This window comes from Homo sapiens, chromosome 21 (assembly GCF_000001405.40).
Source record: "Homo sapiens chromosome 21, GRCh38.p14 Primary Assembly".
Classification (NCBI taxonomy): domain Eukaryota; kingdom Metazoa; phylum Chordata; class Mammalia; order Primates; family Hominidae; genus Homo; species Homo sapiens.
This window is the reverse complement of record NC_000021.9, coordinates 14450246-14738603: the sequence shown is the minus strand read 5'-3', so window position 1 is coordinate 14738603 and position 288358 is coordinate 14450246. Positions and strand designations below refer to the sequence as shown.

Sequence of the window (288358 nt, the reverse complement as noted above, 5' to 3'; positions counted from 1 at the left end):
TTGGGGGGTGGGGGCTAGGGAAGGGACAGCATTAGGAGAAATACCTAATGTAGATGAAGGGTTGATGGGTGCAACAAACCACCATGGCACATATATACCTATGTAACAAACCTGCACGTTATGCACACGTGCTCCAGAACTCAAAGTATTATATATATATGAATGAAGGTAGATTTTATTTAATAAGCTAATTTCTTGTAGTCTATATTATTGCAACAATAAAATATATATAAAGTTGAAAAAATGTGCAAATATCTTTTCTCCATAATAAGATTTTTTTAATTTCTAAGGGCAGGGATCGCCACCTACATGGTTTTATTACATTTTATTTTGCAAATATTTACACATACAAGGAGAGTATAAAGAAAAATAAAGTGAACACCAGCTTAGCAAATAAAACACGCCCTGCACATTTGAAGTGCCGTTAAGCATTCCTCTCTGATCACGTCTCATTTCTTCCTTGCCTCTAGAGGGAGCCACCGGTATTTATCTTCCACTGTGTTTTTAGTACAATAATTGCAGGTACTCTTAGCTGTATATAATATCCTTTTGTACGTTTTAAAAGTTTGTATACAAAATCTTATACCATATTGTTCTGTGTTCATTTGACATTTTCTTCTAACATTTTTGTTCATGGGAATCCTGCACATTGTCAGTCATGCCTGTAGTTTATTGCTTTTCTCTGTTGCATATTATTTCATTATTTGAGCATAGCATAATTTATTTATTTATTATCTTGCTCTTGGACATTTGGGTGTTTTCCCATTATTTTCTAATTTTCTAAGTCTTTATACACATAATGTCTTGTGGGTGAAAGATATTAAAGACACTACATGATTTTTATTCCAAATTATAAGCCATCATCGTATTACCTTCTCCTGTTATGGAGACCAGTTCATCTCACTTAGTTTATGTAAGTTTTTCAGTTTAAATGTGTCTTCATAGTGAACTGGAATAATGCCAAATCCAGCCACAGTCTTCTACGGTTTCTAATACTTAGATTTCAAACTGAGATCACAAGCAGGAAGGGTGACAGCTAGAGTAGAGATAACATTTTCAGGGTCATTTCAGGAAATGAAAGGTCCAAATAGAATTTGATTAGGAATTGAAATATGGTGCCTAACCTGTAGTGAACCATTGCTGCTGAATGTCCTTTTTAGGCAAACAAACATTGTTATTGTGCAGTATTTCAGCATCACCTTCTGGATAGGACTGAACTCATGAGTTATTTGTAAATGAATTACAACTTTCACGGGTCTTTGTTGTAAATGCAGCCATTGGCTCATGGGTCATATAACTCAGTGCTCTAGAGGACAAACTTGCCATGGATGCCGAAGGACAAGGGAGGCTGGTTGCCACTCCATTGTGTGGAAGATGGGTATATGTCTGGGTTTTCTGGCACAACTTGATTTAACCTACTGGGCAAGCCACAGAATTGGCTTAGGACTGTCAGAGTTTCTCAATATTAAGTACAAATCTTGTAGAAAATATAAAAGCGCCAAGAAAAAAAAGTAGCTTCATTAATGACTAGTGTCCTCCTTTCCTTATATTTCAAAGTTGTGATACAAATCAAATAGACAATGTAGAAATTCAGATGCCGGTGTGATGTTTTTGTTTGGCATTTATCTCAGCAAATGAGGGGGTGATGTCATATCACAAGAGAGGTGCAATGATAAGTGTGAGAACAAGTCATCCCTTAACTAGGGAAGATTAATGTGCTGTTCCAAAATGGAGCTCTTATACATGCTGTTCACCCAAAAGAAGTATGAAAAGTGAACAAATGGAGCTGTCAGACAAAGTGCTGATGACATACAAAATATTGAAATAAATAGCTGATGATGCACGAAGCATTGAAAGACACATTGATACCCCTGTCAGCTTCACTGCTCATTTATTTCCATGTGGTTGTCCTCTTCTGAATGTGATACAGCTTTTGCTGTTAAGAACCTTCCATACTGGGTCTTCAGAGTGACAAAGTCAGAAAGTTGGGCAACTTTCCATTGGCTATAAATTAATAGAGATAAATTAAAAGAATTTAAAAAAGATAAGTCAAATCAATTATCATGGTTTACGAGGAACAGTTGTAACTGGCAATTAATTATATAAGTAAGAAGGATGATAGAAGTAATAGGCTAGCTGCTGAGAAACCTGTTGTCTTTTTCAGTGCACTCAGGATGAATACATTTCTTAGAATTCTTTGCAGTTGAGTTAGGGCCACGTGCCTAGTTGAGACAAGAACTGAAAGTCAAACCCAGGCTTAGTACCTAACATCTCTCATGAGGTTTTTCATTTGTGTTCTGTGTGTGTGTGGAAGTGAAAGGCTCCCAAATGGCAGAACCATATAATGAAAGGAACTTAGATTCCTGAGTTATGCTTTGAAGGAGAGACATCTAAGAAATCTGCCCAATACCTTTGGACTTCCTATGAGCAAGAAATAAAATGTTATTTCATTAAAACTGAGAGACAGGTGTTTGTTAGAGCAGCTAACATTTCTATCTTAATATAGTAATCAAATAAACTTTATTCAAACTCATATTTTTGTCTTAGACTATCTGTAAATTCATTTAGCTACTATACTTTTAACTGGGTCTTCCTACATTTGAATTGAAATCAATCATAAGTAAAATTTAAGAAAAATGGAAAATGGATTTAAGAAATGGAACCTTCCCACTCACCTGAGAATTTTAATTTCTGTTTCTCAGAAAACTTACAGTTTCTTATAATTTAGACTACTCCTTCGTAAATAATTTTTTGAAGTTTCTAAATCATTTTGGCCTCAAAAAATAGAATATAAAGTTAAAAATGAATGTTGGTTTTAAAAGCTTTTTGTTATGGATACAGGAAGAAATCATGAAAGATTTTAAAATGTACCAAAAAGGTTATGTCTACTCATACATTCTGGGTTCTCCTATTCCACGACTATCCATGGATTGTCTGTACCTTTTGTTGTCTTTGAGCTACTTTACAACTCTTTCAACTGTATATGACTAACAGCAATGCAAATGATTCTTATCCTTAGCCATACAAGTAAATTTTGCCCATTGGAAATACAATTAAGCTCCTTCTCCAAATCCTTCTCTCACTCCCACAGAATAAGCCATTTTTGTGTTCACTTGTACATTTATTTAAGCATTGTTGTTTTTACATGTGTAGTACTTTGATTTAGTCTTTGAAGGTTTGTGATATTGTAGACGTTTCCTCATTAATTGATGAATTAAATAAAATCTTTCAGATATGTTTATTTTATTGTATTGGATGGATTAAACAACAGAAATTTCTTTTTTTCACAGTTCTGGAGACAAGAATTCTGAAATCAAGGTGTTGGCAGGGCCATGTTCCTTTTGAAACCTGAAGAATCTTACCTTGCTTCTAGCTTCTGCTATTTGCTGGTTGTCCTTGGCTTATAAATGCATCATTCCAATCATTCTCTGCCTCCACCATCATAGGGCCATTTTCTCCCTATGTTTTCTCTGTGTCTCTTCTCTTAAATACAGTATTTATATTGGATTAAAGGCCCACTCTACTCCAGCAAGATCTCATCTTAACTAATGACGTCTGCAATGACACTATTCCCAAATAAGGTCACTTCCTGAGATGCTGGAGGTTAGGACTTCAACATACTTTTTTGGGGGACACAATTCAACCCGTAACAATTTCTTATACTAGAAACTTGGTTCATACAATCTATTTCTTTCCATTGCAATGTAAGAAAATAATTTAAACAGCAACCTCACAGACACTAAATCTTCCTGGTTTTGATCTAATAAAAATCTTGGTTGTACTTGACATATGATTTTGTTTGCATCCACTTTTATATAGAAACTCTCTTTTACATTATTACTAAAGTAACCATCTTTTGATCACAGTTTGTTCTAAGTTTCTTAGAATGCTTCTTGCTCAGTCTACTGAACTGAGATGTAAACTCAGCAACTATTTGCTGTAGACTCTGCTTTACAATATGGCTTGGGGACGAGAAAGTCCCTGTGGGTCTGTGGTATCTAACATAGTAGCCACCAGCTCCATGTGGCTATTGAGCATTTGGAATATGACTAGTGTGACCAAATTTTAAATATTATTTAATTTTTAGTAATTTAAGTTTAAATAGCTACGTGTGGCTGATGGCTGCTGTATTGGACAGCACCTCCTAGAGTAGCGCTGCATTGTGGCCCCGGTAAAAATGCTTCCTAAATGAAGTAACTGAAACCTGACTCAAACTATGTTAAAAAAAAAAAAAAGAAGAAGTTGTCAAGATACACAGTGACTCACAGACCCCAAGAACAGAAATTTATCTGGGACCAGGAATAATGAAAACCTGGTACACAAATGTCATCAAGACTCTTGACTCTGCTCTCTGAGCATCTGTTCACTTGATATTTGTATGAGAGTGATGATTATGTCCTCTTTTAAAAATTACCCTTTAATAGTTTTGAAGTTTCCACCAAGATGCCCAAAATTCATGTGACATAGCCTGGTAAGCCACATTGCTGGAGAGGTGCACCTCATAGGCAGCCTAAGCCCAGACACCTCTCTTCTTGACTCCCAGAAGTGAATCACAATCCGCAATAGAACTATACATTTACTTAACCTCTGTTTCTGTAATTCTTTTTCCTTTCTAATGATCTCGTGTTTTGTTTTTGTTTCTGGTTTGTGCATGGCCAATGAGTTATGCACTGGTGGTAGTGATAATTGGGAATTTGTTTTTATGGTCTGATTATTTGTGGTCTCTGTAGATGGTAGATAGAGATATATTCTCTGTTGGGTAAGAGACAAGAGGTAAACTCGTTTACTAATGTTTTTGCTTGTTTGTTAACTTGTTTATTTTTGTGCTTAGAATACTTAAGAATTTTGTGCTCACTAGAAAGGAGTGCAGCTATTTGATATCTGGACTGAGATTTTTGTGTTTCTCTGTTTACAGTTGACCTGTGGCTAAAGTTTTAAATCTGAAACTATACACTCTTGGTGACTCTGTATGTTTATGCTTCTATAATTCAGAAAAAACTTTAACTGTAAACTATCTTCTTGGCTGGGCGTGGTGGCTCATGCCTGTAATCCCAGCATTTTGGGAGGCTGAGGCAGGCGGATCACGAGATCAGGAGATCGAGACCTTCCTGGCTAACACGGTGAAACCCCGTCTCTACTAAAAATACAAAAAATTAGCCAGGGGCGGTGGCGGGTGCCTGTAGTCCCAGCTACTCGGGAGGCTGAGGCAGGAGAATGGCATGAACCCAGGAGGCAGAGCTTGCAGTGAGCTGAGATTTTGCCACTGCACTCCAGCCTGAGCGACAGAGCAAGACTCTGTTTCAAAAAAAAAAAAAAAAAAAAACTTCCTATCTTTAGATGATACTTAATTAGACTGCAAAGCCTCTAAAGTTATAGGAGCTGTATTCTGAGTAGATTAAAAATACATAAAAATGAATATTACTAAAATGTCTAGAAAAATAAAAAATAAACTTCTAATACTTTAAATGTGCTTGAATTAAAACATTCTTACGTGAGTTAACTTGGAAATGCTTTAAGAACTCCAATTTCTATAACAAAGGTAAATCTTTGGTAAATGAAACTAGATCTATAATTTTAGTTTACTAGCAACAGCAGTCTTCTCCTTTTTATCAATGCTAATATATAAGCATGCATTTTATTCTATTTGGGTTTGTTTTTCTTAAACTTAACCAAGTTTACTGATCAAATAAGCTAACATTACTATTATATAATGTTTAATATTGTAAAAAGGACACATTTGTATATATTTAATTATTCTAACAAAGTTTTGTTTGAACAGTAATTGTGTTATAATATGCCAGCTGGAAGACAATACAATTTCCAAGCTCATGGACTGAGTGGATTGCATTAAATTGATTAAATTGGATTGATCTTTGTCCCTGTTAATGGACGTATTCATTTTTGTCTAATTAAGAAAGTGTAAACTGGGTGAGGTGGCTCATGTCTATAATCCCAGAACTTTGGAGGCTAAGACAGGAGGATCATTTGAGTCCAGGAATTTGAGATGAGCCTGGGCAACATAGGTAGACCCCATCTCTACAAAAATTAAAAAATTAGTTGTGCTTGGTGGTGCATGCATGTGGTCCTAGCTACTTAGGAGGCTGAGATGGAAGGATTGCTTGAGCCCAAGAGGTCGAGGCTACCGTGAGCCATGATTGAGCCACGTTACCACTGCACTCCAGCTTGGGTGACAGAGCAAGACCCTGGCTCCAAAAAAAAAAAAAAAAAAGAAAAGAAAAAAAAAGTATAAAATGTATTTGTGTGGCTGTTGAAAGACATATTCTGTGTGTCCATGAGCTTTGCTAATTGGCTAAAATACTTATGTATGACAGACACTTGGCTACCCTCGTTTTCTCTGTGAGAGTTTATTAAATGTTAAAATTAACACGAGTAACAGAAACTACCCTTGGAGCGATGATGACCCAAAATGAACTGTGTATGTATTTTGGAAGAAAAAAAGAATACTTTCGTTTTAAGGTAACAATTCTCAGGCTTTTGGAACCTATTGAGGAACTCAGAGAGCTTTTGCTTCTGTGAGCTATACATATCAATATTTATCATATTCAGAATTTAAACAAGTTTTAAACATTTATGGATTTATTTAAATATAGCCATGATGAATACATTGCATGCTAACATAAATATCTTAGTATTATTGTGAAATAAGTTTTTACTCATGAGCTTCCTGAGATCTGTCCTAAAGTAAAATGCCAATTTATTCCAGAATGTGAAAGAAGATAAATAATATTGAAATTTTAAAAGTGATTTTTTTAGGCCGAGTGCAGTGGCTCACATCTGTAATCCCAGTACTTCTGGGAGGCCGAGGCGGGCAGATCATGAGGTCAGGAGATCAAGACCATCCTGGCTAACATGGTGAAACCCCGTCTCTACTAAAAATACAAAAAAATTAGCTGGGTGTGGTGGCGGGCGCCTGTACTCCCAGCTACTCAGGAGGCTGAGGCAGGAGAATGGCATGAACCTGGGAGGCGAAGCTTGCAGTGAGCCGAGATCTCTCCACTGCACTCCAGCCTGGGTGACAGAGCAAGACTCCGTCTCAAAAAAAAAAAAAAAAAAAGAAAAGTGATTTTTTTCTTATAGTTCATAATACTTGAGTGTAAAACAAGCTATTAAAAGTGTTGAAATTTTAACAAAATATACTAAATCTTGATGAGTTTCCTTTTTTAGGTTACTGATGATCTTTGCCAACAATTTGACAGGTTCTTTTTTACCTTCTGTGTAATCCATGTGGATAGCAGCAGAGATTCTCTATTTTACCAGCATTATTTTATGTGGTTTTTGTTGACTAAATTTCTTAATTTATGTAATATGAAAAAAAAGAAGAAAGCTTCCCCACTTATAATAGAACTAAGGTTTTCTGTGTTTTTCTGTTTGTTTGTTTTGTTTTTTGAGATGGAGTCTTGCTCTGTCACCCAGGCTGGAGTGCAGTGGCATGATCTCAGCTCACTGCAACCTCTGCCTCCCGGGATCAAGTGATTCTCTTGTCTCAACTTCCCGAGTAGCTGGGACTGCAGGAGCATGCCACCACGCTCAACTAATTCTTGTATTTTTAGTAGAGACAAGGTTTTACCACGTTGGTCAGGCTGGTCTCGAACTTCTGACCTAAGGTGATCCGCCTGCCTCGACCTCCCAAAGTCCTGGCATTACAGGCATGAGCCACCATGGCCAGCCTAGAACTAAGGTTTTCACCACCCTGCTAATTTCAATGTTTATTTTTGTTTTATTGTCATTTTATTTAATTGGTAACTAGTTATTATTTCTCAGGCACCCACCATCTTATCTCAATCTTGGTTCCAAATCTCTGAAGACATTGTGATTTTAGCCTTCTCAAATTCAGGTCCTAAGTATAGAAAAAATAAAATAAAAATTCAGACTATCTTTTACATGTAAACTATCTTTGAGGTTTCCCAGAGGGCTCCTGGGAAACAATCACAAAAATTTGTTCTTTTGCTCATAAAAAGAGGCACTAGAAATACTGAGTTTTGTTTGATTTGCTACTATTATAACAACTGCATGGGAAAAATTGTCAAATTTGGAAAGACACGCTTTTCTCTAGGTTCAGTTTGTAAAGGTTAATGTTATTAATCCAAATATTTCAGAAATTGTATGCTTTATGTGAAGTCCTTAGAGATTTGTCAATACCTTCCTTTTCATAATATATTTCAACTCTGGTGAAACCCTGATCAAGATTATGATGAACTAGTTCTGTCGGATTTTTGAATATTTATCAGAGTCCTATTGTGCTTTATGTGACGACATTAAGCAAAAACAATATATACTTATCTGTTATAATTTCAGGTTTTACTTCAAATGCTCACTTGTCTACAACCTTACTTTTTTCATTTGAATCTGTTGGGAGACATAGCTGTTCATGGGCTTCTCATACTCCTTGCTGAGATTTCAAGGCCCTGGTTGCTCCTTTACCTGGGCCAGTTCCCAAGGCTGTGTTCTCATAAGTTTCTTTGAGGGATGAAATAAAACTTCCATCTGAGGCAGAGATTAGGCTTGCTTACTGCTTACTACAGAAGTGATGGATTTCCTCAAACTCAGAGTTCTTCAGACTGTGACATAAACCCTATGCATGCACAGCATCTATCTGGACCCTCTCTGTCACCCCTGTGGGACTTAGGTACAAGAGAAACTAAATGCAACTATATTCATTTGTGTTGCTTGCTGTGATGTAAGTAATAAAGTCCTCTGTCTCTGATCTAGGAGTCTCATGTCTTCTGTTGGTACACAAGAAACAGTAAGAGCATATCTTAGAGCTATCTTAATGGTTTGTAAGTAGAGTGAAATCAATTCCCACACCCAACAAAAGCTAGAGTCTTCTAGGCTAGTGGTTCTATATTGGAGGTGCACACTGGATTGCCCAAGGAGTTTTCTACATGTTTAGGCCCCACTCTAGACTTACTGAATCTCTTTATTTGACATTCTTGGCATATTATGTATATTATATGCTATATTCCAAGATTTTTTCTCATTAAAGCCATTCATCCAATTTTGTAAATCAGATATAGCATTCAGTGATGTTTCTGAAAATAGATTTGATCATTTTTCTCAGAAACTTTTTTTTGGAATGGTTTTATTATCTTTGATTTTCATGTCACTGAAATAATCATGTACTCCTGTCAACTGCATTATTCAACTCTACAGTTGTTCTATACTATATAGAAAAATCTCATAAAATGTTCACAATTGAAAATTATTAGTAATAAATTAACTACAGCCATTAATTCTCTTCTATCTTCAGATAGTATTTGTTTTACTCTGATGATCCCATGGAGTCTCTGCTATAAGCTACAAGGAAGATTTTGTGAGTTCAGCCAAGAACGAGAGCTTCGGAGCCTTCAGGAAAAGGCTTGTACTGCAACCTGTTGACTTATCAAAGCTGATCTGATATTGATTAGAGCAGGGATCAGCAAAGGATGGCCTGCTTCCCCGGAAAGACACTGCCTGTTTTTGTAAATGTTTTATTGAAGCACAACATGTCCACTTACATTTGTATTGTCTTTTGTGACTTTTCTTTTGCTAAAATGGCAGAGCTCAGTAGTTGTGACAGAGAGAATCTGGCCTGCAAATTATTATTTTTTCTTTTTCTCTTGCCCATGCTGCAGTGCAGTCACAGCTCACTGCAGCCTTGAACTCCTGGTCTCAAGAGATCCTCCTGCCTCAGCCTTCTGAGTAGCCAGGATTGTAGGCACATGCCATCATGCTCAGCTAATTTTTTAATTTTTTGTAGAGACTAAATCTTGCTTTGTTGTCCAGGCTAGTCTTGAACTCCTGGGCTCAAGGTGCTCTCCCACTTCAGCCTCCCAAAGCACCATTATTACAGATGTGAGCCATTGCTCCTGGCCTGGCCTGCAAATTCTAAAATAGTTACTCTCTGAGATTTTACAGAGATAATTTGCTCTCAGATTCTACCAGTGGATGGGGCTGGGTTTCTCGTATTATTTTAGGTTGAAAACTAGACAGCTTTGTGAAACTGGTAACACAAGATTCAGCAGCACAAGAATTAATTAAATATATCTAAATGAGCTAATGAGGAAATTTTTATTGTAATAATTTGTTTGTTTGAAATAGTGTTGTTTTGTTTTTCTATTTTTTGAATATATGAGGAAGTCCTATCTTTTCTTAAGCCATTAACAACCCACAGAAGTTTAATAAACTGCTTTCGTAAACTGAAAAAAAAATTTGTAAATGGTAGCTGATTTATAATGACTTTTGTATTTCAAAGCTTTTACTAAGCATCATTACTTTTCATAGTAACATAATTATGTGAATAGATTCAGTAGAATCTGTTCTCTGTTTTACCAGGTTATGTTTGGACAAATCAACTATGCAACCAAGGTGAATATCATCTTTGAAAATAATACAAATGTAATTAGATAGGATAAGTCACTTTTAAGGAACTAATGTTGATTTTATGTGTGGAGCTAATGCCTACAAAGCCCACCCAGAAATATTGGCTTACAGGGTTTGGTCTTACAGATGGCAAGACGGTCACTTCTCTGTAGAGTAAAAGCTTTAAAAAATTTGAGCGACCCCTAGAAGACAGGAATTCTGTCAGATTTGTAAATTATACAGATGAAATGTGATATAGGTATTTGTTAGGCTTGAGTTTCTAGTCTTAGGAGAACGAATACGAGATGTTTCTAAATGCACAAATACAACAGTTGATACAGAGAAATCCAGAAATTAGTCATGTGTTAAATAATCCAGATATAATGAGATAAATGTTGGTACTTGCATGAGGCAGGAAATGCTGAGAAAGAAATTATTTCTTACGGAAACTTACAAACAGAAGTTAAGTTTGTGTTCTCACTGGTTGTTCCACATTGCATAGCTCTAGATTCTCAAAACAGTCTCAAAGAGATTTGTCAACACTCTTGCTACATCTTATTAGCAATCAATCAGGCTAAAAATCGTGGGTGGGACCAAGTATTTTGGTGATTAAGAATACTCCTTGTTTGAGATAAATATGATCTTAAAGCTCAGCGTGGTTGGAGACTGTATTAATTTCTTATGCTGCTGTAAAAAATTACTACAAACTTAATGGCTCAAAACAACATGAATGTATTATCGTGCAGTTCCGAGGTCAGAAATCAATGGGTCTCACTGAGATCATTTTGCAGAATGCAGAGCTGCATTCTTCTGGAAGCCCTAGAGAAGAATTGGTTTCCTTGACTTTTGCAGTTTCTAGAAGCTACCTGCCTTCCTGCACTCAAGGCCTGCCTCCTCCATTTTCAAAGTCAGCAATTGCATAAATTCAATCTCTCCTTCCATTGTCACATGTCCTTCTTTTACTTTGACTTTCCTGTGTTTTCTCTCAATATAAGGATTCCTGTGATTACATTGGGCCTATCCAGATAATCCAGGATAATCTCCCAACCTCCAGATCCTCAATTTAATCACAACGGCATAGTCTCATTTGCCATGTAAATTAACATATTCACAGGCTCTGGGGGTTGTGGGGAGTGGGCATTATTCTGCGTAGCACAGAGACGATAGGAAAAAGTGAGAAAGACTGAAAAGATCACTGAAAAGTGAGAAAGAATGAAAAGTAAGTGCTGCCTAAACATATTCTTTCAGGTCATCTGATTCTATGGTGTTTCTACAACTTTCATTGCCTTTAAGCTTTTTAACCACTCTGTAAATTGCAAATAAGTGATACCAACAAAGGATTCCTGACTATAGACATGTAAACATATTTTGTCCAGAGGAAATACAATTCCTTTCCTGTTACCACCCCCACAACCACACGCTTCATGGAATAAGTGAGTTTTGTAAATTCATTTCTGCACACTTAATGCTTACAAAGATTTATTTCTTTGACGTCTCCTATAAACTATATAATCTCCTTAAAAATTAGTAGTAACATCTTATTGGTTTCCTTATAAATTAATAAACCACAAACAATCTTTGACCTAGGTTCATTTAATAGTTTTATAAAAGTCATGATTATACCCTATCTTAACATTTTCCTTTAACATAGAGACTTTTAATCACACACAAAAGGAGAAAGCATAGTATTGTGTTGGTGCAAAGGTAATTGTGGTTTTTGTCTACTGTAATGGCAAAAACCACAATTACTTTCACATCAACCTAATATAATGAAGTTCCATCACTCAGCTCCAAGAAATATGAGGCTAAGGCCAATTTTGCCCCTCTATACTTTCTTCCATTTTCTCCCTCCTATTATCCTGAAGTGAATTGCAAAGACCATATTATCTCATCCATAAATATTTATTGTGATCCTTTAATAATGACTCCCTTAATATAGCCAAAATATTAGTATCTCACCTAAAGTTAATAATTTCTTAATCAAATATCCAGTGTTCAAATTCTCAATAGTCTCATAAAAGTCATAAATGCATTTTTTTGTAAATTGTGAATTTCTAATCTATCATTCATTTGTTTTTTGTTAGTTAGACTATCTGTATAAAGAAAAACATCTCCTGATCTTTTATTAGATTATCCAGTGGTATAGTTGATGTAGACAAGGCAAACAAATGCCTTGTTTCTTTTCTTTATTTACTGGTTCCCAAAATAATAAATTATTTCCCTAGAATCTGGTGAGGATGACACAATAGATGTTTTCTGTCCTCCCTCCCTCTGGTTCTCTCTCTCTGTGCATGTGTATGTACGTATTTTTGCATCATTATGAACTCATGAACAAACATATTTAATATGTTTGAATCATTTGCCGTTTTTATTCTTTTACATAACAATCTTTGGCCAGTGGGAGTCCTTTTAAGTCAGCTCCTAAATCCTCTTGATGAGACCCTAGTCATATATAATAGTGTTCTTGTTCTATGGTATGGTACAGTATCCAGGCTCATCTTGTACGTTTTCTGCCCCAGGTCTGGAATCAGCCTGTAGGAAATGGTATCTGTAGACCATGATAGAGGTGTTTTTAATTATTTTTTAATTTTTTGTAGAGATGGGATCTTGCTATGTTGCCCAGGCTGATCTCGAACACCGGAGCTCAAGTGATCCTCCTGCCTCAGCCTCCCAAAGTGCTGAGATTACAGTCATGAGCCACCATGCCTGGCACGATAGAGGTAGTTATTGCTACCAGGTGGGCCATTTTTTTCTAGGCAGCTTCAGAGTTATTAAGTATATATGTATTAAAAATATATGTATTAAAATATATGTATTAAATATGGATTTAATATATGTATTAAAATATATGTATTAAAAATACATATATGTATTAAAAATTCATATATGTATACATATAAAATATATATGTATTATATATTATAATATATATTTTAAACACAAAACACATTAAGAATTTGTACTTTTAATTCTAATTCAAATTCACAATTATCAGTGTATACGTAACCTAGTCCATCTGAACTGTATATTTTCTTTATCCCGCACAGAGAATCCCAGTTCTTAGGTATGTTACAGACGCTATAATCAAAATACCATGAGAAAATCAAACTGTCATAAGCAAAAGACCAATCAGTCTCTTTGCTTTATCCTGCATTACCCGGAAAGCAATCTAAGAAGAGCAATATAATATTAGCAATGATATGCATATAGAAATAGGTTATAAATTGTTTTGAAGAAAGCTGTTTTTCATGCCTGTACCAAAATATATCATGTGCCCCATAAATATATACACATATTATGTACCCGCAAAAATAAAAAAATAAAAATAAGTAAATAAAAAGAAAGGTCTTTTTGACTTTAGGGCATACAGCACCAGGAACGTACAGATTACTATATTTTTAAAACTCTTAGGAAACTTTCTATTTTGTAGCTATACAGTCAACAGAATATTCACATATGTCAGAGTCCTGGAAGCTATCTTGAAAAACAAATATAAAATTGACAGAGCTGTGAGACAGAAGTCATCAGGAACTATGATAATTTTTTGTACCCTCTCTAAGAAAATAACGACTAGCTACATGCGGATTTTTTCACATTGCAGGGAAATAGACTTCTATTTTGTTTAAGCTGTGCTACTTTTTGTTAGTATATTATATACAGTAGAAACTAATTCTATTGGATACAAAAGATAAGAAAATCAAATGGAATTTAATAACAATAGATAAAAGAGGAATTATTGGCTAAGATAAAGATAAACCAAAGAATTATTGAAAGACAGTTTGATCTGTAATGTAGAATTTGAGATATGTGTGATTTTCTAATTTTTTTTTTTTTTTTTTTTTTGAGACAGAGTCTCTCTCTTGTGGCCCAGGCTGGAGTGCAGTGACACAATCTCAGCTCATTGCAACCTCCACCTCCCAGGTTCAAGTGATTTTCCTGCCTCAGCCTCTCGAGTAGCTGGGACTACAGGTGTGTGCCATCACGCCCAGCTAATTTTTTATATTTTCAGTAGAGACGGGGTTTAACCATGTTGTCCGGGGTGGTCTCGATCTCTAGACCTCGTGATCTGGCCGTGACGGCCTCCCAAAGTGCTGGGATTACAGGCATGAGTCAGCATGCCTGGCCCTAATTCTTAATGTATTTAAATTAGAAATTGACAAACAATAAGGAAAAAACAATAAGGGAAAAAAGAAGTCTTTGAAATGTTAGAAATTGTTAAACTTTCCTAGTTGCCTTTTATATTGATTTTAATGTTTATTTTATATATATTTTTATTTTATTTAAATTATGTTTTATAATTCTAAGTAATCTTTAGATTTTATGTTAAAATTGAGTGAAGATAAATCCTCATTTTCAACGAATATCCCTAAAAACTAATAAGGGTATGTATGCATATTTTTAGTTATCATTTAAAGAATATACATTTTTTTATTTTCAGCAACTTAATTTCCACTATGTTTAACTCAGTGATGTCAGAATTCTTTTTCACTCTGACTCTAACAGATATTGACAGTCTTTAAGTTTTAAGGTGATATTAGGGATAAGAGTAATGCCAGTAAGTATTTAATCACGTTTCACTGCAATCTCTGCCTCTGAGATTGAAGCAATTCTCCTGCCTCAGCCTCCAGAGTAGCTGGGATTACAGGTGTGCACCACCATGCCCAGCTAATTTTTGTATTTTTAGTAGAGACGGGGTTGACCAGGCTGGTCTGAAACTCCTGATTTCAAGTGACCTGCCTGCCTCAGCCTCCCAAAGTGCTGAGATTACAGGCATGAGCCACCGCACCTGGCCTCAGGTTCCAGTTTAGATATAACTTCTTCCTTCCCATTCCCTGCTTACCCCTTTAGGTAACTCCTCGTATTCAATTTTAACTGCTTCTTTACCCATCAGTTCTACCTCACACTGAAACTACACCTTGTTTTCTACGTAAATCTATGCCTCCTACAGGCCTTGGTAGTAATTGTTCCTTGATAGATAATAACCAGATAACAATTAGCCAAGGCACCTGAGCATCTCTGACAGATAGTAAGCCTCCTAAGGACAGGAAACCCATTCCTAGTACCTAACACTTCAGAAGAGGCACTCCAAAAGTATTCTGGAATACATAAAGAAATGTAAGGGGAGCCAACTATGGCATCCCCATGGGGTGCTAAAACCTCAAGTCTTGTTTACATGTAACTTTAGCCGGAGTAAAATTGCTCTCTACTGTTTCAGTTTAATTCATCAAACACTTAATGAGTGCTGTGGGTTTCTTTAGAATTGCAAAGATACCTAAGACTAAGTGCTTCCTCTTGAAGCATTTAGACACTGGTATGGAAACTCCTGCAGGTGATCAACACAACAAAGTTATCCCCTAAAGGCAAAACACGTGGCCTTTTAGACGAGTGTAGTTTAAAGGGTGTTGCAGCACCCAAGATATTTATTTCAATGCTATGCCAATTATTATTGCAGACTATCCTGGGCCACTTATAGCTGTACCCTAGGAATCCTTCCTCTTTAGGAATTCCGGTAAAGCTTGGGCAGTTTTCTACCAAAATATATCTAGAGTTGATAAAAATTTAAGAAGCTGAAGTTTAGGAGCAACTTTATTTCTCCTTAGAAATCGGTTTAGGACAGAAATACCATTTGACCCAGCAATCCCATTACTGGGTATATGCCCAAAGGATTATAAATCATTCTACTATAAAGACACATGCACACATATTTTTATTGCAGCACTATTTACAATAGCAAAGACTTGGAACCAACCCAAATGCCCATCAATGATAGACTGGATAAAGAAAATGTGGCACATATACACCGTGGAATACTATGCAGCCATAAAAAAAGAATGAGTTCATGTCCTTTGCATGGACACGGATGAAGCTGGAAACCGTCATTCTCAGCAAACTATCACAAGAACCGAAAACCAAACACCACATGTTCTCACTCATAAGTGGGAGTTGTACAATGAGAACATGTGGACACAGAGAGGGAAACATCACACACTAGGGCCTGTTGAGGGGTAGGAGGCAAGGGGAGGGATAGTATTTGGACAAATACCTAATGCATGCAGGGCTTAAAACCTAGATGACGGGTTGATAGGTGCAGCAAACCACCATGGCACATGTGTACCTATGTAACAAACCTGCACGTTCTGCACATCCATCCCAGAACTTAAAGTAAAATAAAATAATATATATTAAAAAAAAAAGAGAGAGAGAGAGAAATAGGTTCAGGATTGGCCAGACTTCATTAGCATAGAAGCTCCTCCTGCTTTGGTCCATGAAGGCAAGTTATATATCATTTCATGTTGGTCAGTGGATCCATGCGAATTAATGACCATGTGCATTTGGCCATATGCTCTAAAATTTGGACACTGCCAGAGGTGCCAATAAGGATAATGACCTCTATCCTGGCCATAGCTTCCAGTTGCAAATGACTATAATACCATAATCTGACTAGAGGTCAGAGAATCACTGGGCGCAGTTTTCCATAGTGCAATTGCATTTTTATTTTTCCTGCCAATGATGAAAGGCTTCTAGTTGTGCCTAATTAGAGAATATGATTTTTCAGTGACTGAAACTTAAATTTATTATCAACAAAACACACATTACCTGTGCCCTAAACTGAGTTAGAACGTACAATTCACCTGGGCAATAAACTAGTTTGCAAACTTATTTTAACTGCTAGGAGCTTTTCAACATAGTTTTTATTTTTTAACGTTAAATTGGGAATTAGATGTGCAGGGTAGTAATTGTTAATAAAAATTGCTTGGCTAACTTCCTATGTTTCACTAAAAGTGTATATCCTAATATTATTTTTCTATATTCTTCAGGCATGATATAAACTGAGTTTAGGAAGGACCCCTGCTGAAAGGTAGAAATTGCCATAGGAGTATCCCAATTCTTACCCATCCCTAAGGCAGTATATACAAATATAATCTGAAGAGATCAAGAGATAAAGGATTAGGAAAGAGGGAAAGGTTAATACATGATGTTACCTTGTATGAGCAACAGAATATTTTGCCTTTCTCATCATGTAAAGCACCAACACAGATGTTTCTAAATAATGGCTGGTTCCAGAAAAAATGTGTTCCTTTAATAGTGAGAGCCATATTTTTGTGTTATGCTGGCTTACTGCACATTTAAAATTGACATACGTTGGAGCACTTCAAATTTATATCTTCATTTAGGCCATTCATTTAGTAGGTCAAATCATCATTATATTTCACTGGGATGGTGGATTTTAATTCATTTAACATTTTAATCTTTCATCAGTTTTTCATTTCAGGGGATTTCACAGCATATATGGGATTTGCATAAATTTGTGTGCAGTAAATGTATTCTTTTAACAGTTTTATTCTTTCATCAGAAATTCATTTCAATGGATTCCACTATATATCACTTCCACTTCCAGTGCAGCTTTAGGTCAGGCCGTAATTGATGCAAAAGCAATGAGGTATTAAAAGAGATAGGAAATATCTGAAATTGGAAAGAGTTCAAGAAGTGGGCTATTGTAAGGGCATTACACTCCTCAGATAAGGTGGGGAGGAGAGAATAATATAGCATTTTAATCTGAAGCCTTGCATGCTTTATAATTTCAATTCTCAACCAAGTCAAAAAGATCTATTTTATCTAAGCTTGTGTCTTTAAAACAAAATTAACTGCTTCAGTGCCCTAAAACAGCCCCCATATGGCAATGTGAATGTACATGCTTGTCTTGACTATCCATTTGAATTAATAGCACAGCTTCTTTCCCTGAACATTCTATCTTCTCCCTCCCCCCTGCCGACATTCATTAAATGACATCCAAGTGATAAACATTAATATAATAAATACAGTAGCTATGGAAATAACCCAGGGAAGAGGCGCACTCTGTCTTGTGTTCATATAGAGGTAGATGAAAATCACCAGTAGTGCATTATAGTTGGCGACAGAAAACTGCAGTATGAGAGATGCTTTTAACCAAAGAGCAAAGGTGCTAGTGCTTGTTTCGTGTGCATCAGAAAAGTGAAGGGTGACCTTGAGAAAGTCCTCTTGGCTCTCTAGGTCTCTGCAAAGGAAGTGACTGCGTTTATAGTATCTACTGTAAGAGGGTGTTGATGTCTTAGATTGGTAAATGAAATGTGCTATAGAAATGACAGGTTGAAGTCAACCTTGGTTTGAATTTGTTAATGTCACTTTGAAGAATATGATCCCTCAGGAACAAAAGAAAAGAACAAAAATAAGAAAGAAAGTAGGAAAGGAAGAGAAAAGAAGGAAAGAAGGGAGGAGAATGGGATTTATCTTGTGATATTGTCATTATTGCATTTAATATATTCCTTTATAAGATTGACAGCTACTTATAGTCTTCCCCTGGTTTATCGGCATTGTGGAATGCCTGTTATGCCAAGTGTCTAATAAATATTTGTTGAATTGAATAGAATTGAACTGAATTAAAAGAAGAGTATTAATAATGCTGAGAAAGATTATCCAAGCCCATCCTTTGCTACCCCCACCCCAAACCACTGCAAGGTCATTGTATAATCTAGTGTTAGAAATATGAAGTCAATTTACTTATCACTCTGTTCATAGTGAATGTCCTTTTACTGCATCTGGCTACGGAGAGAATGTGGCTAAGAGAAAAAAGGATGCAGTCAGATTAAACATCTAAATTAGTATTTCTCATGATAATGATGATGGATCATGCAAGATCGTGGAAGGGATATATGAGGGAGGGCCATATCTTATTTCCACACTACGTCACACTGAGCTCTCTTGTGGCTCCTGTTATCATATTATAGAGGGTCTAGTTCAGGACCATCTGTAGGTTTGTATTTATGGCACTTTTACATAGAGGTTTACAAGTAAGTTGGGAGCAATCAAAAGATTTTCCAGTACATTCAGGGTAAATCTGGTTGATTCTAGATTCCACAAAACATCCTAAAATTGCCCAAAATATGGAAAGTATAGTATATTTCTTTTTATGTTAAAAAAAAAGAAAAGCTACCCTTTTCAACAATGGCCTAGAGGAGAAAGGGAGAGTGCAAAAGATAAAAACGGTTTTGTTTTTTGTTCCCACCACCCTACCCCCGGGGCTTCAGGCACTTCTGTGGACTGCATGCTGTCAAGTCTGGTCAACAGTTGTTCAAGTCTGTTTGGGCGAGGCTCCTGGTCCTCCAAAGGACACTGTATGTCCCAGGAAGTTTATTACAGTAACGTGAGAGCATCTAACTGAAGGCTAATTTTATTTGGATTTAGCTTATCAACGTAGCTGTCAAACTACAACTCGGAAGGTGAATTTCACTGTGTGGACAATTTTGCAACCTTTCAAATGATAATTGCCTGAATTCTTATGCAGGCATATATTGATGGAGGCTGACAGATGTTAAAAAGAGCAGAACCACAAGCCACACCACAGAACTGAAGATAAAAAATTATCTTTCCATTTATCCTTTCTCCATTGCTATTTTTGTAATGTATGATTTTTTTTCTTCTAAATGCAAAATACGAAGCAGGGCCCTCATTCAAATAACTGATCTTGCCTACATGTTTTCTTTAGCTTTGGCTGCTCTTCCAATCGGCAATCTCCCTCTCTCAGTGTGCTTATCTAGATGATTGTCTAGCTATTACTCTTTAAAAAATATATTGTAAAGATCTTCCATTAATATTTGAGTAATCTGGTTCAGGAAGAGCTAAGAAAGTCTGACAAACAGTAATTATCAATTTCACGAAGACTGAGACTCACTGTGTATTAAAGTATCTGAGCATCATGAGTGTGTAAGGGATCAAAGAGTTCCTTCTGAGCTCTTGAAAATTTACACCTGCATGGTGCATCTCTTTCTATTCTTTTACTTTCAACCTACATATGTTGTTTTTGAACTGAGTTTCTTGTAGATAGCATCTAGTTGAATCATATATTTTATTCATTCTGCCAACCTCTGTTACTATATTGTATATTTAAATTATTTACATTATAGGTAATATGATAGGGCTTAAGTCTGCCATACTGTTTGTTTGTTTGTTTGTTTGTTTTCTAGTCCATCTGTTTCTCATCCCTGTGTCTCCCTTTTCTTGCCTTCCTGTGAGTGAGTTTGCCATTTTGGGAGGATTTCAATTTGTAATATCTAAGTTTTTGAGTAGATTTGCTATGGATTGAATTGAGTCCTCTCCAATTTATATATTGAAGCTCTGGCCTGCAATGTGATGGTATTTGGAGATGGGACTTTGGGGAAGTTATTAGATTTAGAGAAGGTCATAAAGGTGACAATAAGCTCATGATGGGATTAGTGCCCTTATACAAGGGGAAGAGAGAAAGCTGTCTGCCTCTCAGCTCTTGAACAAATAAGAGGTCACATTAATACACAGCAAGACAATCACTGCCTACAAACCAAGAGAAGAGTGAAAGCTCAGAATGGAATCTACCTTGCTGGCACCTTGATCTTGGACTTCCCAGTTTCCAGAACTGTAAGAAATAAATTCATGTTATTTAAGCCACCTAGTCTATGATATTTTGTTATGGCATCCTCAGCTGACTAATACAATATTTCTTTGTATAGTTTTTCTTTCTTTCTTTCTTCTTTTTTGTTTTTCCTTAAAGTTTCTCATAGTCTGGCTCTATTGCCCAGGCTAGAGTGCAGTGGCATGATCACAACTCACTGAAACCTCTGCCTCCCAGGCTCAAGCCATCCTCCCACCTCAGCTTCCTGAGTAGCTGGGACTAAAGGTGCACACCACCTCTCCCATCTAATTTTTGTATTTTTTGGAGAGATGGGGTATCACCATGTTGCTGAGGCTTGTCACGAACTTTTGAGCTCAAGCAGTCCTCCCACCTTGGCCTCCCAAAGTGCTGGGATTACAGGTGTGAGCCACTGCATTCAGCCAATGTATAGTTTTCTTAGTGGTTGCTCTAAATATTATAATCTGCGTATAAAACTTAACCCAGTCCACTGGTATTGACATGTTACTACTTCCAGCGAAGTGTAGAAACCTTATTTCCACTTAGGTCTCTTTAGCCTCCCACGCTGGAAATACAACTAACTTGAATATTTTCTCTTTATTAATTGAATTTTTGCTTCAATCATCAAATATGATTTTTAAAACTCATGAGGAGGCTGGTCTACTTACTCTTATTTTTACCCATTGCATTCTTTTGTCCTTCCTTTCTGGAGTTCCAAATCTTACTTTGTTATCATTTCCCTTCTGTTTGGAGAACTTCCTTTAGCCATTCTTTAAGGATAAGTCTGTTGATGATAACTTTTCTTAGATTGCCTTTTTCTGAGAATGTATGTATTTCCCCATTCATTCTTGAAGGATATATTTGGGGTTGACAGTTCTTTCCTTTAGGCACTTCAAAAATATCAGACTTCTCCCTGGTCTCCATGGTTTCAGATAAGAAAGCTGTCATTCTAATTGTTGTTCCACTATAGGTAATGTGCTGTTTCTCTCTAGCTGCTTTCAAGATTTTTTCTTTGTTTGTAGTTTTCAGAACTTCAATTATATGTGTCTTATGTGGAGTGCTTTGAGTTTATTCTACTTGAGGTTTTCTTAGCTTCTTGAAACTGTAGATAGATTTTTACACAAAATTTTAAAAATTTTTAGCTATTATTTATTAACATATTTTTTTCATTCCACTCCCTTTCTTCTCCTCTTATGAGGTGCTGATGACATGAATCCTGGATCTTTTATTATTGTCCCATAGATGTCTGAAGCCTTGTGTATACATAAGTGTGTATATGTTAGTTTTCTCTCTGTTGTTCAGATTGAGTAATTTGTTGTTCTATCTTCAAATTTACTTATTCTTTCCTCTGTCATGCTTATTCTGCTACTGAGCACTGCCAGTGAAATTTCTATTTCAGTTATTGTAGTTTTAGTTCTATAATTTCCTTCTAGTCTTTTGATTTTTAGTTAGATATTCTGTTTTTTTCATTTGCTTCAAGGGTATTCATAATTGTTTGCTGAATAACCTTTATGATGACTATGAGAAAATTATTGTTAGTTAATTCCAATATCCTACTTTTCTCAATGTTGTCAACTGCTGTCATTTCTCATTCAAGTCATGATTTTCCTGTTGCTATTGCTTAGTATTGCAGGTGATTTTAAATTATATCCTGCGTATTTTTGTGGTTATGTTAGAATACTCTGGATCCTATTTAAGTTTTATGCTATATTAAGCAGTCATCCTCTATAAGTGATAGGCCCTAGCCTATATTTTGTGGGCTACAGTTACTCTCCCAACTTAGCTTTCTGAGCCTTAATAGTCAATTTTGGTCTCTTTGGTTTACTTGGTGCTAGTGGGCCTCCTGAAATTCTCTTTGTGCTGGCCACCAGGTTAGGCCACCTAGAGTCTTTAAGCAAGGAGAGGGAGACCCCCGGTCATGGGTTTGATACAGTTTCATAGGATTTCTGTTGTTGGTAGGGTACCCATTTAATTTCTGCCTGACATGATCGCCCAGTGTCTCTAATAGGGGGTCAGGGAGAGGGAAGAAGGAGAGTCTTGATCTTGGAAGCAGAGAACAATTTCCAAGGCTGCTTATTGTTGGAGACTCTTATTTAATCTGCAGGGAATGGGGGAAGGAATCTACTTGCTTGGGCAACATTCCGCCACAGGTTTAGGTCAGAAGATGTCGGGCCTGGGTTCTCCTTCTGCAAGTGGAATGAAGGATGTGGTGTTCAGAAGATCCCGGCTGTTGTGTTTTTCCTTCATTCCTGGGGCCTCTAGCCAGTTCACCTTTCTTTTATCATTCTTCTGTGTCATTCTATGGTTGCTGTATGTAATTGTCAGGGTTTGTAATTGTACTTAGTTGGGGAGAAACAGAGAAAGAAGAATCTGCACCATCTCGTTCATATCAGATGTTTTTCTTCTGCATTTTTAAATGTCCTTGAACACATATTTTGATAAGCCAGAAGTCATCTTTTAGGTTGTCCTTACAAACCCTCTGCTTTTAGGTACTTAGAGATTTTGAATTAAGAATAGGCTTATTAGGAAAAGGACTGAGAAGAAATCTCATGAAAACTTTTTAGTAGTTTTCATTTGGGTGGTGAAATTGTGGGTTATTCTTACTTTCTGTATGCTACAATTTTTAAAAATTCTATGAACAATATTACTTATTCCACCAGTAACATGTTATTTGGCAAAGGTAAAAGAGGAAACATGATAAAAGAAAAACATTTATTAAGCATGGCTAGACTATAAAGCGCTGAGAAACAGTAGAAATAATTACATGATTTTTTTTTCTTGCGCTAGACTCCTGGCTTTCTGTGCATCCATGCTTACAAGATAACATCTCTAGAACTAGAGTTGGCCAAATAAAAGAGGAGAAAGAAATTAAACAACAAAAGTGTTACTAGAAGTCAAGGGGGAAAAGATGACCATTTTATAACTGGTGCTTAGTCAATTGGATATTTATCTAAATATAGGTCTCTACACATGTCACTCATTACACATAAAAAAATTCTAGATGAAATGCTGACTTGTGTAAAAGGCAAAACAATAAGTCTTTTAGAAGAAGTATAGAAGAATATATTAAAGATCCTTGATTAAGCAAATATTTCTTAAAGAAAGACCAGAATCAATAACTACAAAAGAAAAATAATGATAACTGTTACCATTTTAATAATATCTGTTCACCGAAGAAGACCATTTGGAAAACAAAAGTCAACCTACAGACTGGGAAAAATATTTGCAAATCAATAAGTAAAAGGCAGAAAATCCAAATGTAAAAATGAGCATCCAGAAAAGAAGATCTCGAAATGATTAGTAAACATATGATACAGTGTCCAACTTTGTCAGTCATTAGAGAAATGCAAACGAAAAATCATAATTTGATACTACTACATGCCCATAAGAATGGCTAAAATGATAAACAGACAATGAAATATCAGTGAGCAAATAGAGCAACTAACTGTCATATATTGCTAGTGGGGTGTCTATCAGTGCAACTATGTTGGGGAATATTTGACAGTAGTAATTAAAGCCGAACATTTGTATATCGTATGACCTGACAGTTTTAATCCTAGTCAGATATTCAAGAAAAATGTGTGCATATATCCACCAAAAGATATCTACAAAAATATTCATAGCAGGATTACTAATAATAGCCTCAATCTGGAAACCACCAAATGTCTCTCCATTGTAGAACTAATAAATACATTATGGTATAATCACATAATGGAATTGTATACAGCAAAAAGGATGAGCAAACTAGAACTACAGTCTCAATATGGTTGTACTGTATAAAAATGGAATCAAATGAAAGAAGCCAGACACAAAGAAGCACGTACTATACAATTACATTATGTAATATCTAGAAACAGACAAAAGTTACCAATTGCATTAGAAGTCTGGGTAGTGGTTATCCTTTGAGGGAAAAAATGACTGAAAGAGAGGATAACAGTGTAGGTCCTGGAATGCTGATAATGTTCCATTTCTTAATCTGAGTGTTGGTTACATGAGTGTGTCACACTTAATTGAGCTTACATTTGTTTTGTATTATTTTGTGTACATAAGTGATTGTTTAGTAAGATCATTATATTCTAAACTATAATCAAATTTTATTTAAAGATAAAATAAACACAAGTACATTTTAGACAGAATGTATAATCAATTTTACCTGTTTATGAAGTCTCTGTTTCCAAGGTGACAGCAAAAGAAGGGACAATAATCAAGAGATAGGAATTGGTGGCAGATGCTCCTTGGTCTCTAAACCACTACTGTAGAATGAAGTGATCAATAGCTTAGGAATTATATTTCATGCTTCTTCTTTACCTTGAATGGCTTCAAATAAAATCTGCTTTGTCTGATATTAGTATAGCCACTCCAGCTTTCTTCTAGTTACTGTTTACATGGTATGCCCTTTTATTTTCAACCTATTTGTGTCTTTGAATCTAAAGAGTGTCTTTGTAGACAGCAGATAGGTGGATCTCTTTTTTTGGTCCATCTCCCAATCTCTAACTTTTTATTGCACTATTTATTCCATTTACCTTTAATGTAATTACTAATATGGTAGGATTTATGTCTGATGTTTTGGTAGTGGTTTTCTATGTCTTCTTGCTCCTTTATGCCTATATTACTGCATTCTTTTGTGTTAAGTAGATATTTTCTAGTGTACCATTTTAATTCTCCTGTCATTTATTTCATTATTTTTTTGATTCACTTTCTTAGTGATTTCCTGAAGATTACAAAGAACACTTAATTTACAATAATCTAGTTAAGAATAGTGTCATCTTGAGGGGAAGTGAAAAAGATTAGTGTCTTTTTAATTTCAATAGTATAAAAAACTGCTCTTATTTGGCTCTGTTCCCTCACTTTCCTTTCTGGGATTATCATGAAGTTATATCTTTATACATTATAAACCCATCAACTGAGTTTTATAATTATTGCTTTGCATAGTTATCTTTTAAATTAAATAGGAGAAGAAAAAATTTAAACATACCAAATACATACTCTCTTTGATATTTACCTATATAGTTACCTTAACCAGGGCTTTTTATTGCTTCATGTGAATTCACATTACTATCTAGTGTCCTTTTATTTCAGCCTGAGGGACTCTCTTTAGTATTTCTTGTGGAATAGTAATAAATTATCTCAGGTTTTGTTTATCTGGGATAGTCTTAATTTCTTACTTATATTTGAAAAGTAGGTTTGCTGGATACAGACTTCTTGACTGACACTCTTTTACTTTCAGAAGTTTGAATATGTCATCCCAGTGCCTTCCGGCCTCCATGGTTTCTGAATAATTTAGCTGTTAATCTTAATGCATATCTCTTGTACATAATAAGTTATTTCTGAATGCTCATCTTTCAACAGTTATTATGATCTACATAAGTGTGGTTATGTAACATTGCCAACAAAACTTGTGTTGACCACTAATTTTACTATGGAACACCAAAAGAATTACAGCTCTTTTCATTAAGGTCAAGGGTAGCTTTACATTCCTTTGGGCTTAAGTACATAAATATGTCTGTGTCTTTCCTCAGTGACATATAAATAGTATCTGTCTGATCTGACCACAGCTGTTGCCCCAGGATATATGTCAGTTCCTTTGATTTTTACCTACCATCTGGGTTATTTTCCTCATAGTATTCAGACTGTTTCTAATCTCTCCTCTTGGTGGAGATTCAATGATTTGTCCTGCAAAGTTTTCTTTGCCATTCTTCTAAGAAGAATCAAATGTCCTTATGCAAATAAAACTTATGGCATCATGCTCAGCATTATGGAAGTAAGCCAGTGACTTTCTTTCTCTCGTTGACTGCTTTTGCCTCAAGTTCTTTCTTGCATTGATAATGAAGGTGATAAGTTCAAGAGCTAGAGAACTTTTTGAAGTGATTGAGATTACTATGCATTAATACAACATAATTATGTTGCCAAAGAGATTAGAATGTATCACAGTAGTAAAGAGACATGAACTGGGTAGAAGGATGGGAACAACTGTTTTTGGTCTTTATTGACTGGCTTTCCTTTCCTCTCTTCTTGCCAACAGCAGACTTCAGTGTGGCCATATTCTGGTAAACTGTCTTTGGAAATAACAGTGCTAAATGATGCATCCAACTTTAAAATTAACTCTACCCTTCGGAAGAAGAGGGATTGTAATAAGTGGTGTGGAACTTTGAGTATACCTGAGTCTCACAAATGAAAAGATAAACAAGTTTGGATGAATTTGTTCTGACATTCTGATCCTAGGCATTGGTTTATAGAGCACATAGTTCTGTAGTGGTCTTTTGTCACTTTCCTTAGGGAGGCTGGATATGTTCAGAGGACTAGTATTTCCTGCCTTTCAGGGAATACTAGTACAAGAGAGAACAAAAAACAACCGGCAACTGAATGAGAATGTGAGTCATGGGACTCTCCTCCATTTGACTCTTGTATTTGTTTTGTCTTATTTTAACTGCATTAGTGGTCATTTCCAATTGGCCACATTATTGATAAACTTAATAAAACTATGAAAGTAAGAAGTACCAAGCTGTGGTACCATATTAACAGAGAAGAATACATTAGATTTTGTGCATTTTTGTTAGATTCAGGATTCTTTCAGAGAGAGATCCAATTACTAAGGGAGAAGCCTAGAATGGTTAAGCACAAATAGTTGATCTCTGAATTGGAAAACTTGTATGTATGTTTTTATAATCCTTTATTCTAGTAGATTATCTAATATTGCTGCTTGAACTTCCCTACCTTCCTGTAGTTAGCAAAATACTCTGTTACCAAAACTGTTATCTTTAAACAGACCTTGGTTTGTAAACTTGATGTGCAAACCAGAGAGTGTTCGAATACTCTCTTAACTGGCTAGAATGGTTGCCCATAATTGCAATCAGTCATTATAAAATCTCTAGATTTTCCATTTATGATTTTGGCATTAATCTCTTTATTAAGATTAAGGTGTCATTTAAAAATACAGTCAAGGGCCAGGCAAAGTGGCTCACGCCTGTAATCCCAGCACTTTGGGAGGCAGAGGCAGGAGGATCACGAGGTCAGGAGATCAAGACTATCCTGGCTAACACGGTGAAACCCCGTCTCTACTAAAAAATACAAAAAATTAGCCAGGCGTGGTGGTGGGCACCTGTAGTCCCAGCTACTCGGGAGGCTGAGGCAGTAGAATGGCGTGAACCTGGGAGGCGGAGCTTGCAGTGAGACCAGATCAGCCTGGGTGACAGAGAGAGACTCCGTTTCAAAAAAAAAAAAAAAAAAGCAAAAACAAACAAACAAAAAATAGTCAAGAAGGAACATCCAAATTATATTCTAGTACTTCTTCAGATAAATATTATTGTTCATCACATTTATAAAGATGTGAATAAATTGAAGAGAACATTGGCGAGAACAATGAAAATGATTAAAGGGATGAAAACGGATCTTACTTGTAAAGATGAAAGGAATAGGGTTTATTTAGTTTAGAGATAAGAAACCCAAGGGAAGTCTTGATCACTACTTTAAAATTTATTAAAGGCTGTTTAAGAGGAACACACCTAACAGGTATTCTTTCTGTCCATAAAGGACAGAATGAGAAAACAGATCTAACACTTTATTATTATTATTTGACTTGCTGATTAACCACTTAGCAAGATATTAATGGAATTTATTTTCACTACCTACATCACTCCCTGGCAGTAATTTAGACTCTTAGAGTTGTACATTAAGTTTTTCAGGGCCCAGGGGCACCATATAGTACTCTTGAGCAATAGTGTTGTGTACTAAAGAGTACAGGATGACCTAAAGCTGGCTCACTGATCACTGAGTTATAGATCAAAAAACGACTCTAAGAGATCATCTGGCCTAAGCTCCTGAGGGGAATAATAACATCATAGGAAACAGGGGTTTTATTCGCTTCATGAAGCTCTCTAGTGATGAGCATTCTATACCCTTTCTCATCAATGAGAAGGAAACACGCATATACACCAATGCACTCACACATACACTCATTACATACATTTCCTGAACACTTGAAAGCAGTTTGTTAGACGCTGAGGGTTAGAGTGTGAGAAGTGGAGAGTGTTGAGTCAAAGAAGAATCCGTTGATTCTTTTTTAAAAAAGAGACACATTAATAAAGAGTTAAGGTAGAAGAAATGATTTGCGAAGCTCATAAGTCTAACTTTTAGTTCTTTCCACATTATACAAATTTATGTAAATGATTTAAGAAACTTTGATTTATAATTAGGTACAAATCAGTGTTACATGCTGTGCTCACATATCTCCTTGAACTGGTCAAAAGAACAGGTCAAAGTTCAAACAGCAAAAATAACTAGTGTTATCATGATTAGTAGTAGAGCTTTAAGGACACTGGTAGACCCTCCTTCTGAAGAGAGTTGAGTCACTGGATTTCATTTTATAACTAATTAATATCTGTGTTTTTCAATAAGATAAATGTTATAATAATTTATAGTGCAAGAGGGAAATGAGCTCTGGTAAATTTTGATAGCTTCAATCATAAATCCATTTTTTAAAATTTAAAATACTATTAAGAATCTCTTGCATTATGACTTGAAAATCACTGTTCTGTACCATCATTATTTCTTCTCCTATTTATGAATGAATGTAGGTGGTATCTATAATTCCCACTTTCTGCTTTGGGACTTATGCCTCCAAGCTGATATGCCATCTCAGTATGTCACAGAACTAGTTCCTACTTTGCTGCACTCAATTTCTTTCTGACAGCCTAGAAATTTGATTTTATAATGAGGTATAAATCATAGAAAAGGGTTGTCTATAAAATATTTCAGTAGAAATAAGAGCAGGAGTATAAGGGTTTGTATCAATGGTGCTGTAGGTTAAAAAAAGAACATCACAATTAAGGACACCATTGAAGATGAAGGAGTCTTCAGCCTACATGTGTATTTTGTATCGGTATTGCATATACAGTGAAGGCAAAAATTAACCATGGTTTAATGTATATTTCGATCAACTTTTCCTATGATGGTAGTCAAGTGGGCTGCCTAACTGACAGAAGCATGACATAATCCATGTGATAATATTTGACATCCTTCTGTGACTTCCCACAAGGCAAGGAGAAGGTGACTGGGAAATATTCTCCCTTCCCACTCAGTCACAATTGAACTTAATGATAGAGTGACATCATTGCAAGGACCCTAGACAAGTAGAACCAAAATTGAGAAATTAGGATTGTGGCATAATTGAAGAGGGAAAGTTGCTTCTATCCTAACTGATGGAGCAGAGAAAGGTTTTATTTCAGAACTTGATATTGTTACTTTGGGCAGCTAGTCAGCTTCTTGTTTCATTATCTTTGCATTCTTTTTTATTGTGCTTGATATCCTTAGGATGGATAGAAAGAAATGTATCAAATGAGATGTACACTCAGTGTTCCCATTCTGCTTCCTTCACCAGCCCCAGATCTTAGAAGCTGGCAAAGGAAGCAGAATTGTTATCAGATAGTATTGGCTTGTATTGTTATCAAATAATACTGGTTCAGTGAATTGTTATCAGATAATACTGGTTTAGCATCTAAATGGGGCCAATATAACCCTGATCATGCTTATCTCTAATTTACCAATCAGATAAATTGTAGTATTTACTCATAAAAATTAATGTGACATGACCATGGATATACAACATTACAGTTATATAATTCCAGAAAGCCAAATAAAATATTGGTCCAAAATGCATATCCAAGTGCTATATACAAAGTATGGAACATACATGAGAATGATAAACTGCAGTTGAATATCTGAATATTTTACTTGTGTAACATCAAATATTCAGAAATAGCCAGCTGATTGGATGTTTTTATCTTCAATGCAGATATGTGCCAATATTTATTGATGGGCTTGCTCATGTAACAATTACATAGTGATATGGTTTGGCTCTGTCCCCACCCAAATCTCACCTTGAATTTTAATAATCCCCACGTGTCAAGGATGGGGCCAGGTAGAGACAATTGAATCATAGGGGTGGATTACCGGATTACCCCATACCATTCTCATGGTAGTGAATAAGTCTCATGAGATCTGATGGTTTATAAATGGGAGTTCCCCTGAACAAGCTCTCTCTTGCCTGCTGCCATGTATGATGTGTCTTGCTTTTCCTCTGATTTCTGACATGACTGTGAGGCCTCCTCAGCCATGTGGAGGAAAGCCCTTTCCTTTATAACTTACCCAGTCTTGGGTATGTCTTTATTAGCAGTGAACAGACTAATACACATGGAGATACCCAGGCCTTTATCATTTGATGTAAGTTTGGCTAGCAATGGGGATGTAAGTCTTAGGAAATTATATGCATTTTCCCTTTCCATTATATGCCTCACATGTTGCTGACTATTATTTCACTATAGTCAAGTTTTAAGAATGTGGTTCTATCAGTCAAGATTAAGGCTAGGTGCAGGAAGCGGGGATGATTCATGGATATAAAAGCATCCTCTATTTTATATTGAGCTTATATCATCACCTGGATTAATTTCAAGCCCACTGGCTTGAATGCTTTATCTATAGATTTATTTGATTCTTAAATAACATTTTGAGAAACTCTAATGTCGCTGATGAGGCTTATAAGGACGATTCACAAGAAAACCTATTTGTTTCTCTATATTTGCTTGTTTGCACATCATTCCTCCTGTTGGATTAGTGAGCAGAAGGAATTGTAAAACCACAGGGGAACGGTTTAAATGGGATAATGCAGACATTAGAGAATGATTAACAGTAATTTCACAAAGGTAGAAGGTAAGCTGCTCATTTTTATGGAACGGAACAAATGTGTTTGGAATGATTAACAAAATAAGACATCAAAAAATAGAAAAATGTAGCCACTCAATTCTGCTTGGGCAACAAACCATATGAGATATAAATGCAAATGCCACCCCCCCGACCAGTTCACATGCTTAACATTATTTACTGTTAAACTTCTGCTGGACTGTGGCAGACAACCACCACAGAACATGAAAACCACAATGCTTATATGACAGCTTTCCCAGGCAGTGAAAAGGCAGCTTATTTGATGTGTACTTTTCTTAAATCTTTTTATACTACACAAGCCGGTGTAACTCAATGCTTAACAATAGCATTTCAACAAAAGTGTAAACATTCTTCCATAATTAATAGGTCAGACAATTCACTTATATCCTGAAAGCTTCCAATTATCTTGTAAAATAAAGACAATTCATTCATTCATTAATTCCACATATATGTAGCCTCTATGTGGAACACTATCCTAAGTATTGTGAAAAATGCAAAGGAATCTACATACAGCTTTGTCCTACAGAAGCTGGGCAAGGATATATCTATTCAAAGTAAGTTTTTCACTAGAGATCCTCGTTTCTCCATCACTTAGGCCAGGTTGTGGCCAGCTTTTACTTCCTGAGAGTTGCTACTGCAACTTTTTGAAACAACTTCCAATATCATCCAAGGACCTCTTCTTCTTTATTTCCTTGCCTCCATTTAGAGGCAGATAAACCACACAAATTTCTTAGAAAGTATTGTCTCTAGATTTTCCTGGCATAGCACCCCACATATTTAGCTTTACTCCATGTTTACCCCACCCTGACCCATGGATCAGAGGGACTTAATAAGTACACTCTGGAGCTTTGGTAATGTAAGGGAGGTTCATTCCTAGGAAGGGTCGGCTTTGTTATTGAACCTTAAACCCTTGGTAATAAAATTGTGGCTTATAGACCAGTAGCATGGGCATCACTTGAGGGCCTCTAAATCAGAATCTGCATCCATATGCACACTGAAGTTTGAGAAGCATTATACTATGCTGCTAAAAGGTAAATGAATTGAAAGAGTCCTCTCTTATATTCTTAATTTGAATTCAGATAATTTGAATTAAGAGAGAGTTGGCCAGATTATGACAAACGAAGTCTTGAGTTCAATTCCATGCAGTCATTTAGGATAGAAATTATATCTTTCAGCAATGTTTCTGAAATACCCAGAATAGTGCTGATGTGAAGTAAACGCTAAATAAGTACGTGTTGAATGAATTTATATGTCCTATCCAGCATCAAGTGTAGAGTTCTCTATGTGCCACTGTATATACTTGTTGAATACATATTTGTAGATAGAAATTTGGTATTTCAATTCCCATTTCCCAATCTCTAAGAATCTATTATCTTCATCCAAATGAATTATTACCTAAATGCATTTTATTCAGTCAATCTGTAATATTTATTGAACTTTTATATTCTCCCTTTTGCCAGAAAATTGGAATTAAGGGGAAAACATTTTTTGTTGCCCTCAGAATATTGAAAGTCTAGTTCATTGACAGTTACAAAAATATATGCTATAGTAAAGGGATATGTAAAGTCCAACAGAAATGTAGGAAGATAATTTAACTTTTCTGGAGTACACTAAGAATAACTTCACAGAAGCAATGTTTGAATTGAAACTTAATGAATGAGTAGTATTTAAAGGCAGGAAAGTTTGAGAATATCCTAGACAAAAGAATCAAGGCATAGTAGAGCTTATAAAGTAACTTATTTCTGGAGAAAGACTAGGAAGGGACTATGAGACTGAGCAAGAAGGCAATGACCTCACCAAGCAAACCCTTGCATGGCTTCCTAAGGAGGAGCCTGTGTATCATTGTGGGGACAATGTGAGAGACATTGAATAATTCTGAATAGAGTATGACATAGTTAGATGTATATTTTCGACAGTGTGATGAGTGAAGAAAGACTATAACCAGAGTCTGAGTGACCAATGAGGAGACTATTGTAATAGTCTATATTACAACTCAGACTATGACAATGGAGAGGGAGAAATAACAGAGATTATCTCCTCGTTCAAACATTACTCAAGCTTCTCTCAACTCTTTTTCAACTAGGCCTTAACTCTTGGACTCTGTGGTTGCCTCTGCATTGTCTAACTTTAGCAAGAATCCTAAAAGGCCAGTTTATTCATCCTTAACATGTATCTCACCACCCTTGATTTCTGATCAAATTCTTTATCCTTCACCCTCCCCAAGGTGGTGTCTGAACATCCTAGCCTGTCTTCAGGAAGGATCCTGTGTGGTTGGTTTAGCCAGAACTTCCTCTTTACCCTTATGTTTTCTTTCAGTAATTTTCTATGTACTGGCCTCCATCTTAATCTTTGGCTATAAATTCCCACTTTTTCTTGTTATATTTAGAGTTGAGCCAAATCTCTCCCCCCATTGCAAAGGCCCATTCCAATGAGCCCTACACCTATCAAAACAGTCTCCCTCTGAATAAAATCGGCTTTACCATTTTTAAAAAGTGTCCATTGAATATTTTTTTCCCTAACGAAGAAGAGAGAAAATATTTTCAGGAAGTATTCAGGTGTAAGGATGCAGGGGACCGCCATAGACTTATCTATATTCATTCAGCTTGGGCAAAGTGAGAATGAATTGTTCTTGACAGAATTATTTTCACTACTTTAATAAATAATTACTTGTCATGTTCATAAAGTAGAAATAGTTAGTAGTCTTCTGTACATCAAAAGTATGTTTGGGCTAAGAACCTAGAGAAGAATTCTATTGAGCATTTCAGAATCAACATGGAGAAACGCAGGCTAGTCTTCATTAAAGTCTGTGCAGAGAAATGATTCTGAAAAGTACTGTTAAGACTGGTCTACAATATAAGAGAATTGCCCATGAGTTATGACCAATTTATTTCCTCTATAAGGAAAGTGGATATAAACAACACATTCCTCACATGTGGATAGGGTGAATTGCTGCCTACATCACATGGTTTAGAGAGCAAATTAAAAACCCTTTCCTGGCTGGGCGCGGTGGCTCACACCTGCAATCCCAGCACATTGGGAGGTCGAGGCAGGTGGATCACGAGGTCAGGAGATCGAGACCATTCTGGCTAACACAGTGAAAGCCCAAGTCTGTACTAAAAATACAAAAAATTAGCCGGGCATGGTGGTGGACGCCTGTAGTCCCAGCTACTCGGGAGGCTGAGGCAGGAGAATGGCGTGAACCTGGGAGACGGAGGTTGCAGTGAGCAGAGATCGCATCACTGCACTCCAGCCTGGGCGACAGAGAGAGACTCCATCTCAAAAGCAAACAGACAAACAAACAAAAAACCCTTTCCTGCCCCTGTTCTTTCTGGTGTCTAAAAATTCTCACCATTGTAGTAGAACCTTGCATTTGTGGTAAGAAGTTGCCTGTGTCGGGAGAAGACACTGAAGATATTGCTGGGCTCTTTAGTGAAAATGAAGAGTTGGGAAAGATGAGGTCAAGTCTCATCGAGAATACAGAAACCTACATGAGTATGAGGAGGCCCTTTGCTGAATATCCAGTATGAGTGTGGTTTAATTAGCAGACAGTCGGTCACATTATGGCTTACTGAGATCTAATCCCAAGATTCTCAAATGCTAATGTCCTCACAAATATCTGATGATCTTATTAAAATACAGGTTTTGATTTGGTAGGTTTGAGATGGGACCCAACACTCCATATTTCTAACAAGTACTAGGTGGATATTACACTGCAAACACTGGTCTAAAACAGAACACCAGGAAGTGTGGAATAAGAGGACCAGAAGTTAAGAAATGGATCACCCCCACAGGGTTCTGAAGGAATGAGACACAAGGGCGGTAATTTGGGGGATTGTCAGGTACAGAAAATTTTATGTCTTCTTATGTAAAGGATGCCTCTGAATGTCATTCATCTGTATGCCAAAGAGAAACTGGTTCCTTTGACCAAAGCTTTATTTCTGTGAACATTGCCAACAAGGTATGTAAAGCATACTTGCCATGCATTCTCAGAAACCTTCTCTTTTCTGAGAGTAGAGGTTTAAAGGCATAGATAACTTGCTATGTTTGTAAGCAAAAATGCCCTCCCGATGACTTTAAAAAGGTCTGTAGCCAGATCCACAAAGCCACAAACTATAAGAAATTTAAAATGAAGAGAAACTATTTACAAATGTAAGATTCAAAGAATTCTCATCTCAAAAATACTTCATTCTACTCCAATTACTGGCATGTTTTCAGTTGAAATGTGCTTTTATTTTTTTTTTGAACAATCTAAATAATTGTTCACATTTTCCACTTCATGTAGACACATCTTGATTATAATTAGAAGAAAAAATGCATCTGGTTGAATAGAATCCAAGGTGTAAAGCTGAAGTGAAGACATTAGGGATAGGTGACAGAACACTTAAGGTACAATTAAAAGATTGCCTCTGGCTATATTTATCATTGTCCCTTCTTGCATAAAAAATAGTGGTTTATTTTTAATGAAAGACTAAAATTTTACAAAACATTGGCACTTTGGACAACAACAATGCAAACAAATGGAAATTTTACCTGGCCTGAATTCAGCCTTAAAAAAAAATACAAAAAAAAACAAAAAACAAAAAAACTCTTATTCATTGTTTAAGGACAACAATTACTTTAGTTAGGTCAGTTTATTTAGTTATTTTATATTTTAAGTAGATTTAGAATATATGACCATGTACTTTTATCTGGCTTTGAAAATTAAGTCTGTGGCTCCGTTCCTGCTAAACAGCAGCTCCCTGAACTTGTTCCACAGGCAGACAGGCAGAGTATAAAAAGAGGATTAAAACTGCTTTCTGTATCCTCAACTTTATCAAGGATAGCACAGAAATCTCCATCATTCATATTGCCTAGAGAGTTCTAAAGCATTAACAATTTATCTAGCTTATGTATAATAAAAGCTGTGAAGTATATATTTTTAATGCCAATCACCAAGTCCAACCATAATGCAAAAAGTTGTAAGGCAAGTTTAATTGGTACAATTCCTGCTGAATGAATAAAATACAACGTGCTTGTAGAAAAGCTGGTGTCCAATAAACTTGACAATAAAAATCTCATCCAAAGGGGTTAAAAAAGGTATCTGGAGAAACAGGCCTCTTTGCAAGTAAGGTACTATCTTTGATATGTAAATATTGTCTTTTTTTTGAATTTGTCAAGATGAACAACATAAGGCATTGGCTTTTGCTAGAAAAAAGTTGTTAACAGTTACTTTAGACACACACACACACACACACACACACATATATATGTATACGTATGTATAAAAGACATTACTTGCAATATTCCTGGAGTTATTTCACCCTTCATTATCAATTGTTCAGAAGAACTGCTTAAGAGCTTAGTACAAACAGGGTCACAGTGCAAGTCCTAGGCAAGCTGTCAAGAAGGAAAATTTGCTCTCCAATAACCTACAATTCCTTCTCACCATATCCTCTCTTTGTGCTCTCTTTCTAGCCCTCAGTGTAAATCTTGTCAGGAAGATGTGTGGGGGGATCTGTATGTCTTCATTTACTATGAAAATCCAAAGGTTTTTTACAGGAAAGAAGAAGCTATTTTTGACATCATCCATATAATAAGCTCATTAACAGAAAGCATCTCCTAAACCAAATTAATATTTGACAAATTGACTACATTTTCTTTAGGGATCATTATGCTCATTGCATAATGATTATAATTTATGTTTTATGTATTATCAATAAATTAATATTGCTGGAAATATTATTTTTAAGGAAGTGTCTCCCAAAAGCCTAGTTAAAACTAGTTTTCAATGCAAACACAAAAAATAATGTAAAAATTAGAAATATATTATCATTATTCATAAAATACAGAAAACATATCAGATGAATAAAATTAGGCAAGATGAAACTCTCTTTCTCTCTCTCTCTTCCCATCTTCCTCCATTCTTTTTGAAATTCTTAAAGTTGAAAAAAGGACAAGATGAAAAAGAAGACAGTCAAATAAACATAAAACTAGTCAAAAGCAAGTTGAATATTAGATAAAATGGCCATTAAGGGAACTGACCAGTAGTAGAAATGGTCTTAAGTGACTGGACTTTAGATACAGTGTAGATTCAAAGAGTGTGGGCCATGATCCCCTTGCAACATTATGTGGTATGCAGATGCCTGAGCCCTGCCATAGACTTCTGAATCAGAGTCTCTGGAAGATGGGACTTTATCCTCATTTTAAACAAGTCCCCTGGAAATTCTAATATACATCATTGTTTGGAAACCTCTACATGCTCCTACTCTAGAACCAACGGGTCTTGTGTGTTTGACCTCTAGACAGTAACTAGGGCTAATTAATCTTCTTTTCCTTGCATTGTAGAAGTGTAAAGATGTCATGTTGCTTTGCAAAGCACCAGACAACAGTTCACCTTTTCTCAAAATGTCACTGAAACTGTTCAAGAGCTAGGAAGGCACAACTTAGTGTTTGCAGAAGGCTTCTCAGTTTCATGAATTTGATCACATTGTGGCATTCCTTAAATCTACCAAGTGTAAAATATCAAAAAAAACCCCACAAAATATGTTGGCAAACAAAACTAAGTTGATTTACTTACTAGAGTAACAGAGAACATTACTTTATTGAGGCTTAGTATGCTTCAAGAAGGCAAATGTCAGGAGAGGATATTTATATAGAGTTTGGATAGAATCTGGGCTTAAGTGGGTCTTAGGGTGTGTGGTTTAAGATGGAGAACTGATTATGCCTAGGAAATATTTGTGTCATAATATTTTCATGTTGGTGGACTCAAGACGGGAGAGTCTTAACGTGAATCCTGATAAGTAAACTGAAGTTGGATAAGTGATTTGTTTGCCCAGGTGAGCAATCTACTGTCCTGATAGGAGACCAAATATTTGCCCAGACAAGTTGGTTTGCAGGAATTTTCCTAAAGCAAATAGTGAAGTTATTTATTGATTTATAACCTTATATTCTTGAGCAAGAATTTCCAGGAACAAATATTTGTCATGTTAATGCAGGTGGCTTCAGTTCTTACTGACAATTGCTGGGCTCTGTGGACAAAGGTGGTGTCATTTCTCAAACCAAAGGAGACTCAAAGAGCCTTTTCCTAGGATCTCTTTATTCTAAATTCTTGTTGAATTTCACTCAACAAATATTTGTTAAATATACAATGAAAGATGGAAAATTCCAGGCACAGATACTGCTACTGTCCTCTACCCACTGCCCATGACAGACATTAATAATCAATCACAACATTCCTGCCCACTGGACCCTAACTTGGCCTCATGATCTTTTTCAGATCAGTAGCATTGAAGGCAACAGTTTCAGTGGATGAGAGTAGTTACTCAAATGGCCATAGAAGGAAGTGGGGACTGTAAAGGTGAATCAGGCCCACATTTTGTTCTTAAAGAGTTTGGAGTTAAGAAATCAAAGGGAGTACCCTGGCAACATTGCCATGTGTTTAATTAGAACAAAGCTAACATGAATGTGAGTAGCTGAAAGTAAGTCCAGATAGAGAGCTGCTGGCAGTTGTAACTGGCCTTTGATGTGAGACCAAAGCATGTGACACTTATGTGATAGGGAATGGGGAATGACTGACTCATGAAAAACTGAGAATAAAAGAATTGCAACTGTGCTTCAAGAACATTAATAATTTGAAGTACATAAGAGATTCGATAAATGTAGAGAACATGTAGGAGGCCATTGCAGGAATTTAGAAAAAAATATCCTGTAGGAACAGATTAGGGCACATATCGATAGACTAGAAAGGAAGAGGGTGGGTGAGAGAAACTCATTACACATGTACAATTGACAAGTTTTGACCCCGGGAGTTAGTTGTAGGGAAGCAATCAGAGGAGAGGAAAGAAGAAATGACTTAAAAAATACATTTAAATTGTTCAGCAACAACTAAAAGAAACAATTTCAGCCAAAATTCAACACCTATGAGGAGAGAGATGTTTGAGAGGGATTTGACCATTATAAGGGATAGCTTTTATTACTGTCTTCTTAATTTCTCTTCTTTTGGGAAATTACCTCTCCATGTGACTTTTTTGGAGAATAAAACTTGAGACCCTGTCCCTCTTGACCACAGAGCAGGCCACATAGCCTGGCATCCTCCTGAGAATTTGATCCTTAAACTAAGATACTCAGGGATGAAATGTGATAAGAATCAAGGCTCCAGATCGCGGAGCCCTAGAGATTTTTGGGGGATCAATGCCATTTTGTTCCTTAAGATACCCCAGTTCCTAACCTTCTGGAAATCAGTTGTTTCTTTCTTCCTTTGAGTCTATAGGCTATTTATTGAGAACTAAAGCCAACATAATTCCCTGTGCCTGCATTAGGCAGTACTGATGTGGAACAAATATTGCTTAGCTGCTTGCTCCAGTATATTTGTCTCCAGAAAATAAGATCGTGAGACAATTAAAACCAAGACTAGCAGCTTGCTTATCAAAGCTCATTTTAAGGCCCTTGCCTCACTGTCCCCACCAATCTATTATAAATTCTAATCAAATAATTCCCTGCCTTGATGACTTCCTTTAAAATGACTATATCCAGGGCCTAAAATCTCATATTTATCCTCCCTTGAAGATAGCCCTTCAGTGATAATACTAATATGCTGTCAAGTTGTTGACTTTATTTAGTACAGGAGATATGGTAAACTAAGATTTGCTTGATCTATGGGTTTTTCTGGTGGTCTTTTGGGGATCCAAAAGTCAGCACAAGTAAACAACCAATAAACCCTTTTTAATTTTCTGGATAAATTAGATGAAATTAAATTCTGTAGCCTGCAAGTAAAAATTGCTAATTATATCATGAATTATCATGCGTGCTTATGGAAGCTCATTTTGTGTGTAACTTGTCCCATAAAATTAGCCTATACATTTTTGAAAGGCAGAAAATTTGTCATATTGGGGCTAATGTTAAATAATGTAGAAATAAAGAAGCTTTTTACTTTGAGTTATCCCTTCTCTTTCGGTTACTAGCATATTAATCTTTGTTGTTTGACAATAGCTACATTTATTGTGCTAATTACTTATAGTTCTTAATTTTCATAAAGATAAAAGACTGCAGTAGACATCATCAGAATGTCACCCTTCCTCTTGGATCCTCTTTTTATTTCAGTAGAAATAACACCACTAGCATTTTTGTTACACAGCTACCCTTGGGGATTTGAAGTAGAGGCCTAAAGCATAAAAAAAGAGGAATTTATTGGTAATATTGGTAGGTTACTGGTGTTGACTTCCAGGCTGGTTGCCAAAGACTTGTCTAATTTTTTTTTTATCTATCAAGTTACTAGTACAATGTATAGTCAGTTCAGGCAATTATAACAAATTATCGTAGATGAGATGGCTTAAACAGGCATTTCTCACAGTTCTGGAGGCTGGAAGTCTGAGATCAGGATGCCGCCTCGTTGAGTTTTCCTAAGGATCTTCTTCCTTGTCGCAGATGATTGTCTTTTCTTTGCATCCTGACATGGAGGAAATAGGGTCAAAGAGTTCTCAGCCTCTTTTTAATAAGAGCACTAATCCCATCATGGGGGCTCCATCCTCATGACCTAATTACCTCCTGTGATGGTTAATACTGAGTGTCAACTTGCTTGGATTGAAGGATACAAAATATTGGTCCTGGATGTGTCTGTGAGGGTGTTGCCAAAGGAGATTAACATTTGAGTCAATGGGCTTGGAAAGGCCGACCCACCCTTAATCTGGGTGGGCACAATCTAATGAGCCTCCAGAGGGGCTACAACATAAGTAGGCAGAAAAATGTGAAAAGAGAAACTGGCCTAGCCTCCCAGCCTACATCTTTCTCCTGTGCTGGATGCTTCTTGTCTTCAAACACCGGACTCCAACTTCTTCAGTTTTGGAACTCGGACTGGCACTCCTTGCTCCTTAGCCTGCAAATGGCCTATTGTGTGACCTTGTGATCGTGTGAGTTAATACTTAACAAACACCCCTTTATATATATATATATATATATATATATATATATATATGAAAAAGAGTTTATATGTATATAATATATAAACTCCTTTATATATTATATACTTTATATATGTAAAGTATATATATTACATTTATATATTATATAAAGTATTTATATATTATATACTTTACATATAAACTTTTATATATATTATATATTATATATAATTTTATAGATAATGTATATTATATGCATTATATATAATATATAATATATATAAAAGTTTATATATTTTATATATAAATATATAAACTATATAAATATATAAGTATATATTTATATATATTCCATTAGTTCTGTCCCTCTAGAGAACCCTGAATGATACACCTCCCAAAGGCTGTACCTCCAAATTTCATCACATTCAGGATTAGATTTCAATATAGAAATTTAGGGGGCACACAAACATTCAGTCCATAACACCTACTGATTAAGCACAGCTAAGCGTGCATATAATCCTTGCCTCAGTGTCTGCAACTGGAGAGAAGCCAACTAAAATATAGACTTGTTAGGAAAGCGTGTGTTTTCATCCTTTAGTGGTAAAACCGCTCCTAGAATTGCACCAAGTATAAGTTTTGGTGAAGAGTCTGCAAAATTGTACATATATACCAAGACTGGTGTTTAATTTGTCTTGTCTATGGAGTTAGTAGTACAGTGCCTATCTCAGAGTAGGTAATCAATACAGCTGAACAGATCAGGATGGTCTAAATAACATGGTTGCAAGGTCTGATAATTCCAGGGATAGGACAGTCACAACAGACTAGAGTTGATCCATGTGGAGGGATTAAAGAAGCATTTGTTCAATAAGTATTTCAGCCAACCCATACTTTATAACCAGAACTGATGCCCAGCTAACATACACTGTGACAGCTGGATTAGTTCTTCATTGTTGGTGTCAGTTCTGAATGCTTGTTTTGTCTGTCCCAGTTGGTGCATGCTCATCCTTTTCTAGTTGTTACTTATTTTCATTATTACCTCCATTCACAGCCATTTTAATTAACTATTTTTTTTTCCAGGGGTGCTTGAACCTTGGTCTTGAAATCTGAAGAGAATGCTATCATCCTCTCGGATGATCCTTAATCTTAATGTCTCTTCTCATCAGTTTTGTAGCATTTCAAGGAGAGACAGTCTTGGTCAAAAACGTTGTTTATTTCTGAAGCATATGTACCTGATCAGCCATCCATGTAAGCATTTGTTTTCCTCCTCAGGAATTATATTTCTTACCATCACTGATTGCATTGGCCTAGTGCCAATCTACTGCATGCCCAGTTAGACAGCACTAAATATTAGTTTTGGTTGATACCATAGAACATTACTTATAATAACCTGGACAGTTTTAAGTCAGTGCTTAAAACCAATCAATCAGAAAATAGTATTTCAGTATCTAATGTACATAAAGCACTATTAAAATGGCCAAGGGGATAGGCACAAATTCCAACAACGATCCCTGCTTTCTAAATATATACAATTCCAATTCAGGTCTAGTACACAGTATTTATATAGTCCTAGGCAAGTAACTTAACCTTTGTGCCTCATTTACTCATTTGTAGAATGAGGATAATAACAACTGTGCCAATTTCATGTAAAAATTTAAAATATCCCTTAGCATATAAATAGGCGTTCAGAAATGGTATCTGTGAAAACTTTCAGTCTAATTGCAAAGTTGAGATGCAAGACACCTGTAATAGTATATAATACCACCTGATAGATATCAAAAGGCCAGGTAAAATTATTACATGCAAAGGACTTACAGTCCTGGGGAAGCAGCCATTCTGAGCTAGAGAGGCAGCTATTCTGAGCTGGAGAAATCTGGGAAAGCTTTTTGGAGTAAGTGGAATTAGAATGAAGCACTGAAGAAGAGGTAGACTTTGAACAAACATGCTCAATGCCTCAAGATGAGACAGTGTAAAGTGTGCTACAGCACTTGGAACAGGTGCCATACTGTATGAAGCTCAGGCTCAAGGAGTGGGGTCAAGGACAAGAAGGGCTTACAACTTCACTCCCTGCCCATAAACAGATCAGATTAAGCAGGTTAAAATTTGGTTATAATCATCATATAATGAAGGTGAAAAACAGATGGTAGTGGGCCAAATGTTGAAAGGAAAAGGCAGGATAGGGGCCGAGGCTGGGAATGTTTGCTGATGAGGTCATGGTTTATTCAAAGATGCTGCTGATGAGGTCATGGTTTATTCAAAGATGCTGCTGAGAGTATGCTCAATATCTATTTATTAAAAATCAACATTTATCTATTTCTATTCATTTTTTCTGAGATAAGCAAATATAGACAGTGAAAATGAATATTAAACATTGCTTTTTTTAAAGTTTATTTTAAAACAATGTAGATATACCTATTTTACAAATGAAGAATCATTTTCTAACTCTTCTGCCTGTTTTATGCTAAACTTTTTTTTTCCTGCCTTGATTATACAGTGGCGCAATCTCAGCTCACGGCAACCTCTGCCTTCGGGGTTCAAGCAATTCTCCAACCTCAGCCTCCCAAGTAGCTGGGATTACAGGCACCCTCCACCACGCCTGACTAATTTTTTTTTTTTAGTAGAGACAGGGTTTCACCATGTTGGCCAGGCTGATCTTGAACTCCTGACCTCAAGTGATCCACCCACCTCAGTCTGCCAAAGTGCTGGGATTACAGGCATGAGATAATGGTACTTTAAATTATTTATTTACAGAATACAGAATATATTTGATAGTTTCTATTTTTTAACTGTCTTAAGTTTACCATGTTTTAAAGAAAATTGACTCGTACAGACTCTACTACTTAAAAAATTTAGAAATGACAATAATGTAAAAGAACAAATATATTCTAGAGTTATTCTTAAAATCATCATGGCTAGATAGAGATGAAGGAGTTAACGTCTGTCCTCAGATTCATTTTTATGTTACCAGACAAAACCAATGCCTTCACTGAATGATAGGTATGAGAGCCATTATCTCCCAGGAGCACCTTGAGAAAGAGATGTCTAATCTCAATCATGTGACTTTTCTTGTTAAATAAATCCCCCATGTTTAGTACTTCTTCGTTCTTAAGTAGAAAATGTCTTATCCCTCCCCGCATTCACCTCTTCTAATCTCAAAAAGAAAAGAATCTCAAAAGAAATGTGCACTTTTACTTACCAGAATTGATTTTGTTTCTTTCTATTTGGTATTCTTCATCACATTGCCTGTGTGTGTGTGTGTGTGTGTGTGTGTGTGTGTGTTATATAATGGATGAAGAAAGTCAGGAGAATCAGTTTGCTGGCCAAATGTTTACTATATAAAGTATTTTTCTTCATATTGACTTCACTCTCCATTTCGTGTACTAACACATGTGCTTATAAACAAAGCAATTAGTCTAATAAGCCTAGTTTAATCAACACACCTCTGAGCAATATGTGGAAAATGCCTGAGAAAGCATTTAGCTGGGATTATGAAAGGCTCAGGAGACTTTTCGCTTCTGCTTTGCAGATGAGCTGCACCAGAGAGGAGCAGTGTGTGGAGACTTTCCTTTTTTTTCTAATAAAAATTTCAGCTCTACGTACATTCAGTGAGATCCACACTAATAATAATGTGTACCTTGGTGTTTTCAGGAAAATCATGGGCCATGTCTGTTCTAATTTGGCATCAATACTGCATGTTCTCCTTTCTAATGGCATGAGATGTGGTTAATGAATTATATAGAATGATCATTTGAACAATCAAAAGCAAATAAAAATTTTTTTTCTGTGAATTTGACTTTGGGTGGCTTCTCTTTCTCTCTTCATTCAAACTAATGTAGTCACTTCTCCTCACCCCCTGCCAAATATACAACCTCTTGAATGGATCAAAAATAAGTATGGATTTTTTTAAAAAGATGCTGGTCCTGGCTAACACGGTGAAACCCCGTCTCTACTAAAAATACAAAAAAATTAACAGGGCGTGGTGGCGGGCACCTGTAGTCCCAGCTACTTGGGAGGCTGAGGCAGGAGAATGGCGTGAACCCGGGAGGTGGAGCTTGCAGTGAGCCGAGATGGTGCCACTGCACTCTAGCCTGGGCGACAGAGCAAGACTCCATCTCAAAAAAAAAAAAAGATGCTGGGTGCCACAGCTCACACTTGAAATGCCAGTACTTTGAGGCTGAGGTGGGCAGATCACTCAAGCCCAGGAGTTTGAGACCTGCCTGGTCAACGTGGCAAAACTCTACAAAAAAACCCACAAAAAATTAGCCAGACGTGGTGGTGCATGCCTGTAATCCCAGCTACTTGGGAGGCTGATGTGGGAGGATCACTTGAGCCTGGGAGGTCAAGGATGCATTGAGCTGTGATTGTGCCACTGCACCCCAGCTTGGGTGACAGAGTGAGACCTTGTCTGAAAAAATTAAAATAAAATAAATTTTAAAAATTAAAAAAATAAAAAGAGAAGGAAGAAAAGTAAAATTACACATTCACATTAGTGTCCCCAACCGATGTCTTGGTTTTTTGAGTGATGATAAAGTTTTATTTTTATGTTATTCATTTATATTTTTACTATTATGGAGAGGCATACAATTCACATTCACATAGCAGTAATGCAAAATTTTAAATATTACTAAATGTCTAAGATTCGGGGTTTTTTAAAGACACAATTCTTGTATAAATGGCGTAGACCTTATTTTGTATTTTAAATTAAATATGAAACTATTCAGTTTGAAAAATTCAGAGACAAGGTTTCCTTGAGTCATAATTTTAGAGCTAGAAGTGGTAATCAATATTATTTCGTCCAACTTTCTGTACTGAAACAAAGGGTTACAGAGATAACTTGCATTGGGCTCTTATTAAGGGAAAAGGCAAGAGTAGAGTCCATATCTTCAGTAAATTTTACAGTGATCATACTTTCCCTTTAATTGGTATCAAAATATATCCTATAACACTAACTTTCCTCACATACACAGAATCTTAAATATTTAACACTGATGGACATTGACCGATCAGCATAAACACTCTTACCTGAATGCCACCCTGGTACTTACTAGCTGAATATCAGCCCTGCTTGGAAACTGTTAATGAGAATTTCATCATTTCCTGACATGCTGTTTTTCTATTAATACAGCTAAGCACCGTGCTTCTCTTAGTTACACTGCCATATTATTATGCCACGTTTGAAGTGGGGTCAGCTCTGACTTCAGAAGCCTACCTGGCTTAGACAAGTCAGTCTAACTCTCTCTGGATCGTTTATTTTTTTCTACCTAATTGATGCGAGCTGCACCTGGCACTATATTATTACTTCATCCTCTTTAGACCCACAGGCGATTTCAGCTTATAAAGGTCATGTCTTATTTTAGCTGTTATCAGCTAATTCATCACCATCAGAAAATTAATTAGTGAGCAGATTTACTAAAGACTCTATACCACGACCAAACTTTCAGTTAATTCAGTCAAATTGGTGAAAAATCAGTCCAGCCATTTTGTTTTGTGTGTGTGTGTGTGTGTGTTTTGAGCCAAACAACTAGTTAATTTATTGTGTCACTTTTCAGTAATTCATGAACTGGGCTAATTAAAAAATAACATTATATAAAGGACTTACATATGTAGAATTTTGCCAGAATTTTGACTGCTTGGATCAGAAATACCCATTAGTAAATCCTCCTTGGGAATGACCCCTAGAAGTTTTACAGTCACCTGCTGATAATTTGATGTAAATAACACTTTCTCAATCTGTTGGTGAGTACCATATGCCATTTAGGATAAAATAAAGAGGTATATTTTGGTGAGACATATTGTATCTATTTCCTCCCCCAACCTATCAAGTTTGTCGATGTAACAGGAAAAGAATATCTTCTATAGATTTTTAGAACTTGGTGTTTGAAAGTCTTTCTTAATTGGGTTCAATAATTTTTAACAGAAGCCTCGTGGTGGACAGAAAACTGCAGCAACCAACTTGAGCATGATAGAAAGTAACGTTCTTTTAAATAATTAATAGCTGCTAAAAGGTCCCATGTATTATGGAGTGGGGAGAGAGAAGACCAGATTTAATCAGAGGATTCAGGAAGGAGCGTTGATGAGAGAGATTAATCAAACTAGAGCATGGTCATATAAGGCACAGATCAGATGATTCACTCACAAAATTGAGCAAGAGCAAAGGAAGCACAGAGTAGGGGGAGGGTGACATGGTGGAGAAAGACACATATGCCATGGTAGTCAAATGTCAAACCTCATTAGAAAAGTTGTCCAAAACATCTCTAATGAGCTGGAAACAATGTGCAACTCACCTGGTTAGAGGCTTTTTTGCACAAATTCAAACTCAGGCCAGGTTGCTCAATGGGTCTTCAGAGAAATTACAAACACTGGAGTGAATCCCAGCCAAGGGGAGCTGTGTTAACAGACTTCTCCCAGCCACCTAACTTTGGCAATTGAGATCTTTGGCAAAGATGAAGCATTTCGTCTCTTCGAGGTAATGTTGAATTGGCTTCATCTATATGTTGCCACTAATAATTGTTATAGAAGACATTAAGATTAGAGAAACCAAAATAACCACCACAACAGACAACACAGTTTTTCCAAAGTATCAAGATCAAGCAAGGCTGGGGGCCAGATATCAGTGAGCAGAGAAGGATATGATGGAAATCTCTGTTCCCCTGCCAAAGGAGAGGAGTTAACTACACTGAGCCACCTAAGCCATCTGTATATGCAGAATGACCTTGGCAGAAGTGGAACACATTATTTGTTTCCATGGAAGAAGAGTTTTTTTGGAGGTTTTTTTTGTTTGTTTGTTTGTTTTTTCAATCAGGCGACATGGTCTGGTGCAGAGGTGTCCTCATTTTTACTGCCAAGACCTCCTGGGCATCTGATGAAATGTTGTGAACTTCTTTCACGTTTTTGATCTAACTTTGTCCTTTGTGGATGCCTTAAAATTAATGGATTAAAAACGTCAGCAGAACTCAACTCTTTTTTTTCCTTCTCCTCCTCCAATTATAAGTAGAAGGAATGATCCTCTGCAATCATCCTTTTGATTATGTCACTGTCTTTAAATAACTTGAAAAGAATTCTTAGTTTTAATTTGCATCAAAATAAAATGTTCTGACTCTCTTTCTTTGTTCATCCCGTACCTTGCTGTTCTTATTTTGTGTTGCACATCACTCTCACCTCCCGTCTGCAGCCAGGCATAAACTATGCCATCCTGCTTGCCTTATTATTTTCCTACTTTAAGATTTGCCACTGCCCTCACTTAAAACATCGCCCACACCCCTTTCCATGAAACCAGGCCGTTTATCTCTGTCCAAACTTTGTTTAATTTTTAGAACTTTATTGCCACTGTCCTATGTTATGTGCACATACCTGTTTCTGACACTTTTGTAATCTATATGCATTTATGTTGTCTTCACTACCAATCGTTTGTAAGTTTCTTAAAAACAGGGGCCCTATATACTTCTTCTTTGTCATTTTCTCAGTACAAGGCTTATCATTGTTAGTTGATTATTGGTTCCATTTACATATCAATGAATACCATGCGATATGGCTTGGCTGTGTCCCCACCCAAATCTCATCTTGGATTGTAGCTCCCATAATCCCCATGTGTTGTGGGAGGGACCTGGTGGGAGGTAATTGAATCATGGGGTGGGTTTTTCTCATGCTGCTCTTGTGGTAGTGAATAAGTCTCAGGAGATCAAATTTATAAAGGGCAGTTCCCCTGCACACCCTCTCTTGCCTGCTGCCATGTCAGATAAGCCTTTGTTCTTCCTTCGCCTTCTGCCATAATTGTGAGGCCTCCCCAGCCATGTGGAACTGTGAGTCCATTAAACCCCTTTCATTTATAAATTACCCAGTCTCAGGTATGACTTTACTAGCAACATGAGAACGGACTAATACACCATGCTACTTTGATTTTCACTCAAGCCTGGGCAGACTGTATTACTTTGTTCTCCGATTATTTTTTTCCATTTTCTATTTGTTCAGGTTTCTATAATATCTCAAGTCTTAAAATATTTCCCTTGAAATAGCAATAAGAGTGGTCTCTTTCAGCACACAGTGAATCTATTCAAGTGTGCCAGGTCACGCTTTGGAAAGTGTAGAGGGTGTAAGGAAAGTAGTAAATCCACAAATTCCTTTGCGTCCATCCACTCAACAGATACTTGACTCTGTACTTACATTCATGTTAGGTTCTTTCTTATTTAACTTGTCAGTGGCCAGTGTGTCTGTTACTTTGTTTATAGCATAGCCTTCTAGAGCTATCACTTTTCTATAGATTAATTTACACTTTCTAACTCCTACTATAGTTCTATGTACCCAGTCTCCCTCAATTACTTTTTGATGATAATTAAACCACCAAACGTATTTTCTTTAATATTTCCAAAGGAGGAAAATTGTAAATAATGACATTTTCCACATAAGCCAGAGACTTGAGTGTCAGCCATAATCTTGTCACTTGTTATGAGAGCCAAATCTACTAACAAAAAAGCCCCCAGAGGTGAGCACTGGAACCCCGTAGACCTTTGAATATGGAGAATTCGGGCCTAAATGTGTATCTGTGGGCATGTGAAACATCACTTGTTTTCAGAATGTCTCATACTGACTCCAGACAACCTTCTGGTGGAAACCTGTCCTCAAAGGCTAGTATCAGTCATATAATTGCTCCGCAGTCACCTTGCCTCTCATGATGTGAGCCCTACTCTGAGATCATTGTCCTAATTTATAGTATTTGAAAACAAGCAAAAGGATAGACTTGAAGATATATTGACTAAGTCTCTAGTCCAGGAGGTCAAAAATCTTCCATTGTGCTGAAAATGTCAAATTTAGCCCTTCAACATTTCTCTAAACAGCTCTCTGCAATTAAGCCTCACTAACAAAAATAACCAAATATTGAGAAAGAGTTGACAGAATTAAGTTTTGCATGAGGAGAATACTACTCTTACATTTCATTAGAATTCTGGCTAGAAAAAAACATGGTGCTGATGGGATCCCTGAGGCGTGTGAGTTAGAGAGCACCTATAACATAGCTTTGTGAGGCATGTGTAGGTGGGGGAAATTTTGGTTCAAATTCTAAAGGTGACAAATTGATATGAGCTTATTATTTATATTTCCAATTTGAGCATTATGTAAGACTGCCTCCCTCAGAATCAAGAGCACCTTGTTAAAAATGCCCCACAGGCCTGCTGGGCCATTCTCCTCTAGGGGTTGTATTGAGGGAATCCACCTTTTTTTAACAAGCTCTGCCAAGTGATTCTCATGTTCAGTAAAGTTTGAGGGCCGCTGATATACACTAAAATAGGAAATCAGAAATATTCACTGAATGCTGTGCACTGGGCTAGGTGCTGAAATACAAGAGTAAACAGACTCACTTCAAGAATTCCCAAAGGCAAATCATAACCCCATTCCTACAGTTATGCATTCCTACAGAGTGCACGCAAACTCTAAAGCTTGAGGACTGAGTTTTCAAGTAGGTTACTTTTAGTTTCTGTAAATGGAAATGCATTTTCTTATCAATTAAGCTAAAAAATAGTCAAATTTATTTAAGGCATTCATAAACTGTTCTCTTAGCTGATGAAAAAATTGTGCAAAGTTATTTGCTTAAGCCAGTCTGAGAAGTTCTGGCAGAACTGGTAGAGAAAGTTATATTTTGGGGCCCCATCTTCTTTCTTTGCCTGTTACATCTCCATGGTGTTTCATCAAGGAACCCCTGGACTCCTGGCCTTTCTTCTGCTTTCCTGTCATAACCACTCTAATGACATGAGTATAATGGAGAGAGCTAAGCTGATAGTCACAAGAAATGGGTTTGTGACTCACACTAAATATGTGGTGTGGCTTTCAGCAAATTCTTTAAACTCTTTCAGTTCCTTTATTTGCAAAAATAAAGGGTAAGGTTATAGGAGCCCTGATATTCTTCCTGGTCCTCTTTCCTCAGTTCTGGGTTGCAGGCAGGAATGATAACTATCCCCCTAGTATCATTGTTGGCTTCACCCAGGGGGAAGAGTGGATGTGTTTAAGGCTTATGCTGGGCATTCCATAACCGTTTCTTTATTCACTATGAAGAAACAATTTACTCAACACTTCACTTTACCTGCCCAAAGTGGAGCTATTTATTTATTTTGCAAGCACATACAGGGCCTTGTGATGCTCCAGGAACTGATCTAAGAGCTTTGCTTAGAGTTGACAGTAACTATTCATTTTTATAACAAGCCTGGGAGGAACTATTATTGTCCCCATTAGACAGATGGAAGAATGCAAAGCACACAGTCTGCTCATGGTCACGGACACCGGAAACCAGACAGTCTGGCTCCCATAGTCTGCGTTCTCAACCATTGTTCTGTGGTCTGTGCTGAAGGTCAGAGGACAGGGAATGGAGTGGAATGTGGGCAAGTCCACTACATTCTTTGCCAAGGACTCTGCATAAATTTGGTGTGGCAGAAGAGATCACAATAACTCTGAAAACATTTAAAATAATAAATGATAATGTACACGAATTCCAGCCATTGGGTACTGCTTTGGAAGACATATCAGTCTGGGGTCACACAAAAACCAGAGTGAGAACATTGAGAATGTGAAAATGAAAGTTGCAACACTTCTTAAACACCTTCTTTCGCACGTCTGTCTATAACCCTTCTCACAGGTTGCTTCTGCTCTAGTTCCAGCTCAGCTGAAATCCATCCTACCTGCAGCCTCAGATGCTAACTTTATCTTCTCTGTCTTAATTATTTAGATCCATATACGTTTACTTTTTGTAGTTTTAATAAAATCCCCTTTACAAGGTCTAAGAGATTACAAATGTAATGTGTGGTTGGGATAAATGTTGTTATAGAAATCATCACTAAGTCTCGTTTCTCATCTGGCGTCCCTCATTCCGGGGCCTGGAACCTTGATTGTGACAGTCAGGTTTTCTTTTAACTAAAGATTTTATAAGACCACAAACAACAAAATGGTTAATTAAGAATAATTATGTCACACCTGTAATCTCAGCACATTGGGAGGCTGAGGTGGGCAGATCACAAGGTCAGGAAATCGAGACCATCCTGGCCAACATGGTGAAACCCTATCTCTACTAAAAATACAAAAATTAGCTGAGTGTGGTGGTGCATGCCTGTAATCCCAGCTACTCAGGAGGCTGAGGCACAAGAATCGCTTGAACCCAGGAGGCGGAGGTTGCAGTGAGCCGAGATCACACCACTGCACTCTCAGCATGGTGACAGAGCGAGACCCCGTCTCAAAAAACAAAAAAACGAAGCATAATTATGGATTGGGAACAACTGTATCTGCAACTCAATATATAGTAAAATCCAGCATAATTATTTACTATAAATGGAATGATAGGTATTTCTAATATTAATTTCCAATTTTGCCTTGTGAGTAAATGGTTATACATAGCCAATTGGAACTAAGAAAAGAATTCTATTCAGGGTTGGTTTCAATTGCTAAATTTTTCTACTGCTAAAATTCTGCTGAATTTCTTAAGTAACATGTGATTGCACCCTGGGATGTCACTTCCTTATTTCAAGTTCCTTTTGCTATAAGCAGACAGTTAGTTCTCAGCTTTTGCTCAAGTAATTTGTCAGTGCATAATGTAACTAAAAACTTTCTATCATTTCGATTTTTAAAGGGGTTCACTCTCAGCAACACGCCTCTACCAAATGCCTGCTATTAATTAGTTATTGCCCTGGGGATGGTTTTCATGAGTGAAATATGGCCCTGAAGTTTTCTGTTTCCATCAAAAGTCTCTGTCTTCTTGCTCAGCTGACTTTATGCTCTTTGCCTCATCAAAGTTTGACTGAGCACTTACTAAGTGTTAGATACTGCTGGACTCTGAGATTACCAACAAGAATAAAATACAACTTCTTTTTTCTGGTAGCCCACTCTTCAAAGTGGGCCAGCTGCATACACACCTACAATATTATTTGAAAATTGTCATGATAGAGATATGCCCAGGTACCACAGCAAACTAAGATAAAGCTATCAACTGCATATTAGCATAGTGGAGGCTGAGAAACTTTCACAGAAAAAGTGACTTCTAATTTGATTTTGAAAAGGGAGTTGAAGTTGGACAATAAATGATGGTGAAGAGTCCAAAATACAAGGAGAAGCAACATGTGCAAAAACATGGAAAAGTTAGAAAGTTGGTGCAGTTAGAGGACCTTAAAAGGAGTATGATATGGCTGGGCATTAAGTGTTTGGGGCAGATGGTGACCCTGGAATGGCAGAGGTCTTTTGGGGTTAGATCATAGAAAGTCTTGCAGTTGACTGTACGCAGTGGCTCATGCCTGTAATCCCAGCACGTTTGGAGGCCAAGGTGGGCAGATCACAAGGTCAGGAGTTTGAGACCATTCTGGCCAACATGGTGAAACCCCGTCTCTACTAAAAATACAAAAATTAGCCGGGCGTGGTGGCGCACACCTGCAGTCCCAGCTACTCTGGGGGCTGAGGTAGGAGAATTGCTTGAACCCGGGCAGCCCGAGATCGTGCCACTGCACTCCAGCCTGGGCAACAAGATTGAAACTTTATCTCAAAAATAATTCTTGCAGTCTATGCTAAAGTCTTTGGCTTTGTTCTGAAGATATTCATCTTGAATGAATTCCAGGCCTGTTTTAGAATATGAAGGACGCAGTGCATTGTCAACCAAGAAAAATAAGCACTGATGCAGAAAAACCCAAATGTATATAGATTTTAGAAGGTATTTCAAGACTCAAACTCCAGATTAACATATGGTACTTTAGATGAAGAAAAAGCACTGACTTAGGTAGGGGAGTGGCATATCCACACCGGTCAGCAAGGGAATGAGTTTGTTGGTGCTAAAGTAAATGGCATGCAGTGAGCCTGGTAAGTAATTACAGAGCTGGTCAATAAGGCATGGGCCATTAAAAATGAGGTGGGAGTGATGGTGGCTTCTGATGTGAGTTTTATTATTCGATGTGGTATTACTAGAAAGTATTGATTAATTGGATATAGTGGAGAGGTGAAGTGGCCCAGAAAACAGGAAGTGAAATTAACTGACTTCAAGGCACCACAAGAAGTAGCTCAGTGTAGCCCAGGCTGAGACCCCAGATGGGTCAGAAGACCAGTGTTCGGCTAGTCAATGTTTTGCCCTTTTGTGTTTTATTTAGATTTCAAAAGGCCCTTGCTACATTTAAGAGATTGATTCCTCCCAGCCGGGCACGGTGGCTCATGCCTGGAATCTCAGCACTTTGGGAGGCCTAGGAGGGCAGATCACCTGTGGTCAGGAATTCAAGACGAGCCTGGCTAACATGGTAAAACCTCGTCTCTACTAAAAATACAAAAATTAGCTGGGTGTGGTGACATGCAGCTATAATCCTAGCTACTCGGGAGGCTGAGGCATAAGAATTGCTTGAACCCAGGAGGCAGAGTTTGCAGTGAGTGGAGATCATGTCACTGCACTCCAGCCTGGGTGACAGAGTGACTGAGACTCTGTCTCAAAAAACAAAGAAAAGAAATAGATTCCTCTCCCCTACCCTCCTTCCTTCTCTCCTTCCTTTCTTCCTCCCTGCCTCCCTCCCTCTCGCTTGTTTGTTTTTTTCCCCTTCCCTTCCCTCCCTCCCTCCCTGCCTTCCTTCCTTCCCTCCTTCCTACCTTCCTTTCTTCCTTTCTTCTTTCCTTCCTTCCTTCTTCTCTCCTCTCTTTCTCTCTCTGTCTCTCTCTCCTTTCCTCTTTTGCTTTCTCCATTCAGGCTACTATAACAAAACGCCTTAGACTGGGTAATTTATAAACAACAGAAATTATTGCTCATGGTTCTGGAGACTGGGAGGTCCAAGATCAAGGTGCCAGCAGAGTTGGTGTCTGATGTGGGCCTGTTTCTCATAGATGGCACCTTCTCTGTGTCCTAACTTGGTAAAACAGCCAAACAGGGTCCCTCAGGCCTCATTTTATAAGCACTAACCTAATTTAAGAGGTGACCTAATCACCTCCTAAAGGCTGCATTTCTTAATACTATCACATTGGGTATTAGGTCCTAACACACATTCTGGGGGAACACTACCATTCAGACCACAGCACTTCCTTCCTTTCCTTCCTCTCTCCCTGTTCCCTCCTTTCTTCCTCATTTCCTTTCTTTCTTTTGCTTTTGTTAACAGGAAGAGGAATCTACAGATTAGTTAAGCTAAAAATGTAACCCTACTATTGTCTAAAATTATAAATTTAATTAGCTAAAACAGTTTTTATAACCATTTTATAGCCACAATTATTAATTCTAAATATTCAGAGACACTAAAGTATGACATATGTAATATATTATTCTTGTCATATATTTATCCCCCTACTTGATCCACATTTTGTAGGTTTATTTTTAAGGCAAATTTAAATAACTAAAAATGTTTTCAGTTTTCTACTGAATATTTCTGTATAAACTTTTAGTCTGAACTTCCTTTCTTAATTCTAGGTTACAATAACATATTAATGTCTTTGAAGTGTCTATCTAATTTGAACATTGGTTCAATGGTACCCATACAACTACGTTTATGTACAGACATGTTAGATACACTCAGTCATCTAGGCTGTAAAACAAAAGCCTTTCTTTAGAGCTTTCACTTATAATGTGACAACTTTTTGAAAGAGTAAGATATTTGGCCTAGTTTTAAAGGCTTGGCAAAAAGTAGATGTGGAGATGCATGATCAGCCTTTTATCTAGCAATCTATTATTTCTAGAATTCTAGGTCAGGGATAGCACAGCTGAGAAAAAGACAACATTAAACTCACATAAATCTCACCTGTATATCTGACAGAATAATTAATAGCATTTTTGTTCCTAAATGATCTTCTCCCATATTCTTTGCAAAACAATAGAGTTTTCCATGTGCCACACAATATCCACCCAACTTGCATATAGTAAGGTAGAGAGTTTTCAGAAAGTATGAGTGGAGAATTACTTTTGTGAAAACATGGGCAGAGAATCACGACTCCTTAAGCGCATGCCAGACAATGATACACAGAAGTTCTTTGCAGGAGAATGAATCAGGCCTGTCATCTGAATAGGAGTACTGGGATGACAACAACCATCACACATTCTCAGACTGTTCTCTAGTTTGTTCCTGAATGGAAATTATTTTAATGGGAAATTCTAAAAAGCATTAAATTATCTGTATTTTCCCTTGATTTAAAAAGCAACATATACTGTTTCAGAAAACAATTGAAAATACAGCAATTAGAAAGTAGAAAATTAAATCCACAATTCTATCATTTAGAGAGAGAAAAACATAAACATATCCTTAAATACAAACACACATATAGACAAAGAATACTATATACAGAGCTGTACAAACTATTTATAAAATAAAAAATGCACATTTATCTATTTTAGTAATCTCAGTTCAAATATACACAGAGGGGAACATTGAAGGAGCACACAATAACTGATTTGTGGTTGGCCCACATTACCATTGTGAAATCTGGTGGGTTGGCAGAAATAATTTTTTTTTTACTTTATTTTTTTAAAAGAGTGAGCATTACTGTTTTTTGTTAAAGAGGGACCATTGAAAGTAAATTTTCTAGCAACAAAATTTACCCCAAGAAGGAATATTATGAAACAGACTCAAAGATTTTTATGAGATACGGACATAGTGGTTCTTGATTTTCTTATTTTATTTTATTAAGTTCTGGGATACATGCGCTGAATGTGCAGGTTTGTTACATAGGTATACATGTGCCATGGGGGTTTGCTGCACCCATTAACCTGTCATCGTTTCAAGCCCCACATGCATTAGGTATTTGTCCTAATGCTATCCCTTCCCTTGCTCTCCTCCCCCACAACAGGCCCTGGTGTGCAATGTTCCCCTCCCTGTGTCCATGTGTTCTCATTGTTCAGCTCCCACTTATAAGTGAGAACATGCAGTGTTTGGTTTTCTGTTCCTGTGTTTGTTTGCTGAGGATGATGGTTTCTATTTCATCCATGTCCCTGCAAAAGACATGAACTCATTCATTTTATGGCTGCACAGTATTCCATGGTTCTTGATTTTTCTAAGGCAACACGATTAATCATTTCTTCACATTTTGCCTTTGTTTCAAAAGGATTTGTGGTTTCTTAAAATAATACACAGATTTGTTTTGAAACAAACATTACAGATAAGGAGCTAAATTATATTATAAATGAGTGCATGTAATATGAAAAAATAATAACTAAGTTCAGTAAAGTTACTACCAATTTATAGCTTGGTGCCCAGTTCTGACCTTCATGTTAACCACCTCTGATGGGAAAGAAACAATGAGCTATCGTACATCTTTCATAGACTAATAGGAGTTAATATGGTCAGGATATTTTCTAGTCTTAAATCCTGAGAATGATTTGTTTTAATTGATACAATCTTTTCCAGGTTTTTCTCTATTTATTTATATATTTTCAAATTTTCAGAAAGTTTCTTTATAGAGCCAGCCTTTCCTGAGTGCTATTATATATGAGACGTTATACTAGAGCTTTACGTCGGTATTCTGATTTTTTCCTCCCAACAGCTCATTGCTATAAGTACTACTATTACTCTCATTGAAAGCTGAGAAAACTGACACTTGGAGACTTTTAAGAACTTGCTGAACGTAACCTCTCTAGCAAATGGGCAAACTGCTTTGGAATCTATGGCTTTTGAATTCTAAATCACATATAGCCCACTCTTTTCATTGGGTTTCTGTAGTGAACTTTAGTAAAAGTGTAAGGTTAGGCATAATATCTATGTGAGGTTGTTAGCTATTTCTCTGGGGAGCTAGAATATAGATTAAAAACACGCAGATAAAGCATCAGTGAAAATAGGTGGACATGGGTCCTCAAATTTTAGTATTAGTATTACCTGGAGAGTCGTTAAAACACAGCTTTCTGGACATCACCCACAGGATTTTTGTTTCAGTGAGTCTGAAACAAAAATTTGCATTTTTGCCCAAGAATTTGCATTTCTAACAAGTTGTCAGGCGATGCCTATGCCGCTGGGTCAGTGGTTCATAAACTTGAAGTCACATTGGAATCACCTGGAGGGAATTTTAAAATTCCTGGGCTTTATCTCTTTTAATTAATCTTGGATGGGTCCAGGCATCCATAGGTTTTATGAGTTCCCCAGGTGATTCTAATGTGCAGTGAGGTTGCATACCATTGTTTTACACTTTCCCTATTTAATATCACTTGCTTTGGTTGGGCTTGAGACAGGGCATTGAAAAAAAGACAACTTAAAATTAGATCCTTGACCAGTTCCTAAAAGGAAGGGATTATGCTATTGATTGAAAGGAGTTGGCAGGCAAGTAGGTGCCACGGTCATTGATATGGTTTGACTCTGTGTCCCCACCTAAACCTCACCTTGAATTTTAATAATCCCCACGTGTCATGGAGAGACCCAGTGGGAGGTAATTGAATCATGGGGGGGTGGGTCTTTCCATGCCGTCCTCATGAAAGTGAATACATCTCACAAGATCTGATAGTTTTCTAAGGGGGAATTCCCCTGCACACTGTCTCTTGCCTGCTGCCATGTAAGATGCCCCTTTGTTTTTCCTTCCTCTTCTACCATGATTGTGAGGCCTCCCCCGCTATGTGGAACTGTGAGTCCATTAAACCTCTTTCCTTTATAAATTACCCAGTCTCAGGTATTTCTTATAGCAGCACAAGAAGGGACTAATACAATCCTTTACTGCAAGTTTAACGTTCTTTCCATTGTACCTTGAAGGGCCTGAGAATCCATAAAATTAGTTCAAAATATGCCCTCCCGACATGCAAACGAGGTAATTCAATAAAAAAAAATGTGTTTACCCCTCTTGTTATCCAGTTTTTCTCAAATTGATGTTTTTGACTTTGGCTTCAAGAGGCCATGCTGATCTCTTTGTTCTGACAGTAATAATTTGACAAGCTTCTAACCTCCAGAGACTCCTCCTTAATATAATCCAAGTGCTGTTTGCTATAGCAACATTCAATTTTCACACAACCTGCTTTTTCATACATTTTACTGAAATATCCCTGATCCATCTTGCATATGTCAAATGCAGAATGCATGTCATCCTCTAACTAAGGAATATCACCAGCCCTTGTGAAGTAGGGCTGTCCCACAGTCATGAGATTCTTTCGGGCTACACCATCATTGTCTTGTATGTAGTGTGGGTGTGTGGGTAGGGGTGGGGATTGGCCAATTATGTCAACATTTTTTATTGTTGCATTTTTTTATTATGTCATAAAAGTGGGTGTTTCCAAAGGGCAAAGTATAATTGAAAATTCTATAAAATGTTTTAACTCTTGGGATGAAACTCTTCTTATAAGGTCCAACTCTATTGTTTGACTTTTATACCTTTGAATTTTAGTCATATGTTCAGGGGTTTACTTTGCTCAACAAGGTAAATCAGTATAGTAGGCAACTTCACTACAAATAGTTATGGGAGTAATTGCTCACCTGAAATACAGCATCTTATTTTTATATTTGGAGCTTCTGTGACCTAAATTCACTGCTTTAGCACCAAAGGCTTATTTAGCAGCATACAGCAACATAACTTGCAGGGAAGTGTTCAAGGCTGTAGTATCGATATTTATACAGCAGGAGGGAATCAAATCATGAGCATAGCACGTGGGAATTCAAGGGAAGCATTGGTTAGTACCCACCGGAATTTCAGGACAGGGATTGTGACAGAGGTAACAATTGAGATGGCTGTTGAATTATCAGGTGTTGACCAGTGAGCAAGGAGGAGAAGGGCATTCTAGAGATGCACAGACTAGAGCAGAGCAATACATCATGCAAGATCCAAGGTTTTCCCTACGGTGTGTGCAAGAAGGCGAGTCAGGGTGCCACAAGAGATAGGGTAAGATAATGTGACATAAATAAAATTTGTAAGCCACGTGTTGGAGATTCTGTCAGAGTCTCACCATATCTTTGTACCTTGCCCAGTTCACTGTGCTCCAGGGCCAACTTCAAGCTGTGCCTTGGGGCTTTGTTGGATCTCTAGAAGGTTCTCTGGCCATTCTTGGTAGGCCAGAAGTGCTGAAGGAAGTGAGTCCCCCCGTCCCATTCCCAAAAGTGCTGCGGAAGTGAGTCCCCCCATACCCAGAAGCAGACTGACTAGATTTGTTGTATATGTATCCCACAACCTTCTCCCTTCATTAGGATAACTCGGAGACATGAGTTTTGTAGCAATTCCCCAGGATATTGTAGCAGGATTAAGCTCTAGTCTTCCCTGCCTTCCTGTCTGTGTATCAGTTCCCCATTCCCTTGTTGGTGTTCGTTGTGCTCCCAAATAAACTATCAGCGTGTAAACCCTTATTCAGGGTTGCTACTGGGGAAATTTGTGCTAAGGGAACATGATAAGGAGTTCCAGGAAGGAGTTTAAAGGTTTTAGATAAAAGTAGTTTCATCATATTTTGAGAGATCACGCTGACAGTGAGGGGATAGATAAAGTGGATGTGAAAGAGAATAGAGGCAGCAAGACGAGTGAAGAGAAAATTGCCAGAGTAAAGGGAAGATTTCAAAGACTGGTTTCCAGGACTGGGGATCGAGGAGTGGAGCTAGACAGCAGTGGTGGCTGTGGGATGTTAAGCAGTAGACAGAGTCAGCTGAATTGAGGCCGTAGGGAAGACTGAGAGCGAACGGTCCAAGAGATAGCACAAGACCAGGAGAATGGTTTATCCATTCAAGGGAGGAGCCAGCTCTAGGAGTAAAGAAGCTCTCTCTCAACTGTGCTACCAGCTCCAGATAGATGATGTCCGCAATGAGTGTATTAGATTGGAAAAATTTGAATCATTAATAACCTTCAGCAAATCACGTTCCATAGAATGATGGGACATAATTCTAATTATGGTAGACTGAACAATAAATGCAGTGACCAAGTGATTATAAATTAGTCTTTGCAAGAACATGGCTTTCAGGGGAAGGAAAAAGAGAATGATGGTTAATGGAGGAAGGTTTAAGGTCAGAGATGGTGTTTTTTAAAGACAGGAATGGCTTGAGCTGATGTGTAGATGGCAGTGATATAACAGGTAGAGGCAAAGAGGCTGAAAATTCATCAACTGATAGTATAAGGTCTTTGTTCTGAAAGAGATAGCAGGAGGGAATGAGATCATAAGCAGAGCAAGTAGTTTAACCTCACATTGTCAAGTGTTGCTGACATACCAGACCCATGAAGGGATAAAGGAAGTCAGGAAGCTGATTTAAGAGGGATGTGATATTTGTAATCTCTTACTATGGGTTTTTTTTTTTATACAGGCATTCCTGTAAACTTATATTCATGAAGAAAGTCAGAGTACTTGTTGCAGATGCAATGCTAGGTCTTCAGCCATGTGCTATAGAAACAGAAGGTGACAAATATAACCAAGGATTGGGAGGAGAAAAAGAAGAAAGCCAATTTGGGAAATGAGACTGTAAAGTTTATAATGCTACTGATTTTCAAACATTTTCAGAAGCAATGGAAAGAAGAATGCGAAGAAAATGAGTTTATTTTCCAAAATGCTTTTTTTGTTATTGTTTTGCAATTTCCCTTTGTTAACATCATATAGGTTATGGGGGTTTCTGTTTTGAAAAAAATAAATACTGCACCGTGTGTGGATTGCTACTCAGCACTCAGCAATAAACAAGTCAATGAATGCTCTAGGTTTTAATGAATTCGGTTTTACTTCTTTACATCTACTTATTAGCTTCTCTACCTAAGATGTGTACACGAATCACTCTAACATCCAGGCTTCCCTGCAAATTAAAAACAACAACACAACACAGAAAACAAAAACCACCCAGAGCTCTCAAAATTAATCCTAAATATAGTTTTGCCTGGCCCCTGTGCAACGTACAGGCTTAGCATGTTTCAGTTTTTCAGGTCTTCTTTTTGGCGTCTAATTTCCTGAAGTTGAAGAGACAGCTGTCTGGGGGCCTGAGACTTAAGATGATGAACATGCAGATATCAAGGAAATGGTTTCCTTACAGCAACAGCTCCTTTTAGATCTGAGCATTTCCTCATTCTCACCTGACTGTAGAACATTACAAGTTTCCATTTGTGCTGAATTCAGATACATTCTTTCTTATTGGTGGAGGCAGTTAGGGTTAACTTCTTTTAGCCTGCTTTATGCAAGGCAAAATTTAATCAAAGTGATCTCCAGATTCCAGTAATATGACATTTCAACTGTGTATCCTGAAGAAAAACAGTGCATACAGATGTTTGCAAATGAAACCAGAGGAAAATACTAAATCTTTATTTTTTTCCTTAGCATTTAAAGAAAGCTTGTTTTTATTTCTGGACAATAACAATTTCTATGTTAGCCACTGTTTCCTCGTCAGTCTGAGAGAAGTAAAGCATTTTGTCTTCTCTGGCAGTTGGGGTTTCTAACGAGAGTCTGCTTATCCGCATATGAAAACAGGAAGTGCTGTTGGCTGGTGACTGACTTCCTTCACTTACTACCTGCTTGTCTAAAGTTTGGGCTTCATAAAATTGGTTCAATCTTCATGGTCCAAGTAAAATAGAAAATGAAGCAATTAACCATTTAATTTAAACGATATTAACAGTCTGAGTAATTCTAATATCGATCACTTTCACACCCTGAATTACTGATGAAGAAAAATCTATAAAGTGGAATATGGGTTATGATCCAGTGCCAAGCTGGGCCATTTAGGACATGAAGTGGACAATTTGGTTTAGTGTTGGCAAACAGCTAAACAAGCCATCTTCAATCATTTGCGACTTGCAATAGTAACTTAATGTTGTTTGATTTTATTTCATCTTCCTATTTCACTTTTTATGTTCTATATGGCATTTTTGCTTTTTAATAAGTAACTTTACACGTACTGAAGCAACTACATGTCACTTTGTTTATATATATATGTATTTTTTGAGATACAGAAAAGTCCTCTAATTTGCCTGTAAGGCAGTTTTGAAAGTTGTTGCTTTAGGAACAGAGGAGTGTAAGGAATCCTACAGAGAAAGTCCTAAGTCATATCTTGGAGATAAAGAAACTGAGGCCAAGAGAAATGAACTGCCTGAAATCAAACCACTGGTTACTGGTAGTTGCAGGCTGACAACAAAATGACTGCAATTGTTCTTGGTGTCTGTGTTTACATCCATTGCAATGTGACTTTGAATCTGACCATGCACTGTGACTTTCTTTGACTGATTGATAGAATTTGGAGAAAATAAGGATGCCAGCTCAGCAGCATAATTATAATATAACTAATGCATAATTTATTTAATTTACCTTTTCTTAAATTCCCAGAATATTTTATAAAACTAGCAGTTCTCATAGGGATTTTTCTTTTCACAATTTTGGCTTCCAGCTATCTGGCAAATTTTCAAAAATTTGTTTTCTTTGCTTGTATATTGTATAATTTCTTCGTATCTTCTACCTCATAAATCCTCCTAAAATGTTCTTTCCTCTCCTTTTTGTTTTTGAGTTTTTAGGAACATCTTTGGCTGAGGTGGAATTTCTGACTATGTTATTGGGCACTACTTTGTGGTACCAAGTTTTAATCCACTTAACAGCTTCCAGCATATTTACTTTTTTTGGCAGGCAGGTGATGCTCTCAGCTATGTCCACACCAGCAGGCAAAATTGCAATAAGCAAGCAACTCTTGGAATGAATAAAAAAAATCCTTCACAAGGGGGAGGTCAACCTGTTTTTGATAAATTTCAGTTTGTTGTCACCCGAAGCTATGCACGTTAGCATAAGGCATTATCATATTTGCAGCCCAAATAGAATCCTGTATCTGACACCCTCTTTTTCTTTAGATGATTTGCTCGTTCTTATATGAAAGGCAGTAAAATGTAATAAAATGAGCACTGAACTTTATGGTAAGAGCCTGAATTCGAATTCTAGATTATCCACCACTGAACTTTATGATAAGAAGCCTGAATTCAAATTCCAGATTATCCACCCATTAACTGTGCCACTTTGGGGAAGTCACTCAACTTTATGGTAAGAAGCCTGAATTCAAATTCTAGGTTATCCACCCATTAACTGTGCCACTTTGTGGGGGTTACTCAACTTTTCTCAACCCCAGTTTTTTTATTAGTTATTTTAGAGAATAAGGTAAAATATTGTAAAGCATTTTGTAAGCTGCAGACTCCAGTATCTACTTTTCTTCTGAGCTCCATACATTTTCAATTGCCTGTTAAACATTGATGGCTAAATGTCCCATCCAAAATGCATTTCGATGTGCACTACTCAAGCTTTCATTTTCTTCCGAATTCTCTAATTCTATTAAATCATACTAATAATTTGCCAGTTACCCAGGTTGCAAATGTTTAAATATGGTTTTGTTGCCACTCTCTCATTTATCCCTTATAAGTTATTCTTTTATTTATTAATTTTTGCATCCAGAAAATGCCTATTAATCACCTGCTGCCTTTTCTGTTGCTGTACATCCTCCCTCTTTCAATCGCATCTCTGCATTTCAAAGCAGGCTCTGCTCCATTTTATCTCCCTGTTTCACACTCTGCTCCTCTGGCTTTGGCATCTATCTTATATCTCTCAGCCCAGACGTTGACCTGATTGTATCACTTCTTGCTTAGTCTGCTTTTCTGGCCCCAGTGCCTCTTGTCTCTGATAAGAAGCGCTCCTTTGTTCCTAGTCTGTGCCCTGTAGGACCCCCTCCTCCCCATCCCAATGGTCAGCTGGGCCTTCTGAGCCAATTTGTTAGCATCCCCATTTCCATGATGGCAGGAAAGGCTCAGATGCTACAAGTGACACTGAGGATGTTACCTAATTTTAATAAATATCATTTTCTCATTTTAAAAATGAGACGGATATACCTCACAGGGCTATCGTGAAATGAGAGAACACATGACTGGCACAGAGGAGGTACTCACAACCTAAGTGTTCTTCCCAAAGATCTAGCTATAGTTGCATAATACTAAACTCAGTACTCCACATCTGACCATTCAAAATAGAAGCTTAGAATCTAAGTAGGGAGATGAGAATAAAATGTTTAATAAATTTGTGTATAGAGATAGACTATGTAATGCAGTGCAGGTGGATGAGTACAAAGTACAAAAGTGAGTAGAAAAAAGTGACTCAAGAAAGACAGGCAGATATGATTTGTAAAGAAACTATTAGGTGTGAATTGGTGAAAATAAAGCAGGAGAATATTTTAGGCATGAGGAATTAGGAAAATTTTGAGAGCAAAACAAATTATGGCATTGTGGTATAAGTCTGGTAAAATGAAGAGGATGGGTTTGGGTTAAAGATCCTATTTGGAGAGGTAGAGTGGTGCTGATTATTGCAGACTTTCATTTTTGTCCTAGGAATAGAGAAATATATGTGAGCCAATGTTTTGAATATTATCAAAATTTTACAATAAAAGCAATGTGTTTTGTCACATTTTAAAGAGGCAATTAGAAATACAATGAATTTGTAAATCTGTTGATATTATATTAAACAAGTAGTCTCTAACCCCAGTTTCAAAATGCATTATTTTAAATGTGAAATAACATTTGTGAAGAAAAAAATTGACTGCATTTAGGCCATCATCCGTTCAATGGAGGTTTCCTGTGGTTTATTTATGAATATTAGTTGCTGTCCCTTTCTGTGTGAATTGGGCCAGAAAATCACAAATGCAAAAGTCTTTGGGATTGTCTAATTCAAGCACTGCACATTTTACAAGTGAGGAAACAGAAAGGGAAGTTAAATTCTTTCATGAGGTAATGTGTAGTCAGTGGCTAAATGAAACTCAAACTTTTCTTTAGATTTTTAATCTAATGCTTTAAAAATATATACTTAAGAACCTAAGATAGCCAAGATATTATTAAGGAAAAACAGCAGAGCTGTACCAGATAGGAGGACTTACTCTAAAGCTGTAGTAATTAAGAAAGTATAATATTTGCACAAAGACAAGTGGAATTATGGCTATTCCAAAAATATATCCACGCTAAAATAGTGCCTTGATATGATAAGTGTGTCATGAATTTCTATAGGAATCAGTGGTCTTCTTAAAAAATTGTGCTGGGTTAATTGGATATATCAATGAAAAACAAAAAAGAACCTCAACTCCTACCTCACATCAAACACAGAACTGAATTTGAGATGGATCACAGACCTAAAGTGTAAAAGCTAAATCAATAAAACTTCTAGAATAAAGCATGGAGAATATCTTCACGACTTCGAAATGAGTAAAGATTTCTTAATAAGACACAAAAAATGCAAAAAAAAAAAAAAAAGATTAACAAATTGGATTACATTGAAGTTGAGAACTTCTGTTTATAAAGTGATAAAATTAAGAGGATGAGAAGTTAGCCACAGGCTGGGAAAAGATTTTTGTAACATGTATTTATTTGTCAAATTACTTATCAACAGAATAAGGAACTCATACAAAAAAAAAAAGCAGATAACTTAATTAGAGATGTGTGATCAATTTTAACACACATTTCATAGTGTCAAAATGGCTAAGAATCATATGAAAAGGGCCTCAATATTGGTAAAGCCCCAGTTAAGACACACATCAGAACAAAACATTAAAGATGAACAATACCAAGATTTGATGGTGATATGAAACAGCTAGAATTCTCCTTCATTGTTGATGGGATGCAATCACTTTAGAAAATGATATGCCAATATCTACAAAAGCTAGGCATACACCTAACCCATTACCCAATTTTCTATTCTTATATAGAGAGGTAGATAGATAGACATGTTCTTATCTTAGTTATATATATATGTGTGTGTATATATATGTGTGTATATATATACATATATACATATGTATGTATATATACATATATACATATATACATATGTATGTATATATACATATATACATATATACATACGTGTGTATATATACATATATACATATGTATATATATGTTTGTATAAAACCAAAGAGAAATTAGTGCATATTTCCATCAAAAGGTATATAGGAATGCTCAGAGGAGCTTCATTCATGAGGACTGAAATAGGGGAAAATAACCATTCTCAATCAATAGTAGCAAGGGTAAATAAATTATGGAATAGTTACATAACAGGATGCCACATCATATGAAGAAGAATATACTAGACCATGAATGAATCTCAGACATAATGTTGAATAAAAGAAGTCAGATTTTTAAAGTATATGCTGCATGATATAATTTACATTAAAATAAAACAGGCAAAACAATACATGATGATAGAATAGTGATTACCTTGGGTTGGAGGTGGAGATGGTACTGGCTGAGAGGGACACAACGTGGTCTTCTGAAGCACTAGAAATTTGTATCTTCATTTGGATGGTGGTTCTATAGATGTGTCTATATGTAAAAAGTTATTGAGCTATATTGTACATTTACTATATGTAAGTTTTGTCTCAATTTTTAAAAAAATGACAGTGATGTTATTCCCTGAAAAGAAACAATTACCATTAAGAAATTGAGAAGAAAATTGTCTCTTATTTTTTTTATTCTAAAAACTGCTTCAAACATTTGCTCTTCAGAGGTTGTCATCCCAGCACCATGGCTCCCAATCTTTATCTCATCATAGTACATAGATAATCTGATATTTTTATGACACATTGACATATTACACAGCTGGAGGAGAGAGAGCTAAGATCTCTAGCCCTTCCAGGCTGTGCCTGGTGGCCTGGAAGAATCAATATATCAGTGTGTGAGTATTTTGGTTTGGCCAATTGCATAAAAATATAGACTATTTTAGTTTTATCACACAAAACATCAGGCTAAAGACTGATACAGCCTCAGGCCATTCTGGATAACTTGGTATATAAATGCTGCATCAACAAAAAGAGAAATTTGGAGAGCTGACATTGTTGGTTCTCTCATGGCATGTCTTTTTTTATACCAAATTTGTACTGTACCGAATGCAAAGAGACATTAGAGCCATGTGCCCTTCCTAGTGTCATGAAGTCTGTATTAGTCTGTTTTCATGCTGCTGATAAGGACATACTTGAGACTGGGCGATTTACAAAATAAAGAGGTTTACTGGACTTACAGTTCCACATGGCTGGGGAGGCCTAACAATCATGGAGGAAGGCAAGGAGGAGCAAGTCACATCTTATGTGGATGGCAGCAGGCAAAGAGAGAGCTTGTGCAGAGAAATTCCTGTTTTTAAAACCATCAGATCTCATGATACCCATTCACTATCACGAGAACAGCACAGGAAAGACCTGCCCCCATGATTCAATCAGTTCCCACCAGGTCCCTCCCACAACACGTGGGAATTATGGGAGCTACAAGAGGAGAGTTGGGTGGGGATACAGAGCAAAACCATATCAAAGTCTTATCAGGGAAATAATTTCATTTTAGGTGGAAAAAAATGCACTATTCTGGAGTCATCAGCATGATGGAGCTAATGTGGAGTGCTCTCTGGGGCTGGTGATCAGGCCTTCTCCTGAAATTTGTTTTGTAGAAGACGCCAGTTATATCTTTTGATACAGACTTATATCTATTAAATTCAAACCTTAAAGGGCTACTAATTTTAAAAAAATGACAATTTTATTTGTACTCATAAAATATTCTTTTAAATTAAATACCTTTTTTCATTTAGTTTCATTTCATCAGACAGCTTAAACATGTAATTTATTCTAGTTTGCTTACAAAGTTTAAAGCCATCTTTTATTCACTGTAGTTTTCTACAGGAATTTGGAAAAAGAGGTAAAAACCTTGAGATTAACCAGTCCTATGCCACACACTTTTACAGATGAAGTTGAGGTGCAGAGACCCTTTCCCTACTAGCATTATAGGGAAATGATAGACCCTTTCCCTACTAGCAAACATTTTTCTTCTCTATTGTATCTGCAAATTACTAATTTCTAAAACACATTTCTTAAACTTCTTAAAAACTTGGTGATTCCTCAAGGATCTAGAACTAGAAATACCATCTGACCCAGCAATCCCATTACTGGGCATATACCCAAAGGATTATAAATTATTCTGCTATAAAGACACATGCACATGTATGTTTTTTGCAGCACTATTCACAATAACAAAGACTTGGAACCAAACCAAATGTCCATCAATGATAGACTGGATTAAGAAAATGTGGCACAAATACAGCATGGAATACTATGCAGCCATAAAAAGGAAGAGTTCATGTCCTTTGCAGGGACATGGATGAAGCCGGAAACCATCATTCTCAGCAAACTATCACGAGATCAGAAAACCAAACACCACATTTTCTCACTCACAAGTGGGAGTTGAACAAAGAGAACATGTGGACACAGGGAAAGGAACATCACACACCAGGGCCTGTTTGGGTTGGCGGGGGTAGTGGAGGGATAACATCAGGAGAAATACCTAATGTAGGTGACGGGTTGATGGGTGCAGCAAACCACCATGGCATGTGTTTATACCTATGTAACAAAACTATGTGTTCTGCACATGTAACCCAGAACTTAAAGTATAATTTTAAAAAAAAGAAAAAAAAACCCTTTGTAGCATTTGTGAATGGGAGTTTGCTCATGATTTGGCTCTCTGTTTGTCTATTATTGGTGTATAGGTATGCTTGTGATTTTTGCACATTGATTTTATATCCGGAGAATGCTGAAGTTGCTTATCAGCTTAAGGAGTTTTTGGACTGAGATGATGGGATTTTCTAAATATACAATCATATCATCTGCAAAGAGAGATAATTTGGATTTCTATCTTCCTATGTGAATACCTTTATTTCTTTCTCTTGCCTGATTGCCCTGGCCAGAACTTCTGATACTAAATTGAATAGGAGTGGTGAGAGAGAACGTCCTTGTCTTGTTCCGGATTTCAATGCTTAAAGCTTTTGCCCATTCAGCATGATATTGGCTGTGGGCTTGTCATAAATAGCCCTTATTATTTTGAGACATGTTGCATCAATACCTAGTTTATTGAATGTTTTTAGCATGAAGGGGTGTTGAATTTTATCAAAGGCCTTTTCTACATCTATTGAGATAATCAGGAGGTTTTTGTCATTGGTTCTGTTTACATGATGGATTACACTTATTGATTTGTGTATGTTGAACCAGCCTTGCATCCCAGTGATGAAGCCAACTTGATTGTGGCTGATAAGCTTTTTAATGTGCTGCTGGATTCGACTTGCCAGTATTTTATTGAGGATTTTCACATCAATGTCAATCAGGGATATTGGCCTGAAATTTTCTTCTTGTTGTTGTGTCTCTGCCAGGTTTTGGTATCCAGATGATTCTGGACTCATAAAATGGGTTAGAATAAAACACCTATGAATACAACTTACAAGGGATGTGAAGAATATTTTCAAGGAGAACTACAAACCACTGCTCAAGGAAATGAGAGAGGACACAAACAAATGGGAAAACATTCCATGCTCATGGATAGGAAGAATTAATATCGTGAAAATGGCCACACTACCCAAAGTAATTTATAGATTCAATGCTATTTCCATCAAGCTAACATTGACTTTCTTCACAGAATTAGAAAAACTACTTTAAATTTCATATGGAACCATATGAAATTTACTCTTTTTTTAGAGCTTATATAGCCAAGACAATCCTAAGCAAAAAGAACAAAGCTGGAGGCATCACGCAACCTGACTTCAAACTATACTACAAGGCTACAGTAACCAAAACAGCATGGTACTGGTACCAAAACAGATATATAGACCAACAGAACTGAACAGAGGCCTCAAAAATAAAACCACGCATCTACAGCCATCTGATCTTTGACAAACCTGACAAAAACAAGCAATGGGGAAAGGATTCCCTATTTAATAAATGGTGTTGGGAAAACTGGCTAGCCATATGCAGAAAACTGAAACTGTACCCCTTCCTTACACCTTATATGAAAATTAACTCGAGTGATTAAAGATTTAAACATAACACCTAAATCCATAAAAACTCTAGAAGAAAACCTAGGCCATACCATTTAGGACATAGGCATGGGCAAAGGCTTCATGACTAAAACACCAAAAGCAATTTCAACGAAAAGCAAAATTGACAAATGGGATCTAATTAAACTAAAGAGCTTCCATAAAACAAAAGAAGCTATCATCTTTGACAAGGGATATATATATATATATATATATATATATATATATATATATATATATATATCCCTTGTCAAATTCTACTTTGGTTGCAAGAAACAGTAAAAGCTATCACCAGATAAAGCTTGAAATTTCAGTATTTCAAAAGCAACATATTTCTGTAAGTCTTTACGTAACAAATACGTTTCTCCCTAACTATCATTCAAAATCAGTCTCTGAAAAGGTAAGATACTTATTGTTTGTCACAAAAATGTGCATCTTGTTAGAGTTTCTCTCTCTCCCTTTCTCTCACTCTGTCTCTCTCTTCCTTTGGTAGTGGATGTTTAAAAATGGGGATAAAATGTTACCTAGACCTACCAAATAATAGATAAGATGTTAATCCTTTCTATGAATTATTTCCAAAATAAGTATTTTTGTGTTTAGCTAATTATGCTTCTAATTGTGTTAATTATGCTTCTATGAAATTCATAACTTTACATCTATCTTTCAGGAAATTTTGGCAATAGACTTGGGACAATAAATGATTACTTATTAAGCTAAGACTCATTCTTTTGCAATAAAAAGGACTATATGATTTATCTTTTTTCAATCTAACTTTAGGAAGTGCTATCTGGGGATATGGTGAGGTCTGAGGTCTATGCTATAATTTTATGCAGCAATCTATAAGATTTGAATATAAAGATTACATTGACCTCTATCTAGCTTGAAACGTGTTCCCTGTTTCCTATTCTAATGTTGCCATTCCCTGCTCTTACATTTCCATCACAAATATCATTGAGATAGAGGGACTTCAGATGTCTTCCAGACCAGAGCTTCACATCTTGTATGTGGTTACATACAGATATTCCATGAATGGCTGTGGATGTTTTATGTTAAACAGTTGACATATTGTCAACTGTTGGGAACTTGGGGATTACTAGTGGGTCCTTTAGCCACCTTCCATTTGTTTTTCTGTGCTGTTATATGACAAATGTTGAGAAAAACTAGTTATATCTGTTTTGTTTTGTAGATGAAGAAGAAGAAACCATTTGAGTTTGGAAGGCTTTGCTACAGAATTCCTTTGATGTAGTGCTAGGTATAGAATCCAGATTTTTGTGGCTTTTGCTCTGCTGCACTTTGGCTGTGACACACTTCTTTCCTTCTCTTTCAATCAGACGGTGAAATTTAATGTCTGCTCTTAGTATCTTAGTTTAATTGAAAGTTATAACCACACTAATGTATAATAACAGTTTGTTAAATTTTTCCTGAATTTTGCTTTGCTTACGTTGATGTCAATTTTCATAAAAGGCTTCAAAATGGATTTATCTTTTTTTTTAATAAAAGTGGAAATTTACATTTAGAGAAGTTAAGTGACTTGTCAAAGACTTCATAGTAAGTTGTTGAATTCACACACAGGTCTGCCTGGCTCCAAAGCTTGTGGCCTTGCACAATGTCGTGACAACTGCGTGTTAATATGAAAAGTAATTGTCATCTTCCAAGGTATAGGAATTCTTACGAGGTAATGGAAATAGATACAAAATAGTTGATTTTCAGTGTATGAGAAGAGAAGATTGTTAGGAAATGCAATGGGGCATTTGTTGTAGCTACCAGAACTCTTCTCCTCTTTGAATAAGCAATGGCTTTTGAGGAATGGGTATCCGGGAGTAATTTTAAACAAGTCAGAGCATTTTGCAAAAATAATGTTTAGATATTTTATTGTTTGTATAGCCTCTACCAGGCACAGAAGTAAGGAAAATTTCAAGTTGAAAAATAACTACAGGGAAATAAATGTTTACAAAGATTTTTAAAGTTGTCTACTGCAGTATTATCTCTACCAATATCTACCACCTCCCAAATGACAGTAGTGCACATTAAGAAAGGATTATAAGTTATTGCTTATTCAATATTAACCAAAGGTCTTGTCTTATTCTCTATTCTTACATATTCATTTTCCACCAATAGATAGTTTAATTAAATAAGCTCTTTAAAACATACATGAGGCTGTATATGTGAGAAAAAAGTGGTATTCTTAAGACACTGAAGCAAGAATCAGAGCAAACAAAGAACAGCAAAATAAAATGGCACATAGATGTGGCCTTTCAGAAACTATTAAAATATTTTTGATTTTTTTGATTGGATTGCTGACTCTAGATCTGAAGAAGAAAACTTACAAAATGAGGCTGAGACATCCTGTTGTGCTAGAATTCAAGAAACTCAAAGAACAATAAGTTGGTTCAAAGGGGCATAGTAACACACTCACTGAAAGTCAATGGCCAAATAAAAGACAAAATTGAGCATCATGAAAAATATGGGTGTATCAATTGAAGCACATTGTACATATAAAAGTCTATAAGTTCATATTGTCATGACATGCAGACAGAGAGAGGGAGAGAAAGAAGAGGGAAGAGGAAGAGGAGGATGAGGAGAAAAAGCAATTTATTGGACACCACTGAAAAAATGACCAGAGAGCACTGATATGATTCGGCTCTCTGTCCCCACCCAAATCTCACCTCAAATTGTAATCCTCACATGTCCAGGGAGGGACCTTCTGGGAGGTGATTGTATCATGGGGGCAGTTTCCCCTATGGTGTTCTTTTGATAGTGAGTGAGTTCTCACGAGATCTGATGGTTTAAAAGTGGCACTTCTCCCTTTGTTCTTGCTCTCTCCTGCTGCCTTGTGAAGAAGGTGCTTGCTTCTCCTTAGCCTTCCACCATGACTGTCGGTTCCCTGAGGCCTCTCCAGCCATGTGAAACTGTGAGTCAATTAAGCCTCCTTTTTTCTTCAATAATTACCCAGTCTCAGGTATTCTTTATAGCAGTGTGAAAATGGACTTACACAGGCACAAACTTTTTGAAAATTTTCACGTTATAATTGTTCCTCTATAAACTGTATTTTAGGTTAACCACAGCACTAGTTGATTAGAAAAATTTCTACTTTACCAAATTTTCCAGGTAATTGATGTGCAGTCACTTCCATAACTAAAAGAAAACATTCTGGGCCAGGTGCAGTGGCTCACGCCTGTAATCCCAGCATTTTGGGAGGCCGAGGGGGGAGGATCATGAGGTCAGGAGTTCGAGACCAGCCTGGCCAACATGATGAAACCCCGTCTCTACTAAAAATACAAAAATTAGCTGGGCGTAGTGGCACGAGCCTGTAACCCCATCCCAAATACTCAGGAGGCTGAGGCAGGAGAATTGCTTGAACCTGGGAGGCTGAGGTTGCAGTAAGCCGAGATCGAGCCATTGCACTTCAGCCTGGGTGACAGATCAAGACTCTGTCTCAAAAAACAAAACAAAACAAAAACCATCATATTGTAGCTCCTAATTAGGCAATTTAAGTTAAGGTAATTAATAGTTGAAATTATCTTAGTATTAATAAATATGGGAAATATTGAGTGCTTCCTGATACGATGTCAAGTACAGTACCCAATACTTATCAAAAGTTTTTGCACTTTTTAAGGTTGACTCAGAATCGAATCAACTTCCATTTAGGAAAGAGTTAATTTCCATTTATAGTGTATCCCAGAGATAGAAGAAGAAGTTAAGTGATACACAAAGAAGGAAACCAGAAAAAAATTCAGGATGTACATTTCACAAGACCTATCCTTTGCAAAAAATTAATGAGAAAGAAGAGAGAGTGAGAGTTCTGAATTACAGAGACTTGAGAGGCATGACAACCAAGTGTCAAATGTGGTCATTGTTTGGATTTTGATTCACATGGAGCAAATGAGAAGATTTTTCTTCCTTTTCTTCTTCCCCTTCCTCCTCCTTCTGGTCCTTCTTGCTTTCTTTAAGGTCATTGAAAATTTTAATTACAGACAGTGCTTTTTTTTATTTTATCACATAACAAACCATCCCAGTACTTAGTGGCTTAAAATAACAATCATTTATTTTCTCACAATTTTTCAATTTGGTCAGGGCTCTCAGGGGTTGGGGATGGGGTTCCTCTGCTATCAGCTAAGGTGGCTCATCTGGGGCTTACTTTCAAGATGACCTCATTCCCAGGGTGAGCACACTGGTGCCCATGTCATCATGCAGACGAGATGGGACAGACACCGGAGCTCTCGATTCTCCTTCATGTGGGTCTCTTTACATGCTGCTTGGGCTCCTCACAATAAGACAGCTGGGTTCCAAAGAGGAGAAAATAGAAGCCAGAAGCTTTCTTAAAAGCTAGGCTTAACTGAAACTTTGTAATAAGTTCTGGAGACCTATTGTACAGCATGATGATTATAGTTAATAATAATAGTTTTGTATATTTAAAAATTGCTAAGGGATTAGATTGTAAATGTTTTCACCATAAAAAATTGATAAGTATTCGAGGTGATGGATATGTTACTAGTTTGATTTATTTATTTCACAATGTATACGTATGTCAAATCATCACACTGGACACCATAAATGCATACAATTTTTATTTTTCAATTCAAATAAATGTGTAAAAGGAAAAAGGTAGATTTACAACTAGCGCAGTGATATTTCTGCCATAGTCCAAGTTTCAGTTAGTCATAGTCTCAGCCGACATTCAAGAGATTGGAGAAACAGACCATACCTTTCTGTGAGGGGAATGACAAAGGAAGGTATTTGAAGTAATCAGGAAACTATTTTTAGATTTATGAATGGCATTCTGATTGCCTAAAAAAAGTGAAAAATGTTTAGAGATGAATGAAATGTGTAGGAGTGAAATAACATGATGCTGAGACTTGCTTTAAAATACTTTAGCTGGAAAGAAAAAGGGGATAAAACAGGACATATGAAGTAACTTTTGCAATATCTTGATAATTGTTGAATATATGTGAGGGGCATATAAAGGAATTATTATAGTCTACTTTTGAGTATATGTGAAAATTTTTTCATCTTTTTTTAATCATAATTTGAAATAATATTATAGCTCCTAAAATAAAAGATTATAAAGAAGAAACTCAAAGTCCTAGTTTCATTTAGTTTTGCTTTTGATTAAATTTTAATATTGTATCTCAAAATATTTCTTAAATAATACACTTCAAAAGTACTAACTTGGAAAAGTATGCAGAAATAGTGAAACCTATAGGGGTACTGAGGCTCTTGGGAGGCCTGATGGAAAGGATGCCAAACAGGAAGGGCTGCTTGACATTGGTGCATGTGATGTCTGTTTCCAGTGTTCGAAAGCAACTGTGTGAGGATTTAACGCTATGAACTTCTGCAGCCATCTTCAAATCATGAAAGGAAGGGCAAGGGAACTATAGACAGTACTCATGACTGATCTTGCTGACCCTCTCCTTCAGTGACAATTGTCAATCCATAGACCTGTTCTTATACGTGAACAATAATCCTTCTTGATTAAACACTCTCAGTCATGTAGTCTATTACCTGCAACTGAAAGCATTCTTAACTGATAACACTTTAAAGCAGAAGGTACCAATGTAAATCTCCAGGTGTTGCTAATTAAGATCAAGGGGCTATAGATACCTTCCTTTAGAATATCTTATTTCTAATAAGGTTATTGGAAATAAATGTTACTTAACAAAATTAAGTCCAGGACCAGGTGATGAAGAAATTTATTTGCAAGATCTAAATTTAACTTTATTTATTCATCTGTTGATGGGCACTTAAGTTGATTCCATATCTTGGCAACTGGGAATAATGCTGCAATGAACATGGAGGTACAAATATCTCTCTAACATACAGACTTCATTTCCTTTAGATATATAGCCAGTAGTGGGATTGCTGGAAAATGTGGTATTATACACAGTGAAATACTATTGTTTTTAAAATGAAGGAAATCCTGTTATTTGTGACAACATCGATGAGTTTGGAGGATATTACGTTAAGTGAAATAAGCGAGAAACAGAGAGATAAACACTGCATGTTCCCACTAATGCGGAATCTAAAAAAGTCGAATTCATAGACGCAAAGAGCAGAATGATGATTACAAGGCTCTGGGGGATTCGAGGAGTAATTGGAGGAGACGATGGTCAAAAGATACACAATTTTAGTTAGGAAGAATAAGTTCAGGAGGTCTATTGTACAACATGGCGCTGTTAGTTAATTACAATATATTGTACATGTGAAAACTGCTAAGAGAGTAGATTTTAAGTGTTCTTACCACAAATAAATATGTAAGGTGATGCATATATTAGTTTAATTTAACCATTTCACATACATATTTCAAAACATCATGTTGTATTTCATAAATATATACAATTTTCATTTGTTAATTAAAAAATGAAAAATAATAAAAAATTTAAAAATAAATTTAACTTTCAGAACTATTAGTGCATTTAAAAGACAATTAGATTTCAAGCATATCAAGAAATAAAAGACCTAAATGAATACCAAAAAAATCACTTAGTTTTAGCTGATGTTTTCAAATAGCTAGGTTTAACAGGCCATTGTACAGATGAGTTTACTGAAGACGCAGAAGCTAAGTATCATCCTCAAGTTTACACAAGATGATATAGTTAATATAAAAAGCATAAAATTTGGAACTAGATATCCCTGGACTAGATTCCAGAATTTACCATTTTCTAGTTTTGACCTTGGCAAGTTACTTATTCTTCTGAGCCTCAATTTTCTTATCAAAAAACAAAACAAAACAAAAAAAAGAACATTTTTAAGGTTGTTTTTTTTTTTGGAGTGAGACAATATGCAAAAGTCATTAATTTCAAAACTTAGTTCGAAGCGCACAGTAATTAAAACAGTGTGATACTGGCATAGAAACAGACATGTAGACCAATGCAATAGAATGGAGAGCCCAGAAATAAACCTTCATTTATGTGGTCAAATGTCAGCAAATCTGTCAAGACCATTCAATGGGGAAAGTACAGCCTTTCAACAAATGGTGTTGGACAAATGGAATATACACATGCAAAACAATAAAGTTGGACCCTTACATTACAGCATATACAAAAAGTAATTCAAAATTGACAAAGTCCCAAAGAGATAAAAGTATAAGTTATTAGAAGAAAACATTGGGAAAAATCATCCTGACATTGGATTTGGCAATGATTTATTTGACACCAAAAGCACAGGTAACAAAAACAAAAGTAGATAATTTAGAGTTTATCAAATTAAAAAGAAAAAAATACTTCTGTGCATCAAAGGACACTATTAGCAGAGTAAAAAAGTAGCTCATTGAATGGGAGAAATTATTTGCAAATCACATATCTGAGAAGAGATATCCAGAATATGTAAGGAACACCTACAATTCAACAATAACAAAACCAAAAACTAAAGGAAACAAATTTTTTTTTTTTTGAGATGGAGTCTCGTTCTGGCACCCAGGCTGGAACCAAATTTTAAAAATGAGCAAAGGGCTGGTATAAACATTAATCCGAAGAAAGTACACAAATGGCTAATAAACAAATAAAAAGATGCCCATCATCACTAATCACTAGGCAAATGCAAATCAAAACCATGAGATACCATTTCACATTCAGGGTAGCCACTATTAAAAAAAAAAACATGAACAAACAAAAAACAGAAAATAACAAGGGCCAGCAAGGGTGCAAAGAAATTGGAACCTTTGTGTACTGTAGGTGAGAATGTAAATGACGCAGTCAGTGAGAAAAACAATATGGTGTTTCCTCTTTAACATGGAATTAACAAAAAATCAAACAATCCCCTTCTGGATATATACCCAAAAGAATTGAAAGCAGGGACTCAAACAGATATATGTACATCTATGTTCATAGCAGTCTTATTCACAATAGTCAAAAGGTAGAACTAATCCAAGTGTTTATCAACAAACAAGTGGATAAGCAAAATGTGATATATACACAAAAAGGAATATTATTTAGTCTTAAAAATGAAGGAAACTGTGGCACATGCTATTGCATGGATGCACCTTGAAGAGATTATGCTAAGTGAGGTAAGTCAGCCACCAGATGGCAAATATTGATTCCACTTACAGAAAGCATGTAGAGTAGTCAAATTTAGAGAGACAGAAAGTAGAAAGGCTGTTTCCAGGGGCTGAGGGGCAGGGGAAATGGGGAGTTAGTGTTTAATGGGTATGGGGTTTGAGTTAGGAAAGATGAAATGGTTCTGGAGATTCATGGTGGTGACAGTTGCCCAACAATGTAGAGGTACTTAATGTTACTGAACTGTTTACTTAAAAATGGTTAAAGTGGTACATTTTAGATTTATGCACTTTGCATATCTTGCCATTTAAAAATGTGTTTATCTCTATATCTTGTCATGTAGCGAATCAAACGTTTTGTTAATTGTTGAAAGAGAAAATAGGAATGGGAGATGGGAAGAAATATGAGATGGACCCTTGACCTACCACTTTTAAGAGGAAGATGTTACTTTTAACCTGAAGAATAATATTTTCTCCAGGTTTGCCTGTAGTTGTTTCCAATGCATTTTCACTGCAGGTTTTAGGACTATCATTGCCACCTTTGAAATCTGTTTACACAGATCGTGGTAAGTCTCATTCTCTCATGTTATGCATCAGCGTTCTTCATTAATTTAGGAAATTGTTTGTTCAACAAAAGCCTATATTATTTGATAATGGTCTCTGAATCCCCTGGATTATGGCAGGGATTTTACTTTGTAATAATCTCCCATGAGAACTGGCCAAACAGCTGTGAAGGCAAGAGAGAGCTACAAGAGGCAATCATATTTTTCAAAGCAGGGCAACAAGAGAGTGAAGCTGGTCAAAATGAATCTTTTCTGCATTTCGCTGGTAAGTTCCTTTATTTGCAGCATTTATGTTCTCATTTTAATTTTACTGTGTCAAAAGGAATGAAATTAGGATATATTCTAAACTTCTTATGTGATGATATTCATACACTTAGCATCTCAGAAAGTTCACATCACAAAGAACAGTGAGAAAGGATGCTTTCATTAAAGCACTTAAGCCAACTCTACTCAAAGACAAGTATTAAAAAGAGTTCTGCAACAATTACTATTATTTATCATTTTGATGTTGAATTTTTAAGTATAATGTTCTGGGAACAGTATTTTTGAGAAATAATTTTCTTCTATTTGTTATGAGACAAAATTTTGCAAAATATGCAGGCTTTGTGTTGCTTGCTTTGCTTTGAGACATCCCAGGAATCAAAATTTCTTCTTTGTTCCTTGAGTAATGAATTCCTTTCAATGCTGGCTTGGTTAAACTTCCATGGAGGTAGTTTTCTGAGTTGCACCACACTGTAAATGCAAGGTACAATAGATTAATCCAGTCCTGGAGATGTGCTTACTCAAGGGTATAAGCACCTCTCAAATTCGTTTTCACATTATTACTTTTTTTTCCTTAGCCTGAAGTGGATCAGTGAAAGTTATCAGGTAGTCATGGATCTGAAAATACTTTATAACTCTAACCTGCAATTGTGACCATCTGCCAATGCTTAAAAATGGATTTCAAAAATAATTTTATTCATTTCTGTGTTTACAGCAGGGCATTATGTCTATTCATTGGTTTTTCAAGATGTCGATGGGAGATCCCTCTCATTTGGGAAAGTAAGATGGCCTAGTTCTGATGTTTGTTTTCTTTCCTAATTGCACATAAGATTAACATAAGCAGTAGAGATGGTGCTGACATACGTTGTAATACCTAAACAGGAGGCATTTTAAGCCAAGATAAGGGGTTTAATCTTAGAGCATCTTGAAAAATAAAATGCAATTATGAGTTGTGGGAGGCTGAATCATCGAGTTCTTGTTGCCCATATAGTCCAATTTACAAAATAACTGCCAGCTCTCAACTTTGCTTTGTGCCGTATAAATCTGATGGCAGAAATCCCATTTCAGGTGATTTAAGTGGTATTGTGCATACTTTTCTAGTTGATCTAAAAGAGCTATATGTGGTTTATATGAATATACTTCCCATGGAAATAGGCAGTGTGGCACCAAAGACGATTGCTTTCTGAAATCATTTTGAATGGTAATATAATCAGTATGCTAATGTTTCTATAACATAGCATGGTTCAGCGTGGCGTGACATACGTTTGTAATGCTGCTGCTGAAGACATATAACCATATAATGAGCTTGATTGTCTTCCTCTGTGATATAGGGAAGGGAGCACTTACTTAAAAAGGATTGCCTCGAAGTCCTGACTCATGGACTCAATATGACTGTAACTCTTTTCTGTCTGTTAAAGTTGTCCTTAAGAAGTTACTTGTTCAGAAACATATTTCATTAGACGGAACCATCAAGAACCCTAGTCTTTTGTTGAATCATTGCAAAGTTTATGTTATCAAATTCAGTTGCTTTAATAAGAAAATGTGTATGAGGTACTTAAAAAATAAACATTATCTTAGGTGTTTTTTATTCCTTCTTGTGGAATAAATACATAACATAATTTAGTGTAGGTTCTCAACCACAGTGTTGTGACACCCTACTGTGCTGTTATAACCTTTGAAAAAGGGGTGGGGGTACAGCTTTTGCCAGGAACTTATGCAAAATCCAAAACATGTTTTATCCATGGCTGTAGGAATGTGAACATATGGGACACTGCATTTAAGAAAAGAGAATAAAAACCACTGGTTTAATGGAAAGATTCTTGAATTAAAAAAAATGAAGGTATATGTAAAAACACTGACCTTTAAATCTCTGGGAAGCAGGTGATTTTAAATATTATGTGTCACATAAAGATCACTGCTAAAGAAAGAATGAAAGAGTTAAACATCTTTTATTTAAGTGTAGGGGAAAATTGTAAATCTTTTAGTAAATGGGGTTTTTAAGAGAAACATAAAGGCAGAAACTTAATGAACTACCCATTCTGAACCAAGGATACTATAAATAATCCATTAAAGGTGATTGCTATTATTTTGGATCTATAAACTTGAAATGGGGTCTATCTTTCATAAGGGAGGCAGAAATATCCTTTTATACATGCCACTCTGACTCCACAATTTTTCTTAGAGTTTTACGTCATGATGAGGCTTTTAGAAAACTTGCTCATTTGAGGCACAGTGATTTTTCTTGTTGAGCTCATCATATAGTTATTGCATTTAACATGTCTTTGTAACCCATGAGGTTACAAATCAATTACTCCTGCACAATTTCTTCAATAATTTGAAATGCTGCCTCTGTCTTTATTTGGATTCTTTATTCTTTCCCATTGGTTCATTTCTATCCCTTTCATTTTACTTGTTCTTTTAAGCACTTATTAAAATATTAATAATTCTGCTGCCAAGTGAGTCTTATTCAGAAGAATACCCTGCTCCCCATTTGTCCTTCTTGAAAGTTTGGACTTCGTCTTTTTTCTATATAAACTTAGGTTCATATTGTCAAATTATATGAATACCTTTGATGGGATTTTGACTGAAATGAACTTGAATTTTACACCATTTTTAGGGGAAATTGACTTCATTATGGTGCTAGGTCTTTTCATCCACAAACATAGATAACTCTTTATTCAATTCTTTCATAGCCTTCAATAATATTTTGTAATTTTCTCTATGATATCTTGCTTACCTTTTGATAATTTTATTGTTAGGCATCCAAGAATTTTGGATGCCATTGTGAATTTTTCTCCAAGTTTGTTGATGCTGATTTAGAGACACATTATTAGTATATTGATATCCAAATAAATAATTTTGCTGATCTTGAAGAATTCTGAGAGATACTCTGTGGTTTTCTCAGATTTTCTGTACAAATAATCTATAAAGTATTCCTTTCCTTAGCATTTATGTTATTCTCAACTTCTTTAGCTTCCATAATATTGACAAGTAGGAATGCTATGATATCAGCCATCCTACTCTTATTTCTAATGCTCATATAATTATTTATAATTCAGTCTTCATGAGGAAATTTTTTTTAAATAACTCTACTCAGGTTAAGGAAGTCCTGCCTTTTCCCAATTTGCTAAGATTTTGACGTGGGTAAACTTTAAAATTTTTCAAATGCCTTAAATATTTATTGAGATTAACTTCCTTTTAAATATTTTAATCTGTATCAAAATATTGAAGCATTCTTACATTTCTATATTAAACACTAATTGGTCTTAATGTAGTTTTATAGGTACTATTTGATTTTGTTGATATTTTATTTAGGATTTTAAAAACTATGTTAATACCTAAAATTGATCTGTTGTTTTCTTGCATTAATAGGAATATTCCATCATTTTCTTTTTCTAGAGTTTCTATTAGTAGTATTTTGTCATCTTTTAATATATCTTCTAACCTTTTACCTGTGTGTATCATGTTTTCTATTTATCCTTCTATGCTGCACCCTAAGTGAACTCAGCATTTTCTAATTCTCTCTTATGAAAGGTCTAGAGTTTAATTTTTGATTATTTAATATAAATTTCTGTGATTATTCATTTTCAAGACTTTGTAATTGTTCTTTGTTCCTATTTAATGATTTTTGTTTCATTTCTGTTTTGGTTTCATCATAAATTATTTCTTTAATATTACATTTTTATTTAGCTCTTTGGAGATTATATATATTCTTTCTTAAATTATCTCTCCATCTGTTTTATGATTTTAATTTCATCTGGAATTAAATGGTTTAATTTTCTGATTGTCAATTCAGTTGGCTCTCTTCCTCAGCATTTGATCTCTTCATGTGCTTTGGCTAATTTAGAATGACAACTCTTTTTCTTCTTCTCTCTCTCTTTCTCTCTTTCTTTCTTTCTTTCCTGGCTTCTTCGCCTTGCTTTATCTACTAGTGAGGCAAAAAATCTCATGTCTTCCTGATGCCCCAATTAAAAACCAGGGCTTACATTGGTGGTCCAGAGATCTTATTCCAAGCAGATATATGAACTATTACTAATCTAGACACTGAACTATTGGTAGCTTGTTTCATATTCTGTTTTGCTGGCCGTGTTGTTAAATTTTGCTTCTCTGGCCCATATCTTCTTGTAAGCAAGAGCCCTAGCAGCTGTTGGCAGAAGCTTTTTTCAGCCCTCTTTTATAGCAGTGGTTGCTACCATAGGCCCTGTATTTCCATCATGGAGTTTGCCTCATGTAGAGGACATCGATTGCATGCTACCCCTCAGGGTTTAAGATCTGTCCAATGCTGTCTGTTTTGGGATGGGAGCTTAATATGTCTAAAACTTTAGTTTCACTCACTACTTTGTATTTCTGTTAGGTTTCCCTACATGTTTACGTATTTTAGAGCACTCATGACTTACTTAGTTCTTAATAATTTTCCCAGTAGTTTGTAATGTGTTTGGAACAGGGGTTACTTAAAAGCGGAAACAGCAAATCATATTGGCCAAATGTTCTAAAGGTAGACAAGGCATCCAATCTTCACTTTACTTATATGTTAATATACCTAGAACTTTTCAATATGCTAAGTGTATACTGTCTACCTCTCTCTTTTAAGACTGCTTCTAGATGATGTCATAACTAGACTAATTATATCTTTTTAAAAAAGTCAATTTGATTAATAAATTTGCTTCCCAAATACAAAGAAGTTATAATACATTACACAATGATTTTAAATCCAAACTCATGCATTTTAAATTCATTTTTTCATACAAGGATAAAAATGAATAAATAATATTTTTATTATTAATGTTCTAAACATTAATATTAATTTCTTGACTGTACTTGTAAAATATTTTTGCTATTTCAAAGCATGCCTTGAATTTATTTTATCCTCATAGCTTCCTGCTGTGTGTGTGTGTGTGTGTTGCAATGTGTATCATTTGCCCTTGATGCTTTTTCATTCTTTCAAATTTTTAAAATTTTTGTAGGTACATAGTAGGTATATATATTTATGGAGTACATGAGATGATTTGATACAGACATGCAATGTGAAATAAGCACATCATGGAGAATGGGGTATCCATTCCCGCAAGCATTTATCCTTTGAGTTAAAAACATTCCACTTACACCCTTTAAATTATTTTAAAATGTACGATTAAGTTATTATTGACAATAGTCACCCTATTGTGCTATCAAATAGTAGCTCATATTCATTCTTTCTATTGCTTTGTACCCATTAACCATCCCCAGCTTCCTCCCAGAATGCCATTACTCTTCCTAGCCTCTGGTAACCATCCTTCTAATCTCAATGTACACAAGTTCAATTGTTTTGATTTTTAGATTCCACAGATAAGTGAGAACATGCGATGTTTGTCTTTCAGTGACTGAATTATTTCACTTACCATAATCATCTCCAGTTCTAATTATGTTGTTGCAAATGACTGGATTTCATTCTTTTTTGATGATTGAACCATACTCCATTGTGTATATGTACCATATTTTCTTTATCCATTCATCTGTTGATAGACACTTAGGTTGTGTCCAAATCTTAGCTATTGTAACAGTACTGCAACAAATTGGGAAGTATATACCCAGCAGTGAGATTGCTGGAGCATATGTTAGCTCAATTTTTTGTTTTTGGGGAACCTCCAAACTGTTCTCCATAGTGGTTGTACTAATTTATATTCCCGCCAACAGTGAAATAGGGTTCCTTTTTCTCCACATCTTCACCAGCATTTACTAGTGCCTGTGTTTTGGATATAAGGCATTTTTAACTATGGTGAGATAACATCTCATTGTAGTTTTGATTTGCATTTCTCTGATGATAAATGACGTTGAGCACTTTTTCACATGCCTGTTTGCCATTTGTATGTCCTCTTTTGGAAATGTCTATTCAAATTCTTTTGCCCATTTTTTGATCAGATTATTAGACTTTTTCCTATAGAGTTGTTTGAGTTCCATGTGTGTTCTGGTTATTAATCCCACGTCAGATGGATATTGTGCAAATGTTTTCTCCCATTCTGTGGGTTGTTTCTTCACTTTGTTGATTATATCTTTTTCTGTGCGGAAGCTTTTCAACATACGAGACGATTTGTTCAGTTTTGCTTTGGTTGCCTATAGTTGTGGGGAATTGCTCAAGAAATCCTTTCCCAGACCAATGTCTTGAAGATTTTCCCTAATGTTTTCTTCTAGTTTCATAGTTTGAAGTCTTAGATTTAAGTCTTGAATCCATTTTGATTTTATTTACATATATGGTGATAGATGGGGGCCTAATTTCATTCTTCTGCATTTGAATATTTAGTTTTTCCAGCACTATTTATTGAAGAGACTGTCTTTTCCCCAGTGTGTGTTCTTGACATCTTTGTCAAAAATGAGTTCACTGTAAGTGTGCTGATTTGTTACTGAGTTCTCTATTTTTTACATTGGTCTGTGTGTCTGTATTTATGCCAGCACCATTCTGTTTAGGTTACTATAGCTCTGTAGTCTAATTTGAAGTCAGGTAATGTGATTTCTCCAGTTTTGTTCTTTTTGCTTAGGATAGCTTTGGCTATTCTGTGTCTTTTGTGGTCCCATATAAATTTTAGGATTTTTTTTCCATTTCTGTGAAGAATGTCACTGGTATTTTTACTGAGGTTGCATTGAATCTGTAGTTTGCTTTGAGTAGAATGGACATTTTAACAAAATTGTCTTTCAATCCATGAACCTATATTATTTTTCAATAAATCTGTGAACATAAACTATTTTTCATTAAATATTTTCAAATTTTTTATGTCCTCCTCAATTGATTTCAGCAATATCTTATAGCTTTTATTATAGAGATCTTTCACTTTGGGATTTAATTTTATGTGTGGCTAGTGTAAATAGGATTACTTTTTAATTTCTTTTTTATATTGTTGCCTGTTCTCATAGAAATGCTACTGGTATTTTATGTTGAAATTGTATCCTGCAACGTTGCTAAATTTGTTTATTAGTTCTAACAGTTTTCCTGAGGAATTTTTAGGGTTTTCCAAATCATATCATATCATCTGCAAACAGGTATAATTTGACTTCTTCATTTCTAATTTGGATGCCATGTATATCTTTCCTTGTCTAATTTCTCTAGCTAGGACTTCCAGTACTATGTGGAATAACACTGGTGAGCCAGGTTATATTCCAGATCTTAGAGGAAAGGCTTTCATCTTTTCCCCAGTCAGTATGATACTAGCTGTGGGTCTATTGTATAAGGCTTTTATTATGTTGAGGTATGTTCCTTCTAGACTCAGTTTTTTTAGGTATTTTTTTATCATGAAGGAATGTCAAATTTTTTAAAATGATTTTTTAGTATAAATTGATATAATAATATTGTTTTTAAACTTCATTCTGTGGATATGATGTATCATACTGATTGATTTGAATATGTTGAACTATCTTTGCATCCCTGGGATAAATCTCACTTGGACGATGAATGATCTTTCTAATATATTGTTGTTGAATTTAGTTTGGTAGTATTTTGTTGAGGAGTTTTGCATTAATATTCATCAGAAATATTGGCCTGTAGTCTTCTTTTTTTTTTGATGTGTCTTTGTCTGGTTTTGGTATCACAGTAATATTGGCCTCATAGAATGAGTTTGGAAGCATTCCCCTCTCCTCCACTTTTTGGAATAGTTTGAGTAAGATTGGTATTAATTCTTCTTTAAAGGTTTGGTAGAATTCAGAAGTGAAGCTGTCAGGTTCTGGGCTTTTCTTTAGTGGGAGATTTCTTTTTTCATGGCTTTGATCTTGTAACTTGTTATTGGTCTTTTCAGGTTTTGGATTTCCTCTTGGTTCAATCTTGGTAGGTTGTATGCATCTAGGAATTCATCCATTTCTTCTAGATTTTTTAAATATATTGGTATATAGTTGCTCATAGTAGCCACTAATGATGCTTTGAGTTTCTGCATTATCAGTTGTAGTGTCTACTTTTTCTTTTCTGATTTTATTTATTTGGGCTTTATCTCTTTTTTTCAGTCTGTCTAAAAGTTTGTTAACTTTGTTTAACTTTTCAAAAAACAACCTTTTTTGTCATTAATCTTTTGTATTTTTTTAAACTTCAATTTCATTAATTTTGGCTCTGACCTTTATTATTTTGTTTCTTCTACTAATTTGGGGTTTGGTTTGCTCTTACTTTTCTAGTTCCTTAGGATGCATTGTTGGGTTGTTCATTTGCAGTTATTCATCTTTTTTGATGTAGTCATTTATTGCTATAAACTTCCCTCTTAGTACTGCCTTTGGTGTATCCCATAGGTTTTGGTATGTTGTGTTTCTGTTATCATTTCTTTCAAGAAATTTTCCAATTTCCTTCTTAATCTCTTCATTGACCACTGGTCACTCAGGAGCATATTGTTTAATTTCCATGTTGTATAGTTTCCAAAATTCCTATTCTTATTAGTTTCTGGTTTTATTCCATTGTGGTAAGAGAAGATGCTTGATATTATTTCAACTTATTTAATGTTTTAAGACTTTTTTGTTTTACATATGTTGTATTCTTGAGAATGATCCACTTTCTAGGGAAAAGAATGAGTATTCTGCAGCTTTTGGCTGAAATGTTCTGTAAATATCTATTAGATCAATTTACTCTATAGTGAAGATTCAGTCTGATGTTTCTTTGTTGATTTTCTGTCTGGAAGATCTTTTCTAAGCTGAAAATGGGATGTTAAAGTCTCTAGCTATTATTGTATTTGGTCCTATCCCTCTTTATCTCTAAAAATGTTTCCTTTATATGCCTGAGTACTCCAGTGTTGGGTGCATATATATATTCAAAATGTTTATATCATCTTGCTGAATTGATCCCTTTATCATTAAATAGTGACCTTCTTTGTCTCTTCTTATAGATTTTGTGTTGAAATCTATTTTATCTGATATAAGTTTAGTGACTTCTGTTCTTTTTTGGTTTTCATTGGCATAGAATATCTTTTTCCATCCCTTCATTTTCTCTCTTTCTGTGTGTGTGTGTGTGTGTGTGTGTGTGTGTGTGTGTGTGTGTGTTTTGAGACAGTGTCTCACTCCGTCACCCAGCCTGGAGTGCAGTGGTATGATCTTGGCTCACTGCAATGTCCGCCTCCTGGGTTCAAGAGATTCTCCTACCTCAGCCTCCTGAGTAGCTGGGATTACAGGTGTGTGCCATCACACCTGGCTAATTTTTGTATTTTTAGTAGACATGGGGTTTAACCAGGTTTTTCAGACTGGTCTGAAACTCGTGACCTCAGGTGATCCATCCACCTTGGCCTTTCAAAGTGCTGGGATCACAGATGTGACCCACTGCACCCAGCCAGTCTGTATGTGCTTTAATTAATTTATTTTTTTCATAACTTTTTTTAAAATTTTTTCTTTTATTGTTATACTTTAAGTTTTAGGGTACATGTGCACAATGTGCAGGTTAGTTACATATGTATACATGTGCCATGCTGGTGCGCTGCACCCACTAACTCGTCATCTAGCATTAGGTATATCTCCCAATGCTATCCCTCCCCCCCTCCCCCCACCCCACAACAGTCCCCAGAGTATGATGTTCCCCTTCCTGTGTCCATGTGATCTCATTGTGCAATTCCCACCTATGAGTGAGAATATGCTGTGTTGGGTTTTTTGTTCTTGTGATAGTTTTTACTGACAATGATGATTTCCAATTTCATCCATGTCCCTACAAAGGACATGAACTCATCCTTTTTTATGGCTGCATAGTATTCCATGGTGTATATGTGCCACATTTTCTTAATCCAGTCCATCATTGTTGGGCATTTGGGTTGGTTCCAAGTCTTTGCTATTGTGAATAATGCCGCAATAAACATACGTGTGCATGTGTCTTTATAGCAGCATGATTTATAGTCCTTTGGGTATATACCCAGTAATGGGATGGCTGGGTCAAATGGTATTTCTAGTTCTAGATCCCTGAGGAATCACCACACTGACTTCCACAATGGTTGAACTAGTTTACAGTCCCACCCACAGTGTAAAAGTGTTCCTATTTCTCCACATCCTCTCCAGCACCTGTTGTTTCCTGACTTTTTAATGATCGCCATTCTAACTGGTGTGAGATGGTATCTCATTGTGGTTTTGATTTGCATTTCTCTGATGGCCAGTGATGATGAGCATTTTTTCATGTGTTTTTTGGCTGCATAAATGTCTTCTTTTGAGAAGTGTCTGTTCATATCCTTTGCCCACTTTTTGATGGGGTTGTTTGTTTTATTCTTGTAAATTTGTTTGAGTTCATTGTAGATTCTGGATATTAGCCCTTTGTCAGATGAGTAGGTTGTGAAAATTTTCTCCCATTTTTTAGGTTGCCTGTTTACTCTGATGGTAGTTTCTTTTGCTGTGCAGAAGCTCTTTAGTTTAATTAGATCCCATTTGTCAATTTTGGCTTTTGTTGCCATTGCTTTTGGTGTTTTAGACATGAAGTCCTTGCCCATGCCTATGTTCTGAATGGTAATGCCTAGGTTTTCTTCTAGGGTTTTTATGGTTTTAGGTCTAACGTTTAAGTCTTTAATCCATCTTGAATTGATTTTTGGATAAGGTGTAAGGAAGGGATCCAGTTTCAGCTTTCTACATATGGCTAGCCAGTTTTCCCTTCATGCTAAAAACTCTCAATAAATTAGGTATTGATGGGATGTATTTCAAAATAATAAGAGCTATCTATGACAAACCCACAGCCAATATCATACTGAATGGGCAAAAACTGGAAGCATTCCCTTTGAAAACTGGCACAAGACAGGGATGCCCTCTCTCACCACTCCTATTCAACATAGTGTTGGAAGTTCTGGCCAGGGCAATTAGGCAGGAGAAGGAAATAAAGGGTATTCAATTAGGAAAAGAGGAAGTCAAATTGTCCCTGTTCGCAGACGACATGATTGTATATCTAGAAAACTCCATTGTCTCAGCCCAAAATCTCCTTAAGCTGATAAGCAACTTCAGCAAAGTCTCAGGATACAAAATCAATGTACAAAAATCACAAGCATTCTTATACACCAACAACAGACAAACAGAGAGCCAAATCATGAGTGAACTCCCATTCACAATTGCTTCAAAGAGAATAAAATACCTAGGAATCCAACTTACAAGGGATGTGAAGGACCTCTTCAAGGAGAACTACAAACCAATGCTCAAGGAAATAAAAGAGGACACAAACAAATGGAAGAACATTCCATGCTCATGGTTAGGAAGAATCAATATCGTGAAAATGGCCATACTGCCCAAGGTAATTTACAGATTTAATGCCATCCCCATCAAGCTACCAATGCCTTTCTTCACAGAATTGGAAAAAACTACTTTAAAGTTCATAGGGAACCAAAAAAGAGCCCACATTGCCAAGTCAATCCTAAGCCAAAAGAACAAAGCTGGAGGCATCACACTACCTGACTTCAAACTATACTACAAGGCTGCAGTAACCAAAACAGCATGGTACTGGTACCAAAACAGAGATATAGATCAATGGAACAGAACAGAGCCCTCAGAAATAATGTCGCATATCTACAACTATCTGATCTTTGACAAACCTGAGAAAAACAAGCAATGGGGAAAGGATTCCCTATTTAATAAATGGTGCTGGGAAAACTGGCTAGCCATATATATGTGCTTTTATAGTTGAAGTGTGTTTCTTGCAGGCAACAGATTGATGGGTTATGTTTTTTCATTCATGCAGCCAGTCTATGTCTTTTGATTGGAGATTTTAGTTCATTTACATTCAATGTTATTATTGATAATTAAGGACTTACTCTTGCCATTTATTACTTGTTTTCGGGTTGTTTTATGGTCTTATCTTCCTTCTTTCTCTCCTTCCTGTCTTTGTCTAGTGAAGGTGACTTTGTCTGGAGACATGGTTTAGTTTCTTGCTTTTTAATTCTTGTATATTCATTGTATGTTTTTTGGTTTGAGTTTACCATGAGGTTTGCAAATATTATGACTCATTATTTTAACCTGCTGACAACTTAACACTATTTGCACAAACAAACAAGCAAAAAGAAAACTAATTAAAACTCTATACATTAACTTTGTCTCCCTGCTTTTTAACTTTTCATTGCTTCTATTTATGTCTTATTGTACTGACAGTGTCTTGAAAAGCTGTTGTAGTTATTATCTTTCATTGGTTCATTCTTTAATCTTCCTACTTAAGATTATTTTACACACCACAGTTACAGTGTTATAATATTCTGTATATGTCTGTGTACTTACTATTACCAGTGAGTTTTGTACCTTCAGGTGATTATTTATTGCTCATTACTGTCCTTTTCTTTCTGATTGAAGTACTCCCTTTAGCATTTCTTATAGGACTGACCTGGCGTTCTTGAAATCCCTCAGCTTTTGTATGCCTGGGAAAGTCTTTATTTCTTTATGTTTGAAAGATATTTTCACCAGATACATTATTCTGGGGTAAAAATTATTTTCCTTAAGCACTTTAAATATGTCATGCTACTCTCTCCTGGCCTGTAAGGTTTCCACTGAAAAGTCTGTTGCCGGACATATAGGCGCTCAATTGTATGTTATTTGTTTCTTTTCTCTTGTGGCTTTTAGAATTCTTTCTTTATCCTTGATAGTTGGGATTTGATTATTAAATACCTTGAGGTAGTCTTCCTAGGGTTAAATCTGCTTGGTGTTCTATAACCTTCTTGTACTTGGCTACTGATATCTTTCTCTAGGTTTGGGAAGTTCTCTGTTATTATCCTTTTGAATAAACTTTCTATCCCTATCTCTTTATCTACGTCCTCTTTAAGGCCAATAACTCTTAGATTTGCCCTTTTGAGGCAATTTTCTAGATCCTGTAGTTGCGCTACGTTGTTTTTTGTTCTTTTTTCTTTTGTCTCCTCTGACTGTGTATTTTAAAATAGCTGTCTTTAGGCTCACTAATTCTTTCTTCTGCTTATACATTCTGCTATTAAAGGACTCTGATGCATTCTTCAGTGTGCCAATTGCATTTTTCAGTTCCAGGATTTCTGCTTGATTCTTTTTAATCATTTCAGTTTATTTGTTAATTTATTGGATAGAATTCTGAATTCCTTATCCGTGTTATTTTGAATTTCTTTTGAGTTTCCTCAACACATCTATTTCAAATTATCTGAAAGGTCACATATCTCTTTCTCCAGGATTGGTCCCTGGTGCCTTATTTAGTTTAGTTGGTGAGGTCCTGTTTTTCTGGATGGTGTTGATGCTAGTAGATGTTCTTCGGTGTGTGGGCATTAAGGAGTTAAGTATTTATTCTAGTCTTCACTGTCTTGGATTATTTGTAGCTGTCCCTCTTGAGGAGGCTTTCCAGATATTTGAAAGGACTTGTGTTTTGTAATCTAAGCTGTATCTGCTTTAGGGGATATCCCAAGCCCAGTAGCACTGTGGTTCTTGCAGACTCAAAGTACCTCATTGATGGTTTTCGACCAGATATGGGAGAACTCCCTGGATGACCAGTCAGAGACTCTTGTTCTCTTTTATTACTTTCTCCCAAACATACAGAGTCTCTCTCTGTGTTATGAGTTACTGAAAGCTGGAAGTGGAATGACACTGGCACCCCTGTGGCTACCACTGCTGTGACTGTGCTGGGTCAGACCTGAAGCCAGCACAACACTGGGTCTTGCCCAAGGCCTGCTGTAACCACTCCCTGGCTACTGCCTGTGTTCACTCAAAGCGCTCAGGCTCTACAGTCAGCAGGTGGCAAATCCTGTCATGCCTCTGTGCTTCCCTTCAGGGCACTGAAGGCCCCCAGGCCCTGGGTGAGTCCAGAAGTGCAGTCCAGGAGTCAGGGATTAGAGTCTAAAACATTAGAAGTCTACCTGGTGTTATTGTATTACAGCTGAGCTGGCACTCAAACCACACCAGCCTTCCCACTCTTCTCTCCAGTTTTTAAAGACAGAGGAGCCTCACTCTGTAGCCATACCACCCTAGGTACAAGGAGTACTGCTAGACTACCACAGATGCTCTCTTAAGGCCCAAGGTCTCTTAAGTCAGCTTTTTGTGAATGCTACCTGGCCTGGGATTTACCCTGCAGGGCACTGGACTCCCCTCTGGCCCAGGGCATGTCCAGAAATGCCATCCAAGCATACAGTCCTGGAATAAGAGATTACAAGAGCCCAGTCAGTGCTCTACCCCCATGTGGCTGTGCTGGTACCTAAAGTGCAAGATAAAGTCCCCTTTGCATTTCCCTCTGCTTTTCTCAAACAGAAGTTTTCCTCTGTAGCCACCACAGCTAGTAATGTGCTGAGTCTCATCTAAAGCCACTAAGTCTCAGAGGCTTTCCCAAGGCCCTTGATGTAGTACCTGGGTATCACTGCTGGCTATTCAGGGCCCAAGGGCTCTTCGGTTAGCAGGTAATGAATACTGCCAGGACTGAACCCTTTCCTTCAGGGCAGCGGTTTCCTTCTGGCCCAAGGTTGCCTAGAAATGTCATCTGGGAGCTAGGGCCCGGAAGGGGGGTACCTCATGACTCTTATCAGTGCCCTATTATGCTATGGCTGAGCTGGTACCCTCGATGCAAGACAAAGGCCTCCCTACACTTCCGTCTCTCCTCAAGCAGAAGGAAGGGGTCTCTTTTGGAGCCTCAAGATATGCAGCCTAGGGTTAGGGGCAGGGTGATGCCTGCACTCCCTTGGCTGCCCCAACCGGTGTCTCAGTGTGTTACATGCCCCCTCAGTCTACTGTCTCTGGGCTTAGTTCACACTGAGACACACATAGGAGTTGCAGTCCTTGTGTTCTAGACTGCCTTTCAAGTTTACTGGAGACACAGAGTGCTGCAGCCCTGGGCGGCAAGGTTTGCAGGCACTCAACCTTGGACCATTGGGATCAGAGATTCCCTTCTGGCCAGGGCTCGTTTAAATGCTCCCTCTATGGCTGGGCATCAGCTGAGTTTGGTCTGGGTTTTCTTTCTTCTCTAACAGGACAGCACTAAGTTCAATGCCGCACGATGGCTGTGTTCTCCCTTCCCCAGATCCCAGAGATGCTCTCCACACCAGGCCGCAGGTGCCACGGTAGGGGAGGAGTGGCGTCGGAGATTCGGGACTGTTTTTTCTATCTCTTCAGTGCCTCTTTTAGTGATTTGATGTTAAAACCAGGTACTATGAGTGCTCACCTGAATTTTGATTCTTATGAGGGTGTTGTTTTTCTGTGTAGATAGTTGTTAACTTGGTGTCCTTATTGTGGAGAAACGATCAGTGGAGCTTTCTATTCTGCCATCTTACTTCGCCTCCTCTGCCATTGAAACTGCTACTTTACAGTTGAGAAAGCTAAGTAGAGCAGACTGTATTTCTTATAAAGGGAGGTGGTACCAATTAGAGACATACATGTAACTCAAATCTGTAACCAACACAGTTTATTGGTGTCTCAAAAGGCATTTATTTAGTTTTTTGAGCTTAATGTCTTCAACATACCTCTTGAGGAATTCCCTCATTGTGTGCCTGCCTCTGCAACACTTAAACTCTTGTTTAAATTCTTGGCTCTGTAATAATGGTGGTAATAGTAATTCCTGGCTGTGTAATAATTCCTGGCTTTACTGTATTGTTCACTGTTGAAAGTTAGCATACTGTAAACTCTTAATCCCTATGCCCAGGATAATTTAAATAAAGTACTATATAAAGGTGGGTGTATAAATTAGGTACCTTTTAAAGGAAAATTATTATTCTGTTATTCCTTGACTCATAAATCTCTGTATTGCAGGAGGGCTCTATGGATAGCTTATATGAGCCAATCCCAGAGCAACAAGCTAACCAAGAAAACATGTCTAGTAGAACTGATTCTCCTATCCCACCCTTTGGAGAGAGTGAACAAACACCAAACAATCTCTTCGTGGTGAGTGAAGCATTGACTGGAGTGGATTTTTTTTTCTCTATTATAGTTCTAGAATCTCTTGCCTAATGATACTTATTAATACAGCAAAAATTCACTGTTCTCAGAAAGTTATTCCTTTTCCTTTAGTTTCTGCTTTTCTCTTTCTTGTTGTCTTTTTTATGATTTTGGCTTATTAATATGAACCACCATTTATTGAATGTGCACTAGATGATTATATAAGTTAACACAATCCTCAAAGCAACCTTATGACTATAAATAATTATATCATTTTCTAGATTTGGAAGTTGCGAGAAAGAAAGGCAAGATAAGATACTAAAGGCTATAAACTATTAAGTGTTAAAGTTGGCATTTAAACAGATACATATCTGAATCAGTAGTTTCTGGCAAATCAGGTGGTGGTTGTGAGGGAGACCTAGATTTATGCGTTTGTCAATTTCCACAGTGTAAATGCTCCACCATGGCCAATTTCAAGCTACCCATAGTTTAACTACAGGTTTGCAGTATCTGAATATTTAGTTAATAATTATCTCAAGTGCTGATTCTGACACATCACTGGCTGCTTTCAAAGTTTATGCTCTAACCACTGTAATAAACTGTTTCCTGAATTTATGGATACACACCATCATTTGTAAAAGGTAAGTGTTACAAACTGGCAAATGCAAATTGTTCTGTGAATTATCTTTAAAATTACTAGAGATAGAGTTCTCTGCATTATACAAAATTGTACCTGTCCCTGTTTAACAGTGCTGGCTATTCTAACTCTTGTGCAATTGATCTGTCTTTAAAATACAGTCAACCCTTGAACAACATGGGTTCAAGCTGTGCAGGTCCACTTATACACAGATTTTCTTTCGCCACAACTGCTCCTATTCCTCGTCCTCCTCAGCCTACTCAATGTGAAGATGACAGGAATAAAGACCTTTATGATGATCCACTTCCACTTACTGAATAATAAATGTATTTTCTCTTGCTCATGTTCTTATTAACATTTTCTTTTCTCTAGCTTACTTACTTGTAAGAACACAGTATATAATACATATAACATACAACATGTGTATCGATTGACTATTTATGTTATCAGTAAGTCTTCCAGTCAATAGTAGACTATTAGTAAAGTTTTTAGGGAGTCAAAAGTTATATGAAAATTTTGGACTACATGGGGTGTCAGCAACCCTAACCTCCATGTTGTTAAAGGGTCAACTATAATTTAATACATATAAACTTCTTTTACTTTTGTTGTGGCTTAGGACAATATAAACCAGCCTATGTCTACTACAGATAAAGAACTTCCATATACTTACAGATTTAGATGCCACTTCCTGTTCTTAAAATCACACTTTTCCTGATAACACAAAAAATAATAATGATCATTTATTCAGTGCCTTATTTTTGTAAGGTAATAGATGTATACATGAAATTATTTATGTTTATTCTCACAACAATTTTAGAGAGATTTAGAAATGTTGAAAAGGTTAAATAACTTGCCCACTCAAAGAGAGGATGCACCAGGATACAAACTCAGATCTTTTGTGCTTTAGAGAAAGGGTAACAACAAATTACTTTTAAGTTTTGCGCTTACCTTCACATATACCTATTTTGTTCTTTGGGTGCATTAAAAATGGCTTATTATCATAGCTTTCAAAGTTTTGGTTTTTTGAAAGCTTGGAGCAATTAGAAAGCAATGTTAGAAAGCAAGTTTAATAATAAGTCTCAGTAACATAAAAATAATACAAAAATATTTTTCAATGCAGTGGAAACTCTTCCCTTACCTTTACACCTTTTTTAATGTCTCTAAGATGTTGGTGTTGCTAGATATGCATAAGAGGGGGCAATAATATTTTGCACATATTAGTGTGAGAGATATAAACCATTCACATGGAGGCTGTCAATTGACAATGCAAATTGTTCATAAGCATTTTCACCCCACAATTAAAAAGAAAAATTGAATAGGCTGAAGAGCCTGAAGATATTTTTTTAAATGTCTCACACATTTAAGTAAATATGCATAAAAACCAAACCATTTCATGGCCAACTAGTCGACTAAAATTTTTTCAAACTTCATTTATATTGCAAAAGAAGACGAGAATGATAAAAACATGATTTAAATTGCTATAGCTCTGTCTTTCTCTGTAATTTCTCAGCATTTAATTAAAAATATATGTATACATACAAACATGTATGTATGTATACAGGCATACTGAAAAGTCAGTTCAACCCTCAATTTCACTTTTTAGTTGTTGAATTATGTCATTCCCATCAAAGTATTATTAATACTTATTATATTCCGAATGAAAATTATTTCACAGCTTAGATGAATAAAGTTAATTTTTTAAATAATTAAATCAAGGTATTTTAAGTACCTGCTTTCTTAGTATCCCCAGTTAATGGTTTGGAGCTTTCCTATATTTCTTTCTCAGCTTTTGAAGAATAGATTTTTTTCTTTTTCTCCTGGTATTGGCACTTCCTTCCCCCATCTTGATGTAAGGAAAAAAAGTTTCGGACCAGACTTAACAGTACCAGAAAAAAATATTATTCCATTTGGACTGGTTCCTCAGAAATACTCTGAAATCACCCTGAAATACTCTGAAAGCTAATGGAGTTATGGCTCAAGCTTCCAGTCCTCAATCCGGGTATTTGTAACCTTTCCAGAGAAGAGAGTTACTCCCAAAATCTCTAGAACCAAACTGACAATACAACTATTTGTTACGGAGGAAACTATAGCCCATAATAAAAATAATGTCAGTTGCCACATGAATTGAAAAAGGAAAATCAAAATGAGAGAAGAATCCTTGGCTTTTGGCTTCCCTTATGAAATATATTATTTATTCATACTTACTAGGAATTTCACCCTTTGGATATCACTGCTTTGAACATAGTGGGAGTTCCATAGATGAACATAAGATCATCAATATTCTCAAAGGAGATGATCCAGTGTAGTTCATATGTATAATTATGGGGTAGAGGCATTGAACAGAAAGAGGTTTATTTGGGGGTTTTAAATGAAGAATATCATACATCATCGTAAATGCCTAGTTTGTATTTTAATTGCACTTTCAGGAAGGTTGATAATGGATAGCTCGTCCAAAGAGAAACCAATTTAAGATATAGGACATTATTAAATGTTTAAAAGAGAAATAATAGGTGATCCACTTGCAGTATATTAGGAAAGGCATAAAGTATTGGAGGACAACGGCCAAAAACTAGCGGGAGTGAACAAGCATGCGGCTAAGTAAATGCGCTGAAAAAAAAACTAACATATTAGCCTAAGGACTGATCACTCCATAATGTTATTTTAAATGTAGCCTGTAACTGCTTGATTCTGTATCTATTTTAGTATCTCCTTATGTCTGAAGCTCACAAAGTATTTGAATTAGAAAAAGAGTGAGAATGCTATGGTTTGGATGTCTCTCCTAAAGTTCATGTGTTGGAAATTTAATCCCCAGTGCAATCATATTGACAGGTGGGACTTTTAAGAAGAGATTAATAGATCATGAAAGCTCTAATCTTACAAATGGATTAATGTCGTTATCATGAGAGTGAGTTTGTAATCAAGAGTGGGTTTGTTATAAAAGCCAAGTTTGGCCCTCTCTTGTTTTCTTTGTTTTGCCCTCTTTTGCCCTTTTGCTTTCTGCCATGGAGTGACACAGGAAGAAGGTCCTCACGAGATGTGGCCCCTCTGTCTTGGACTTCTCAGCTTCCAGAACTGTGAGCCAGTAAATTCCTGTTTGCTATAAATTACCCAGTCTCAGGTATTCTGTTACAGCAACACAAAACAGATTAAGACAGAGAACATAAAATGTTTGTATCTCTGCCAATTTGGGGCTAACTGGATCAAGCCTGAATTATCTGACTTGCTGTCTATATTGACTGAAGTAAGCAAATAATTGTCAATTTTCCACTTCATTTTGTATCTCATAAATTAATAGAAAACTTGAGCCTTTTAAAAAATGTGCTTAAATGTGGGTCAAAGGCATTGTTCCTATTATTCATATCTTCTGCATAGTGGTCATTCAATAAATATTTGTCAGCTAAATAAATGGATCAGTGAAGGTTCATTACTCAAGCTAAAGAAAGTCTTAATAATAATGGAGAGCCAATGATGCAGCGGATAAAATTGTCAGCTTTGGATTTGAGCAGTTGTGGATTCTCTTTCTAGCTCTGTCACTTAGAAGCTATATGACCTTGGAAAGTTGCTTCAAGTCTTGCAGTCTCTATTTCCTTACACTGTAGAACAAGGTGAATAATGTTCCGTATAAATTTGCCAAATTCAACTGTGGAAAACAGAATCTACTCTTGCTACTAGAAGCAGGCAGGATTTAGCATAGAAGTTAGAGAACGCTCAGAAGGGCTGATTTTCACTCTACAGTAGGGACTGAAAATCATAGCCTTAGGCAGCCCGTAATTGTATCATGCACGAGCTAAAAATAGCTTTTATATTTTTAAAAGTATATTTAAAAACAGAAACAAAAATAAAGGAGACAGTAGAATGCAATAGAAACTGTGTCTCACAAACCTAAAATATTTCTATCTGATTTTCACAGAAAAAGTTTGCTAACCCCTGCCCTAGAGCTACACTGTACAACCACAGGTGGCAATTGAGTACTTGAAAAGTGACTAGTCCAAATGCAGATGGACAATAAGTGTAAAATATATAATATGTTTTACAGACTTCATATAAAAAATGAGTAAAACATAGGTTATTAATAATTTTGTAATGATGATTTGATGAAGTGATAATATTTGATATATTTTAGGTAAAAAGGAAATTTTGCTCATTTCCTTTAACATGGCTACCGGATGTGGCCTCCACTTTCACATCCCACTTTCCAAATTTCACAAGGATTCGTATAATCTGCCAAGTCTAAATCATATCTGCTATCCAAGCTTTGCGGGAATGTATATAATGTGGTTTTTAGTCTTCTGGTTTTTGCAAAGAGAAAGACACACCAGAAGGTAGGTGGGGGAATGTTAAGGGGAAGTCTACTATGTCCACCACTCTCCCCTCCCAGGATCTTTAATCCTTATCATAATTGGTGTCACTACACTCAAACCAAAACACACACACACACAAACAGTGCCATCTCACCACTGGAACTCCTTTGCAGTGTACGTGAAGGATGGCTGGCTTTCAGAAGGTGGCTATCTTTTGTCTCTAGAGAATATAATTTGTGTTAAGCCGGCCCCAGGCACAGCTTTATGGTAACATTTAAAATGAGTTGGATATAACAACCCCTCTGCAATACTTGGGTCCTGTAAACTGTTAATAGATTAAGACCTTTTTTTTTTCAGTTAAGATACAGACTGATGACCAAAACAAGCAAGATTATTCAATCACATTATTTTAGAGAATAAATCACAAGGGAGTTGATACACAAAATCTTTGCTGCAACTTCTGGCAGTCATTCTCAATAGCAGCTGAATTGAAGGATTACCTGAAGACAAACAGATACCCAAACCCCATCTTGGACCTATTACATTGCTAAAAGACAATTACAGCAGTCCTGTCCATTAGAAATATAACGTGACTCACACATTTTAGTTATTCTAGTTGTCAAAATAAACTGTTTTAAAAAGAGAGACAGGTTAAATTAATTTTAATAACATATTGAATTAAGCCAATATAGCTAAAGTATTATCATTTCAACATGTAATCAGTATAAAATTAATGAGATTTTTGTATGCTTGTTTCTAAACTAACACTTTGAAATCTGATGTGTATTTTATAGTTAAGAGCACATTTCAGTTCGATGCTGAAACTTCAATGGTTTAAGTGCAATCAGTCCCAGCGAAAAAAATCTCACCTTTGGTTTTAAATTAAAATTAAAATTAAATTAAATTAAAATTCACTTCCTAAGTTGTATCAGCCACATATTAAGCACTCAATAGCCACTTGAGACTATGGATGGCTGCCATATTGGACAAGGTAGGATTGAAGGCTTGAAATTGCTGATGGCGCAGAGGCATAAAAGTAACCAGATAATATCAATTCTCCTCTTCACTTAGGGAAGTATAGATGTTAAAGTATAAAAATGTTTGATGATAGGCAATTAGTTATAAACTTTTTGAAAGAGCACAGATGTTAAAGTATAACAATACTTGATAATAAACAGTTATACACTTTTTTTTGTTTGTTTTTTTGAGACGGAATCTCGCTCTGTCGCCCAGGCTGGAGTGCAGTGGCAGGATCTTGGCTCACTGCAAGCTCCACCCCCAGGGTTCAAGCAATTCCACCCCCAACCCCGCCACCGCCTCAGCCTCCCGAGTAGCTGGGACTACAGGTGCGTGCCACCATGCCCAGCTAATTTTTTGTATTTTAATAGAGACAGGGTTTCACCATGTTGGCCAGGATGGTCTCAATCTCCTGATCTTGTTACCTCGTGATCCGCCTGCCTCGACCTCCTAAAGTGCTGGTATTACAAGCTTGAGCCACCATGCCTGGCCAGTTATATCCTTAGAGATAAAATTATAGGAAACACATCCATTTACCAATGAGGAAGATGAGATTAGTGACTTGACTGCAGTGACAGATGGAGTCTAGGCTGGAGTTCTGGATCCCAAGTAGTAGTCCTGTTTTTTGGTCTCTCTGCCACAAGTGTGTGCGGTGGCAGTGGGGTGAGGAGTTATGTGCATGCACGTGTACACAAGAGTGAGAGAGATTAAGAGGGGTTGATTAGAAGAGTGTCTTTTTGGGAGATGAGAAGTGAGGAAGAGGGAACGATGGTAGGAAAAATAACCCAACCTTATAATACATGTGCTAAATATGTTCTGATATCTAGAGAACACAGTGAAAAGAACTTGAGATGGGTGAATAGACTTACATTTTATTTCTGCTCTCAGACTGGGAACGGTGTCTTTGGGAATGTGATTGAATTTCTCTGACCCTAAGTTTTCTGAGCAATAGAATATGAATAAAAATTTATGTCTCTTGCAGAAATCCAAAACACTGCATGTTCTCACTCATAGGTGGGAATTAAACAATGAGAACACTTGGACACAGGGCAGGGAACATCACACACCAGGGCCTGTTGTGGGGTGGGGGACTGGGGGAGGGATAGCATTAGGAGAAATACCAAATGTAAATGATGAGCTGATGGGTGCAGCAAACCAACATGGCACATGTATACAACGTTGTGCACATGTACCCTAGAACTTGAAGTATAATAATAATAATAATAATAAATTCTGTCTCTTGGTTTGCAGCGAGCATCAAATGTTGTTGTAACCCTCTTTAAGCACCTGGCATGGTGCATGTTAATGATCATTGCCTTTCCTTCTGCAAACCACCACACCCGGGCAGAGTAATCTTTTAATTTAGTATCCTTGATTAAATGACTTTAAGTCAAACTCTCACTTAATCTTGGATGTTATTTTAAAATAACTGCTTAAAATAATTTGCAATCAATGCTTCTTATCTAAAAGTATTGATTTTTACTGGACAAGAAGAAGCAACAGGATTTACTGTTGATGCGCATTAGAAAACCCAAGATTTTAATCTCCACAAATTGCCTCAGACACCTAGGTATAGTGGAGTGTTTGACAACTCAGCCTTAGATTTCCCACCAAATGTAGACAGCTGTAAACAAGAACATCTATTATAGTGGTATTTTTTCACCTACTAATTCATATTTCAGGGTTTTCTTTTCCTTTTAAATTTTTTTCACTTTAAGTTCTGGGATACATGTGCAGGACATGCAGGGTTGTTACATAGGTATATGCGTGTCATGGTGTTTTGCAGCACCTATCAACCCATCATCTAAGTTTTAAGCCCCGCATACATTAGGTGTTTGTCCTAATGCTATCCCTCCCCTCGTCATTGCCCCCTAACAGTCCCTGGTGTGTGTTGTTCCCCTCCCTGTGTCCATGTGTTCTCATTGTTCAACTCCCACTTATGAGTGAGAACATGTGATGTTTGGTCTTCTGTTCCTGTGTTAGTTTGCTGAGGATAATGGCTTCCAGCTTCACCCATGTCCCTGCAAAGGACATGATCTCATTCCTCTTTATGGCCACATAGTATTTCATGGTGTATATGTACCACATTTTCTTTTCCAGTCTATCATTGATGGACATTTAGGTTGGTTCCATGTCTTTGCTATTGTGAATAGTGCTGTAATAAACGTAAGTGTCCATGTATCTTTATAACAGAATGATTTATATTCCTTTGGGTATATACCCAGTAACGGGATATATGGGTCAAATTGTATTTCCGGGTCAAATGGTATTTCTGGTTCCAGATCCTTGAGGTATCACCACACTGTCTTCCACAGTGGATGAACTGATTCACATTCCCACTAACAGTGTAAAAACCTTTCTATTTCTCCACATCCTCGCCAGCATCTGTTTTTTCTTGACTTTTTAATAATCACCATCTGACTGGTGTGAGATGGTATCTCATTGTGGTTTTGATTTGCATTTCTCTAATGATCAGTGATGTTGAGCCTTTCTTCATGTTTGTTGGCTGCATAAATGTCTTCTTTTGAGAAGTATCTGTTCATCTCCTTTGCCTACTTTTTGATGGGGCTGTTTATTTTTTTTTCTTGGAAATTTGTTTAAGTTCCTTGTAAATTCTGGATACTAGACCTTTGTCACATGGTAGATTGCAAAAATTTTCTCCCATTCTGTAGATTGCCTGTTCATTCTGATGATAGTTTCTTTTTCTGTGCAGAAGCTCTTTAGTTTAATTAGATCCCATTTGTCAATTTTAGCTTTTGTTGCAATTGCTTTTGGTGATTTCATCGTAAAATCTTTTCCTGTACCTACGTCCTGAATGGTATTGCCTACGTTTTCTTCTAGGGTTTTTTTTATAGTTTTGGGTTTTAAATTTAAGTCTTTAATCCATCTTGAGTTAATTTTTGTATAAGGTATAAGGAAGGGGTCCAGTTTCAGTTTTCTGCATATGGCTAGCCAGTTTTCCCAGCACCGTTTGTAAAATAGGGATAATGATAATAATAAAATTAAATATTTTAAAAATCAAGTTTAATTTTTTATACACTTACTCATCAGCATTTTGTACTGATAAAAAGCACTGGAAAAATCCATTAAATTATTCCCAGCTACTAGATATTAATGAGAAAGTAATATAGCAGATTCAAGCATAGTTTTAAAGACAAACAATATGATATGTGTCCAACAGTTGGTTAGAGCTCAGCACTAATGAGGCCAAGGTCAGGAGTTAATCCCCTCATGGCTAGTTAGTTTTGTTCTATTTCATAGCCAAAGGCAGCATCCATGACCTCAGATAGCTGACTTGGATATGCACGCTATTGACCATTAGGGAGTCTCGGCTGAAGGATAGAGGGCACCAGCACAAAACCATTGCCCATTATGGGAAGAACAACTGAAGGGTAGAACTACCCTGCTCCATTTGTCCATGAAGATTTTCCTCTACTATAATCATATTAGGCCACCAGGCATAATTCTCCACTTTCAACTTGGGATAACTTATCAGACAATAGTAAGAGCATTAAAATGGAAAACTGAGTTCTCCTTCTGGCTTGGTTCCTAAATAGAACTTGATTAAGTCATTACCCAATCCAGAACCCAGTTTTTACCTCTATAAACTAACAGAGTTAGACCAGATGTTTTTTAAGGCCCCATGCTGCACTAAAATGGCTCCATAAATACATTTAAGATTTTTCTGGAGTGGAGCGTTGTCCAACATTAAACTCTATTACTTTCCTTTTGGTAGTGCAGAAGGCAAAATTTTAAAAGGACCTCAGTGAACACCACTGTATTAATCAGGGTTCTCTAGAGAAACAGAAGTAATAGGGTGTGCATGGTGTCTGTGTGTGTGTATGTGTGTGTGTGTAGAGAGAGAGAGAGAGAGAGCAACATCTAGACTGGTGTTTCACTAAATATCTGGGTACTGTGGCCTAGCCATGTTGACACATAAAATAAATTAACCATAACATCTGACTTTTGGTATTTATGTCCTTGTGTAATCTTCATCCTTGCATGTTACTTGATTCCAATAGAGTAGGGCAAAGGTGACAGGAAGTCACTTTTGTGATTAGGGTACAAAAGACGGGCTAGCAGACTGCCTCTGTTGCCTTCTTGTTTTGCACACTATAATGAAGCCAGATTCCATGTGGAAGAGACCTGCATGATAAGGAACTAGGAAAGGCATTCAGTCTATAGCCAACAATAAAGTAAGGCCTCCAGCCCAACAGCCTTCAGGAAATTGAATGCTGCCAACAATCACTGAGTAAAATTAAAGGAGAATCCTTTCCCTAGCTGAACCTTCAGATGAAACCTTAAACCTTTGGGCCCACAGTTGATTACAATCCTGTGAGTGACCATGGAACAGAGAACCCATCTAAGTCAGGCCCATATTCTTAACCCACAGAAACTCTGAGATAATAAACATGTATTTTTTAAGCCATTAAATTTGGGAGTAATTTGTTGCACAATTTACTGTTGCACAATAAATAATACACAATTATTTGTATTACAATATTATTTGTATTACAATTATACAAATAATTATACAAATACAATTATGCAAATGCAATTATTTGTATTACAATTATACAAATAATACACAATTATTTGTATAAATTTGTGCACAATTTATTGTTGCACAATACATAACTAATACGGGAACTAAAATTAATGTGACAAGATACTGATCAGGGTTATTTGCAGATATACAAATGAATGCTAGTCAATTTAAGCAGAAAGGAATATACTACAGGTTATAGAGAGCCCAGAATTATTGGGAACTCAAAACACATACTCTAAGTTTGCAGGGATTACACCGAGAAGGCACAGTATAAACCAGCCACCAAAGATTGCTGCTGCTTCTATCACAGTTAGGAAGTGGCCAAATCAAGCAGCTACTACCACAATGGCTGGATCCAGAACCACTCTCTCCACTGAAGTTTGTGACATTAAAAATAGATGCACACACCTTGCTGTTTCCCTGTGTTAGTCAGGTTTTGTATCAGTGTCTTAAGTTAGCATCTGTGATAGATGTGACCTAAACAGCATATCTTATTCTAGTAGCAAGAGAAGTTAGATGAGTTTTTTTCCTTCCCTTCCTTCCTTCCTTCCTTCCTTCTTCCTACTTCTCTTTTTTCTTCTCTTCCTCTTCTTATTCCTTCTTCTACACATTGATTTTCAGATCAATGAAAGACAGATGTCCACTTCAGCAAGAAAATATATATTCAAAATATCTAGAGAGTAACATAAGTAATGGTGATTAAATTCTGATTTATAAGTATCAAGCCTAACATCTGTAAGAATCCCCAGGAGGAATTCCTAAAAATAATGCAATACAGTAATTAGAAGCACAAAATTGGGGGGAGGAAGTCAAACAAACATTATAAAAATCCCATCTTGGGTGGGGCATGGTGGCTTACGCCTGTAATCCCAGCACTTTGGGAGGTGGAGGTGGGCAGATCACGAAGTCAGGAGTTTGAGACCAGTCTGGCCAATATGGTGAACCCTGTCTCTATTAAAAATACAAAAAATTGCCGGGTGTGGTGGTGGGCACCTGTAATCCCAGCTACTCGGAAGGCTGAGGCAGGAGAATCGCTTGAACCCAGAAAGCCTGGGTGATGGAGCAAGACTCTGTTTCAAAGAAAAAAACAAACAAACAAACAAATCCCACCTTGGACAAGTTCTTTAAACTCTTTAAGCCCTTGTTTCTTCTCCTATAAAATGAGAAAACTATTTGTTACCTCTTAATTATCAGGTGAGAATAAAAAGTGACAATGTATTTTATACTATTAGCAGGAAGTCTGGGACAAGGTAAATGATCAATAGCAGGTGTTAACTCTAAGTACATAACTGTGGTTCGTAGTTTAATGGTACAAGTCCCATGGAGAACATGAGATTTAAGCTTAGCTTAAAAAGGAAGAAATAGAGTTAAAAATGATGAAAGAGAGGTGTTTAAGATGTTGTCACTGCACAGTGTCCCAGAACCTTTCACAAAAGGTCTTAAAAAACCACTTAGAGTCTAGTGTCTTATAAATGGGTAAATGGACACATTGAAAGGTGACATGTCATCTTAGAATAGGTGAGTAATGGAGAAGTCAAAGTAGGTGACTCCCAAGTTGGTATTCTAACCACTTAACTGCATTTCTTACTTGGCTTAAACTATTAAAATTGAGAGTTTTTTGTTCTGTCTTATATTATCATCAACATTGACATAGCTATTAATAACATAGACACTAAAGGAAGAAAATGAGATTAACAATGGCATCCATCAGCTAGGTCTTCATCAAACTATGGACAAGAGGAGTCAATGTCAAAACAGTGCACGTAATCTTTTCCTTGACTTTGAGATTGTGTAATGACTCATAACAAGCCAATATGTAAAACACAGATTACGTTGACTAAAAAGACTGCACTTTTCTTTCATTTTTATTGTTTCCTGTTATATCTATGATTACATACAGCTGTTCTTCTGCCACCAATTCACATATGAACACCTTTTGGTAGTTTTAATTGGTTTCGTCCCGTAAATAGAGACTTATGTTAAAATAAAATGAAATCAATAGATGAAGGTTAATTGTGCTCTGTTCTTTTTTTTATTTCCTAGGCTTACAGGAGAACTACTAATTGAATCTGATGAAAGCCATGGTTATCTCTTTAATCATCTCTAAAAAAAAAAAAAGCTGTAAAGCAAAAAAGCCCATTCCTACTTTAATTTTCTCTTAAAAGCATTTGTCATCACTACTGACATTGGACCGAACTACTATAGATCAGGAAGCATGGATTGTTTCTACAGAAAGGGATTTTAAAGTTCCTGTTCATCAGCCTTCGTTTTATACATGGACACCTGATTGAGCTGTGGGTGGGTTCCTGGGTCTTGTCCAGTTTAGTAGCAGCCCTGGGAGAGCAAGCCAGGTTCTGGGGTACCAGTTCAGTGCTTTTCCATTGCAAAGATGGAATTTGACATTTTTACCCATCGGATTTCCTATCACATTTTTTTGCAAGTTTGCTTGGCTTGCTCTTGTTTCATTTGTGGCTATGAAGATTAAAGAAGATAATAAGTGGCAGGAAACATGGCACTTAATAAACATTAGTTGTTCTTTCCCTTTCTAAAACCTTGTGTAAATATAATTTTATAAATCACATTTAAGGACACTTAAGAGACCTCTGTTTTAAGACATCTGGAAGGGAATCTTTTTGCAAAGGAGGAATCTTTTATAATGCAAATAACCATCCCCTAGGTAACCTGTTTTGCCATCCTGGATATTTATAGTGCTCTGAGAAGAGTTTGTTGCTTTAGGATTGATATAAAGCTCTCTTCGCACACTAGTAGACAAATGGCAAAGTTCGTGCAATTTACCAGCCCTCTTCCTGATGGATTATGGCCCCGTGCATTCTCCAGGCGCTATAAGCTACAGGACCTGCCCTGCGATGAGAGGCTGTGTGTGGATGCTGTACACCACCCTCTTAGAGAAAGCAGAATTCACTAGCTGTATGGGGTTGTTTCTTGAAGACAGGAGCTGGACAGGCTGGCAAGCAAGCCTTACTTTTCCCATCAGAAAGAGCTGATTGTAGCTTTTCCTTCTTCATTTTATTCTCACAGGAGGATAAAATCTGTTTTCCCTGAGAACCATAACATTATTACAGTAATATGCTGAGGGGGCTCTCTAATGCACAGACTGTCATCTAAATTCATTGGTTCCTGAAGTGTCCGCTTTTAATTAACTGTGCTGTCATAAATTGCTGGGCATTCTTTGATGATGATGATGGCAGCTACAAAATAATTAATACCTTTAAAACACATCAGTGTGCTGTTTACACACTTGTCTTCAAATAGTACTAAATTATTAGTATTAGGGCTTGAAGAAGGGTGTTCTTTCTGAGTTATTTAGTAGTGACATGTGGTATTACATTTCTCTGCATTTTTGTAGCTAATCTCCCTTCTGGCTAATAGTGCTTCTTTGTGAAATTTCTGACCTAGATGATCAGTAGATTTTGGATCTATGCCGTCAAGCATAGAAGTAGTATCAGGTAGTAGTGAAGACACCACGCACAAAACCCTAGTTTTATCACTTACTAGTTGTGTGAGCTTAGGCAAGAATGTTGACTGCTCTGTGCCTCTGTTTACCCATCTATAAATTTACCTATAAATTGAGGTTAATTGTAATAGTATCAACCCTACAGATTGTTGTGAGGATTAAATTAATTACTACACAAAAAGCATTTAGAACTATGCTTGATACTGTATGTATTCCACCGTTATTATTCTGCAAATGTGTAAAATCAAGAAATCACAAAAAGGATAGGATTTTATCCTTGTCATTCTTAGTAACTTGCTTTTTAACTGACTGGGCTCTGACATTTACCAACATTCCCCTTTGCCAAAGTGATCTCATTCATAACTTGGGAGACTTTTCTGTCACTGGAATTTTTCCATTCATTTGCAATCAGGTATGGAGGAAGGCAGTAGGACTTTTTCACATTTGTGATGACTTGTTACCAGTCACATAAATCTTCTCGTTTTGAAAATACAGTTGGTAGCTCAATATATATTTTTTCATCTCTCTGATTGCCTTAGATACACTGAAAAATTAGTCTATGAACTTTTTCTTTTTTTAATTTTAAAATTGTTTTATTTTATTATTTCATATTTTAGTTGACACAATAATTGTACATATTTGGGGAGTATACAGTGGTATTTCAATATATATCATGTATAGTGATCAGATCAGAGTAAGTAGCACGTCCATCATCTCAAATATCATTTCTTTGGGTTGGTAACACTCAACATCCTTATTTTAGCTATTTGAAACTATAATATATTATTGTTAATCATCCTATAGTTCTATGGAACACTAGAAGTTATTCTTTCTATCCAGCATAATTTGTAACCTTTAATGAAATGATTTTAATCTCCTATCCCATTGATTGGATGCTGTTGTGTTTCATCGTGTATATTTGTCTTTGTTTTAATTGATATTTTTAAGTCTTATTGCAGAAATTTCTTTCTATTACTATAAAAATAATTTCAGCTCCTGGTACCATCCTGTCTATTGCTGGACTAGAGCAAACTTTGTCTCACTTTTTGGGTGAGGATATTCAACATGGAAGGAGAAATGGTGCTCCCCAGACAAGGGAGAAGTCTCAGGAACACAAACCCCTTTTCTGTATCACATTTCCTAGAATCACTTATCCTCGTAGTTAACTCCCAAAATGCTTCCTTTAGCCTTAAGAAGATAATATGAAATAGCTTTCTATTAATTATGCCCTGAGAAGCTCGCAGCATCATTTTACTTTTTTTTGTTTTTGATTTGATGTTAGTGTATCCTCATATTTGTTAAAAATTTTAGTTCAATTTAGTACATTTATTGAGCATTCATGCTGTGCATGACAATGCTCACTGCTACTAGGGGGATCTCTTTCCTCACAAAACCCTGTTGATATTGGCCATGGGCCTCCAGACAATTTGTAGAACCACCTTTCAAAGTACAAGTATGTGTGAGAATAGTCTTCCTAACAGCCTTCAATTCTAGATCAGTTTGGAGTCAGATCAAGTCACACTCTGAGTGCTTCCATCTTGAGCATATCTAAATTGAGGCAAGGATGGAGAGTATTCAGAGAACAAGAGAGTCCTTTTGTTTTCCAGGAGTCTATGAGGAAGTAAAATTTGGTGAAAAATTTTGGAAGACTAAATGTTTATATGACTTTTATTGGGGTATATGCATTTATGCACCTAACATTAGCTCCAAGTCTTATCAAGCTCTCCTGGTGTTTATATTGCTTTTTTTTTCATTATACTTTAAGTTCTAGGGTACATGTGCACAACGTGCAGGTTTGTTACATATGTATACATGTGCCATATTGGTGTGCTGCACCCATTAACTCATCATTTACATTAGGTATATCTCCTAATGCTATCCCTTCCCCCTACCCCCACCCCATGACAGGCCCCAGTGTGTGATGTTCCTCACCCTGTGTCCATGTGTTCTCATTGTTCAATTCCCACCTATGAGTGAGAACATGCAGTGTTTGGTTTTTTCTCTTTGTGATAGTTAGCTGAGAATGATGGTTTCCAGCTTCATTCATGTCCCTACAAAGGACATGAACTCATCATTTTTTATGGCTGCATAGTATTCCATGGTGTATATGTGCCATATTTTCTTAATCCAGTCTATCATTGATGGACATTTGGGTTGGTTCCAAGTCTTTGCTATTGTGAATAGTGCCACAATAAACATACGTGTGCATGTGTCTTTATAGCAGCATGATTTATAATCCTTTGGGTATATACCCAGTAATGGGATGGCTGGCTCAAATGGAATTTCTAGTTCTAGATCCCTGAGGAATCGCCACACTGTCTTCCACAATGGTTGAACTAGTTTACAGTCCCACCAACAGTGTAAAAGTGTTCCTATTTCTCCACATCCTCTACAGCCCCTGTTGTTTCCTGACTTTTTAATGATCACCATTCTAACTGGTGTGAGATGGTATCTCATTGTGGTTTTGATTTGCATTTCTCTGATGGCCAGTGATGAGCATTTTTTCATGTGTCTTTTGGCTGCATAAATGTCTTCTTTTGAGAAGTGTCTGTTCATATCCTTTGTTCACTTTTTGATGGGGTTGTTTGTTTCTTTCTTGTAAGTTTGTTTGAGTTCTTTGTAGATTCTGGATATTAGCCCTTTGTCAGATGAGTAGATTGCAAAAATTTTCTCCCACTCTATAGGTTGCCTGTTCACTCTGATGGTAGTTTCTTTTGCTGTGCAAAAGCTCTTTAGTTTAATTAGATCCCAGTTGTCAATTTTGGCTTTTGTTGCCATTGCTTTTGGTATTTTAGACATGAAGTCCTTGCCCATGCCTATGTCCTGAATGGTAATGCCTAGGTTTTCTTCTAGGGTTTTTATGGTTTTAGGTCTGACATGTAAGTCTTTAATCCATCTTGAAGTAATTTTTGTATAAGGTGTAAAGAAGGGATCCAGTTTCAACTTTCTACATATGACTAGCCAGTATTCCCAGCACCATTTATTAAATAGGGAATCCTCTCCCCATTGCTTGTTTTTGTCAGGTTTGTCAAAGATCAGTTGATTGTAGATGTGTGTTATTATTTCAGAGGTCTCAGTTCTGTTCCATTGGTCTATATCTCTGTTTTAGTACCAGTACCATGCTGTTTTGGTTACTGTAGCCTTGTAGTATAGTTTGAAGTCAGGTAGCGTGATGCCTCCAGCTTTGTTCTTTTGGCTTAGGATTGTCCTGGCAATGCAGGCTCTTGTTTGGTTCCATATGAACTTTAAAGTAGTTTTTTCCAATTCTGTGAAGAAAGTCATTGGTAGCTTGATGGGGATGGCATTGAATCTGTAAATTACTTTGGGCAGTGTGGCCATTTTCACAATACTGATTCTTCCTATCCATGAGCATGGAATTATCTTCCACTTGTTTATGTCCTCTTTTATCTCATTGAGCAGTGGTTTGCAGTTCTCCTTGAAGAGGTCTTTCACATCCCTGGTAAGTTGGATTCCTAGGTATTTTGTTCTCTTTGAAGCAATTGTGAATGGGAGTTCACTCATGATTTGGCTCTCTGTTTGTCTGTTATTAGTGTATAAGAATGCTTGTGATTTTTGTACATTGATTTTGTATCCTGAGACTTGGCTGAAGTTGCTTATCAGCTTAAGGAGATTTAGGGCTGAGACTATGGGGCTTTCTAAATATACAATCATGTCATCTGCAAACAGGGACAATTTGACTTCCTCTTTTCCTAATTGAATACCCTGTATTTCTTTCTCCTGCTTGATTGCCCTGGCCAGAACTTCCAACGCTATGTTGAATAGGAGTGGTGAAAGAGGGCATCCCTGTCTTGTGCCAGTTTTCAAAGGGAATGCGTCCAGTTTTTGCCCATTCAGTATGATATTGGCTGTGGGTTTGTCATAGATAGCTCTTATTATTTTGAGATACATCCCATCAATACCTAATTTATTGAGAGTTTTTAGCATGAAGGGCAGTTGAATCTTGTCAAAGGCCTTTTCTGCATCTATTGAGGTAATCATGTGGTTTTTGTCGTTGGTTCTGTTTATATGCTGGATTATGTTTATTGACTCATGTATGTTGAACCAGCCTTGCATCCCAGGGACAAAGCCCACTTGATCATGGTGGATAAGCTTTTTGATGGGCTACTGGATTCGGTTTGCCACTATTTTATTGAGGATTTTTACATCGATGTTCATCAAGGATATTGGTCTAAAATTCTCTTTTTTGGTTGTGTCTCTTCCCGGCTTTGGTATCAGGATGATGCTGGCCTCATAAAATGAGTTAGGGAGGATTCCCTCTTTTTCTGTTGATTGGAATAGTTTCAGAAGGAATGGTACCAGCTCCTCCTTTTACCTCTGTTAGTATTTGGCTGTGAATCCATCTGGTCCTGGACTTTTTTTGGTTGGTAGGCTATTAATTATGGCCTCAATTTCAGAGCCTGTGATTGGTCTATTCAGGGATTCACATTCTTCCTGGTTTAGTCTTGGGAGGGTGTATGTGTCCAGGAATTTATCCATTTCTTCTAGATTTTGTAGTTTATTTGCGTAGAGGTGTTTATAGTATTCTCTGATGGTAGTTTGTATTACTGTGGGATTGGTGATGATATCCCCTTTATCATTTCTTATTGTGTCTATTTTATTCTTCTCTCTTTTCTTCTTTATTAGTCTTGCTACCAGTCTATCAATTTTGTTGATCTTTTCAAAAAAACAGCTCCTGCATTCATTGATTTTTTGAAGGGTTTTTTGTGTCTCTATCTCCTTCAGTTCTGCTCTGATCTTAGTTATTTCTTGCCTTCTGCTAGCTTTTGAATGTGTTTGCTCTTGATTCTCTAGTTCTTTTAATTGTGGTGTTAGGGTGTTGATTTTAGATCTTCCCTGCTTTCTCTTGTGGGCATTTAGTGCTATAAATTTCCCTCTATACATTTCTTTAAATGTGTCCCAGAGATTCTGGTATGTTGTGTCTTTGTTCTCATTGGTTTCAAAGAACATCTTTCTTTTTGCCTTCATTTCGTTGTGTACCCAGTAGTCATTCAAGAGCAGGTTGTTCAGTTTCCATGTAGTTGAGCAGTTTTGAGTGAGTTTCTTAATCCTGAGTTCTAGTTTGATTGCTCTGTGGTCTGAGAGACAGTTTGTTATAATTTCTTTTCTTTTACATTTGCTGAGGAGTGCTTTACTTCTAACTATGTGGTCAGTTTTGGAATAGGTGTGGTGTGGTGCTGAAAAGAATGTATATTCTGTTGAATTGGGGTGGAGAGTTCTGTAGATGTCTATTAGGCCCGCTTGGTGCAGAGCTGAGTTCAATTCCTGGATATCCTTGTGAACTTTCCATCTTGTTGATCTGTCTAATGTTGACAGTGAGGTGTTAAAGTCTCCCATTATTATTGTGTGGGAGTCTAAGTCTCCTTGTAGGTCTCTAAGGACTTGCTTTATGAATCTGGGTGCTTCTGTTTTGGGTCCATATATATTTAGGATAGTTAGTTCTTCTTGTTGAATTGATCCCTTTACTATTATGTAATGGTCTTCTTTGTCTCTTTCGATCTTTGTTGGCTTAAAGTCTGTTTTATCAGAGACTAGGATTGCAACCCCTGCCTTTTTTTGTTTTCCATTTTCTTGGTAGATCTTCTTCCATCCCTTTATTTTGAGCCTATGTGTGTCTCTGCACGTGAGATGGGTCTCCTGAATACAGCACACTGACGCTGATGGGTCTTGACTCTTTATCCAATTTGCCAGTCTGTGTCTTTTAATTGGAGCATTTAACCCATTTACATTTAAGGTTAATATTGTTATGTGTGAATTTGATCCTGCCATTATGATGTTAGCTGTTTATTTTTCTCGTTAGTTGATGCAGTTTCTTCCTAGCATTGATGGTCTTTACAATTTGTCATGTTTTTGCAGTGGCTGGTACTGGTTGTTCCTTTCCATGTTTAGTGCTTCCTTAGGAGCTCTTGTAGGGCAGGCCTGGTGGTGACAAATTCTCTCAGCATTTGCTTGTCTGTAAAGGATTTTATTTCTCCTTCACTTATAAAGCTTGGTTTGACTGGATATGAAATTCTGGGTTGAAAATTCTTTTCTTTAAGAATGTTGAATATTGGCCCCCACTCTCTTCTGGCTTGTGGAGTTTCTGCTGAGAGGTCCGCTGTTAGTCAGATGGGCTTCCCTTTGTGGGTAACCTGACTTTTCTCTCTGGCTGCCCTTAACATTTTTTCCTTCATTTCAACTTTGGTGAATCTGACAATTATGTGTCTTGGAGTTGCTCTTCTCAAGGAGTATCTTTGTGGCATTCTCTGTATTTCCTGAATTTGAATGTTGGCCTGCCTTGCTAGGTTGGGGAAGTTCTCCTTGATAATATCCTGCAGAGTGTTTTCCAACTTGGTTCCATTCTCCCCGTCACTTTCAGGTACACCAATCAGATGTAGATTTGGTCTTTTCACATAGTCCCATAATTCTTAGAGGCTGTTCATTTCTTTTTACTCTTTTTTGTCTAAACTTCTCTTCTCATTTCATTTCATTCATTTGATCTTCAATCACTGATATCCTTTCTTCCTGTTGATTGAATTGGCTACTGAAACTTGTGGATTCGTCACGTAGTTCTTGTACCATGGTTTTCAGCTCCATCAGGTCATTTAAGGACTTCTCTACACTGGTTATTCTAGTTAGCCATTCGTCTAATCTTTTCCCAAGCTTTTTAGCTTCTTTGCGGTGGGTTCAAACTTCTTCCTTTAGCTCGGAGAAGTTTGATCATCTGAAGCCTTCTTCTCTCAACTTGTCAAAGTCATTGTCCATCCAGCTTTGTTCCATTGCTGGCGAGGAGCTGCATTCCTTTGGAGGAGGAGAGGCACTCTGGTTTTTAGAATTTTCAGCTTTTCTGCTGTTTTTACCCCATCTTTGTGGTTTTATCTACCTTTGGTCTTTGATGATGGTGATGTACAGATGGGGTTTTGGTGTGGATGTCCTTTCTGTTTGTTAGTTTTCCTTCTAGCAGTCAGGACCCTCAGCTGCAGGTATGTTGGTGTTTGCTGGAGGTCCACTCCAGACCCTGTTTGCCTGGGTATTAGCAGCAGAGGCTGCAGAACAGAGAACATTGCTGAACAGCAAATGTTGCTGCCTGATCTTTCCTCTGGAAGCTTCATCTCAGAGGGGTACCCAGCCATGTGGGGTGTCAGTCTGCCCGTACTGGGGTGTGCCTCCTAGTTAGGCTACTCGAGGGTCAGGGACCCCCTTGAGGGGGCAGTCTGTCCATTCTCAGATCTCTAACTCCATGCTGAGAGAACCACTACTCTCTTCAAAGCTGTCAGACAGGGACATTTAAGTCTGCAGAGGTTTCTGCTGCCTTTTGTTTGGCTATGCCCTGCTGCCAGAGGTGGAGTCTACAGAGGCAGGCAGGCCTCCTTGAGCTGCGGTGGGCTCCACCCAGTTGGAGCTTCCCAGCCACTTTGTTTATCTACTCAAGCCTCCCCCAGCCTCTCTGTGACCTTGCAGTTCGATCTCAGACTGCTGTGCTAGCAATGAGTGAGGCTCCATGGGCATGGGATCCTCTGAGCCAGGTGTGGGATATAATCTCCTGGAGTGCCGTTTGCTAAGACTGTTGGAAAAGTGCAGTATTAGGGTGGGAGTGACCCGATTTTCCAGGTGCCATCTGTCGCAGCTTCCCTTGGCTAGGAAAGAGGATTCCCTGGTCCCTTGTGCTTCCCAGGTGAGGCGATGCCTTGTCCTGCTTCGGCTCACACTCAGTGGGCTGCACCCACTGTCTGACAAGCCCCTGTGAGATGAACCCAGTACCTCAGATGGAAATGCAGAAATCACCCGTCTTCTGTGTCACTCATGCTGGGAGCTGTAGACTGGAGCTGTTCCTATTCGGCCATCTTGGAACCACCCTGTCTATTACCTTTGAAGTTTCATAATCATCCTCTTTGCTACATGTCTACTGGAATTTTAAAAATAAACTGTCATGTCTTCTTTGAAAATCTGTAGGAAATTTGTTGAAACATAGGAAGCCAAGAAATATCCAGAAACATACTTATTCAGTTTGCGTGTGGCATTTTTGGAATCACTGTATTTTAATATTAATATAACCATTTTAGTTATGCAAGTGAACAATCTTCATTTTTGCAAGAGAATGAATTAAACAAAATAGAAATTGAATTAGCTTATTTTAATAGGAATTTATATGTGTGTTATACATATTTACATATGTGTTTGTACCCATGTTCAATTCACTTCAAAATCAGAATTCTATCTAACTATTAATAAACAATGTATCTAATAAGAAATGTCATCTATATGTATCTCCAGTGTGTTTGACATCATGTAAGGATTTTATATAGGTTAACTCATTTAATCTTTAAAGCTAAAAAAATGGAATTCAATAGGATTCTGAGATCAACAGTCACTGGTGATAGATAATTGAAAGAAAGACTACTTGCAATTCTTTTTTGCATCTAAAACAATGAGGGGTACATGAAATGCTACCTTAAAATATCACACATTGGCATACTGAATGTATTAGATCATGTTCACACTGCTATAAAGAAATATCCAGAACTGGGCAATCTATAAAGGAAAGAGGTTTAATGGACTCATAGTCAAACCACTGTGAGGGAGGCCTCAGGAAACTTACAGTCATGACAGAAGGGGAAGTAGGCAGAATGTACCTTCTTCACATGGTGGCAGGAGAGAGTAGGAGGAACTGTTAACCACTTATGAAACCATCACATCTCGTAAGAACTCACTCAGTATCACGAGAACAGCATAGGGAAAACCACCCCCATGACCCAATTCCCTCCAAGTTCCTCCCTCAACACCTAGGGATTACAATTCAAGATGAGATTTGGGTGGGGACACAAAGCCTAACCATATCATTGACTATCTTGAAGTGAAGGAAATTAAGAAAACAGCAGAAGCAGGAAGATATCTCTGACTTTCTCTTGCCCCTTCTCTCCTAAAGTGGACCATAGAAACCGAAATTTCCATTGCCCCTTTCTCCCCTGAAACAGGCCATAGAATTATAATTCCCCCTCTCTCCTTCTACCCTGAAGCAGGCCATAAAATCTAAGAAGATCACTCTCTGAATTACTCTCCCCTTCTCCTCCTCTGAAGGCTCTCAAATGACAGGTATTCTGCTCTATACTCAGAGAAAAGGGATGTCACACAGAGACGCCAAGAGGAAGCTGAACAAACAGGCCTTTCTAAATTCCCTCCAGTTTATTACCATCAGATCATACCTTTTGTCTTCCAATCATATTTCTACACGGCAATTAAAAAAAATACACTTTTCTCTGAGTTTTAGGGACTTCATTTCTGAAGGTTTATGCCACATAAAACTTTTAATAAATAAGTGTGTATTATTTTATCTTGCTAATCTCTCTTTTGTTATAGGAATATCAGCCATGAACTTTGTGATAGGTGAGGAAATAAATCTTTTCTCCCCTACAACAGTGTCTGGTACATAGTAGATGTTCAATAAGTGTTTGTTGAATAAAATGTGAATGTAGAAATGAATGACTTGTGCAATTCCAAAAAAAATACATTAGAAATGTTTTAAATCCACCAGTATTTAGTTAAGGTAAAGCACTATATGCTTGATCGTAAATGAGTCCATTTATCATTTTGAGCCTCAATTTTTTCATTTTCAAGTCAAAGTTTGCATCAGCTCTACAGTCCTAAAAATTCACCATGGGATTTACATCATCAATTGCTGCCAATCAGTTTTCTCTGGTACAGAATCATCTTTCCCATTTCCATTAGCTAGGCAACAACAACTCCTGACATATTTACATTTTTCCTTTTGACTTTGTAATTTGAAAGTGAGGTTTACAAAGCAATAAAGCAAGAAACAGGCACATATTAGTCTGAATCCCAAAGGATAGTCATCTGTAACCTCTGCATGAGAATAGAAATATATTTGATATCTACAATTTATCTGTTCTTTTAAGGTACATCTTCTCTTTCTATTTTTTAAAACTTTGACCTAATTTTATATACGGAAGTGCTTTGCTGTTAGAGTCTACCCTCATTTACCTTAAAAATAACATAGCTTGGAAATGTTTCTTAGTTTCTGTTGGTTCATTTGTAATAATTTTTCTACATTTCATTTTTTATTTTCTAACAATTGCTAGGGAGAAAAATAAAATTAAGCCACACATTCCCTAGTGAATGAAAGGTAAGAAGAATTATTACTGCCTAACTTAGGGGATACTGAAGTGAAGGCTAACAGGAGTAAGTTTTACCCAGCATTCATGGCAAATGTCAAATTAAAGGACTAGACATTTTTTCACTGAAATAACTCTCCAAAGTGGTATCTTTCTTTTGGAATTCAGAGTAGAACACACACACACACACACGCGCGTGCGCGCGCGCGCACACACACACACACACACACACACACACACACACATACACAGCTGTGGTTCTAAAAATAAAAGTGTATGTAGTCTTTCTTTGACTTGCCCCTCTAGGAATAAAGTACCCAGGGTGTGAACTCCAATATACGTGACAGTCTGCTTATGTAAGCAGCAGTCAGAATTGAAAGTCATTTACATTTTCCACAGCTGCTTTGAGTCTGGTATAAGCAGTACTAAAAATTGCTTAACCAGTTCAGTAGTAATCTACAACTAGGCAACACCGAGGGAATAGACCTATTATTCTAATTAAGTAGATGTTGGCCTGTTTAAGTAATCCCTCTTCCTCATATAATCACACTCCAGACCCACATTTAATGTGCCTGACTCTCCCTACCCTTGTAGGAAGCAGGTTGCCTAAGGAGAAATACATTAACTCTTTCATCTTAATAGAGATTAAAAAGAAGTTTCAGCTCAATTTTTTGCCCAAAATATTCATTACAAGAAAGTCTTTTAACAAAATTTCCCAAACCTAAACTGATTCATCATGAGGAAAAATTGGATGACCCCAATTCCAGTAAAACCAGAACAAAGTGGATAGTCCCTAGAGAATATTGTGACAACATACATAGTAAAAGTAACCAATCTCTATTTGTGGTCTTAGGAAATTACTTTAATCTCAGTCCAGATGTCTCCAAACTTCAAACCGGAAGCTAATTATGTTCCTTTCACCACAATCAGCTGTTACAAGTGTTTAAGCTTTGTGTGGGTCCCATACCTAATTGTATTAACAAAAGCTTCACCCAGGTGATACAGGAGACTATGTTTGCGTAATACATCTTCTTTCCAAATTCAAACTCTCTTGCTCGATTGCATATAAATTTTGTGAGCCATCTGGAATTAATCTCTTTGATAGCAAAGGCAGAGGAATCCTGATATAAGAAGTTGGTTCCAAAATACTGTGACTTGAATAATTAAAAATTAAAAGGTATCGAATGTTTCCCATATTCCTTATTGCAAATCTTGTCTATTTTCACAAAAGGTAGACTATTTTGAAGACGGCAACATTCATAATCCCAAGAGATTTACCTAAACCCATACGACAAACTAATGAGACTCAGGATGATGGATTTTGACTATTGAGACATATTTGGTCCCGATTGCATAGACTGTGGAACATGGAGCTTGCTTGTTCTTTCCTAGTGAGTTCCAAATACACATAACAGAAAAACACTACTATAAAGATGGATGGCCATCCTCTTTCCTCATGATTGTCACAAAGCTTGTTAAATGTGAGTGGCTACTGATTGTGGGGCAAGGAACACAATTAGCTTCTAATCTGAGGTTTGGAAAGATCTGGCCCAAGACCTAAACAATTTCAGAAAAAGACCTTGAATAGAGATTGCATACTTTTAGGGCACAGGATGACAAAGCATAGAGAATGGAAGGAGTGGTCCATCTGACCACTAACTCCTCAAAGGCCTGCTGATATCCTCACTCACATTAGGGCTTAATTCATGCTTCCCACATCCTTACTTACAACCCCCATCCACCACCTCTTCCCTACAAGCAATGTCCTATGGGTCATGCACAAGTATTTCAAACTTGGTAATATGTGCTCCTCGAGTTCAGGGACTGACTGTTTCAGTGTGTGGGGTTTTAGCAACGTTCTGCTCAACCACTAGGAAAATAAAAAATTCAAATTGTCCTCTGCAGTTAAAAATCTTGATACAAACAAAATAAAGATTAGATAAATGGCCCCTTCGATCACTATCTTGGGGAAAGGTTATCCTGGATTTCACTGTGCCCAGGCTGTTACTATTAACGACCTGAATAATAGAATCAAACTTCCTTTTTCTGGTTTCCATTCACCTTTCCTTTTAGCCTTAGCATTTGTGTTTTTCCCCCTCAAAAGTGGAATATTCGTTGCAATTTTCTTTAGTATGTAAATTCCTACCATGCCAAACAAATGAACCTCTCCAGAACACAATCGGTTGCCTTTCATGTAGATATTCAGTAAATGTTTTTTAAATGGAGGAGTAGGTGAATAATAAAGACAGAATCTGAAGAGCTTTTAAAGGTGTCTAGGGCAGTTTAAGCTGTTTCAAGGATGGTGAAAAATGTGACAAATTCTTTCCCCAAAAGTGTAAGGGATTTTACACAATGGTCACTTGATCTGAAGAAAAATGTCAGATGAATCACAGATGTATTTCAACACCCTGAGGGTATTGTGATAGGCTACTTTCCATTTTTCTCAAATGAAGGCACTCTATGATACAACTAACACACCCAGGTATGTGTCTCTCTCCTTGGTTTTGGTGGATTGATGGAGGGACAGAGGTTTAGATAATGAGGATTTAATTGGATGTTTTAATTTAAAAGACCTGTTGTTTTTTTTTAAACTGGCAAGGGCTTAAAATAAGATATAAGCCCTCGTTAATAAAGGAAATATCCTACCTTTCTCAAAGTTACAAAGACAAAAGGGAAAAAAAAGTTAAAATGTGAGCCAAACTTCTGTGACACATTACTAAAATACAACAGGGGACATATCAGTCTTTTTCACTAGGGAAAAGACAAAAGGAACTACGTTTGGATTATACTAGAAAATGAATGAATTCTCTTTCAGATCTCTTGATATAGTTTTGTCTTATTTTATGTTATTTATTTTATTTTATTCATTTTATTTTATTTTACAGGGAGTTTCTAATTTAGAGAATGCAAAACCAAAAAAGAGAAAGTAAGTCAAATTTACTTGGTAAACTTCATGTTCCCTTAGTTCTGTAATGTTGAATGTGAATTTTTAGTGGACTTCGTGCCAAAGTACTTTTTTTTTTTTTTTTTTTTTTTTTGCAGCTGTCATGTACAAATCTAGATGTGGATTGCTTTGCTATCATTTCTCTGTTTATGCTGATGCATGGGAAAGCTGTGTTGTGACATTCCAGTAGACAGGGATGTGCAAATTAAATTTTTCAGAAGAAACATGTGTCTAAACCAGGCCTAGATTAAAGTGGGAGCCTCCATAAAAACATATTTCTATCAGTGACCTATAAATCTTCTGAAGTATTTTTCTAATCCACATAAAAATGTGTTTGCAAAGAGTTTCAGGTTATTTAGGTCAGGCCTGGCTTTACATTCAGCACATCCAGCTGCCAGAGGACATGACATACACATGTTGCATAAGGTAATGGGATTTTAATTGATAAGCACGAATTACACATGGGCAGGAAGCCGGTTTATGGGGAAATTTTCAGATTGGTTGCCGAGGATACAGAAGAATGGCTTCCTTGCACCCTGGATTGGTCTGAGGCCAATTGTAAATTATGTGATGTTCTCTCTGGGTGTCCTCTTTCTCAAAAGCTCTTGTGCTTTTTCATATTCTTTCCTTTTTTTTTCTTTTTTATTCCCCCTGCTTAAAGCTTTCTCCCAGTTAAAAATATAAAACACATCCATAGTAAGTAGGTAATTGGGTGATTAACAGCTTAGGGACCTGTCAGGCTGGTGTAGTTGTATTTTAGTTACAATTAACTATTTAAACTACAACACTGGCATTTGAAGCACGAGGTGGAGTAAAGAAGGGGCTTTGGCTGGGCCTTTCTCAGCCTTATCGCCATGTATGTGAGGCTGTTTTTCTGACCATGAATAAGAAATTCACTAATTCCAAGGAACGTACTTAAACAAAATAGTAGCCGTTTGCTTATGATTGATGCTTCCGCAGAATATAGGCTACCAAAACATAGATGACAGAAGGAGGATTGAATTAAAGGGAAAGTGTCTGATGATGACCAATTTACAATTTTTCAAACATAAACCAGATCAGTTAAGGTGGGCCTCAGATTTCAAGCAATTAAAATAAAATTGAAGACTCCTTTGAGTTCCTTAATTTCTTTTTTTTGGCCTACCACTCTCCTGATGGAAATGATGTCTCATGTTATTATACACCTACATCACTTTACAGTATTATAAACAGCTTTATTTGTTTGGAATTCTTGCTATATGCCAAGAGATGTCCTAAGCATTTTGCATTAAAAATTAAAAACAAAAGATTAAGAAAAAGGAAACCTTATATATGCATGTTTTTGCTTACAATTTTGAGCTTAAAAAGGGTCACCTTCGTTTTAATTTAATTACTATCAAGAATATGTATCTGTGCTGCCGAAGCGAGCACATGACTATCAAGAATATGAATGTGGGAAACACTTAAGCTGTAACAGTTAGTGATGAGATATGTGTGTTTACCCACACACATGAATTGATTAGCAGTCAAGTCAGCATAGTCCTATCCTCTGCTTCTGTTTCAAAACATTTTGTTATGGAAATTTTCAATCATACATAGGGGAAGAGTTAATGATAAACTCATATCACCAAACTTAAACAAGGATCAACCTATAGTCAATTTTATTTCTACCCATTCTACTACCTCAACTGCATCCCCACTGTTTTTGTATTAATAAAGCAGATGCCAGACACATAATTTCATGCTTCAGTGTATGTTATTAAAAAATAAGAATTATTTTTTAAAAAGCATAATCACAATACCATTACTGCACTAGAACAAAACAAGACAAATGACATTAAATTGCCAAATATACAGTCACTATTACAATATTTCTGACAGACTCAAATGCTTTTTCAGAGTTGGTTTATTTAAATCAGGATCCAAAAAGCTCAGCTGGATTCAGTTCAGGTCTCTTAATTTATGTCTTTTCATTTATTTGTTGAAGAAACTGGAGTCTGTGTCCTGAAGAATTTCCCAGATTTTTGAATTTTGCTGATTGAATCCTTGTGTTTTTTTAAGCATGTTTTTCTCTACTGTATGTTTCCTGTAAACTTTTAGTTAAATCTCAAAGTGTGATAAGATTCAAATATATATAAAGTATGAAAAGGTTCAAATATGTATATTTATATATATATTTAAAAGTTGGTCTTCAGTGACTGCATACTTTCTGTTTTGTTGTATTGTAAGCTTTACGTCTACTCTCATTGTTATTCACTTACCTCACTTTACAATATTATAAATAGCTTTATTTGTTTGGAATGCTTGCTATGTGCCAAGAGATGTCCTAACCATTTTGCATTAAAAAATGAAAAGGAAACAAAAAATTAACAAAAAGGAAACCTTATCTATGCATGTTTTTGCTCACAATTTTGAGTTTGAAAAAATGGTAAACTCAGTTTTAATTTAATGACAATAAAGAATATCAATAGTAGAAAACACTTAAGCTATAACAATGTTAGTTATGAGATATGTGTGTGTTCACCCACACACATGAATTGATTAGCATGATCATATTTTTTTGACAGTGATATTGCTCAGTGGGCTCAGATGGTATCACATGGATCCACTGGCATAAAGTTGCCCATCAGCCTTTCAATTAGGCTTTATCAATAATTGATGATTATTTTCCAGATCTTTTATTTTATTAGAGATTGCATAATGGTTATATACAATTTACATCATTCTTTCTGTATTTATTGACATATTTATTTGCAAAAGCACTTCCCCCCTAGTAACTATTTGGTTATCCTGAGATACCTTCACGTAAAAAGACTTACTATTTTTTTCAGGTCTTATGAATATCAGTTTCTCCATATTGCATAGAAATTTACAGACCCAAATTGTACTTGTATTTACTGTAATTTGCCACCTAGGGTTAGGAAAATTCAAGACCATAGGTAGACCTCGGTTAGAGGTAGAATTTATTTCTGTTCCCAAAGTGTTGCACATATTCTAATTTCTGTTTGATTAAAATGTTATTTATTAAATCTAGACTTAAATATCTTTTTCTTTTATTCTTCCAGGTTATTCCGGAGATTTATGTCTGAAAATAAAATATTTGGTTAGTGATTCCTAAGGTTACAAGTGTAAACGATGTATTCTGTCTCCCCACAAGTTCTTTTCTCCTGCTCCTGCCACAAAGCAACAAAACTGATTAATGAAAGTCAAATTGAGTTGTCTTTGAATTATATAGAAGAACATTTTTTAAAAGTGGCTTCATTCTAACTTTAAATGGCTATGACAAAGAAATCATTGATTTATTTGCAATATTTTCCGTTTATATTTAAACAGAATAATCCTCTTTGGTAGTTCATTGGCTGCTCATCTTCCAGCTCTCCATGTGTAGCTTGGCTGCTCCGTGGTCAAGGTGACTTGTTAGAGATCATTTTAGATCTGTGAATCTAGGAGACAATAAAAAATTAGCAGAAAGTGGTTTCATTATAAAAGTCTCTTCTACAACATTTCACACACCAAATCTTCTCTTTAGTTTCTGTGATAGCATTCATAGTAATAATACATGCAATCAGTTTGGTTTGTACCTTAATTCTAAAGTAAAAATCGATTTCTATTCATTATTTTTAGAAAATTAATAGATTATCTCTCTTTTTACTTTACAGCAAATAGGGAGTCAGTAATTATAAAACATTCACAATGTGAAACATCTGGATCATCCAGTCAATAATTTTATTTATTTAGTTATTTTTAAGACGGAGTCTCACTCTGTTGCCGGGCTGGAAATGCAATGGTGCAATCTTGGCTCACTGCCACCTCTGCCTCCCGGGTTCAAGCAATTCCCCTGCCTCAGCCCCCAGAGTAGCTGGGACTACAGGCGCGTGCCATCACACCCAGCTAATTTTTTGTATTTTTAGTAGAGACAGGTTTCACTGTGTTGGCCAGGATGGTCTCGATCTCTTGACCTCGTGATCCGCCTGCCTCGACCTCTCAAAGTGCTGGGATTACAGGTGTGAGCCACCATGCCTGGCCTCAATAATTTTTTTTAATGTAGTGTGCCAAACTTATGGGTACCCTTTTCCCTTTCCTTCTCCCCAGCAGAGGAGTCAGGTGCTCATACTCATTTCATTCTTTTTTAAAAACCAATTTCCTGGTAAGATCTGAAAAGCTCATTCTGACTAAAGTGATACCCCACAATGGGTACAACTTTGAAGGATATCTGCGTTTTAATCAGGTTTCAATTCTCCCAGCAGTAGCATCTATAGGCGCTGGATCCTATCAGGGTCCTGCAGTCACTCGTTGTTAAATATTTTGAATATCAGCCCTAATTTGAATAGTGCACAGTCTTAAATAAAAGGAAGCAAGGCAACATTTTATTTTTCATCTAGATCCATTCTCAGTCTATTCTGCATGCACATACAGTACAACCAATATTTCTATCCTAACACAGTTCTTGATGATCAACTGCCTTTTCTATAATCAAAACATATGAGCAAATAGTGACTTTAGAAACAACACAGCATGCTGAGTTTGTCTTCATGCTATGCATAGGTTGCATTATTCAACATTTGTGTTATCAATGCATGATACAACATGTAGAATGATTTATCTGTAGTAAGTAATTTAGAAGGGACTCCAATTTTCCATTTGGTGCAATTCATTTCTTCACATGTCCAGGCCCTGCTTTAGATGTTGGGAGGACAAAGCTGAGCAAATCATTTATATTCCATTCAAGGATCTTAGAGTTTCTTGAAACTATCACAGCCCAATGTTCTTTCTACACAATTAGTTTGTTAGAAATGATGGAGAATCTAGAGGGTAAGGATAGTTTAACCTTTTCAGGATGCATAAAAACAATTGACTATGACCCTGTCTCTACAAAAAAAAAAAAATGTGCCTATCCTGGTGGCACATGACTGTAGTTTCAGCTACTTGGGAAATTGAGGCAGGAGGATAGCTATGGCCCAGGAATTTGAGGCCACAATGAGCTATGATCACACCACTGTACTCCAACCTGGGCAACAGAGTAAGACGCTGTCTCAGAAAAGTAATAATAATTGGTTATGAATTCAAGAAAACTACAAAGAATAATGCAATCATAAGCTATCAAGAGACGTTAAAGTAACAGCATTCTATCATATATGGTGAAGTGCCTATGTAGTTCATGGGAATAAGTGGGTAGCCCACAGGATACCTGTTGTTGTCCATGAAGGACTAGAACTCCCTGATATGGGGGAACCCGCCACCGATAATTCAACGTGTGTTATTTTCTATTTGTCTAAGTGTCAGCCAGTCTGACAAATAAAGGGAAAGAGTACACAAGAGAGAAATTTTAAAGCTGGGTATCTGTGGGAGACATCACACGTCAGCAGGTTTTGTGATGCCCCCGAGCCACAAACCCAGCAGGTTTTTATTAGCAATTTTCAAAGAGGAGGGAGTGCACGAATAGGGTGTGGGTCACAGAGATCACATGCTTCAAGGGCGACAAAAGATCACAAGGCAGAAGTTAAGGGTGAAACTAGAATCACTAATGAACTTCCATGTCCTGATGTGCATGCATTGTCACGGTTCAAGAGCAGAGAACCAGTCTGACTAGAATTCACCAGGCTGGAATTTCCTAATCCTAGCAAGCCTGGGGGCACTGCAGGAGACTAGGGCATGTTTCATCCCTATCCATAGCTACATAAGGCAGACACTCCTAGGGTGGCCATTTTAGAGGCCCCGCCCTGGGAATGCGTTCTTTTCCCAGGGCTGTTAATTATTAATATTCCTTACTGGGGAAAGAATTCAGCGATATTTCTCTTATCCATTTTTGGTAATAAGAGAAATATGGCTCCATCATGCCCGGCCCACAGGCAGCCAGACTTTAAGGTTATCTCCCTTGTTCCCAGAAAATTGCTGTTATCCTGTTCTTAAGGTGCCCAGATTTGATATTGTTCAAACACACATGCTCTACAAACAATTTGTGCAGTTAACACAATCATCACAGGGTTCTGAGGCGACATACATCCTCACCTTATGAAGATGACAGGATTAAGAGATTAAAGTAAAGACAGGCATAGGAAATCACAAGAATATTGATTGGGGAAGTGATAAGTGTCTATGAAATCTTCACAATTTATGTTCAGAGATTGCAGTAAAGACAGGCCAGGTGTAAGAAATTATAAAAGTATTAATTTGGGGAACTAATAAATGTCCATGAAATCTTCACAATTTATGTTCTTCTGCCATGGCTTCAGCCGGTCCCTCCGTTCGGGGTCCCTGACTTCCTGCATCACCTAGAACTAGAGCTCTCTTAAGATACCACTTACCAAGTTGCAAATCCTGTGCTGAACTTGTTTTGATTTCAAATGTCTTATACTTACTGGACAAATGTTACTATGAATTCTGCTAACCAATTATCTGCTTCACTTTAGAAGGAAAAACTGTGAATGACAAAATCTGGCAGGAACACAGCAAGCATAAGAATGATTCCCACATCAGAAGGCCCTGTCAGCTAAAAGGTAATTGCTAAATTTAGTTCAGCTGACTTTGCATTTTCCCAAAGTAGTTTAAAGGGCAGGTAAGAAAAATTCACATCTTCCACCATGAAAATAAGCAGACCATTATGGTCTACTTAAAAAGGAAAACCAAATAAGATAGAATAGAATATGCATTATTATAAACTATTAATATATACATGTATACATATATATATGTGTATATATATCACATAGACACATGTACAGAAAGGAAGTGGAATCTGGTTAAGTTGCCTGCTGAAGCAAATAAGCAATTGAAAAGAAAACTGAAAGTTTTAATGTACAAAAAATTTGAAAATATATTAAAAATTAGAGCACGAGAAAACTCTCTAAAGATAACATTGATATGTTAATAGTTATGTTTAAGTCTTCTTAAAAAATTTAAGAGAAATAACCTTGATTATGAATATAAAATGGAGTCATTTTATAATGTAAAAATTTCCAGGAGAGCAAATTAGGAGTCAGGTATAGAATAACATATTAATAGTATGTAATTTCATAATTAAAAGTACTTAACTTTGGGAAGGCAAGTAATAAAACAGAAAGTCTTAAGAGTTTACAAAGATGAAAAACCGTATCAAAAGTTGATCTGCTTGGTATTCACCCCCAAGTGTTATTGGAATGAGAAAAAAATTGATTATTTTAGCTATTGATGATTCAAGAGTCTAGAAATTTCACCTGGGAGTGAAGAATGGATTGGGAACCTTAGGAGTTTGCCTAGTGCCCTATTCTACTGTGGCTGCAAGACAAAGTCCTTTCACTCTCCTGTGTCCTCTCCTTATGCAGAAGGAAGGAGTCTCTCCCGAGGCTGCAAGCTGTGCTGCCTGGGATTGGGAAAGGGGTGATGAAAGCATCCCTTTGGCCACTCCTGCTGATATCTTACTAGATCATGTGCACCTCAGTTCCACTGGCTTTGAGCCCAGCACAGCACCAGGAATTGCCCAGGAATTTCAGGCCCTGTTGTCTGGACTGCCTTTCAAGTTTACTTAGGACCCCAAAGTGCTTCAGCCCACTGTGGAGGGGCTAGTCAGAATGTGGGGGCAAGTCTATATGCTCCCCCTGTAGTGGACAGCTGAATTTTGCCCTGTGTTGCTTTCCACTGTGAGAAACAGCACTGAGGTCAATGCAAAGTCCCACAATAACTTTGCTCTCCCTTCCCCAAGCACAAATATTCTCTCTCAGCACCATGAGGATGCTACCAGGAGATAGAGGAGGAGGGTGGAGTCAGCAATCCAAAACCACCTTTCCTACTTTTTTTAGTGGCTCTTTCAAGGATATGATGTTAGAACCAGGTATTGTGATCACTCACCTCATTTTTAGTTACTTATGGAGGTGCTCTCTTGTGTGAATAGCCATTCAAGTTGGTATTCCTGTGAGAGGGATGATTACTGAGGGTTCTATTCAGCCACTTTGCTCCACTTCCCTCTCTATCATGTTTGGATTGGACTCTGTCTTTACCACATGGATGCCAGCTATATGCATCCACACCTTCAGTCAGTTAATCAAACATTTGTCTATCAGTTTCTCTATTCATCCGCCATTCCATTTATCTATTAATCCTTCTATAAGCACATGTTGTATTTTAGATTATTGTATGTTGATCTATGGATAAAGAAGGTATAATGGTGTTACAGATTATTTTAGATGTAAATTTTTCCATAAATTTCTTCAAGCATTCTATTTCCTAAAACTACCTTTCTCTTATGTATGTTTTTGTTTTGTTTTGTTAATTTGGGAATAATAGGCACGGAATTCTATTATAGCTACACTGAAAAAGCAGCAAAGAATCCTGACCTTAGATGAGTTACTTCTGGTTGCTTTGTCAGAGAAGGAAGAAAGAAAGGCTTTACAGAATTTTTCCCAGCTTTGATATTTCTCAGGGTCTTGAGTGACCATGCATGTTCAGCGAGTGCGTGTGCATGTGTGTGTCCAAGAACCTCAGCAGACATTTCAGTAGTAGCAGTTGAGTCACTGGACATTTCCTAGAAATTAATGCCATGCTAGGAAGAGTTGATGGCCAGAGACCAAGGCTGTCTGTAACATTATAAATTGAAGGGAGAAATTCAAGACCACAAGTTGTAGGCTCAAATTTTATGGGTATAGTGGTTTCATTTGGAAGGCTCAGAGTATTTCTAAGTAATTAGTGACCTATGTATCAACCTAAAATATTTCTTTCTCATTTTAAACACTCCTTTTTAGCTGTTAATTGCATAACTACTTAAGAGTAGTTTCCTGTGCCTGAGGATAGGCAGTCTGTGGAGTTCAGTGAGATAAAGATAGGAAAGTACATCATTGCTGTCATCCACAACCCACATGATTTTATTAGATACTAATGAAATTGTAAAGATGGCTTCAATAAAATAGAAGAAAATATATAGGGAAATAAACTGTAGGAGTGACATTAACTCCTAAGCAATCTTATAAAATTCAAGGCCAAAAAAAGTAATTTTCCTCAATTTCAATTTCAAAATGATATTTCTACATTAACACATTATATTAATAGCATTTCAGCCCTAAAGAGTATTGGGACCTGATGAAAAAATTCCATAGGCTATATTTAGCTAAGATTTCTGTCTGATGTATTAATCCATAGCTCAACAACATGACTGTACTATATAGGTTAAGACCAAATTTATCAGAATAAGCTGAGTTCCAGATGCAAAATATTTTTAGTTTATCTAGTCCATTTCCTTCTTCTAAGGAGATTTTTATCTAAGCCTACATCTGTTCTATTAAAAGAGACTACATCTGTAAAATAATGTAGAATAAATTGAATGCTTAGGACTTTACAACTAAAAAATTGGCATAGCTTAGGTGTGAGGAGAAATTAATCTATAATTCAGGTTAATTGTTAAATTTTCAGCATCATAGATAGGAAGAATATTTATAATATTTATTTTAGTAAGTTAAAGTCCATTTTAAAATATTTAAATTTATTTTGACTTGAGTTTATAAAAAAGAATTGAGAAGAACAAACTTTTGAATCTGTGAATTGGAGTTTACCTAAGATTAAGTTATGATTTAATTAAAGATAATTTCAAGAACAGAGTTTTCATATTTTATACCAGAAAGTACAAAGAATAAAAATAAATCAACATTTAAAAAATAATAAAAAGGAAACAAAACATATTTGGAGATTCAGAAATTTTTCAATCAATCAGTGTAACTGTGACAGACTATTCCACAAGAAAAAGCTGGGGAAAAATGGCATATGTTAGTAAGGGAAGTGAGGGACCAGACAAAGTCAGAAAACAATGTTAGTAATAAGAGAAACATTAACTTCATCTATACTGCTGCAAACTTACTTTAAAAATAAATCTTCTTGACCGGGCGCAGTGGTTCACGCCTGTAATCCCAGCACTTTGGGCAGCCGAGGCGGGCGGATCATGAGGTCAGGAGATCAAGACCATCCTGGCTAACACAGTGAAACCCCGTCTCTACAAAAATACAAAAAATTAGCCGGGCGTGGTGGCGGGCGCCTGTAGTCCCAGCTACTAGGGAGGCTGAGGAAGGAGAATGGCGTGAACCTGGGAGGCGGAGCTTGCAGTGAACCCAGATCGCGCCACTGCACTCCAGCCTGGGCGACAGAGTGAGACTCCATCTCAAAAAAATAAATAAATAAATAAATAAATAAATAAATAAATAAATAAATAAATCTTCTTTACATATGGCTTAATGAGATTAATTATAAAAGGAGGAACCCAGTGGGAAAGAAGAGGTGTTCTTAAGGCCTTCTACTCTAGTCCACCATTTGAATTACCATTGGTTTGAAACCTAATTTCTCTCCTGAATTCTAGTCAATATCATTTGGCCAGCCTCTTCAATGTAAGCATATAAATATTTTGGCTTAATTTTTCAAGATCTTATTAATTATTTTTCTTTGTTGGTCTGATGCCAAGTAGCTTAATTTTAAGATGGCAAAAGATGGTATAAATTCACAAATATATTCACCATTCTGGTTAATTTTCAGGAAACACACATTTAATTTTAGAAAAACTTGTTTCCTAAGAGCAGGTAATTTAACTCTGGCCAAACTAGACTACATGAGGAATACCAGAGGGAAGTCCTACTTCATACCTCTAAATGCTTGCTTACAAGATGGGAATAAACTCCCTGAGGAAAGGGTACCCACTGCATGGTGTGATGCCTCATATAGCCGAGGAAGGCTTTCTGAATTCAACGATGAGACCACTTAGACTTCTAGTGTTTTATACAAATGAATCTTAGGATCCTTCAGTTCTTCAGAGGAGTTCTTCCTGAGATTATGGTTGCCTATTTGAAAATTAATATGGTCAGAAGTATCTATGCTAGAATAACCTAAAAGCTGATTAGAAATAAAAACTTTTTTACATCATCCCTTGCTGCCTCTGTATTTGAAGGGCACTTGTAATCTCAATTTTTATGCTGGATGGCATATTTTTATGCACATTGATGTTGGTAATCTACCATGTAGTTCATGCATGTTCTGATAATCTATTGTGGCAAACAAACCATTCCAATAGTTAGTAGTATAAAAGAACATCTTATTAGGCTCACACACTTGCAGATCAGTAATTCATTTGGGGAACTGGTTCACAATGTGATGTCTGAGGCTTCATTTGGGAAGACTTGAATGACTGGGGAGGACTTCGACATCTGGTAGCTGGAGTCATACAGAGGCTCCTTCACTTACATGTCTGACAACTAGTCTAGGTTAGGCCCGGCTCAGCCGGGCAGCCAACTACAGAACATGTATGTGGCCTTTTCATGTCACTCCATCTTCTCCCAGCCTCAGGGTTGGGTTTCAAGTGTGTGCAACATTCAAGGGAGCTTCACACATCACAGGAAGAAGCATCAAGGAATGAACATCCCAAGAACCCAAGGTAGAAGCTGCAAGGTTTCTTGTTTTGTAATTGTTTTTTTGTTTTTTTGCTTTTTGAGACAAGGCCTCACTCTGTTGCCCAAGCTGATCTGAAACTCCTGGCCTCAAGCATTCCTCTGCCTCAGCGTCCCAAGCAGCTGGGATATAGGTCCTCCACTGCCCCCGGCTTATACAAGGCTTCTTTAACCTAACCTTGGAAGTCACAAAATATTACTTCCACTGCACTCTACTGTGACAAGTGAGTCACTAAGATCACCCCAGAGTCAACAGGAGAAGAATTAGACTCCATTTCTTGATGGAATGGGAAAGTCACTTTGCAAAAAAACACACGGAATGGGAGGCATGGTTGTGGCCAACTTTGGAAAATATAGCCTGCATATTGTCTAATTCAACTCCTGCCTTTGCTGCTACTTAGGACCAAATAGATTCTGTCTTTATAAAACATTTTTGGAGAGTAATATTTGGGAATCATAAATAAACAAAAACGTGTAAGACCAGACACCAAAGGTTTAAGTGTGCCTAATTTAGTCCCAGCCCTTAAAGGTCCCCCATTTTTTACAGCAGGGGCTGTAAAATGGTACCTCTATAGCTGAATTTATTCAGAAGAAAAGCTTGTTTGGGGCCATATGGCGTTTTAAAAATCAGGAAATTTTACATTAAAATCCGTATATTTGTATATCCTTGAAAAACATGAGGGAAATTTCCAATCCAGGACCCAAAGTCTCAGGTGACTTCAACTGAGAGAGCTCAGAGCCATGGCTACTCTTTAGCTGTGGAGCTGGATTTTAAGCTCACTGTAGAATTCCCATTGCCTTCTTGATCTAATTAACTTCATTTAGTTATATATTTGATTCCTGTAGATATTTATATTTACAACATTGGTCTAATGGTTTATGCCCAAATTCTTCCATCTGGTACTCAGGGCCCATTACAATTTGGCCTCAGTCACCTATCCAGCCCTACCTCCTCTTACTCTATATCCAGAATTGCCCTCTGGCCTAACCAGCCTCAATCTCTACACTTAATTAAACATGTTCCGTTTATGCTGCATAATAGGCCAGGGTTCATGGAATCACTGCTATATTTACACCTTTTCCTTTCCTTCCACTTTTTCAAACTGTATCCATTCTTCAAGCTTCCATTCTGGCCTTGTCTCTTCCACAAGTTCTCTGAGTCATAGTGGTCTCTCTCCATAGTATTGTGTGTGAATCACTCATTTTTCTGCCTTGTGTTGTTATGAAAGTGCATTGCACATATTCGTATCTTATTTTCTCAGCTTGATTCCAGATTCTAGAACACAGGAGGCCACTTTACTGTTCTTTTTCTACACCTAGAAGAATGCTTATAGAAGGAGTCATTCAAAATTCCTGTAAAAAGGTGACTAAAAGAGACAAGATGGAAAGGAATAAGAGGGGAGGCAATATTTTTTTTTCCCAGTTCAGAAACTAAAAACCAAGCTGCAAAAGCTCAGCTTCTAGCAGCCTGACCCTGTGACATAAATTCTTGATTCAAAGAACCAGATCAAAAAATCAGCTCAGTTTAAAATTTAGGTACTTTCTGGAATTCTGTTGTATGGTTACTCTCATTTTAAATATTAAGTTATTGGTGCAAATAACTTTGAGACTGAGCTGTGAATTTAACATATCTTTTAACTATAGCTATGATGGAGATCTGGAGAAAAATCTGCACCTATTTATCACTGTGCATGGAGGATAGGACTTGCCTGTCCCTGCTTCCACTGCAGAATATGAGAATGAGGAATAGTAGAAAACTGAAGCAATGGTTGCAAGTAAATAGGAGTGAAAGTGAAAGGAAACGGCCCTGGTCTGCTGACCAGGTGATGTTGGGTTGCACTCTCCTTATCTGTAAAATAAGAGGCTTGGATTAAGTGACCCATAAAGTCTTGTCCTCTTTTAACATACCATATATTTCAGACTTAAATAAATGAAGCTCCCATTTGCAGGAGCTAAAAGGGAAGTGCTGCTGCATTTGAAAAGGTTTCATTTAGCTGCAAGCAAATGGATGCTACATTGCAAAGCTTTCACTAAAGCATGCATAGAACAATTTCAACATAAATAATTCATGTTGAGAAGACCTAAGCTAATGAAGCTCAAAATGCCAGGGGTGGAAAGCTTAGTTTAATAGAAACAGGTGAGGTGATAACTGCATGGAGTCATAGCATGTTGAAGTTAGAAGTGGCTTTTGTAGCTAGTCCACAATCCTATTATTACCAAGAAAGGGAGTCACAGTGAATTTCCATCACTTCCTCAGGGACACAGATGGTCAGCGGCATCCCTATTTTGTTAAATTTCTATTTTATTTTGATCTGTTTCTTGTTAAAAAAAAAGAAAAATAGCATATATTTAACAAAAAAAAATATTTTTGACGTAGCCAATGTAATGTCTTACAGACTAAATAAAAACATGAGTGTTAAATTGCACCGAAACTTCCTAAATCCTGTAATGTCTGATATTCTGTATGTAACAGTTATCTCTTTTCTTAGATCTAAATGAAGATGATTTTCTAAGTAACAACATACATACCTATCAAGGAAAAACTCTACAAGGAACTTCCTATCAGGTAATGTGAATAATCAGCATTTGCGTGTTTTGTGAAAATCGTCTTGTTACTCAGCTCTGTAATATATTAGGCATAGTGTACAATACTTACACAGCCTTTTAGCTAGTTTCTATTTAGTTATTATAGGTTGCTTTATAATTGATATGCTTATGTCCCTGTGAATTGAAATATAAATGAAAAAAATTCAATGATGATAAGATAATAAACTATTTTGATTTTGCAAAACATCATGTTGTACAGCCTTTTGATAAGTAACTCTGGGAATATTAAATTAATATACTGGGATGTTCCTGTCAAGACCTATGCTAAACACTTATATAAAAACATAAACTGTGAGTCCTGACCAATCCCTTTCAAAACTGCATTAATTAGCCCAGGAGTTTGGATAATTAAAAAAGTCTGAATGTTTGGCCTCACTAATAATAGTAATGTAACATTAATCAATGGCCAAATACTTGCTATTCACCCTGTAACAAGAGAGGATATATGAGTCAACAAGGCCAATTCAGGCATCAGACTGACTTTTGATATTTTCTCTGACAGCCATGAGGTTCTCTTTAATCATTCTGATAGTTTCATTAGAAAATTTAGAACTGAACTTCTTCGGTGCAGTGGATAGAAGGTACATAGCATATGAATTATAAAGTGCTGATTTGGTGAGGAAGGGGGGGCTCACATTCCTAAATCCAGCCTGATTCCTGAGGCTATTGGAGGCCCTCCAATAAATTAGATGGTAGATCATGATTTTGATCCACTAGAGTTTCTGCTGACTGCTCTGATGCTACCAGAGTGATAGGCCTATGCTACAAGATGTGATAACACATTGCCCTTGTAGTATCTCCCAGTGGGTTCTCCCACAGTGCATGGATGAGAGCTCTGATATCAGACAGAGCTCAGTTTGAATCTTGCTTTGACTGTTAGTAGCTATGTGGCATTGTGCAATTTACTTAGACTCTCTCTGCCTCTGTTTTTATCATCTGTAAAATACATCTATAAAAAATATCTCAGTACTTTCATGGGATTCAGTGAGACCTGTCATTAAAACACTATAGTTCTATGTCTGGTAGTTAAGACATACTTTCAAAAATTCATTTGTTGTCATTGCTCCTCCTCTTTTCTTCCTCTTCTCCCTCACCCTCCTTCTCCTCTTACTCTTTCAAGGGCTTAATAAGACTTGCACAAGCACAGCTGGAAGATTATCTCTGAAACAAGCAGTCTCATTTTCCTAAATTCAGATGAGACCTCAGATATAATATCTAAGTGAAGCATTGTCTGCTGGCCAGGAGAAAAATAACAGCTGGTTTACTGGAATAGCTCACTAGACATGCCTTCTGCCAAGAGGAAATCCTTCTGTAGGTTTTTCGTAGAAAAATAGACCCGTTTCGTGGAAAGAAGAAAGTAACATAGAAAGTTCTTTGAATAAAATGGTTAAAGATAAATCTTTACCCTAACAACAATGCTTCTGAAGGTTAAAATTGGGCAAGAAATGGTGCTTCCAAATGGTAACCATTCAACTGTGACATGTAGTGTATCACTAAAGATCGAAGGAATTCATACCTAGTGACAGACAAGCAGGAGCCATCTAATCTAAAAATCGTCGTTTGGGAGTAGGCACTGGTCTTATCTAAATTTTATTCACAGTAGACATTCAATTGAATTTAACTAAGAAACACTTATCTATATGACAGAATAGTTTAACAAAGAGTGTTATGCAAAATATTAATTTATTAACTCCTTGTGACTGAGGAGAAGGAGATGCAAACTATCTGTTGAAAGATGGGGAAGAGAGGCAGCCACTGTCAAATGGAGAAGCTGGTGTGAGTAGCAAAGTGGCTTGTCAGTGTGCATAAGAGTGGACTATGGCATGAAACTTGGCCTTCCATCAGTGAACAAATGACTATCAGATAAGTGTTTTTCCAAGTGTATCTGAGAACTGTCTGTATCAGCCTCAACTGGAGTATTACTTAAAAAGGCAGACTTTGGTGCCATACTCCTGTTCACCTGGATCGTCATGACTGGAGCCTAGGAAGTGGTATTTTTATGTGACAATATTCAGTACACAAACCATGAAACTCTTGAATTCAAGAGAGTTGGTGAGTGTCTTAGTCCATTTTGTGTTGCAATAATACAACACAAAATAAAGAAACAATAATAAAAACAAAATAAAGAAATACTTGAGACCGGGTAGTTTATAAAGAAAAAGGTTTATTTGGGTCACAATTATGATGGCTGGAAAGTTCAAGATTGGGCATCTGCATTTGGTGAAGGTCTCAGGCTGCTTCCACTCATGGCTGAAGGTGAAGGGGACCCAGAGATTCCAAGGCAAAAGAGGAAGCAAGGCAGGGAGAGGTGCACCCCTAGCTCTTTGAAACAACTGGCTCTCGCAGGAACTAATAGAGTGAGAACTCACCACTGAGGGAGAACATTAACCTATTGTAGAAGGATTCAGCCCCATAACCCAAACACCTGCCATTAGGCCCCATGTATTAGTCCTCTCTCACAATGTTATGAAGAAATACCCGAGGCTAAGTAATTTATAAAGGAAAGAGGTTTAATTGACTCACAGTTTTGCCTTGCTGGGGAGGCCTCAGGAAACTTACAACCATGGCAGAAGGCTAAGGAGAAGCAGGCACCTTCTTCACAGGGTGGCAGGATGAAGTGAGTGCAAGCAAGGGCAATGCCAGATGCTTATAAAACCATCAGATCTCATGAGAGTCACTCATTATTATGACAGCAGCATGGGGGAAACTGCCTCCATGATCCAGTTACCTCCATCTGATCCCGCCCTTGACACGTGGGAATTATGGGGATTACAATTCAAGATGAGATTTTTTGTGAGGACACAATGAAACCATATCACCCCACATCCAATATTGAGGGTCAAATTTCAACATGAAGTTTGGAAACAACAAACGTCCAAATTATAGCCATGAGTATTTGTTCACAGATGGGATATCTCATGATTTTGACTTTATAAACCCAAACTTGGCTTAGGTATGGTCTTGGAAGACAACAGCCTCATGGAAAAAGTGAAGTTTATTTTTGTTCCCTATTATGAAGATGATATAAATTCATTGTAGAATTTCTTAAAACTATGTATAAATAGAAAGAGTTAAAATAATGAATAGTATCCTAGTGCAAATATTTTCCTATGATCATTTCCTGAATATTAGTAACATGGGATAAAGTTTGTAGAATGTAAAACATTTTATAGTTATAATTATCATATGACCATGCTTACGAAATATATTTCAGACACTAAAAATGATCAGAATTAAATATTTAATTCCCAACCAGAACGTACTTAAGCAAACATGTTTCCTTCATGTTCTCAAAATGGAAGAGAAGATCTCAGGCATGGAAGAAGTTACACAGAATCAGGTAGCAGGGCAAAAGAAGGAGTTCATGGAATGCTTTCTCCAGTACCCACTTTGCCCCACGTATATTTCTGCATAGTTAGCCCGGGATAAACTTCCTGGAGAACCAGGCTTGTGGAAGAAGTGCTGATGGGTAGAGCTTGAAGCAAAGCAGTCTGCTTAGAAATGTGATCATACACCAACTATAAAGAACATCTTGGGAAAACTTGACTCCCAGCATTTATTTTTGCATTCTTGTTCTTGTTTGTTCTTCTCTGGCAGCATTCAGCTGATGGCTCAAACCTTTTGTAGCATATTAAAAGGGGAATAAAATATGCAGTAATACAGACTTTGGGCTAATATATTTTCAAAAGTGTTGCATGCCTCATTTCTCACTTAAATTCTGAGGTTGCATTCAGCCTTCAGAGTATCATTCATATTCATGATAGAAAAGAGAGATAATATTTATTACCTTCAGTGCTGGTGATATTAAGCACTGTCAAGCACCCCTACCCAGGACTGAACCAAAACATTTTCTTTCTCAGCTCCTTTGCTGAGAAAAAGTGTTGCTAATTGAATTAATTAACCCATTTCAATCAATTTCTTTCTTCGTGTCTTTCACTATGGAGATTGCAATTTTCAGCATTTGAATTCTCAGCCTCCCCAGTAGTTAGGGGTGGCCATGGAATCCAGTTGTGGCCAATGAAATATAGTCAGAAATTCCAGAGGAGGACTTTCTTTTCTGGAAAATAAAAAAAATAAGGCAGAGTCTCATGAGGATAAAGCTTTGTTTTTTGCTCTCTTTCCTGCCTGGAGCTGGATGTAATACCTGGTAAGTCAGCAGCTGTCTTCCAGCCGTGAGGCAAAGGCACACATGAAGGATGGTGGAACAGGCACATGCATAGAGCCTGATTCACTGAGGACATCCTTGAGAAGCGGCACCCGGGTTGGAAACCCTATGTCTGCACTTCTATTTTACAGAAACATAAGCCCCATACTTGTTTAAGCCACCACTGTTGGTTATTCTCTTCCTCAAAGCCGAATACATTTCTGATACCTTATTTTTAAAACAATCACTTTTGCTAATGCTAAACTCTGCTCTATGTAAGCAATCAGACAAAACTGTGTCCACAGTTAAACAGTGTCTAGACTCACCTCTTATTGCACAAACTAAACTAGCCTCCTTCAGTTCTCATGTAGTGTAACCAGCATTTAGAGTTAGTCATTTAGTCCTTAAGATGAAAATTGGATTACTAACAAATAAAATATTGGCCATACACATCCCATTGGCTATGTACAGAATTAAAACTGTATCCAACATAGCACACAATTTTTGGGAGATGCGTGTAGAATGGACAAAATGGGACCAATTTTTCATGAGCTTAACTGAGGTCACAACGCTGGGTCACTGGAGAAATAATTTAAGGTTATGCTGTGATATATTAACAAGCAGGAGAGACAGGTCTTTCACTAGGTTTTATCAGACAGATTTGAGGGAGTTCTAAACAAAAGTGTGAACAATCTAAAAGGGGGAAAACAAACAAACAAAAAGAGTCCAAAATGACAGTGTCAACCAAATGATAGTCTTTATGTATGACATGATTATATTATGACAAAATAATGATATTGTGTATTGATCAATGTTTCTTATTTCAAGTACTTTCTTATCCATTATATGACTTTTAACTATTGTATTACAAATCTATTGACGCATAACAAATTACTTTAAAATTTAGGGGCTTAAAACAAACAAAAAAAATTATTTCACAGTCCCTGTGGGTCAGGAGTTGGGGAGTGGTATAGCTGGGCATTTCTAGCTTAGAGTCTCTCATGTGGTTATAATCTCAGGTGGTTAGTGTCGCTCAAGGTGTTATCTGAAGGCTTGACTGGGGCTGAAAGGTTTGTTTCTAACTCCCTCTCATGGCTATAGGTAGGTGACCTCAGTTTTTTTATGGGAATTGACTGCAGGGATAGGTCCCTTGCCACTTTGGTCTATCCATGAGGCTGAGTGTCTTCGCAGAATGTCATCTGGTTTCCCCAGAGTGAGTATCTAAGACACAGAACAAGAAGAGGCCACAATTCCTTTTAAGATCTAATTTCAGAAGTTAAACATCATCACTTCCATTTTATTCTATTTGTTAGAAGCAACTCACTAAATCCAGCTCACACTAAGGGTGAGGGGCAGTCTTAGGTTCCACCTTCTGAAGACCTCTTCAGTGTAAAAGAATTTGTGAGTGTATTTTAAAACCACTAGAACTACCTAATAGTATTTTGAGGTTATAGACAGAGAAGTTTTCTACTTCCAAAGAGCAGGATTATAACTTATTTTGCAGGTAGAAAGAATATAGGGCTATATTTCGTTATCTTGAAAAAAAATCTAATCTCCTCTTTAATAGTAGAAGACTTTCAAGAGTGGCTTTTGTTGGTATTAAAGAAACAGGTTATTAAAATGGAATGCAAATCTCTTGTTTCCGGTGAAATAAAATTAAGATCATATTGGATTCTCTCATTTCCTTATCCGAAGTTATACTGCATTAATGATGTGTACTTTCACGTTTAAAGAAGAGAGTTTAAGCAACTCTACATTTAGCTTTTATTTAAAAAAGAGGAAATACTTGATTCTAACAAATAATTTTTATGAATGAACTCCATAAATGTATGGGTGTTTTACTTTTTGATTTCCCTAAAAGATTGAGAGGACTTATTTGGTATTCCTTAGCATCATTCTCATGCATTTTTAAAAAGGAATTTCGCAGCCCAGAAAATGGCTAGTAAATGCACTCTTATATACTGTGTCAAAAATAAAATCCAACCACTTAGTACTTGTTGCAGTCACTTCAGCTACTTTGTCAGTTTTCTGCTTCAAACCTCTTGCTCTTTGGCTATATTTTGTGTGCTAGAACTCCAGAATTCTGCTGGGGTTTAGACTTTATGGAAACCAAACTTGCCTTACATTTATATGAGTAAAAACACTGGACTTTAAACTTGTTGCTTAAACTCTCTGTGCTTCAATTTCCTTATGTGTAAAATAGTGACAATAAAACTTCTTGCGATTGTCATAAATATTTAAATAAAGGAGCATACTCCCTCAAGATGTTTAATGAATATTCATATTTCCCTGTCTCTAAATTCCTCTTAATCTCATTGCAGACTCTCCTCAGAATAAAATTTGAAATCACCTTTGTCTTAGTTCTTTCAGGCAGCTATAGCAAAGTACCTTAGGCTGGGTAATTTGTAAAAACAGAAACATATTTCCCACAGCTCTAGAGGCTGAGAAGTCCAAGACAAGGCACCAGCAGATTCAGTGTCTGCTTCAAAAAGGGAGCAAGGCAGCTCCCCTCAACCACTTTTATAAGGGCTCTAATTCCATTCATGAGGGCCCTCATGACTTAGTTACTTCCGCAAAAGCCCCACCTCTTAATACAATCTGATATAATTTGTGTAAGTGTTCCTGCCCAAATCTCCTGTTGAACTGTGGTTCCTGGTGTTGTAGGTGGGGCCTGGTAGGAGGTGATTAGATCATGGGATTGGATTTCTCATGAATGGTTTAGCATTAACCCATTGGAGCTGTTCTCATGACAGTAAGTGAGTTCTCATGAGATCTGGTTGTTTACAAGTGTGTAGCCCCTCCGCCTTCATTCTTTTGCTCTTGCTCCTGAAATGTAAGAAAACCTGCTCCCCCTTTGCCTTCCACCATGACTGGAGGCTTCCTGAGGCCTCCCCTACAGCAGAAGCCACTATGTTTCTTGTACAGCCTGTAGAACTGTGTGCAAATTGCACTTCTTTTCTTTGTAAATTACCCAGTCTTAGGTATTTCTTCACAGCAATGTGAAAATGGACTAATACACTATCATATTGTGTATTACATTCCAACATATTAATTTGGGGGCAACACAAATATTCAGACCACAGCACCATTTTATTACCTGTTATAGACTCCATCAAATGCCCTTTGCTGCAGTCCTGAAGTGCCCTAGGTAGAAATTGTTTGATATCAGGTACATAAAGTTTTCAAAAGGAGTAGAAGCTGACAGTTAGAAGGTTACACTGACAGGTACCAAATGTAATAAAAGACATCCCACACTATGACTTGAGATATTAATCCAAATGTGTATTTGGCTTGAGTTTAAACTCAATTAGAGTATCTAAAATGGATGTCCATTGTGTACCTAATAATGTAGAGCACTAAGGGATTAGAGTGGGCTGCTTCATAAAACATTCGGGATCCCCCCTTTCCACCAACCCTTCTAAATGTGAGATCATGGATTGGAATTGCTCTATGTGAGGGCTGAGGAGTGAATCTAATACACATAGACACATACACATATCACACACACATATATGGATATATAATGTGTATATACTATGTATACATACACATATTCCATATTTGTCTATATATGTGTATATATGCAGATGAAGTCACTGATGAAACATTAATCAGTGTACTTTGATAACAAGATAATTATTTCTAATTAAGACAGCGAATCCTTTCCCAATTAGTTTGGTAGCTTTGTGGAGTTTTTTTGTTTTGTTTTTTAAAGAATGTTAACATTAGTTGTCTCTATTTCCTTTTCTAATTTCTAAGGTGACCTCTGAATGTTGGAGTCCATTTCACTATCAAAGACATGTTGAGACCACTGTTGATGAACTGGTGAGACATTTCTTCCCAGATGTAACTATTTAAGTGGATTTCCCATCTCTTTTCCACTCATTTTAATGCCACAAGCACTGTTTTCTATAGTTCTTTATTACTTCTGTTTTCAGCTGCCACATGGAAGTGTTTCTAAAGAACATAAATAGAGGCTTGTCCTTACTGAGTGGTTTTCTGAACTAAAAGGAACATAAAGCATTTCCTTCAAAGAAGGAAAGGTTGTTATATAAAAAATTTTCCCTAAAATTTAGCAATTTTTCCTGAGATAGGAAAAAATTTATAATGTTAAAAAGCATGTCGTCTGATTTTGGGGGAAATAGGTGTTATCCCATGTTTCTGGGAGAAGTGTACATCATTATAGCATTGCTAAAAAAGAGAACTTGGAAACAGCATGAGTATGCCATAAAAGGAAATCAAGTAATTAATTGGATTATAGTCCATAGAATGAAATATAGTAAAACCATTTTTTAAAAAGTATCTCTGTGTGCCAGCTCTCCCTTATGATATTAAAATCACATCAACTGCCTTCCTTTCCTTGTTGAGATATTGCTAAACAGAAGTTCATGGAAAGGACATGTTTTAGAAGGTCAGGCAAATTTCCAGGATATTCACATACATCAACAAGTATTATAGCATTATTGATATGAAACAACTATAAGTCCTATTTGTAGTTCTTGTTCTAGATGGCTTCAGAACACTACAAGCTAATGTTTGCAACTTATTTGACCATTGCTTCCCAAAATGTAACTGTAATTTTGTGAGAAATAACTACTCTTAGTAAATCATGTTTCTTTATGTAGGTATGAATACAAAAGTTTTGATATCTTTATTTATAGCTCTCTCTTCCCCAATATTATTAACATGTTATTAACATCTAAGTTTTTATAATAGTTTTCTTTTCAACTATATGTATTTTTTTGTCTAAGAGATGTCTAAGTTGTGCTAGGTAGGAGGAAGAGGTGATGGAAAGTTATGATTTAAATATTACTTCTGTTCCCTAAAAGAAAATTATTGAGATCTGCCCTTGCTATTTCTCATGCTATCTGAGTTTTTAATGACTAGTTAAATATCAAAAAGCTGTGGGAAACAAACAAATGAACCTCAGTAAATACTAACAGGACTTTCAGATGAAAATAAAGCTATACATTTGGGAGGATTATGAAATTCCTTAATTAGAAACAGAAGCAAGAGAACTAGATTGCAGGACTTGGCTCTACCACGGACTGTGCTCTTAGGCCACTTAATTCGTATTTCTGCATTTCCGTTTCCACATTTTTGAAGTAAAATGTTGGAGTAGAGAATATTTCTTTAGACTCTGATAATCTGTGATTAACAGTAGGTCATTCTCACTTTTTCCTTGATATTTTTCTAAGGCTCAAGAATTTATGTAAAGTAACAAAAGAAGATACTTATGTAGTCAAATGTCCCCAAGGATATTTGAGGAACAATGAATTCCTGTGATCCAATCCTTCAATTTAAAGATGAAGGGCTGAAGTGCAGAGAGGAGAAGTGGCTCACTCAAGTTCACATGGCCAGTCACAAAGCAGATTTTCAAAGCAGAACAATCATTAGTCGGCACACAAGGGCAGGTTCTTACTCTAGGTTTTCTTAACATTTCTTGTGTATATGAAATAAATATTAGATAAAAATGTTTTTTTACTGTGTAATTTTCCATTCATAGCTCCTCTTCTTGCTAAGAATCCAATAGATACTTAATAAAAATTAATTAATTTGCATACTGGCTCTTAAATTTCCTATTGTTCATAATTTTTGGTCAGCTAGGAGGTGTACCCAGAAACAGAAATGTTCTTATGAGTAGTTCTAGAAACTTCTTCAAAATTTCAGAGCAGAGGATATTACGCAGGAAGTAAGAAAGATGTGGCTTCTGTGGCCTTTTCTCTTAAATCAACACAACCCCCATTTGCAATGCTGGTTTGTGTAATCCTGGCAACTCCCAGCTAGCTTGGCAGTGTGTCCACATTCAAAGACTGACCCAAAGCTATAGGTCAGTGAGCAAAAAGCAGTCTTGGCTTCCCCTGCAGAAGTGGAGAAATGGCAGTGACATTGCGACTTCATTATACTATGGAAAATTGGGCCTGTGTGGCTTCTGAAAGACTCCTTTCTTTTTTTACTGTGTTCTCAGAGGGCATGTTATTCCAAAACCAGAATTATGCACATCAAAATCTGCTTGAGAGGAAGGAGGAGCTAGAATATCATGTTAGGACTTGAAAGGGTTTTAGTGTTTTTACAGTGGAATAAGACTATTACATAAATGGCTTTGTTAGATAACCTAAATTATACTGCTTAGCTTCTTAAATACCTGCTAATCCTCTAGCCAAGCACATTTCTTCTCCCTACTCTCACCTTATGCAATCTTTCTCCTGTGAATAATCATTGAATTTTATTTGTAGTTCTCATATGACACATCTACTTTTTCCTCCAGATGTATTTTTGGCCTGCTGTTGAGATTGAATGTATTTATTGACCATACTGACTCTAGGAAGTGATATGTGTAAAACAGTACTAGAACCCCAAAGAAATCACCTTGCAGTGAGGGGGACAGGAACAGAAACAGATGACTATTTTTCTTAGTATTCATATTAAGCAATGTGCATCACAGGCAGACACAATATTTCATTCTTCTTTGCACCTCCCGTAGATTAGGTCCTCAGTAATAAATTAGGTCCTCATCTGATAAATGAATAAATAAATGTCTTATAAGCCTTCCAGGAGAATATATTTGATTTTATTAACTAATTCATTCAATTACTCATTTATTTGATGACTTAAAATTTTGCCTAGCTTTATTGTGTTTTTCCAATCTTAGTTTAAGTTCAGTTTCTATCACTGAAAAATAATAATTTTTAAAATTATAATGATATACGAATATCTAATGTCAACATGGCAATTTTCCCACCAACTGTAATTATTTCTTCAATCAATATTTCATTTGCATAAATTATCTTAAATTGTCTTTTTAATTAATTGTATTTCCAAGAAAGCAATAAAATAAACCTCTGAAGTGAAATGTATTTGTTTTCATGTGTTTGCATTGATCAATTCTAGTTCATAATCCCATTGGTTTTATTACTGTCCATTGAGTTTCTAAATGTTTATTGATCATTGTGACCTTAAAAATTATCTTTTTAGAATATGTTTTAGGTCATGAATAGAGACTAGTCACTTTTATATAGGAGGAAATGAAGATATAGATTTAGGGGTTTAATAATTCAACATTTAAAACCTCTTCTTTATTTTGTTTTACCATGAAAGTAGCTCTCTTCTTCCTGTCTCTAAGCACCTTCCCATTCAAGTGGCTAAGAACAAATTACCAGTAGAAAAAATTGAATACTTCTGTCCTTAGCAAGGATAGATTGGATTATTGAAATCTGCCTTCTAAATACATTTTGTAGTTGTTTATAGAATTTCTTCCCACATGTGATGGCTCACGCCTGTAATTCCAGCACTTTGGGAGGCTGAAGCAGGAGGATTGGTTAAAGCCAGGAGTTCAAGACAAGCCTGGGCAACATAGTGAGACTTCATCTCTACAAAAAATAAAATAAAATAAATTACCGGGCATGATGGTGCGTGCCTGTAGTCCCAGGGCTTTGGGAGGCTAAGATGGGAGGACCTCCTGAGCTCAGGAGTTCAAAGCTACAGTAAGTTCTTATCATGCAAATGCACGCCAGCCTCCAGCTTGGTGGACAGAGCAAGACCAAGACCCTGTGTCTTAAAAGAAAAAAAAATTCTCCCAATTATGCTAATTACAAAACTAACACATCTTCACTGTAGAAAACTAAGAAGAGTAGAATATATAAAGATAGAAAAAGGCCACATATAATGGTGTTTGTACTTTTTATACAAATTTACATTCTGGTTTTTCACTTAATACATGGGAGCATTAAAAAATTTCTAAGCCCTATGCATACACTGGCACAGTTTTAATAATGAAACAACGAGTCATAAGACCGGAAAACTTAGAGAAAACTGTCAATGTGATACATATGAAACTACTTGAAGTTTCGGTTTCCATTACAGTTTTCTTTAAAAATAAACCAAAATATTAATTTTTGAAAAACTCCATTTCTCCTGTTGAAGAAATTATGTGAGATAGACATCAGGTTATTAGGATTTGTTATTTGAATATTTGTTAAATATGACACTAGAGAGGAAAATTTTTCCAAATCAGAAATTAAGAAGAAGAGCAAAAACAAAGGGTTTTCTGCTTTGTTTTGTTTTGTTTTTTACTTCATTCAAGTCTGACGTGTTATTCAGCTATCTTTTCATTAGTGGAGTAAAGAGAACATAATTCAGACAGATAACGCAATCTGGATTTTGTTAGTCTCCATAAGCCTAAATTTTCCTTCTTTAAAAGGAAGTGATAAAATCAAGAGAGATTTAAAAGCTTTAAATGCCTTTCCAGCAAATATATGTAGGTATATACATACGTACACACACATATATTTATATATTTCCTTCTTAATTATGTATATTTAAGAGGATAGGCCTATAAATCTGAAAGTACCTGATACTTATCCTCTGTTTTGGAAAGCCATATTTAACCTCCAAATAAATTCCCTGAATTTGGTTGGTCTTAATTTGGCTGTCAATACTAGATAACTAGTAATTATGCTGGCATTTAAAGATCTTGTAAGAAAGAACATTGGATTAAAAGTCAGAATACTTGATTTCCATCCCAACTCTATTATTAATAAATTATCTTTCCTTGAGTAAGCCACTTAACTTCTCTGAGTTTTCTCATTTTTTATATAGCCTGGTAGACTAGATGTCTAATAATTTCCATCCTAGCTCATAAAATATGATCGTAGGACTAATCCAGTTCAATAATTCATTGATGCTATCTTCTAAAAAGTATTCTCTAATATTAATATTCAAGCAAAGTGTCTGAAAATGAGATATATTTAACCAAGCACTTCTAACAAAATTTTTGTATTACTTAAGGAAGAGTGAGCAAAATGAACTAAAAGATATTTCTGTTTATAGACACAAATATATGAAATACATAGTATATACATGTTAAATATATACATATGAAAAATTACATTTACATTAACATATAATTACCATTTTGATGGAAATTTATATCTTTCAAAGAAGACTCTAAATTACAAAGACAAAAGTGAAAAGAAAACCAATTAGAGACTTGACAGTAGTTTCAATGAAAGAAAATTAAACTAGATTGGTAACAATAGAGATGGAGAAAAAGAAACATTCAAGATACATTTTGGAGATAGAATAGACGAAACTCTTAGTTATGGACATTCAAGATACATTTTGAAGATAGAATAGATGAAACTCTTAGTTATGGAATGTGCACTTGGGTGGATGAAGATGGCCTTCACTGAGTTGAAGAAGATGGGATGAGCATCATATTTGGAGCATAGTTCTAGAGGTCAGTTCTGACTGTGCTTAGTGGGCAAAGGACATGAACAGATACTTCTCAAAAGAAGACATTTATGCAGCCAAAAAACACATGAAAAAATGCTCATCATCACTGGCCATCAGAGAAATGCAAATCAAAACCACAATGAGATACCATCTCACACCAGTTAGAATGGCGATCATTAAAAAGTCAGGAAACAACAGGTGCTGGAGAGGATGTGGAGAAATAGGAACACTTTTACACTGTTGGTGGGACTGTAAACTAGTTCAACCATTGTGGAAGTCAGTGTGCCGATTCCTCAGGGATCTAGAACTAGAAATACCATTTGACCCAGCCATCCCATTACTGGGTATATACCCAAAGGACTATAAATCATGCTGCTATAAAGACACATGCACACGTATGTTTATTGCGGCATTATTCACAATAGCAAAGACTTGGAACCAACCCAAATGTCCAACAATGATAGACTGGATTAAGAAAATATGGCACATATACACCATGGAATACTATGCAGCCATAAAAAATGATGAGTTCATGTCCTTTGTAGGGACATGGATGAAATTGGAAATCATCATTCTCAGTAAACTATCGCAAGAACAAAAAACCAAACACCGCATATTCTCACTCATAGGTGGGAATTGAACAATGAGATCACATGGACACAGGAAGGGGAATATCACACTCTGGGGACTGTTGCGGGGTGGGGGGAGGGGGGAGGGATAGCATTGGGAGATATACCTAATGCAGCGCACCAGCATGGCACATGTATACATATGTAACTAACCTGCACAATGTGCACATGTACCCTAAAACTTAAAGTGTAATAAAAAAAATTTAAAAAATAAATAAATAAATAAATAAGGTGATGGATAAAACAACAAAAAAATTGTTTTAAATACATAGTTGGATATGTGAGTCTGAAGCTCTGCAGAGAGGCCTGGGGAAAGAAATAAATTGGGAGTCATTAGCATATAAGTGATATTAAAAGTGGTATGTGTGCATGCATGCACATGAGAAGAGAATGGTGGTGATATCAGATAAAAGGCCAGGGTTAATCCTTAAGTAATTTCAAAATTTAATTTCAAGAAAAGGAAGGTGTCAGCATATAGGAGTTATAGAGGGAAGGGCCAAAAAAGGCAAAAGGAAAATCAGAGGAACATGGTGTCACAGAAGCCAAGAAAAGAGAGTGTTTCCAGAAGGTCACTGTGGTCAACATTGCTGAATATCAAATAGTAAAGGAGTTTAAGAATGGCTCATTAGATCAAAATGACAATTAAAAGGGAATGGTAGAGATGAAAGCTGATAGATGAGATAGATTAAAAGGATGAGAAGTTAATAGAATTAAAGGAAGCATACATAGTTCACATTTTTGATACAAATGCCTAGGATCAAAGAAGAATAGAAAAAGTGGTAAATAAAAGATGGTGAAGTAAAGATGAATAACATGAAGCACATTTGAATGCTATTGGGAAGAGTCCATTGAAATGGAAAATCAAAATTCAGTAGAGAGAGAAGAACAAAACTGTAAACCAAGTTGTATCACCCTCTGATTAGATATTCCATATTCTTCAACCTGCTCTACAGAAGCTTCCTGGAAGGATCTCTGTTATTCTCTGGGCTCATCTCTTGGTACTCTTCCTTTCTTTCCCTTCATGGGCACATACTAAGCATTCTTCCAGAAATTCCAGCTTTAGAACCTTTGCAAACTGTATTGTGTTCCAAGACTTCTCTTCTCTCTGCTACTTGCCTGGCTGACTTTTTCTCCAATGCAAGTCTCAGGTGAAATATTCTTTCTGACCATCTGCTGAATTCTAAACCCTCTCTAAATCTTCACATATCTGGTTCCTTCTCATCATTCAGGCCTCAGCTTTAGTATCTTCAGTGAAGCTCCTCCTGATCAGTATATTAATAAACCCTCTTTTTGCATCCTCACTAATCACCCTGTTAATTATTAATACAGCATTTCTTATGTCACATTCTTATGTTTATATACTTGTTTATATGTTTATCGCCTGTCACCTCCCTCTAGAATTAGACTTGATAAAAACTGTGATCTCATATTACTTCCTCTATGCCATATCCCCAGAATGTGAGATAGTGCTTGGCATTTACTAGGTGCTCAAATAAAAGTTTATTGATTTGTTGAATGCTAGGTTTAATTTATGGGTTAATCTTCTTAGAACACATTTAAAATTTAAAAGGTATGTTACTATAAAACTTAATCAATCACATTCAGTACAAATATGTAGGTAATGGATAAGAGAATTGAGATAAATAGGGTTATTATTTGAAAAATATTTGAGGATTTTTCTTTTTTTTTCTTTTTCTTTTTTTTTTTTTTTTGAGATGGAGTCTCGTTCTGTCACCCAGGCTGGAGTTCAGTGGTGCGATCTCGGCTCACTGCAATCTCTGCCTCCCGGGTTCAAGCAATTCTCCTGCCTCAGCCTCCCAAGTAGCTGGGATCACAGGTGCATGCCACCACACCCAGCTGATTTTTGTATTTTTAGTAGAAACAGGGTTTCACCATGTTGGCCAGGATGGTCTCCATCTCCTGACCTCATGATCCGCCCACCTCAGCCTCCCAAAGTGCTGGGATTACAGGCATGAGCTGCTGCACCTGGCTGTATTTTTAATCTGAATACATTTTCTTTTTAATACATAGTTGTAATGATTCTATACCTTTTATAATAATATTAACTCTAAATTTCATCCCTTGGATATATAGTACCTATTAACAAGAGGAGGTTGTCCAGAAATAATTTGCTACTAGAAAGTAATGAGTCTAGTATCAAACATGTACTATGGATACTCCATTTTGTATATAAAACATGTATAAAATTAGGATTGTATTTACATTCAGTACATATTTATTAAGCCATGTACAATCCTAGGCACATAGGATTTTTAAAAATAAATAAAATGCAGTAGACTGATGTCCAGTAACTCAAAGTGAATAAAGATACAAAAATTAACAATATCATGCTTTAAAAAGGCTACAATAGAATGTGAACAAAATAATGAAAGGTCAGTTTGTTTTAAAACCTCTAGGACATGAGATCTTACTTACCTGAATTCAGATACCTTCCAAATGCTTTAGTTCCTCTTGGGGGAAAATCATTTATACAAAGTTCCATTTCCCTGGTATATAATACCTTTCTCCACATTAAGTGAAAGCCTTTTTCACAAAGGGAGAAGAGAAGACGATTTTTGTTGCCAGTGTTTCAGTGGAGCAATTAAGCTTTGGCTGTAACAAGAAGTTGCCATAAGAATAGAAGCACAACAAAGAAAAAATGGTTGTGCAATGTCATCTTATTATTTCTGAAAGGGTCTAAAGAGTAGAAAATGGCCTTTCCTGAGTTGTAAAGGGTCTATAAAATCAAGTAACTCAGAAAGCACTAAAAGAAACACTGAGAAATAATACAAAAAAATAAACAGCAATAGAAATTGTGTTGAGCAGAGCATGGCCTTTGGAAAGAGAGGGAAGATTTTGTGCTTCTAAGCATATCTCATCACAGTCCTTTCTGAAAGATTAAAATGATTTCAATATTTTCCCACTTATTTAATGCAAAAAGGTAGGGTTCCTCTGACAAAAACGTCACATTTCCTACGTAAGTGCTATTTTGCAGAGACAGATCAACAAGTTTATACTGGTTGTGCAAAGTCATTCTTAAAGAACAAAGATAACAGCTGAGTATAAAGATTGGAAATGTTGCATGTCAGATATCCTTTACTTCCAAACATTTATTTGGGCTTATAGTCTCCTTAAAAGGATTGGAAAGCATTATTATAAATATGTCTCATTCAAACATTAATGAGGAAGCAAATATTCACCTCTTGAAAACTGCAGTGTCTTTGTAGATGCTATTTATCAGCTGTTCAATGGAAAGAATGAGACAAAAGCAGGTGGAGAAATATTTCTGAGTCTAGAACTTTCTGGATGAAAAAGTATTCCTATATGTATTACATCACATCTAGTGAATTCAACAGAACACAATGATTTTTATCAATTCCTATAAAACTTAGCACACAAAGAGTTAATTTCCAAAGTATTTTGAAATCCTTAAGAGGAACTATACTTAAGATAATAAGTAAAAGCTGTATAAATACAAATTCAACAGTAAACTAGTGGGAAACATTCCTGAATCTTTTAAAGAAAACAAGAGTCATTAATGCAATGTTAATTATATTTTGTCCATATTTTGTCATAATAAACAAGTGACACATATTCTAAAACATGATGTGGTATGCTGTGGCTATCTTTTGTTTCACTTAGTGCATATCTTCTAGAAAGCAAGAGGCTATTTTTTTAAAAGTATGTTATTTGAAAAATTTTCATACTTGAAACAAATGTTGTTTGTCCACAAATTTCCAAAAAGAAAATGAAGACTATTTAAATTCTGCTTTATCTAATATTAGCAGGTAGACTTTGTATACTATCAGTCTATTCCAATACTAGCAAATAGCAACTTTGAACCTCTTGTTCCATCTATATTACACTGCAAAGATCTTGTTTTTTTCCGCTGTTTCACAGTGGGCAGGAGTGAGTCATTTATAGATATTTCTGAATTCAATCCATTTTGCTGTATTTTGAAGTAAAAAAAAAAAATGGTAAAACCACTCTGCTTTAGTATGCCTGGCCAGTTGTAACATATTTTATAATTTTGAACCCAAAAAGTATGGTGTGCTTTCAAGTTAGTGCTTAAATTGACTCAGGCTTCAGGTTTTAAGGTCACATTATTAATTTTTCCACATTTATGATCTCAACATATTTTATATTTAATCTTTTGTGAGGAATAATTTGTCTTTACCTTGAGCTGTGTTTGTGCTAGGCCATAAAATCAGGCAGTGACCCTGTGGAATCAATGGGGACATTAAAGCGACTACAGAAACTGGTTTGGACTAAGAAAGCCAGAGTGCAGAATCTGGATGAGGTGAAACCGACATTAATAAACCTCCGTAAGTAAGAACTCAATAAGCTGTTAAAACTCCTTTGAGGGAGAACTAAGGAAGCATACGTTAATGAAGCCCATTTTGATAAAGTCTTAAGATAATCATTAAACATTGAGGATTTTTTTTTATTGCCAAGTTATTTTAAAACAGACATCCCCATCTGTTCCTGAATTTTACCCCGTATTTATGCACCGCCCCGTTTCTCCTTGCCTTCAAGACCGGGCTCCGAGACACAGTGAGAGAGAGCAATGGAGGAAGCTCAGCAGTGTCCACTGTCGCCATTCCTTGGCCATAGAAAACAATGTATTTGAATTTTGATGTAAGCATAACAAATTGGTATGTCCATGGCATGCAACTTTGATTTTCATTTATTTATTTATAATAGCATGCCTTAAGTAATCGAACTCTTTTAAAAATACCCATTAAACGTTTGGATTTAAAGGGATTCCATGACATAGAGCAATTGACTCTGGGTGATATATATTTCTATTTTCTGTAACTGTTTTCTACATTACTAGAAATTTCATCAGAGTCTTTGCCACATTGTGTAAATATAGATCTCACAAATGAACTTTATGGTATTACAGATATGGCTTTTTTAAATTTTTGTCGTTCTTGTTTTTTGAAAACCATTTCACTGTGAGACACACTGCATCCATACATCTCTTGGTAGATTGATATTAAAATAGACAATTTCAGAATGTCAGTAGGATTTCAGTCCAAACCACTGAGATTTTATTCTTTTAAGTAGGGCAAATAATTTTATTTATTTCCTTATAATTCTTTATTATACACATGACCTTAAAAATTAAAAAAATATTTAAGAATAGAAACATAAGAGGTGGGTTTTTTAATTGTATTTTTTTCTCAAATATCTTTCAGCATATTATTTGTATGTGGCCTCCATTCTTTCCAGTGAGATAGAATTTAATCAATTGTTATGGTTTCAAAAATGTCAGAAAAATGCGACTTTTACAAAACAAAAAATTTTATATAGCAAAATAACTTGCTTTTTAAATAAATGCTGCTGTAAATAATTTTATAAAATTGAATGACTTCTTGGTTTATCCATTGCAGTGTATTTATTTCTCTTATATAAATGGAAGAATAATTCCTATATGTGAAGAATTATAATCATAGTTTTTAACCTATTTCTTTGTCATTCAGAAGATGAAGATGACACGTTGATTTCTTGTTTGAAATTAACCAAGTCCCGAGAAAAGAAAGTGAATAGTGTTAGCACGAGGAGGAAGGAAGAAATGGAGATTAGATTGGATACTCTTTCTGCATCACTGGGTAGATCCAGCACTTTAAATAACTGCAACTTGGAAGATAAATTAGCTTGGTATGAAGGTGAAGCTTACATGTGGCATCACTGGAAGCCTTTTCCTGAAAACCCTCTCTGGACATGTCTTGATTTCCAAATAGCACAAGTTGGACCCTGGGACCACTGCTCCTCTTGTATTCGCCACACACGTCTCAAGTCTTCCTGCTCAGATATGGATCTCCTACATTCATGGGTAAGTTTGCAGACTACGGAAATGTGTCATCTTATCTGGGGTTTTGTACTGTCGGGAAAGAAACAGATAGCAAAAGTGCTAATCAGTGAAATTTATCAGTTTCAGAAAAGTTACCAGAGCAAGAGTTGTCTTTCCAAAAAGCAACCAAACTCTTGTGACTTTTACCCATATTAACATTTCATATATTCCTTTGTGTACAAATTAATGACTGCATAAAATTTTTCCAGGGATTTCTTTTTGATTGAAGGAAGACTTCGTGTGTTGACTGAGATCAAGAAAATGTGAAGTGAACTGTCTAAATTATTGCAATTATAATGAAATTTCACTGAAAAATAATAGCTAATTTTAATGAGCATTTTATTTGGGCCTGCCATTTTCCTAAGCATTTTATATGTATTATCTCATTTAAATCTCACATCAACTCTATAAGGTAAGGACTTACATTATGAAATATTACCTTAAGAAATATTATTTTTGGCCAGGCACGGTGGCTCATGCCTGTAATCCCAGCACTTTTGGGAGGCCGAGGCGGGAGGATCATGAGGTCAGGAGATCGAGACCATCCTGGCTAACAAGGTGAAACCCCGTCTCTACTAAAAATACAAAAAAATTAGCCGGGCGTGGTGGCGGGCACCTGTAGTTCCAGCTACTCGGGAGGCTGAGGCGGAAGAATGGCGTGAACCCAGGAGGTGGAGCTTGCAGTGAGCCGAGATCGCGCCACTGCCCTCCAGCCTGGGCGACTGAGCAAGACTCGTCCTCAAAAAAAAAAAAAAAAAAAAAAAAAAAAAAAAGAAATATTATTTCCCCTCATTTTACAGTTGAGAAAATGGAGGCACAAAAAGTTGGTAACAGGTGCAAAGTCAGACAGCTAACAGGAGGTAGAGCCAAGACCTATAACCTAGGTCTTGCTTTTAGCTAGAGCTCCTGCTTTTAGCTACTACATTAGAGTGTTTTCCATATACGAGGGCAGACTCTAAGGCTATTATGTGATACGTGAGAAAGAGTATGCTCTCTGGAGTCAAACAAATTTGGATGGATTCTGGCTGTGCTACTTTTTTTTTGGGCTTGGATAAGTTATTTAAACCTTTTAATCTTAACTTTCTTAACTAAAAAATGGAAATAGTCAAGAAGCTAAAGTCAAATATTATAAATCTTCTAGTACTTAAGAGTGGTACTTTTTTTTCAATTTCCTTGTAAATTGCTCAAGGCATGTTTTATAACTTTACCTACAGCTCCTCTGGTCATGTGTGTTTTCAGTGAATGAATGGGACAATTCTGTGTATCCAGGGAGCCTACTCTCTACCATTTTCCTCAAAGAATCAGTCTCTTCTTAGACAGAAGCTACATTTTATAACATATTTAGAGGTCTCTTAAAAGGCATATTTTCTCTTGGAACTTTTTTTGCCTTTTAAGATTTGTGCATTAAGTCTGCAAAGACTAGAATTAAAGTAACTTGTGTTCAAAGTGCCATAGTAAATATAACAGGTATCTGATAACAGACTTCGAACTGATGAAACTGACCAACATTAATCATTTCTAAATATCCTCCTTCTTCTTTAATCTTCATCTTCTTTTCTGGGACTGCTGCACTTTGCAGGTTTTCTCTTAGAGTAGCTTCTTGGAGAGTAGCTGGTAATATAATTAGGACGTGCTTCTGATGACTCCCTCTGATATCTTCAGAAGCAGGATCAAGGCTGATGACTCCTTGGCAAGTGGCTAAGCTGTTGTATAGGCATCTGAACACAAATAGTCAGAGTTTTCTTCAAGAATAAAATCTGGACTCCCTAACTTGGCATTTCTGGATTTCATCAGTCTGGACTCAATCTAATTTTTCAGTCTTATCTGTGCACTACCCCCACCTTATTGATTTCCTATGCCGAACTGCCAAACTGAATGATTTGCTATTCCTAAAGGCTGTCTCACACTTTCTTCCCTCTATCTTTGTGACAGTGTGATGGCCTCTGCCTGATATGTGAATTCTCTCTGTTAGAACCCATCCCATCATCCCTTAGACTCAGATCAAATACTTCATCATCTAGAAAGCTTTTCTGAGTAACACCAGGCAGAAGTAGTCCCTCCTTCCTTTGAACTTCTACATTATTTGAGGGCATTATTCTTTCATTCCATATCCATGAAACACATCCTGCCAACCTACTATTTGCTATTCACAATATCAGGCACTGGAGATACAGAGCTAAATGATATCTACACTGCCCTCATCTTCATGGAACTTAACCATACTCCACTTGTGCTGGAATTAGTTCAGTATTTGTATACTTCCTATGAATAACTTATCTTTGTATCCTCCATAGTTCCTATAATGTAATGGGTCCTCAATAAATATCTGAAGAAGTGGCCAGGTGTGGTGGCTCACACCATTAATCCCAGCACTTTGGGAGGCCAAGGTGGGAGGATCACTTGATCCCAGGATTTCAAGACCAACCTGGGAAACAAAGTGAGACCCTGCCTCCAAAAAAAAAAAAAAAAAAAAAAAGTGAGCATTTTCTAACATGAAGTGCAGAACAGAAATAAATAAATAAATATTTGAGTAGCACTTGTTGCCTAAATAAATGGAGGTTAGAAACCAATGGACTTTGTTTCCATAGATCCAGATAAAGCATATTTCTTCTTGTTTTTCTAGCTGTTCTTATAGCCAAAGCTTTCCTCATTCTAATAAATCCAGTTATAGATAAATTATTTTGTACATGTGAGTGTTTGTGGATGTGTGTAGGTGTAGGGAAATACACAACAGTCATATTTTTCTTTTTTATTTAGGTAGTTTTGTCTATTTTAATATATAACTTAACGATTAAGTGAGTTTTATCTGCAGAAGGTCAAACATATCTACAGAATGCTCAGAATTTCAGATGATATTGTTCAGCATTCGTGACAGAAAAGCCTCAGTGGACTTGGAGAGAGGGTTCAAGAGCATGTTAGAGTTAAATTGGTTTGGTAAACTTAATGAGACCACTTACACTCCGGGATTTGAGACACTAAAGTGAAAGAAGTTGGATGAGTGCAAATTATTATTTTTGTATTCTACACATATATTCTATAACAACAACAAGTGAAAAATATCCAGTTTCATTTTAGCATAGCTGGTATTTTTTTCAATAGTAATTGCAGGGTTATTATTTAGGTTATTTAACTTTCATATTATAGAATGTAAAGGAGGCAGTGTTGGGGTTTGAAAAGATGTGCTTCTGTAATGAATGTTACTTACTATTAATGGCAGGTAGTCAGAGGCGACATTTTTGCAATTTAAAAGGGTAAGAGTGTGATTATATTTTTAAAAATATACGTGCCAAGATATGCAGATATGATGGAGCTGGGCCTAAACCCCACATTTCATGGGAAATGAATCTAATCTACAAGGACACTAGTTTCTCCTTGACTTCAAAAATTTTAGGAATAGTACAATCTTGGGGTCTTTTTTTTTTTTTTTTTTTTTTTTTGATGGATTCTCACCCTGTCGCCCAGGCTGGAGTGTAATGGCATGATCTTGGCTCACTGCAACTTCTGCCTCTTGGGTTCAAATGATTCTCCTGCCTCAGCCTCCCTAGTAGCTGGGATTACAGGTGCCCGCCACCATGCCCGGCTTATTTTTGTATTTTTAGTAGAGATGGGGTTTCACCATGTTGGCCAGGCTGGTCTTGAACTCCTGACCTTGTGATCTGCTTGGTGTCTTTGATTCTATTATTACATCAGAGTTTTTAGGTGGCCTGAAATTAACTCATCTTTGAGGAAGTCCTTGTTCACCCAGATATGCTTCCTGCTAAGCCCACTGTAGCCTCCCACTCTCAAGGTGGGTGCTGATGGATTTAATGCAGCTCCGACATTGCCGGCAGAGTGTGCTTGAGTAAACTCCTTACCCTCTTTCACCCACTAATTCCAACTCTGTAAGGTGGTTTCAGTCCTACTCACTCTCTTTCCTCTGAGTAACTCTTTGCATACCAAAAACACCCAGTAGTTAAGCAAGGTTATTAATATCTATTAGAAAAATTTAGTGAAATAGTGTTGGGATTCATCTATAGTAAGTAATATTTATTGCAAAAATCAAAGCACCCAGAGGTCTGTAAGATTGGAACATTTTATTCCGTTGAGATACTATAAACAAACGGAATCAGACAGGGAAATGTATTATTTGTCAAGGGCTCTTCACAGAAGTCAACAGAAAATGAGATACAGAGATGTTTAACATGAAGTTAAGTTGTTTGTAGTGTCTGTGGGATCAGGGAGTGAAGAAATATTTGTGATTATGGAATTGATATAAATTGAGAAAGGTAAAAGATCAGATTTATGAAAGGGTATACTCCACAAGAGAAATGGGAAAGGAAAAACCAAGGATGATGATCTTTTCTAACATCTGAGATGAGTGGTGTTGAGAGGGGATTTCAGCTGCATCTTAAGAAAGGGAATAGTCGAGGTGACCAAAAATAATCTTTGAAGCCAAGTGTTTCAAATCAATTTATAAGAAGAATAACTGAAGAGTACTTACGAAGCTCTGTAAGCTAAGAGCATGGCACATCTTAACAAAAGGAGGAAAATGAGCCATAGGCTTGGTAGGGAATGAGGGTAAGAAAGGATAGAGTTTGTGGGCTGTGAAGGAGACAAAGTCTTCCTTTCATATGTTTTTATAATAACACATATATTTTTCAAAATCTGGGAGACTTTTTCAGATTTATAAGGATAAACAAATTATTTTTATAAGATTAAGAAATGGGGCCAGGTGTGGTGGCTTACACCTGTAATCTCAGCACTTTGGGAGGCTGAGGCAGGCGGATCATGAGGTCAGGAGATCGAGACCATCCTGGCTAACACAGTAAAACCCTGTCTCTTCTAAAAAAAAAATATATATATATATATATATATATATATATATATATATATATATATACACACATATATATAAATTAGCCCACCATGGTGACATGCACCTGTAATCCCAGCTACTCGAGAGGCTGAGGCAGGAGAATCACTTGAACCCGGGAGGTGGAGGTTGCAATGAGCCGAGATTGCACGACTGCACTCCAGCCTGAGAGACAGAGTGAGATTCCGTCTCAAAAAAAAAAAAAAAAAAAAAAAAAGAAACGGATGCAATCTAGACATAAACAAGGAGCAAATATCCATTCCTCCTCTCAAATTTCTAAAATATTTTCAAACCCATTTTATATAGTGTGAAAATGTTTAAAAAGTGACAGTAACAAAAGATCTTTCAGGAAGAGGCAAAGTCAAAGACCCAAAAGAACAGAACAGAGACCTGCTTACAGAAGAATTCAAACAGTATAGTGAGAAAAATTGTAATAGTGAGAGACAGAATCATATAACAAAAATCAAAGAAAAATGAGTGTAGTTGATATACAGCATCTGAAGGTGAGAACATAAACAAAGCTGTACTTAAAGGTATCTAAGGCAAGTATGAGACTTTTTTTGGAATCTTGTATGAACTCATCACAATGGTGACAAATCGTGTGGATGATGGAAAAATTCTTTACGCAACTGTTTCAGTTGGAGGAACAGGTGGTCTGCTAATGTTCACCAATAAATAGAGTAACAAAAGGTTTTACAATTCTTTCAGTTCAAACGTGCAGCAGTGGATGCTAATTATTGGCATGGGAAAGTGCTCTTAGGATACACAGCTTCACTGTTGAGTTGTATAAAAGTTTTAATATGTCTCAAGAAAACCAGAGGTCTCTGGGAGACAGACGAGGTAACTGGAGACAGACAGCTTAACCGGGATAAGCTGTCTGTGCCTGTCCTCCATTTTGTCTCTCTATTCTCTCCCTTGGCAGTCTCCCTCGGTCTCTCTGACCCTGGTCTTCCCCCTTCAATCAACATGACACACCATTATCAGATTAATCTAACAGATTAATTTTCTTGACTATTCTAACTGATAAATGCTACCCTGATTAATGATCCTGAAGCTCAAATCTAATAATGTCCCTGCTCCCCTCACAAACCTTTAAACGCCTCCCCCACAACCTACAGGGTCAAATCTAAACTCATTCACCTAATCTTCCTTCTAACCAGATGCACACAGGTCTTTTTTACACACTCTTTACTGCAGACAAAGTGAGTATCATCCTTTCATCAAGCACAATGATATTTTTTTCCATCTTCACATCTTCATACTATTTCCTCATTTTGGCCTTTCTTTTCTTCTCTACCTATTTGATAAACAGTAGTGAAGTTTAAAAGTGTAGGTGAATGAGTAAGAATCCATGATGTAGACTTTGAAAAATAGACATATGCAAAGAAAGAATTAAGGCTAGAGAGGACCAGTAAAAAGACAGTGAGTAAGGAGGCACATGGTTTAGGAAAAAGGAAAAACAATTCACGGATTCCATTCTCATTTTCTTTGTGCTTTAGTGATGTCAGGCTCCTGCCAAAAAACCTCTGTGTTCCCATTTGTGGTGAGTAGTATTATTTTTGGACCTGGTAAATAATAAGACATACTAAGAAGAAAGCTCACACACTCACCCGGAAGAAGGTAGACTATGAACTATCAATGCATAATTCCTCATAATTTAACATCCTTGTGTTTCATCTCCAACGTCAAAAATCAGTTGTTGGAACAGCTTTAAATTTACTTTTTTGCAGTGGAATTATTGTGGGATGGAAAGGTAAAAAGTTTCAGCAAATGTGTTTGGACCACTTATGGAAAAGAAAGCATCATAAATGGTAATCTGGACTGAGAATTTTGAAAAGATAAATAGGAAAATGTGATGCAAAAATGCCAAAACATATCTATACTCACTACAGTCTGTGCTAAAATTAATATACTTGACAATAAAGATTCTAAAAATAATTTTATAAACTTAAGGTGAGCAAGAAAATAATCATTAATTATGACAATTTTACATGATGAAATTTTAATTATGACCAATTTAATATTTGATGCTAGGAGAATCAGCATTTACCCAAGAGAAGAATTTGAAAATTAGGAGATTCTGCATGGCTTATTCATTCATTTATCCATTCATTCACTCATTTAGCAAAGTCACGTAAGGTGCCTCCTAAGCCATCCAGTCTATGAACTTGAGAGCTTAGAAGTATGCATGTGTGTTAGGAGAAGGGGTGGACAAGAGAGTTTACGTGATCTTATTAAAAGAAAACGGTAAAACGGAAGAATAAGTAATAGCAATTTTTGGTGTAAAAATTCAATAATATGGCAAACACTTTGTAGTACCTGTATATAAAATAAGCCTGAAAAAAGGTCTCGCCAGACATGCAAACACATTTTTTATTAGATAAAGAAGAGCTTGTAGAATAAACACATAAAATATGAGATATTATAATAGTAGAAGATGTCAGGTTTATGGAAATTCCTTAGGTTGAATATGAAGTAAATCATAAATGTGCATAAAATGTTTAAGTGTCTTTTCCAATAAAACATTTTACAATAAAAATAAAGATAAAATGAGAAAATGTAATTTCTCTGTAAGTGTGAAGTATTAGTCTAGAAACCCAGGATAAATAGAGGTAATATTAAAATAGACTTTTGAGACACAGCAATGTAGCATTCAAACCAGTCAAATTATTTGGGTTGATGTTTGGCTTTTCCCAATTACACAAACTTCATGCATATGTGAAAACAATAGTCCTGTGATCTAGTTATAGAATTGTTATGGAAACCAAGAATCCCTCTTCTTCATGAATTACCCTAAGGATTTTGCTCCTTTTCTCTCTTCATGTGTTTTCACTCTGTGCTTGTTTACTCAAAGGCATCATATTAAGGAGAAAGTTGAATTGATATTCCTTATAGTAAAATCTTCCTAAAGTTATCATAAAACATTTGTAATTTAGATTAGTTCCTATGATCATGAAATAAGATCCATGATAATCAAGTATAACTACATTTTGGCTTTCACAAGACAGTTGGAATACGTTTCACTGGATTCTCAAATAGAAGGAGGAAGACAATTATGGACAATCTGAGGTGGGGGCCCAATATGCTTATTAGCCATGAAAGACCTAAATGTCCTTTTTACTTAGAGCCTCTCTTGCATGCTCCAACAGAAGGAAGCAAATCACCAAAGCTGGACATCAATCTTTGGCAGGAGAGAAGCCTGAATGTTAGAACATTTGAAGGAGCTCATTAGAACATATAATGAGCCTTGGCAAATGCTCCAAGTGTTGCCAAATTTTCTTTTATTGCAAAGAAATATGTTCATAATTCAAATACTGCTAAGCAAACTATAGAAAAGACATATTTTGCATGTGTAGCATGGTGTGTTAGAAGCTGTGTTATACCCTTAAGGGAATACTGCTCAAAGCCAGAAGAGTCAGCTATGAGCTTAGCTCTGTCATAGTAGGATCTCTTTGGATCAAATTGCCTAATCTCCATGGGCTTCTACCTCCTCATCTTTGGAATGGAGGAGAATGTCAATGATTTTTAAGATCCTTGCTGTCTTCAATAGTTTGGGTCATAAGGATACAATGAGGAAGATAAATTATATGTGCAGAAAAAGTTTTGTATATAAAGGTTTCTTTCTAATTTTTCAAAGCAATTTTCTTCAGATGATGCCTGTTGGCCGTATTTCTACATTTTTTACCTTTACCTCAGCTGGTTTAGGTTTAGGGTTTTGTTTTTGTTTTTGTTTTGATTTCTGAACAACTATACTTCCTCTATCCCATCTCCTTTCTCTCTCCCTCATGGTCTCTGGATGCATCAGCCATGACTTAAACAATGTAAGTCAGAACCAGCAAGTATGCATATGAATTCACTTCAGGGCTACAGAAACTTCTTCATGAACAAGAATTTCCATTTTCATTCTCAGGAGCTCTCACCATTCTAACAAGAAGTACTTTAAAAATCCTTTTCAATGCTATTTCAGAGGAGTAAAGTCTGCTTTGAAAAAATGGATGGGTGAAGTTTAAGTAAGACTGTAGAAGGGAGCAGAAGATCAGGGTCTGTGCGGTATAAAGAGTGCTTGGTTGGAGAGAGACATCTGCTTTTGCCACCATCACCCTGACTCCCACCCATCATCACATACACACTAGGTGCCACCTTGAGTGGTTCATGCCTTTGAAATCTTGTTTTCAGCACAGAGACACATTGTGATAATCATGGTCACCATTGACTTAGCACTTGACTTTATTTCAGGTAATTTTATGTATTCTTTTAATTGTGTTATGATTCAGTAAGACAGTATCATGGTATCATTATTTCTATTTTATATGTAGAAATCTGAAGCTCAAAGAGGATAACCGATTTATGCAGGTGGCAGAGCAGGATTTTAAGCTGAAATCTACATATAATCCAAAGTTTTTCTGCAAAGATCATGGCTTTGTAATTTTTGAGACTAGGCTAGTAACTTACCTTTACTTATCTCATCTATAAAAATGGAGACATCAGCTCCCAGCTTGCAGTATGAAATGACACCTTGGATGTGAAAGGGCTAATTAAAAGTAAGGGTTTAACAGCTTGATAATTAGAGACCCTGCCTTCAAGGTGCAATATAACTTTTCTCACATTTGCTCTTCTACTAGCTCTATGAATTAGGCAAAGCATTACTGCCATTTTACAGATAGAGAAATTGAGGTGCATGAAGATTAAGTGAATTACCTGAGATCCCAAACAGCACATGATGGCAGAGCTGATGCTGAACATAATCCTCCTAACTCTTAGTCCTGACTTTTCCCATCACTAAGTTGTCTTTAAATTTTGCAGTAGATCTATAAATAACCATGGCAGTAAAGAGAAGCAGCATATGGTGGAAACTCCGTGAGTCAAATAAGCCTGGACTTCAACTGTGGCCTCACCATTTACTGTCTGTGTAACTGTTAAGTCACTTCGTTTCTCAGAGTTTCAGTTTCTTATCTACCAAATGGAAAACACAAAGATTTCTTTGTGGAATTCTAGTAAGAATTGGACTAGATAATGTATGTAACATCTTTAACTGTACCTGACACCTAATTGGAACTTAATGAAGAAAAGCTATTATTTTCAAGGGAAATTTTTATCATTTAATTATAATTTATTATTATATGTTTCTAATTATTTGTCATTCAGTAACAACAGCATAATGTCGATGATATATCAGGTATTTCCCTGAGCTGTGTGGCCACAATGGTGACAAAGACAGGTTCTTGCATTAGGATGTCACCATCAACAATTCTGTATTACACGAGAAAATGTTGCACTGAATTTACATTACTGGTTTCCAGTAGTTTTTAAGATTATTTCATATAGTTTGCCCAATTATCTCCCTGGAACTAAGAAAGCTGGAGCTAACTCACTGAAATGTATACAGTGAGCAACGGGTGAGAGTTTACTTTTAGCTTCTTGGGGGTACTCTACTGACCCCATGCCTGTGAGAGACTGGGGAAAACAGACAAAAAGAAGAAGAGGCTGGAGTGCACATGCTGGCATCACCGTTGCCCTTTTCTGACCTCCCGAATTGTGACTGTATTGACAGTGTCTTGCATATGTAAAATGATGTTACCTTTTTAAAACTCTTCTCATATATTTTATAGTAGCCACATCACATATGCATTTCATGATATTTTATTTCAAAGTCATAATATATCGCTCAGTCATAACCACCTTTTTCAGAAAGAATGAAAAATGAAGGAAAGAAATTCATGTTCCCTCTCCTTCCTGGGAAGTTGTAAAGCAAGTGGTTGAATTCACTCTAAAAACCCTTATGAATATTCAGTGTAAGATCTTTATGCATCTCATGGTTCCCAGCTATTAAATACAACCATAGTGATGAATAATTGGATTAGAAATATGGCTTTATTGCAGCTCACCTCAAGCCCAACCCCAGTGGAAGCCCATGTCTCACTCATAGAAAGGATTTTTTATCCAGGGCACAAGATACGTTAAAATCAAGAACTGATTTATTCATTTACTCAACAATTTGTTTTGAGTATTTACATCATGCCAGTTAAGGAGGATAAACTGTTGGGTAGAAACAGATTATTGTGAACCTTATAGTCTAATTAGAAACAAAAATATATTTAATCACATAAATAAACATGAAATGCCAGCTTTGATAAGAGCTATGATTGTTACATGGTTCTGTGAAGGCCAATAATAGGCGAGGAGTCAGAAAATGCTTTCATGGGTAGTGATGATAGAGTTCAAATGTGATGGAAGAGAAGAGTTAACTAACTGATAATAAGGACAATGAGAATTCATAATAGCTGGGAGAGAAAACACGGAGATGTGGGATAAGGTAAGCCTGAGGAAGGAGTCAGACCACATATGGTCTTACAGGTTATGCTGTTTTGCTGTGTCTTCCCTAAAAGCAATGAGGAAGCTAAGCAAGAACTGTTTTAAGCCAAGGGCTTATTTTGATATTTCTTGTTGATTTGTTGAGGATATGAGGCTTGAGTTGATATTTTGGAAAGATCACTCTACATACAGTGAAGAAAATAGATTTGAAGGGAAAAATAGATGAAAGATGATGGTGGCGTGAACTATGGTGGTAGAAAGACAGAGATTAATGAAAAGCTCTCAGGCTCATAGGATTATGTCTCCAACATATACATTTCTCCAAATGAAAGAAATGTCAGTTTCAAAAGTCATCTCTTGTGATGCCAACCGAAAAGCTCTATTCAATTTAGGACATATGGTCACAGATGACAGCAGAGAAGTGATACAATGACACGACTGCACATTCCAAATCTGTCCTTTAATTTTTAAAGCTCAGAAACTCATAGCCACCATAGTGGCTTAGTGGAATTACTACCAATGGATAAGGAAATGTCATCCATTTGCCTCCCCTGATTCCACTTGGACATAGGCCATTGTTTCTACAAAGAGTGGCTTGGAGCCATGCAAGGTTTCAAGGGAAATTGGCCTTTTAGAGGGGCATATGAATAGATAATGCATATTGCCACTGTAAAATCTCTAATGAATATTAAGGGTGGCTTTCATTTGTGGTGATTGAAATGAACTCATAAATTCTCTCTCTAGAATGCGGGAACTTTTTCCTCCCTGTGGAGAGATTTAATGGATTTGCGGCATTCTGAATGATTTGGCAAGAAATCAGAGGTACCTGCGCAGTCACCCGCAAAGGGCACTTAGTTTCTCGCATGTGATAGTCAACCACCACAAAATATTTTCTGTGTGAACCCAGAATGATTGATGCAAGCCACTGTAACTCATGACAAGGTGTCAAGTGAAAAACTGGGGGGGGGGAAAGTGGTTAAAGACACCACAGTTTTAAAAACAAATTTGACTTTTAGAGGAGAGTTATTTCCTTTTAGAAAAAAAAAAGTTAGGCCTACTATCTGCAAGAAATTTAGATTCGTTGTTTTTGGTAAGAACCATCATATTTTGAGGCCACTGAGAGCTCCTACTGCTCTCTCTATGGAGCAGATTAAATCGTTCCCATATAGTGATAAATATATTGCAAAAAGCCATATCAGGAATACAGTAGTTGTAGCAGTTAATGATAGAACTTCCAGTTAAAACAATATTCTTTGTGTTTCTTTGGCCAGTTCCCATTTTATGTGTGCTATTTTTTGATAAGTTAATTTTTCACATTTGCAGAATCAATAACTTTCAAAGCTTTATACAATTGAAAAGGAAAAATTGGTTGCAAGAGTTCTTGGGAGTTTTGCTGGCTGTGTGGGCTTGGGTTAACAGAAAAAATCTGGGAAAAAAATCTATCAAAAAAGCAGATGAGGGTTAAGATTAAAAATATCATCAGCACTAATTTTTTTGTACACATCTAAGGAAATTGGGGAAATAACCCAAAACAGCAAAATGGGGAAATAACCCAAAACAGCAGTCGGCCAAAATGAATTCATTTATTTTACTGTGTAATGTGGAAGAGAATTATCTTTTCAGAAGAAGTAACTTTTAAATGCATTTTGTTTTTGTTTAGAGATAGGGTCTTGCTCTGTTGCCCAGGCTGCACTGCAGTAGTGCGGTCACAGCTCACTGCAGCCTCTATCTTCTGGGCTCAAGCCATCCTCCCACCTCAGCCTCCCAAGTAGACAGGACTATAGGCATGCAACAACACGCCTAGCTATTTTTATTTTTTTTTTTAAATAGAAATGAGGTATTGCTATGTTGCCTAGGCTGGTCTTGAACTCCTGGATTCAAGTGATCCTCTTTCCAGCCTCCCAAACTGCTGAGATTATAGGCATGAAGCTACTATGCCTAGCCTTTTTAATGTTTTTTAATGCTGGACTTTCAGGATCTGAAGTAAAATGAATTCTGGTTAATTTTGTTATTTTGAAGGAGTGCATTTTTGTGTGAAATGAATCTGTCATCCTGCTTTCTTATATTATCAATCAGTAAGATACTATGAAGGAGGTTAACCCAAATGTTGTGCATTTATTTACATGAAGGAATTACTACTAATACTATGATTTAAGACACTAGATTCCCTTTTAACACTGGATAGCAAAGTTAGTTTCAGTGGAGAAATCTTTCTGAGTGTAGACTTGGCTCTTAATTAGGCTTCCCTTGGGAGGGAAACTTCTTCATTTGTGAAGATTCTGGGTTGGAGGACAAGCCAGCTGACATTAGCTGGGGTTTCTTTAGCTGTAAAATAAATGGATAGTACTAGATGACCACTAAGACCTCTTCTATGAATAAATATCCATGGATCAACTTTATGAAGGAATGAAGAGTACTTGTGGATTATATTAAGCCATCACTGGGGGGAAGACCTGATTCCCGTGAAAATATTTCCGAACTTAGTACCTTATATGGCAAAATGCTGAACACCTTTTATTACTCAGTTTTAAAATAAATAGGCAAGAAATAATATGTGGTGTTTTTCCAGTCGCCTTTCCACACTTGGCTGTCATACAGTGGCACACTTATTAGAGCTCAGTGCTGCTTAGATGTGAAAGGTTGATATAGTTCTATTTATGAGGGGGATATAGGGAACTCATTCTAATTGAGAATCAGAGGCCTTATAAACCTGAACACTTAAATGAGAGACATGTCATTAAAGAAAGAATCACTTCATGTAATGTTTTCAAATAAAACCAATATTTGTTTTACAATTTTGATAGAATACTATGTTCTAAAGCGGTATTTCCCAATGTGTGGTTCCATGATTAGTAATGCTTGCTTAATCCAGACTTACTCAATCAGAATTTCTAGAATGGACATCATTTCAAAAGCTGCTTAGGTGATATTTTATGCTCACCAAAGTTTTAGAACAACTTCTGAATAGACGAACACCATTTTTTATTCTCTGATTTTTCAGTTTCATTTTCACCTATCCAAGAAGTCTTTTTGAGAATCTCTCATATGTATATTATTTTCACAAGTTATTAAATCCAGAAGGTACAACAATCCTGTAAAGTAGGCAATTGAATTTTCCAAATGAGAGGCAACAGGGCACCGAGATTGAGGAACTCGCCCAAGGTCAGTCAGTTTCAGGGCTGAGCTGCGGTTTCAGTCAAGGTCTTCTTAGTCCCATTCTTGCCATACACATCACCTTAGGACCTCACACTAAGAACACAGAAAAGAAAAAAGGACACCAGGACGCCAGGAATGGACTGGGTGTCCCTTGGTAATGCTCAGTACTCAAGGTCTTTATGATCAGCTGGAAGAGTGTACAGAGCCTCTAATGGGTGCAGTGGATAAATCCCCAGAGGTAGTTTTGTGCTTTCCAACCGACTGGGCTAAAAATCCCATTAGAGAATATTTGGGACTTTTCATAAATTGTGGAGTAGAAAAATCCCCAAGCAAAGGGTATTAACAAACCACAAGTTCACTTAGCATATATTTTCCAGATTTTACAAAATGGTTTTAAATTAAATAATTTTTATCATTTTAACATAATCTTTTTTTGATATTTATGTAAATAAAATCTGATGCTCTGGACTGGGTCATTTTTTGTGTTTTTTTTTTTTTCAAGCTTGCCGTCCAAGCCGGATTAAAAACCATTCACCTGACTTACTCGTGCAACTTCCTCTTATTTATGGCTACTCTTTTATGTTCTTTACTGTTATTTTCCTTTCTGTCTTCTGACAACACCGCCCTGGTACAGATGTTTTAGTGGATGGCTTTCTTGTGGTTCTAGGAGCCATGAAACCCTCTGTCAATACCACTCTGTATGACCGAAGGCACCTGGCATAGCATTCAACCCAATCATTGAGGAGCAAAAGTCATCTCCTCTGTCAGAGGATCAAAGAAAATGCCCAGTTTACTAATCATAAAGCCTACTTACTTTAGTAAGAGTTTCCAATATTGTTTGGTCATGATCTCTATATCCTAAGATGTTTGAACCATGACAATAGGTCTCTAGGTGGTGTGCATGTGTGTGTTTCTTTGTACTGGATAACACTAACATGGCTCAAAAAGAAATATGAGAAAGGCCAGGTGCAGTGGCTTACCCCTGTAATCCCAGCACTTTGGGAGGCCGAGGTGGGCAGATCACTTGAGATCAGGAGTTCAAGACCAGCCTGGCCAACATGGTGAAATCCCATCTGTACTAAAAATACAAAAATTAGCAAGGCATGTTGGTGCACACCTGTAACCCCAGCTACTTGAGAGGCTGAGGCAAGAGAATAGCTTGAACCCGGGAGGCAGAAGTTGTAGTGAGCCAAAATCATACCACTGCACTATAGCCTGGGCGACAAAGTGAGACCCTGTCTCAAAAAAAAAATTTTATATATATATATGGAAGGTTTTATTAGATTTTTTTATGGGCCAACCTCCCCCTGCCTTTACCTTTGTAAAATGCAGTAATTTTTAAGTGGCATTATATGGTGGTAGTCTTATATGATGCAAGAGATACTTTAAAAATCTTCCTTTAAATGTCAGAATAGATTGTGGGAAATGAAAATCACTGGTGTTAAATGGTAACAAAATTAATGATTTTGAAATACTTATGTTAAAAGGCTTTTTGAAATTGACTACTTAGCTTTTGTAGTGTGCTTTTTCTGATGGTCTTGCAACACTTGGATATCCTTATTTAACACAATTAGTAAATTTGATAGCTATATTTGTTGTGCATTACTTCAATTCAGATGCAAGTGGAGAAAAGTCTCCTTTGACTAAAACACAACTGACTTTAAATGTGGTTACTGCCAATGAGTTGTCAATGAGAGTAGCAGCTTGCCCTTTGTGTATCTGGGAAAATTGTTAAAAAGGTAAGATTATGTCTTTACTAATAACGAAAACAGAACCAATTAGCAAGTCCATCTGCAGATAGGTAATTGGAAGTGAATAAATTATTATGTCTTCCTGTTATTTTCATTGTCAAGACATACGTCCCATTGGCAAGGAGACAAGGTTTGTTGGTTTGCCTTTTGAAATTATACAAATCTACCAATCCCCAAATATTTATTAAACTCCTCATATGTTCAGAGCATTTTTGCACTTTTATTGTGGCTAGCATTGTATTTATTCATTGTGATGTTGAGAAGTTTATGTAGCATGGTATAACGGAAAGACCACTAGACTTTAAAGGAAGGAATCCTGAGTTTAAATTTGGAATCGATGACATCCGCAGTCACACTACTCTCTGATCCACAGTCTCTTTCTGTGTGGTGGGAAAAATAAAGCTTTCTCTCAGACTTATTGTTAGGATGCTAAGAGATATTTTATGTGCTGGTGCTTAGATCTCTGCTTGGTATATAGATGGAGGCCAAGAACCCATGTTAAAAGGAAACAAATACATATTTCAGAAAGCTGCATCACAAAACCAGCAAGGCAATTGTAGATTTATGTGTAAGCAATGCATTTTGTTGAGTTCATTGACTTGTTGTGGCAGTTTAACACTGTCTCTGAACTTCTCAGCATGACTCCTGGTGTAAAAGCTAGTGTTATCAATAGAGGATGAGTCATTGAAGATATTTTCCCTGCGTCTTGGAGGCCTTCTGTGAGGTATACAAACCAAAACATGTTTTTTTTTTTTTTTTTGGATAGAGTCTTGCCAAGGCTGGAGTTCAGTGGTGTGATCTCAGCTCACTGCAACCTCCGCCTCCCAGGTTAAAGTGATTCTCCTGCCTCAGCCTCCCGAGTAGCTGGGATTACAGGTACATGCCACCATGCCCGGCTAATTTTTGTATTTTTAAGTAGAGATGGGGTTTCACCATGTTGGCCAGGCTGGTCTTGAACTCCTCACCTCAAGTGATCCACCCACCTCAGCCTCCCAAAGTGCTGGGATTACAGGTGTGAGCCACCACTCCCAGCCCAAAACATGTTCTTTTTTCTTCTTGGTTTTACAAGCTCCCTGGTGTGCCCTTTTTGTTGCCCCTCTGCTCAATTTCAGTTGCTTCTCCATCCCTTTGATTCCTGAACCCTGTTTTGGAAATTATGCATGCTATAACTTTTCCTGCTGAGTGGATTTGGAGTGATCCTCCCCAGCCTTCGGTTTCTTCCTCTGACTGCTCCTAAAAATACTCCCTTGGGTCTTAGGAGAAGGTGACAACATAGTGAGCACTTGGAAAGGAATTACAAAGTGGAAAATGAATTGAAAGAAACCAGAGGAAGAGAAGGAGGGATAGGATAAAGAGGCGATCTTCTTTGACTATAAAATAAAGCTTTAGATGTACAGCCAACTGCTAAAGAAATGCATGGAGTTGCTTTTGGCTTATCATCTTTCTCCACTAATTATCTTGTGAGTTTTATTCTGCATGACAGGTTTGGCTGTGTGGTACAGTGGTGTCAGACAGGCCTGGGTTTAACTCTTGACTACTTGTTAGCTTTTTGTCTTTAGGTGAGTTAGCTGTTTTGTACCACAGTTTTCTCTTTGCAACACAGGAGACAATAACACTTGATACTGTTGTTAAGAGGATTTAGTGAGATGCAGTAATCTATAGCAGATTATCAATAAATGTTTGCTCATTTTGCTCATTTTTTCTCTTCCAAGAAATCTCCCTTCTTCTCATCTACTTCTAGGCTTTAATAATGAATGAGACTGAGTATAAGAGTATGGGAAATGGTGGCTTTAAAACATATAATCCATATTCTCCATCGGCGTCTCCATAAAACCCTTCTTCAAGTCAGTATGTAGGCATCTAAGGTCCTCTTAGATTATCTGATTTGAAATCAATTGCATGGGTTCAGAACCAGACATTACTCATTTTAAAAATCCAGATAGTGTAAGCAAATCAGACTTTTAAAAAACGAATGTATTTACCAATGCTAGACATATAGTAGGAACTCGAAAATGGTGTTGGGGTAAAGGAATGACAAAATGAATGAATGCCAGTAGGTGTGTATACCCAACTTGGCCACCCCATGCAGATACAAGCTATTTTTGGTTCACTTTTGCTACCATTCTTAATTGTACCTATATTCTTGTTAAGTCTTTTCCTACTTAGGTTATTCTACCACTACTTATGCTGACACATATGTCAATTGCTGACACGGGGCATTCACAGCTCCTTCCAAGTATTTTATACCTGTTCTTTCCATGGAGAACATTTGATTTGCAGGGTAAGAAACTATTGTGAAATTCTGTTTAAGGCCACTAATCTCTCTAAAATATAACTTTGTATGAATCACGAAGTATAGGAACCACTGTTGTTTTTGTACCCAGGGCTTAGTTACTGGGGAAGAAGCTCACTCACATGGTAAGACTACACTACATTTGTACCACAAGTAGAGACACTTGGGCTCTAGACCCAGTGCTGCTCTCAGCTTTATTTTTTTCCCCTTAAATTGAGCTTCTCCAGCTCTTTTTTGAGCCTTAACTTTCCCAAATAAATTTTATGATTTTACATAAAAATACCAAAGACAACTGAATACTAAATTGTGTACACAAAAGTTTTTCATACTTACAGAGTCTTAATTTAATAATATCATTGTGTAATTTGCATTCAAAACAAAGTGAAGTCATGTTAAATTTCTCCTTCAATATAATTCAATTAGAAACATATACTTTACATTTTTGGCTATGTCATATAATTAATATTTTGGCATCAGTGTCAGTTATGGTATTCCAGTAAATGAAATGAAAGATATTTTGGGACATATCTTACAGTTGTTAAATTATTTACTCATATATGCAAAGACATGTTGTGTCTCAGGAGGTTATGATGACATTGCAGAATATGAATCAGAATGCTTTAGCAGTGTCTCCTTGCTCTCTAGTGAATCTGGTCATTTCAGTAAAGATATATGACTTGTAAAGTTTGTGCATGTGCATTTATGTTGTTGGAAATACTGAAAACATACTCAATTTTTCTGCATTTATAATAAGAACTATTTAAACCATCCAAGACTAGAAACAGCTAAAGAGTACATAGACTTAGGAACATCAGAGCTTGGAATACAACCTACCCAAATTAGAAAGAAGTCATTTGCTTTCATTAAAGCTACCAATTATCATAACAGTTCATTACATTGGAAGAAATATACGTAACAGAAAATTACAGCTGTATTACAGTATCCTTAGTATTGATCTTACTTGGAGAATGCTTCTTAGGATTTTTGCTTGCATTGGAGTAGATAGTTCAAGATATGGATATGAATTCATTTTTCCAATTAGGATAAAGATCAAGAAAAACAATTCTGGGAAGTCAAATTGCTTGATACTGGAATATTACTTTATTCATTTCATGGTGATGAGTTTTCAACTGAATTTTTTAATCATAAAAATATCAATATCAAAATCATTTTAAGAGTCCATATTATATAGTATTATATACATACATATATATAAATATATATAGTATAGATAGTATTAGTATTATCATTTTTCACTATGACATTCCCATCACTAAATAAGGGGACCTGGCAGGATTATATTTCAAAGCATGTCTCTTTCTTTGTTCAGGTAACATTATGCAGACAGGAGAGCTCTAATATAACATGTTGGACCAAACTGAGAGAGAAGAGGGGTGATCTTTTCTGCATTCTGTTTGTCTGTTTCATAGACAGGAAAACACCGAGGAAGTTTAGTGATCAACAAGCTTTAGAAATTTTGAAAATTGGAAGAAAGGTATATCTCTCTATTTCCCATCTCTACTCCATGCTCCACATTTCAGCCAGTGCCTTTTATCTAACCACATATCTAACTGTGTCCCTCTCTTGCTTCACAATGGTTCTTCAATTGTTCCCCACCCCATGTAAATGTATACATGCTCACCTTACATTCAGCTCTACACTATTGAGCATAGTATATTGGTTTTCCAAGGCTGCCATAACAAAGTCATACAAACTGGGTGGCTTACAGCCACAGATATTATTGTCTCAGTTCTGGAGGCTAAAAGTCCAAAATCAAGGTATTGGCAGGGCCATGCTCTTTTCAAAGCCTCTAGGAGAGACTCCTTCCTTGTTTCTTCCAGCTTCTGATAGCCCTGGGCATTAGGCATTCCTTGATTCATGGTGGCATAATTCCACTTCCTGCCTCCATCTTCACATGGCCAGTCTCTCCCTGTTTGTTCTTATATGGTCATCCCTTTGTGCATGTGGGTGTCCAAGTTTCCCTCTTCTTTCAAGGACACTGGTTTTATTGGATTAAGGGTTCACCCTGCTTCATATGACCTCATCTTAACTAAACTAATTATGTTGGCAACAATCGTATTTCCAAAGAGGGTCACATTCTGAGGTGCTGGGGGTCAGGAATTCAACATATCTTTTTTGGCCATATAGTTCAACCCATAACACATGCCATCCAAATGCTTCAGAATCTGGCTGTAAACTAACACCTGTCATCTCCCTCCCATGTCTTTCTCCTTATTTATCATACACATTTGATGTAGGGAATTATTCCTCAGTTCTAGACCATATTGTATTTGCCCAACAGGTTTTCCTGCCAACTACGCAAACAGCATAAATCCACTGAAACTATGGCATTGCAGTAGAGAAGAATTTAATTGATTGAGGCCAGCCCATGCAGAAGAACTAGAGTTATCACTCTAATCAGGCTCCCCAAAGGCTTGGAGGTGGTTTTTATGGACAATTTTGTGGGCAGGGAGTTAGGGAATGGGTGCTGCTGATTGGCTGGGGAATGAAATCACAGGGTGTTGAAAATGGTCCTCGGGCACTGAGTCTGCCTCTGGATGAGGCCACATGACCAGTTGAGTCATGAGTCTGGGTGGGGCAGCGTGAAAGATACCTCAAAAAACCAATCTTAGATTCTACAATAGTGATGTTATCTACAGGAGAAATTAGGAAAGTCACAAATATTGTAACCTCTGGCTACATGACCCCTGAGCAGTAAGGAATGGTAGAAACTGTGTCTATCTTATCAGTGTTCAAGACCCTCTCATAAAAGCCTAACAATGTGGCCTTTCATTAGTTTTGCAAAGACGGTTTAGTTTTGGACTTTTAGCCTCCAATACTGAGACAATAATATCTGCTGCTATAAGCCACCCAGTTTGTATGACTTCGTTATGGCAGCCTTGGAAAACTAATATACTATGCTCAATAGCGTAGAGCTGAATGTAAGGCGAGCATGTATACATTTACATGGGGTGGGGAACCACTGAAGAACCATTGTGAAGCAAGAGAGGGACACAGTTAGATTTGTGGTTAGATAAAAGGCACTGACTAAAATGTGGAGCATGAAGTAGAGATGGGAAATAGAGAGATATACCTTTCTTCCAGTTTTCAAAATTTCTAAAGCTTGTTGATTACTAAACTTCCTCAGAGTTTTCTTGTCTATGAAACAGACAAACAGAATGCAGAAAAGATCACCCCTCTTCTCTCTCAGTTTGGTCCAAAATGTTATATTAGAGCTCTCCTGTCTGCATAATGTTACCTGAACAAAGAAAGAGACATGTTTTGAAGTTTAATCTTTGCTCTAAGATTAAACTATATACTAAATTCTTCCTAAAGTTAGCTTGGCCTACACTCAGGAATGATCAAGGACAGCTTGGAGGTCAGAAGCAAGATGGAGTCAGCTATGTCAGATTTCTTGCTGCCATAATCTTGCAAAGATGGTTTCAGTACCAAACAATTTCATGTCTCTAATATCATATACTCTGCCCATTGCTAGAATATGCCCCCCATTTTTCTTGTCCACCTGACAAATTCCTGTTTCACTAAATGTTTTCTCAAGAATTACCTTTTTAGTAAAACATTTCCTAACTTCTCCAGGCAAATTAACAATTTACCCTCTATGCTTTCACTGCTTATTACACCTCAGATTGATACAGAACATGTTACATTGGATTCTCACTCTCTGTTGATCTGCCTGTCTTCCCACTGAACTGTAAAGTCTTGGAAGGCACAGTTCATACCTTTCCGTCTTTGGACACCTGACAGAGTCCCAGGCCCATAATAGATATTTGGTAAATAATTGTTAAACAAATAAGATGAGACCACCTCCTTCCAAATCTTGCAGCATAACAAGAATGCTGGGAAGAGCCCAGAAACAATATATTATGCCTGTGGGGAATTCAAATCCCATTCATTCTTATCTCTGTCTGCCTAAAAGAGGGATTTTGAGGCCAGGCTTGGTGGCTTACACCTGTAATCCCAGCACTTTGAGAAGCAGAAATGGGAGGATAAATTGAGGCCCGGAGTTCAAGACCAGTCTGGGCAACATAGGGATAACCTTGTCTCTGCAGAAAAGAAAAAAAAAAAATTAGACAGGCATGGTGGCCAACACCTGTAGTCCTAGCAATACAGGAGGACTAGAAGGATCTCTGGAGCCCATGAGTTCAATGCTGCAGTGAGCCATGATCATGCTATTGAATTCCAGCCTGGGTGACTGAGAGAGCCCCACTCTCTGGAAAAAGAAGAGAGACAGAAAGAGACAGATTCTCCCAAGGGACCTTCACTAGTCAAGACATTAGTCAGTCATAGAAAAGACTCTTAAGCTTATTAGGGTTTTCCAAGGTGGTGATCAAAGCTGTGCTGGTTTAAAGACCAGCAACAAACTTCTGTAGTTTCCCCATTGCTGCCTTGGTAAGGTGATACTACTGAGTGGATTCTGCTCACCTACTGGTTGTCAGAAGAGATGACCTTTGCTGTCTGAAATAAAGAAGCTGCCTTTGCATGAACCACATGACATACTGATTGCACCATAAACTAGAAAAACAAAAGCCCATGTTTTTCCCCTATATATTTATTATCTTGTAAAGAAAGTTTCTTTTCTTTTTCAAAGGAGAAGTGTTACTTTTCTAACACACTATCTGCACAAACAGGAGTTGGCAAATTCAAGTCAAGCTCTAATATTCAGAGAATTATAGGGCCAGGATTTTAGTGGAGATGGGACCGACATAATTTCTTTCAATGGGTGAGGAGATATTTCATTTCAATGAATGCTTTGCAGGAAAACTCGTGGGTTCAGAATTAGAAGTCCTGGAATCAGGAGCTGAGTCGGTAGAAAAGGAAATTCAAATAGTTTTTCATATGCGTAAAAATCAGAATAAGTACTTCACAGGAAAGCTGTTAGAATAAAATAATTTATCTTAAAAGATGTTGAAGCCATGGGACAGAATGTTATAAAGATCAATAATAGATCATTATCATCATTAGGAAGGTATTTTGACATATCTTATGAATTTCTCCATACAGGAGAAAGTTTTGGTTGTTGTTGTTGTTGTTGTTTTTGTTTTTGTTTTAATTGAGATGGAGTCTCACTCTGTCACCCAGGCTGGCATGCAGTGATGAGATGTCGGCTCACTGCAACCTCCATCTCTTGGGTTGAGACAATTCTCCTGCTTCAGCCTCCCGAGTAGCTGGGACTACAGGCATGCATCACCACGGCCGGCTAATTTTTTTGTATTTTTAGTAAAGATGGTGTTTCCCCATGTTGCCCAGGCTGCTCTGGAACTCCTGAGCTCATGTGGATCTACCTGCCTCAGCCTCCCAAAGTGATTGGATTACAGGCGTGAGCCACTGCGCCCAGCTGAAAGTGTTTTTTTTTTAAATAGTTCGTAGCATGCGTGTTTCCAAATTTTTGCTGGATTTTTTTCTCATGTTGTCTAATTCAACATTTGTTCTACCTGCCATAATCCTTTTGAGTTTTGAGGGGTACGGATTCTGCAATTTTAATCCTGTTACTTGTCAATCCAAGGAGGTGGCCTAAAACGTGCACACCTATACAGTTGAGACGATTCGTTTATTCAACAACCATTTCCTGAGCCCCTGTCTGCCAGGTTCTATGCTAGTGCTAGCGATAGGCCTAATTTCTGCCTTCCAGTAACCAAAATAAACCAACAACACAACAAATCATCAAAACAGTAAAAACAATCAAGCACCTATATGTGTTTGATTGGAGAAAGCCCTTTGTGGAGGTGACATGAAGGCTCATGCCATCACTCCTCCAAAGTCCACATGCTCTCATCACACCACAGGACCTCCACGGACAGGTGGCCTGAAGGAAAGCAGGCTTTGATGACAAGGAGCCACCCATGTCAAAAGTAAAGGGAAAAGCACTTCCCGCAGATGGAAAAGCTTGAGCAAAATCCCAGGACAGGTAAGAACTGACTGGTAGTCCAAGTGCAGAGAGATCAGCGTGACCAGATCAGAGAAAGAAAGGAGGAGAATGGCATAGATAGGCAAAGACCAGAGACGTTCCAGCCTTCCTGGTGATGGAAAAGAGTGTGGAGTTTGTGTCAAGTGCATTTGCAAATCCACAGCTAAATGCTAAATCTAAGTGAAAGCAGAAGTGAATTCCCCGTAGAAATTTCCCTTAACTGGTAGCTGGGGATAAATAGCATATTCAAATATCATTAGAGCATGTGACAGCAAGAAAACACCAGGTAAAAAGAGCAATGATGTGTGTACAGGCTTTGAAAACAGGGGTTGAACATGTTCCCAGGAACCTGGGTCACACTATGACCACGTCCTAGAAGAAGTATGGGGCGTGAATTCCTAGGAATCTCAGGCTTTCTACCTTTGTCCCTGAAGGAGAGAGGATGAAATTAGTATTTGTTAAGACTCTCTCTGTGTCAGGAATTTTATACATTTTGCACAATTTAATCCCAACAATAATCTCATGAGGAAATGTTATTTTCTCCTTTTAATTAATGAGGAAATTTGAGACTTGGAGAGGACAGGTGTCAGGCTCAAGTTCATGTAGCTTGTCTGAACTCAACTCTACATCACTCCTCCAAAGTCCACATGCTCTCTTCACACCACAGGTTCTCCGTGGATGGGTAGAACGAGGAAAAGCAGACCCTTCTGCCAGGCCTGCTCAGCAGAAAACAGTCTGAGTGTTTCACTGCTTGCAGGGGCCACTCCAGGAGGTCAGAATTACATGCTCTTGGAAACATAACAAGAAATCTGATTTCTTTCCAACCAGATATTGGTTTGTAGTTAATCAGTTATTATTATTATTTTGGTTGGAGAGGGTGTTGCTGGGCACAGATGTTAACTTGGATATTCGGTTTATTGTATATTCAGTTGACAAAACCAGATCTTTCTTTCATTTCTCATAAACATGGCTGCAAATGTTATGGAAAAGTTTTCTTATTTGAGAAAAAATAGAATTGAGTTGCAGGTAACATGTTTCTAAAATCCTGTCAATGATCACTTGATTTTTGTTTCCTCTTCCCACAAATAACACATGCAGATGCTTTCAGTTAGAATGCAGGTAGGCTTCCGAGGCAGCATGCCTCACTGTGGCTTTGCACTTCATGTATAAACCTCACTTTGTGTGTGTTGGGTGGGAGAAGGCAATGTGCATCTATTTACAATATACTCAGTCTCCTAAGAAGCTCTTTTATTACCCTTTATGTTAAAAAGAAAAGGTGGAATTCCATTTAATTGGAACAGCCTAATATGTGTATGTGTATGAACACACGCATGCATATACACATACATATATACCTAAGTATATATGCAGATTTATGTAATATACATAGGAAATTTGATTTAGCTGTGATACACATTTTTTCATTAAAAACATCCACCGTAATTATTTTCTATTTATTTGTAATTAAACTGACATGCAATTGGAGTATTTCATCTTATAATTATATTGTTCTCAAAGATGATGGCATGAAGATCATATGAGGCTTTTGATTGTTTTAAGAAGTAGACAATACACTTACCCTCTCCTATAGCTTTACAACTTTGATGTAGTTTCAAATGATCAGGCCTGAAAAATAATCTGGTCACTCTTGAATCTGCTATAAATTTTTCTGATGAGTGAAAATAGAAAGGAAATAGAAATGATCTTGTTCTTCCTGTTTAAGAATAGCGTTTCTGAGGAAAGGAAGCTCATATATATCTCTTCCATGAAATTCTACTAATTGCATTTTTCTTCAGTAGGTAGAGACAGGAAATCATGGTCTATTGATCAGTACAATCTACTTTCCTCTTTGCTTCTGGGGAATAAAGTATGAATTAAGCAGGCAATTTTAATATTATACACGAGGTGTACTATGTTCAGATAAAAGTTAATAACAAAATTTATAACAAAGCACTTCTGTGCAAAATTTAGATCAATTTGTTCTGTCAGTATTGTAATATGGACAGAATTGCCTTTCTGCCAAATGAGGCACGATTCAGTGGTACTGAATAATATTCTAAGTTTAAAAGTTATTTTGAAGATTTTTAATAAAAACTTGAGCTTCGACTGTTTTATCCTGTTTATAAAGAATGAAAAGGCAAACTCTTCCACAGAATACTGTATTTTTGTGCTTGTGAGAAGAATATGAAAATGTGGAGAGAGCACAATCACTTACATGTAAGAATGGGCTTCAATGGAAAGGCTTCATCTGTGTGTGTTGCTTTCTTCCTACTGTGTCATTCTGCCATGTCCCTATGCCAATCTGAAAACTTTAAGGTAGGGGTGGTATTGACAGGAATCAATACCTGCTATATGTTTCATATAGTTAGGAGCTGAGCAAATAAGATAAATATGTCCAAATGTTTTAAAAGGCAGGGTGAAGGAAGAGACTTGGAGTTAATAAAAATGTGAAGGAATGTAGTTGGCAAAACTAGATTTTGTTTAAATAGCTACATACACTTACCAAGAAGATGCAAACCTAAAGAGACAAAGAGATTTGGGAGAAGGATAGAAAGGATGTCAACTAATGTTTTGGATAATAAAAGGTGAATGGAGAGTTGGAGCACGTTGCAATCTCAGAAGTTGTAGACAAGGAGGCTGCAATGAAATGAGTCAGTGTGCATCACAGAGGCCCTGAGAGGCTCAGCCTTTGAAGGCAGCAAGGAAACTACTTTCTTTTCTCCACAGCCCAGCAGGGCATGGAAAGGTTAGTATCTGCAGACCTGAATAGTCTCAAAGAAAAGAACTCCAGAAACTGTCATTTGAGGGTCTTCTGATGAAAAAGTTTCCTTGGGGTAGGTGTGGTGATTCATGCTTGTAATCCCAGCACTTTGGGAGGCCAAGCAGGAGAATTTCTTGAGTCCAGGAGTTCAAGACCAGCCTGGGAAGACAGTGAGAACCCATCTCTACAAGAAATAGAAAATAAACCAGACATTATGGTGCATGTCTGTAATCCCAGCTAGTTAGGAGACTGAGGTGAGAGGATTGCTTGAGCCTGGGAGTTTAAAGCTGTAGTGAGCCATGATTGTGCCACTGCATTCTAGCCTGGGTGGCAGAGGAAGACTTTGTCTCAAAAAAAAAAAAAAAAAAGAAAAAGAAAACAAAAGACTTAACTGCTAGTTGATCACCTGACAAGCCCACCCATTTACATAGAAATTCCAGTCGGGTTTTTTCATACCATGATCTTTAGTAATGTATCCAGAGAGCACAATCTCCAGACATATGACAACAGCTTAAATATGAAAGACTGAAATCAAAGCAAACAGAAGAAGTCAGAATAAAACAAGATAATGAAGGGAATAGAAGGAAAATTGTAAAAATGATAATTAATAACTTCAGAAAGATAATGGAATATATTCCAAGTATTTGCTTGTTACTATCTAGTGTTTATTATGTACCAGGCACTTTTCCAACAACACCATAATAGTGTCTCTTTTCATTCTCATAGCAATATCTTTCAAGCATTACTGTCATGTGCACTTTATGGAAAGGCTAAATAACTTGTCAAGGGCACCCAGGTAAATGACAGAGTCAGGATTTGAACCTAGGCAGTGTGGTTAAAGTCCACCCTCATAACCATTACATGTCACTGCCTTTCCAAAACTTAAGAACAGAATGTTATGAAAAGTGAACAATCAGAAAGCATTTCTGCAAATTAAAAATCTAGCTAAAGTAAAATATTTATTGTATTTATTATAGTAATTAGTAGAAAAAGTAACGGAATTTTCCTGGAAAACAAAAGGTCAAATAAATGAAATCAGAGAGCAATATAATAAAATGAGAGTATCAATCCAGTATGTTCAACATTGGACTAATCCGTTTCCAGATGGAGAGAACAAAGAGAGATGAAGAACTTATCAAGGGAACATAGGCCTAAAGAGAAGTTTTTAAATAACCCATATCAACACACATAATATGACATTTTAGGATATACCAAAGATTCGAAGAAAATCCAGAGGAAAGAGGCAGAGAAAAAGAAAGAAAAAACAGGCCATACACAACAAAACAGGAATCACAATGGCTTCTGCAGACTTCTCAACACTCTGAAAGCTAGAAGACAATTGGAGAAGCCTTCTAAATATTGAGAAAAAAATGATTTCCAGGCTAGAATTCGATTTCAAGTCAATATAGCATTCAAATGTGAAGGATCTAAAAGGATGTAAGTGCCCTTTTTCTGTTAAGGAGATATGTTTCTGCAAATGAGAGAACAGACAAAAAGAAACATGATGTGAGACTTAGACCAGAGATAATTGGAAGTGATTAAGGAGAAATTCCATTCTATCCTCAACGGAGAACAACTAAACCACATTAGAACACATTAGAACAGAAAAAACATCTAAAGTGTTTGAGCATTTGCAATGACAAGTATGATGTTTGAAATTAAATATTTGAAACAAATCACTTGAAATAATTGTCAGAGTATTTATTGGTGAAATATTAACAATATATAGAGAACCAATCATATAAAAAGAAAGACAGTTATTAATTCCAAAAATGGGCAAAAGAGGAACATAAAGCATTAAACAATATTTAACTCAGCCATGAATAATATTATTTATACCATGATAATGTTAATAGTGACTAATGATTTAACAAAATAATTATAAGGTAGTTGGGAAGTAAGAAGAGTACAAAATCCTCAAGGATAAAAAAAGGAATAAATAGATAATGCCTAATGCATAAATCAAGAAAATATATTATCTAGAAAAATAAATCTAACCAACTAGAAACATTTTTTTTTTAAATATTGGAAGGATCAGAAAAAGAGTTGAAATAGGAAGTCTAGGAATAGAGAAGGATGGGAGAGGGTGCTTGTGTTTTCTAACTTTTTTAGTGTAAGCATTTTTATATTTGCAAAACTTTAAATGACATTTAGAAATATAGAAAAGAACAATATTGTAGAAATGTGAAGATGATAATCACAATTTGGATTTGATATTGAGGCAAGCAAAATCACAAAATTAAGAGCAAAAGATTGAGGGAATAATAAACGCTCTTTAGAAATAGAAATTGGAGAGCTAAACCTCCAACTCGAGCAAATGGAATGTGCTTATGGTAGTAACTTTACGGACAGATGCCTTATCAAAAACAGGTGACTTAGTCCATTTGGGCTGCTATAATAAAATACCATAAACTTGGGGTAGCTTCCAAACAACAGAAATTCATTTCTCACAGTTTAGAGGCTGGGAAGTCCATGATGAAGACACCAGCAAATTTCTCTTCTGGTGAGGGCCTGTTTCCTGGGTCATAGATGGCACCTTCTTGCTATGTCTTCACATGGTGGAAAAGTGGGAGTGAAGGGATGTCTCTCTAGCCTCTTTTATAAGGGCACTAATGCAATCCATAAAGGCTCTGTCCCCATGACCTAATTCTCCCAAAAGCCCTACCTACTATTACCTTCCACCTTGCGGGTGAGAATTCCAACATATGAATTTTGGGACCACACAAACATTCAGACCAAGGAACTTCATAGAAAGGAATTTCATAAAGTGTGCATAAGTCTCATTTGTGCTTCTACTCTGATTACCTACACCCATTTTTGTAAGCATAAAATTAGAGACAATGATTATTATCAAGGGTAGAATTGAGGGCCAATAAGTGTCTCAACAAGGTAGCTTGGGTTGGAGAGGGGCCTGAAATGCAGATTTGTCCCCATGATACTGAATCTTAATTATAGAAAAGAGCTCTGGATTGGCTGCAGATTTACTGGTTTCAAATTTTTTTACACATGTAATGATTGAACCAACTCTCTTTTCAACCAGAAGCCAGCAACTCAACATTACCCTCCCCCTAGCCCTTAGCATTCCTGACCCGAACAGTCAAATTAATCATTCCCATTTTATGCCAGGTATTTAGGTATGCCAAGACCTACTTATGACATAGAGTGATGGTTATGAGCTGAGGCTTTGGATTGAATCCTGACTCCACCACTTCCTAGCTGTGCAAACTAGACACGTTACCAAACCCCACCAGGAAGCTGAGAATGATAATATTAGTACCAGCTCATGAAGATTTTTGTGAAGATTATATTGAAAATATTTATAAAGCACACAGCATAATTTCTGTTATGTAATAAACACTCAAGATGACAGTCATTATTATTAATATTATTAACTTGTAGAATAATATTACTTCATGAAAATTACAACTTTTAATCATAAATGGATTAAATTTTATCATTATTTGTTATGCCAACCACAATATGGCCCTTATATGACTTTAAAACCACTTAGAAAGGAAATACTTATAATTTATTGAAGTAATCTGAGTAATTTGCATTTATTTTGAATCTTAAACTTTATCAGCCTCCCTAATTTTTCCAGTCACTTTGAACTGATACTACTCATTCTTGGTACCCAGTCTTCTCTTACATTCAAACATCTTGTAAGGCATAGATGTAATTTATGAAGTTCTTTGTCTCTTCAAGGCAGTTTTATCCTGTATGATTCTTTAGGTTCACCATTCATCTTAGGCCATTGGTCCCTTCTATTTATCCCAATGATCTGTTTCTTCTATAACTGAGATAACAAGATAATGTGTTACATTATCTCTTTGGAAATTTAAAATAAGCAGTAATTTTGCCAGGCCAGGCTCTCTAAGAGGCTTCCCAAGATATCCAGAGTATGACTAGCAACTCTAACCACTCAGAAACATAGTATTTTGAGCACATCAAGGGTAGATCCTTTTCTGTCAATACATTCTAGTTAACCACTTTGGCAGTATTTAAATTTGTAATGAGAAATAGCAATCTCAGATTCCAGGTACTTGATGTCCATATGAATGCTGCCTTTGTCTCCTATAGACATATCTACCCAAGGAGCCAAATCATCATTTATGCATAGAGCTTAAAATAAAAACAAAGGAAAATAGTTAAACACATATTTTGTTTACTGAAATCCAGCTAAAATTTGCATGATATGTTCATCTCCATGCAATAGATTATCTTGTCTGGAGAATTAAGATACTCAAAGCTCACTAAGCTCTCTTTTCCTTTAACTCAGCAACTTGAAAGGAACCTTCCAGTATTTGTCTGTGTTACTGTCTTTTTTCTATTTGAGGTAAAATGAATTTAGATTCTCCCTAACCTTCCTAATTATTTAGAAGTTGTTTGGGCATCACCTCATCCTTGTTAGTTGAATGTATGGGAACTCAGGCAATGAAACTCAGGCAGGGTCTTATAAGGAGAAGTCAACAGGTGGAATATTAATTTATCATGTAGACTTCAGGTCCGTTTTTAGAAGAAATTAATCCTGGTGATAGATATGCTTGATTTCACGTCTTGTTGGAAATGGCAAACCTCAGTAGCTCCCATCTTCTTGCCACTTCCTGTTAATAGAATCAGAATTTTATCTTCCCCTAATCTCCCCAAAACATGAGCTTGTCACTTCCTGGAGCAGGTCACCAGGAGAAGCAGAAAAGTCACTGCACAGCTTTTCAATTAGTAACACATTAGAAGGGATTTCAAGAGCTGGGTAGGGCTGGGTCCCTTAGAGAAAGGAATTAGTAAACAGGAACTCCAGACATAGAATGGGTAAGTGACTTTAGAGAGTTAGGAAATATAGGAGATTCACAAGGAAGAAACGGTCCCCCCACTTCCTTAACTCCTCCCATAGGCCAGGGGGAATATCCATCCCGTCATTTCTCTTAAACTCCCAAATCCAAACAAGGAGGTGTTGAGATGTTTAATCCACCTATGGTAAGAATAAGCTAGATAACTAGAGGAGGGTACAACACCAAGGCCCCTCTATATAGCTTGGCACCAACATCTGAATTATTAAATACAGAATTGCAGAGAACGTCATCAGATGGCAATGTGTACTTATTTCAGGAAACACTGAGAAAGAAAGAGTTTTTTTTTTTGATATTGTAGGATCTCCACTTCCGTGAAACCCCAAACAGGTAGGAACACAATATCCCCACTCAACTTCTTTGAATAAAATTCTCTTCCCTGTACTATAGAAAGAAGTCTACTCTGAGGGGGCCAAAAAGAAGAGAGGAATTATCAAGGTTAAGTTACTTTTATGATTGACTCCTTTTCTTAATCATAGATGAGTAAATTCTGCAGGTTTGAATGGAATACAGTTCTTTTTTCTATAAAATGATTATTCTTACATTAAATCTTAATTTCAGAGTTGGGTTCTGTGATGACAACCTTATTTTGCTTATTTTCAAATTCTTGAAATTGGTCTCTCTGTTTTCCTCCTGTAACAAAACACTTGAGGTATAGTCAGGAGTATTTTTGGTTAGAGTTAATAAAATATCCCTTGGTCATGGTTGACCCAGCAATACACAGAGGCATGCATAAGATTGTGCCCAACCAACTCTTCATGTTAGAGAAGTTTTAACTATTAGAGCAATGCAGAGAATCTACTTTCATTCTAAAAGATTTGATTTTAAAACCCTTCATCCATTGAACCAGTGTACATGTCCTAAAATAAAATGTAGAGTAGGATTAATCCAAACTACTATCTAATTGTATTCTTCAACCTGATGGCAGAAGGCAGAGAGATGTAGATGGAGATCCTCAATGTCTCAGAATCGAGGACATCACTTTGAATGTCCCATGATCTCTAATTTCCTTCTATCTATGCTTTGAATTTTATGATTTGTGTTTTAGCAATACACTAAATAAATATTTGTTGGATTGCTGAACCAATCCTTTTATGGCTCACCTTACTTTCCCGAAAAATACACCTCAATCTTTGTCATTTGACTGCAATTTCTTCAAAATTTTTACTCATGATTCATGACACAGAGATAGTACACAAAGTTCCATTCTGTCTGGGATGTAAGACCATTAAGGTATTGTAAAGCACCAAGACTGTGCTTTTGCAATTTCCCTATTTCAGAATACATGTTAAGCAACAGGGTTGCTAGTGGTTTAATCATGGTCAGTAGTGAGGTGTGCTCTGTACTGACTCTCTGCTTCATTCTTGTTCTGTCCATCTGTGACTTTTGAGCTTGCTGGGTCACTCTGTGTCACTCACTAAATATCTCGGTGTCCTCCAAATACCATAAAATAGTAGATAATTGATAAAAACATTTGTAACCTTGTCACTTGATCTTTTTGGGGATCAAGAAGTTTAACATAGTTAGATAATGAATGGGACCTCAAATGTCACATCTGTCTTTTAAGCCCCAGAAAACATTTTTCTTGAGTGAAAGAAAGATTGGAAAAATCCTTTTCCACCCGTACTTGAAGGAAAATATTTATTTTGTTTACATTTTAAACATTTCTTGTAATGTTAAAGATGGTGAAGTGCCTAGAGATCCATAAATGGATATATATTTTTTGTTTGCTTGAGTATAACGCTTTTAAAAACTGCATCTAGTCCAGATATGGGTCTCATAAATGTGACTGTTCTCTATTCTTTAGCACTGTATTATAGAAACATTGGAGAAATGTAACCTATAGCAAGCACCACCTCAAACTGAAACTTCATGCCTTTTTAGAGTTCACAAACATTTTTTGACATAAAACATTACTGAAATGATGAATCATCTAATAAGTATGTCCTTTATTGGTATTTCATTTTACTATCAACAAAACTCTACCATGTACTAAGTGCAAGCATTATCATTGCCATTTTATTACTGATTGAACTCCATAATTAAATTTTTATTCATAGATGAAGAAAAGAGGGTGTCGAGGGTGCAAATGGTTCACTTAAAAACGTATTTTTATGACTTTCAATTTCTTAAGAGATGAAGCAAAAGATCTGCCTAGCCAACTTTCTTAACCCAAGCCCAAACTGAAAGTCTAAAAGATGTATTTCTGGGGAATTACCCCACCTCAACATTCTCAGGTTTTCCAGTGTTCTCTGTCTGTGTCAGTATTTTGAAAACACTAACTCAATAATTCTCAAAAATCAAAGTCTGCTTTTATTATCTGGTAATAAAATAATAGGCATATTAACCATAATCATGAAAAGTATATTCTTTCAATTCTGTTATAGAACAAAAACAGGTTGTTTTTAGCTAGTCAAGAGGTTTGAAATATTGTCAAATTGCACATAATAGACAATCAATTTAATATTTATTAAATAAATTAGTGAAATTTGAATCTCATTTGTTAAATGAATTAGTAAAATTTGGGCCTTGGGGTGGAGCTTAGAAGTGTGAGGGAAGTTTGAGAAATAGAGTCAGTTGATTTGTCACGTGGAAAAGCTGCTGATTAAGAATATGGCACTACACTTTTCAATTCAGAGGATTTATAAACAGAAATCTAGGTTTATTTTCTTAATCTGGGTTGCTCAAATGGAACCAGAGTTTCATATATTTTGCAAATCTCCCTTTGGTAAATCCCCATTTAACAATAAAGCTTGAACTTTTTGCTTTTACTTCTGGGTATTTTGCTTTTTTCATTATCATAAACATTTTTAAACCATGGGGAAACTCTTAATAAGTCATATTAGCTCTACCAGGACTATTAAATAGAGGTTCTGGGTGTTTTATTTGAAGAAACCGTTGATCCATTGGCTCATCACCAGGGCAGCAATTATCAGTATATGGCATCGTTTGTAGCACAAAGACATATGGTTAATTGGGGGTTCTGTTTAATTGATCTCTTTGTTAACCAGAACTTTACAACATCTTAATACATTAGAAAAGTAACATATGATAAACATTTACTTTTAGTCATGTTCCCATTTATATTTAGAATGGGTCTAATCCATATTTTAAAATATATGCATACATGCTTTAAGTAGGATTAGTATTGTTTAAGTTCTAACTTATTTTATCTTCTAACATTGTTTATTTATTTTATCTTCTAACTGTGTTTATTTAGAAATATACCATGCCTGTAATCCTAGCATTTTGGGAGGCTGAGGTGGGCGGATCACGAGATCAGGAGATCGAGACCATCTTGGCTAACATGGTGAAACCCCATCTCTACTAAAAATACAAAAAATTAGCCAGGCATGGTGGCACACACCTGTAATTTCAGCTACTTGGGAGGCTGAGGCAGGAGAGTCGCTTGAACCCGGGAGGTGGAGGTTGCAGTGAGCCGAGATCATGCCACTGCACTCTAGCCTGGGTGACAGAGTGAGATTCCGTATCAAAAAAAGAAAAAATATATACAAAATTGACTACCTTGAGTATTCTTTTTTTTTTTTTTAAATAATAGAAAACCAACATCTCAAGTTTTATTTCAGTTATTGGCTCCGATTTTTTCTTTTTTCTACCCATGGAATGCATTGTAAATTTTTACTTTTATATAAACCAAGAAAATGAGTTTTGTTTTGAAATCCTTATGGCTCTCATAACTGCAGGCATGTCTAAATATGAGATTTGGAACATACCTCATAGAAAATAGCAAGACAATAAAGAGTTACCAAAGAATTACTGTAAGAAAAAAAAATTACCCATGTAAATGTTGAAGTCATATCCTGACTGAAGGAGGAAGTGGCAGGTCCCTGGGCTCAACCTTATCTGATGCTGTGCATTAGACAGCACACTGCTGACTGTTTTCAGTTGTTTCTGTAACAGCAGAAAGTGCACTCACTAGGAGTAGTCAGAATTCAAAATGCTCAAGAGAAAGCCATCCAATGTTTCAGAGAAGGAGAAACATCAAAAACCAAAGGTAAGGTGATTTCATACATAGTTAAATAAAATCAAACTATTTAATAGAAAATAAACACATATGTGTGTTTGAACACATACAATGTTCTCATCTGTCAGTCATAAGTCAAACATAGGGTTTAATGCCTCATGGCAAATACGGAAAAATTAAATTGCAAAGTTAGATTTTAAATCACACCTAGCAATTATTGTCTCTGTAATTTTGTCTTATGGTGCATATTGGAACATTTACATCTGTAAGTGAAGTTTGAGTTCAGTTCAACTTCAAGAAAATCAATTTAGTGGTCTCTGAGTGTTTGTTATTATAAAATCTTCTTGCATGTTTTTAATGACTATGAGATTGTCAACGTCTATTGAACAGTCTACTGAATGAATTTTATCTCTTAAGTAATTAGCTCTTCAAAATAGAGTTATAAGAAGGTTGTAAAATGGAAATGTTATGGTTAAATATAAGACTTTTCTCATTTTTGAATGTTAAATCATGATAGCTCGTTGTAAAGATGTATATTTGCTATTCTCTCGAACTAATGTTATTACTACACAAAAAATCGGGCTGTGTTTTGAGAAGCATCAAAACACCATATACTGGTAGACTTGACAAATTGGTAATATGTGGAATGTTACTCTGTTCTTTGTCTTGGCAATAAGTGCTACTTTTAAAAAAAAAAAGTATAACATGGGATAAAGTTCAAATTCTATTGTAGAACTCTAGATTTATTAATAACGTAAAACAACTATTTACAAAGTACCAATGTCAGAAAATTTCTCCAATACTTGTACATTTCTTTTCTCAGGTAAATACAATTTTTAGTCTCTTTCTGAGATAAACAATAGCTGAGTCCAGATTTTTTTTAAGGATTGATTTATTGTCTATCAGTCTTTATATGTTAGGCACCCATTTTCAGAGAAAGAGATTGGTTTATTTCATTTGTTATGACCTTTTGAATTGATGAGACATTGAACAATGGTCAATATTTTGAAACTCTTTGGAAGTTACCATCCAAGTTTTTCTGAAGGAAACAAAAATAAATGATTTCTTATCTTTGGAAACTGAGAATAAATGATTTTGAATATTAATTCTTTCTGACACATATGCATAATAATGGATAGACAAGCATCTTTAGTTTAAAATGTAGCTAGATAACGTATCATGATTTCTTTTTCCCTAATATAAGAAAAACTCAAAGTAACATTTTCCAAATAATACAGAAAAGTTTTTAAAAGCATGGCTTGTGCTTCCATTTAAGATTAATTTTATATGATATTTACTTGATTAAGTACAACAAATAGTTAACAATAGTAGGTTTAGGGAAGATCATAAAAGTTAATATGGAGAATGATATACCTCAAAGTATTTAAAATCTAAAGAGAGAGTATTTAATAAAGCCTGTATTTTATAGTGAGTTAGAGTCATATTTACAACATTAAACTATTGTCAAAATGATACTTTACTCCATCATCATCATTTGGCTTAAGAGCAGTAACTATTATAATACACTTGGAATATTGTTAATCTTGACTTCCTTATTCATAAAATAAAAAAAATTTTGAAAAAATATACATCTTTGAACAAAACATATCACAGAAAATGGTCACATTGGAAATGCTAAGTTTTGTTGTGAATGAATTCTTATTTTCATTAGACAGATGGTTTCATTCTGCATGAATTTAAAGAGATGTGAATATAGAGGCACAGGCATGTTTTTCATACATTCAGTTGGATTGTTTCCTTTTAACATGGAAGTGATATTTTTCCATTTGTAATTATGTCTTAAAATAACTCCTTTCCTCATAATTCACATTTATTTTGGTGGGTAATTTTCTTTGCATATTATATGAATAAAGAGCAGTATCTGTCCAGGTGCATGGGCTCACACCTGTAGTTCCAGCACTTTGCAGGGCCGAGGTGCGTAAATCACTTGAGTTCAGGAGTTCCAGCCCAGTCTGGGCAATGTGGCAAAACCCCATCTCTACAAAAAATTCAAAAATTACCTGGGCATGGTGGCACGTGCATGTAGTACCAGCTATTCAGGAGGCTGAGGCAGGAAGATTGCTTGAGACCAGGAGATTGAAGGCTACAGTGGGCCGTGTTCGTGCCACTGCACTCCAGCCTGGGCAACAGAGCAAGACCCTTTCTCAAAAAGAAAAAAAATTGGCAGAGGTGGATGCTGTGATAATCCCTACAAATAAAAGGCTCATAGAAAAAGGAGTGCAAATCCTTTCATTTACTGAAGAGAAATTGTGTCTAGAAAGGGTCTATGTTTAGAAACAGAACCATCAAGAAATTGGTCTGAAATATAGGGAATCACTGTCTTCACTGATTAACTACATACCAGATATTAGTTTACAAAATTTCCTAACCAAGAAACATAAACTCTTCATACTATACTCTTAGAATTTGTGAAAGGAATTTTCTTGTTTTTGTGGTTTTTTTTTAAATTGTAAATCCTATAGTAGGGTAAAAACTGACAATATAAAAAATGAAGAAAATATTTAATCATTTAGCTTTTGTTAACTGTCATTGGTTCTATTTCAAGTGACCTATTGGACAATTCAAATGCAATGCATATTATAACTAATGTTACCTCAATTAAAAATGATCAAACTTTCCAATTGAAAGCTAATGGAGAAAGATTTTGTTATTAGTATTTTCAAATAGGTCTTACAGTTATGAGAAGGTTCAAAACATTCATTTATATAATATGTAGCAATAGATTTTCAGTCCTATATCAAAAATAATTCATTATTTTCTTATATTCCTAAAACTTATCGATAAACATGTTCATGAATTTAAAAAGAGTAAGTCCAAATACATGTTAAAATACAGTTTTACCATGTGTAGTGTTATCATTAGTGTACCCTCTTTTTCATCCTTTATTTCTCTCTTTCTCTATTTTTAGTATAGGTTCTCTCCTTTGAATAGCTCAAAATTAAGAGTAGCATTCAAATTTATTGTAAGACACTTACAGTATAGGCTGAGAGGCAGAGACCAGAGATATTCTATAACAGAAACTGGTAAATTCTTGCAGAATTATTACAAAAGAAACCCATTGCATGTACTGGAATGTTAATAACTTCTAAGGGCTTTAATGTGTGTCTCAGAACTCTCTACTGTATACAGATAAATTCCAAATTAGAAAAGAAATAGGAGAATAATAGTTAAGTATTCTGTACTTAGGTTAGTTAAAAATAGGCTTGCTTAACATACATGCAAGGTACTGTTATCTTTATTCTTGAATTTTGCCTTTACCTTGGAAACAGAGTCTTGCTCTGTCACCCAGGCTGGAGTTGATGTGGTGCAATCACATAACCCTAACCCTAACCCTAACCTCCTGGGTGGACTCAAGCTACCTCCCATCTCAGCCTCCTGAGTAGCTGGGACCACAGGCACCATGCCACCAGCCCAGCTAATTTTTAATTTTTTATAGAGATGAGGTCTCCTTATGTTGCTCAGGCTGGTCTCAAACTCCTATGTTCAAGTGATCTTCCCATCTCAAACCACCTCAGCCTTCCAAAGTGCTGGGATTACAGGCATGAGCAACCACAACTGGCTGTTTTACCTCTTACTACTAGTGTCCATTACTGATAGTGATTTTAAAAACTTTTAAGCATATACAATATTCAGATTTGATGAGATGTTATTGCATTACACTCTATAAATGCTTAAATTATAGAACATAACAATTTTCCTTGTCTGTTTTTCCAACTAAAATATTTTATTTTTCTATATTTATCATTGGTTTATTTTCATGTCAGTTGCTGTGCTTACAGCTTTTTGTACACTAATTTATTTAATATTTGTAACAACTGTGAGAGAATGACTCTTATTTAGCCTCATATGTAGAGCCTAAGGCATAAGGAAGGTCAATTACCTTGAAGAAGACACAGAGTTAGATGAAAAATGAAACTGACATGAAATATGTTAATTTCCAATACTTCTGTTCTTAATATACTGCCTTTATAAGCAACAGGACTGTAGATATTATTTCTGTTTCCACCTGAATTGCCAGCTAAAGTTTATGGAGATCAGGGAAACCATGTCTGTAAGAGCGTCTGTAAGTTTAGAAATCGTCATTCCTGTCTCTGACTATGCAGGAAGTTCATCAAAGAAATCTCTCTAGGCGTCCACACACATGTCAACACCTACAATTGTAAAAAAACTTTCTTTCTTTTCCGTTCGTTCCTTCTTTCTCCTTCCTTCCTTCCTTTTTTTTTTTTCAGGGTCTCATTCTGTTACCCAGGCTTGAGTGCAGGCACAATCACCACTCACTGCAGCGTCAGCATGCCTGAGCTTATGTGACTCTCCTGCCTCAGCCTCCCGAGTCGCTGGAATCACAGTCCTGCACCACCATGCTCAGCTAGTATTTATATGTTTTGTAGACATGGGGGTTTTGCTAGATTGTCCAGGCTAACAACTTTCTTAATATTCAAATATTTTAAAAAATGACCTAATATTGAAGTAAGCACCACATATCCTCCCTCTGCAGCTAGCATAATACTTTCAACGTAGTAGACTCTCAATAAATATTTGTAAAGTGAATGAAGTTTCTTCAGTCTACTCTAGGGGTGTCTAATCTTTTGGCCTTCCTGGGCCACACTGGAAGAAGAAGAATTTTCTTGGACCACATATAAAATACATTAACACGAAGTATAATTTATGAGCTAAAAACAAACAAACAAACAAAAAAAACCACAAAAAATCACAAACAAATCTCATAATATTTTAAGAAAGTTTATGAATTTGTGTGGGGCCACATGCAAAGCCGTCAAGGCCACATTCAAAGCCATCATGGGCTACAGGGTAATACACCCTTGGTCTACTACATACAGCCTGGTTCAAGTATGGATACTCACTCAAGCTATGTACTTTTTTTTTTTTTTTACAGGATTTTGTTTGTTTTATCTGTCTTTGTTTCTTTGTTTATTTTTCCATTATTATACTTTAAGTTCTAGGGTACATGTGCAGGTTTGTTACATATGTATACATGTGCCATGTTGGTGAGCTGCAACCATTAACTCGTCATTTACATTAGGTATTTCTCTTAATGCTATCCCTCCCCCCTCCCCCAACCCCACAACAGGCCCTGGTGTGTGATGTTCCCTGCCCTGTGTCCAGATGTTCCCATTGTTCAATTCCCACTGATGAGTGAGAACATGCGGTGTTTGGTTTTCCGTCCTTGCAATAGTTTGCTCAGAATGATGGTTTCCAGCTTCATCCATGTCCCTACAAAGGACATGAACTCATCATTTTTTATGGCTGCATGGTATTCCATGGTGTATGTGCCACATTTTCTTAATCCAGTCTATCATTGATGGACATTTGGGTTGGTTCCAAGTCTTTGCTATTGTGAACAGTGCCACAATAAACATACATGTGCATGTGTCTTTATAGCAGCATGATTTATAATCCTTTGGGTATATACCCAGCAATGGGATGGCTGGCTCAAATGGAATTACTAGTTCTAGATCCTTGAGGAATCGCCACATAGTCTTCCACAATGGTTGAACTAGTTTACAGTCCCACCAACAGTGTAAATGTGTTCCTATTTCTCCACATCCTCTCCAGCACCTGTTGTTTCCTGACTTTTTAATGATCGCCATTCTAACTGGTGTGAGATGGTATCTCATTGTGGTTTTGATTTGCATTTCTCTGATGGCCAGTGATGATGAGCATTTTTTCATGTGTCTTTTGGCTGCATAAATGTCTTCTTTTGAGAAGTGTCCTTTGTTCACTTTTTGATGGGGTTGTTTGTTTTTTTCTTGTATATTTGTTGGAGTTCACTGTAGATTCTGGATATTAGCGCTTTGTCAGATGAGTAGATTGCAAAAATTTTCTCCCATTCTGTAGGTTGCCTGTTCATTCTGATGGTAGTTTCTTTTGCTGTGCAGAAGCTCTTTAGTTCAATTAGATCCCATTTGTCAATTTTGGCTTTTGTTGCCATTGCTTTTGGTGTTTTAGACATGAAGTCCTTGCCCATGCCTATGTCCTGAATGGTAATGCCTAGGTTTTCTTCTAGGATTTTTATGGTTTTAGGTCTAACATGTAAGTCTTTAATCCATCTTGAAGTAATTTTTGTATAAGGTGTAAGGAAGGGATCCAGTTTCAGCTTTCTACATATGGCTAACCAGTTTTCCCAGCACCATTTATTAAATAGGGAATCCTTTCCCCATTGCTTGTTTTCTCAGGTTTGTCAAAGATCAGATAGTTGTAGATATGTGGCATTATTTCTGAGGGCTCTGTTCTGTTCCATTGGTCTATATCTCTGTTTTGGTACCAATACCATGCTGTTTTGTTACTGTAGTCTTGTAGTATAGTTTGAAGTCAGGTAGCGTGATGCCTCCAGCTTTGTTCTTCTGGCTTAGGATTGACTTGGCGATGCGGGCTCTTTTTTGGTTGCATATGAACTTCAAAGTAGTTTTTTCCGATTCTGTGGAGTAAGTCATTGGTAGCTTGATGGGTATGGCATTGAATCTATAAATTACCTTGGGCAGTGTGGCCATTTTCACGATATTGATTCTTCCCACCCATGAGCATGGAATGTTCTTCCATTTGTTTGTATCTTCTTTTATTTCATTGAGCAATGGTTTGTAGTTCTCCTTGAAGAGGTCCTTCACATCCCTTGTAAGTTGGATTCCTATTTATTTTATTCTCTTTGAAGCAATTGTGAATGGGAGTTCAATCATGATTTGGCTCTCTGTTTGTCTGTTATTGGTGTGTAAGAATGCTTGTGATTTTCGCACACTGATTTTGTATCCTGAGACTTTACTGAAGTTGCCTATCAGCTTAAGGAGATTTTGGGCTGAGATAATGGGGTTTTCTAGATATACAATCATGTCATCTGCAAACAGAGGCAATTTGACTTCCTCTTTTCTTAATTGAATACCCTTTATTTCTTTCTCCTGCCTGATTGCGCTGGCCAGAACTTCCAACACTATGTTGAATAGGAGTGGTGAGAGAGGGCATCCCTGTCTTATTGTTTCTTTGTAGCAAGTCTGTTAATATGTGTGTAAAAATGTTTGTGTATCAGTACAACTGTAACTCATTTTAAGCTTTATGTTAAGAACTCTAATATACCCAATGTTATGAAAGAATCCCATTGTTACCTAAAGGTAGAACTTGGTCCAGGTTAAAGAATATGGAAGAAATTTTGAAAATAGAAAGACATGGATCCCACAAATTAAAGTTAGTGACTGTAATTAGAACATCTTGGCCTTTACTTGAGAGGGATTAATGATCCGTGTTAATAAATTTTAGCAGGTTTTTCTTTGAGTAAAGGAGATTCAAGTACCATTGTTATTTTTGAGGGAAACGTTAGAATAATGACAGTTCTGGAAATAGCCTTTTTTTTAACCATTCTTTTTAATCTAAAGTGCATACTAAATGAGACACCATTAGTGTCACAGATGCTAATTTTCACTAGCAATGACTGAAGTGGCATTCTTTCCCATTTGCATTTGATCCTAGCAATGATGAGAGGTGATGAGTTGATTATGAGCTGTTTTCACTGCACTGCCTGCTGTGCAAATTTATGCTCCTAGACAAGGATGACACATAGTTGTACCATTAAAGAGCTTTCTTCACTGTTTTTTTGTATCAAGACTGCTAGGATACATTTTTAACTCTTATCTAACCAGGTATAAGAAAGAGAATAAGTATTTATATGCACTGGTGCTTACTTGAGGCCAGGTACTTGTCCAAGGTGCTCATGTCCATTATTATGTTTAATCTTCTCAAAACCCCAGGAGGTAGACATTATTTTTATCTCCAATTTACAAAGAAGAAAAAAGCCCTGTAGATGCAAAAATTTTCCACAAGTTAAAAGATTTGGGATTTATGGCACAGTTTTTCTGCTTCTAAGCCTGTGTCTCTCTCCTCCTACTCTCTATTACTTCTTCATCTGGGGTACAATTTTTGTTGAATGTTTGCCTTTTCAAACAGAGTTTTCTGGAATAAAATACATGATATAAAATGTAGGTAATATGTTAGATTTACTCTTTTCCCCTTTAAAAAACGGTGGCTATAAGTAAATATTTATTTTAACTTCTAGTTATTACCTCCGTCCGCTCCAAAAACAAAACAAAACAAAAAACCAGATATCTCAAAAGGTTGTCTTCATTTTTGTGTTTATGTAGCATTTATAGCATTTTAAAAAGTATTTTTGATAAACTATAATGCAAACATAAAACCAAATAAGACAAGTCAGGAGAAAATGAAGTCTAGAACATGTTAAAATGTATCTCAAGGTTCATCAAGGCTGACTTGAATCTAAGAACTTGCTACTCACTGTGGTCCTATAGAGCAACAGCACGGGCATTCCAGGAGCTTGTTAGCCATGTGCATTTTCCAGTCTCCCCCAGGCCTACGAAATGAAAACATACATTTTAACAAGATACTCAGCAGTTCTGTGAGCACTTTATAATTTGGAAATGATGCTCTAGGTTGATGGTTTTTGGAGCCTAGGCCGAATATTTGAATCACTAAAGAGCTTTAAAAAAAAAACTGATGATTGGGTTCCATCCCCAAATATTCTTATTTACCTAATATAAAATGTGACTGGACATCAAGAATTTTTAAAGTTTTCCAACCTGGCAGCACTTTTTTCTACTTTTCAAAAGACTTAAAAGTTAATTCACTAATCCATGCATTCGTTCATTCATTTATCCTTCAACGCAACAAATGTCTATTAAATGCTTATTATGGACAATACACTGGCGATACCAAGGTGAACAAAAGATACCATATTTGCTGGAGATGACAGACAATAAATAGGATAAATAAGTAATATATACAGTATGCTAGATAATGATAGGTGCCAAGAAGAAAAAAAAATTAACAGAAAAGAAGGATTTGAAATATGAAGAACTAGAGAAGCCTTGGTGAGAATGGGACATTGGAAAAAGGACTGGAAGAAAGTGAAGGAGCTGGTCTTGGGATTGGTGAAGGAAACTGTACTCTGGGCAGAGGGAAGAGCAAGTGCAAAGGCCTTGAAATGGGACTGTCTCTGGTGTGTTTGAGAAGCAGTGGGGCAGAGTGCATAGCGGGAAGAGCCGCCGCAAAGAGCTGGATCACTGAAGGCGTTCTAGGCCATTAAAATAATTTTAGCTAGTGTTGAAAGATGTTTGAGAAGTGACAGAATCTGGCCTACAGTTTAGTGGGTTTATTTTGGCTTTTGTGTTTCAAATATACTGAAGGGAGTGAGACCAGTTAACAGACTATTGCAGAAACCAGGCAAGGGATAACTGTGGTTCAGACAAAGGAACGGCCCAGTTGACTTTGGTGTTGAGAAGACTCTAAATTTGGGATATATTTGTACTTACTTTATCCATTTGGATGTTTATAGGTAACTTACTACATGCTGTCTAAAGATGGCAGACAGAAAGTTTCCACTGTCCGGTCCCATTCTTGCTTCCAGTTGGTGCTTGCATGCCAAGGAGAAATGGCCTCATTCCATTGTTTACAGTCACCAGAAATTCACCCCTAAATTGATGTCTCACTTTGCAAAGGCTTCTTCTTCTTCTTTCTTAAACATATAATTTTCCATTGGATTTTATTTTAATTCGTAGTGCACCTTTTAAATAATTTTTAGCCTTGACCACTTCTCTCCAAACAAAGCACTAATACATTTTAGCTTTTCCGTTTTACAGAATATGAATCTGTAATCAAGTTTTATCCCAAGCAGGTAGCAAAATGTTTGGGGCCAAATGTATTAGCTATACTTGAAAAGTGTTCAGATAATATTCAGAAAGATCAGATGAATAGCTAGAGAAATGACAGAAGTGTAGCCTCCCCTTTGTTTGGAAATTTGGATATTGTATTTTATAGGAAGCTTTATAAGGTCACTACCTTGACTACCAAGATGCTGGATTTGTTAAAAATCAATTTAGTCACACACTTATCTCTTTAGTCTTTCTTTGCCTTGCTTTGGAGATAAATAGTTTCAAAATCCCTGAAAACTGTGTTTTTTTTTGTTTGTTTGTTTTTACAATAATGGAATCAAGTCCATGCTTTACATATCCGTTTCCAAATTTATCATTACCAAACTGATCCATTTCTCCTCCTTTCTAGTGTTAAAGATTTCGATGAACTTTCAGAAACAAGACATTCATATTAGCTTCTTAGTAGAAAACAAAAATGTCCTCCATTAAGAATTGATTACTAATAGCAGAAGATTTTAAACTATCTCTGTTGGTAGATGAAGTGATTCTTGCATAGATAGAGAGAGCCATTTGTCACCACAGCTGGCTAAGTCCCCCTCCTTCCTTCACTTAGTCTGTATTAGTTTGCTAGAGCTGCCATAACAAAATATCAGAGTCTGAGTAGCTTTAACAACAGGAATCCACTTTCTCACACTTCTGGAGGTTGGAAACCCAAGATCAAGGTGCTGGCAGGGTGGGTTTCACAGAGAGCTTTCAAGGAAGGATCTGTTCTGGGCCTTTCTTTTTGACATGTAGATGGCTGCCCTTTTATTGCCTCTTCATCTGTGTCTGTGTGCTCCTGATGTCTCTCTCTGTGTGTCCAAACATCATCTTATAAGGACACCAGTAGGAACGGATTAGGTCCTACCCTAATGGTCACATTTTTTACTTGATTTTCTCTTTAAAGGCTTTATATCCAAATACAGTCATGGTCTGAGGTACAAGGTGTTAGGGCTTCAAACATACGAATTTGTGGGAGTCAATTCAGCTCATAACATAGTCCATGAGCTTGTACTAATTGGAAGTGAGGATTAGGTTTTTAGTTGTTTCCTTCCTTCCAATTACTCTAGATCTTTCTCCACTTCCAGTTGACCAATCCCTTCATGCTGCCAGCCCCACATTTGACTTGACTGCCTTTACCTACACTCTCCAGTCTTTGTTATTCTTTCCTTCCTCACATCCAAATGTAACTCTGCCACAACCCACTAGACCTCTATTAGGAATCATTTGAAAACTAAAAAGTAAAACATCTATTTGACCCCCTTGACCCATGCTTTCTGGCTGCATATTAAAAATAATAGCAAAAATCATGATTACTTTTGCACCAACCTAATATTAAAATCATCTGGGGTGTTTTATAAAAATACCTATGTCTGGGCCCTAATACCAGATCTTCTGGTTTGGTTGGTGGAGTGAGGCCCGTGTTCCTGATGATCTGACCACTCTCATACATTTCTGTCTGTGCTTCTCTTAGCCTAAAATGCTCTGTGCTTTTTTTCCAACTCATGAATTCTTATCTATTCGAATTTATAGGTGGACTGTCACTTCCTCAAGAAAGCCTCCATCAGTTACCCCAGGGTAGTGTATTAGGGTCAGTCTAGCAGAGCAGTAGGTAACGTGAACTAAAGGCATAGAGACCTGAGTGTGAATGTCTTACTTTGATCTTTCTTAACCAGGGGACTTTGAACATTTTCTTAAGCCTGTTGAGCCTCATTGTGGTAATCATGAAAAGGGAAAGTCTTAAAGCATGTCACATAGGGTTGATGTGAGAATTAAGAAAATTACCATATGTATGCTTCCTAGCTGGTAGTACATGTCCATTTAATAATCTCTCCTTCTGGTGGCGGGCACCTGTAATCCCAGCTACTTGGGAGGCTGAGGCAGGAGAATGGCGTGAACCCGGGAGGCGGAGCTTGCAGTGAGCCGAGACAGCGCCACTGCACTCCAGCCTGGGCGACAGCGAGACTCCGTCTCAAAAAAAAAAAGAAAAAAAGTCTCTCCCTCCTTTCTATTTTCGTTGTGCTTGTTCCACATTTCTCTGTTTGTTGTTGTTGTTGTTGTTGTTTAAACTCACAGTTTTTCAGTATGTGCTCCCAACTAGATTCACCATCAAGAACAGAGGATCAGGGGATGTAGCTGACTCATATTTGCATCCCTGGGATTTTTGTTGAGGATTCAAGAGGGATTGAACTCGGTCTACCTGACTTTCAGATTCCGTGTGCTTTTTATAACACTTTGGCCACCACTGAAAACATTGATAGTATAGAACATAGTAGTGATTTCTCAATATATGTATAATGAGTGTGAAATGACTAATGGATAATATTAGTCATCTGCAGAAGTAGTCTACTCCAGAAGATAGTTTGTAAATGCGTCACTGATAAAGATCTGGGTAACACCCACAACAAAACAAAGTAACCATTCCTAGAATCAAAATAATCACACATTGTAATGTAATCTGCCTTAAAGACAAAAAGTATTAGCAAAAGGGTGTTGCTTTGCAGACAGCCTAGAAATAGGTGGGAGAGTAGAAATTTGCCACTGTGTCTGCAAATCATGCAAAACAGCTGAAGCAAAAATCCCTTTTGGCTGGACAGACTTCTCTTAGGTGAGATGTGTACCTAAGGCTAGGAGAAGAACTTCATGTCTCTAGTCTTAATACCACTTAATTGACTTTACTTTGACCACCACATGAATCAAGCAAACTTCCAGCAATGATCTGGTGTCCTGTGTAGGGTTTCTTTCAGGGGAAACAATTTTTTGATCAGTCAACATGAATATGCATTTTTCTTGGCAGATGAATTTCCCACAGCAAATCAATGCTCGCTTGGTTAGTATTGCCATTTTTGATATCTTATCAGTTTGGTTTATGAATTAGTCACCTTGAAGTTGTATATTTCTGCAAGCTTAAAAATAAAGTTCCCATACTTGTTGAGGTGAGGGCGTGACCCTGGACATAGAGACGTGATACTTGACCAATGTATTGTCTTCCTAAAAGGATTGAGCTAAGTTGCTAACTGGCTTCACTTCCAGGTACATTTTCTCTACAAAAGGAAAATGAATACAATTAAATAACTAAGTTTCTTTATTATATTTTTTATAGTTTTAACAGCTTAAACTCCTGGAGTAAGAGTCAAGTCAAATTTACCTTGTATCAAAATCTACATAGTGATATGGCATTCGTCTCAGTATTTGGTTAAAAAGAGCAAATTGGAATTTTCTGGGGTTTTTTTTCCCCTGAATACTTTACGTGGTTACAGTTATGCTACTGCTATTTTTAATTAAATAAGAGTGGCTGGGCATGGTGGCTCACACCTGTAATCCCAATGCTTTGGGAGGCTGAAGTGGGAGGATTGCTTGACAGGAGTTCAAGACCAGCCTGGGCAACATAGTGAGACTTTGTCTCTACAAAAAATAAAAAAAATAAAAGTTAGCTGAGCATGGTGGTGCACATGTGTAGTCCCAGCTACTCAAGAAGCTGAAGCAGGAGATTGCTGGAGCCTAGGAGTTCAAGGTTACAGTGAGCTATGATCACATCACCGCACTCCAGTCTTGGCAACCCTGGAGCAAGAGACCCTGTCTCAATAAATAAATAAATAAATAAATAATAAAAGTAATAAAATATTAAATATGTACATTTTGTAATACTTATGATTATAGTTTCTTTATATTGTAAGTTATTACATAGCAATCATCTTTTATCTTTTGTTTGATTTGTATGTTAGGACATCTAAAAATTTCAAATTACTTTAAGATTATGACTATCTCACTGTATTTAATTATCAATTATGAAAAAGTCATTACCAATAAAACAAATGTTTATAACTTTAAAAATACAGTTCCTTCAAAGATAAATGTTCTACAATTATTGAACATTACATTATAGGTCAAGGAGTGATTATAAACTGAGTTTCTTTTTACCACTACTCTTATATTTCAACTCTGCTATTAACCCCCTCAGGAGATTGAAGTATTCATCTAACCAAATCCCAGTTTTCTAAAAGGTAAATAAATGTAATTGACAATAAAAATAGTTATAGGACACTAACATCTCTTCCAAACTTCCTAACATGAACTTACTGTTTTATTTTCCCACCCATTCTTCCTCTATTTGGGATGACATACCATATATTTGCCCCCACATAAACATGTCTGTTCTTACTAAGAAAAAAAGTGTTTAAATTCCTAAGACCAGCAGCAGTGGGTGCTTCCTGGGATGGGAATGTTTATAAGCTTTATGATATTAACTGCAGCACTCAACCTCAGGTGGCATAAAGCATGCAAAAAAGAACTTTCTGTCAGTTTTATTATTTCTAAAAAGGTTCCCCTTGAAACAGAAGAGTGACCTTGCTCTGCTGAGCTGACATATGCCACTGGATTAATGGTCGAGCTCTGCTGGAGGGAAGCTCACGGAAACATTACAACTCCAGAAGCTGGGCTGGCGGTGACCATTAATCAGGGGGCCCAAAATCATGCATCAGACACACTCATTTAAAAGTAGTAAAAATGACTCAAAAAAAAACTTTTTGAGAATTAGCTTATTGTTTGTCATTACTTGTGTTCAAGGAGATCACAGAATGACTAAAATATCCCTTGGGCAGACCTTTAGAAAGGTTACTGTGTACCCAGAGGCCAAGTGAATGCAGAGGACTTTTAAGACTAATGGAAGTAAAAGGGAGTTTTTGTTCCAGATAATTTGATAGGAAATTTGGTTAAAAGGATTTTGTTTTCCCAACTTAATTTTTACATCTTTATTTAACCATAATTTCAAAGTAATGAGTACTATAAATGTTTGCCTCTTGGTGATAATTTTATTTTATTTTAAAATCTGGAGTGACTGGAATTTACTAGTGTAAAGATGAGATGGGTAAACTGTTAGGAAATATTTCAGGAAACTAAAGTTTTGTTAGCATACTCAATTATCACGTATGTTTAAAAGTTTTGGGGCTTAAAAGTACTGCACATTCTTCCATCATGTTAGATAATAAAAAATTTTTGAGATTTCCTCTCTCTGATTATTGAAAAGAAAAAAAAAAGCTTACATCTAAGATCCTGAAAGAAATTGCTCAATTTAACTTAGCTAATAATGTTACTCTTGGGTTTTCTTTTTTAACTCCTTTGATGATAAAATTGAATAGACATAATTTCTCTTTTATACTTTTAATAGTTTGTCTTTTAGATTAATGACACTATACAAAATACATATGATAAATCTTATTAACAGTACAACAAATAGAAAAATCAGTCACTTATTACAAAAACCAGAATAAATTTGGTATTTAAGTTTATGGTTAATGTAGTAAGGTCTATTGAGATCAATATTCGAAGTTATTCTTCTCTTAACTAATAGTTGCTTTTTTAAACCATCATCTTCAATATTACCTTTTGTCTATTTGCCATATCCTATACAGCAGTATTATTTAGGCAGAATTATTTATTTGTAGAATTATTTGTTTTTGTTTAGTTATAGAATTAAAATAGTTGAAAATGATGTGACTAGTTAAAATATTATTTAATATTCTATAATAAATAGAAAAATAAAATATGCATAGAAAAGACAGTTAATTTCCAAACTTATGGAAGAATAATGTATATTTTTTGTAAATTGAAAATTTCAGTCATCCATCTTTTGAATTGCCCTCCCTGTATCAAGGTACCTAGATAACAAAATTAGTAATGCAAAATTTGCTCAGGGAAATAATTTGAGTAGAGGTGGCAAATGCAGTTCCTCTCTTCTTCCCCTAAACACCCACTATCTTCTGTAACCACTGTGGACACAGTTAATCATGACTTTTTAACTCTGAAAATGGCTTTAGAACGCTTCTCAACACAGCTCTTCATGAAACATCGACCAACTATCCATGCTGGTGCATGAGTTGAAAACTTTTTGTCAGTTTTAGTTTCAAGAGATAGTTCATCCAGACAATGAAAAATCCCAGTGAAATATCCCTATAACAAATAAAAAATATTTTTATAGTGACCTAAATGATTATGTTTACTAGAGACAGTATTTATTTCTCTCCTATGAAAGTTTGGGAGAGAATTATATTAGATACTAGACACATTTTTTATCATCCAGTGATCCATCTTATACATAGCATATGTTCCACTACCTTTCTTACTTATCATAACTTTAGCAATCACAATCTTCGGATTTGGTGATTATTTCTTTCTTTTTTTTTTTTTTTTTTTTGAGACGGAGTCTCGCTCTGTTGCCCAGGCTGGAGCGCATTGGCTCAATCTCGGCTCACTGCAAGCTCCGCCTCCCAGGTTCACGCCATTCTCCTGCCTCAGCCTCCCAAGTAGCTGGGACTACAGGCACCCGCCACCACGCCCGGCTAATTTTTTTGTATTTTTAGTAGGGATGGGGTTTCACCGTATTAGCCAGGGTGGTCTGGATCTCCTGACCTCGTGATCCGCCTGCCTTGGCCTCCCAAAGTGCTGGGATTGCAGGCGTGAGCCACTGCGCCCGGCCAGATTTGGTGATTATTTCTAAAGAGCCTCTTGTTTAACAATTATACAAATCTACTAATTTTTGAAAATGGTTAAGTGAATTCAAATTATATTGATTCCAGCTAATTTTACTCCCAAAATCTGTGATTATTTTAGTGTATCATTCTGTAGACAAACTATAAATTAAGTAGGTATAGGCATAGACACATAAAATGCCTTTCAGGTACTAAGTAGTCAATACAAATGAGTATTTGTAAATGAATGAATGCAGATTTCCAAGTTGACATCTACTATACATTTTAACTTCTTTTATTTTGTATATGAATATAACCTGCTTATAGGAATTGATTCTATATTTGTGTATCTTTCATTTGAACAGGATTCTATTTAGCTCTTATGGTTTGGAATGATTTGGTCCATGGTACTAATATAGTATACATTTCTCTCACGGTTGATTCTTATTTATTCATACCGACAGCCCTTACTCTGAGTACTAAGTTGAGCCATAGAAGCCACTTAGTGTATTTATGTTAAATTACATGATGCAAACCCTTATGGTCTTTAAACATCAACAAATTATTGTCATTAGTTGCAACATGATTAAGTTCTAATTTATTTTTGTGTAACTGTGAGATGTAAGATTTTTGACATTTAACTTGAAGAGTAATGTGGGATCTGTCATTTGCCATGGTTTTGCCCAAGTCTCACGACTGTAGGATTTTTATCCATTGGAGATACAGCATGTAATAACAGCAATCAATATGCACTAAAACGTTCACTAAATGGCATCGGAAAAGGGTTTCCTAAGGGAGGTGAGACTTAATCCTGCCCTCGAAGAATGGGCTGGGTTTGAGTAGGTGGAATAAAAGAAGACCAATATTCCTTGAATAAAAAACAGTAGGAGCAAAAGCTTAGAGATATAAATGAGTTCGTCCACAGTGGCCAGCAAGAAGTGTTAGAAATTCTGCTAAATCAGATTGACTAGCATTACCCATTACCATACAGAATCACACATGCACTGAATGCTGAGTATGAGCTTTATTTTGTTGACTGAGGAAAAACTATTTAAACACTCTGAGCCTCAGTTCTCATCATCTGTGAATTGGAGAAGTTAATGCCTAACTCAGAGGGGGATTGTGTTTATCTAATGAAATAATTACGGATAAATAGCATGGCATGGAGTTTGGCAGATGGAAAGCTCTCGGTAACGGTCATGGCAATGTGGAGCAAGCTTTACATTTTGGAAAGAAGAATGAGATGATGAGACATGGTACTTTAGATGATTAGAGGGGCAAGAATTTGGGGACAAATAATCTGAAAGTTGTTGCATTGGTTCAGGAATTAGCACACACTTGAGTAAAAGTAATGAAAAAAATACCTTCAATAAAGTTTGGAGAAATAATTGGACATATGTACAGGCTGGGAGAATGTGCATTTGTGGTGTGTTACATTTTACATTAAGTGTCCAAACTCTCCAAAGACAGCAATGAGCAAATACCATTTTCCAATGGGGCTGGTAAAGTTTCAGAGGTTGGGCCAAAACAGATCCTCAGGGGAGCAGGACATAAGCACAGAGCCTTTTTTTAGTACATCTGCCTTGCAGCCCAGAGGCAGGCAGAGGGTGCCTTATGGGCTGGGGCAGGCATAAAACTGGGTTCCCTGGGGAAATTCTTGAGAATTTTAAGGAAGTGTTGGCATAATGAAAGAATTCCAGGAGGACCAAGAAGTACCATTTATTTATTTTAGTATTTATTTTAGTGGTACTTATTTATGGGCTTATTAGTTAGAGAAGAAGAGAAAGAAGGAATAGAAAGTGCACAATAACATAATTTTATAGGAGTGAGTAGGCCAAGCAGAAGTTTCACAATAGGGAAAACAAATTGAGCAGTTCACGATAGTGTCATCATGGGCACATTTTCTAAAGCTTTTCATTTCCTTTTTAATAGTTTTTTAAAGAATTGATTATACCAATTCTTCGGCCATCTTATGCTTTCTACCTGAAAAAGCAATATTTAAAACATGTAACAGTATTATTTAATTTTAATATTTAAAACATATCAAAATATTATTTAAGAACTCCTTTCAAGTAAAATAGAATATCATAATTTCTATTCATTTCCCAGAAGTGTAGCATGACTTACAGTCTATGGATACAATGTAAATAATAAGAATGAGATATTGTTGTACATTTGGGTCTTTTTTACTCATCAGACTTGTTGCATAAAATAAGCTGGTATGAATAACCACTTTTAGAGGTTATGGATCATTCTGCATTTTTTTTTTTTTTTTTTTTTTTAGTTCTAGTTTCTTTCCTTCAGGTAATCTTGGAGATGGTTTCAATTTGCAGAAAGCATTTCTAGTGTCACAGCAACTTCTGAAAGCAAATCTTTAGCATGGAAATTTTGACAAAACATTGTAAAACCGTGGTGGAATCAGAATCTGCACTTCTTGAAGCTATTTTGCAGTTGATAGAAAAGTTACTGAACCAGAGAGATAGAATAGACCAGCTTTTGTTCTTAGAGTCCAGATGTACGTTGAAAATATTTAAAGCATTGGTATATGTTTGAGCTTTGGGTTGCCTTTATCCCTGGATAAAACGTGAGTGTCGAAGACGAGGCTTTACAGCTCTAGTTGTCTTTTAGCCGTCAGTTTCCTGACACCCCACAGAAGTGTATTCCACTGGTACCACGTGACACTGAGGCAATTCTAACTGATTATTTTAAGAGAGTTAAATTTGTTTCACCTCTTCAAAAGATCTGAGTACCCGAGTTAGTTAGAACAATTAAATCCTCGAGTGTCTTTGGATAAAGGCTGACAAGCTTATTGAGATTCAGCTTTTATTATAGTAGAATATTCATATAAGGATGTGCTGAAACAGAATTCTGATCTTTGAGTACATTACTAACCAACGTTCTTTGTGCAATATTTAAAAGAGCTGAGAACTTGTTGGGAGAGTGTGTGTAATTTTTAATTTGCCAGTATATTTCAAAGTACTGCAGATGTGTGCCTCACAAATGCAAATCTTTTCTTTGAAATAGACTGTGAAACTTTTCCACCAGCACCTTACCCAAATATTAAGTCATGCTGGAGATGAGATTTCATCTGAAGACTCCCAAAGTTAGTGGTTGGCTAAGAAAGAAAATGAGGGTCAAGTTCTTCTGGTTTTGATCACAAGTTTGATTCAGATTTCTACATAGAGACCCTGTAATTTTCATTCATGTTCATAAATGCAGGCTGGTCAGTATTCTAGGAAACCGAGTTAGTTTCATTCTTTCTATCAAACTAACTTTGCCGTAATTTTTATTCTGCTCAGAAAGCAAGCCTCTTGGGAAGAAGACAGGATCTAGATTCTGTAATGGAATGGCATAGGGGAGAGTATATCAGAGTGGAGAATTTTTTAAAAAGAAATTTTTTGCAAGTTCTGGTTTCAACAGTTTCCTTATTGAGAAGAGCTAGACGATAACTAAGAACACTGCCAGCTTTATATCATGAAACAGTATTCTGTAATAATTAAGATTGTTTTGCAAAACTGGAGAGGTACTAATAAAAAAAGAATCGCCTTAAGTTCTTTTATATTACTCATTAGATTGCATAGAAACACACATACACAAATGTGTTCAAACACCCCAGCTGACCCTGGTTCTGTACTATTTTTGGGTAAGCCAAGTGGACTGTGTGGAAGAAGGTTAACTGCACGATGTGATTGCAGATAGTCTTGAAAACAGCAATCCAAGGGCACATATTTATATCAGAAAAGTTAGATGTATTAAAATGAATTTAGGAAACGCAAGTTTATTTTGTTCCCTTTCTGTACTTCCAAACAACCATGACCTAAACCATATTATGATTGTTTTTAAACAAATTGATTCCTTATTAAAGTTATGAAACTGGCTGGGCATGGCAGCTCACACCTGTAATCCCAGCACTTTGGGAGGCCAAGGCGGGCGAATTGCCTGAGGTCAGGAGTTCAACATCAGCCTGGCTAACACGGTCAAACCCTGTCTCTACTAAAAATACAAAAAAATTAGCTGGGCGTGGGGGTGCAAGCCTGTAATCCCAGCTACTCGGGGGGGCTGAGGCAGGAGAATCGCTTCAATCCAGGAGGTGAAGTTTGCAGTGAGCCGAGATGGAGCCACTGCACTCCAGCCTGCATAACAGAGGGAGACTCGGTCTCAAAATAAGTAAATAAATAAATAAAGTTATGAGACCACTAACTTTTATAAATAATTTTAGCTATTATATAGAAATATTTCTTTTGATAACTCAACAATTTATTATGGAACATTTTAAATATATGTAAAATTAGAGAGTAGTAAAATCTACCCCCATATAGCCACCATCCAGCTAATGATTCAAGAATGGCCAATTGTGTTTCTTCCTCATAGCCGCACATTTGCTGCTCCTCGCTAGATTATTTCAAATTGTATATAAGAGAGTAACATTACTTCCTTAACATCAAATAGCTAGTCATTTAAAAAATTTACCCAGTTGTCTTTTGATGTTTTTGGTATAGTGGTTTATTTGATCTATATTTAAACAAGATTCATGGATTATACTTGGATAATATGTTTCTGAAGTCTCTCAGTTTATACTTTAACTCTTTCTTAAAATTTTTTTATATTGATTTGCTGAAGAAGCTGGGTTGTTTTGCTCTGTATTTTCTTGTCTGTATTTTTTCCGACTGACTGTATCTTCTTGGTAACATTTAACATGCTCTTCTGTCTCTTTTTTTCCTTAAATGTGGTAGCTAGATACAGAGCTTGGTGTGATTGCTTTCTTGCTTCCTTTCTTTCTTATAAACAATATCTCATTAGTTGTATTTAATGCTTCCATCACAAAGCACATATTCTGGTTATCTCCTTTTGTGTGATTTTAGTGGCCATTGATGATCATTGCCTGGATCCAACATTGCATTAGGGGTTTGCAAAATGGTAATCTTATTATTTCATCATTTTTAATTGATTAGCTGAAGTATGAACATATACAGAACAATTTCCCCTCATCAACTATTTAGTTGATGAACTATTTAGTTGATGAAATAGGTTTCATACAGGAAAGGCAGATTAAATGTCTAAGTTGTCCCTTTATTTGTTAGTTTTCAGAATATAATTATAACATTTCCCAATGTAACTGATGCATTTTTCTTTTTAGTATCCTTATGAACTCATGAATTTTGACATTAGATGTATTTCAATATATTGCACTTTTCTCCATTTTACTTTTTCTCCTTACACTGTATGCTAGAGGTTATTCTGTTGCATATAAAAAGATGTATTTAATTTTTTACAGCTTCATACATTTGCATTGTGTGGATGTACCATATATTATTCAATCAGTATCCTCTTGATGAACATTAGGCTTTACAGCTTTTTGATAATATAAAAGTGCTACAGTGAATATGGAAATGTAAACAATTCATATACAAATGTATTGCTGATAAAGACATCTAGAAATGGAATTCTTGGGACAAAGGGCAAATGTATATGTAATTTTGCTAGATATTGCCAAATTTCCCTTTATAGGTATTGTGCCATTTTACAAATGCATTTCTAATTGCATAAGGAAAGACTGGAAACATTCGTGTAGAGTATAAAGACTAAATATGATCTAAAGTCAACAGACACAAAGAATTATCTAAAATATATATAGCATTTTTATTTAAGCTCATCTTCTTTTTGACACTGCTTATTTATATAATAACTCTGTCTTGATAAGAACTTCTGTCATAAGATAATATTTACTAAGTCTAATACATTACAATTATATAAACAACATTATCAATATTCAAACACATTCTCATTTATTAAGTACTATTATTTAGGAAGCAAGCTTTGTTTCCATATAATTCACCTTGTTATCATAAAACTTTACAAGAACAGAAGTCATAAATGTGTTCATTGTCCAGACCTCATAGTAGACATTAGTCCTTTTTTGTCATAAGCCATAATCTATACATCATAAAACCATCTGAGAAAGTTAGTTACTAACTTTTAAACTAGAGAATAATGAACAAATATAAATGTTCTTTTAAATATTTAGATTTTCTTCTTAAGGGTGTCTTAACATGGATTGATATACTCCTATGGCATAAAGCTATTGAGTAATTAGTGATGAGATGACTGACAAAACCCAAAGTAATAGTCCAGTGTCCTTCTTAAACCACGACTCCTAAATCTGCTTTTCTTTATTGATATAATGAGGGGAGAATTAATTTTAAAAGGTGGTGGCTATTGATTACTTAATGGAAGAAGATAGTGTAGCAAAATGCTGAAACGAGTCTATTCTGTGCCCTCCTGTGCAACAGGACCCATTATCCCATTGTGGAAATCGCACCCTTACTCTCATTAATATTTAACAGGCTATATATAGGCTACAAAATTGCCTTGGGCATGGGCTCCAATCAGCCATAGAATGGTTTCAAGTATATAAAAGAGTAATAGATTTCTGTGTGTTCAGATTGTTTATAAGCAGGACAACAATACGCTCAATTCCCTTCTGTGATTGCTGAGCAATGACAGCCAGATGGAAACACCTCCTAGGCAAGTTGGAGTGATTCATATTCTGGGAAGCCACTGTAGGCTAGTAAGTACTACATAAGAAGAGTTTGTATTTTCCAGTGTGGTTCTCAGTTTCAGCTTTCGTTTCTGCTCCTCTCACCACAGGCTGAAGGGCTCGTCCAGCCGGGGTGGCAAGTCAGCAAAAGGCGTTAATTGTGTCTAACACAGCTATCATCCTTGGGGCAATATTCTGTATCACACTGTCTATCAAGCTAACCCCTTGCCAGAGGTCAGGATCTTTTTATTTCAGTTCTTTTAAAAGGGAAACAAAAATCTTTAAAGATAGCTGGTAGGGAGACATAAGAGCTTCTAGGGACTAGGAGCCCTTGAAGTTGCCTTGTACTAAAATGGGCTGTGATTTCTGAAAGGACAATATAGCAGGTCCTCCAAAAACAGTTTTCTCCAACATCATTTTGTTATAATAATATTGATGGAGAAAAAAAAATCAGTTCCTGACCAGGGTCACTGTCTGTGCAGGGTTTGCACAATCTTCTCATTTATGTGTGGGTTTCCCCCCACATCCCAAAGAAGTGCATTCCAGGTCAATTGGCATTGGCGTGTCCAAATTGTTCCACAATGAGGAGTGTGGATGTGTGCTTCAGTGTGCCCTGCGTTGGAGCAGCACCCTGTCCAGGGCTGGTTCCTGCCTTGTGCCCTGAGTTGTGGGGATAGGCTCTGGCCACTCACAGCAACCCTGAGCTGGAATAACTGGGAAAATAATTATGTTAATTTTTTAAATTAATTTTTCTTAAATATATGTATGGATCGCATTTGTTTCAGTGTTTACCATTAGAAGTGTTTGGGTCTTTATTTAGAAATTTGATGATGTTTTTGTGATGAAAAGTAGATCACAGGAACTTGTTATTTGAACTTGTGATTTCAAGTAGCCTATGGTAAAGTGGATTTTGTTACACCTGGTTTTGCTTAAGGTAGCAATTTCCGAGATCCCATTGAGAGCATTAAGGGAGGCCTTGTTGTACAAAGTTTTATAGATTACTGACTCCCATTATTAATTTTCTAAATTACCAGATTATATGTCAGTACCACCAGTTTGTTTTTAAAATATGATAAACTTGAAATAAGATAAAGTCCTTTAGAAAGAAAATAGTCTCGGGATTTATGAGTACACAAAGAACCCAACATCAGATATCCACCATCCCAAACAATGCATAAAATTAGATAGTGAGGAAATATCAATTTTTTGACTCAATGACTCAAAAGAATTTTAAAATATGTTTAAGGGATTCATTTATTTTGTTGCATATCAGAAATTATTTATAATTGCCTGCCTACATTGAGTTGCATAATAAAAATGTAGCTTTGTAAGCAAAAGGTATTCAAGACAACATCTTCTATTAACATACTGAGCTTTTTCTCAAAACCAGTGAATGAAACTGACCCAGAGATCTCATTGTAATTCTATGTTAAATGTGGAAAAATTCCATTTTACTCCCAACCTTGGACTGTGCATACCTAAATGCTGCTTTCAATTTATTAGTAAGTCTGTGTGTGTGCCTTCTTTTTCTGATACCCAGCAGAGAACTTCAAATGATCAAGAGTTGGTAATAGAAAATGCACTTATGTTCTTTTTTTTTTTTTAAACAAACTTGGTCTTTTATTTTCATTTTTATTTTAATTTTCGGGGTACATGTACAGGATGTACAGGTTTGTTACATAAGTAAACATGTGCCATGGTGTTTTGCTGCACCTGTCAACCCATCACCTAGGTATTAAGCCCATCATGCATTAGCTATTTTTCCTGATGCTCTCCGTCTCCCTGCCCTCCACCCCACAGGCCCCAGCGTGTGAACAAACTTGATCTTTGTGAGGCGTAATGGTGGATCTACTCAGATGCTTGCTTTTTGTTTGTGTTTTGTTGTTGTTATTTGTTTGTTGGTTGGTTGGTTAGTACTACATGCTGTTAAGTTTGTGGTTAGCTCATTTCAAGAAGCTTTAGTTTGGAATTCAAGGATTCTTCAGCTGCCACTTCAAAGAGCAAAATTAAAATAAAAAATTTAAAATAATTTAACCAAGATTTTCTCCAAGGTGCTTACTTAACGCTATGACAAAAAGCGTAGAAAGACATTTGATCAACTGTAAATATAAAAATGTTAATAGGTATACCTTCACAGCCTTTGGATATTCCAGAGAGAAGAGCTTTTTAAAGCCTGTATTTGCAAGAGACGGTGCTTATTAAACTATAATCTAATATACTTATCAGTTTGGACAGTGAAAATAAATTCTAAGTTTCCTTTGCTTTTTCTTTTCTATTTTATAGCGAAGCAGCAGTTTTGGGAATTTCGATCGTTTTCGGAATAATTCTTTATCAAAACCAGATGATTCAACTGAGGTTCGTAGTTTATTCCATTTTTATGAATGTTATGCAAACACATTATGAAATATTATGAAGACAATGTCACTTTTGCAAAGTAAAATAAGAAAAATGAATACATTTTAAAATTATAGCCTTGCATATGTTTTTGTGATAAATGAACAAACCATTATTTAGTACTGTTGTGGAAAGCAATGGGTTCTTGTCACACGACCAGGAAAATTTAGGCACACAGACACATTGTAGGGTGAGTAGGGCAGGGTATATCGGGTGAAAAGGAAAAAAAAAAAGAGGAACTCTCAACAAAGCAAGAGTCCTGCTAGCAGGCTCCTACCTTACAGATTGAATCCCAGGCTACCACATAACAACAAAAGAGGCCAGGCTCCTCCCTGCAGCAAACCACACGACCTTCCCATAGCTCCGTCCCCTTCCCCCAGTGCACAGGTGGGCATTATTAAGAGAGAATCAGTTGGGAAAGGGTGGGCTTCATCCAGGATCATCAGTCTGGTTTTTCAGCCTTCAAGCTGTTTTAGGCTCGAAGGGGAGGTTTCGCAAGGGACCGTTGGCTGTTTCCTGTCTCTATCAGTACCCAGTACCGTGCAGGGCATTAAAAGTAAAATCTTATTTTAAGAAGCCTAACAGATGTTTGGGAAAGCAAAACATGAACCCGAAAAGATAGAATTCAAACTGACACTGACAATTCCAAATTTCCTGAGTATTTCTACTATAAAACAATGTGAGTATACATATATGTACACATACACATACATTGTATTTATACACATTATTTGATAGATATATATAAAATGTTATGTAAGTTGTAATTGCTTTAAATTAGAACAAGATTAAGTGGCCCAACTGTAAATTTGTTAAGGAGAGCATACAGCTGCTCAATTGGACTCTCACACTTCAATGTACACTGAAACATCCCATTGGTGAGTGCTACATACACATTTGTACACTATGAACATTTTAACCGTAGCTTAAGAAAAGCTTCCCATAAAATAAAGTTTACGTAATAATTTCAATAATATGTTCATTTAGTTGAGCACTCACGATGAAATAAGCACAATGCTAACTTTATCTATCTATAACAATTTACCTATTTATAACATAGGAACTATTAGTATATCTATTTTGCCATTGCAGAAATATGCTTGCTTCATCAAATAAAATTACTTCTAAATTACAGAGTGAGTAAATGACAAAGGCAGAAATCAACCTTTTCTCTGACTCCAAAGTTTGCCATATTATCTCATAAAGTAGGGGCCACATATGCTAAGTGGTTAATGACAGGTACAACAACAACTAATAAAATAGTACAGAGAAGGGGTGTCTACTAAGAAAACTGAAAATACTGTTTACCATTGAACCTGATTCAGCAACCTTACAGGTAATATATTCTTTTTAGATCAATAGGTTTTTAGATCAATAGGTTTTTAGATCCTATGCTTATTTTCAAATATAACTATCTGTAATATTTTAAAATAATTTAATTTCAGTAATGATCCCTTTTATTAATTTATTATGTATATATTCACATTTATGAGTAAACTTGTACATAATTGTATAGTCAATCAACATTTACATAATTGTAAGTAATAAATGTAATATATACATATAAATCTCCCCCTGGCCACATATATGTGTTTGTGTGTGTGTGTGTATATATATGGAGAGAGAGAGAAACTGTATATAATTTTATTTTCAGTTGGCATTTTGTATAAATTTTTAATTCTCCACAATCATACATATATTCTACTGCTATTTAGTTTATAATTCTGGAATTAACCTGTACAAGATAGCTCATGTTCATTCAGGTTCATTGGTTAATAATGGTGGCCTAGTAATTTGTAAAAGAATTTAGCAAACCTAATAAAATAGTGTGCATATTTTTCAACAATCCAGCACTCATTCAAAAAATAACTACTCTATGACAGGTTTTCCCTTAGACACTCAGGAAGTACTGTTGCAACAACACATGAAAATCCTTACTTCATGCCTGGAGTCTATAGGGGAAGACAAATCTTAAAAAGACAAGAACAAAACCATAAGTAATATTTAAATAGAAATTTAATTCAGGCTATGGAGAAAGGCATAGAAAAATGTTAACACTCAAAAGACATAAACATAATTTCTTTGTAGCTTCTGTAAATAACGCTAGAAAAACCTGAAAAATATGTGTGGTACATTTTTCTGAAGCTTAGAAATGGTAGAGTAACACAAGTAGTAATTAACATTTCTTATTTATGTTAGCAAAGTAATTTTATAATGAAGACAGAGAAAGTTTAAGTAGAGAGAAGAAAAAGGCTAACTCTAAAATTTTAAAGTGCTTCCGAATTAAATTTTATTCAGGACTTTTGAATTAAGCAAAGAATCTTTGCCTTGATTTCAACCTTGAATGTAGAAATTAATAAAGTGCAATGAGGGTTTAAATTGGCTGTCCATTCATATTTATCATAGGCAATTTGGGGTAAGATATGAAGCAAAATATAATATTGATTAATAATGATGTTAACTATGTGGTTAAACTTTTATATTAAAATATTCAAGTTCACTAAAGAGAAGTTTCCCATCATTTTTTATATTCAGTGAATGACTACCTGTCCACCTACCAGTAATGGTGGGCAGTGTTAAACTAGATGTCCTTCAAGTTTCCTTTCTTGCAAATATAAGGTATTTTAGGACGTGTAACCCAAACATGTCCTCCAAGAAAAAAAAATCTGCAACGTTCTACATGAGAAGTTTCATTTATTCAAATAATATCAAGTGCCAGCTCTGTGCTTGGAAGTACTCTAGACACTCAAAGAAAACAGACAAAGTCTCAAGTCTCATGGAGCATGCATCATAGTGGGAGACGCAGACAATAATCAAATGAACAAACATATTATCGGGTAATGTTAACTGCTTAGAGGAATAATTAATCAGGGCCAATAAACAGGATGTATGGAAGTGTGGAGGGTGATCAATCAGAAAATTACTCTCCTATTATATGACATGTGAATAGAAACCTGGACGACTGAAGGAAGAAATTCTTGGATATCTGGCGGAAGCCAATGGCAAAAGCAAATACAAACTTGGTGAGAACCTGATAGAGAAACTGCAAGGGGGCTAGCATGGCAATACTTTATTACAGTTGTTTTCAAACTTTAGCGAGTATCAGAATCACTTGAAGAGCTTGCTAAAGCACAAACTGCTCCCAAGTGATGTTAATGCCGCTGGTCCAGGGATCATATTTTGAGAACCACTGATCTAGTGAGCGAGGGAGACTTGAGAAGTAGCGAGGGGCAAGGTGGGTAGTGAGGATATTTTATTTCATATAGATTCTATATAATGTAATATATATCACATAATATATTAATTATATTGACAGAACATTATTTTATGTTATGACATATAGAGTCTTGTGGCTGTGAACAGAGTGTTTTATTCTGAGTCATTGGTTTAACAAAATTCCTAAGCACAGACTGAAGCAGTCCAAATAAGATGTTTGATTAATATAGCATGTGAATTACATGAAGATTTCTGTACTAATGGCTGGAACTAGTTCATATTTACTATTGCTTGCGAATATGGGAAATGTGCACACTAAGATGAAAAAAAATCTAACATTTCTCAGTGGATTTAATTAACACAAAAACTTCTTTAAAATAACCACAATCATCTCAATTTCTATGAGAAGCAAGAGGATATTTTAAGGCCTATTCAACACAGATAGATGCTACAGCCTATCTAAAGCTTCCAATAAAATATTTCTCATCTATGTAGACATAAGAACTCCTTATACCTGGTGTTTAATATTATTTGTTCATCTCAAGAAGAGGGAATAAAATGATTCTTCAATACAGCTATTTAAAAAATAGTCAAAATTCTCTAAAAGAGTTGCAGATGTGAGGCTCAAGTCCTTTAACATCACGAATTTTACTTTCTGAGTTCGTAACACAAGCAACCAGGGCTGGACAACTTTAAAAATATGTGTTATGTCCGGATTGTTAGAAATTTTGGAGGCTGCTGCACAGAATGCATGCAAAATCCACAAACTCAGAATGTTCTCTGTAACAGTGATTTCAGATCAATGTTTTTTATTGCTTTATTATTTTGTCTTTTGTAAACAATTCTAAACTAGGCACATGAAGGAGATCCCACAAATGGAAGTGGAGAACAAAGTAAAACTTCAAATAATGGAGGCGGTTTGGGTAAAAAAATGAGAGCTATTTCATGGACAATGAAGAAAAAAGTGGGTAAAAAGTACATCAAAGCCCTTTCTGAGGAAAAGGTAAATATTCTCTGATAATCATTTGTATTTTTCTACTAAAACTTTCTTAAACTATTCAGCTAGACTATAGAAGTGCTTGGTACTTTATGAAGTACTTAAGCATTTGTTTTCTTCCTCAGTCATTATGCCCAGAACTTGGGTGGAAGGAAGTATTACTTTCATTTTAACAGAAGAAACTGACACTCAGAAAGATCATGCATCTGCTGGGTGCAGTGGCTCACACCTGTAATCCGAGCACTTTGGAGGCCGTGGCGGGAAGATCACCTGAAGTCAGGAGTTCAAGACCAGCCTGGCCAACATGGTGAAACCCCGTCTCTACTAAAAATACAAAAATTAGCTGAGCATGGTGGTGCACGCCTGTAGTCCTAGCTACTCAGGAGGCTGAGGAAGGAGAATCGCTTGAACCCGGGAGGCGGGGGTTCCAGTGAGCCCTGATTGCACCACTGAACTTCAGCCTGGCAACAGAGCAAGATGGCGTCTCAAAAAACAAAACAAAAAAAAAGATCATGCATCTAGAATGTGATGCGAAGAACAATGTGAAGAACAACATGTCATTAATTTAGTAGCAAGTATCAGTACTTCATTCCTTTTTATTGCCAAATAATATTTCTCCTTTTATAGATGGATCACATTTACTTTATCCATTTATCACTTAGTGATTACTTGGGTTGCTTTCACTTTTTGGCTATTATGAATAATGCTGCTACAGATACTTCTGTTCAATTTTTGTGTGGAAATATTTTTTCATTTCTCTTGGATATATAGTAACTCCATGTCTAATAGAGAAACTGGCAAATTGTTTTTTTAAGCAGGTGTGTCATTTGACATTCCCATCAACAATGTATGAGGGTTCCAATTTCTCTGCATCATTGCCAACACTTGTTATTGTCTGTCTTTTTAATACTAGCCATCCTAGTGGATGTGAGGTGGAATCTCATTGTGATTTTGATTTACATTTGGTTGTACTTTACGTTTCCCTGATGACTAATAATGTCAAGAATCTTTTCATGTGCTTTTTAGCCATTTATCTATCTTTGTGGAGAAGTGTTTTTCAAATCCATTGTTCGTTTTTAATTGGGTTATTTATCTTCTTATTGTTGAGTTTTAAATGTTTTTTATATATTCTGGATGCAAGTTTTTTATCAGATATATGACATGCAATATAATATATTTTCTCCAATTCTGTGGATTGTATTTTTATTTTCTTGATGGTGTTGTTTGTAGCACAAATGTTCCTAATTTTATTGTAGTCCAATTATCTTTTTTTGGTCACTTGTGCTTTTGGTAACATATTTAACAAACCATTGTCTAATCTAATGTAATGAAGATTTATTCCCATGTTTTCTTCTAAGAGGCCAATAGTCTCTTAAATTTTGGTGTATCATTTATTTCAAGATAATTTTACTGTACAGTATATAGGAAGAGTCCACCTTCATTCTTTTGCATGTAGATATATAGTTGTCCTTACACTATTTGTTGAAAAGACTATTCTTTTCCTATTTGATTGTCTCGGTACTCTTGTTAAAAATCAATTGACCATAAATATATTGTCATAAATATATGGATCATAAATAAGTGAGTTTACTTATGGACTCCCAATTCTACTTTATTGATTTTTATGTCTTATGTCCATTCTCTTTTTCAATCCACTTCAACAGGGCTCTGTCTCCAGTACTCCATTAAAATAGCTGTCGCCGTCAGTAGTGACCTCTGTGTTGCCAGGTCCAATGGTCACTTTTCTTTCTCCTTACTACTTTTCAACTGTATTTGACCCAAGTGCTGATTTCCTTACATATAAAACATCCACTTTTCTTGTTTTTTTTTGACTAGGCATGCTTCTGGCATTTCTTCTTCCTCATAGCTTCCTTTCTTGGCTCTGCTTTCTTTCTCATCCCTTGAAACATCTTCCTGAGGCTTGTTCCTGGATGCTCCATTGAATCTACATTCTCCCCTTAAGTCAGCTCATCTACTCTCATGATTTTGTTTTTCACAACTATATCTCTAGCTATGACCTCTTCACTTATCTGCTATATTAATACAATCAATTGCTTATTTGATATCTTCATTTAGATGTCCAGTAGACATCCAAAACCTAATATATCCAAAGCTAATATATTTATTCTCTACACTTTTACAAAAAAAATGGTTTTCTCATCCAGTATTCCCAGTGGCAGCAGACAACACTGATCCCCAAAATAAATAAAAACAAAAATATAAAAAATAGGAAGAAAAGAAAATCTAAGAATCACCCTAAATTCCTTCTTTTTCTCACTTTTCACACTAATTCATCAGTAAATTCTCTGAATTGTATTACCACGTATATATAAACTCCCTAATTTCTCCATGTAAACTATTCCTGCTTTAGACTAAATAACCAACCTTTCTTTCCTGGATTACTATCATAATCCCCTAATTGCTTTCCATTCTTTTTATTCTTTCCCCCATAAAATTTATTCTCCATATGAAAGCCAGAAATATCTCTGACAAGTGGAAATCAGGTCATGGTTAAAATTTCAGTGTCTTCATAGTGAACCTCTTTACTTGGTGTGTTCATTCTAGATCCCAAGAAAAAGAGTAGAAACACCACAGATTTATGACAGGAAATGCTAGGAAGGCTAAAGAGAAAGCCTTTAGACTGCAACGTAAATCTGACATCTGTAAAAGGATGAGGAAAAGGAAGAAGAATCAGGTAGAGAGAGTCTCATACTTCAGCAGAATACTGAGAAAGCTTTGGTCAGATTGATGGAGGATTCTTATACTAAAGTTTTCCATTACAGGAACCCTACATTCCACTAGAATGGGCTCAAACAATACCCCTATTTTTTCAGTTACTGAAAGGGAGCATGGCTTTAGTGCAAATGGAGTGATGGATACAGAGGGGCAGTCCTGGGACTGTCAGTAAAGAAGGGTCCCGCAGCAAGAGATCTAAGTGGCACATTTCCATGGCCACCACACATGGTCTATAAAGCTTTTCTTGATGTGGCTCCAGTCTACTTCCCTGAACTCACACACTAATATTCTCCTTTCTCACACTACATTAGCCTTGCTGTTTTCCCTGCACAACCCAAGATAATTCTGAGTTCAATTATTTTGCTGTTGCTATTCCTTTTGCTTGGAAAACTGTCTCCAAAGCTTCACATAAGTTACATCTTCTTATCCTTTAGGTCAATAATTCAGGGCATATATTACTGTATGGCAGAGGTCTTTGGAGGATACTCCATTTAAATCAGCCAACCCCTAACCCTAACCTCAGCAACAAATTCTCTCACATCACCCAGTTTTATTTCTTTCATAACACTTACTATTCTCTGAAATTGTCTTATTGTGTTTAGACACACCTCCCCAAATACTCTACACAGACACACACACACGCACACACAAACACACACAGCTAACACAATAGAATATCCTTCATTATAGCAAGCACCCTGTTATCTTGTTTACCATGAAAATCCCCAGTTCCAAGAACACTGCTCAGTACCTAGGAGGTGTTCTATAAAATTGTGTTGAATGACTGAATCAAAAAAGAAATGGATAAAAGTGGAGAATCAAACTGAGTGTATATCATTTGTGTATTCTGAAGTTTTATCAATGTTTAGAAATGCTCACAAATAAAGAATGTTGAATTACATTCTGATGAATATTAAGAAATTCATAGGTTTAATCCAAACTATTGAAATATGGAAAACATTGGAGATGTTTTCAAGAAAATATAATTTGTTTTGAAATTGTCTGTCTTTTCTAATTTTATGCAAGATTTGCTTCTCACTTGACTAGGTGGCAAGCATGGTATTAGATTTGTAAAGCTTTTTAGATAAGCTTTGCTTTAGAATTGCAAAATGTACATGTTTTATTCATATCTAGTGATCTGGTAGGATGCAAATAACTGACATGAAACAACTATGCAGAGTTTAAGCTTGTAGGATCAGATCTCAATGGATTAGTAATGGTGGTAAATAGAGCATAAGGACAACATGAAGAAGTAAAAGTGCTTTAAAAGATAAACCATAGATGTCAATAAATCTAACACTTTTGATTAAATAATATTGATATGATATTCATCCTAGTTTGTAAAAATGAGCCATTATAATTTCAACTGAATTTTACAGAAAGAATGTGTCATCTGAGTAATTTTTCCAAGTATATTGTGAAAGGTTTTGCTAGAAATTGAACTGAAGATGAACTACTTTTGTATTTTATCCTTATGTATCCTTAAGTATTTTATTGCTAAAATATGTGTCTATTAAATCAATGTACTCAATGTACATCTCTGTGGAAATCTTCTCTCTGTACCTAACCTCTGATATGTTTTCTGAAGGATGAGGAAGATGGAGAGAATGCCCACCCATATAGAAACAGTGACCCTGTGATTGGGACCCACACAGAGAAGGTGTCCCTCAAAGCCAGTGACTCCATGGATAGTCTCTACAGTGGACAGAGCTCATCAAGTAAGGCTAATGAATCAGGGACAAGATCCTGGGTGTGAGGTCTGGGTTAAATTAATTAAAAAACAACAAGTTAAATCAGCCACAAGGTTCCAGCTACTTGATAAGAGAAATGGTAAAAATGTAAGATATATTAAATCTATATAGAGTTGCTATTGTTTAAATAATACATAATATATTTGACACAGTCATATAGTGTGTGAAAACTTTTAACACTGTAGTCAACGGGGCTCCTCGGGATACTCCTCAAAAAAGCCATATTAGGAGATTAAACCTGCATCTTTAAAATAAACACCTTTGTTGGAGTGAGCCACCTTTATCTTGAGTCAACATATTTCAAAATGACTTGAAGTATTCAGATAAATGAAATTTATTTTCTGCTCCATTCTCTGTCTCTTTCTTTCTCCCTTCCTCTTCCCTGCGTCCCCCTCATTCTTTCTCCCCCGACCACTTTCCTTTTTTCCTGAAGTACTCTGAAAAATGTAGCACATTTGCATCAATTTACTTTTACTGACATTTACTTTTTAGATCTTAACCCAGCATTAATCAGTAAAGAGTGAAGCAATATGCAAATAATAAATGGTAGGACTATGACCAATTAGGTGGCAAAAAGGGATCCAAAGTAACCAACAAGGATTTTCTAATGAAGATTAATATTTTTTCTAAGAAGGAAATCACTCAGGATTTAGTCAAATTTCCAGCTACAATATTTGGATGAAACGATTGATATTGCAGGGTGCCTTATGACTTTTTGTATGTAGACTGTTATACATCTCTCTAATCTTTTCAGGGTTTTTAAATGTTTTTGCAAAGTTTGTTTCCCATTTCCTTTTAAATCAACTGCTTCTGTTATCTGAAGATGTATGGCAAGACCAGATGTTTCAAATATCCTGAGTTTTATTCCTATTTTCCTATTGGCTGTAGAATAGTTATTTTGTGACAAAAGCTAACACAGAAACATTTAAAGGATGTTTTTTGCATGTATGAAATTCAGATCTCATTAGTATTAATTTCTCCTGGAAGTTTAAAAACTCTATATTGTGATGCTGGATGTGGGGAGAATTTTATTAACTAGAATGGACTGCGAAAAGCCCTGGTCTGGAGTTGTCATGGAAGGGAGGGTGTGAAGAGATGGTGGTCCATTTTACCATTACTGTATACCACTTAATTTATGTGATTAGATGCAACTCATCTGTGTTTTACATCAGTTCACATACAATGTGGAGCATCTTGAAGGAGCTATACCTTATTTCCACAATGCATGGTAGTGAAACGTGGGCTATTCCCTCACTGAACAGAGTGATGAAAGGCTTGACTGAAGGAAGATGTGAAGTGGTGACTGAGTATGAGGGTGGGGGAGGAGAATTACTTCCACTGGGAGCCATTCTTGTTCCCAGACAGGTGACAAAATGCTATCTCTTTTCTCTGTTTCCTGAAGTTTAAGATCAAAAATAAGAGGACCAGACAACAAGGATTTGGAGCAGTTTTAAAGGCCCAGTTTAGAAGTTTCAAACCACATGGGGATGCAGATATTCAGACACACTTTCTCCTTCCCTTGCACTCATACAACAAGCAAAAGTGCCACCTGTTATGACAGAAATATTGCCTCAAAATGGCCTTTGGTACACAGTGGGAACTCTGGGGAGGAAATTGTAGGGAACTTTGTAATGTGATGCTTTTGGCAAGTGACCAATACTTAGTACATTGTGCACTGGATCCGATTACGGAGACTGAAGTGAGAGGGTACTTGGGTTAGTGATAGAGGAGAGTGGCCAGATTGGCAGGAAAAAGGTTCGAAATGGCTCAGAGGACAGACGTCACTGATGGAGAGTAACTGGAAGACAGACACCAGGATGGGTCAATTAGAACTTCCTCAGGAGCCTGGCATCCAGTGTTCCAGCATTATCAATACTTAGTTGTGTCCAGATGATGATTCAGAATGTTATAAGTCTTCCATGACAACTGTGAACTTCTGCTTTCATCAGGTGGCATAACAAGCTGTTCAGATGGTACAAGTAACCGGGACAGCTTTCGACTGGATGACGATGGCCCCTATTCAGGACCATTCTGTGGCCGTGCCAGAGTGCATACGGATTTCACGCCAAGTCCCTATGACACTGACTCCCTCAAAATCAAGGTGAGAGGACATCATATCCCACCTTCTGAATGGTCTGTCAAATGCTGATTATATGATCTGTTTCAGCAAGTATAAGCAGTGGGAAGACAGTGTGAGTGTGTTCTTCCCAACAGTAGAAGTGGAGGCTAGCTTACAGTACTAAGACTTTTTTTCTTTTTTTTTTTTCTTTTTTTGAGACGGAGTCACTCTGTTGCCCAGGCTGGAGTGCAGTGGCGCAATCTCCACTCACTGCAACCTCCACCTCCCGGGTTCACGCCATTCTCCTGCCTCAGCCTCCCGAGTAGCTGGGACTACAGGCGCCCGCCACCACGCCCGGCTAATTTTTTGTATTTTTAGTAGAGACAGGGTTTCACCGTGTTAGCCAGGATGGTCTCAATCTCCTGACCTCGTGATCCGCCCGCCTCGGCCTCCCAAAGTGCTGGGATTACAGGCGTGAGCCACCACGCCTGGCCCAGTGCTAAGAATTTGAATAAAATATGTGAGGTGGAGTCGGGGTATCAGTCTGTTCAGGCTGTTAGTGTAAGTTGTTATTATGTAGATGATTCAGGTTCAGAGTCTATCAGGGAGGAAGGAATTCTCTCCATTTTCCTGAAAACCAAAAGCCTCACAGTTGCTGAAGGTGCCCAACTCTGCCTGATACTTGCAGGAATAGAAATAATGAAGAGAGAGGGAGACAAGGTGCAAATGTCAGGCGAGAGCTGAGCAGAGCAAAGGCCTTGGGAACCAGACTTGGCAGGGCAATTCCAGTATTTTTTATTTTTATTTTTATTTCCATAGGTTATTGGGGAACAGGGGTGTTTGGTTACATGGGTAAGTTCTTTAGCGGTTATTTGTGAGACCCATCACCCAAGCAGTATACACTGCACTCTATTTGTAGTAATTTATCCCTCACCACCTTCTCACCCTTTCCCCAAGTCCCCAAAGTCCGTTGGGTCATTCCTATGCCTTTGCATCTTCATAGCTTAGCTCTTGCTTATGAGTGAGAACATACGATGTTTGGTTTTCCATTGCTGAGTTACTTTACTTAGAATAATAATGTCCAGTCTCATCTTGGTCACTGCAAATGCCATTAATTCATTCCTTTTTATGGCTGAGTAGTATTCCATTGTATATATATACACCATGGTTTTCTTTTCCTTTCCTTTCCTTTCTTTTCTTTTCTTTTCTTTTTTCTTTTCTTTTGTTTTTTTCTTTTTTGATGGAGTCTTGCTCTGTCACCAGGCTGGAGTGCAGTGGCACAATCTTGGTTCACTGAAACCTCCGCCTCCTGGGTTCAAGCGATTCTCCTCCCTCAGCCTCCCGACTAGCTGGAGGCCACCGCACCCAGCTAATTTTTGTATTTTTAGTAGAGATGGGGTTTCAGCATGTTGGCCAGGATGGTCTCGATCTCTTGACCTCGTGATCCACCCACCTCAGCCTCCCAAAGTGCTGGGATTACAGGCATGAGCCACCACGCCCAGCCTATACCACAGTTTCTTTATCCACTCACTGATTGATGGTCATTTGGGTTGGTTCCATATTTTTGCAATTGCAAATCATGCTGCCACAAACGTGTGTGCAAGTATCTTTTTTGTATAATGACTTCTTTTCCTCTGCATAGATACCTAGCAGTGGAATTGCTGAATCAAATGGTCGTTCTACTTTTAGTTCTTTAAGGAATCTCCACACTGTTTTCCATAGTGGTTGTACTAGTTTACACTCCCACCAGCAGTGTAGAAGTGTTCCTTTTTCAGTACATCCATGCTAACATCTGCAATTTTTTAATTTTTTGATTGTGGCCATACTTGCAGGGGTAAGCTGGTATCACATTGTGGTTTTGATTTGCATTTCCCTCATCATTAGTGATGTTGAGCATTTTTTCATGTGTTTGTTGGCCATTTGTGTATCTTCTTTTGAGAATTGTCTATTCATGTCCTCAGCCTACTTTTTGATGGGATTGTTTGTTTTTTTTTCTTGTTGATTTGAGTTCATTGTAGATTTTGGATATTAGTCCTTTGTCAGATGTATAGATTGTGAAAATTTTTTCCCACCCTGTGGGTTGTCTGTTTGCTCTGCTGACTGTTTCTTTTACCATGCAAAATCTCTTTAGTTTAATTAAGTCTCAGCAATTTAACTTTGTTTTTATTGCATTTGCTTTTGTGTTCTTGGTCATGAAATCCTTGCCTAAGCCAATGTCTAGAAAGGTTTTTCCAATGTTATCTTCTAGAAGTTTTATAGTTTCAGATCTTAGATTTAAGTCGTTAGTCCATCTTGAGATGATTTTTCTATAAGGTGAGAGTTGTGGATCCAGTTTCATTCTCCTACATATGGCTAGCCAGTTATCCTAGCACCATTTGTTGAAAAGGGTGTCCTTTCCCCACTTTATGTTTTTGTTTGCTTTTTCAAAAATCAGTTGGCCGTTAAGTATGTGGATTTATTTCTGGGTTCTCTTTTCTGTTCCATTGGTCTATGTGCCTATTTTTTTTTTTTTTACCAGTACCATGCTGTTTTGGTGACTATAGCCTATAGTATAGTTTGAAATTAGGTAATGTGATGCCTCCAGATTTGTTCTTTTTGCTCAAGTTTGCTTTGGCTATGCAAGCTCTTTTTTGGTTCCATATGAATTTTAGAATTGTTTTTTCTAATTCTGTGAAGAACGATGGTGGTATTTTGATGGGAAATCTGTTGAATTTGTAGATTGCTTTTGACAGTATGGTCCTTTTCACAATATTGATTCTACCTATCCATGGGCATAGAACATGTTTCCATTTGTTTGTGCCATCTATGATTTCTTTCAGCAGTGCTTTGTACTTTTCCTTGTGGAGGTCTTTCACCTCCTTAGTTAGGCATATTCCAAAGTTTTGTTTTTGTTTTTGTTTTTGCAGCTATTGTAAAAGGGGTTGAGTTCTTGATTTGATTCTTAGCTTGATCACTGTTAGTGTATAAAAGAGCTACTGATTTGTGTACGTTAATTTTGTATCCAGAAACTTTGCTGAATTCTTTTATCAGTTCTAGGAGCTTCCTGGAAGAGTCTTTATGGTTTTCTAAGTAAATGATCATATCATCAGAAAACAGTGACAGTTTGACTTCATCTTCAGTGATTTAGATGCCCTTTATTTCTTTCTCTTGTCTGATTGCTCTGGCTAGGACTTCCAGTACTGTGTTGAAGAGGAATGGTGAGAGTGGGTATCCTTATCTTGTTCCAGTTCTCAAAGGGAATGCTTTCACCTTGTGCCCATTCAGCATTATGTTGACTGTGGGTTTGTCATAGATGGCTTTTATTATATTGAGGTATGTCGCTTGTATGCCTATTTTGCTGAGTTTTAATCATGAAGAAATGCTGGATTTTGTCTAATGCTTTTTCTGCATCTATTGAGATGATCATGTGATTTTTGTTTTTAATTCTGTTTATGTGGTGTATCACATTTATTGAAGTGCATATATTAAACCCTCCCAGCATCCCTGGTATTAAACCCACTTGATCATGGTGGGTTATCTTTTTGATATGTTGTTGAATTCAGTTAGCTAGTATTTTGTTAAGAATTTTAGCATCTATGTTCATCAGGGATATTGGTCTGTAGTTTTCTTTTTTGGTTACCCTCTTTCCTGGTTTTGGTATTAGGGTGATACTGGCTTCATAGAATGATGTAGGGAGGGTTCCTTCTTTCTCTATCTTGTGGGATAGTGTCAATAGGATTGGTACCAATTCTTCTTCGAATGTCTGGTAGAATGCTGCTGTGAATAGGTCTGGTCCTCAACTTTTTTTGTTGGTAATTTTAAAATTACCATTTCAATATCATTGATTGTTATTGGTCTATTCCGGGTATCTAATTTTTCCTGATTTAAGCTAGGAGAGTTGTATCTTTCCAGGAATTTATCCATGTCTTCTAGGTTTTCTAGTTTATGCATGCAAAGGTGTTCGTAGTGGCCTTGAATGATCTTTTGTATTTCTGTAGTGTCAGTTGTAATACCCCGTTTCATTTCATATTGAGCTTATTTGAATTCTTACTAATGGTCTATTAATTTTATTCATCTTTTCAAAAAACAGCTTTTTGTTTCATTTATCTTTCATATTTTTTTGTTTCAATTTTATTTAATTCTGCTCTGACCTTGGTTATTTCCTTTCTTCTGCTGTGTTTGAGTTTGGTTTGTTCTTGTTTCTCTAGTTCCTTGAGGTGTCACCTTAGATTGTCCATTTGGGCTCTTTCAGACCTTTTGATGTAGGTGTTTAGGGCTATGCACTTTCCCCTTAGCACCCCCTTTGCTGTGTCCCAGAGGTTGTCATAGGTCATGTCACTATTGTTGTTCAGTTCAAAGAATTTTTTAATTTCCATCTTGATTTCATTTTTCACCCAGGGATCATATATTTGCATGGTTTTGAAGGTTCCTTTTGCAGTTAATTTCCAGTTTTATTCCATTGTAGTCTGAAAGAGTGCTTGATATAATTTCAATTTTTTTATATTTATTGAGATTCATTTTATGTCCTATCATATGGTCTATCTTAGAGAAAGTTCCATGTGTTGTTGAATAGAATGTATATTCTGAGGTTGTTGGATGGAATGTTCTGTATGTATCTGTTAAGTCTATTTGTTCCAGGGTATAATTTAAATCCATTGCTTCTTTGTTGACTTTCTGTCTTGATCACCTGTCTAGTGCTGTCACTGGAGTACTGAAGTTCCCCACTATTACTGTGTTGCTGTCTATCTCATTTCTTAGGCCTATTAGTAATTGTTTTACAAATTTGAGAGCTCCAGTGTTAGGTGCATACATGTTTAGGATTGTGATATTTTCCTGTTAGACAAGGCCTTTTATCATTGTATAATGTCCCTATTTGTCTTTTTCAACTTCTGTTGCTTTAAAGTTTGTTTTGTCTGATATAACAGTAACTATTCCTGCTCACTTTTGGTGTCCATTTGAATGAAATATCTTTTTCCACCCCTGTACCTTAAGTTTGTGTGAGTCTTTATGTGTTAGATGAGTCTCTTGAAGGCAGCATATAGTTTGTGAAATCTTATCCATTCTGCAATTCTGTAACTTTCAAGTGGAGAATTTAGGCCATTTAATTCAGTGTTAGTATTGAGATATGAGGTACTATTCCATTCATCATGCTATTTGTTGCCTGTATACATTTTTTTTGGTTTTTTGTGTTTTTTAAATTGTATTTTTGTTTGATAGGTCCTGTGAGATTTATGCTTCAAAGAGGTTCTGTTTTGATGTGTTTCCAGGATTTGTTTGAAGATTTAGAGCTCCTTTTAGTGGCTTGGTAGTGACAAATTCTCTCAACATTTGTTTGTCTGAAAAAGACTGTATCTTTCCTTCATATATGAAGTTTGATTTTGCTGGATACAAAATTCTTGGCTAATAATTGTCTTGTTTGAGAAGGCTGAAGACAGGGTCCCAATCCCTTCTAGCGTGTTGGGTTTCTGCTGAGAAATCTGCTGTTAATCTGATAGGTTTTCCTTTATGGGTTACCTGGTCCATTTGTCTCATTGCTCTTAAGATTCTTTCCTTTGTCTTAACTTCAGATAACCTGATGACAATGTGCCTAGGCAATCATCTCTTTGCAATGAATTTCCTAGGTTCGTGTTTCTTGTATTTGGATGTCTAGATCTCTAGCAAGGCCAGGGAAGTTTTCCTTGATTATTCCTCCAAATACGTTTTCCCAACTTTTAGATTTCTCTTCTTCCTCAGGAACACTGATTATTCTTATGTTTGGTCATTTAATATAATCCCAGACTTCTTGGAGGCTTTGTTCATATTTTCTTATTCTTTTTCTTTGTCTTTGTTGGTTTGGATAATTTCAAAGACCTTGCCTTTGAGCTCTGAATTTCTTTCTTCTACTTATTCAATTCTGTTGCTGGAACTTTCCAGAGCATTTTGCATTTCTATAAGCATGTCCATTGTTTCCTGAAGTTTTGATTGTTTTTTATTTATGCTATCTATCCTTGAATATTTCTCCCTTCACGTCTTGGATCGTTTTTTGGATTTCCTTACCTTGCGCTTCACCTTTCTCTGGTGCCTCCTGGTTAGTTTAATAACTAACCTCCTGAATTCTTTTTAAGGTAAATCAGGGATTTCTTCTTGGTTTGGATTCATTGGTGGTGAGCTAGTGTGATTTTTTTGATGGTGTTAAAGAAGCTTGTTTTGTCATGTTATCAGAGTTGGTTTTCTGGCTCCTTCTCATTTGGGTAGTTTCTGTCAGAGGGAAGGTCTAGGACTGAAGGCTGTTGTTCAGATTCTTTTGTCCCATGGGGTGTTCCCTTGATGTAGTACTCTCCCCCTCTTCCTATGGATGAGGCTTCCTGAGAGCAATCTGTAATGATTGTTACCTGTCTTCTACATCTAGCCACCCAACTAGTCTACCAGGCTCCAGGCTGGTACTAAGGGTTGTCTGCACAGAGTCTTATGATGTTAACTGTCTGTGGGCCTCTCAGCTGTGGATGCCAGCACGGTATTTAGATTGTCTCCTGTTTACTGAAGGAGGAATTCACTTCCTTCAGGGGATCTGTGAGTCCTCCCAGGTTTCCTAATTTATTTCTGCAATCGTTCTGGAGCCAAAATTCATCATGTGAGCATCCACACACTCCTCTGCTCGAGTTGGAGCTGCAATCTGGTCCTGCCTGCCGTCTGCCATGATGCCCCGGAAATGTCTAGTACTTTTTAAGTTGGTTGCTATGAGTAACCAGAGACCTTTCTCCTGGTGATATTCCCTCCTGAATTCCCCCTTCTTACTCTTATCCTCTGTATTCATTCTCTATTGCTGTGTAACACATTACCTCAAGCTCAGAGGCATCAAACAACACAAATGTATTGCTGGCTCACAGTTTCTGTAGGTCATAATTATGGGCTCAACTGAATTCTAAGAAAGCTGTGATCTCACCTGAGGCTCAGGGTTCTCTTCTGAGTTCACTGGCTTTTGACAGAATTCAGTTCCTTGTGGTTGTAGGACTAAGGACCCCATTTTCTTGCTGGATATCAACTGGAGTCCATTCTAAGCCTCTAGATTCCACCAGCCAAGGCCCTCTCTACAATACGGCAGTTGGCTCTTTCAGGATGAACAGGAAAAAGCTCACTCAGGCCTTAATCTTTTTTTTTAAGGGATCCTACCTGATTTGTCAGACCCATCAAGATAATCTCCCTTTCAGTTAACTCAAAATCAAATAATTCAGTACACTAAATGGATCTGCAAAGTCCCTCCTATTATATAAGGGTAACATAATCATGAGTGTGATATCCATCATTTTCATAGTCCTGCTCACACTCAAGGAGAGGGGTGAGTTACAATAGCACAAAGAGAAGAAGGTTTTGCGCTAAAAGAATTCATAGATGTTAAATTATTCCTTTCTAGTATCACAAAGTGCTAAAAGTCAAAGGGCATAAAGTATGAATTTTCTATATTGTTAACACTAAACCAATGTTAACTAATAATTATGATATATTATGGAGTATTTATATTATTATTTAACATTTAAGGTCTTCAGCCCTTCTCTTGATCCCTTCCATGCTATTAAATCAGAGTGAGCTCAACTGGAGAATTAAAAATGCACTGTTCCCCACAGTAAGCTCCTTAGTTATGTATATGGAATGATCTGATGTCTAAGTTCAAGTCTTGGGGAAAGGGTACCCATAACCTAGTAACCATTGTGGGAGAGAGCAGTAGAAGGAAATAAACACAACACAGTTTGACTCAGGATAGTCTTTCAACTTCCGTACAATACCGTGCCAAGGGACCACTGCTGCTGCTGCCTGAGGTGAGTTTTTGTGGAGCTCTTACAGGACACAACAGGAATTCCCCAGTTACCCATGAAAATTGAAATACTATTATTTCCATCAAGGGTCTTATCCAAAATGAAATTGAGTCTTTGCTTGATGACCTGTGGGCTTTCCTGGAATGCACAGGTATATACCTTTAAAGGATAAAGTTGCAAATTTACAAGTTTCAAGGATAATAGGAAGGATGCAGTGAAGGGTTTCCATGCCTAGAAACTTTCCAGAGCTTCAGGAGAGCTTCTCAGTCTCCCTAGCTGATACCATCCAACCTATGATTTGATTCCCTTTCATTAAAGGCAGAAAGCCTAACAGATCACAGGACTAGACAGACAGATGATCACAAGATAGACCAGTTAGTTCAGTCATGGTGAATTATACCATTACAAGTAAAATTTGTTTTTTAGATGGAAGAACACACATTCTCAGAGCAGCAGGAAAAAATATTTTTAGTAGCAGGCTTGATGCTTAGTTTGTTTGAGGATAGACACTTAAAAAGGGCAAAAATATTAGAATCTGTAAAGTCCTCTCTGGGGCAGAAAGTTTTAAGTCTCAAAGGAGGAACTATAACTCTTGAACATAGGCATCCTATTTGCATAGAAATAAATTTTCTTTACAAATAAATATCCCCATGAGGTTTTCTACCCTTGCCAATAACTGGCAGCCTATAGTTAATTATGGTCTTAGATGTGAGTAAAGAAAAAGACCAATTGGTTTGTCCATACTAATATGATTCATTCATACTTCAATCTAAACTTTGCTGTGAGCTCAATCTAAATGTTATCTCTTCTTAATAAGAGGAGAGCATGAATACCTTAAAAAGAATTAAGTAGCATAATTTATCCTTAGTGTACACATACTTTTATGTGAATTCTGCAAAATTTCTTTATTTTAGATGAATGAAATACTTGAAATGGGTTTATTTTATACCATAGATAAATTTTTCAGATGCACTAGAAATATATAGAGTAACAGACTTCTCTTTCATCTCCTTCCCCAGCTAGGGAGCACCTCCTGGAATGATAACTTGAGCTTTGTTACATATATATTACTTTGACAGTATAAATAAAAAGAGCATCAATTTTTGGTTAAGATAACTTGAACTTGAGTTCTGGTTCTGCCGTTAACTTCCTGCAAGCTTTTGAGAAGTCGTTTAATATCTCTGTTTCTTTTTCTGTAATATCTACATTAATAATGATGATACCTCCTTTATGTATCTAAGAAGTGTGTTGTGAGCAAAAATAACTTAGAGTAGGCAAAAGTGTTTTGTAAATTATACTGCAGACTCTACAGTTATAAGTTGATAAATTGATACAATAACAGAAACAGAAACATGTCATCAAACTATGTGAGAGCTTTTTGTCAAGAATGTTGAAGTTTTCTTCATTATAACTAGTAAGTAACTTCTTTGAATTTTTTTTAAGATAGGATCTCACTGTGTTGCCCAGGCTGGAGTGCAGTGACATGATTACAGCTCACTGCAGCTTTGAACTCCTCCCACCTCAGTCTACAGATACATGCTACCACGCCAGGCTAATTAAAAGAAAAAAATTGTAGAGATGGGATCTCACTTTGTCACCCAGGCTGGTCTCAAACTCCTGGCCTCATGCAATCCTCCCGCCTTGGCCTCCCAAAGTGCTGGGATTATAAGCATGACCCACCATGCCACCAGCCTGAACTTTTGAAGCAAGTGAATGTTTAGATTTGTTTCTGTTATATCTGAACCCCTTTAGCATAATGTCCTCATTATTCTAGTTTTCTATGATTTCATTCTTTCTATCAGTGAGGTTCTCTGAAATCTAATGTGTATGGATTTCTTTGCCCTTAGAAAGGAGACATCATAGACATTATTTGCAAAACACCAATGGGGATGTGGACAGGAATGTTGAACAATAAAGTGGGAAACTTCAAATTCATTTATGTGGATGTCATCTCAGAAGAGGAAGCAGCCCCCAAGAAAATAAAGGCAAACCGAAGGAGTAACAGCAAAAAATCCAAGACTCTGCAGGAGTTCCTAGAGAGGATTCATCTGCAGGTGAGCAAATCTGTGTTCTGTTTGCTTTTGGAAGCATGTAAATGGAAACACCGAAGGGAGTGGATCAGTATTTGTGTTGCATTGCTTAAAAATACAAGTCTTGCAAGCAAAGGAAAACCTGTTTTCCTAGAAGAGCTCTTATTTCTCTTTTATTACTTTTTTATGCAAGGACAAGTCTTGATATAATATCCCTTGGACTATACCTTAATAGTATTTAGCAGTGACAATAGAGATTGATGTTGAGAAAATGCAGTGAAAAATGAAAAATATCTAGGAGAATAAAAAGCCCTAAGAAAATGTCTAAACGAGAATGGTAAAGAGAGTATAAGGAATAAAGTAAGTCTAAAAAAGTGAAAGGAAAAATGAGAAGGGAATTGTATTTTCTACCAAGCAGAGATCAAAATCAAGTTGAGAGAAGATAACTGAATATAATCATTTTAAAAGTAATTTGAGGGAAACGGTGATCATCAAGCCGCATAATGATTGTGTTAAGGAAACTGTGTTGTCTGTATCTGTAACCCAATTATGATTTTCTTGTTATATTACCAAAATTCTTTTGAAATATCTACCTTGTTAAATAGTGTGTACATACACTACACCTAGTATCAATGAATTTACAGTTTTGCAATCCATTTCTAAAATTAACTCAGCAGCACTTTGATAGTTTTCAAAATTCACCAAGACAATAGCCAATTACACTTTTCTTAATTGTTTTTTTCTGAATTATCTAGTTATGTTCCTGTCTGTAAACACACTATCTAAGCCTTCCTATATTACTCTTGGTGCACCTCAAATGGGATATTCCTATGAGAATGTACGGGTTAGCATCTTGCCTCTGAATCTTGTTCATTGTGTGACCTGTGAGAAAACCAAGGTCTATGAGACTGAAATGACTTCCCCAAGAATGCACAGTTAAATGGTTATATGTCAGAACAGGAAATTTTGTGTTCTTTATTCTAATTCAGTGCTAAGAATATACTTTTTTAAAGAAAGAATTGTCATTCTTCTTGCTTTTCTTCCTTTTTTTTTTTTTTTTTGTTAAAAAGGGGTGGTCATAAGTTCTCCCTGATTACTTAAAACTTTTAGACTTCCTCTTATTCTATTTTAGTAATTAAAATAAGGATATTGAAATTAGAGCAAGTAAAATAGGAGGAATCTGAAGAAGTTGAAAAAGCACTCAACTTCACTTAATATTTTTATTTTGTTTGAGAGGATAGAGGTTTCAAAATAACATACAGACTTTGAAATCGGAAACCTATGAATTTTAAACTAATACATATTGATTCAAATGACGGACAAAATATACATGCTGAGAAAACAATTCTTTCCCCAACTACAGTGCTTCTATGCTTAGTAAAAGCTTCCAATTAAATAGAAAGTCTCCAATTCTTTTGGTTTACATAATGCCTTTCAATCAAAATGCTACACCCACTTTTTTGTATAGAATTACATCTGTTTCAAACTCATTTTTTAACCTACCCCAAGAATGTTTTGAGAGTAGATGCTTTTGCAATCATGAAAACAAGAAGAGATGTAGATTCTGAAATATTGCTGTAGCATGCTACTCTGCTAGAGGCATTTTATTGATAGACTTAAAGTAATGCTAGTTCTGTCAATTTAGTTAGTTGAGAAGTGAAACATTTCCAAATGGGATGCATGATCCAACTATTTAATTTATCCATGATTTGGAATTGTATAGCTTAAGGTAATTATTTCTTCTTTACATTTGGCCTTCCAAAAGGCGAGAATTATACAACATAATCATTTAAGAGCCCTGGAGTTCATATGTCAGAAACGAATACAAGTGAAGTTAAGTAAAAGTTCTATTGGCACCTTTGGTCCCCATGTGCATCTCTATACTTTCTTTAAATCTAAAGAGAACTAAAAATAAAATATTTGAATCTGACTAATTTGCTTTATATTTTTTGTCTTACAGGAATACACCTCAACACTTTTGCTCAATGGTTATGAGACTCTAGAAGATTTAAAAGATATAAAAGAGAGTCACCTCATTGAATTAAATATTGAAAACCCAGATGACAGAAGAAGGTTACTATCAGCTGCTGAAAACTTCCTTGAAGAAGAAAGTAAGTGTGTACACCTACTCTTCTCCCCAGCTGATAATCAGTTTAATGTAAATAGTATAATCATTAGAAACAAAGCCCCAGTTTTATTTACTGAGATCATGAAAGCACGCTTTCCCATAAAATAGGTATTTTCATATAAGTTTGAAAACAATAACTCTGGTCAAATATGTAATTAGGAAAAGGAACTTATTTCCTTATTGGACTCAGGAAATGAAAGGACTTTTCTGGGTACCTCATTTCCACTCTGCAAAGCTATTAATTTACATGCAAGTGGATGCCTGCATTCCCAAAGACTGAGGGAGTTAGAGACAAGTATTTAGTAACAGCATAAGCCATTAGTGCGAAATGTCACACATGGCTTCTGTAGAACAACACGAGGCTTTAAGATAATGAGCCTTCATGGCACACAGGAAAACTCATTTTATGACCACATAGTCACATCTTGTACATGTTTATAGTACTCTTTCAAAATGTTATAATAGCTTGCAAAAATATTCAGCACTCACTTTTATTATCTGAGATGGTTCTCTGTATTTGTAAGTATTAACTGAAGATGAAATAATCTTGGAGATTTACAGAATATTGTCTACAGCAACCAGGCTTGTAAAGATAGGATAGCTTTTATTTTTTATAATTATCCATCCAGACTGCCTTTCCTGCCAAATCCGGTCAGGCCCCCAAACACTGACGTTAGGGTTTGCCAAACTCTGCAAGGAGTATTTTGTGAGCAACCAAAAGGGGAAAGTCTAACTTTAAAGATAAAAAGGAACTTAGATAATCAAATCCAGCCTTCTCTATCAAAAAATACTACTACTAATAATAATTACTAGTATTAATATTATTAGTTTTTGAGATGGTGTCTAAATCTGCTGTCCCGGGTGGAGCGCAGCGGTGCGATCTCGGCTCACCGCGACCTCCGCCTCCCAGGTTGAAGCGATTCTCATGCCTCAGCCTCCGAGTAGCTGAGATTATAGGCATGCCACCACACCCGGCTAATTTTTGTATTTTTAGTAGAGATGGGGTTTCACCATATTGGCCAGCCTGGTCTCGAACTCCTGATCTTAAGTGATCCGCCCATCTTGGCCTCTCAAAGTGCTGGGATTACAAGCGTGAGCCACCGCACCCAGCAGTAAAAATAATACTAGTAATTATTAACTACATTTTTAAAACATATGTGCTCTGAGCAAGACTCTGGGCCAGGGTCTTTCCTGATTATTCTCTTGAGTACTTACCCCAGTTCTTTGAGTTAGACACTACCGCCCTCATTTTTATGATGAGTTAAGACAGCAAGTAACTTGTCTAAGAACACTCCCTTAGTGAAGTGTAGAGTTAGGATTCCAACCCAATGTATGTGCTGCTGTGTTATACTTTCTAACACTACAAGTAACAGCCCAGATGGAGAGTGAGGAGGGAGGAAAGCGTTATTTAGGGACCAGGCCTCCTGATTGTCCTTTTGTGGGCTATTCTATACTCTCTCTCATAAGTCCCACAAAACTGAGGTAGAGCACACGTTTCCTATACACTGGCTTTTTATCTAGTGAAAAGTAGTTTACTTTTTAAGAAACTGGTTTTTACTTTATTCTTATCATCCTTTTCCAAGAGCTTTCACAGGCATAACTAATTTGACATCAGCAGAACTGATTTCATCATCAGGCCTAGGTTATTATATGCTTTCTTTGAAGTTGTGAGGCTGGGAGATGCAAAAGAGAGGGAGATGTGGTCACAGAGGCAGACAAAGTTCAAGCTTCAGAAAGTAGCCAATCTAATCAATATTTCAAGTCAAGACAAAATTGATCAGTGTAAACAGATATAGTAAGTTCGTTCAGGTAAAGGAGTCAGTTTCATTCACATCTTGTCATTTCAAGACGTGGCTCCTCACTAAACAATGTTTGGCTTAGAAGTAGATTCTATAGAGTTTTATTATGGACAATGTCCAGTGTCATTGCCAATACTCTCCAAAATGATTTGACCATGAAGTACAGGGAGGAGAAGAGTATTTTTTGAACACTTGTAAATGATTGCTTTTCTTCCATAATAGCACACATCTAGGTATTTTGCCCAATTTGCAGATGAGGCAAAAATTTGGAGATGAATTTCAAAGAAGTCGAACAGCTAGATGAGTGCAGAGATGGAGATTTAATCAAAGGGAGTCTGCTGTAAAACTCCTCCACATGTGCAAATTGGCCAATATGAAAGCAATGAATATTTGAAAATTGAAGTTTTCTGCTACTTCACCAATTTTCTCAAGGGCTTTGATTCAGTTTTCTATATCAGAAGGTAAAAGGCGAGAGGCTTCCATGGCTGCCTGTCAACAGGGTTTGTGGAGAGAAGGGGCTGGGAACCTGGGCAAGCAGCACTTTCAGCAATAAACAGTATCCTCAGGGGCCCACAGAGGGAAGATGGTTTCAGTGCCAAAGGCTTGAGTCCCCTTAATTTTTTCATTCCACTTCACTCATCACCTGTCTCCTTTCTATGCTAGCAAAAGAACAATTATTCATAGATGGTAAAATTATTTATAGAGCCGATGTAATTAAAAAGAAAAAAAAAGAAAAGAAACACCTGATGCAAAATTCTTCCATTGCAAGGTGAGAAGATGAAAATCCAAGTAGCTAAGTGGCTTTCTCAAGCTCACAAATCTATAATTCAGTCTCTTACATCTATCAGAAACATGTTCCGCCTTATCCTGGTCTCTGAAAACAAAACATAGTGTCTCCAAAGCATTAAATGGTTTTTGATGTTTGATATAAAAAAGGACATGTCCCAGAAATTATTCCCCTGCATAAAACTTTAGAAAATGATGCTTGAAGGTCACTAGAAGTTGATTACTTAATGACAGCCAGTAAGGTACAAACATACACAGAGCCAAATTCTGGGAGATGAAAAATGGAAAAAAAAAATACAGATTCAACCAGTGCTTCTTGTCAACACACTACTCTGAGATTTTTCTTATTTTAATCTTATGGTCTAGAGTAGTATTAGAATATACATGTCAAAAAGATGCATATTGCAGGTTAGGCTATTCTGACTGAAAGCTATTTATCTTTTATGAAACTGCTTTGCTCAAGAAATAAAGAAGAATGACTTCCATTTGTCAATAAGATGTCGAGTTCTGATGATTTGGCACCATACTGGCTGCATGCTTATTTTTATCTATTTTCTACTCTGTGAATCATATCTCCTACAACCATGCTAAAGATTAAACACACAACCTTCCTGTACCTTGAATGATAAAGACCTTGAGTATATGGTTATATAAAACTGAGACATTTAAAAACAAATGCATGTCACGTTAAACGTTAAAAATAGTTTGCCTTTCTTTTTAAGAATGGGACATGTAAATTTTCTAGGATATTATGGATGCATTTTATTTTGATCATTGAATGATGTCAGTTTGAGGAATGGCAATAAATTTCTAGTTTGGTGTTTCATTGTTAGATTGAGAACATAAAAGGATTTGCTTTGCTAATCATGCAATATAAAAGTTGAGCAAAATGGGCACATATCTTGAGGATAAGAGCTAAAATTTTGAGATAATGTAGAAAAGACAAGTCCTATGTGAGTCTTAAATATATCTAGAGAGACCAAGAGGATGGGGTACAAAACAGGGAAAAAAACCAGACTTCTAAGATTTAAAGCAAGAATTTTTCCTTTTCTCTTCTTAGCCCAAGATAGATAGCATTGTACCCACTTTGACCTTGAAAATGTAAACTGGATTACACTTTTTTTTTTTTTTGTATTGTACTTTAAGTTCTGGGATACACGTGCAGAACATGGAGGTTTGTTACACAGGTATACACATGCCATGGTGGTTTGCTGCACCCATCAACCCTTCATCTACATTAGGTATTTCTCCTAATGCTATCCTTCCCCTAGCCCCCCACCCCCTGACAAGCAGTGGTGTGTGATGTTCCCCTCCCTGTGTCCATGTGTTCTCATTGTTCAACTCCCACTTGTGAGTGAGAACATGTGTTTGGTTTTCTGTTCCTGTGTTAGTTTGCTGAGAATGATGGTTTCCAGCTTCATCCATGTCCCTGTAAAGGACATAAACTCATCCTTTTTTATGGCTGCGTAGTATTCCATGGTGTATATGTGCCAGATTTTCTTTATCCAGTCTGTCATTGATGGGCATTAGGGTTGGTTGCAATTCTTTGCTATTGTGAATGGTGCTGCAATAAACATATGTGTGCATGTGTCTTTATAGTAGAGTAATTTATAATCCTTTGGGTATAGACCCAGTAATGGGATTGCTGGGTCAAATGGTATTTCTGGTTCTAGATCTGTGAGGGATCGCCACACTGTCTTTGACAATGGTTGAACTAATTTACATTCCCACTAACAGTGTAAAAGCATTCCTATTTCTCCACATCCTCTTCAGCATCTGTTTTTTCTTGACTTTTTAATGATCCTGATTCTAACTGGTGTGAGATGGTATCTAGGTCACTGCTTGGTGGGAAGTAAAGATGCTTCTCCAACAAGCTGATGAAAGGGCTGGTATGTGGCGTTAGTGCTGATCACAGGATTACCTCTGGAGGAGGATAACCACCCTGGGGTTCTGCAATCCCAGCAAGACCAGCATAGATATTTGGAATTTGCTCCTGTGTTGCATTTAAACTGAGAGGAATTAGGTCATCGGTTCCCTCAACTGGGAATCTAGATAAGGTTATAGGGAGAAGAAAAATTGGAGTGAGATGCAGCTCTTGAAGGGACAAGAGAGCAGGATCTGTTTATTTTGTGCACATTTAGGTTTTTCTATTTATTATCTGAATTTAAAAATGTTTCATTTACTTTGGAAGTCAATATTCCCAAATAAAAAAGAGAACAGAAAATATGTGTGTGTGTGTGTGTGTGTGTGTGTGTGTGTGTGTGTTGTTCCATAAACACAATCTTCAAGGCCCCTTTGCCTTACTCTGAAGTCCTCTTTAGAATAATAAGCTGGTTTACTGTTGTTTATAGTAAACATCTTGTCTTTATTCTGCACTTGTTCCTCATTTTTCACATTCAGAAGCACTCCAATGTGTCTTAAAATTGTGTCTATGAGAATGTGTACTATTGTCCTTGGGGAAAATGGGTGATGGAAATACCTTGTTTGCTCTAGATTACAGGGATAATTAAATTTAAAATTGAAAACAAAGTAACAGAATAAGCAAACTTTACAGAATCTGTATACAATGCATTTGAGGTACCTGCAAACTCTGGTTGCAGTGCCAAATGAGGAGGAAGGGGAAAGGGTGGGTTGTGTGCCAGAATGTTGATACCAGCTGTGGTCACAGCAGCCCCTCATTGCTCAAGCATCCCCAGTTGTGCCTTCCTGCCTGCCTGCCTGCCTGCCCAAGTCGATGCAGGGCAAATGGCGGGCCGCAGCCAGGAGCCTGGAACACGAGCTGTCAGCAGGGGAGATTTGTATTTATGCCAAGCAGCAGTCCAGCAGTTGGCCTAACAGTGTGCCAGCATAGCCTGGGCCTAGCCCCTGACATGTGTACCTGGAGTTTCCAACCCACTTGCCATATGATTTGCATCTAGATTCAAGAAATCTACAGCTTTAAAGAAAAGCTATGCTACCTGTCCACACAAAGTAGAGAAAGCATGCAGGCATTTTACTTGTATGTATTTAATATCTATAGTCATAGTTGTTTGCCCTCATGCAATTTAATTTCTTCAGATTTCTTTTTAATTTTACCTCCAAACTTTCATTTATGATGGATGCCATATTCTATATCATACAAAAAACTATAAAATAAAGTATAAGGATTCTCACTTTTCTACCAGAAAATTTCCAGTGAAAAGTGTTCACAGATTTTTCACTTTAGTCACATAAGGACCTCTCTAATGGCCGTATATATAGAGCACTCCTGTACCTGTGTTTATATTGCACTGGGATTGTATACAACACATAGCTTTGTAATGATTACCCTGGCCAAACAAGACCGAATCTTCTATTACCACATGCTTTCCCAAAGCCCCTAGTCCTGTGCTTTGCATTAGTGGATGGTTAACATAAAATGAGTAAATGATGAATGAGGAGGTCAAAAGATCCCCAAATAGTAAGTCAGTATTCTATTATTATAAAAATAAAGTTGCCTGCAATCCCACCTCACACATACAAGTATTTGTAATAAGCAGATCGGTATTCGAGTATGTTGTCAAGATTAGTTTATGAATATGCTAACCATGCATGTGTGCAAGAGTGTAAATAAGTACATTTTTGGAGGGCAATAACGTGAAACACAATCAAAGTTTAAAATATGCACACTTTTGTATCCAGAAATTCCAGTTCTAAGTATTTGTCCTACAAAATTCAAGATACGAATGCACAAAAATACTAACTAAAAATCTAGTAGTTTTGGGTAAAAACTAAAAACAATAGGGACTTCCATCAATAATTAACCTGTTAAATAAATTAAGATATACCCAAACAATGAAGTAGTTTTGAAGGTGTTATGTTAAAAAAATGATATAGCGTGCTGTTTACTGATATTAAAGTTTTTTAAAAATATGTTAAATGTGAAAGCAAATTGTAGATCACTAATATGCACAGTATTCCTATTTTTGTCAAAAGTAATAGTTTTAGACATAATGAAATTAGATTAGTTTTTTATCATATCTATATAGGGAAGGCAAAATTTTATCTCTACCCTCTTAGGCTTTTAAAAACAGCTGAAAATTAAATTGACATAGGACAGACCAACAGGAGAAAATCACACAAATTTATTTAACACAAAATTCATGTGACAAGGGAGGCTTCATGGGAAATGAAGACCCAAAGATGCAGTTAGAGTTGAACACTTGTATACTGAATTAGACAAAGAATAATAAGTTGTGAAAATGTGACAAGTCACAGAAGCTTGAAATAGGCTAGCTAATTGGGTGAAGTGGTTAGATAGATAAGGGTTTGTTTAACATGGCTTGTTTGTACAGATTTCCCTCTGCCTCAACTTCCTGTCCTTGATGATAAGAATGATACTTTTCTTCTGGTAGAGGGAAGGTAGCTTTCACATGGAAATGTCATCTGCTTTTAAGAAGCAGAAGGAAAGTCAGACTAGGCATGGTGGCTTATGCCTGTAATCCCACCACTCTGGGAGGCTGAGGCAGGAGGATTGCTTGAGTCCAAGAGTTCAAGACGAGCCTGGGCAACCTAGCCAGACCCTATTTCTCTCTCTCTTAAAAAAAAAAAAAGGGAAAGCCAGAGTGATATTCTTGCACCTGCTCTCTTCAAGTGCCTTCAACTCAAAATAGTCAATACGCCAGAGCAGCATATTTTGGGGTAATGTGTTCTTAACTCCTTCATCATGTAAATGGGTTTAATTAACCTATAAGAAATATGAACTTGACTTTCCAAGGCCCCTAATTAAATAATGTGTGACAGTTTTAAACGTTATTTGGTCATTACCAAAATAGTCAGTACAATATGACAACTTTAACTGAGGAGGGTAAATATTTCCTGGGACCAAAGCCCTCCATATGGTGTATGGTTGGGGAGAGTAGCAGTCTAATGAGATTGCCCAGGTAGGTGCTGAGTTATCGTGATCTTGAGTGAGTATGCCTCTGCCTCTGCTGAAGTTCCTAGCACAGTGGAAGTGGAGATTGCCCTAGCTGAAAGCGAAAAGGTTTATTTCCAGGTACACATCTCGTTAGAAGCTAGGCTCCAAAAAGAGATATGCAAGAGGAGGGGAAGTCATTTCAACTCCATATCTTCTCATGGCCTCAGGGGAACAGAAGCCACCAGTTATTTTCCTATGAATGGAATCCTATTCTTAATTTGTTGTTGTGTTTCCAAAAGGTGGGTTAGTATTCAAGTGAAATGAACACCAAATATTCACTGTTATTAGGAGAATTAAAGTGTTCAGGTAACTTAAGAATGGGCTTTAGATGAAATAAAAAATAACTGAGAGACATGCCATGTTGTCCACTAAAATTTCCTCCCTGGATAACGCTGCCTCTGGACAAATAAATATAGCCATAGTTACCTGAACAGTGGCTGGGTTTTCATTTGAGTGACTCCAGTGAGGTTAAAACTTGAGACTGAGGTTTTGAGTCATCCTAAGATGTGTATCCCTGGGTTTTGCCACTTTGGAGATGGCCCCAGGATAGAGAAAAACAGGAGGATGATTGATGGAGCTGAGAGGTATTCTCATATGAATTTTAACAAAATTCCTTTTTTGCTCTCCTTTAGTTCCAATGCCCTTTAATTCATCTAAATATCATTGTGTTTATTAAAAAATTATTTATTGAGAGATTCCTTTAGCCAGGAATTTTCCTATGCCTTTAAGGTTGTATTATTTTACAGTACTTCACCCAAAGAAAGCTAAGGCAAGCAAGATGGTAAAGACAAAATCTGGATGATTTGGGCAAAGAAATCTGGGAAAGTCAAGCAAAAATTAGTTTTCATTTTTTTGAATCTTTAATTTTTTAATATGTAAAGGTGGGGCAGATTTCTCTTCTTAGAGTAGAACTTTTTCCCAGAATAAGGATCCAGTTTTATTTCCTTAAAACTATCTTCACTTTTAGTATAATTGAGATTGCCTTTCTTAATTAATTAAATGTCAAAATTCCAATATAATTATTTTGTGAATAATTATATTAGACGTCTTCTGTTTTCATCACGATGCCACCCTTTTCTTTCAACATTGATAACTATCTTAAAATGTTTTTACATGGGCTTTATACAATTCTGTAACAATTTTGGTAGGAAATAAATTATTTTAATATGCAAATTAGCTCTTCATGATAAAATATTTCCTAAGTAATTTTTAAATGTTATTCTATTTTTATTATATAGAGTACAGAATTATACAGCTTTCTGGAGTTCCTAGTATGCCTGCTGTCAGCTGGCAGCAATAAGAAAGACCCTTATTCAAATTATTTAATAATTCTTCAGTGTATTCTAATTTAGATACGTATGTCCTTTAAGATATTTACAAACCATTTGGGGGCTTTATTGAAAAATTATACCGTTTTAATTCTTTCATTAAAAACAATGTGGATGACCTGAGAAATAGAGGGAAAATTAACAAATTTGAACACTTTTGTTTGTAAGTTATATGCGTATGTGTGTTTTCATATAATTGTAATAATAGAATACATGAATTATGTATACTTTTTTAAACCTAGCGTATTATCAGAAACGTTTTAGTATAAAAAGATGCACTGAAACATCCTATGGGAAGTCCATAATTTTGTAGGCAAACCTGTTTCTTATTCCAATGTGTTACTTGCCTGGTTAGCCCAGATGATTGAACCATGGGACAAAACTGATGAAGGTTATGGTTTCAATTTCTGGGTAGGCCAGTTAGCTTTACTCTGTTTCATGGCCACATGAAGGGACTAAATGACTTAGAAAGAAAATGTGGATGCATTAATGTGAATTCATCTCCTCTGCAGGAAAGAAACACCCATAACACAAGACCTAGGTTTGTGCCAATCCCTGTCATTAGTGTCAGGATGAAAAGAAACAAGAAGAGGAAAATCTTGATCCTCCAAATACAAAAGTGAATGCGATATAGCTTTCATCTCCGTAATATAACATAATGACCTGCCTTTTTATAGTTACAGTTGAGAGTTCCAGCTGATCACCTGCCTGAAATTATTGCAAGCCTGGTAGGAAGCATTTGAGGAGCACAGTCGTGTTTTCATTTCACGAGGAAATCATTTAGCAAATTACTGCTGTTCTGTAAATTACCGTGCTGCATAACTTTCATACTCAGAAACTATTTTCTTTTTCCATAAAAATTGCAGATGAAAGGTTTCTACAATAAATGACCTGTGTTTAAAACAAAACCATTCCTAGAATTTAGAGAACATGATATAGCATTTCTCATGTGGAAATAAAAACAAATACATTTTTGTTACTAATATTACACAATGACATATTCTCTAGTAAAGACAGTTTTTAATTTATTTACTTTATTCCCCATTGAGGTGAATGCACAGAGGCTTCTGAGAGTGAAATAACAAGCTAAATATTTATTTTTTTAAAGGAAAAGAACTAATTTTGGAAATTACAGTTCTTAAAGACTCTGCTTCATATCCTGAAGAGAGCCCCACAATTGGTAATCAACCTAAATAGAACAGAGTGTTGGGAACAAACAGTTTTTATTATGCCAAGTCTTGTTTAGGATATCAATGTGAAGGGAAGTAGATCAGTTCTTTTAATTTTGCATTGAGGTAATATTGGCCCAAACATAATCTGGGGAAATGTGGCCTTATCCCCACAATCATTATGACTAAGAGGTTCACACTCCAAATAGGATGATCATTGCTGATGTGGCAGAATGCATACAAAAGCACTAATTCCTCTGGCCTTTTCTAGAAACACTTGGATAATGGAACACAGAGCTGGCTCATTTCATTTCAGTGGCAATAAGATAGAAAAGCCAAGGCAGGATAGAAAGCAATTCTTCAGAGAATGAGGTCCCATTTTAGTGCTGCCTTTTCATTAAAAAAAAGGGCTTAGAAAGAAGAGTGAATGACTGATACTCAGAAAGACTAGTGAATAATAAGTAAACCCTCCCAAACTTAAAGATTGTCATGAATAATGCACACAAAATGCTTCCATGGTAGCTAAAATTTAAAAATAACAATCACAATAGGTGCCTATTAAAATTGTCATCTTATATCTAGAACTAGTTATAATATCACTAGGCAAATACCTGATATTTGAATCTATAGTTAAAATTGTGGGGCAAATGTGAAGATTCAGAAGAATGGCATAAATATGGTTTCACTGTTGCAAATACAAGCCTTAAGGAAAAGGTTAAAAGAACTGTTATGACTCATTCTGAAGATGAGCAGACTAAGAAGCAATTTTTATCATTTTCTTCCAGCCTTTCTCAACCAGTATTTTTCTTCTAAACTACAGAATTTAGGAGATATTTTAAGTAACACTTTTCAATTTCTCCCATGGATGATGCTTAACTAGTACCATTCTATAAACATTAAAGAGAAGTTAATTCATTAACACAAGGGTAACTTACAGCACAATTCTCATTTATAATGGAAGTTGATGGCAATTGGACACACAGTGGATCATAAACTAATGTTAGCAAAACATATGGAAACTAGAAAATGCATTTTAAAGAAGATAGATATATATATATAAAAAATAAATAAGATAAAGAGTAGATTTCCTAGATATAAATTAATTAGCATTATAATAGCCTATTGAAGAAAATTATACATTTTCCTTCTTTGAAGGATTCTGAGGTTTGGATTTACTTTATTCTCACTGGAATGGGATGAAGTGCAAAGCCTCTGTAGGCAGAGTTCTTGTCCCAACCTTAAATGTGTGTTTGGCTCTTTCAACGTGGAGCTATTCAGATGCCTACAGTGGTGAAGCCCCAAGGTTAGAAGGGGAAAGAGGAAGATATGGTACTGCAGCTAAGAGGCAGTACCTGAGATCTATTTCTTCTCTGAGGAGCTCAGCTCAGGATGCAGAAACACCCATCAAGAAACCACATGGACAGAGAGAAAGTTGACGCTAAAGGAATCGAGAAGAGTAATATGTGAACTTCAGGCTGCTTAGGGGTTCTTCCAAAATATATTTTGTTATATCCCTAATAGTAATCTTTTTCTAAAAGATAATGCCTGTTGAATATAGAACACTGCTTTAAGAATGCAGAATTATCAATCTGAAAATAAATGATTATTCTTCAGGACTACAGACAAAGATATGGAAGACTAAATATTCATAAAGTAGATTCAGTGGAAATTTTGGTGTTTTACTTTCTAAAAGCAACCTGGTTTCTTATGCCTATTTTGTGATACATGCAAACATAGGAAAATTCTGGATATTTAAAGTTTTATTAGTTAACTTCCAAATAATTGAAGTCCTACTGTACATTCTTACTTATAGTGATAATTTATTAATTAATCTAGATTATCATGAATCTAAAATTGTTCACAAAGATCACTATTGACTTGGATTGTGCATTTAAACTATAAATGCCTTTTTCTAATGATACTTTAAGGAGTATTTGGACAAGGCATCAGTCACACTGTGGATACAATCTGCTTTCTCTGGCAACTTATTATTAATGTAAAATGAGAGTCCATATTGATCTTTGCTGATGCGGGAAGTTCACATGAATTCCATGAAACTGCAAATGAACAATGAAGGGCAAATTTTGGCTTCTAATAAAACAGTAGCTTGAATATTTGGGTGCAAATATCTCTTTTGTAATAAACAAAGATACCTTTTACTTGCAGAACTTTCCATTGTAATGAAGTCATGGTTAGAACAGTTAAAATAGGATAATACTTGAAAGTGAATGAGTACATGAATAAGATTTTGTGTTGCTTTACCTAACTCCTGCCCTTTTTTTCCATTTACAGTTATTCAAGAGCAAGAAAATGAACCTGAGCCCCTATCCTTGAGCTCAGACATCTCCTTAAATAAGTCACAGTTAGATGACTGCCCAAGGGACTCTGGTTGCTATATCTCATCAGGAAATTCAGATAATGGCAAAGAGGATCTGGAGTCTGAAAATCTGTCTGACATGGTACATAAGATTATTATCACAGAGCCAAGTGACTGAACACGCATTCCCAACTATATATCTACAGATGCATTCCATTTTAACTCTTCTTGAGCTAAAACGTCAAATAGGAGAGGAAGATAAGATAAATATTTGTAAATAAAACCTAAAGTTTAAATGTTTTAATCTGAATAATTGTACATAAAATTTTGTATCTCTAACATTCCAAATTACTGTCAATAAAATATATATTTATTATTTTAAATGCTATGTGTTAATATTTCACTTGCTTGTATTAGAAAGGCAAAATGTAAGACTTTGGTATGTGTGACATATGCTTTATTTGGCTTTATTTTACAAGTACAGTATCTGCAAAAAACAAAGTAACCTTTTTTCATACCTGCCAGTTTTGAATTTATATATGTTATTGAACAAATAGTAATAGAGGATTCGCTGTTGAAACAAGTTGTCCAAGCAATGTTATATTCATTTTTATACTTATTGGGAAAGTGTGAGTTAATATTGGACACATTTTATCCTGATCCACAGTGGAGTTTTAGTAATTATATTTTGTTGATTTCTTCATTTTGTTTTCTGGTATAAAAGTAGAGATAATGTGTAGTCACTTCTGATTTAGTGAAACCAATTGTAATAATTGTGGAAATGTTTTGTCTTTAAGTGTAAATATTTTAAAATTTGACATACCCTAATGTTAATAATAAAAAGAACTATTTGCATATTGCATTTTCCAGAGTAATGTTACTTAAGGGTTTTAATATTGGACTTTAGAGAAAATATCTCCTCCCAGACACCCCTCACTTTTTGTAATATAAGTGCATCCCATAGCAATAATCTCAACCTCCTCAAACTCATCTGTCCCCTGAACCCCAGTGATGTTTATCTGACTCACTTGATACCCTCAGGAAACTTCAATTCAACATAACCAAACCATCGATTTTCTCTACAAATTTGTTTCTGCTTTTTTATTGCCAACTCCTCTTTACTGCTACTATCACCCAGCCAGTCATCAAAGCAGAAAATCACTTCTTGCTTCATCTCACATATATCCTCCTCATACAAATTCAATAAGTAATCAAGCCCTATGGATCCTACCTCTACAAATGCTTTCATATTCATGGCCTTCTATCCATTTCCATGGTTGTTGTCTTGCTTTGGATCCTCATGATCTCATGCACGGAAAATGGCAGTAGCTTTCCAACTGACCCCCTACCTTCTCATCCATCCTCCACACAGCCTCCAGATAAATCTTTCTAATCCATGAATCAAATCAGGTACTTTTCTGCTTGAAAGTTTTGGAGGGCTTCTCATTGTCTTTAGTATAATATCCAAACTTCCTTCCAGGCTGCATAAGGTCTTCCCCAATTGCTTTTTACCTACCTTATGAATTGTAACTACCCCCTCACCACCACCACCATACACACACACCTCTCAATCTACACTCCAGCCATAACAATATACTTGCAATTTTCTTCCCTTTGTGACTTTCCATATGCTATTTATTTTCCTGGAGTGTCTCCTGCTATTTTCCACATTAGGAAGTCTCCCTCTTTCCTCCATCCTAAAGGTCACTTACTCTGTGAAGCCTTCCATGATTCCCTTTGGTGCTCTCTTCTTTGTGTTTCCATAGCAACTTGTAAATTGTGGTTCATAGCACTTGTCATATTATGCTTTATATATTTGTATGACAATTGCCCTTCCGTAAGACTGTGACCTCCTTGTGACAGAGATTATTTTGTTTAGCCTTTTTAATCTCTGGTGCCTAACATAATACCTGGCACACAGTGGGCACTTAGGAAATATTTGCTAGAGGGCATTGAATATGATGATTATTCCTATATAACAGATTCCATCTTCCTATTTAAATTGATCCATTCAATTTATATAGGTACTGTAGGTAAGTACCTTCCAAAGTGACCTATTTTTTTTTTAACCAATAAAACGTAATACCTTAGGAAAAAACAGGAAACACAAAGTGTTATTTCAAATGCTGGAGGACAACATTACACTGCTAACGTCCGGCATATTTTTCCAGACCCCTGAGATTTAACCGCATATGCAGTGCCCAGGTGAGGCTAAAGCACATGTCTACCTCTATTCTTCCCCCTTCACAGCATGAAATGGTGTTTCATTTCAGTTTTCCAAGGTGCTGCCTCCATCATGACCCCACTCTTGCTACAGCTACCACTCCAAATCGATTATTCTGGGGCCTCCTTAAACACAGCAGTCACTAACCATGATTTTAAAACTTTAATCACCTGCTGCCTCAGGGAGATCAAGACAGGATAGCTTCTTTATGGAGATGCCAGGAAATTGTAAGTTGGGGAGCAACTAACAAACTACTTGACTTTAAAACGGTGGCAATCGCCCATGACGCATACTCAGCCACAACTTCAATCACTTAAAAATGAAGGTCTGGTACCCAGTCAAGGATTTAGGGAAATGCTTTTGAGGGGAAGTGCTGCAGAGCCCTTGAGGAGATTGAAGCACAGGAAGAGAGATTGGATTCCTAAAAAGAGGAGACACCATGAGGCTCAAGTGGTCAGGAGGAAGGCCTCATCACGGAGTTCCGCACTAAAAAGGACACAAGAATAGCGGACGTATACTCCACATTAAGGGAGGGCTGCTGTCCTCACCTTACCCACAGCTCCTTACGGATCCTCTGCAGCTCTCGCCTCAGCTCCCTCAACGTGGGGCAGGGAACATCAACAGAAGGAAGACAGGTTTTTCTCTTGGCCATGGAAAGCTGAATAAAGAGCAGCGGAAAGATAAGAAACGGCTCATCCAAGGTTGGGAGGTAGCTGAGGAACTTGGACCTTCTGCTGCTTTTGGCTGAGTGAGAGACATGAGTCCAAGCCTTTTAAGATGGCTAAAGGATTAACATTATAATAATTACAAGATCATGATACTGGCTTTGTGTTTCTAGGTTGAACCCTGACGACATTTCCCAGTCTCATATGTTTATTTATTCACTCAGCAATATTTAAAGTTGGAACATGTATGCTGTCCAAGACTATGCCAACAAAGGTCTTTTTAACTATATAACCGCATGAGAATCATAGCATAGCTTCTCTCATTGGAACCCACTGAGTCTTTCATATATACACAGATCAGAATATACCGTTATTCTGATCCCAGAGATTCCGTATCTTTGTAAATTCAAGTATGTTGTGACAATATGCATGGTTAGAGGAATTTTATTCCAGATAAATAAATAAAATCCTCATAGTAATTTTTTGATGAATACAAAAATCAGATCATTTAAATTCTGAGTTCCCCTTGTAATGTACAGATGAATATATCTACATTCTGAAGTATTTCATTATAATCTTTTCTCTTTTAATCAATTAAATTGCCAAGGGAGTTAGTTCAGAAATAAAATAACTTTTAAAATTTCAAAATGATAGGCAGCTAAAGATTATCAGGATTTCAGAAAACGTACAATTTACTGAGGTTACAGTCAAGTGCCCTGCAACTTCCTGAATGAGGCCAAATTGATGACATTTCATGTTGAGAAACTTCCGTTACAAGCAGAAGTTCTGAGAAAAATAATAGGAAGAAATTTTAGATACTCCATCACCTCACACACGCACGCACTTCCATCCTCCCCACAACCATCAAAAAACTTGAATAATTTGCATACAGACTTCAAGTACTCTTTCATAAAGTGGGAAGTCACGCTACAATCACGTAAAGGTTGAGAGCAAAACGAATAGGGACTAAATGTAGGTAAAAGAACAGCAGCTTCTAAACTTGACCAGGTTTTTTGGCTATGGAAATGAGATAAAAGCAACCCTCTTTTTATGTTACCTCCTATTTAACTGCCGAATTTCTCTGATCACACCCAATGTTCACCTAAACATAGAGACTGGAGGAGATCATGGAGTTGAAGCATCTGGTTTGAGAATTGTGTGACTGGGCAGGTCATTTATCCTCTAAGCTTAGTCTTTTTTTTTTAATCTACAAAATGTTGTCAATTAAATGAGATAATGTGTGTAAAGCACACAGCACGACGCATGTAGTATGTGCATAAAAACAACTACTGCTATTATATCCACTACTTCATTTTTATTCATTGATGTCTGGACATTCAGTGGAAGCAGTGCACATGCTGCCACAATGCAGGCATGGACTTGCAGGCATTTGAAATTCTTAAGACACAAATTGTCTCAGAGCTATGACAACTGTGTTTGTCAGAAGCAATGAGAGAGAGTCAGCTGGCTTAAGAGGACTTCTCAGATGAATGACCATTTCTTCATGAAAGAATATCTTTGTTTACTCCTAACCAGCTTACGGAGAGGCTGTGCTATATTTAGCTTTCATTCCTCACACCTAGCTCATGATAGGAGTACTCTTTTTTTTTTTTTTTTTTTTTTTTTTTGAGATGGAGTCTCACTCTGTCACCCAAACTGGAGTGCAGTGGCAGGATCTTGGCTCACTGCAACCTCTGCCTCCTGGGCTCAAGTGATTCTCCCACCTCAGGCTCCCAAGTAGCTGGGATTACAGGTGGGCAGCACCATGCTTGGCTAACTTTTTGTATTTTAGTAGAGACTGGGTTTCACCATGTTGCCCAGGGTGGTTTTGAACTCCTGAGCTCAGGGAATCTGCCCGCCTTGGCCTCCCAAAGTGCTGGGATTACAGGCATGAGCCACTGTGCCCAGCCGGAGTACTCATTTTTGAAGAATGAAGGATTTATAAATAAATGCCTAATGAATAAGTGAAAAAATAAAAGTTTTGGGGTTATTACTGCTATTAGTGCACCTTGGACCCTGGTCTCTGATAAATTATGGAGTCACAACTCATTGTGCTATAGGCAACAGAGAAGCCCTCAGGAAGGCCGCCTAAATGTAGATATTTACCTATTTATAAAGCTTAAGAGCATTTAGGCAAATAATCTGCCATGGGAAATCGAAGTGCAGAAAGAGGCTGAGAAGCTACCAGGAACATATATGACCTTTTCATAACTCTTCCTTCCCTATCTTCGTCATGCAAACTTCTCACATTTGAATTACCAACAGTTAGAGTATCAGAAGGTCTGTGTGACATAAATTATAAGTTAAGAAACCATGAGGGAAGAAAGTAAAAAAATGACATTAGTATATTCAGTGGTTTCTTTTGACCTTCTGGGGTCCCTGATGGGCCTGAGTGCAAAGCAGCATTTCCTCATAGGGCAGGAGTAGAATCCTGATGTGTAAGGCTAACAGGATCATTTCCTTTCTGAGTTCTTGGGCACTAGGCCAAGTGAATGGGCAGGAATCATTCCAGTTGCCGAGTAAAATGGGGTGAAAAGCACTTCTGGCACACTTTGTCCATATAAATTATACTTGTTTGCAATTCATCAACTCCTTCTCTCCTTTATATCCATATGTAATGTAAATGATCATCTTTCTCTGAAGCTCCATAATGATGCAAAGCTCAAAAATGTGATAGAATCAGCTAAAAGAGAGCAGATGGAAGTTTATCCCCCAATATGCATATTCATAAAAAAAAATAGAGAACTCAACAAAAGGAGATACATAAGTACTTTTACCCGGGGGCTGCATGGACTTCTGTATGACAGTAAGTTGGTTTTCTGCAACTATTCATTTCGGAAACCTTTACTCATTCGTTTCTGCAGCAGTCATTGAAAATGCTCTGGGAAAAAAAAAAAACTGTCTCTGTAGGAAACAAATATATTTCCCTTTGGATTTTTATTGCACCTTAGAATCCGTGATTCAGGAAGTAATGGTTAAATATTTTACTAGAAAAATATAATTAGAAGGCAAACAATGTAAAAAAGTGAGGTCTTAAGTGTTCCTTTAGCAATACAAACTACAGACGTTTAAAAGCACACTGTTACACTGAAATAGTGATATAGGGAGAATAATGAACTGTCTGGATCACATTTGTATGTTTTAAAAAAATATCTGATTACTCAGGGGCTAAGGTGGTTCATGCTGGTGTACTGAAGATACAGCAATGCTGCTAGAAATTTAGTTTAGACAAAGAAAAGAAAAGATAGGAAATGGTAAATATATATATATACAGCCGGGCATGGTGGCTCATTCCTGTAATCCCAGCACTTTGGGAGGCCAAGGCCGGCAGATCACCTGAGCTCAGGAGTTCGAGACCAGCCTGGCCAACATGGTGAAACTGTATAAAATCACTGGAAGGGTGGCTGTGAGTTTTGGTAGCGTACAATGAAAGAAGTAGCATTCATACCAAAATGAGATGTTTCTGACTCTCCTCTCCAATCTACTCTCCACTTGTGAAGCCTGGATATTCACTCAGATATATTCACCTGTATAAGCTACTACATTCCAGTTCTGTGCCCTGAGGTTCCTGTTGGGCTCAGTGAGCAGAAAGTCCCCTCATTCCCTGAGGAGTGAGGTCAGGGTATTTGTTTTCCCTGTGAGATCACCTTGTGCTGGTGCTTCCCTTAATCAAAGGTTGCTAGTCCTTTCAAGGTGACCTTTTACATGATTCTCCTTCCTTGAGATTCTAGTAATTGCTCTTCCTCCTGATCTCTTAGGGTCTAGATTGAGTAACAGCTCTGTAGCTCTTAGCTCCCACTACCAGTGCAGCCCTTATTGGTTCCCCTGCCCTCTACTCTGCCCACACCTTTGTAATTAGTCCCTTTATAAATAAGCCTTCCTGGGATTTCCTAATTTGATTGTGTTTCCTGCTGGTAGCTGGGCAAGTACAGTGATCCACCAATGCTCATGACCTCATGACTTCTTTTTTTTTTTGAGACGGAGTCTTACTCTGTTGCCCAGCCTCCCTGGTTCAAGAGATTCTCCTGCCTCAGCCTCTTGAGTAGCTGGGATTACAGGTGTGCACCACCAAGCCTGGCCAATTTTTGTATTTTTTTTTAAGTAGAGACATGGTTTCACCATGTTGGTCAGGCTGGTCTTGAACTCCTGACCTTGTGATCCCCCTGCCTCGGCCTCCCAAAGTGCTGGGATTACAGGCGTGAGCCACCGCGCCCGGCCATGGCTTCAAATTACTTAGGCCATGTTCTTGAAAGCAGTGAGCTCTATGGCTCCGGTATAACTACACTTACATGGTCTCAGGTCATTTTTTTCTATTTCACTACCAGCCACCAGCCTTGCTGGCAATCAGTTTGCTTCAGGAAAAGAAAGAAAAGAAAAGAAGAGGAGAGGAGAGGAGAGGAGAAAGAAAAGAAAAAAGGGTAAAGAATTTCCACTAACTCCATCAAAATTCATGTCTTGTACCCTTTCAATTCTTAATCCACCTGTTTCATGGGGCCCAGACATATACTTCTCCTTTTTCCAAGAAGCTAAGAAATTCTGGAATTGGAGTGACTGGCAGCATATAAATGGAGGTTTTCATGCTGCAGTTCAGGCCAACCTAACTGCAATTAACACTTCTTTTCTCCTTTACTAATAACAAAATCCAGTGTCCACTTTACTATGAAACACAGGGTCAATTCTATTGGGAAAATGTACCACCCAACAATATTAATATGCATCCAGCAACCATATGATAAAGCAGAATGAAGGAAGTGCATATTTTAGGCTGCTTGCTACCTAATTAGAAATATCTGACATTAATAGCATTTTGGAGGGTGTGTATAAATATGATAACACATAGATACTGAAATTACATTAGCAGTTTTTCACATCTAAAATTCTTTGATTCTAAGTTATACTTCATCTACAGTATCACTTGCTAACATCAGGCTCTCATACACAAACTCTTAGGCCTCTTAGTCTCAAAAGAGGTTGTTGTAAAATACGGATGTCCAGATAATTTGCATGATTAATGAAAATATGTTTTAGAATATTAAACATTTAAAATGTTAGCATTCAGTAGACTTTCTGACAGAAGTTAAAAGACTATTAGAATGACTGATGAATTGCTACAGTACATTAGCCCTCAGAACAAGGAACCTGCTTGCTAGAGGACATTTATGTAACTTTTTAGCTTTCTTGTTTTTTCCTTTCTCTCCCACTCTAACTAAATTGTCCTTATGTGACCTTGGCTCAGATTTAAATGGCCAAGCATAGGACTTTGCAAAGTTTTGACCCTGCAAATTACATGAAAAACTATAGTCAGAGAGGGTGAAAGAAAGCAGCTAAATTAATCAGTGCTTGGTACATAATATATCTGGCATATAGTAGGAGATTCATAGAAATGTGTTGAAGGAATGAAACGCCTTCTTTCATGTTGAGGATGGTCTTACCTCAGCACAGTGGAAATAAATAAAACAGAAAATCTCTTCCTGGTTAGTGACAAAGTCACTGACAGTTCAGTTGTTTAGATAGGGCATGTAGATCTACTTACTTTTTTCCATGTGTTAGGATTTGTATTTCCGAATGAAGCTCTTCCTACTGTAGTCTTCTAGAGCCTTTTGTCTTGGTTGGCTGCAGAGCTTATCACGACCTATTTGGTCATTTGCTTCCCTCTCCTGTTATACTTAGAGATGAAATATACAACAAAGGACTGTCAGGGAGGTGTTTACATCCCCTCTGGGTAAAAAGTAAAAGACCGTTGAAAAGGTAGGGCCACAAGAAATATCAAAATAAATTATTAAGGTAGAAGCAGTAAGCGGCTTAATGGCCTTGCTTTGAGGGAGACAATTAACATTACTATAATTTATGGGAAGTATTATCATGCAGTTATGAGCTCCCTCTCTGAGCCCTACTTGCCAAAGCCTGCTTCTTTAGGCAGTGTTTTCTTGATAGTGTTATTTAGTTGATAGTTTTCCAACACTCAAGTATTACACAGTATCATTATTCCTGTGTCAGGGAGTGTGGAGAAAAGTACACTAGGGTACATCATCTAGAATCCCATTACTTAGTCATTAATGAAAATAGTGGGCAGAGCAAGTGTAGGAGGCTGAATCATTGCCCCCCAAAGACAGCAGATTGGAATCAATGGAACCTCGTAAATGTCACCCTATTTGGGGAAATGGTCTTTGCAGATGTGACTAAATTAAGGATTTTAAAGTAAGGAGTGAGTGGGTCCCTAAATGCCACCACAAATGTCCTTATAAGAGAAAGGCAGAGGAAGATTTAACCCATGGAAAAGAAAAGACCATGTGAAGACAGAGCAAAAGGAGATTTGAAGATGCTGGCCTTGATCATTGGAGTAAAGTAACCATAAGCAGGGAAAGCTGGAAGCCACCAGAAGCTGGAAGAGGCAAGGAATGGATTCTCCCCTAGCACCTCTAGAGAAAGTGTGGCTCTGCAGACACACCTTGATGTTAGTCCATTGATAACCGATTTCTGACTGACCTCCAAAACCAAGAGAGAATTAATTTCTGTTGGTTTATAGCACCAAGTTGGTGGTGAATTTGCTGTAACAACCACAGGAAACTGAGACAGCAAATAAACTATCTCCAGCATTAAATAAGAGGATCGTTCCCCCTATTCTTGGCATTTATTAGTAGACCATAGGAAAAAGTAGATTATTAGCAGTAAGTTTAATACAAACAGATATAAACATCCATATCCCTTAAAACTTATGTGTATTGTTTCTTTCTTTCTTTCTTTCTCTTTCTTTCTTTCTTTCTTTCTTTCTTTCTTTCTTTCTTTCTCTCTCTCTCTTTCTTTCTCTCTTCCTTGCTTCCTTCCTTCCTTTCCTTCTTTCTTCCTTTCCTTCTTTCTTTCTTCCTTCCTTCCTTCCTTTCCTTCTTTCTTCCTTTCCTTCTTTCTTTCTTCCTTCCTTCCTTCCTTCCTTTCCTTCCCTCCTTCCTTCCTTCCTTCCTTCCTTCCTTCCTTTTCTTTCTTTCTTTCTTTCTTTCTTTCTTTCTTTCTTTCTTTCTTTCTTTCTTTCTTTCTTTCTTTCTTTCTTTCCTTCTTTCTTTTTTGACGGAGTTTCGCTCTTGTTGCCCAAGCTGGAGTGCAATGGCAATAGCATGATCTCGGCCTAACACAACCTCCGCCTCCCAGGTTCAAGCGATTCTACTGCCTCAGCCCCCCGAGTAGATGGGATTACAGGCATGCGCCACCATACCTGGCTAATTTTGTATTTTTAGTAGAGATGGGGTTTCTCCATGTTGGTCAGGCTGGTCTCGAACTCCCGACCTCAGGTGATCCACCCGTCTTGTCCTCTCAAAGTGCTGGGATTACAGGCGTGAGCCACCACACCTGACCTGTTCTTTTTTTCTTGTATATGTGTTGTGTGTGTTCAATCAACAACTTTTTTTTGAACAGGACAGAAAAGTCCTTCAATAAAATGAATTTATGAATATAACAGTTAAGTATATGCTATTTTTATCCCTCAGATGTTTTAAATTTCTGTGTAACATAGCTGTTATGGGCTAAAGAGCATTATACAAGTTTAAAATATTCTTGCAAAGCAAAAACACTGTGATTTTGGCTTTAGTAAAAGCAGAAGGTTCTTTGAAGACCTGTAAATCTACACTTTGCTACTTCCTGAAAGAAAAGTGATTTTTTATATCATAATTTGTTTCTCCACTCCCTCATCAACTCTTCATTGAATATGTTCTAGGTACCTGGTAAATCTGCTAAGCTTTGGGAAAAATAAGATACAGCACCTGTTCTCAAGGAATTAAGAGTTCAGTGTGGTCCTTTGGCATATGTATAAATAAATACATCCCTATGAAATGTGATATACTACAGTAGTAATGTATACAAGTGGTGTGGAAGCAGCAATCACAAATAAATTATTTCAGAACCAAATGATCTGGAAATTCAAGACTTTTGGCTACTTTGCTTACCAGCATCAGCAATCAAGTCCTGTATATATGAGCTTGAGAATAATTAAATTATTATTTAATTTATATTAATAAATTTATAATAATAAATAAATTAAATTATTTAATTAATAATTAAATGCCTAGGCATTTGCAATAGGAGAAGAATTTAACAATACATTGGAAATGTTTTGTATTCCTTATTCTTGTGGCCAGATATTTAGGACATTCATAGTGAAAATTATATTCAAGGTTAGAGTAGACAAGATTCAATATCTTCAGATTCTGGATTATAGAATTAATAAATTATAGTCATTTTTCTCCTGGCTTCAAAAGCAACTACTTGTACAGTAAAGGTTACTTAATTAAAATTTATCCAACTGAAACACCCATTTCTCTGAAACAAATGTTTGTGCAATTGACATCAACCAACTCTTCACATGAGTAGGTAAGAATAAACAGTGGAATGATGCCCAATGAATATCAATTAAAACAAATTGCTCCTAATAAACTTTGCACAGGCCCATGTTCACATGCACCTGTGTGAGCCCACACCCCCACCCTTGGAACTTTATTATTGTAACTTGTCTTCTCTAAAAGATCAATTAGCATTGACTGCATCTTAAAGACTATGTCTTCATTTTATCCTTGAAGCCTTAATTTTAATCACTGATAAGGCACAAGTTTCAGGTAGGACCAGCTATGTAATGGGAGACAGCCTGAGTGCTTAGAAAAAGGATCCAGTGCAAAATGAAAATGCACAACCTCTTGTTCAAAATGATTAAGAATTTTAAGACAGCAATACAATAGCAGAGCATTAAGCCAAATGTGGACCTTTGTGAGAGCACAGCCCTGTGCAACAACACAGGTTACATGAAGCTGGCCCTGATTTCAGATATTCCTTATCAACAGTTCCCATGTGAATTTTCCCAAAGACCATAATGCAGATGTATGGAAATGAAAACAACCTGCCTAAAAGTCACATTATGATCACATCTTCTTTACACAGGCTTATATTAACTATAAAGGCATTGTTGGGTACCCATTAAAATTCCATTTCAATCAAAACGTGGCATGCTTACTTGACTTTGCTTTTCTCCATTCTAATCAGCCTTACTCACATAACTTACGAAGCAGAGAAAATGCTATGTGTTCCCCAAACCATGTTTATTAGCCTCTTGGGTATATTCCCAGCCCTCTTGCATTCAGCTGGGTCCTTGTAATCAGTTCACGTCAATGGTAGGGCCTGACTCATAATATCTGCTTTGAGATTCATGTCCTCCTCTCATTAGGTTTTCCTTACTCTTTCTTTGGCTACCTTCATCTCTTCATCTATATGGCTGCAAGCAAGGAACACTGAAACGGGGAGCCCACCAAAGGAAGAGCTCAAATCCCTGGGTCATTTTTAGAGGAAAGCATTCGGGAATGTTGCTTGACCCCCATTTGAGTGCTACATAAAATTAAACTTTATTACATTAAGCTACTTATATTCCTCTAATACTCTAAGTTAGAGGGTATGATAATCTGAGGCAGGGGGATAGGGCCCAGAGGGGTATCAAAATTGTCAAGCAATTCTGATACACAGGAACCTTGGGCCACCTTTTGAGAAACGGCTGAAGTCATCCAATCAGCAGACTATAAAACAATGTGCTAGCCAATAGCTATCAGGTTATCTTGTGGGGATATTTATATTCTTATAATAGTATGCATTAACAATTTTGAAAGCACTCTTTCCTATGTATTTCTAGAGGATTCTGGAGCACTGTGAGGACTTCAACATTGCTAACAATGAATTATCTGGGATAGAATGACCAATAGCAACAATGATACCTGCTGAACATACCCTCAAATCTCACAAATTGTCACCTGTCTGCCTGTAGTACTTATAGAACTCAAAATCTCAAATTACCCAGGAAGAATTTGATGGAAACCCTGGAATCTGGGCTGAGTCTAATAATCTGGGAACATTGATCTTAGGAAATTCAGGGCCAGGTATTATTGGGAGGGACGAGGGGAGATGCACAGAGTGCTCAGAATAATGGCAAGTGTTATTCTCCCTTTGGCTGCAGAATGTCAGCATTTATGGGAAAAAGTCGATCAAGTACTTACTGGATCTGCTTAATCAAGCATAATCGTCGCTATGTGACTGGCAGTTATTGGAACGTCCTGTGTAAGACAGTGCCAGAACCAGTATGCAAATAACTACTTATATTATAGATAGTAAAAGGAAAAATAACTTTTTCCTCAGCACAGGAAATCAACATGATGCAATACAAGAACGTAAAGTTTGGCGTGTGAGGGATTTGGGATCATGCTTAGTTTCAACACTTATTTGCTTCAGGTTCTTAAGCATCTAAGATCCAGTTTATTCAAATGTAAAGGGGAGGTTAATGTCCACATTGCAGTGTTGTTGGGAAACTTAAACAAGTAAAGCATCTAGTATGATTTCTGCAAGATTTTACCTCTGCCCAGCTCATTATTTGTATCATATAATATTATTATTAATACTTTTAAGATTTAAGCATGAAGAAGCACTTCCATCAGGCACTTTCAAATTTGTACCATAAAGAATCCCACTAAGCATCCTTTCTGCCTTCTGTAAAACTTAGAAATTCTTTTGCCTAGTCTTTTTCAAGACACATAGTGTCAGGCATTTATCATCATCTCTTCCCCACATAGACAGACATATACTCATATTCCAAACATAGCTTCAATTGTCCAAACACTCATAAGTTGTAGGAAATAATAATTTATTAAATATTTATAAAATATTGAACTATTTTATTCACACAAGGGACTTTAATGAGAAAAATTACTTCTCATCCTCAATCTTAAAAAGAACTCTCAGGATCCTGATTTATATAGATTTTTCTAGACTGTCCCTTTTTTACTACCTACCTTTATAAATGTTTTATTTACTGTGCTGTAAGAGGTGTAGGATAGTTTTCCTCTGAAAAAAGCCAAAAATTCTTCAAATATAAGTGAAAGATGTAATTTAAGGATTATTTATAAGTGCATTTCTGAGACATGAATTAGACATCATATAAATTACTATAATAAAAATCTATCTTTTCTTCAATAATTTCAAAGCTGCCTCCCATTTTAATGTGTGCAGCAGTGTTGATATAGAGAAATGTAATTATCTAATACATTTGTTATTTTAGCTGAATTAAAAGCATTTTAACTCTTGAAATATCCTATGCCACGTAAGATTTCAGATTAAACTCTATGGCAACACCTAAAAGATCAAAATATACCTCTTCACATAAGACAAACAGGATACAAAATTTACAGTAGTTTAATTAGTATAAAAATAGCTATTTCTGCTTTGTTTGTAAATTAGGAAGCTTAATAAATAGATTTATATTTGTTGATTTTATTGCGAGCTTTCAATGAGCAATGTGTCTATTGCCCTACCTGCATGATTGCAGCAACTACTAATTGAGAACTTTCTAAATAAATAAAACTCTATTAGACACTTGGAACAAAGAAACATAAAATACATAGTCTTTTCTGTCAATGAATTTGCAATCTAGCTGAAGAAGCAGTACCAATATCAAAGACTATGATAGCAACCCAATCCCATCACAACATATGCATCACAGTACCGAACCAATAGAGCCAAATCATAGCTGAAGAGCCCAGTGAAGGGAGACATCCCTAAAGTCATGAGACTGGGATATTTGCCTTCTAAACTGAGATATTCTGGTTTTCAAAGTATACAGTTGTATGTGCGTGTGTGTGTTTTCTATTTTTTTATCGTATTGTTTTAAGAGGAGAAAGACTACACAGATACTTAGCATAAAATTATGTACTAGGTAAGCTATTTGTGAAGTAGAAATACTTAGCTATATACTATATGATGTATAAGAGGAATTGTCAATTAAAAATAAATTGACACTAATTACACCAAATTGGACTTCTGTTAATTACAGTACACCAAATGATTCATTTATACATTCTGTTTTCATTGGATGTTGTGGAAAATTGTTTGCATTTCAGTGATTAAAAGGAAATCTTTAGTACTATTCTTCCATAAGGTTTTTCTTAGAAAAAAAAATCATGGTGTACAACTTATTAAGTGATTAGCTGTGGGCTAGCTGTTACATACTAGGTGCTAGAGATATTTGGAGCCCAAAAGCATGACCCCAGACCTACAAGAACTTATCATCTGGCTGGTAAGGCAGCACTCTGTATTTAATATAGTAATACAAAGTGGGCAAGTGTTAAAGGCTAAATGAGCCTATTAGATAAAGGTGTCCCAGTGAAGGATACTATTCCCCAAACCAAAAGGAGCCAATTCCATTCTAACCCTGAGTCTATGAATATAAGAATAATGCTGATATATCTCTTTTTGGTTTCAAATTTCCATTATCTGAAATAATAAAAGACAGGTGGAAGAGAAGTCCTGGAAGAAAAGGGTTCCTAAATTTGCATTGCGAGAATGTCATAAATAACTGTTTAAACAAAATTATATAGTAAGTACTAAACATGGGGGCTGATGGTTAATTCTTCAAGAGGAGAATTCCCATATTCATAGAATCATAGGTGTCAAAGATGGAGAGGAACTAGAGAGGGTCAGTTTCAATACCACCATATTGTAGGAGAGATTTGGGATGGTAGAGGGGTAAAGATATCTATCCATGGTCACACCAATTTACAAGTAAGAAGAATTCAGATTTGTACTGAGATCTGGAATTAAGCCTATGCCTCTTTCTTCACACCATGTTGCTTAACTATAAGTAAAGCACTGGGCAATGGGCAAAGTTAGATATTTAACAAAATGTTGCTAATTGAAGTTAGATCTTATAAAGAAAAAGCAACCTCGCTCATCCTTACAAATCCTCTGAAATTTATGTTTTCTAAATAACATACAGTCCCTAGGTAGGAAAAAGGTAGATTTAGAGTAGTCTACATATCATTAACCTTAAGGAACAGCAAACAAAAAAAATCACCAATATAATATTTGCCTCATAGAATCATTGTGAGAGCACTATCCCAGAATAAGCGAATTTACCAGTCAAAGGAATCTTTACAAATCGTTCTCATGACTTCATGTGAAATAAAGGATCTATGCCAGCCAACTTAAAGAAAAACCATACCTCCTATAAGGTGTCTTGAACACCATCAGAGCCTTGCGAAACAACATTTTGATTAGCAAAGTGAAAAAGAATCACAATATTGGCACAGGGTTTTGCTACAATTTTACTTAAATCAAGACCAATTGGTTGAAAAGAGGAGATATACCAAGAAGAAAGATTCATTTCATGTGCTGCATTTCGATTAGGCTTCTGGATCCTCGAATTTAAGATCCATACTTTCCCCAGGACTCATCATTGCCTGATGATAATTACAAAGGTATGGTAATGGAGGGATTTAAATCAAACGTGCATGGTAGATCTGCTGTCACTGCAAGAACCATCTCATTGCAAGTTGGCAGGGAAGGATGTGCTTGCCTTTCAACTGGCAGAGCAGTCTTCTTGGCTGGCATAGGAACTAGCTCTGCCTTAAATCTTCCTGATTTAAATTACTGTTAGAGTAATTTGGCTAATTGAAAATATCTGTCTTTGGAGAAATTTTTCATAATGTTAGTGTCATTTGCAGGGTGCAGAAGAGATCTTCAGGGCAGCAGTGGGGCCTGCCCGCTTACAAAGCCCCCATTGATCAACAGTACCATCCAAAAAGTCCACTTAGACAAGGGGTCATCCAAGGACATGCCAATGACTCTTTCTTGCCAAATGGTGTACATGAGCAAAGTGTCTCTGAGAGAATGCGAAGCCTCCAGTAAGGCAGACAACGTAGATGGGATATTCCCAGCCCATCCTGGACAGCTCCAGTTATTTCGAGAAGTGGTGTGGAATTGGAACAGCCTTAAAGGAAAATTGGCCATCTTTAATTTTAAACATAAATGTATGTGACAGGCCACCTGAAGGAAATAAGCAGGGGGAGAAAAAAATGTCAAAGCAGACATAGTTTTACAATTTAGACAGAAACGATAGGATACCATGTGTTAAAAGTTGTGTAAAAACTGATTTTTAATAAAATCACAGTGAATGTAGTATTGTTTTTCAATGTTTTTATTTCCTAATTATTTTATCTCCTTTTAAATCTCTAAGTTAATTTTCCTTAACCTTTAAAGCACTAATCTGCTAAAAGAAAATGAGCACGTCTTTAATTGCCCTGAAACGGGAGGTTAAATTACATACTACCTACTCAGATAAAATTCTACCACAATGCATCGGTGACTTCAACAAAACAAGCTGAAATCATTGGTGGGAAAAATAAATCAGTCTCTGAGAAGGCAAATCCTTTTGGTTTGTTCTTCCTGTTCTGGCCCATCTCAGCCTTACCGGGCCTCCAGTTCTCCCTTTTCCTGAGTCTCTGAGTCCCTTATCCAATTCGGTACTCATATCACTTGCTGGTCTTACTAATCATCCTGCATCCAACGATTTACTCTTTTTCTCTGCTTTACCCCTACTGAACCCTATCTGGCTTCAAACTTGTCCTTCTTCCTTGTGCAGTTTGCTGCTTCAAAGTCTCCTCAACTGCCAAAAGCTAGCATTTATAAACATTCATAAACAAAGAAAGATTTCGGTTATAATGATCAATCCAGGAGCCCCCAAAACAGAGAATTAACTTTGAAATCTGATATTATGCCACTTGCCCCTCTCTTCAAAGCTCATTTCTAAAGGATTTGAACTATGCATTGGTGAGCCCTTTCTATTATATATCCTAGGTTAAGCCCATCTATTTAAAACTACTACCCAGCTTGGCAGAGCTGTCTTCCACAGTTTGTAAGTCAATTCTTTGGAATGCCTTTTCCAGTGGAAACTGTCATCTACAGAATGGTTTAAGTCCTAGGCCAACTCGAAATATCTATCTAGCCCACAAAGTACATGAAGAATAGCTCTGAACTAAAAGAAATTGGAAGCTCATATAGTTAAAGTTGAAAAGAAGCATGAAGATTATATAACCCAACTTTTTTATTTTACAGATGAGAAAATGGAGATATTAAAAAGCTAACTCTTCCATTCTAACACAGCATCCAAGAGGCAGAACTAGGAGTTCTCTTTATTGCCAAGACTGGGCATTATCTCAATTAACCCACATGACAATCTTGAATGATTAGTGTTATTATTCACATGAGGAAAGCAAAGTCAAGAGAGCCTAAGTAATTTTAGGTCAAGGTCATACAGCTAGCACCAGCAGGGTGGTGAAGCAGGGATTTAATCTCAGTTTTCTCAGACTTCATGCATGCTTCAGTCTACTGCCCCTCATAGGTCCAGTTATTATTTGTCGCCACCATTTCATTGAGAATCTGTTTAGAGCCATGACTAATATTTAGGATTACATTTCTTCATTACATAATGGGAGAAAGGTCACTCTCCTCACCCACAAGTCCAAATGACTAGTGGTAGCCCTATGGTCTAGAACAGATACCAAAAAGAAAATTTATGAATAATAAATAGAGCAGTTAAACTGAGCCCTGGGAGAATGCAACTTTCTTTACTTCATGTCTTGTTCCAGCCTATATTCTCTCCCCTTCCTTTCTCAGTCCGGCTCCTTCCGAGTTACCTATAATTATTTTCTCTTTTTTAACCTCCTATTTATGTAACAACTTAACTGTAGTCAGGATTCTGCCCCATCACTCCACTGAAGTTGTTCTAAAAAAAAATCTCAGTGACTTTTTTGTAGATAATTCAAATCAGTATTTTTCAATCAACTTTCTAATCTGTGTAGGCAGCATTCAATAGCTTTAATTATTCTATTCCTAAAACTCTTTTCTCTTTTACTTTTTATAAGCCCATTCATTTCAGAACCATTCCTTATCTGCCTTATTTATAAGCTCTTGCTCCTCCTCCTCTTCCTGGTCTTAAATGTTTGTGTTTTCTAGAATCTGGCCCTTGATCTTCTTTTCTGTAAAAACCAGTGTTTTTCAACTTTTCCTGAACATGGGTATCTATAAGGTGGTATACAAATTATAATAGGAAACCCTTTTGAATGGCAAAGTGCAGACCTCCATAAATCCTCTCCTCCATTAAAAAAAAAAAAAGACAGCGAATACTACTGAAAAAGGAAAAAAATTAATTTTGCCAGAACTCTAGCAATTAAGCAAAGGCTTGCGAGAATTTGAGGAACATTTATTCCAGAAGATCAACTGGCCCTTGGTAAAAACAGCAAGCTTTGTGGCATTTAAATCTGCCCTATTCCCCCTCCCTATGTCCATGGTAGCCTTCCAACCAAAAGCTACACAAACTGTAAACTCCAGAAGCCTAGGAGCCACTGGGAGGGAGTGAATGGGTTTGGAGTTCCTGGAAAATCCTATCCCTAGAGAACTGTCACTATTCACCTCACTAGCACTTTCATTCTCAGGGCTTGTTTTTATCTGATGTGACTGACAGTTGACTCAAATTTGAGGCAGCAGCTCGTTTGGTATGAACAGCCCTGTCCTTAAGGAATTTGTTAAAATCAATCAGTGGCAATTATTCAATTGTGCAGCTGAGGCAGTGACACAAGTTGGGTTAAGTAACAGACCAAAAACTTTAAAAGAAAAAACCAGGGGATGAGATTTTCACATGGAGTGTTGAAAATATCTAACATATTCCTGGAACTCTAGAAGATCATATGCACTTGCAGGGATGTGCACAAGCGCAGAAAAGACCTGGGAAGGCCTTAATCTCTCACCTGTGGATAAGTCTGAGGCTTTGCACAAGCAGGAAACGAAGGCTAAAGAAGAGTTTTCAAACTGCCTGCTGGAGTGTTGAAATATTCCCCTCAAACACACGCGCCCAAAGCCCTTCAGCAAAATGACAGCAACTTACTAGTTTAATGCATTCAAAGAAATCTATGTGAAGTCATTAGCTGACCGCTAAGCTAACTGATCAGAGATATTGAGGGGTATGCATGACAGAAAATCAGACTCTTCACAATTAATTCAGGAAACTCAATAAACAAACAAGCATCCATAGCAACAAACTAACAACACCCAGAGCTAACATTGTAATTAATCATTAAAAAATGAATACTTCTCCTCTAAGATCAGAAACAAGACAAGGATGTTTGTTATTCCTATTTCAATTCAACATTAAAGCCACATTTGAGAACATATATCGTATAACACCACTGATATGAATTGTCCATATAAACTTAGTATACTAAAAAACATCAAATTGTACACCTCAAAAGGATGAATTATATATTATGCAAATTATACCTCAATAAAGCTGGTATCAAAAATATTACTATCTGGGCTCTGTCTCCTTATACTCCCATTTAATGCTTGCACGACATGACCTGCATCTTGAGAATTTTTAAAGCACTTCAAATGATTCTACTGTGGAATCAACATTGAGATCCACTGGTCTATGTCATCTCTTTGGGAGAGTGATTCTAAATCTTGGGATGCCCACTGGAACCATCCAAGGAGTTTTTGAAATGTCAGTGCGTTCTATGAGGAACTTAACCAAATGTATAAGAAAAAAAAAAACTCCATTAAAAAGTGGCAAAGGACATGAACAGACACTTTTTAAAAGAAGACATACATGTGGCCAACAAGCATATGAAGAAAAGCCCAGCATCACTGATCATTACAGAAATGAAAATCAAAACCACAATGAGATACCATCTCACACCAATCAGAATGGCTATTATCAAAATTCAAAAAATAACAGATGGTGGAGAGGTTGTGCAGAAAAAGGAATGCTTATACACTGTTAATGGGAGTGTAAATTAAATTAATTCAACCATTGTGGAAGACAGTGCAGTGATGATTCCTCAAAGACCTAAAGTCAGAAATACCATTTGACCCAGGAATCCCATTACTGGGTATACACCAAAAGGAAAATAAATCATTCTATTATAAAGATACATGTACCCGTATGTTCACTGCAGAACTATTCACAATAGCAAAGGCTTGGAATCAATCCAAATGCCCACCAATAATAGATTGGATAAAGAATATGTGGTACATATATATCATGTAATACTACACAGCCATAAAAAAAACAAGATCATGTCCTTTGCCAGGACATGGATGGAGCTAGAAGCCATTATCCTTAGCAAACTAATGCACAACCGAAAACCAAATACCATATATTCTCACTTACAAGTGGAGCTAAATGATGAGAACACATGGACACATACAGGGGAATGACACACACTGAGGCCTGTTGGAGGGTGGAGGGTGGAAGGTGGGAGAGGCTCAGGAAAAATTATTAATGCATACTAGGCTTAATACCTGAGTAATGAAATAATTGGTACAACAAACCCCGTGACACACACTTACCTATGTAACAAACCTGTACATCCTACACATGTACTCCTAAACTTAAAATAAAAGTTAACAAAAAAAAGAAAGAAATGTCAATGCTTGGTTCCTGCCCCTAGAGATTCTGATTTAGTTGGTGTGGAATGTAGCATAGACGATAAAATTTTTTAAAAGCTGTTTATTATGTATAACAAAGTTGAGATACACTGATCTGTCATCCAAGCCACTCTAAATTTTCAGCTCAGCCCTTCTACCTAATGACTTATTTTGAATGTTCCACATGAATCTCAAACCCAATCTGTTCAAAATGAAACTCATCTTCTTTCTAAAATCTTATTCTCTACAGTGCTCAATCATCCATCTAGATTTCAAATTATAAATCCAAATATTACCATTGTCTTTTTCCTCTCCTTCATACTTCACACACAATCACTCAGTCCCAGCAATATTACTGTCAAAACTTAACCGTCAGGTTTACCCCTTCCCCTTCCTCCCCACTGCCTCTTCTTCAGTATATGTATGTATTTATCTCCTTTCACAGAATCATTATCAATTCTCACTAGTCTCCATAACTCTATACTTCATCTTTTCCAATGCACTCACCAGACTGCTCAGTAGAGCATTCGAAATTGCAAATCTGATTACACCACTGCCCAGTTTAAAATGTTTCCTTAGCTCTCAAGTACTTTCTGAATGAAATTCAAACACTTACACTGATTTTTAATTATCTGTTCCTACTTAATTCTCTAGCCTTATCATTCATCACTTCACCACACCTCTCTCGTTACCCTATCCTGTGGTGATGGGAGACTGCCTTCACTTTTTCTAATGTGCTCTACTCTCGTAACTTTCAAGCTGATCTGCCACCTACCTCCCCATATCTAGACCCACCTCCTTCACCGAAACTCATACTGACCCTTAAATACGTAGCTCAGATGTGAACCTTTTCTGAAAAAACATCCTGGTTACTTCCAGTATGAATTAAATTCCCTGCTGTGTGTTCCCATATCATCCTGGGCATTCTTCTACTACAGAATTTATCATTCTTGCAAAATTGTCTGTTTAATCTTTCTGTTAAATTGATGGCTCTCTAGGGCAGAAATTGTGACCACAGCACTGAGTACAGAAGCAACATATAGTAAATGCTTAATAACATAAGATGTGCAGTAAAGGAATAGTTGATTTTTCTTTTTTCCAGATTGTATATTGTAGCATTAGAATTTACTAATCTTTTATTGTTAATTTTTAAGAATTGTAAAACAGAATATATAGCTGTAGGAATGCATATATACACACATACATATCCTGTGTTTCTGTGTATATCTATGTGTGTGCATATATATGAAATACAGGCACCCAAGTACACACTATATGTATGTATATATAGGGAAGAACCTATACAGAAATAGAAAAATATTAATAATGGTTCTCTAGACATTTCTTTTCTTGTTTAGGCCTTTCTGTGCTTTTATATGTGAACATGTATTATTCCACAATGAAAATAATTTTTAAAAGATAAACTTGTCTAATTTTTCCCCACCGATTTTACCTGCTACAGTTTTTCTTCTAAATGAGCCAAACAAAGCAGAATGCACTCAAGTTTTTCTCTGTATGCCTGTCCTGAAAACTTATTTGTATTGAAATGAAAAAAAATTTGAATTTCTCATGTATTGAGTTATTATGATCACCATTAACAAATTATAATTCACTGCCTTTGTGTATCTTAATGTAGGAGAAGAAAATGTTTAGGTGAACAAAAAGAGAAAAACTTAGATGGTTATTTCTTAATATAGCACAAAGTATGAGAAATTCACATCTAATCAAACTAAAAAGACTACATTGACTTAAATATGTATTTGAGAATAAACATTGCACTTTGATTTAGACATTGTTTACTCAAAAATTTGTATCATGTCTTCAGAGTAGCAAAGGTTGATTGGGAAAAATGTCCCTTATCAAAGCTGTTAAAATTATGCTGTGGATGACAAAAGGTTCAGGTACCATTTTAGAGTGACACGCATTCTTAGTAAACTATTTCCCTGATTATACCGTTGATCTGACAGAAGCATATGGGCATTAAGTTTGAATGTTATGAAACCGCCTTTGCAAAAATCATAACTGAGGAAATTACGACCGTGAAAGAGGTCAGACCTAACCAACTCCATTTTCCTGTTAACTTTTAATCTGTCCTTTTTCATTTCTGGGCATAGGCCTAAATAACCTTGGAAAGAAATTTAGTTTATAGTTTGATTCTGAAACAAATTTGATAATAGCCCTTTCCCGAAAAGACCCCTTCTTGCCTGGGGACCAGTCTGCCTTTGTAGGACTAACGCATTAGCTACAAGATTAGAAATTATGGTTTAGGGGTCATACAGCCTCCAGCTGCAAGAGTCTGAACCTCCCCAAATTGCTCCTGGGAATAACATCACTATTGTAAAGCCTAAGATTAATGCTTGAGATCTTTTGCAGACCCTGCACTCCAATGCAGCAGATGACAGACACCACCTAGAAGGGTAATCTGGCTCAACCAGTTCTGAGATCCCATCTAGGAACAGAAGCCATCAAGAACCCACTTTGACCCCCAATTATTTAATCTCCAATCCAACCAATCAGCACTCCCCACTTCTCGAGCCCCTACTCACCAAATTATCCTTAAAACCTTCCGTATCCGACTTTTCAGGGAGACCAATTTGAGTAATAATAAAACTCCAGTCTCCCACACAGCCGCCTCTGCGTGAATTACTCTTTCTCAATTGCAAGTCCCCTGTCTTGATAAATGGGCTCTCTCTAGGCCGTGGGCAAGGTGAACCCGTTGGGCAGTTACAGTTATAAACTGATTTCCATTGAGAAGTCTTTCATGTTTACAAATTCTAGAAAGCACTGTAAAATTGTTGGTTCATTTTCCTTTTATAAAACCATAATTTCCAAACAATCTAAAATTGTTTGGAAACATAAACAAAACAAACCAGTGCCTAGCCATGCTTTGTTTGTTTGTTTGTTTGTTTGTTTGTTTTGGTCATTATATGGCATGGCTTAGTTGTATTTAAGCCTCTCTTTGTAGATTTCCAAGGTTAGAAATGGAGGATAAATTCAGAAATCTCTCAAGAGTGTATAGCAAATACAGCCAGAGCAAGGACATATCATTCACATGAAGACAATGGACTAAGAGAATCAAGGAAAAACTTAAAGAGGAAATTAAGATACGAAGAAAAAATTTGGAGCTTAAGTTACAAGGAACTTGAAAGAGAAAGAAAAGGACAATGGGTCTTGCATTCTTGATAATGGAGGATTGCCCGGTTGTTTGAATGAGCACAACCCTCTGGCTTTTAAAAGTACATTTGGCCTCCTTGCTTTCTCATTTTTACCTCCCACTTCTTCCATCTCCTGAACATTCCCAATCTCATCCCAAGTTAGAACATGTATTCTCCATGCTCTTCCTACTATATACCTCCTATCAGGTAGTTGAACTTAAGTGTAAACTGCAGGATGGTGCTTTAAAATCCCAGCATACCTGTGGCGAGATGAGTATATCTTCAGATGTCTACATTTGACCTCTTTCCACTTCTCTTGCCCTGTACTTTGAGCTCAGAAAACTTCTAGAATTCCAAGTAACAAATGCATTATTTTGTTAATGATTGTTTTCCCTCAAACCAACCTCAGTCTACATACAAGCATAATTACTCACTAGTATAATGTGATCTGAAGGCCACATATCTGAAAATAACATAGTCAGAAAACAAAGTATTCCAAACCACTGTGATCAAGCTGCCTTGGTACCTATCTTACCTGTGGGTGAGAGAATTTTTTAAAGAAGCTCCTGTTGATGAAAAATGTCAAAGTCTGTAAAATATTTGAAGGGGTTTATTCTGAGCCAAATATGAGGACTGTGACCCGTGACACGGCCTCAGGAGGCCATGAGAACATGAGCCCAAGGTGATTAGATTACGACTTGATCTTATACATTTTAATGGGACAGAAATTACAGGCAGAGACATAAATCAATACATGTAAGGTATACATTGGTTCAGCCCAGAAAGGTGGGATATCTTGAAGCAACTTGGGAAGGGGGTGCAGGGTGAGCTTCTAGGTCATAGGTAGATTAAAAGATTTTCTGATTGGCAGTTGGTTGAAAGAATTAAGCTTTGTCTAAAGAGTTTAAATCTGCTTGAGTTAAGGTAAGGGTGGTGGGAGTTGTGGAAGCCAAGGTTCTTATGTAGATGAAGCCTCCAGGTAGCAGGCTTCAGAGAGAATAGACGTGAATGTCTCTAATTGGGCCTTAAAAGGTGCCAGACTCTCTGGTAAAGACCTAATAAGGGAAGGAGAGTCTTTACAGAATTCAAATTTCCCTCACAAGAGACAGCTCTGTGGGTCCATTCCAAAATATGACAAAGAAATATATTTTGGGATGTATATTTCCTCCAGGATCTGCTATCTGTCATGTAATGCTACATTGGAGTCAGGTTGGAATTTAGTATCTTCTTGCTACAAAGAGTCTGTTCTGTCAGTCTTAATATCTCTGTTTTAATGTTAATGCTGGTCAGTTGTGCCTGAACACTCCAGAAGGGACAGGGTATAATGAAGCACGTCTGACCCTCACTTCCTATCACGGCCTGAACTAGTTTCTCAGGTTTCTTTGGAATCTCCTTGGTTGAGAGGGGGTTCCAGTCAGTTGGCTGGGGAGCTTGGAATTTTATTTTTGGTTTGCACCTATTTTACAATGTGATTTACTCATACATTCACTAATAAATTGCCTAGTTTGGTTTTTTAGGATACGCTGTCTAACAGAAAGATTCTGAGGGAATAAAACATAAGAAAAAAAAAATCTATTCAAGATCCTGAGATTACAGGATCAGTAAGTACGGTGAAAGGTATGTGAAGACTCAATAGCCTTGGGTTCTAGTCTCAACTCTATTATTTGCCACAAATGTCACAGGGCAACTCTCTGAAAGAATTATTCCAGTTTTTTAAACAAATCTAAAATTAAATGTATAATAATTCATTATGATGGCATGAAGCTAAATGACATAGTTTACTTAAGAATGCTCTGAAAATTGTTGACTACCATGCAAATAAAGAGTATTAATAAGCTTAATACAGAAATGTAATAATTTTGGAATTGGATCGGTTCATTTATATTAGATATAATGACATTTATTTATTTTAAGCAGGTTGGTTTCTTTTGGAGCTTTTTAATTGAAGAATTGTATACATGCACAAAATTGGTATATCATTTGATGAATTATCAAAAGTTAAACACACTCATAAAATTTCCATGATAACACAACAAAGAACATTACCAACACCCGAAGTCTCACTTTGTACCCATTTCCATCACCCAATATCCTTCCTTCTCCCCAAAGGTAATTACTGTCCTGATATCTAATGCCATAGATTACTTTTTATTCCTCTCAGACTCTCTAAATGGTATCATACAATATATACAATTTTGTACACTTTTGTGTCTGTTATTTTGTTCAACATAACTTTTGTGAGATTGAGCTCTGTTGTATGTAGCAGCAGTTTGTCATTTTTATTGCTATATAGTATTAATATGCTGTGTATGCTAATGTATGGGTATTTATAATTTGCTTATTCATTTTTCTGTTGATGGACATTTGGTTCTTTCCAGTTTCAGGCTTCTGAAAAACAATACTGCTATGAACATTCTCTTAAGTGTTTTTTGGTGCACTTATATATGCATTTCTATAGGATATAAACTCAGAAGTTAAATTTCTGGATTTGTGTGTGCTCAGATTTAGTAGACAATGCCAGTTTTCCTAATGGTTTTTACCAGCTTTTACTCCTACCATCTGGTAAAGAAATTCTGGTTACTCTTCATCCTTGCCAACACTTGGTGATATCAGTCTCTCTCATTTACCCATTCTGGTGAGAGTGTAGTGGCAATTAATTACCATTTTTATTTGCATTTTTCTGAATCACATCAGTTTTATCTATCTTTCTTGAATAGAATTCTAATTTTCTAGTAGAACTTCTCCTTATAATCGTGGAGAATAAGCCCATCTCTTTTTTCTTGGGTGAGAGATTTTAGCAGTTATAGATCGCATATGACTATGCACATCTGTTGTCATATTCAGTAGATTTTCTATTGGAAGATTGTCTCTGCAAGTTTATATATATAATATAAAATAAATAATATATATAAAACTGGAGAAAAATTGAAATAAAATTTCAAGAAGTCTGTAATAATAAGAAAAAACACATAGAGGTTCTCATTCATGATGGCTTACCGAACACTCTTGAGTTAAGCTTCCTTCCCTGCTTCCTCAAATCCCTTTTCTAATGACACAGTAAGTAAAATGATAAAAAGTAAACTCATAAAAGCACTTGAAAGTCAGGTGTTACACCACCACAAACCAGAAAAGCAAAGAATTCCTGGAAGATAATATGAAGCAAGTGGGAACAGACTGACAATGAAATCTAACATAGCTGCAGAACTATAAGTCCTTTACAAACAAAGAAGAGCTCAAAATAAATGATTTTTTTTTAAGCACCAAATCACACAAAGAACAAAAGGCACAGGGTCTGGGAGATGGAACAGGCCACAAGGAGCTGTTCAGGTAATTAATTAAAGAATGATAATAACTGTACTATGAATCATCTCCACCCTCAAATTAGTGAATCTCACATTTGTACCCAAGGTCAATGTTTCAAGTTTAGGGTTGTAGAATGAGAATTCCATGCCCAGACTGAAGTTCTGGACTGAAGACATTGAGCAATACCTCAAGAGCATGCTACACACTATAAAGGAAAGTAACCTGACTATTCAATCCCCTCTTCAAATGGGAAGTGGGTAAAAGAAGAGGAATGGATATTGTGAGCCCATTTTAAAAAGTAGGGCCTTTGCAAGACCTAAGACTTGTAGAGAAAATAAAGTATTAAAATTCCTTATGGGCTTTCTCCATTGGTGATAGGACCTGTCCATATGCGTAGAGTGACTACATAATTTCTTGTCCAAATCATAACACTTCTGAGCATGACTAAAGACACTGTCAACAAATGTGCTTGGGTAAAAGACTTAAACGAAGACTCCTGAAGTGGTCGTGGGCATGTGGTCATGTCTACCTATGCCACCAACCTTCCACAGAAATGGGTGGAGATACAGCAGTCATATTTCTCATGTTTGATGACTGGGTCAACTATGCTTGCTTGCTGATCAGCCAGACAGTATGAAGATTCTAATTTTTTTAAAAAAGAAAGAAAAGTAAGAAGACAACTTTTTCTGATTATCAGAGAGAATTGAAATGGATTTTGGTACTAGGTTATCTTAAATAATTACTGATGTTGTTTTACAATTAGGTTTTTTAAGTCTTTACCTGTTACATTAATGTGAGCATTACCTATAAATTAAATTATGTGTGTCTAGGATTTGTTTTAAAACATTCTAGTGGGAAGTTGGAATAGGAGGAGAAGAGGGGTTGATTAATACATTGACAATATATTGGTGCTTGTTGAAGCTAAGTGAGTACATAGAAGCTTATTATTATTATTATCTCTGTACTTTTTACATGCTTAAAAATTTTGTACATGCTTGAAAATTTTCATAATACAATTTTAAGTGTCAATATAAGGGGTTTTCCAACTTAGAAAAACAGCATAGGGAAAAAAACAATAATCACAACATTTGGGAAGGCAGAATAAGTAAGAAATAATTTGGAGACCCCAGGAAGCTAAATCCTAAGCTAGCAGTAAGTAGATTTGAAAAAAAAATTATTCAATTTGCTTCATACACTCTCAAAAATCTCATGAATCTAGGGGAGACCATTAACATGTAGAAGTACAAGGGAATGTGAACTAGGAATAAGAGGACTTATTGAAAGCCTGTATGAGAGGCAATAAGACTTCAAGATTTCCCCTTCTATGCTGCTCAGCCAAAGATCTGTGCCACTTTCACACTGGCAGAATACCAGAGATTTAGAATGTGGAATGTAGTGCAGAGCGATTCAGAATTAAGAGATACCAATACCAGAACTTTGAACCAAGTATTCTGTACTGAAAACATGGGAACTAAGTAAAAGTCTATACATTTATATTGAAATCCCCAGTCCTATTTTTTCCTCCTAGCTCTAGGGATGCTGGTAGACAGATTTATACCATCCATGCATGAGAGAATTTTTATCGAAGAATCTGAGCTATTTACAAGAAAAAGATCTAAACCTATTGATTTAGGATCCCCTATGAGATCACCTAATAAGAACAGTTTACAGTTAAACCTATAATCAATAAGTCACACATACACACATACATACAAACATTCCAGTCAGCTTTATAGTGAGCAATCCTCATACATAAGCATACATCCAAAAATCACAAGATATCTGAGGAAAGTTTCTAACATGAAAAACGAACCAAAATAAGCCAACAGCAATATGAAACTTGAAGAAAAGGGAATCTATTCAAGGAGATGGGGGAAAAGCATTATTAATATTCTCAGAGAAAAAAAGATAAGTTATTTCATCCATGGAACAAGAACTGCCACTTCTACCAAAAAAAAAAAAAAGACAAAAAAAAAAAAACCATAAGAAAGAGACTTTTGAAATCTAAAATATTAAAGTAGAAATTAAAAATTAAGTAAAAACATTAAAAGAAGATATTTTAAAACTAAATATAAAATAGAAAAGATAGGAAAATTATAGGACCAGTATAGGAGGTACAATATTCACAAAATAGGAGATACCAAAAGGTTAACAGGAGAAAAAAAATAAGTTAAATTTGTTTTCTATAAATTTCTCTGAATTGAAGAGTCATTCAATTTGAAAGACCCATTGAGTGGCCAATGCAATGGATACACATTAAGCGTCATTGCAAACTTTCAAAATGCTAGAAACAAAGATTCTACAAGAGTTTCAAAAGGAAAAAGAAAAAGACATAAAATACCAGAATAAAAATGCTCTTTCTCCACAGAAGCACTATTTACAAGAGATAAAACAAAAAAATGCCTTTAAAATCCTGTGAAAAAGTTATTTTCAAACTAGATTTTTATATCCAGCCACAATCTCAAAGTAAAAATAAAATGATGTAAAATAAAGAAATTTTTAGATATAAAAATGAAATTTAGAAATGCATTTTTAGATATATGAGTTATTGAAAAATTTACCTCCAATGTACCCATCTCAAGAAATCATGTACGACATGCTCCATCAAAGTGAAGATGTAAAACCAAAAGAGGAATATTTGGGATCAACTCAAAGTGAGAGGCAGAAAGAGTCCCAGGAAAACAACTCCAAAACTGTTATGGAGAAAACCCAGTCGAGATTGAAACTGGTCAAAATGCTAAAGGGGAGATATGGTCAAGTAGATGAAACTCATATTTTATATGAGTAAACAAAATAACAAAATAAGTATAACCTTCAGGAATTTTTAAACTCAACAAAAAGTGGAAAAAAGAGAAAAAGTAATCTGACATGTAATAGACATCACCAATATCCCATTCAGTTTTCCCTCCTGAAAATTTCATATCCCAATATCCATGCAATTAGACAAAGCCATGTGACTAGTTTGAGTCAATTAAGTGTGAGCAAAAATAACAAATGATCACTTCTGGTCTGAAGCAATGAAAAGCCCCTGGATTTTCCACTCCCTTCTCTCTCTCCTTTCCCTTTGAAATTATTATTGAGTGGGTGCAGCCACAAGATCAGAACATTCTGGATAGCTGTGTCAAGCATGAAGGACAAATGCCCTGGAGAGTCACTTGAACCTGGAGCTGATTTTGCACGACGGAAAGCCACTGAAATTCTGGTGTTGATTGTTACTACAGTATGGATTAACCAATTCTGGCTTATGCTATATTTTACATAGTTCTATGTAAATAACATTTACATATTAATAATAATATAAACACGAATTATTGTTCTATCCAAAATTGATATTGTGGAAACAGGAAATGTGCTGTGTGACAGTGGTGCATATAAATGTGGGAATAGGAGAGAGGAACAGGCATGAGTGTTGGTGTGGTAAGGATGTCGGCTGTGAAGGGGAGTAAAATCCCTCTCTTCTGCAGTAAAAAGTCAGTAACAGTGTCTAAATTTCAAAGAAATGGTAATAAGAGTATGTCTTGTCCACAGCTTTGGGTCCTACTTTCTATATTGGCACAAAGGTAAAACCCCTCTTGACAAGCATCTACAAGGCAGATCAATTGAGAACATACGTTGTGTTTTACTTTCGGGTGTGGCTATGAAAGTTCAGGTCTTTGACAGTGGTCAAAGGTCCTTTAGGTAATCATTCTTGACTGGCTTCTTTCATTCATAGTGGTAGAGAAGATGAAGAGGCAGTGAGAGGATCTTCCTGGCAGCCACATATATGTTTCTTTACCAAACCCCCTTCCCCTAATTAATTCAAGGAAAAGTACTTGTTTGACATGAGCTGAGACAATAAAATCCTCTCCTGCTGAATTTAGAACTGAGAGGGAAACGCCCTTGGTTTAGTATGCTCCGTTTTCCTAAAATAAGATAGAGATCTCAAGGCCTGTGAAGTGGCTATCTTCCCCATGGTGTTGACTGAGTGATAAAAACCAGCTTGAGAAGAAAACAGATGTACAGGGAGATAATGTCCGGGGTCCTTATAACTTCCCATTTCCTTGTCCTGTGTGTGAAGCACCCCTTTTATGTGTAAACTAAAAGTTTCTTTTCATGCTTAGAGCCAGAGAGTTCTGACTGTTAAGACTATGCTTATCAACTGGGACACAAAAGGCAGCTTAATTCTTTCCTTTGTACCTAAAAATATACAGTCCTTAGGTAGTTAAGAGGGAAAGGCCTCAACCAGAATCTCTCTTTTGCCGGCACAGTGATATTTATTTGACAGCCATACAGGTTTTAGAATAGGCCTCTGGCCCTTCTTTAAAAGGCACAGAAAACTGTGTCCAGGAAGCACTGTGGAATTAATAGAAGAATGAGCCTCCTGAACTGAATGATTTCACCATAGTGTCTTCTGCCTCACTACTGTCGCATACTCATAGCACAAGGTTTTAAAGGACGTAAGAAAAAACACACCCTCTCTCTCTAACGTTTATTTTTTATTAGAGGAGACTGACATTAATCATCTGTTTCCCCATCTCTAGAAACCTCTGGAACCCTTTTGCTGAAGTGTCAGCTCAGGTTTATAATATCCCACTCTCCTGGAAGACAGAAGGAAAGTCAAATGCATTATACCACCAAGAGGGCATAAGCTAATAAAGAAAAATGATTAATCAATATTTGCGAGCAATACATTGAAACAAAGAGAGTTTGCATTAGCTCCAGAGTGTAAACCACTTTGTTGAGAGAGCACTTCTGAATCCACTCCGTCATTCTGGATTTAGCAAATGTGAGCTTTTCTTCTTTCCTAGTTAATAGCCAAAATAATTAACACAGAGTTTACATGCACTGGGAAATTGCTGTGTTGAGAAAAAAAGAGAAATTGTACAAACCCTGTGGCCAAGCAGGTTGCTGCCAGAAATAGAAGTGTGAACATCAGTCTGATGGGAAACGCTGCTGTGTAAAGGTGACTGAAACTCTGACATCAGCTCAACATGTTCCACATCCACACCCTATGCAAGGTTCTCAGATTGTCTCATCAGAAGTGAGGACAACAGGGCCAGCTTTTGGTTAAAAATCTCAGATGAAAGAAATGAGTTTCTCACACTAGCATTAAGGAATACATTAAAACAAAAATGATTTAAAGTTTTTTTTTTGACACTGTCCATTTTCAACTCATACCAAAGCTATTAATATTTTAAGCTTGTTATACCTTGGTTTGTCTTTTAGAATGGAAAGGAGCCCGTAAGATCACATAGCAACTTATGCTTGTTTTAAAATGGCAGAGGAAGAGGACCGTCAGAAAGGTTAAGTGCCTAGTCCAGCATCAGCAGCTGATGAAGAGCAGAAGAGTATGAAAGCCAGGCCTCCTGGCTCCTCATTAGTGTTCCTTCCACCACACTGTGCTTCACATAAAGTCTGTAAGAGTCTCAGTATGAGAATGGGAATAATGTCACACATGAGAAGACCGGTGGTCTCCAAGGAATATCAACTTCCCACTTGTGAGAGGGCAATTTTTCTCTCCCCGAGAGAGAATCACAGCCTTCTTTTTGAAAGCTATTTAAAAGGTGCAAATGTGTGAACTTCTAACAAACTGCTAAGGCAAGTGTATTGCCTAAGCAGTAAAACGTAATGTCACGAGGAAAATCAGGTGATTTCATGTGCAAATTTTACCCTCTGGAATCTAAATATCTTGATCATCCTTAAAGGAAAAAAAAAAAAAAAAAAATCGGGCTTCTTGTCACCGCAATTGAACTGCAACTCCATTACTGGATCAATACTCCTGCTAGCAAATATCCCTCTGGAGTAGCCTTGTTACACAAATTAAAACAGTTTTGAGAGGGGGGAGTAGTAATTCTGGGAAACTTAGGGAAAATGATCTCAAAACAGAATTTGTTTAATAGACAAAACCGGGGCTGCGTGGGCGGGGGTGTGGTTGAAGAGGGTGGAATGGGTTACATTCTAACGAACTTTTTAATAAAAGAAAGATGTAGACATTGTAGCTTCCCAGAGGATAAAATGATCAAATGGATCTTTTTCCAAATAAATACTATTATGCTACACTTTCATGGTCAATAGTGCTACATTTGTAGGTGCCCCTCGTCTCAAAAACCAATTTGGCTTATCTGCTTTCTCCTTCTTACATACGTCTCAAAAGCTGTAACAGATTCAGGGAAATAGATGACCTAGTCACAAATGCTCACTTCTCTAGGGACTTGCCTTTAAATTGACCTTGAGCTTCACAAACCAAAAAGAGCATTTGTGTACCTCAGGACAGTATTAAATCTGAAAAAAAATTAAATAAAAAATGAGGGATAGGAGCAGATGGTCAAAGCAAATACATACTCATTCAGACAGCCAAGCCAATAGATAAGAATGCAGAGGCCCTATTAGCTGCAGATTCCTTATGGGGCATAAGCGGTTACAGGAAATGTCTGTTTAGATTAAGGTCACACAATCATCAGTCTTTTACAAGAAATTTTAAAATGTGAACTCGTTCAACTTTTTATGTGGCTTTGTGTTTCTGCTGTTTTAATTTGGAAGATTTTGTTGATATTGGGGAGAAAAAAGTAACAAACTGGGGTTCAGTCAAGTCGTATATGGGTCAAGAAACATTTTATTGTTCACTATGAATTTTAATGTACTCAGATATCACCTTGCTGCTAAGTCTTGTTCCCTTGTTCTCTGAAGAAGAAACACACACAGCTGTGTGGTAATATTAGTGGGATTATGGGCTACCAATGAATATACTGAAACCAAGATATGTGTGACTTATGACATAAATAAAAACTGTTGCTACCATGAGAGGGAAACACTCACAATTAATACTCACTGGCTTGTATAGGGCATGCCTGTTTTTAAATCTCCAACTGGCACCTACTGATGAGGGCTATTTTAAAAATTAGGGACGGAAAAGGTAAAGAGAAATCAAGGCTAAAGGTTGATTTTGCTACTCAATCTGAAATAAACATAACCAGAGTTTTTGAAAGGTAAAAACAAGATAAAATAATTATAGCTTAGAGTCTTAACTAGTACTTTCTAAGTGCTGTAGATAGTGTGGCAGGTTAAAGATGGCTATACATTTTTTGATATTTTTCCCATAGAGAGATGGAATCTAGAATTCCTCCCTCAATCTGGGTTGTATCTCTAATGGCTTTGATGAGTTGAACAGGACAAAACTGTCTCTGTGTTAGTTTCTGGACCTGGCCCCTAAAAATCTGGCAGCACCTATTTCTCTTTTCTTAAAACACTCTGTCTCAGAGTCTTGAGCTTCTGCATAAGAAATCTGATTATCCTGAGAAGGTCTGCTGGAAAGGTCACAAGTAGGACATCTGGTCAATCTTTTCAGCCTTCCAGTCATACCTACACATGCTAGATATGTGGGTAAAGCCACCTGGACCTCCCAACCAGCTCATTTGCCAGCCAAATACCACCAATGGCCAACCGATGAAACAGAAGAATGAAGGAGAAGAATTGCCCTTTTGAGATCTGCCTACATTTCTGACCCAGAAAATTGTGAGATATCATAAAATGCCTGTTACTTGAAGCCACTGAATTCTGGAGTGGATAACCAGAAAATGTAATACACAAGCTCTTTACATATCTTAACCTATTTAATCCTCCTTATCATGTAGGTAATACTATTTTTCCCATTTTAGAGATAAACTAGAAGAAATAGAAAGTCAACAAGATTAAGTAACTTCCCTCCAACTACATTGTCAGTAAAGGACAAAGCAAGGATCCAATCTTAGGCAGTCTGATGCTAGAATCTATACTCTTAGCCATGATATTTTCTCCATCAATTCTGAAATAAAGTCACCAATCTACAAATATTCATGGAGTTCTTGAAATATTGTAAAGCACTGATAGTTGTAATGTGGTAGAGGAGGCATGACCACAGATATTGGTACAGTAATCATATCTAATAAAAAAGAGGCATTCCCTGGACCTTCATTCACAATAAACTACTGTATCTTCCTTAACTTATTGCACCTCCTCTCCAGTTTTCTCTATTTCATCATTCCAATTATTTCCTCTATAACACTTAACCCTATCTGAAATTACTTCATTCATTTATTATTTAGTTGCTTATTGCCTTTCTTCCTCTTTGGAATGTAAGTTCAGTGGAGCTGGTGTGGAATGGTTTGAACATCGCCATATACTTAGTTTTACTTTATTTAATAAAAAGTTATTAACCAAATGTGCTAACATCTCATCATCTCATCCGCTTCAGGCTATGCTGTTAGCT

General features: G+C 36.5%; 1 protein-coding gene and 3 long non-coding RNA genes across 15 annotated transcripts, besides 15 other annotated features; 2 read left to right on the top strand and 2 right to left on the bottom strand.

Annotated features, from left to right (window-relative positions):
• Positions 51703–51802: an enhancer, noted in NCBI's record as "active region_18278". NCBI's record gives its function as "activates an Ori minimal core promoter by ATAC-STARR-seq in GM12878 lymphoblastoid cells {active_cell/tissue: GM12878}" and the evidence as "EXISTENCE:reporter gene assay evidence [ECO:0000049][PMID:35858748]".
• Positions 51823–51872: an enhancer, noted in NCBI's record as "active region_18277". NCBI's record gives its function as "activates an Ori minimal core promoter by ATAC-STARR-seq in GM12878 lymphoblastoid cells {active_cell/tissue: GM12878}" and the evidence as "EXISTENCE:reporter gene assay evidence [ECO:0000049][PMID:35858748]".
• Positions 54081–54190: a silencer, noted in NCBI's record as "silent region_13215". NCBI's record gives its function as "represses an Ori minimal core promoter by ATAC-STARR-seq in GM12878 lymphoblastoid cells {active_cell/tissue: GM12878}" and the evidence as "EXISTENCE:reporter gene assay evidence [ECO:0000049][PMID:35858748]".
• Positions 60005–61919, top strand: LOC105372738 (uncharacterized). Its single transcript, XR_937589.2, has 2 exons — positions 60005–60126; positions 61524–61919. It is a non-coding gene; the product is annotated as an uncharacterized LOC105372738 (long non-coding RNA).
• Positions 60614–61010: a transcriptional cis regulatory region, noted in NCBI's record as "candidate enhancer chr21.70 targeted for multiplex CRISPR interference". NCBI's record gives its function as "positively regulates SAMSN1 gene expression in K562 cells {active_cell/tissue: K562}" and the evidence as "EXISTENCE:mutant phenotype evidence [ECO:0000015][PMID:30612741]".
• A 17267-nt stretch (positions 61920–79186) lies between the features above and the next one.
• Positions 79187–253376, top strand: SAMSN1 (SAM domain, SH3 domain and nuclear localization signals 1). Of its 12 annotated transcripts, NM_001395858.1 has the most exons (18): positions 79187–79254; positions 79373–79594; positions 79712–79856; positions 95471–95602; positions 122588–122628; positions 125691–125728; positions 129036–129122; positions 136505–136581; positions 144526–144591; positions 154828–154954; positions 156116–156468; positions 217383–217454; positions 221563–221712; positions 226031–226160; positions 228143–228294; positions 237869–238075; positions 240012–240162; positions 252490–253376. In NM_001395858.1, exons 3-18 carry the CDS (start codon positions 79737–79739, stop codon positions 252690–252692), a joined length of 2106 nt encoding a protein of 701 aa, NP_001382787.1. In that variant the 5' UTR covers positions 79187–79254; positions 79373–79594; positions 79712–79736; the 3' UTR covers positions 252693–253376. The 12 variants fall into 12 exon arrangements, with proteins under 12 accessions (NP_001382787.1, NP_001382786.1, NP_001243508.3 ...); NM_001395857.1 differs by lacking the exons at positions 79187–79254; positions 79373–79594 and having other exon boundaries at positions 79758–79856; NM_001256370.2 differs by lacking the exons at positions 79187–79254; positions 79373–79594; positions 79712–79856; ... (5 more) ...; positions 144526–144591; positions 154828–154954 and adding an exon at positions 155202–155284.
• Positions 120958–121718: an enhancer, noted in NCBI's record as "OCT4-NANOG-H3K27ac hESC enhancer chr21:15989207-15989967 (GRCh37/hg19 assembly coordinates)". NCBI's record gives its function as "activates a minimal SCP1, AML or CMV promoter by ChIP-STARR-seq in primed H9 embryonic stem cells {active_cell/tissue: H9 hESC(primed)}" and the evidence as "EXISTENCE:reporter gene assay evidence [ECO:0000049][PMID:30033119]".
• Positions 121719–122480: an enhancer, noted in NCBI's record as "OCT4-NANOG-H3K27ac hESC enhancer chr21:15988445-15989206 (GRCh37/hg19 assembly coordinates)". NCBI's record gives its function as "activates a minimal SCP1, AML or CMV promoter by ChIP-STARR-seq in primed H9 embryonic stem cells {active_cell/tissue: H9 hESC(primed)}" and the evidence as "EXISTENCE:reporter gene assay evidence [ECO:0000049][PMID:30033119]".
• Positions 135804–135943: an enhancer, noted in NCBI's record as "active region_18276". NCBI's record gives its function as "activates an Ori minimal core promoter by ATAC-STARR-seq in GM12878 lymphoblastoid cells {active_cell/tissue: GM12878}" and the evidence as "EXISTENCE:reporter gene assay evidence [ECO:0000049][PMID:35858748]".
• On the bottom strand, positions 140301–156402 carry SAMSN1-AS1 (SAMSN1 antisense RNA 1). The gene is made up of 5 exons (NR_046512.2): positions 156313–156402; positions 153066–153242; positions 147136–147282; positions 143864–143910; positions 140301–140679 (listed from the first exon to the last, which is right to left on the bottom strand). It is a non-coding gene; the product is annotated as an SAMSN1 antisense RNA 1 (long non-coding RNA).
• Positions 160122–160416: an enhancer, noted in NCBI's record as "tiled region #5316; HepG2 Activating non-DNase unmatched - State 24:Quies, and K562 Activating DNase matched - State 9:DNaseU". NCBI's record gives its function as "activates a minimal TATA promoter and a strong SV40 promoter by Sharpr-MPRA in HepG2 and K562 cells {active_cell/tissue: HepG2 | K562}" and the evidence as "EXISTENCE:reporter gene assay evidence [ECO:0000049][PMID:27701403]".
• Positions 166213–166272: a silencer, noted in NCBI's record as "silent region_13214". NCBI's record gives its function as "represses an Ori minimal core promoter by ATAC-STARR-seq in GM12878 lymphoblastoid cells {active_cell/tissue: GM12878}" and the evidence as "EXISTENCE:reporter gene assay evidence [ECO:0000049][PMID:35858748]".
• Positions 194430–194479: an enhancer, noted in NCBI's record as "active region_18275". NCBI's record gives its function as "activates an Ori minimal core promoter by ATAC-STARR-seq in GM12878 lymphoblastoid cells {active_cell/tissue: GM12878}" and the evidence as "EXISTENCE:reporter gene assay evidence [ECO:0000049][PMID:35858748]".
• Positions 196195–196244: an enhancer, noted in NCBI's record as "active region_18274". NCBI's record gives its function as "activates an Ori minimal core promoter by ATAC-STARR-seq in GM12878 lymphoblastoid cells {active_cell/tissue: GM12878}" and the evidence as "EXISTENCE:reporter gene assay evidence [ECO:0000049][PMID:35858748]".
• On the bottom strand, positions 200076–261275 carry LOC124905053 (uncharacterized). The gene is made up of 3 exons (XR_007067925.1): positions 260937–261275; positions 200684–200758; positions 200076–200188 (listed from the first exon to the last, which is right to left on the bottom strand). It is a non-coding gene; the product is annotated as an uncharacterized LOC124905053 (long non-coding RNA).
• Positions 203814–205013: an enhancer, noted in NCBI's record as "P300/CBP strongly-dependent group 1 enhancer chr21:15905912-15907111 (GRCh37/hg19 assembly coordinates)". NCBI's record gives its function as "activates an origin of replication core promoter dependent on BRD2, BRD4, P300/CBP, MED14 and CDK7 cofactors, with strong dependence on P300/CBP, by STARR-seq in HCT116 cells {active_cell/tissue: HCT116}" and the evidence as "EXISTENCE:reporter gene assay evidence [ECO:0000049][PMID:35650434]".
• Positions 204840–204939: an enhancer, noted in NCBI's record as "active region_18273". NCBI's record gives its function as "activates an Ori minimal core promoter by ATAC-STARR-seq in GM12878 lymphoblastoid cells {active_cell/tissue: GM12878}" and the evidence as "EXISTENCE:reporter gene assay evidence [ECO:0000049][PMID:35858748]".
• Positions 283711–284367: a transcriptional cis regulatory region, noted in NCBI's record as "candidate enhancer chr21.64 targeted for multiplex CRISPR interference". NCBI's record gives its function as "positively regulates SAMSN1 gene expression in K562 cells {active_cell/tissue: K562}" and the evidence as "EXISTENCE:mutant phenotype evidence [ECO:0000015][PMID:30612741]".
• Positions 286323–286484: a transcriptional cis regulatory region, noted in NCBI's record as "candidate enhancer chr21.63 targeted for multiplex CRISPR interference". NCBI's record gives its function as "positively regulates SAMSN1 gene expression with high confidence in K562 cells {active_cell/tissue: K562}" and the evidence as "EXISTENCE:mutant phenotype evidence [ECO:0000015][PMID:30612741]".

What these genes read in the sequence shown, in the direction of transcription:
- SAMSN1 (NM_001395858.1), top strand. Translation starts at nt 79,737, where the DNA reads ATGAGAACTGGCCAAACAGCTGTGAAGGCAAGAGAGAGCTACAAGAGG. An exon ending in CAGTGGACAGAGCTCATCAA is followed by an intron (nt 226,161 to 228,142) that starts GTAAGGCTAATG and finishes TGCTTTCATCAG; the next exon opens with GTGGCATAACAAGCTGTTCA. An exon ending in CTGACTCCCTCAAAATCAAG is followed by an intron (nt 228,295 to 237,868) that starts GTGAGAGGACAT and finishes CTTTGCCCTTAG; the next exon opens with AAAGGAGACATCATAGACAT.